The 261,816-nt window shown below is 41.5% G+C and overlaps 3 protein-coding genes across 6 annotated transcripts in view; 1 reads left to right on the top strand and 2 right to left on the bottom strand.

The window, feature by feature from the left end:
• Window positions 1–79,107, bottom strand: part of AFF1 (ALF transcription elongation factor 1) — a 158,537-nt gene extending 79,430 nt beyond the window's left edge. The window contains 4 exon segments of the mRNA XM_070758051.1: window positions 12,628–13,500; window positions 16,298–16,418; window positions 67,173–67,223; window positions 78,915–79,107. Of these exon segments, the coding sequence (XP_070614152.1) occupies window positions 12,628–13,500; window positions 16,298–16,418; window positions 67,173–67,195 (1,017 nt within the window). The 5' untranslated portion in view covers window positions 67,196–67,223; window positions 78,915–79,107.
• Window positions 79,108–94,483: 15,376 nt separating this feature from the next.
• C7H4orf36 (chromosome 7 C4orf36 homolog) lies at window positions 94,484–98,099 on the top strand. The gene is made up of 3 exons (XM_070756697.1): window positions 94,484–94,594; window positions 95,747–95,904; window positions 97,536–98,099. The coding sequence occupies exons 1-3, from the start codon at window positions 94,530–94,532 to the stop codon at window positions 97,676–97,678; spliced, it is 366 nt and encodes a 121-aa protein (XP_070612798.1). The 5' UTR covers window positions 94,484–94,529; the 3' UTR covers window positions 97,679–98,099.
• Window positions 98,100–103,941: 5,842 nt separating this feature from the next.
• PTPN13 (protein tyrosine phosphatase non-receptor type 13) lies at window positions 103,942–242,549 on the bottom strand. Of its 4 annotated transcripts, none has more exons than XM_070758054.1 (47): window positions 242,030–242,549; window positions 201,488–201,607; window positions 196,272–196,447; window positions 194,035–194,100; window positions 192,446–192,631; window positions 189,855–189,948; window positions 185,687–186,241; window positions 182,419–182,514; window positions 180,657–180,759; window positions 174,276–174,495; window positions 173,026–173,100; window positions 169,407–169,581; window positions 168,273–168,426; window positions 167,759–167,897; window positions 165,990–166,142; window positions 165,017–165,199; window positions 163,224–163,386; window positions 159,838–160,261; window positions 158,266–158,363; window positions 155,091–155,186; window positions 153,503–153,610; window positions 152,056–152,187; window positions 148,803–149,257; window positions 146,272–146,388; window positions 142,261–142,354; window positions 140,578–140,663; window positions 139,710–139,872; window positions 137,800–138,014; window positions 136,081–136,179; window positions 134,180–134,538; window positions 132,590–132,767; window positions 131,914–132,072; window positions 130,436–130,607; window positions 129,748–129,958; window positions 126,859–126,929; window positions 126,420–126,475; window positions 124,054–124,180; window positions 121,571–121,705; window positions 118,861–118,940; window positions 116,967–117,019; window positions 116,109–116,215; window positions 114,366–114,514; window positions 111,584–111,674; window positions 109,979–110,316; window positions 108,418–108,633; window positions 106,662–106,724; window positions 103,942–104,795 (listed from the first exon to the last, which is right to left on the bottom strand). In XM_070758054.1, the coding sequence occupies exons 2-47, from the start codon at window positions 201,600–201,602 to the stop codon at window positions 104,715–104,717; spliced, it is 7,386 nt and encodes a 2,461-aa protein (XP_070614155.1). In that variant the 5' UTR covers window positions 201,603–201,607; window positions 242,030–242,549; the 3' UTR covers window positions 103,942–104,714. The 4 variants fall into 4 exon arrangements, with proteins under 4 accessions (XP_070614155.1, XP_070614156.1, XP_070614154.1 ...); XM_070758055.1 differs by having other exon boundaries at window positions 153,503–153,547; window positions 158,239–158,363; XM_070758053.1 differs by having other exon boundaries at window positions 121,571–121,702; window positions 158,239–158,363.
• Window positions 242,550–261,816: the final 19,267 nt, after the last annotated feature.

Below are 261,816 nucleotides of genomic sequence, written 5' to 3' on the forward strand. Positions count from 1 at the left end.
AAAGGCCTTAGAGATAGGAAGCAATTGAATATTTGATGAAGTAGCCTTTTATTTAGCTTGTAAAAGTCAACGCTATAAATAGGAAAAATGAAAGCAAATTAAAAAGAATAATGAAACCGTAAGGCATAAGTCCGCTATATGAAGATTGAATATTCCCACTATATGCCAGAAGAGTAAAGTTGTTGGGATAAAAAAAAGAGACACTATTGATGATTGCCCTAACTTTCCATTCTGGGACATTGTGAAGAATTAAAATACAGTGGTACCTCGTCTTACGAACATAATTCGTTCCGTGACAAGGTTCGTAAGTAGAAATGTTCGTAAGACGAAACAATGTTTCCCATAGGAATCAATGTAAAAGCAAATAATGCGTGCAAATCCTTTAGGAAAATCCCAAACTTTAGAAGGGAGGCGAACGGAGGGCGGGGAGGAGCAGCGAAAGGGGGCGGGTGGAGGAAGCAAGGCTGGTGGGTTGCTAGCGAAAGGGGGCGTGGGAAGGAAGAAACACACCCTTTCATTGCCTCTCCAAGCACTCCGTTTGTCTTGCTTCCTTCATACAAACCCTGGCAATGGACGTCTGGAGGTGGGGTTTCCCAGCGAGGGGAGCCTCAAGGGAATCCCAGCAGCGCAAGAACGGGCGCTTCAGCTGGCAACGGAAGTCCAGAGGCGGGGCATCCCAGTGGCGGCGGCTTCAGTTCGTAAGGTGAAAATAGTTCGGAAGAAGAGGCAAAAAAATCTTAAACACCGGGTTCATATCTCGAAAAGTTCGTTAGAAGAGGCGTTCGTAAGACGTGGTACCACTGTACTATGTTATCTTCCAGAAGCTTTTACCTGTCCAATAGCAATAGCACTTAGACTTATATACAACTTTACAATACTTTACAGCCCTCTCTAAGCAGTTCACAGAATCCAACTATTGCCCCCAACAATCTGGGTCCTCATTTTACCGATCTCGGAAGAATGGAAGGAAGGATGAACCTGGTGAGAGTTCGAATTTATTTATCTATCGGACTTATATACCGCCCTTCTCCAAGGACTCAGGGCAGCTTACAACATATTAAAAAATATATAAAAACCAATACTTAAAACAGTCTAAATCCCCAAATTTTAAAATCATAAACCCCTACTCACTCTCACCACAAACATACTAAAGGCTGGGCTAAATGTTAACGTCCAGCGGCCCCAAGCCACTGAAGTTTTCAAAGCCTTTTGGAAGAACAGGAGAGTGGGGGCAGTACGGATCTCTGGAGGAAGTTTGTTCCAAAGGGCCAGAGCCACCACAGAAAAGTCTCTTCCCCTAGGCCCCACCAGACCATATTGCCTGGCTGATGGGACCTGGAGAACGCCGACTCTGTGGGACCTGACCGGTCACTGGGATACAGGAGGCAAGAGACGGTCCTTTAGGTAATCTGGTCGTAAACCATGTAGGTGATAGGTCATAACCAACACTTTGAATTGCATCCGGAGACCAATCGGCAACCAATGCAGCTCATGGAGTGATTGTGTAATGTGGGCAGATCTTGGTAAGCCCAAGATTGGCGGCCAAATTGCAGGCAGTTGGCAGTCAGCAGAAGCAGCCTGCAGTACCGCATTCTAACCACTGGGCCACCACAGCTCTTAGAAGCTACGTAGCAATGATGTCACCATCAAGTAAACCAATCAGAAGGACCTCCTGATCAAGGAAGGACCAGTTAAATTATCAAAGCTCTTAGACAGGGGTCCCTAAACATGGCCACTTGAAGACTTGTGGACTCCAGCTCCCAGAATTCTGGGAGTTGAAGTCCACAAGTCTTCAAGTGGCCAAGTTTGAGGACCTCTGCTCTTAGTAAAAGAGAATATTTGTAGCTCAGGATTGAAATGAGGGGTCAGACAGACAGACATGGAGAGAGAGAGAGAGAATAGATAGATAGATAGATAGATAGATAGATAGATAGATAGATAGATAGATAGATAGATAGATAGATAGATAGATAGACAGACAGACAGACAGACAGACAGACAGACAGACAGACAGACAGACAGACAGACAGACAGACAGAGACAGACAGACAGGGATGGATGGGTGGGTGGGTGGGTGGGTGGGTGGGTAGGTAGGGATGGATGATTGATAGATAGATAGATAGATAGATGATAGATAGATGATAGATAGATAGATAGATAGATAGATAGATAGATAGATAGATAGATAGATAGATAGGATAGATAGTTCCCTCCTCTACTTGAGAAGATAAATACAGTCGATCACATCCAAATTACTTATCATTATAAATTGGTCCAGTGTGCTAATCTTTTTGCCGAGGAATCTTAATAGGTTTTCCTAACATCTATTTAAAACTGTGCTTTGTTTCCAGCATGGCCAAACAGAAGCCAATGGAAGAAGCCAAGTAAGGTAGAAGGAATCATTTACTGCTGTTGTTGCAAAAAAGCTGTTATTGAAATGCACATTGCCTGCAATAAAAATATTAAAATTTCCTCTGACTCAAACTTGACTCTTAATAGCTTCATGGATATGTACAATTTTCCTGAGAACAGTATCTTTCTTCTTAGACAATGTTTTGACTTCCTTGCCTGCTGTGGTTATCTGCCAATATTTAAGATAATATGTAGATAGCTTAATAACTATTTGCCACTAGATCCTGTCCTCTATTAATCAAGGAAACCTTTATTTAAAGCTACCAAAGATAGTGGCTACTAACAAGGAAAGATAAGTGGTTACCCTCCTGAGTAGAACACTTGAAGACAATCAAACATGCTGAAAGTCATGGGTTGACCATTTTACTTAATTTCATTTGTTGCAGTGAAAATATGAGCAGGCCAATTATATTTTACAACCACCTCTGAGATGATAGGAAAGCATGAGATACAATAAACCACATGATGCTCGATGTCATGAGAATATGGGATGGGACACCACCAGGAAATTCCATTTAGGTGGCATCTTCACTTCAAAGTGAAAGGCAGATATGACATAAAGGACAATGAACGAAAACACTTTCTGCAAATCACATACAGGCAACAATGTTGTGGCCCTCATCAAGTCAGTCGAGGTTAATTTGCTCCAGCAAGGGGGGTCAGACTAGATGACCTACAAGGTCCCCTTCCAACTCTAATAATAAACAAAATAAAAATAAAAATAATGACAATATGCAATTTTTTAAATACAAAGCCACTGGCCCTTTGGGCAGAAATGGCAATATGTCAAAGTCCTAACAACATGCCGTGTGTGTGTTTGTGTGTGTGTGTGTGTGTGTGTGTGTAAGCTAGCTCCGCGAGCATGATAAAAATGGTGTGTGTTCCAAACAGGAAGGAAGTATATATACACAAGAGACTTTCACCACTGAAACTTCTCCCTATATAGTTCAACGAGTCTTTCAAAATAATAAGACATGGAGAAACTTCAAGCCAGGCAGGCCTTGGGGCCTTTAAAGGACTTCCACCACAAACAGACCATAATATTTGGTTAGGGTTTTCCTTGGAAATGTCATCAGCTGGAATCTATTCGTTTTTAACCTCCCGCCCACCAAAATAAAATAAATAAAAATCTTAGGGCCTTCTGCTCCGTAACAAACAAAATTCTTACCTAAAAGAGCTACCGTAACATACATCTTAAAACTCGAGATTTCTAACTTGCCATATAGACAGAGGGCTCTTTAAGGAAAAGAGACCACCAAGAGTATTTCAAGCATTTTCACCAATTACATGGCATGACACCTCTGCAATTCTCCCACTCCACAATATTTGCAACACACTGGGGGAAGGGGGGGCAGTGTAAAGAAAGTTTTTCCTCAATTCGGGGATGGAAAAGAGAAAACGATCCTCCTGGGAAAAGCAAAGTTTCAGGTGTCCGTGACAGGCAACCAGTCCTACAGGTAGCTTGACCGCTTAAGCTCTGATAAACGGCTACCTTCAGCTGACTAATATAGTTGCACATGTTCCTAGGAACTTCGGAAGGAACAGATGCCCTGGAATCCACAGGGCTTGTCAAATTATCCGTCAAACCCTTTGCAAAAAACGAAGCGGGAGGGAGGGAGGAGGAGGAGCGTAACTCTGCCCGAGTGCCTCACCCACCCGTCCTTGTTTACAAGCCAAATATCGCTGGGAGAGCTCCTTTCTACAGGGCATCGGCTGCCAGGCGCCCCTGGGTAGCACGTGCCAAAACATGACCTCGGTCCACCCTCCAGCCGCCTGCCTGGCTGCCCACCGCCTCCTCCAGTCTCTCCAGATACCTGAGCATTCGTGGCTGGTTTCTAATTGTGGCAGGGGGTGGGATGGGGGGAGAACTTACCTCCGTGAACATGTCTCACTGCCCTCCTACATGGCAACAGAGGTTTCCTGTTTCCATACATTCCCCTGCCAGCTGTAATCAGCATCAATAACGCGAGCGTCTTTCTTTCGCTCTGGCAGCTGACAGGGAAGAACTTTCAATTCTCTCTCCCCTCTCGCTGAGCCATGCAGAGCCAGCAATCGCTCCCAGGCGTAACTCCCTTGGCATTTCTCCTAAAAAAAAGAAAACCACACACACACACACACACACACACGCTCCCTCAAGTGCCCGGTTGCTAAGCAATCTTCGCCACCGTGTGTTGCCCCCACCCGCCTCATCGGCAACATCTGTCCCGTTCCGACGCGTGCCGAGCACCTTGAGGAAGAGGGGGAGCTGCTCAGATAGAAGTAAATAAATAAGAAATCAACCGGCTGCCGTTCCGCCAAAGCGGCTTCCTCCCTGCGTTCCTCTAATAGCTGTTTTGGTTAATATTTTATTTCCCAGATTTACTCAGGGAGGGGAAAGGCAGCAGCTGCACCCAGAGGAAAGGCAAGGAAGGAAAAAGCCAGCCCAAAGTCCGGTGGGAATGTAGCAAAAGCACATACACTGTACAAGAAAAGTTGCTTTTTTTCCCCTTTTGTTTTGTTGTTTTCTACACCTTTCGATATTGTGAGCCGGCAGGATTTGGCTGCCAACGGAGAGGGGCTGCATGCAAATCCAATAAATAAATAAATTTTATTTATTTATTTGAAGACCGTTGTTTTTACTTACTGGAATAGTCTAGACCAGTGTTTCCCAACCTTGGCAACTTGAAGATATTTGGACTTCAACTCCCAGAATTCCCCAGCCAGCAAATGCTGGCTGGGGAATTCTGGGAGTTGAAGTCCAGATATCTTCAAACTGCCAAGGTTGGGAAACACTGGTCTAGATAAATCTTGAGAATTACTGCTTTGTACATACAGGCACGCAGGTTTAAAACCTTATTTTCATGTATGCCATTTCATACCATATAACAGGGGTGGGCAATTAATTTTGCCATGGGGCCGCATGAGAAATTGGGATGGTTTTAGAGGGCCGGACTAATATAATGAACTCAGTTCTACCCAATACATAGAAACATAGAAGACTGACGGCAGAAAAAGACCTCATGGTCCATCTAGTCTGTCCTTATACTATTTCCTGTATTTTATCTTAGGATGTTAGGATCTATGTTTATCCCAGGCATGTTTAAATTCAGTGATTTACCAACCACGTCTGCTGGAAGTTTGTTCCAAGCATCTACTACTCTTTCAGTAAAATAATATTTTCTCACGTTGCTTTTGATCTTTCCCCCAACTAACTTCAGATTGTGTCCCCTTGTTCTTGGGTTCACTTTCCTATAAAGAACACTTCCCTCCTGAACCTTATTTAACCCTATAACCTATTTAAATGTTTCGATCATGTCCCCCCTTTCCCTTCTGTCCTCCAGACTAGACAGTTCATGAAGTCTTTCCTGATACGTTTTATGCTTAAGACCTTCCACCATTCTTGTAGCCCGTCTTTGGACCCGTTCAATTTTGTCAATATCTTTTTGTAGGTGAGGTCTCCTCTTTAAAATACTGTAAAGACCCAGACCCTGGCCTGACCTAAACACCCAGACCCACTCTACAGACCCCTAATGGTTTGCTTTACGGCAACACGGTGCACCACAGTCACTGCGCTGGAGTGTTTGCGTGGTTTCTGTGCACGGCCGCTCTTGGTAGGAAGTCGGGGTCTTCTCCAGTGCGAGGATGAAAGAGCTAACCACGTCTGCCGGGATTCCTCCGGTTCCTGCTTTCCTCATGATTCATCAGGAAAGCAGGAACCGGAGGAGTCCCAGCAGATGCGGTGACCTCTTTCATCCTTGCACTGGAGAAGACCCCGACCTCCAAAAATACGTTAGAAAATTTGAAAGGTTTCTTTTTGAAATGTGAAAGTTTTCATTAAGCGGTTTCTTAAAAAGGAACAGCAAATGAATATTTTTTTTTAATATGCAAGGAAAGAGACTTGAGAAACTATTTTCAGGGATCAGTTTCTCTTTCCACATTAAGGTTTTGTAATCATTCGTCCGTAAGGTCCTTTTTTTCTATTTGTATTATTTTTCTCAAAACCTAAATCCAAAGGAAAAAAGCGATTTAAGTGGCAATTAAAAAAATATTTTATCACTTTTGCACTTTGCATATTTAATCTAACTCCACGGCATTTTCAAGTTTGAAATAGAATTTATGAAGATTCTACTTTAATTTCACAGAAACTGGAAGAACAATTCCAACAAGTCTCCGAGTCTGCGGAGAGGGGTGGCATACAAATCTAAATAATAAATAAATAAATAATAAACAAAATCTTAATGTAAGGTCATCCCTCTTTTTGCTGATTCTTACAGTGAAAAAAGGAAGAAAATAAATCCAAATCTCTTTTTGAAGCAAGGAGTCACTGGCAGGCCACTTTAGCTAGGCAGAAAATCAGATGCTCTTTTAGTTCTTTTTAATTGTATTCTTGTATTATATTTTCCCCCTTTTATTTAGTATGATTTATATAGCTGTCCATCATGCCATTATGACACCGGGCGGGAATCATAGGATTAAAGCCAATGAAAATAGAATCAAACAATAATAACAATACAACAATATAAATGGCATCTGAGGACAATCTAACCCAATCCATGCAACCACAGTTTTACACACACACACACACACACACACACACACACACACACACACACCTCACCTGATGGAGTTACTCAATCGCTAAAATCCATGCCCAAGGGAGCATTTAAAGCTTTTACATCCTGTCTTTTCAGCAAGGAGAAGAAAGCAGCTCACAATATACAAATATTACAATTTTTAAAAGCACTTTCAATTTCAACACTCAAAGTGTATAAAAATAGGTTGAAACTGCATTTCTAAGTGATGGCAAGCTTGAAAATAGATGATCATTATTTTTCAAGTGGAATCTCATTCATGAGCTGGATTTTACTCACTGTAGTATGTGCTAGGACTAAAACGAGCAATTTTAGCCATTGGTTTACAGTAGTAATAAAAATTATGCTTAAGTGACAAGGCAACCAGGATAAATTAGGGTGGGCAAATTTTCTTGAAAAAAATGGACGTATATTTAAAAATAGGTTTGTAAGAATAAAAACTTGTTTATGTCTATAATTTTGCTGTACAAGAGAAAACCCATTGAAGACTTTACAAAAATGCATATTCTAAAAACTTAAATTAAATTTAAAAAGTATTTGTAAATTTATTTTCAAAAGAATTCATTTCCTGTACTTTTCACAGGAATATGTGAATTAACTGGTATCATTTCTACAGTGAACATTAAATGTCCAAAATAAAGGAGAAAAGGGAGTTTTTGAAAAGACAGCTTTCTAAAACAATGGACAATCTTTTATAATAAAGAACATAGAGTCACCGTAACCTACCGTAAATCTAATATAGAGCAACATATTTTCAAAAAGAAGTTCTCTGACCAGAATTGAAGCCAATGGATAAAATCATTTTCCTTCCTTCCTTCCTTCCTTCCTTCCTTCCTTCCTTCCTTCCTTCCTTCCTCCCTCCCTCCCTCCCTCCCTCCCTTTCCTTCTCTCTCCTTTCTTGTTCTAGAAAACAACATAAAAGGTCAATAAAATTATTTTAGTTCCTTTCTTCGTTCGTTCGTTCATTCCTCCCTCTCTCCCTTCTTTCTCTCTCTTTTCTTGTTCTAGATAACAACATAAAAGATTAATAAAATCGTTTTCGTTCCTTTGTTCGTATTCTTTCTTTCCTTCTCTTTCTCTCTCTTTCTTTCTTTTTATCTGAGTGACAGTTCCATTCACCTTTTTAGCTTGTTAATAACAGCTTAGCAGAAGGATTACCTCTGAAATCAGTACACACCCTCTACTTTATGTTTACCAAAGCGAGGTATGGTAATATAGCCCAGTGTTTCCCAACCTTGGCAACTTGAAGATATCTGGACTTCAACTCCCAGAAGTCTCCAGCCAGCATTCACTGGCTGGGGAAATCTGGGAGTTGAAGTCCAGATATCTTCAAGTTGCCAAAGTTGGGAAACACTGATATAGACAATCCAGAAACTGCATGGGATCCTTCCACTAGGCTATACTGTTTGACACAAGATCCTTTTCAGAGATTGTGGCAAATGAAAAGAGAGCTGCATTTTACTCAGGTTTTACTGAAATTTGGTTTGCACTTTTATCTGCACAATCATCGAAATACATTCCAGAAAATAGGAGGGTGGGGGATAGAAAAATATATTTCTCCCTAGGGCTCCTGTGATGAAGACCTCGTTCCCGCAAAGGGATTAGCTAAGCAGCTTGGCATCTGAACAGAGAAAATCAGGACAATTCGTACTGGACCTTCATCTGTTTAAACATTATTTTCTTGGATTTCCAAGATGAAACATTATACGCATTCAACCTGGGTTGAATGGAATCAATGCACATACAATTGGAGCTAGCAGCTGCTACATTCATATGTATTTGTTTTTATACTATCAATCTCCTAATTTTGAGAGTACAGGGCAGGATGCAAAAAAAAAAAATGCAATCACTTGAGGAGATCCCTTTTGTTGCCTGCCCCCCATACACATTCTAGTTCTTTTATTTTCTTATGGTCTTTTAATTCAGGATATTTTTTTTCAAAGAGAAATATCAATGTCTAAAGTTGTAAAGAGGTCAGATCCCCCCAAACCGGAATGATTAATTGGGTATGTACACTTAAGGGAAGGACAAACTATTTGGAATTTTATTTTGTTTTGGAAAAAAAACCACATGTTATTTGGCCACTAATTTTTTCTTTCTTTCTTGGTATAATATATGAGAAGACAACACTTCAAACGGTAGTCTCTAAAAAGTTTTTTTTAAGTGTTCTGGAAAGGGCACAGCCAAAAAAAAATAAATGATGCATAAAATAAAAATTGACATTTTCCTAAATCCCAACTAGTTTTAATTTAGATTGTTGGTAACAACTGCTTCGATTCAAAACAAACACTAGGTCAAAATTTACAGATGTGATTCATACGCAGGGTGCTGGTTTTCATGTTCACCTACCACAACAGGAAATGATACTATAACAGCAGTTTTCATGGCAACATTAACTTGAGTTGATAAACCAGAGGGTTGCACAAATCTCTGTTTGCTGCAAACTTCAAGAGCCAGGTGTGTTTATCAGACATAAGCCCTGGTTGCTTAATAAAAGCATAGCTACTCATTGTTATTCCAAATTCTTGTTCCCATAAACATTCATCACAATCCATAAGCAATCTCCTTTGCATTGTTAGACACTTCCAGTTCATCTGCAATAACACCCACAACCTCTGTTAAATAGTAATAGCGCAAAAAAGAAAGAATATAAAATCATTAAGTCAAGAAGGACAAGTTAATAATAATAATAAATAATAAATAAATATTTTCATAACGCTACCCAGGTGAATTTCCTTTGGTTGATTCAAGACATTTGTTTTTGGAGCACAGAATTACTCATTCTGGAGACTATCACCCAAATGTCTCTATCCCAATAACAGAAAACACAATTTCTCTCAATACAACGTCAAGGGGCATATTTTTACAAACAGAACCTAACTTCCTTGTACTAAATTCTCCACTCTTTGCATGTCTGAACATTCTAAACTGGATGATCTCAACAACCGCCAGGTTTTTCTGGATGACTTCCCATTACAGTGGTATCTCTACTTACTAACTTAATTCGTTACGTAACCAGGTTCTTAAGTAGAAAGGTTTGCAGAAAAAAATATGCAGAAAAACCTTTGGAGGGCGAACAGCAAATCTCTGAATGGCTCCATTTCCCAAGAATACCAAGTCATTGTTCAATTTGGTTTTGTAAGTTTGAAAGCTGCGCATCTATTCATGAGCATCTCCCTATCAGTCACTTTTTGGATTCAACCCTTTAGGAAGTACAGTAGTACCTTTACTTAAGTAGAAACATTTGTAAAAAGAAACAATTTTTCCCATAGGAATCAATGTAAAAGCAAATAATGCATGCAATTGGGGAAACCACAGGGAGGGTGGAGGCCCCGTTTCCTCCCAGGAGATTCCTAGAGAGGCCCCCCGAAGGCTTCTCCCCACCTTTCCCAGCCCTGTTTCCTCTCAGGAGATTCCTAGAGAGGACCCACGGAGGCTTCTCCCTGCCTTTTCTGGCCCTGTTTCCTTCAAGGAGATTTCTAGAGAGCCTCCATGGAGGCTTCTCCCTGCCTTTTCCGGCCCTGTTTCCTCCCAGGAGATTCCTAGAGAGGGCCCATGGAGGCTTCTCCCCGCCTTTTCCAGCCCTGTTTCTTCCCAGGAGATTCCTAGAGAGGCCCCACAGAGGCTTCTCCCCGCCTTTTCCGGCCCTGTTTCCTCCCAGGAGATTCCTAGAGAGGCACCACAGAGGCTTCTCCCTGCCTTTTCTGGTTACAGTTTTGGAAGCTCGGGTTTGTAGGTGGAAAATGATTCTTGGGAAGAGCCAAAAAAATCTTGAACACCTGGTTCTTATCTAGAAAAGTTCATAAGTAGAGGCGTCCTTACGGTAGAGGTACCACTTGTATTTAGAAATATATTCTAACATTAAAGGAATAGATAATTTTATAATGACCCCTCCATTGTGAAGAGCAAAATAAAATAGGTTTCCCAATGAAGTATCTCTTGTATCACAGCATGTTTAAGTCCAAATGTGTGGCTACTTGAATCCTGGAATTGGAGAGATGTCAACCTTTCAAGCGATCAGAAAACCGACACAGATTTAGTGTTTCTGCAGTACAAAGTGATTCATAGCACAATTCTCCACAATAGATTAATAGGAATGACAATCCCTGTGTTCAGCATGAAAAGCTTCCCTTTTCAGTGCTGCCAAGAGCTGAGAAACTATCAACAGTTAATTCACAGCTGCAAGTGACACACAAGCTTTGGAAATTCAATGAGCTAGTCATTATTTGATGAAAAAAGTGATGTCAAAGGAAGACACAGGAGAGGCAGAATAGCATTTTGTGCACTGTTTTCGAGCAAAATCTCTATAGTATAAAACTCAATTGCCGCTAGCCCCCTATCAAACCTAGGCCGATGCGCTTATCCTTGTTAACGGCAACGCTGGGAGATCGATTTGAGCTTTTCAGGCCGTTACTAATTCAAAACGCTTGATTCTGCAAACACGTTTTGAGAAATAATCCCAGTTGACTCTCTACCAGGTTTTAATTTTAACTGCTGCTATGTTTCTTCAATATTCTTTATCACTAATGCTTCAGTGGTGATTTTAATACCGAATCTTAACTTTCTTTTATGATATGGTTTGAGGAAGAAAGGTGGGAGGGAGGAAGAAACTTGTTCTAGCAAGTGAACAAGATCAAAACTATCTGGGCTTAATTGAAGAAGAAGAAATAGCCAGGAAGCTTGTACGTGCTTGAGGCTTAATTCCCTTAATACAATATAGAGCTCCAGATTTTTATTATAGACAATACAACAATAATAAAGCCTGAGCTTGACAGCCAATTGAAATGGGGGCAATACAAATCTCGGGGGTAGGGGAGCTGATTCCAGAGGACCGGAGCCCCCACAGAGACGGCCCTTCCCCTAGTCTCTGCCAAGCGACATTGTCTAGTTCAGTGGTTCTCAACTTGGGGTCAAACGACCGTTTCACAGGCATCGCCTAAGACCATGGGGAAAGGAAAATTTCCCCTGGTGTTAGGAAATAAAGCTTCTATTCTGACGCCTTGGAACATATTTTTACAATCAGGGGGTTACAGTAGGGGTCTCCCTCTGATCTTTCTGCTAATCAGCTTCAAGCTCTGTTGGGAGAATTGGTGCTAGACTTATGGTTGGGGGTCACCACAACATGAGGAACCGTATTAAGGAGCCATGGCATTAGAAAGGTTGAGAACCACTGGTCTAGTTGATGGGACCTGGAGAAGGCCAACTCTGTGGGACTTAACCGGTCGTTGGGATCCACGCGGCAGAAGGCGGTCCCGTAAGTGATCTGGCCCGATGCCATGTAGGGCTTTATAGGTCATAACCAACACTTTAAATTGCATTCGGAAGTCGATCGGCAGCCAATGCCAACCGCGGAGTGTTGAAGAGAAATGGGCATACCTGGGAAGGCTCATGACCGCTCACGCGGCTGCATCCTTTGGTAAGGTGAACCATTGAGTTCCCTAGAGCCACCATAGCACCGAGTAGCAACCGATTTTCACCTTCAAGAGCTCCATAAAGAGACCTTCTATGGAACACGTTCCGTTCCGATTACCATCCTACTTAAAAACGCAAGACCATACACAACCGATGATCGTACATTAATTATACTAATAATTTCATTTTGAGGCAAACGCAAAACCAAACCGAACAAAGCTAGTACACCAACCTCGATTGGTTCCGCGGACATTTTCAATTTGGGCAAGTTGGTCTTGACGTTGGTTTTTAAATTTGCGATTTTCCCATAGGACTGTTCCTGGTATTCCTCTGGCAACGGCTTGAGTTCCGGCGACTCGTCGGGCGCCTGGTCTTGGCCATCCATCGGTCTAACGTAGGCAGTGGGTTTCTGGTTTATGGCGATGGTTTTTGACAAGGATGAGGGAAATGTCTGGCTGGAAAGCTGAGCGCTGACAGCTACTGTAGCGGTCGACGCGTCCTCGTTTTCATGATCACGTGGGCTGGTCAGGAGCTCCTGAGATGGGGAGCTGCTTTGCCCATGCTTTTCGATCTTACTGCCGATGGGTCGGGAAGTGACACGCTGGCCGGAATGTAGAGGGGACAGAGGCGGCACAGGGGAAGACAACTTAGACAACAAGGGAGAAAGTTCCATAAGCGAGGGCCGCGTCTCCGGTGCAGTAGCCTTTTCAGTGGACTTTTTGCTTTTCAGCTGACACCTACCACTCTGGAGCCCTTCCGTCTTGTAGCTCTTAGCGGGACCTGGCTTCTGATAGCTCGTCAACCCAGCGCTTTGCGAGGCTGGCTGCCCCCTCGAGTGATTTTTCGGGTAGGAGCTGCCTCCAGACGGAACATCCGAGTTGAGAGTTCCCCCGTGTTTGCGACGGTGGCTGTGGTTCTGGAATGGCGTGCCAGTCTTTTCGGGGAAGAGAGGGCGATCGGCTTTAGGCGGTGGGAACAGAGGCATGACACTGGTAGGGATCCCGATGAAATTCTGATAGAACTGATTGACGATGAGCTCTTTCATCTCCTCGTAATTGCCAAACATTTTCTGCATTCGGCTAGACAATTCATCGCCTTTGTTGTTCTGAAAGGAGACAGAATGCCAAAGGGTAAAATAACAACAACAACAATAATAATAATAATAACAACAACAACAACAATAATAATAATTTATTAGATTTGTATGCCGCCACTCTCCACAGACTCGGGGCGGCTCACAACAATAATAAAACAGTGTGACAATGTAAACAAATCTAATATTGAAAAAGCATCTAAAAACCCGTCATTTAAAAAACCATGCAACACACGCATACCATGCATAAAACTATAAAAGCCTGGGGGAGATGTCTCAATTTCCCCATGCCTGGCGATGTAGGTGGGTCTTAAGTAATTTGCGAAAGACAAGGAGGGTGGGGGCAGTTCTGATCTCTGGGGGGAGTTGATTCCAGAGGGCTGGGGCCGCCACAGAGAAGGCTCTTCCCCTGGGGCCCACCAGACGACATTATTTAGTCAACGGGACCCGGAGAAGGCCTACTCTGTGGGACCTTATCGGCCCCTGGGATTCGTGTGGCAGAAGACAGTTCTGGAGATATTCTGGTCCGATGCCATTTAGGGCTTTAAAGGTCATTACCAACACTTTGAATTGCGACCGGAAACTGATCGGCAGCCAATGCAAGCCACGGAGTGTTGGAGAGATGTGGGCGAACCTAGGTAACCCCATGATAGCCCTCGCGGCCACATTCTGCACGATCTGAAGTTTCCGAACACTTTTCAAAGGTAGCCCCATGTAAAAAAACGGTGAAGGGAGGGGGAGAAACTCGAAGAGCAAGAAAAAGCAGAAATAAGGCAGGAAGCTGTCCATTAAACCCAAAGAGCTCATTGTCCACCAGTCTCAGAGTTCACTGATCAATTTGCAACCGTAGCTCAGGTTTTCTAAGACCCTGCAAACTCCAAGGGCTTGCAGGGTTGTCCTTTGTGCAAAGGTGCAATGTCATGCAACTAAAATTACTCCACTTTCTCCCGCAGTCCTTGGAGGGTGTGCTGAGCCTTTATAACACACGGCTGTTAAGGGAGAGTACGAGAGTCCCAGACAGATACTGTATTTCTATTTTTTGAGGCAATAACCCAAAATAGATGGAGGGGGGGGGGGGGGAATGGCATCACAAATGAAATAAAATCTAAATATAGATACCTATATTATGCATTTGAAAAAATATTACATATCTTTTGTACTCAATGGCCACATCAGTGGGGGGGAGGGGGAAGGAAAGGCTAATTCTTGACAAGTTATCTTGATAAATATAGAATATAAATATAAATAAATATAAATAACAATCAAACAAGCCATTTAATGAACTCCATCCCACTCTGGAAGGAGTTCTGGGTTCCCCAGGCCCATTGGAAAAGCATATCAAAGCGAGGCCAGTCTAATCTCCACAGGCTTGATAGTTCAAAGAGAGGGAGCCACCACGGTGAAGACCCTTCTTCTGGATTTTGCCAGATGTACCTCGTTAGGAACGGTGACCTGCCCCATTCCCCCTCTCTCTGGTCTAGTGGATGAGGTGGATGTAACCAGGAAGAGATGGTCCTTCAGATAACCTGGCCATGTAGAGCTTTAAAGGTGACAACCAGTGCCGTGAACTGTACCACAGAATCAAATCTGCAACCCACACCTGGGTCTGCAGATGCATTTTGAACCAAATCGAACGTCTGGGTGCTTTTCAAGGGCAGCCCCATGTAGAGAACATTGCAGTAGTCAAGATGGAAGGTGACTAGGATAAATGTCTTAAGTTTTGTAAACGCCATACTGTGTATCGCAAAAAAAATACCACTGGCTTAGCGTGAAAGGTAGACAAAATCTAACCTTCAAATCCTCTTGAAGCTAACAGGAAAACTGGAACATAACAAAACCATCAGCTCACTCTAGGACAGCGATGGTGAGTAAGGTTGGGCGAACCCAACGAAGTTCGGGTTCGGCGAGTTCGGCCGAACTTTGCCATGAAGTTCGGGTGAGTTCGCTGAACCTGAACCCGAACAGCAGGGGCGCCGCTACGGCGTCCCTTTCCGTAAAAATAAACAAGGAGGTGGGGAATTCCCCACCTCCTTTTGCTTCCTTTTATTTTTACGGAAAAGGATGCCGCAGCGGCGCTAGAAGCAAAAGGAGGTGGGGAATCCCATGATGGGATTCCAGGGGCGGGGCTTTGACATCACGGAGACTCCTTCCTCCCCGTTTCGGCCGGCCAGGAAGGAGTCTCTGTGACATCAAAGCCCCACTCCCGGAATCCCATCATGGGATTCCCCACCCCCTTTTGCTTGCGGTGCCGCCATGGGATTCCCCACTCTCCTCCCAGGCGGCGGTGCTTTGCGGTGTTCGAGTAAACGCCAAACACTGAACCCTGACGAACCCTGCAAAGTTCGGTTCACCCAACACTAATGGTGAATCTTTTTCCCCTCAGGTGCCAAAAGGGAATGCGCGCGCACTATTGTGCATGCGCAAATGCCCACAGCCATAATTCAATGCCTTGGGAGGATGAAAACAGCTTCCCCCACCGTCCACTGGAAGCCCTCTGGAGGCTGGAAATGGCCTGTTCCCCAACACCTGGTGGGCCGAGTAGGCTCGTGTTTTGCCCTCCCCAGGCTCCGAAGGCTTCCCTGGAGCCAGGGGAGGGTAAAAATGCCCTCCCCATCCCCTCCAGAGGCTTTCTGGAAGCCAAAAATGCCCTCCCAAAAATCAGCTGGCCGGCACACTCAAGGCACACTGGAGCTGAGCTAGGGCAACGGCTTGCATGCCAGCAGATATGGCTCCGCGTGCCACCTGTGGCACCCGTGCCATAGCTTCGCCATCACCACTCTGTGATATAATGGAGATGCGCTATGGATACCTTGTAAGGCGCTCCAAAGAGGGGGATATCAGCAGCGAATGCTTCTCTCTCTTGATGGGCTTCCTGGTTTCGCCTTTCTTTTGCTTGTATGCGGAGCAAATTTCTCTCTTCATTGTACAAGCTGTGGGGAGAACAAGCATTTCATCATGAAAGCAACACATTTTCAACCGACACTTTCAAGAACTTCAAAGGAAGTTGGGTAATTCAGCCACTCAGGAAACTTGCACATAACGGTTAGCTCCACAGCACCATATATATCCCCGTATCTATAGACATACAGGTAGATACGCAGGAAAACCTTTGGAGGGGAAAAAAGCAAATCTCTGTAATGGCTCCATTTCCCAAGGATACCAAGTCATTGTTCAATTTGGCTTTGTAAGTTTGAAAGCTGCGCATCTGTTCATTATGATGTTTCATTCAGCCACTTTTTTGGATTTAGGAAGTAATAGGTGCTCACAGGGTGAGTGGAAGAAGTTAATATTCTAAATTGAATCAAGGAGAGTTGCTCACTATAACAACAGTTCAGGTTTGAAACTTACACCACTCGTCTGACACAGTAGGCAACTGAGTGGAGGCAAGGAATGTTAGGATATACGCAACCTTACACAATTTCAACATCTACCTTAACAAATTTCACAACAGCTGTCTCTGTGTCTTAAGGCACAAGAATATCCAAGAAGGATAATGCCCTGGTATTTACATGCTCACAAAAAATAATTATTGCTCTCCTACTTTACAAAAGGTCATTTGAAAACGTTGCTGTATTTCCATTTTTTTAAAAAAAGATTAAACCAAAAGAAATTTCCCTTAATCAGGGTTTTTCATGACTGAATGAACTGGTGGTTTCCCTTCTAATGCTTTATTATTATTATTATTATTATTATTATTATTATTATTATTATTATTATTATTATTATTATTTATTGGATTTGTATGCTGCCCCTCTCCGCAGACTCGGGGCAGCTTTATTGTAAAGATGATAGAAGTATTCCAGTATTTAAGGGGTGGCAACAAAGAAGAAGGGATCAACTTATTATAGAGCCTCGGTGGCGCAGTGGTTAGAGTGCAGCACTGCAAGCTACTTCTGCTGATCACCGGCTGCCAGCAGTTTGGCAGATCGAATCTCAGTAGGCTCTAAGTTGACTCAGCCTTCAATAAAATAAGGACCCAGATTGTTGGGGAAAAGAGGCTTACCCTCTGTAAACCGCTTAGAGAGAGCCATAAAAGCACTGTGAAGCAGTATATAAATCTAACAATTAATGCCATTGCTATTATTTTGCAAGGCAAGAAACAATGGATGGAAACTAATCGAGGAGAGAATCAAGGAGAAACTTCCTAACAGTGATGACAATCAACGAAGTGGAACAGCTTGACTTCAGAAGTTGTGTGGGTTGTCCATCACTGGAGATCTTTATGAAGAGACTGGACAGTCACTTGTCTGAAATGATATGTACTAAACATCCTTCAATGTTCAGGTTTTTCTAGCCCTCCTCCAGGGCAAATGTTGACCACAAATGGCCAATGTTGGTGGGTTGGTCTCTGAAAAGAGGCTCCGTTTTCATCCACCATAATGAAATGTTCAGTGTTTCCTTAAGCTCCAACCCTAACATAAAAGCCATGGTCTGTCAGCATTTTTCTTGCAGAGATCATGAAAGCTGCAACAAATCCTGTTCCCCAAACAGTGGCCTCTTTGGGTTTTCATCCTTGGATTGAATGTGCGGTTTTACTACATGCAGGGGAAGTGGGAATTGAGCTGCAGCCTTTTCAAACATTTTTAGTGCAAGCAACTTAATTGAAAAAGCCTCCGGATGTTGATATATACAGTATATATAATGTATATGGGAACCTTATCCTTTAAATCAACCCTTTATCCACAATAAGAATAAAAGACAGGTATGCAATATCAGGGAAAACAAGGTTATGTAAGAAACCTGGCACGGTTCTATGGGAACCACAAATCTGATCTGTACTTTTCTTCTGCTTTCAATATTTTTAGCTATATTAATTTACAACACCTAGTGGTGCTAATACTGCAGCATTCAAACAACCTTGATTGATCTTGAAAGAAAAAAAGGCTAAAAGGATTCAGATGAAGAGGATGGGTGAATTAACAGAACCCGAAGTTAGACTGAAAAGTTTATTTTAAAAAATATTAAAATTTTGGAAGAATACACTAGAAAACCAATTCCATGATGTTGCTTAGAGGAAGGAACGTGTCCATATTGAGCTTGACTGAACAGGGAGGCCTCGTTTACCCATTTTACAGGTCTCAATTAATTAGTAAGGATTCTCAAATCTTATCGCATTCAGTAACATTATCATATGTATATGGTTAAGACAGCAATTAAAGGCTGGGGAGGCGGAGGGAGAAAGGAAAGGCGATCACATGTCCTAGCTTCAGTCTAATCCTATGAAGTGGATTACATAGATTTATTCAAATTGTTGGTGCCACATTAAATTTATACGGTATACTTATACTAGATAGACATCTGGAATGTTTTCACTACTACACAATGACATGATTTCTTGCCAATTCCTTAGTGCCATTTTTTTATTATTATTATTATTATTATTATTATTATTATTATTATTATTATTAATTTAGATTTGTATGCCGCCCCTCTCCGAAGACTCGGAGCGGCTCACAACAGCGAAGCACAGTACAAATCCAATGATTAAAAAACAGTTAAAAGAGGCTCTGCTTTAATCGTTAAGCTAAGAGAGGAAGGAAAGTGATTGCCTGTACTGTATTGCATTTTGAATACGGAGGAGAGGAGAAATAAAGATGGAGTTTTTGTTTATGAAATCCTGCATTCAGTAAGCGTTATTTCCAATTTAACCTAAGTTCTAACCAGAATCCAGAACAGTGAGAATGGAAGGCTGAGTCAACCTTGAACCTGGTGAGATTTGAACTGCCAAATTGCAGGCAACTGGCAGTCAGCAGAAATAGCCTGCAGTACTGCATTGTAACCACTGCACCACCATGGCTCTTCATCCTTCCCTTTGCAATCCTATGATTTTATTATGGTTTCATCTTAATTTAATCTAATATTTCCTATATTGTATCGTCCCCATAATATACATGTGTGTGTGTGTGTGTATGCTGATGCTTTATTTAAACTAAATTTCCATATCAGTGATTGCATGACTTCTGTAAATGCCACACACTAAATAAATAAAATAAACTGGTTACAGGATAAAGTCAATAATTCACCTGAATTCAGGCTAGATAAGGAACATTCCCCTTTCCACTGGTGAAGAGGAATTGCTACCTTCTGTAATAGAAATGAGAGTAATAGCAACTCTAAACTGATCGCTGGTTGTATGTAATATGCTGTTGGCTGGAATACAGTCATAGAAATTTCATTGATCACATCTGAAACTAATTTCTCAAGATATCTTACCCTGAGAAAGAAGAGGAAGGTCCAACAACTCAGTGTACACAAAATGGCACACCCACAGCAAATATGTAGAAATCACTAGCATTATAAACAGTATTCTTTAGAGCAGTGTTTCCCAACCTTGGGAACTTGAAGATATCTGGACTTCAACTCCCAGAATTCCCCAGCCAGCAAATGCGGGCTGGGGAATTCTGGAAGTTGAAGTCCAGATATCTTCAAGTTCCCAAGGTTGGGAAACACTGCTCTAGAGAATGTTTAATGCTTTTCTGCACTGTGCCAATTTTATATGATGTGGAATTAATGTAACTGCAACCATCCAAAGGCTGCAATTTGAGCGCACGGAGGCAAAGGAACTATTTTCTGCTTTTTAAATGACAGGGGTTTTCAAGAAGCAAATATAGAATTTATTTTCGTTTCAGGGCTGAAATTTGAATGAACTAACTGCTTCACGGCACAAATAGTAACATTAACCAAACTGGGATGGAAAGTGGTGTCGAAGAGGCCCGACAGATAAATTAGCCACAAGGTTAAAGCAAAAGGTTGGTTTTAAATTCACTACTTCATTTCCTTGTTTACTTCTTAATGCAGAATGTGGGTAACGATTATATGCCATAAAGTTATTGTTGACACTTGGCAACCATACAGATTTTTTCACCAGGATAAAATGAGGAATATTACTGATGTGCTATTTATGAAAACATATAGTTAATGCCTCAAATTTTAATTCAAGTAACTACTGCTGGTAGAGAGTACAAGAATGGGCCAACTCGCCAAGGGCCATAGCCAACCCAGTACAGTCATCTTGCCACAGGACAATCCACAAGAGATAACTCAACATGATAAATGATATCCACCACTATTGCTTCGACATTATTACCATTGGTAAAAATATTATGGTGGTGGATAACATTTGTTAATTTAGTTATTCTACATGGATTGTCCCATGACAAGTTGGCCGCACTAGACCGGATACAGTAAAATGGCTGTGACAATGGCCGTGACAGGTTATGTTAAAGAGGGGAAGAGCCTTCTCTGTGGCAGCCCCGGCCCTCTGGAATCAGCTCCCCCCTGGAGACTGCCCCCACCCTCCTTGCCTTCCGCAAACTCTTAAAAACCCACCTATGTTGCCAGGCATGGGGAGGGGCGGCATACAAATCTAAGTAATAAATAAATAAATAAATAAATAAATTCTCCTGGCTGTCCCGTTTTATGCATGGTTTGCTGAATTGTGTGATTGTTTTTAATAAGGGTTTCTTAATGTGCTGTTTCAATATTGGATTTGTAGACTGTGTTGTTTGTTAGAAGCCGCTCCGAATCCTCGGAGAGGGGCGGCATACAAATCTAATAAATAAATAAATGATAAAATAAAAAAATAAAATAATAATAATAATCCCTAATTTGCTACACACACACACACTCACAAGTCAAATCAATGTCACATTTTTATTCCATGTGATAGCTCTACAAGTGGAAGAAAAACTCAAAAGCTAAAAACTGTCACTGCATGAGCATATATAAAATACTGTAATAATAAAAATAATGATCTACTGTTAATTCTTATAAACAATTTTGGTTAGTGGAAAACCTTGAAGTACTATTGCATAACACATGTTTTTTTGTCTTTTATATACTGAATAAAGCCTTCCGATCCATTTTCCTTTCAGATACCCAAATGAAATAATTTTTTTCCAAAATTGTGTTTCAACCATTATATTTTAGCATACTGAAACTGACAGCTGCGGCACACGCATAAATATAGCACCGTAGGCTTGAGGCATATTAACCTAAAGGGTGAATTTGCTTTTCATAAAACTGGTCCGTCATTTACTAAACTACTAAAATTAAGATGTCAAAGGTCAGTGAGGAAAACTGAACTCTAGCTATTAAGAGCAGCATGTTAGTGCAAAACAGGATTTTCTAAAGCGTCTCTGGCACACTCGATACTGCAATTCCGTTCAACTTTTAAAACACACTATTTCACTCCCAGTCTACAGTTAATTTGAGATACTACTATATTCCCCGTCTTTTTATGGCTTTATTTATTGGCTTTAGTTTTTGTATTTTTTTTTTTTTTGTAATCTTCATTTTGTAATCTTCACTGCACTGCACACCAAGACAACTAGACACGGAAATGTTTTTTTCCCGAACGCCATCGCTCTGCTGGGCAAATAATTCCCTCAACACTGTCAGACTTTTTACTAAATCCGCACTTCTATTTCTATTAGTTTTTCTCATCATTCCTATCATCCTTTTCCTCCCACTTAGGACTGTATGACTGTGACTTGTTGCTTCTATCCTTACATTTATATTAATGTTGATTGTTTCTTCATTGCTTAGTTGACCCCTATGACAATCATTAAGTTTTTTTTACCTCCTGATTCTTGACAAATCTATATTTACTTTTATGTCCACTGAGAGCATCTGCACCAAGACAAATTCCTTGTGTGTCCAATCACACTTGGCCAATAAAATTCTATTCTATTCTATTTTGCATATTGCTGCCGCTACTGTGGACGGTTTATCAAATAATAAAAATATAATACAAAATGATTAAAATTAAATTGGAGAGGGGCGGCATACAAATCCAATAAGTAAGTAAGTAAGTAAGTAAGTAAGTAAGTAAGTAAGTAAGTAAGTAAGTAAGTAAGTAAGTAAGTAAGTAAGTAAGTAAATAAGTAAGCTTAAATAAAGTAAAAAGAAACAGAAAACAGGTGACATGGGGGTGGATGGGGGGTCTTCTCTCTATCTCAGGGGTGTCAAACTCACATCGTCATGGTGGCGTCACATGACATATCACAAGTTTATTTCCCCTTCGCTAAACCAGGTGTGGGCGTGGCCAGTGTGTGATGTATGCAGCCCATGGGCCGCGAGTTTGGCAGCCCGGCTCTATCCCGTCAGCCTCCCCTCGCATAGAGCAGTGTTTCCCAACCTTGGCAACTTGAAGATATTTGGACTTCAATTCCCAGAATTCCCCAGCCAGACATTCGCTGGCTGGGGAATTCTGGGAGTTGAAGTCCAAATATCTTCAAGTTGCCATGGTTGGGAAACACTGGCATAGAGCACCCTATTGAGGCTCCAGACCAGCTGGCAGAGTCTGGTTTTAAGATTCTTCTGGAAGGCCAATAATAATAATAATAATTTAATAATTAATAATTATTATTATTATTATTATTATTATTATTATTATTATTATTTATTAGATTTGTATGCCGTCCCTCTCCGAGGACTCGGAATATGGGGGGCAACCTCACCTCTAGTGGAAGAATAGTTCCAAGGGTGGGGGGCACAACAGAAAAGGCTCTTCTCAAACCCCCCAGCAGCTGAAATTCTTTGGTAGATAGGGAATGAAGCAGGCCACTTCCAGCGGAGTGAGTGAGACAAAACCAATCCCATTGAGGCCAGGTGGGACTCTTCAGATACCCTGCACCAGGGGTAGGCCAAGTTGGCTCTTCTGTGACATGTGGACTTCAACACCCAGAATTCCTGCGCTAGCATGACTGGCTCAGGAATTCTGGGAGTTGAAGTCCACAAGTCACAGAAGAGCCAACTTGGCCTACCCCTGCCCTGGACCCATGCCATAAAGGGCATTGTGATGTTACGATAAAAAGGCATCATGATTTTACCATGGTTGTATAATTTTTATTCTGTGTCCAGTTTTACTAATGGCCACTGGTTTCATCCTTGCCACAGTGAAGAAAAGAGAGGAAGTCATGAGGAAACTAACACATGTGCTACATATTTCTGGTCAAACATGATAGGATAGCTGGTATGGGTGTTCCTAGACACACCCATATAACGCCAACACTCCGCAGCGCTGCACTGGTTGCCAATTGGTTTCTGGTCACAATTCAAGGTATTGGTTATTACCTATAACAGTAATGATGAACCTATGGCACGGGGTGCCACAAATGGTAAAAAAGTAAAAAAATATTTATTTTTTATTTTCATTTTTTTTAACTTATACTGTGGGGGCAATATGCTGACTCTGTTAAAAAGTGCTATTGCTAACATGTTGTAAGCTGCCCTGAGTCTAAAGAGAAGGATAGATAGATGGATAGATGGATAGATAGACAGCTCCCCCCAGAGATTAGGACTGCCCCCACCCTCCTTGCCTTTTGCAAACTTTTGAAAACTCATCTATGTCGCCAGGCATGGAGGAATTGATATATCCTTAGCTGTCTTGACTTTATGTATGGTGTGTTTGGGTTGTATGATTGTTTTTAATAGGGGTTTTTAAAACTGTTTTAACATTGGATTTGTATATGATGTTTTACTTGTTGTGAGCCGCTCCAAGTCCTCGGAGAGGGGCAGCACACAAATCTAATAAATCTTAAATCTTAATCTTAAACATTACCAGTTTCCTTTTCTCTCTCACTTTTGGGCTGCATAGGATATATTAAGATGTTTGGATTTGGCTTTGTTTTTTTCCAGCTCAACAGAACAACACTGAAAGTTTCTGGCTTCTGATAAAATTTCATTTGAGTCTGCAGTCTATTTCCATTTTCTATCTATAATAACCAGATTTAAGTGACTTCAACCTCTGATTGTGCACTCTTTTCTTTCGACTTATACAGGTTTTTATTTATTTTTAAAAATATGTAATTAATGTTTATTGTTTAAAAAAACCAACATATACATTATATTTGCAAGCGTGAGTATAAATCAAAACAAACAGCATAACAAAAACCAAAAAAAGAATACAGAAAATAAAGTGATTAAAAACAAGAGAGAAATCCCCCATTCTCTCGTAACTATCTAATTCTCATATATTACAGTCAGGAAAAAATGGTGGTGGTGGGGGAAGAGATAAGTTATTCCCCCCATGCCTGGTGACATAGATAGGCCTTCAACATCTTGCGGAAGGCAGGAAGGGTAGGGGCAATTTGAATCTCCAGGGGGAGTTGATTCCAGAGGGCCGGGGCCGCCACAGAGAAGGCTCTTCCCCTGGGTCCAGCTAAACGGCATTGTTTAGTCGACGGGACCCGGAGAAGGCCAACTCTGTGGGACCTGATTGGCCGCTGGGATTCGTGCGGCAGAAGGCAGTCCCGGAGGTATTCTGGTCCAATGCCATGTAGGGCTTTATAGGTCATTACCAGCACTTTGAATTGTGACCGGAAACTGATCGGCAGCCAGTGCAGGTTAACTTATTCTTCAATGTGCAAAATCATTAAAATTGAGACAGACTGGTTTCAGGGAGGTGTGGGTTTCAGAAGAGGCATTGTGTCCAGGACTCATGGAGCAAGGCTTTTAAAGGATTTTATCTTTCCTTGGAATCGGGATTGCTGGCTTTAAGGAACAAAATATATTGTATCTCAGCAGGGCTGCTGAAAAACAAAACACCAGTGCAGGCTGCAAGGAATGGAATGTGCTTACATTCAGTCAGATGGGGAGGGTTAATTAGCACATCAAAGGTGCAAGGCAACAAAAGGAGAGAAAAAATCTGAAGCAAAGCAAGTCAGCTTGATAAGAGAGTTGGGGGGGTGATCAAATATTTACAGGGCTGTCACCCTTTGGTCTTCCACCCCCTCCTCCGTCTCCATCTTTAACGTGTTGACTGACAGGACGCTGAATAGGGGCTTCTGCCCACATCGCTGCTGCTTTGGGATACTATTTATTATTTATTTATTTATTTTGTCCAATACACAATAGTACACCATGAAGGTAGTAGAGGAGACCTTCGAGGAAATAGAATTAGGGAAAGAATAGAAGAGAGAGCATAGGATAAAATAATCAATGAGAGAATAGAAGAAAGATATAGGGATAGAAAAGACTGAAGTAGGACCAGTAATAAAAATAATTGCTTACCGCAAGGTATGTAGGTACTATAATGTTCCAAATACTATTCTAATAATAATCACAGGAACTTTTTGTGAAAAAGACTTCTGTCTTCAATAAATAATTTCCACATAGATTCATCTGCCTGGAAGCACTGCAATTTTGCTATGAAACCTTGTTGTTTTGCCAAGAAGACAATTTTCTGTTGAGAATTCCTTGGTTCTGAAATAATTTATACGCACGCACACACTTTGGAAAACTCTCCATTTTTAAAAAAGCACCCTCTCTGAAAGTCTTGCCTCTTTTTTCAATTTGTTAACCAAAAAAACCCCCTCATACATAATAAAGGAGAAACACTTCTTAGAACTGTCTTCATAAAAGCTAAAGTTAACGGTAAACCAAATTTTGGTCCTTCGACAATGAAGAGATATTCTTTTCAAATATGAGATATAAAAATTCTCAGGAAAAAAAATAACCCATTCAAGTGAAAGCAATGTACTATTTTTCGGGCATTGGTTTTAAAACATGGCCAAGATGGTGGCTACAATCATATTTAGCCCTATGTCTTTACAGAATTAAGTAGAGTTTTAAAAGAAATGCTTGAATTCAGTTACCTACAGCTGAGTCATTTACCCATAGTGACTTTCTAGTACAGTGGTATCTCTACTTAAGAATGTAATTCGTTCCGTGACCAGGTTCTTAAGTAGAAAAGTTTGTAAGAAACAATTTTTCCCAGAGTAATCAATGTAAAAGCAAATAATGTGTGCGGTTGGGGAAACCACAGGGAGGGTGGAGGCTGTTTCCTCCCAGGAGATTCCTAGAGAGGCCCCACGGAGGCTTCTGCCTGCCTTTTCCAGCCCTGTTTCCTCCCAGGAGATTCCTAGAGAGGCCCCACGGAGGCTTCTCTCTGCCTTTTCCGGCCCTGTTTCTTCCTTAGAGATTCCTAGAAAGGCCCCACGGAGGCTTCTCCCCACCTTTACTGTCCCTGTTTCCTCCCAGGAGATTCCTAGAGAGGCCCCACGGAGGCTTTTCTCTGCCTTTTCCGGCCCTGTTTCTTCCTTGGAGATTCCTAGAAAGGCCCCACGGAGGCTTCTCCCTGCCTTTTCCAGTTACAGTTTCGGCGGCTCGGGTTTATAAGTGGAAAATGTTTCTTGAGAAGAGACAAAAAAATCTTCAACACTTGGTTCTTATCTAGAAAAGTTTGTAAGTAGAGGCATTCTTAGGTAGAGTTACCAGTGTACTTAGCCTTCAGGGAATTTGCTATTGCCGTTGGATAATCCATAGCTTAGAAGAAGAATCATCCCAAAGGTGCTTTTTTCAAGAGGCAACTAGACCTTTTGATTTTTCTTTGAAGATGTTTCGCTTCTCGTTCAAGAAGCTTCTTCAAAGAAAAACCAGAAAGTCCAGCTGCCTCTTGAAAAAAGCATTTTTTGGACAACCGTGGCCTGGATAATGAAGAATCTCCCTAAACACTTCGAAGAAGAATGTGTCCAATGCTCACGAGTGGAATAGAATATAATTCTTTATTGGCCAAGTGTGATTGGACACAAACAAGGAATTTGTCTTTGGTGCATATGCTCTCAGTGTATATAAAAGAAAATACACATTTGTCAACTATCATGAGGTCAGCAGCAAATGATTCAAAGACTTGATAGGGACAATAATAAATAGCAGATCGTGCAGAATGCAGCTGCGAGAGCAATCATGGGCTTCCCAAATATGCCCATGTTACACCAACACTCCGCAGTCTGCATTGGTTGCCGATCAGTTTCCGGTCACAATTCAAAGTGTTGGTTATGACCTATAAAGCCCTTCATGGCACCGGACCAGATTATCTCAGGGACCGTCTTCTGCCGCACGAATCCCAGCGACCAGTTAGGTCCCACAGAGTGGGTCTTCTCCGGGTCCCGTCAACTAAACAATGCCGCTTGGCGGGACCCAGGGGAAGAGCCTTCTCTGTGGCGGCCCCGGCCCTCTGGAACCAACTCCCCCCAAAGATTAGAATTGCCCCCACCCTCCTTGCCTTTCGCAAGCTACTTAAAACCCACCTCTGCCGCCAGGCATGGGGGAATTAAGATTCCTTCTCCCCCTAGGCCTTTACAATTGTATGTATGGTATGTTTGTATGTATGTTTGGTTTTTTATATTAAGGGGTTTTTAATTCGCTTTTAGTATTGGATTATTACTGTATACTGTTTATGATTGCTGTTAGCCGCCCCGAGTTTTCAGAGAGGGGCGGCATATAAATCCAATAAAACTAAACTAAACTTAATCATTTTTCATAGCAGGTGGTCATACTTAAGTGACTTGGCTGAGTTTTTTTTCTTTTTTAAAAAAAGATACTACATAGAGTCAGAGCGGATGGGTTTCTTGGATGAGAAACTAGCAAGAAATATCACACCACAGACAGGGCTGGTTAGTTGAAAAAACACATAGTCCGTGCTGTTGCCAAACCAATTAAATGGAGATGTTTATGTGGCTTACTGGAATTCAACTCCAGGAAGATTTTATCCTGATCAAATCACTTCCAATTTCCTCTTGAATCTCACATAACATCTTAAGAAATGCTCTGTCCATGCAATTTTAACAATTACACTTTCAGCTCCCTCTCTTTCTCCCCGGAATTTATGTAACTGATGTTACAGCTAAATAAAATTGGATACTGGGCCTAATCGGGTCAATTAGATAATCACATACACTTAATGTTTTCATACCTGTTAAAAATCTGTGGCAACCATAAAGTTTCGAAACCATGAATTCACAACAATATTATTTTTTCTTCTCTCCAAGAACACCGAGTCCTGCCAAACCAGTATTTGGAGAGCAAGGGAGATTAAAGGCAGATGGGAATCAGGTTTCCTAATGTCACAAACCAACACTCATATATTAGATGCAGAAAAGGCAGCACCAGACTAATCATTTTGCTGCAATCTAGCAGGTTTGGGAAGCAGGACTGTGATTTGGAGGAAGAGATTCCCAGGAGCAGACGAGGGACAATATATTCTCAAGGACCATCTATGAGGTCTTATGGGACAGAATCGCCAAGGCAAACTCTGCAGGGCCAATGTGTGGAACTGGTGTGGAATAAGCCTTGCTACAAAGCTCAAAGTTTACCGAGAAGTAGTGTTAGCTACCCTGTTGTATGCTAGTGAGACTTGGACTGTATACAGGAGACATGCTAGGCAATTGAACCACTTCCACATGACCTGCCTCCATAGAATTCTAAGGTTCCGGTGGCAGGATAAGGGGCCTGACACTGAGGCCCCCTCCAGAGAAGGTCTTCCTTGTTCCCTCCATTTCTCCTTCCTTCCTTCCTTCTCCAGATAGAGAGAAGCTTCTGTCTCTCTGGTTTTCTGCAAGAAAAGACCATGGGAAAAGACAAATTTCTCATGGTGTTAGGAACTAAAGCTTCTATTCTGGTGCCTTGGAACATATTTTTTATAATCCGACCAATCAGGCATTTACAGTGGGCGTGTCCCTCTGACCTTCCGGCCAATCATTTTAAAGCTCTCTTGGGAGAATTAGCACTAGACTATGGTTGAGGGTCACCCCAACATGAGAGACTGTATTAAGGGGTTGCGGCATTAAAAGGTTGAGCACCACTGCTCCAAATGAATGCAAATGACCAGGAGGAAACAGGGCCGGAAAAGGCGGGGAGAAGCTTCCGGGGGGCCTCTCTAGGAATCGCCTGGGAGGAAACAGGGCCTCCACCCTCCCTGTGTTTTCCCCAATTGCACGCATTATTCGCTTTTACATTGATTTGCATGGGAAAAATTGCTTCTTCTTACAAAATTGGTTCTTTTACTCAACAACCTGGTCACGGAATGAATTAAGTTCGCAAGTAGAGGTACCACTGTATTCTCTCTCTGATCTAAGAATTTAAAGGAAAATGGATATCATATATCAGCCTCAAATCTTTGAGCACCAGGAACCGGTTCTGCGGAGAGTTTTTCAGCGGACTGGAGGGGGCGTGGTTTTGCGTGCTGCAGCTGGGGCTTCGGTTGTTTGCGTGGTCCAGTTAATGACATGCCCCAGACTAGTGGTTGTGGGCCCCTGTCATATACCATTCTACGAAGTTCACTAAAATGAAGCCTGCTGTTCCTTATTCAAGCATAATTGTCAGTTATACACCGCATGAGCATTCACTCTTCACTTTCCTGCTACTTCAAGCTTCCTTAAACGCTCAGGCAAGAGATTGCTCAGTATTTTAGTTTGCAGATAAGTACCATATTTTTTGGAGTACAAGACGCACCTTTTTCCTCCCTAAAAAAGGCTGATAATTTGGGTGCGTCTTATACTCTGAATGTAGCTGTTCTTTTCAGACCTAACTAGCTGCTAACGATCTTCCCAGCTCTTACCTTGCAGGCACTTTCATTGTTACTCTTTGCAAAGAATGTTTTCCAAGCCTTAAGTCTTTGCAGGATTCCCTTCATTGCTCTAACTTGTTCCAAATAAGTTTCTTTCCAGCCCTAACCAGCTGCTAACAATGTTCCCAGTTCTTACCAGCTTACAAGCTCTTTCATTGTTACTCTCTGGGAAGAATATTTTCCAAGCCCTAAGTCTTTCCAGGGTTTTTCCATTGCTCTAACGTGCCCCAATATGTTTCTTTCCAGCCCTAACCTGGTGCTAACAATGTTCCCAGTTCTTACTGGCTCACAAGCTCTTTCATTGTTGCTCTTTCCAATTAAGGGTTTTTTTTAAAGCCCTAACCATGGGATAAAATAATGTGCTGAAGCTGACCAGACTAAGGACGCTAGCCAGATTAATATCTAATAAGCAGATTCTTTTCCCTATTTTCCTCCCCAAAAACTAAAGTGCCTCTTATACTCTGGTGCCTCTTATACTCTGAAAAATACGGTAAGAAAGAGGACCCAAAACACTACCCCAGGTTTATGTTGTGAAATACAGTTCAGCAAAGTCTTCCTACAAGGATGTTATCAACTGACTTCCACTAATGACCGGTTTCAAGTACATTTTTCAGTTTATTGTAGTTATTGCCAAATCTTGCTCAGAATTTATGCTAAATCAGACAAACGTTGCGGCAGACCAAGGTGATAATCCAACTTGCTTCTTTTCCAACGACCTTAACAGATGTTATGAGGAAGTATCCAATTTTTTAAAAAAGGAATTCTAGCAATATGCATATATATTATCCATACCGATAAGATGAGTCCAGTCTTCAATTCCAACCACAGCATTAATTAGGAATTTTAAAAAAAGATGCTGATAAGATTTGGGTTATCAACAATAAACATAGAGTTATCTTCTAAATGCAGAAAAGAAATTGTGAGACAAATATATGTCTCCAAAATTCAATCCCACTGTCATGATTCTGCAAAGTCTCAAAAGAGAAGAATTTAAATTAGTTTAAAAACAAAATAATATGGAAAGAAAAAGTAACCAGCAATTGAAAAATACAGGAAGCCCTTGATGTGAGGCAATTCTTTTAACAAGGGTTCAAAATTATGATAGCAATGAAAAAAAGTAAGTTATGATCTGGCCTCAATGTTACAACCGTCACACCTCCTTTGTGATCACATGATTGCAACTTGGATGCTTGGCAACTGACCCTAAGACCAGGGATGTCAAGCTCAAGGTCTGGGGAGAGCATGGCCTGAGTGGGGCTTAGATCTGGCCTGGAGGGGCTGCCCTGGAAGCAGCAAAAGGACCAGCCCACGGTACCTCTGCCAGCAAAAATGGAGCTCGTGGAGAGCTGCAAGTGGCCCTATTAAGCTCCATTCTCGCTGGCAGAGGGTTGCAGGAAGACATCATAGCAGAAAACGGAGCTTGTGAGCCAATTTTTACTGGCAGAGTGCTTGGGCCGCCACAGGCACCCCTGACATAAGTGATGTGACACCCCCTGGCCACCACCACCCCACATCAAAAACAACCCTCAATGAAATCTTTCTTTCTTTCATTCTATTTATTTGTTTGTTTGTTTGTTTGTTTGTTTGTTTGATTGATTTGTATGCGGCCCCTCTCCGGAGACTCGGAGCGGCTCACAACAGCAAAACACAGTACAACTCTAATGATTTAAAAAAAACCAGTTAAAACCCTTAATATAAAACAGTCATACATCCCATACATAAAACGGAACGGCCTGGAGGAATCAATTTCCCCATGCCTAATGGCAGAGGTGAGTTTTAAGGAGTTTGCGAAAGGCAAGGAGGTTGGGGGCAATCCTAATCTCCAGGGGGAGTTGATTTCAGAGGGTCGGGGCTGCCACAGAGAAGGCTCTTCCCCTGGGTCCCGCCAAACAACATTGTTTTGTCGACGGGAGCCAGAAAAGGGTCTGTGGGACCTGACCGGTCGCTGGGATTCGTGCGGCAGAAGGCGGTCTCGGAGGAGTTTGACACTCCTGGTTGAGACAGTTGCAGAAAATGGGGGGGGGGGAGAATAACGTGATCACAATTTGCAACATTCCCAGTTTCCAACACGCAAAACTGAATGGGGGGAACCCAGATTCACTTAACCACTTAACGTTTCGCTTAATGATTTGCTTAAAAACTGCAACATTTAAGTCATGATTCACTTAACGGCCACATTGCTTTGGGACTAAGCTTCCTGCCCCAATTGTGGCCGTTAAGTCAAGGGCTACCTAATGCACGCTTGACATGGGAGTGAAAAAGCAGTTTCTATAGGTCTGGAATCTAAAAATGTGCTCCGTTTCTGGGCCAGGTCATATTACCTTAAATAAACATATTGTAAAAGTAAGGCGCCTCCCTCAAGCTGGGATTCAGCAGGCTGAGGATTATGGAAACTGAAATTCAAGATGTCAAGGGAAGTCCACAATTTGGATAGCAGGATCTACATGGACGGCCACTCTTTGTCTCAATGTCACTCAAGCATCTCCAATTTCATGCTGCCGATCCACTTTCTGGCAAGTTTGCTAATTATAGTATAATAGATAGCATTTCATAACTCTCTCTCTCTCTCTCCCCCCCCCCCTCTCTCTCTTTCTATCTCTCTCTCTCTCTTTCTCTCTCTTTCTCTCTCTTTCTCTCTCTCCCTCTCTTTCTCTCTCTTTCTCTCTCTTTCTCTTTCTCTCTCCCTCTCTCTCTCTTTCTCTCTCTTTCTCTCTCTCTCCCTCCCTCTCTCTCTCTCTCAAGACACTGTTTCTTTCCAAACTTCTAATGAGGATAATTAGTTCTGAAAATAGAAATTATGCAAAAAAAGGGGGGGTATAGTCATCTAAAATTTAAAAGCCTTTTTTAAATAGCTGTACAAGGCAAAAGAGGCCCAGCTCCTTACAATTATCAGAGACTTTCGTAATCAGCTTCAATTTCGTGTTCTTGATAATCGTGTTCTTGACTAAACAATGGCCTCTTCTTCTCTATTCTGGTAGCAGACTTCTCTCCCTGCCTATTTTTTACCTCTCATAGCTCCTGATTGCATAACCCAACTGCGTATCTTTAAATGCACAAGAAACCTGAGACATCCCAGGCTTTGTATATTATTGTACAAGCTTCTCTGCTTTCATGCCTTGGTGCCGTGCGTATGGATAGGAAGACGTTGATTCCCTCCATTTCAAATTAAGATTTCTTTTCTGATCCATGCCTAGCTGAAAAGCAGGACCCAGATATAACGTAAATACAATAGAAGCCAATTTGAGACCTCCAAACTTGCAGGAGTGTGCCCTCCACCCTGTTCGTGTTGGAGGCACCATTTAAGGTACTTCCAAGGTGGAAAGGATTAGCTGGTGGCATCATCATGTGCCCTGGGGGATGCCCGAGGCCATTTTCATGTCCCCATCAAACACAAAGATGATTGGGGGACTGGAGGCTAAAACATATGAAGAACGGTTGCAGGAACTGGGCATGGCTAGTTTAATGAAAAGAAGGACCAGAGGAGACATGATAGCAATGTTCCAATATCTCAGGGATTGCCACAAAGAAGAAGGAGGCAACCTATTCTCCAAAGCATCTGAGGGTAGAACAAGAAGCAACGGGTGGAAACAAAACAAGGGGAGAAGCAACTTAGAACTAAGGAGAAATTTCCTGACAGAACAATTGATCCGTGGAACAGCTGGCCTCCAGAAGTTGTGAGTGCTCCAACACTGGAAGTTTTTAAGCAGATGTTGGATAACCATCTATCTGAAGCAGTGTAGAGTCTCCTGCATAAGCAGGGGGTTGGACTAGAAGATCTCCAAGGTCCCTTCCAACTCTGTTGTTATGACAGGAGCTCACCCTACCATGCAGCAGCACACGGGTGATGGCGTTCGGGGAAAAACTGTTCTTGTGTCTAGTTGTCTTGGTGTGCAGGGCTCTGTAGGGATGTTTTGAGGGTAGGAGTTGAAACTGTTTGTGTCCAGGATGCGAGGGGTCAGTCAATATTTTCCCCGCCCTCTTTTTGACTCGTGCAGTCTACAGGTCCTCAATGGAAAGCAGGTTGGCAGCCATTGTTTTTCTGCAGTTCTGATTCTCCTCTGAAGTCTGTGTTGGTTTCAGAGTTTAGAAAGTATTTTTGACTTTTGTTTAACTGCTTTGTAATTTTTTTATTCGGCATAGAAGTCAAATAAAAATAAATGAATAAATACCCCACTTACTTTTTCAGCAGTGCCTCTCAGTTCACTTGTCATTCTTCCAAAAAACCACCAAGGGCAGGCACCAATTTCCAAAAGCTGTCCAATAGCACAATTAATGGCGAAGCTAGCAAAATCATTACCACAAAATGTGTTCGCAATTGGTATTTTCCCTCCTTGGCGCTAACGTTAATGAGGGCTTGGTTCCCAGTCAACAAGAACGTAAATCTCAGGGAACTCATAGGAAATTAGGACTAAACTGTAGGCTTATATCTATGAGCCTTTGAAAAAGGTAATTTCGGCATAATTTGTGGACAGGGTGGAAATAATCCCCTCCATAAATTATGTGGAGGATGGAAGAGTCAACCCTAGTCCATGCACTTGGTCTATTTAAGGGCACCGCATTGTGAATAAACCATCATTGACTTGATTCATGCACAAACTTAAGCCATAACATACATTTTACAATCTGTGGTGGGCAGGTTCACAAAAATATGTTAAAGCCAAAAGCAAACAATACACATTTGAGTGGATTTTGCGAACACAAACCACCCGTCTTGCTTAAGCTGGGGTTCAAGTGGGTTTGAAGAGAAGATTTGGTTTGCACAATTTTTCTGACTGAGTCACCAGAAGATTTTTTTTTTTGGGCTCAATAGTCAGAGGCTATTATTAAGAAAAAGACAGGCCATTTGTAATGGAGCAAAAAATTTTTTTTTCAAAAGCTGGCGACATGAGAGTATAATCTTAGACAACTGTCCGACCGCAAAAAACCACCATCGTTACATTACTATCTTTTCACATATCACGTATCAGGAAAGACTTCATGGACTCCATCTGTATAGTCTGGAGGACAGAAGGAAAAGGGGGGACATGATCGAAACATTTAAATATATTAAAGGGTTAAATAAGGTCCAGGAGGGAAGTGTTTTTAATAGGAAAGTGAACACAAGAACAAGGGGACACAATCTGAAGTTAGTTGGGGGAAAGATCAAAAGCAACATGAGAAAATATTATTTTACTGAAAGAGTAGTAGATCCTTGGAACAAACTTCCAGCAGATGTGGTAGATAAATCCACAGTAACTGAATTTAAACCTGCCTGGGATAAACATATATCCATCCTAAGATAAAATACAGAAAATAGTATAAGGGCAGACTAGATGGACCATGAGGTCTTTTTCTGCCGTCAGACTTCTATGTTTCTATGTTTCTATGTACCCTAAATAGTTCACACAAGTAATACTTGTAATTCCTGCTTCCAATTATTTGAAAAGCTGGGTAAAACTCTAAAACAGGGGTGTCAAACTCAAGGCCTGTAGTCGGGTCCAGCCCCACGTGGTGCTCAGATTGGGCTGCCCTGGAAACAGTGAAGGACCCGCCTGTAGTTCTTCTGCCAGTGAAAATGGAGCTCAGGAGGGCCACGCGCAGCTGTCCCAGGCTGTTTTTTGGCTGTGGCAGCCTCTTGCAAACCTCTGTCAGTGAAAATGAAGCTACGTTTTCGCTGGCTGAGGGCTGCAGGAGGCCATTGTGGCCAAAATGGGGCCCAGAAGGCCATTTTCGCTGGTAGAGCGCTCTGGCCACCAGAGGTGCCCCTGACACGAATGATATCATGTGCCCACACCCATCCCGCCACATCCATCCCGTCCCCTCCTGATAATAATAATAATAATACAAGACATCCTGATTGTGGAGAAAAAGAAAGTATGGATCATCGACATCGCAATCCCAGGGGACAGCAGAATTGAGGAGAAGCAGCTAGAGAAATTAGTGAAATACAAAGATCTAAAAATCGAGCTGCAACGACTCTGGCATAAGCCAGTGAAAGTGGTCCCAGTGGTCCTTGGCACACTGGGAGCAGTGCCAAAGGATCTCAGGGGACATTTGAAAACCATCGGAATTGACAAAATCTCCACCTGTCAATTGCAAAAGGCTGCTTTACTGGGATCGCCACGCATAATTCGCTGCTACATCACACAGTCCTAGACGCTTGGGAAGCACCCGACTGGTGATGAAATACGAAATCCAGCATAGTGATCTCGTTTGCTGTGTTCTATTGACATAATAATAATAATTTATTCAATTTGTATGCCGCCCCTCCCCAAAGACTCTGATGCAGCCCTCAATGAAATCGAGTTTGATCTCTGCTCTACAATCATTTCCCTGTAGTTAAAGGTCTGGATTTTTTTTCTCTTTATATATGCATCAACCGTGTAACATCAAGTCACTATTGATCCTTAGCAATCAGCCTCAATAGACTGTCAAATGGCGTTCACCAATATTAGTTTTTGCTTGCATGAAACAGAAAAACAAACGACTGAATGGCTTTGTGCTACCATCTGTCACGGCCGAACAGTGTTGATTGGATCTGAGGATTTGGGACAGCTCACAACATATAATAAACAATAAATAGTATCTTGGATCCAATTAATAATTTAAAATCTAACATCCCCCACACAAAAAATCCATAAAAAACAGTCAGTTTTAAAACTGAGCTATCACGTTTTGTCAATTTATTTATCCTTCTTTTGTCTGTAGCCCATCTCTAGCTTAATATAAGTACACTAAATGCAGTATCAACATTTGTTTCTTGTCCAAAAGGCTTCTATGAAGGTTTGTGTAAATGCAGAGCCCTGAATGGGCAACAATTTAGACATTGAAAAATTACTGTACCCTTTCTGCTAATAATTTCTGCATAATTCTTTCTACCGATGTCTGGCTTACATTTCAGTTTATTCACGCTGTGTAAACATTCACTCCCTCTCAGTTGATTCAAGGCAGAGAAATAAGTCAACAAGGAAGACGTGATTCTGCAAAGTTTGCATGAAAGTAACAATATCGTTTCAGTGTTAATTTTGCTACTTTGCACGGCAACATTAAGGAGACAATTCAGATACAAACGTGAATACACTTTAGAAATGGTTGATAAATCTAATCCTGTCCTTTTTCATTTTAATTTAACGATGCTTCTTCCCAAAGACAGCAGTGCACCTCAACTTATCACACAAGTTAAGCAGGCTTGTGTTTGGTTAGTATTTATTCAGATGACAAGATTACCAGAGAATTTCAGGGATGAAGTCTAGACTGGAAAGCTGACAAAGGCCAAATCAACTTCAGTATTCACCAAAAAGGCCCTACCCATTCAAGCTCAACTTAAGATTTCACCTTTTTTTTTTTTTTGCGTTTATGTCACTAAAATCATTTCCACAGATATGAACCTGTTCACAAAGTTGCCACCTAAGATTCCAAGTGCTAAAGATTTTGAGAAACTCTGAAAAGAAATTGCATTCTTTGCCAAATAACAAAGCTGGTTGCATTTAAAGAAAATTATTATAAAATGTTTTATAGGTGGCATCTAACACCATCTAGATTGGCTGAAATATATCCAAACACAAATTCAGCTTGTTGGATATGTAAAAAAAGATGTAGGTACCTTTTTTCAAATGTGGTGGTTGTGCCCCAATGCAAAAAATTACTGGGGGGGGGGGGGGGAATCATGATTGGTTAAAACAGATTGCAGAAAGACAAATAGAAGATACCCTGGAATTCTTTCTATTTGGAATAATAAAAAACAAACATAGAGATATACAATATTTAACATTATACAGTATATCATCATGGCAGCAAGAATCACCTATGTTTAAAACCCCCTTTGGAAAATGTATTAATTGATAAAATATACAGATGTGCAGAAACTGAGAAATTGACAATAGAATTAAAAGGACAAAATGATTTGGATTATTATAAGGTTTGGACTAAATGGCACAATTGGATTAAAAAAAGAAAGACAGTGAGACAATTTGGGGGGGGAAACCAAGAAATGAAACACTGAAAACATGCAAAGTATTGTAAATAGATATATAAATAACAATGTACGAGATTTGGATGTAGATCTTGCGTAAAAATGATATTATTTAAAGACAAAAAACAATAAAAAAAATAAATTTAAAAAAAGAGATTGTGTTCTCTTTTGGGATTTTCTTGCTCTTGAATGAAATCACATTTTCAAGGAAGAGCACAGGTATCTCCAGGGATCTGAAGCCACTGAAAACCTAAAATTTTTTGCACGAGATCGCACCAAATGTTGGATTTTATAATACACATAATATATTTATACATTTATTATACTAAGATATTAGTTATTTTAGAACACAATTATTCCTGTGCCATCATGAAGAATTACATGAGGTCCCCTGACGTTTGGAAAATCTGCTGAGTCATAGAATATTCACGTGTGACCTGACAACAAAGAAGATTAAAGTCCAGGAGGTGAGAATCCTCTAATCCAAGTCGATGGAGAACATAATCAGACCAGATCACCAGCTCTTGCTTGAAACATATCAATGAAAGGATAGCGCTGTGATTTAGGCTAATAATTTCCTAGGGTATATTTTGCATCTATGAGCATTTATCTTTGTAACATGGACTCCAGGAAGGACGTCTTCGTGACGTCAAAGCTCCGCCCATGGAATTCCCTATTGGGATTCCCCACCTCCTCCGTTTGAGTCTCCCGACCGGCCGACAGCTCCGCGGCTCTTTTGCAAAGCTGACAGCCGGGCGGCGGGGCTTCTCGGCGTTCTCCTGAACCCGAACGCCGAACCCGGACTTTTGCCGAACTCCAGGGTTCAGCATTCGGGAAAATGCCGAGAAGCCCCCCCAGCTGTTTCAAAAGGTGACAGCCGGGCGGCGGGGGTTCTCAGCGGCCTCCCGAATGCCGAACCCGGAAGTTCGGCAAAAGTTCGAGTTTGGCATTCGGGTTCGGGAGGATGCCGAGAAGCCCCCCCGGTTGTTTCAAAAGGCGACAGCTGGGCGGTGGTGCCCAGCGAAGCGCCATTTTTGCAGGGGGGGGGGGGTTTCCTTGCATGCATTAATTGATTTTACATTGTTTCCTATGGGAAACATTGTTTCGTCTTACGAACTTTTTGCCTTACAAACCTCCTCCGGGAACCAATTAAGTTCGTAAGATGAAATATTACTGTACTTTATTGCAAACTAAGCCTCAATGTATTTCAAGCTGGGGCCTCATTTGTCATAAAATATATACAACCCCTATTTCTGCCCCCCATCCTGCTCACCCCATTTGCTTAGTCTAGCATTAATGTCCTGTTTACACTCATGTTTAATGGTTGCTAAGAGGAAGTACCCTAGAACTGTTACACTGTCAGCCTGTCATTCTTCAAGATTCATTATCTGAGTCATCAAAACTACATGAATGTCGTTAGCAAATGGAGTTAAGATGCAACGTTTAGCATCATAGAGTTTCTCAATCATTTCCTGGACCCTTCCAATTGTTCTACAACATTCAATTTCTAAAAGCAGAAAGGAATAAGAAACCTCCTTAGCATATTAATGTTATTCTTAAGCCTACAATTATTGCTTAGTGATCTCAATTTTGCTTTCAAGCATCACAAAAGATGAAAGAAATTTTGAAAGGCAAAAGGTGTGCTCTGAAACAAATTTAGTGCCCTCCTTGTCTTGGTACAAATTTAGGAATAAATGAGCAAAAATGAACAAAAACTGATATAGCCACATTATAGCCAGCACCTACAATGAGAATATAATAAGCCTCTATTTCTTTAACAAAATGTGAACCATCAATTAAAACAGGCTGGGTTTACCCCGGAACTATTCTTGCTTGGAATTATAAAGAAAACATACTCAAAAAGTATAAAATATCTGTTGTGATGGTGGTAAGAATCACGTATACAAAAAATGGAATGACCCAAGATATCAGAAGATAAAGAAATAATTAAGAAAGTATACGACTGTGCAGAAATGGATCGGCTAACCATGGTATTAAATGATAAAAAAAAGATTCGGACTATTATGATACCTGGACAATGTGGTATAAATGGATAAGAAAAAGGAAAGCTAATTTACAATGAAAACGTTTATGATGTAAGAATGTGTGTGTGTGTAGTACAGTATATGGATAAGAATGCAAAATTTGGATGTCAACTTACTTGAAAAAATATTTGTATTTGTCTTAATGTCTGTTTATATGTTGTATTTTGTGTTTTTTAATGTATAAAATTCAATAAAAAATATTTTTTTTAAAAACAGGCTGGATTTATACATTGTATTAAACCACAAACAATGATTTACAAACCACAATGTCTATTATAACAAAACATACTAAGCCAAAGCCATGCATTATATGGTCTATGAACCCTACCCTGCAAAATCACACGTCTAAATATACTTGTCAAAGGAGTTCACTCGAGTTTGCAGATGATGTTATGTAGAAAGCATTGCCAGAAACGATGCCTTGATACACCGCCTCATGACAAGCTGAAATATGGTTTGCTTGATTTTGGCTAAATGGGTTCTATGTCCCCAACCTCTGGACCACGGCCCACAAGTGAGAGGTCAGCTGTTTGCAACTGGGCCCCGGAAACAGCAGGAGAATGCGAAAGCAAATGGGCCCACTTGTGCAAGTAGCAGGCAAACACGTGGATAATCTGCGTGAGTGGCAGATGCACAAGCACGCTGCTTGTGCAAATGATAAGTTGTGCAAATGCACACTTGTTGCCCGTGCACATGTGGAACTGCCCCCCAACAATCTGCAAAGCTGAAAAAGTTTGGGGAACTCCGCTCTATGAAACCAGCCAAGGTGACTGGTAAACCTTGATTTATGATTTAGTGGGTGCCCTTTGGGTCTTATTTACAAACTATGAGTTAAAAAGACACAGCGACAGAATTCAAACAGAGACCGAAGCAGATGTCCTTGTATTAAATATCCATGTTACTATTTTTATCAAATAAGAAAGCCAGCTTGAAAGGAAGATATACAACCCAACAAAAGAGGCAGGGCTTAAGAATAAAAGTAGACGTGACATGTTATGTCAGTGGTTCTCAATCTATCTAATGCCGCGAGCCCTTAATATAGTTCCTCATGTTGTGGTGACCCCCAACCTTAAGTCTAGAGTCAATTCTCCCAACAGAGCTGTAAGCTGATTGGCAGGAAGGTCAGAGGGACACTCCCAGTTAAACACCTGATGGGTCGGATTGTAAAAATATGTTCCAAGGTGCCAGAGTAGAAGCTTTAGATCATAACACCGTGGGAAATGTGTCTTTTCCCATGGTCTTAAGCGACCCCTGTGAAACAGTCATTTGACCCCCAAAGGGGTCCCGACCCCCAGGTTGAGAACCACTGACTTAACAACTGGGCTACTAACTTATCAGCTGCAGTGATTTACTTAATAATCGTGGCAAGAAAAGTCATAAAACCGGGCAAAAAACAAATGCCTTGCTTAACGACAGAACTGTTGGGCTCAACTGCGGTCATAAGCTAAGGACACATGTGCAGGAAGAAAAATCTTGTGAGGGGAAGTGAATGTGTGAGTTTTTTTGAGATTTTTATGCTTCTGCGCATGCACAGGAAGAAAAATCTTGTGAGGGGAAGTGAATGTGTGAGTTTTTTTGAGATTTTTATGCTTCTGCGCATGCACAGGAAGAAAAATCTTGTGAGGGGAAGTGAATGTGTGAGTTTTTTGGAGATTTTTATGCTTCTGCGCATGCGCAGGAAGAAAAATCTTGTGAGGGGAAGCGCGTGTGAGAGATTTTGGCTGTTTTTTGCTTCTGTGCAGGCACGCCGAAATCTCACATGCGCAAAAGCAAAAAAATCACTGCGTCGAAATCTCACATGCGCAAAAGCAAAAAATCACCGGGATGCATGTGCACACATGCCAGAAACCCAAAGCTGTGCGCGCAACTCCAGTTTTACTACCGGTGTGGCATCCCCAAACGTGCCGGTAAGAACCCGATACTGCCCCTGCTTTAGAAGAACAGGTTCATCCCAGCCTGTCCTGGATTATCTCAGCATTTCAAAAATAAAATATCTTAAGGAGCATCACTGAGCCGAGGCATCAACTGAATGTTGCTTCTCAGCATTCACCTCTGATGAGTTACTCCAACTGCCAATATATAGATATATATACGTATCTTGCTTCAGGTGGTTTACAACACAACCACAAGTGCCACATCCATTGTCACTGTATTAATCACTCTCTTATTAATGAGGGGAAGAAGAGAGAAACATGGCAGTTGTTTAGCAACAACTGAAACAGAGTCCTTGAGGAGTTGGGCGGCATATAAATTACATTAATAAATAAATTGTGGTCGTAAGTTGAGGACTCCCTCAACCTGTTTTTACACAATTACCAGCTGCACAGAGTTCAAGAAGTTGTCACACGTGACCACACATACACAAGCAATGCAATTTTAAAAAGACAGGAAACCCAACTTATCCGAACGCTGCAGAACTTGGGAGAAACTTAACTGGAGTAAACATTTGGAAAAAAAGTTGTCACGTCCCACCATTGACGCACAGGAATGCATTTTGAAAAAATTCATTCTTGGCTTTAAGAGCCTCATCTCATAAAATATAATTGTGTTCCGGGCTTCGGTGAGAAGCCAGGCTGTAGGAGTCGATTTGTAGAAAATGTCAGTTAGATGCAGAGGACAGAAATGGCGATGTACAAAATGTTCCTTTGAGGTTAGGTAAAATGACCCCTCCTGGACGTTCTCCAAGTTGGAAATTTTATATACAGCTCATTTACAGACCTTTTGCATCACAAGAGAGCTCCCCCCCCCCCTTTCTCTGTATATAGAAAAAAGCAGGAGCAACAATTCTGGTCAGAAATAATTTACAATTCCAAGAATGGACTGTGGTCTTGTCCGGCAAGTCAAACATTAACGTTTTGTTTGTCAAAGGGGGAAGAGGCTGGTTTTTGCAAAACCCATCGCCGCCTGAAGTCTCAAAGTGACCAGGGTGCTTTATCTAATATAGCCATCAATATTCTAACGAGCTATTCTATACTAATTATCTATACTAATTTGATTAAGAATAAATTGTATAAATAAACTGGAAATAGCTTTGATATTTTACTTTTTAACATTAATATAATGTACTAGCAATAATCAACAATAGATTAGTATAGTAGAATGGATATGAAAGTATATAAGCTAATGATATGAAGAACTGCAAAGATCTAGAAAGATATAAGTAAAAATGATTTAGTAAAGAGAGAACAAGGTTATCTCTCTTGTTTTTAATGTAATTTCTTTGTGTGTTTCTTTTTCTTTCGTTCTATCTATGTATTTTTTTTTAATGTAATATAATGTATAGTTGTAATTTAATCTATTTTCTAATAAAAAAGAGCTAATCTATTAACAGACATATATAACACACACATGTCATTACAACAATGCATTTACAAAAACAAAAAAGCCGAAAGCATACTTCGTTCTACATCTCCTCTAAACAAGCAGCCTGAATTACGTATGTCACTAAGCTACGATTAGGCTTAAATACATTTTCTCAGATAGAGTTGTGCTGTAAACTAAAGCTTACACCTAAATGTTTGAAGTTACGAGTAGTCCTTGACTTACGACAGTTCATTTACTGACTGTTCACAGTTACATCATCAGTGAAAAAAGTGATTTATGCCTGTTTTTTCACAGACTTTTCTTGCCAACATTGCAGAACTGTTTTTTATTGTATTTCTCCAAGTCATTTTCAAACTTTTTAGTGTGTTGGTCTCCATAATGTTCAGACATCTATTCCATCACCCCAAGAAAACCCATCTAATCTCAGCCTTTACCTTTTAATTGTTTTTTTAAACATTGGAAAAATGAAGCATACTAAAATATACTGCTCTTCTACACTCCCTATTTTTCCACGTAATCTCCGTCCCATTCTATGGCCTTGTGTATGCCCTGTCGGTACCACTCCTTGTTCTGGTCACGAAACCATTTCTGCACTGTGCGAATCACCTCTAATGGACTTACCCTCTGTGCCCAGCGACTAACCGTACTTCTGTCGACTGCAGATTCTCCATAAACTGTACACAAACATTTGTGAATGTTCCCAACAGTTTCTTTCTCCGAAGTGAGAAATTCAATGACGACATTGCTGCAGCTACACTATCTGTCTGAAGAAATGCAAAATTTACACACGCACTCCCAACAATTCAAATAATGTATATCTAAAGTTTTGCATTTGTACCATTACTGTAGCCTGAGAAAAAAATGTGGTGCATTACTTTCTGGGCGACCCTCATACAAAATCTTAAAATCCCAAACATTAAAAGAAGGCCATTCATGCAGGATTCATCCAATAACACTAACATACACGTACTACCGGCCAGAGCAGAGTGTTAACACTTAACGGCCTCAGGCCTGCTGGCAAAAGCCTTTCAAACGGCCCGGAGGGTGGGGACAGCATGAATCTGTGGGGAGAATTGGTTCCAGAGGACTGGAGCCGCCACAGAGAAGGCCCTTCCCCTCGGCCTCGCCAGCTGTCACTTGGGGGGGGGGGAATGGCATTTCTTTCCTGTGGAAAAATGCCTCCTGCTTTTATTTTTTTTTAAAAAGCAAAACAACAACCAGGAAATGTGATGTCTCTTTTTTAACCCTGAAGAAAGTCACATATTCCTAAGTAAGCGAGGGTGGAGGCCTTATCAAGAATATACAGAAGATGACCAACCAAAATTTCCAATTTTAACTCACAAGATCACCTCCCGCAAATGACGTTGTGATCTCCAGTTAAAGACGTTTTCCAGAAACCAGATGATTCACATCTGTCCCGATCTCCAGAATTAGAAGAGGAGGAGAAATTGGGAGGAAAATACAGCCGATGTGGTGGCTACTACTTTTTCAAACTTCGGGAAACCTCTCGATCCTGGAAGCAGGCAGAAAAAGGCCAGAAATAAACCCAAGGGAGCCATGAAGATACCGGAAAATCTGACTAATTAAAAGAGGAGGGGGGAAATGCTATCTTGTGTTTTTAAAACAGGAAAACCACAAAACAAAGCAAGCCAGCTTAAAACTGTCGGCTTGGGAACTGCTATCTTGAATGCCACAAGTGAACAAGTGGGAGACTCGCAGGGATCAAAGCAGTTGTCCAAGGTTGATCTTGTAATATTTTTTTTTTCTTAAAAGCAAGTTGATAAAAAATACAATTGCACGCCTGTTTAAAAAGAGCTAAAAACAGAATGAAGTGTTATTTGGTGGTACTTACATCCTAATAAATACTCCTTTGGGAGTTCAGCTCTTGAAGTTTATCTTCTGGAAATTGCATGGTATCTTCTATGCAAGACAAACATTGTTTGAGTTTGCCTTTGCACTATTTTTTTTAATCCCTCCTCCTTCAAAGAAAATGCAACAATCCCACACAGATGATCACCTCAAGAAAGAGCTGGTAGAAAATTATCTCTGCATTAATATATTTTGTTTTTACAACACTGCTCGAAGGCAATCGTGTCACACCTTTCTGGAGATGACAAAATCCTCAAATCTATTCTGAAGATCAGAACTTAAATCACTGATCTTTCCACCTATGAAATTTATATAATATTTAGCACCTGAATTGTTGGCACTCTGGAGTCTAGTTTGCTAACTGGGAAAGGGAATTGTGGCAGCATTCTTAACACTTGGATGGAGGAACACTTCTCCCAGTGATTTATACCTTGGAAAGACTAAAAAATATCTCAATATGTGCTCAAAAGCAGCCAGACCTTTGCTGGCTGAGGAATTCTGGGAGTTGAAATCCACAAGTCTTAAAAGTTGTCAAGGTTGGCGGCCCCTGCTCAAGAGTAACAAATCTTGCTTAATTTAGCCTGTCAAAATCTGTTCTTTCCATAAGGATGGATCGATGGATCTCCTGCAACTGAGTCAAATCCTTGGATTGTTAATTCCGGGAGGCAACCTTGGGCATTATTTAAAGATACCATTTACCAGCAGTCAATTCCATCTGTAGGTCATTGCCAGCTACACACCAAAGTTCTAATAACCATTAATCAATAATCATCTAATAATGTACTGTTGTGATTCAGCCTGAGGCTCCTCAGAGACCGGCTGGAGCTCTGCCAGATCCATGCCCAGAGGAGGAGGACAGTGACCAGGAGGGGGAGGACCAGGCAGACGGGGGAGAGGAACGTCAGGAGGAGGAGGAGGGAGAGCAGCCTGAGACCCCCGGGGGGGGCCTCTCCCCAGCTAGTAGCCTGGATTCATTGGATGAAGACGCACAGGCTATAATAGACATGAGGCAGAGACGTGCAGCTCAAAGAAGGGGCCAATTAGAAAGATATTTCCATCCCTGAATTGGCAACAGCTGGGTTTGGGTGTGGTTCTCCTCAGCAGGGTTGAAAAGGCAGGCCCGCCCTTACAGTCTCGTGGAGAGTTATCAACTGGGAATCCTATGACCTTGCTTCGATTCTTGGTGTCTCTGATCTTGGCTTGTGGCCTAGAAGCCTGGAAGACTTGGGGGAGGCGTGGGTTTTATTATCTCCAGAGTTGTTTTTGCCAGCAAGAATCCTGTTTTATTGCCTGGCCTTCGTGAAACCTCTGTGAAACTGCATCGTGTTCCTGTCTGTAAGAACAGTTTTTGTTACCTGTGTTTGCTTTCCAGTATATAAACTGCCTTTGCTCTTTACCAGTGTGTCTGGATGCTCTTTTTGGTTGGTGTTGGCGTCTGGGGGGACCCAGACAGAACAATGTACCTGGTTCTGCTTCATGTTTGCTATGGTAGCAGACAGTGGGGTGAAGTGGATGGTGGAATACCAGCTGGGTAACAGCTGTAAAGCATTGTCATTTTTGCTGTTGTTAATTGTTTCTCTCTTTTTTTCTCTCTCTCTTTTTCTTTCTTTCTCTTTCTTTCTTTTCCTTTTCCTTTCTCTTTTCCTTTCTCTTTTCCTTTCTCTTTCTTTCACTTTCTACCTCTTTCTCTTTTTCTCTTTCTTTCTTTCTTTCTCTTTTCCCTTTCTTCCTTCCTTCCTTCTTTCTTTCTTTCTTTCTTTCTTTGTTTCTCCTGGTTTAGAACATTTTTAGTTATATTTTGCATTCTTTAAGCCTGGTTTCATATTGTGATTCTGGAGAAGACTGTTGAGGAGTCCCTTGGACTGCAAGGAGATTGAAATCAGTCAAGGCTAAAACAAATAAATCCTGATTGTTCTTTGGAAGGAGAGATCCTGAAATTGAAGCTCAAACATTGTATTTTCAGACTATAAGACACACCGGCGTATAAGTCACACCATAGTGCTGGGGGAGGAAAATAGGTGGAAAAAAATCTGCCTACCAGCATCCATCAGGCTAGCATTCTTAGCAAACAGCTTGGAATGGTATATTAGCCTTGCAAAGCTCCACTTGAGAGGCTGTTTTTTCCAGCCTTGCAAAGTTCAGTTTGAGAGGCTGGCCAGGGCTACATTTGGTGTATAAGACACACTCAGGTTTTAACCCTCTTTTAACAGGGGAAAGGGTGCGTCTTATGCTTTGAAAAAATACAGGACTTTGGCCAACAAAGGAGAAGAGAGGATTCATTGGAAATGAACCTGATATTGGGAAAGTTGGAAGGAAAAAGGAGAAGGGGACGGCAGAGGGTGAGATAGTTGGGCATTGTTATCACCGCAATGAACATTAGGCTTAAAGGTCAAAGCATTGTTAGAGACCCCACCCACCCACTTCACAGTCTGTTTCTGTTGCTCCCCTCTGACGGGAAATTTCAAAGTACTTCTAGCAGGACTTCCAGATCCTGTTAATAGCTTTGTTCCCTATGCCATCCATCTGGTAAACTTGCAAGATTCGTTTTTCTCGCCATGTACATGTTTACAGCCAACTAAACTGCATTGTTTCTCCGTGTCATAGTGTATGCCAATTAGTGTACATTCAAAGCAACAGTAAAGTTAGTCTAAATCTATGGTCCACAGAGTCATGAAGAATTGGCAGGTTGAAAGAAGGAAGGAAGGAAGGGAGGGAGGGAGGGAGGGAGGGAGGGAGGGAGGGAGGAAGGGAGGAAGGAAGGGCATTCAAAAAGAATGAAGCGATTTCATGATGCAATATTTTGTTAAGGAAAAGCAATAGAAAACTCCAGCCAAGTCACAAGTACAGTACAGTGGGACCTCTACTTATGAACTTAATTCGTTCTGTGACCAGGTTCTTAAGTAGAAAAGTTTGTAAGAAGAAGCCATTTTTCCCATAGGAATCAATGTAAAAGCAAATAATGCATGCGATTGGGGAAACCACAGGGAGGGTGGAGGCCCTGTTTCCTCCCAGGAGATTCCTAGAGAGGCCCCACGGAGGTTTCTCCCTGCCTTTTCCAGCCCTGTTTCTTCCCAGGAGATTCCTAGAAAGGCCCTACGGAGGCTTCTCCACGCCTTTTCCGGCCCTGTTTCCTCCAAGGAGATTCCTAGAGAGGCCCCATGGAGGCTTCTCCCTGCCTTTTACGGTTACAGTTTCGGAGGCTCGGGTTTATAAGTGGAAAATGGTTCTTGAGAAGAGGCAAAAAAATCTTGAACAGCCAGTTCTTATCTAGAAAAGTTCGTAAGTAGAGGCATTTGTAGGTAGAGGTACCACTGTATTCTACTCACAATCAACTTTTATTTCTTGTCTTACAAGTGTTCAATGTGGCCAGCACCTGCAGCATGGGCAACATCAATACAATAAGAGAATTCCTCCCAGGCGCCTATCAGCATATCAAGATCCACTGAGTTGATTGCTGTTGTTATTCGATGTTTAAGGTCATCGAGGTTAGTCAGTAGAGGTGGAACATATCTCCACAAGAAAAAAATTGCACATGGTTAGTTGCCTTAAAAAAGCACGCTGCACCTTGGCAACCAAATTTATTTTTGCACACTCAAGAACGCAGAACGCCTTTTCCTGAAGACTCGCCATTCCAAGGGTAGAGAAACAACGGAACGTTGCCGGAAGAATGACACCACTACATCGTCCCTGTGGCAGCAATTCAAACACTTGTATAGCTCCTCTTTCAAATGGTCACTAATTCATTATGTGACAATGCTTGAGAACTGAAGGAATGTGTTATGAAATCGGTTTATTCTTTTTGAATAACCTTGTATTGAAGTGGGCAAGAGAATTCCAATGTTTGATATTTTTTTCCAAGAGAGGAAACAAACTGGATCTTAGGAAGTACGCTAATTTGATTACAGGTGGCTTACAAAGGTCACAAAATGCAGGTTGGCAAATGTTTTGCAATACCTAGCATAAACTTAAGAGATAAGGGCCCGGCACAGAAATATCTGATTATTAGGGCTGGAAATTTACTTAATCTATTTATGTTATAAAATCAATGCAACTCGCAACCTATGCTAGCTTGCAAATCCAGTTAAATTCTATGGCAGGGTTTGGTGTTTTTTTTTTCAGTGCAAGAATTACAGTAGAAATCCATTTTAAAAAAAGAGGCACATATTTAATGAAATATATAGTTCATCACTATCTACCGATTGCCTTGATATACTTTTATTTAATGCAACAAATGCTAAAATATCCTATTTTTAAGAACCTTTGGTGCGCTTTCACCCTTGTTCTGGTACCGAGATGCTATGATCTAAGAGCCACAGTTTTCTGGAAGATTTTAACTCCCTGTCATTAGAGGTCCCTTTTTTTTTTTGGATACAAAATAAGAGAAGTGGGTTTGAGTATCAGCCCCATCAAAAATACAAACTAAAACTTGCTGTGAGTTAATGTGAAAACCTGGATACTATTTTGCGATTCTACCTTTAGAAGCCTATTCAAGTCACCATAATATCAGAAAGTGATGAGAAGGAATTAGATATCAATAACCAAGTACTGCACAGTGGTACCTCTACCTAAGAACGCCTCTACCTACGAACTTTTCTAGATAAGAACTGGGTGTTCAAGATTTTTTTGCCTTTTCTCAAGAACCATTTTCCACTTACAAACCCGAGCTTCCGAAATTGTAATTGGAAAAGGCAGGAAGAAGCCTCCGTGGGGCCTCTTTAGGAATCCACCCTCCCTGTGGTTTCCCCAATCGCACACATTATTTGCTTTTACATTGATTCCTAAGGGGAAAATTGCTTCTTCTTACAAACTTTTCTACTTAAGAACCTGGTCATGGAACAGATTAATGCATGCGATTGGGGAAACCACAGGGAGGGTGGAGGCCCTGTTTCCTCCCAGGAGATTCCTAGACAGGCCCCATAGAGGCTTCTCCCCGCCTTTCCCGGCCCTATTTCCTCCCAGGAGATTCCTAGACAGGCTCCATGGAGACTTCTCCCCACCTTTTCTGATCCTGTTTCCTCCCAGGAGATTCCTAGAGGCCCCACGGAGGCTTCTCCCCGCATTTTCCAGCCCTGTTTCCTCCCAGGAGATTCCTAGACAGGCCCCATGGAGCCTCCTCCCTGCCTTTTCCGTTTACAGTTTCGGAGGCTCGGATTTGTAAGTGAAAAATGGTCTTTGAGAAGAGACAAAAAAATCTTGAACACCCGGTTCTTTTCTAGAAAATTTCGTAAATAGAGATGAGATTAGATTAGATTTATTGGATTTATATGCCGCCCCTCTCCGCAAACTCGGGGCGGCTCACAACAATAATAAAAAACAGTACATAATAAAAATCCAATGCCCACCAATCTAATTACAATTTAAAATTAGTAATTTCATAAAACAATCCCAATATATATATAAAAAACAGGCACACAGTCAATCAATCAACAAAACAACATGGGCAAGGGGGAGGTGTTTTAGTTCCCCCATGCCTGACGGCAGAGGTGGGTCTTAAGGAGTTTACGAAAGGCAGGGAGGGTGGGGGCAATCCTAATCTCAGGGGGGAGCTGGTTCCAGAGGGTCGGGGCCCCCACAGAGAAGGCTTTTCCCCTGGGTCCCGCCAGACGACATTGTTTAGTCGACGGGACCCGAAGAAGGCCGACTCTGTGGGACCTAACCGGTCGCTGGGATTCGTGCAGCAGGAGGCGGTCCCGAAGATATTCTGGTCCGGTGCCATGAAGGGCTTTATAGGTCATAACCAACACTTTGAATTGTGACCGGAAACTGATCGGCAACCAATGCAGACTGCAGAGTGTTGGAGTAATATAGGCATACTTAGAGAAGCCCATAATTGCTCTCGCAGCTGCATTCTGCACGATCTGAAGTTTCCGAACACTTTTCAAAGGTAGTCCCATGTAGAGAGCGTTACAGTAGTCGAGCCTCGAGGTGATGAGGGCATGAGTGACTGTGAGCATGAGTGACTGTGAGCAGTCCAAATAAGGCCGCAACTGGCGCACCAGAGGCGTTCTTAGGTAGAGGTACCATGTACCATAAAACAGAACTGATTTATTCCCAGCATGACTACATCCCATCTTTCTTCATTCTCAACCAGCCTGACTGTAAAGATCAACTTGGGTGATGTGTGGACTACAACTCCCAGAATTCCTCTTGCTGGCTGGGGAATCCTGGGAGTTGAAGTCCACACGTCTTCAAACAGCCACCGTTGAGGAAACGTTGGTATAAATCATAAGCAGCAGCATTTACACAGCTGCCCTGCAAGAGGAAAATCCAGGACAATGGGATGAAACTCGCATCCAAAATGGCTCCCTATCAGATAAGCCAAGCTAGGATGTTGATGGCAACTTGAGAAAGAGGAACATGCACGCAGCAGAGGTCAGTGACCTTGTCACAGATTCTTGGAGCAACCGATCATTTTATTTCTTGTGAGCTATCCTGGGAGAATCCTTGCCCTTTGAGGGGGCCTAGAAACATTTAGAAATCAATCGATACAGTAAGGCGAAAGGAATGAATAATGAATGAAGGACTATTTCATGTTATGATTTGCTCCTGTTTAAGAAATCAATCAACAGCAACTAATTCCTAGGCGTTGCCTTTATGGGTGAGATCCTCAGAGGGCTCCAAATAAAATGCTGGTTTGTTCAACAAAGCATCCTCGTCGCCCATCAGCCGAGGCTGCAACTCGATCCAGCATAATTAAACCCAGCAGCTTTATTTGAGTTACTTGAGTTACAGGGTCCCCTCTTTTTTTTGTACACTTGGCATGAGGAGTCGTGTGCCAAGAAACAAGATCGAGAATAAACTGGAGACAAACTCGAGTTCCAAAGTGCAGCACTATTAATCCAATTCTAAAAATCATGATTGGGCTCCATTATCTATAAGTACAGACTGGTCTGACACCAGTTTCCATATCATAAACTTTCCTCTCAAGGACAGGTTAAAACGCAGATTATTCACTACGCTATAGCTGCTGAAGGCAGAAGAGGAAATTTTGGAAAAACTACTTTTATGTAGGCAGAACCTACAGCCCCTGGGGAAGAATTATCTAGCTGGGCCCAATTTTCCTTGCAAAAAAAGAGGGTCTAAAATAATTTGCATGCTTTCAAGTTGGCTGCCACGGTGGCATAGTGGTTAGAAAGCAGTACTGCAGGCTACTTCTGCTGACTGCCAGCAGTTTGGCCGTTTGATTCCCACCGGCTGAAGATTGACTCGGCCTTCCATCCTTCCAAGGTGGCCAAAATAAGGACCCAGATTGTTGTGGGGGCAACAGACTGACTTTGTAAACTGCTTAGAGAGGGCTGTAAATGAAATAATAATAATTATTATTTATTTGATTTGTATGCTGTCCCTCTCCGAAGACTCGGGGCGGCTCACAACATAACAGCAATACAATATAAATACAAATCTAATGTTAAAAACATTGAAAAACTAATTTAAAAATACATTGTTATAAAAAACATATCTGCTACACAATCATACACAATCAGTCCAACTGAACATAAACATAATAAAGGTCAGAGAAAAAAGGAGGGGGGCAGATTAATCCCCCACGCCTGGTGGCAAAGGTGAGTCTTCAACATTTTACGGAAGGCGAGGAGGGTAGGGACAGTTTGAATCTCTGGGGGGGAGTTGATTCCAGAGGACCGGGACCGCCACAGAGAAGGCTCTTCCCCTGGGTCCTGCCAGACGGTATTGTTTTGTCGGCGGGACCCGGAGAAGGCCGACTCTGTGGGACCTAATAGGCCGCTGAGATTCGTGCGGCAGAAGGCGGTCCCGTAGATACTCTGGTCCGATGCCATGTAGTGCTTTATAGGTCATTAGCGCTGTGCAGCGGTATAGAAGTCAGAATGCTATTGCTATTGCTCTGGAAATTTAATGGTAGGTTAATTAAAAGGTTTGCAAAGAAAATATGACTACATTAGATGCAACTCTATACATTTTTAGTACAGCTACGCCCAACATAAGCCTTATGATAAGAGTTCCTGAAAACTGTGCATCCTATAATGGCAATTCTAGCCTCAGCCTGCAATGAGTTTTGCTCTCAAGTAATTATGCCCTGCACATAAGCTGTGGTTTATTTTCAAGATTCAAAAGTGCAGAGGTTTTTATCTGCACAACCTTTAATGGGTTCCTTTTTTTGAGAATGCCCTAAGAGACAAGGCAATTGACTGATGTTTCCAAATTTTATTTTCAGGCACGAAACTATTGCCACAATAAAAGGAGGAGGAGGAAGAAAAAGATTAGAAATGTGAAGGATGACATTTTGCGTTGGAAAATAAATCTCAGGCCATTAGAAAGAGATAGGCACCCCTTTTCACCAGGGTCACTTTAAATATCAAGATTTACATTTCATTCTGAGCTTTCCCAAGGAGGGCAAGGCAGAGTTTGCACAGTGCAGGGAACTTGGGAGGCAGTGGGTCAGCCCAAATAGGTAGAAACTGCTTTCTGTCCCAAAGGAAAACAAAACAGAGAGACAAACAATTTGATCAAACAAGCTGGTATTAGAATTTTCCTGCAGTCAGGCTCCTGACTCATTCCTGCACCTACAATTTGCTTGAAAGCAAATGAACGCTAACTTGCCTGCTTGTTACTGAAAGGGACAGTTCTGTAGAACAGAGGTCCCTAAACTTGGCAACTTTAAGACTTGTGGACTTCAGAAGAATTGGTGCCCGGTTCCTGCACAGCGTTCAAAAACGCTGCGTGGCAGGCTTTTGTTGGATGCGCCAGCACTCACCTGTGCACCTTAGGGGGAACAGTGCTGTAGATGTCATGTAGCACCCGCTATTAATCTTGGGCATTGTATTTGAGATAGAGTGTCCAGTTTCCATTCTAGAATCATAATCAGAAAGATGGTTTGGGGATTGGGGAGGTAACGAGTCACCTGTAAGCAAGATGGGCGGTATAGAAGTCTAATAATGAGCTGAGGTGGCGCAGCAGGTAGAGTGCAGTACTGCAGGCCACTAAAGCTGACTGCTAGATCGGCAGGTCAGCGGTTCAAATCTCACCACTGGCTCAAGGTTGACTCAGCCTTCCATCCTTCCAAGGTGGGTAAAATGAGGACCCGGATTGTGGGGGCAATATGATGGCTCTGTTAAAAAGTGCTATTGGGAACATGTTGTAAGCCACCAAATAAACAAACAAACAAAAGGCAGTAACTCCAATGTCCTGAGGGGGTGATTTGATCCTTCTGCTGGAACTAATATTAAGCAAAGTCTACTTACTCACATATTTATTTGTTAGTTTGTTTATTAGATTTCTATGCTGCCCTTCTCGAGACGACACGGGGCGGCGTACAACATTATAAATGGAACAACATGTAAAGAAATCTAAATGATTATAAAAAATTATACAAATTACTAAAAAAGCATTAAAACCCCCATATACAATCATGTGCATTCATCCAGTTCAATCATACATGGCATCGGCCAGAGGCAATCTCACCACTCAAGGCCCCCATGCCCACCGGCAGAGGTAGGTCTTAAGAGCTTTACGAAAGACAGGAGGGAGGGGGTGGTACATATCTCTGGAGGGAGTTCGTTCCAGAGGGCCGGGGCTCTTCCCACCAATCGACATTGTCTGGCCAACGGGACCTGAAGAAGGCCGACTCTGTGGGACCTAACTGGCCGCTGGGATACATGAGGCAGAACTTGTTTTCCCCAAACGGATCTTTCTCTCAATTTAAACCTGATGGCACAACTTTTATATTTAAGCACCAATCCTTACCTTCAATCTCTCCAGTATTAACATTACTCAATACTGCAGAAGGAAGAAGTAGAAGAAAGCTGATAAGACACGTGAGGAGCATTACCATAAACATTCTTGAATGGCACACTGCAATTAGCGTGCAAAGAACATTTTGGAGATTTAGTACTGTACCGTATGTTGTGTACAACGAAAACATGCAAGGATTTTAAGACCCGTGCTGGGAGGGAATTCTTTATAGCTGCATTTCCAATCCAGCTTGCAGAAGCCATACAGAATTATGAAAATAAGCACGGACTCTTTTCCAACAGAAGCACAAATAATTTGCTACTTAATCTATGTGGGTCATTCTTTGTCAAGTGGATCAGGTGAAATTGAAGCCTTATTTGAAAAGAAACCATCACAAAAACATCATGTATGATAGGAAAAAACTTGCTCTTTCTAACGAAGATGATTGAAGGTGATGAAATAGAGCCCTGTTTTCTCACCTTCAATCATCTTCATTTTTATTTCATTAGAAAGAGCACAGTTTTTTTCCTATCATGCATGTTGTTTTTATGATGGTTTATTTTCAAATAAGGCTGCAAAAAACAGTCAAGGGGACACCTGGTCCACTTGACAAAGAATATCCCACTTTGGCTTGGAAGGATTTACTCCCCAAGTGCAGATACACAAAAATGCAGCCTAAGAGTGAACATTTCATACATACTCTAACTACCCAAAGGTGATATCAACTGACAAAATGCAAAATCGTTATGTTTGGTTCCACTGGTTTGTGATTTAACATGTCAACCCAATATGGTAAACTATGTTTTATAGATTAATCCAGAAGTTGGCTCTTCTATGACTTGTGGACTTCAACTCTCAGAGTTCCTGATCCAATCATGCTAGCTCAGGAATTCTGGGAGTTGAAGTCCACATGTCATAGAAGAGCCAAGTTTGCCTACTCCTGGATTAACCTACTGCGGAACCTAGCTCACTATGGATTATTCAGTAAACCATGGTTAAGCAAATCAAGGCTTTCAGTATTACAGGAATGTGGCCCCACGAATTCAGCAATTCCTCAGGAAACTTCAAACAATCCAAGTAATTTAGACATTGTAACTCTATGTAAGAAACAAACAAAAACCTTGTTCACAAGAATCAATCCAACATATTGACCTAAAATGGAAACCATGCATTAAGCCCACCTTTCCATCAACTATTATGCTAGTTTATACTGTTGCTTAACTGATTCTCAACAATCAGTCCTCTTCTGTCCCCTGTCCTATTGCTCTCCTATATCTCCTATACCATTCTTTTTTTCCTATACAGTGGTACCTCAAGATACGAGTTTAATTCGTTCCGGACCTGGGCTCTTAAGTCGAGCAGCTCTTATCTCGAACGACTTTTCCCCATAGGAATTAATGTAAATAATTTTAATTGGTTCCAGCCCTCAAAAAACTCACAAAGTTAGTCTAAATTATGCAGAAAGACATGTTTTTAATGAAGAAATGTACATGTACATATAAATGAATAATGAAGTTTCTTTCACTTAACTTGTAAACTTTCTTAAACTTTTAAATTTACATATGTTCAACTTCTCTGCCACCCAATCCTGTAGGACAGAGGTCCCCAACCCTTTTTGCACCAGGGACCGGCTTTAAGCGATCAAGAGAGGAATGGGTGAATGAATGGACGGAGGGTGGGAAGGAAGGAAGGAAAGAGGGAAGGGACAGGAACAGAGGAAGGAAGCAAGGAAACTTATGAAAGGGGAGAGTAAGAGAGGAATGAGTGAAGGGAGGGAGGGAGGGAAGAAGGTGGGAAGGAGAAAGAAAAGAAGAAATAGAGGAAGGGAAGGTAAAAGAGAGAAAGAAAAAGAGCAAGCAAGCAAGCAAGCAAGCAAGCAAGCAAGAAAGAAAGAAAGAAAGAAAGAAAGAAAGAAAGAAAGAAAGAAAGAAAGAAAGAAAGAAAGAAAGGGGGAAGGGACAGGAACAGAGGAAGGAAGCAAGGAAACTTATGAAAGGGGAGAGTAAGAGAGGAATGAGTGAAGGGAGGGAGGGAAGAAGGTGGGAAGGAGAAAGAAAAGAAGAAATAGAGGAATGGAAGGTAAAAGAGAGAAAGAAAAAGAGCAAGAAAGAAAGAAAGCAAGAAAGAAAGAAAGAAAGGGGGAAGGGACAGGAACAGAGGAAGGAAGCAAGGAAACTTATGAAAGGGGAGAGTAAGAGAGGAATGAGTGAAGGGAGGGAGGGAAGAAGGTGGGAAGGAGAAAGAAAAGAAGAAATAGAGGAAGGGAAGGTAAAAGAGAGAAAGAAAAAGAGAAAGAAAGAAAGAAAGCAAGAAAGAAAGGGGGAAGGGACAGGAACAGAGGAAGGAAGCAAGGAAACTTATGAAAGGGGAGAGTAAGAGAGGAATGAGTGAAGGGAGGGAGGGAGGGAAGAAGGTGGGAAGGAGAAAGAAAAGAAGAAATAGAAGGGAAGGTAAAAGAGAGAAAGAAAAAGAGCAAGAAAGAAAGCTGCAAGCACCCCCCCCCCCCGAGCCCCCCAGGCCGGCTGCAACCTTTTAAAACACGCGCGCCGCTTCGCAGCTGTCTCCTGAAGCCGAACGAGGAAGTTAGCGTTTGGCTTCAGGAGACAGCTCCTTGGCGCTTGTATCTCGAATTTGGGCTTGTAAGTAGAACAAAAATATCTCTCCCCTCCCAGCTCTTATCTCGAGTTGCTCTTAAGTAGAGCAGCTCTTATGTCGGGGTTCCACTGTATTTCTTCTATTCTTTTATTGATATATTTTATTCCTATTTCTTCTCTTCTTTCTTAGATATATCTTTCTAGGAGTACAGTATATCCTCTATAACCTTCATTATGTATTTAACTATGTGTATACCCACTAAAACCCTCATTGTGTAATGGGCAAAATCAATCAATAAATAAATCAAGTACGGGTGAGAAAATCTAGGCAGCCCAATGTGTAATGCTACAATATATCCCTCAAAATAAATAAAAGTGTTGCCACAAAGCAAGGTGAATAACAATGATGGAGCACTTCTTATTCTTCTATTTGTTGTTGCTACTAGAATCTAGTTCAGATTACCTTAATGGCTCTCCAATAAAACAGACAACTTGGCTCCTGATCCCTGCCCCTAAACTATAACCATTATTAAGGAATCGAGTCTCTCTCTCTCTCTCTCTCTCTCTCTCTCTCTCTCTCTCTCTCAACATTTGGAAAGGTGACTCTTTCAATGTAGATCTCGGCATTAATGCCTTCAATGGCTTGTTCTAGCATCAAAACAGGGGTTTTTTAAAAAAAAAAATTAAACTTTTATTATTAAAAACAACAAAAGTCATATCATTTTCCTTACATATCTAATACGTTCCTAATAACACATCATCGTTACAACTCCTTTCGTTATGTCATAAGCAAATCAAATACAATCATTATAGAACAGCATGATAATATTTCCAAGTCTTTTGCATATTCACCTATACTTTATATTGTCAGTTTGGGTTTTTTTTATTGCGGATCCATCTATACCATTTTCCCCATATCTCTTTAGTTTCTTTATTTCTTACTCCTTTAATGTCATTTGTCATTATGTCCATTTCAGCACATCTAAAAAAATTTTCAGTGATTAAGTTTTCAGACAGGATATATTCTTTCTTCCATAATTGTGCTATTGAAATTCTGACTGCAGTAACGGCATCAAAACAGTTTTTAAATGCATCGTAAAGAGTTAAAATCCAGCGTAGGGCTCTCCTTCTCTCCTATTATACACATGATATGCCCCCACCTCCCCAGACAACATAATCTGTGACTCCTGTTTCATCTTACACAAAATGCAACTAAGCTCAGAGTTAAAAGGTACCGACATACCGACAAAGGTAGAACTTTTCTGTTCTTTTGCATCCCCAACCACCGAAGTAGGCCATTAGGTACTTTAAAGGCAAACGTTGAGGCTGGCAATTTACATAAGCTTCAGAATGCTCTGGAAGATTATGGAAGGCAGCCAACAATTTGTACTTCCAATACGAAAACCTTCAGCTGAGGACAAACCAGCCACAAATCCAAAAAATCTTCCCAACACCCAATTTAAAGTTGAACTTCCAGTTTCCAACACCTGGTTTTATTTGCTGTATGCCAGTGTTTCCCAACCTTGGCCACTTGAAGATATCGGGACTTCAACTCCCAGAATTCCCCAGCCAGCATTCGCTGGCTGGGGAATTCTGGGAGCTGAAGTCCACATATCTTCAAGTGGCCAAGGTTGGGAAACACTGCTGTATGCAGCCCAGAGTCCAAAAGGAGTTGAGCGGCTTATACATTTAATAATTAAATTAAATTAGGAACAATTATTTTTTCTCCACCTCCCAAGAACAGAAAATATCCACAGATTTACCAATTCCAAACAGGGGGAACTACTTTTTCCTTAACATACCTCCCTCCCTACCACCATCTTATTACACAATTTGAGTTGTCCAGCAGGGAAGGAACAGTGGAAACCTCTACTGCAATTAATCGGAGGTGTTTGTGTGTATGGGAGGGGGGAAGGAACTATCTTGAATAAAATACATTTCAGGTCTTTGAATCCATACTCCTTTAAAAATCAGCTGAAAACTCTTTAGCAGCTGGCCAATTTCTTTTCTTTTTTCCCCTGGAAAGGAGGAAATGATTTAATAATAATTTAAAAAGCCGCCCCCTCCCAGGAGTAAGCCAGGCTAATGAAGAGGAAAGCTTTTCCAAAAAGTTCATCTTCCATTCAGCTCCTTTGACAGTAAACAGAGGGGATTGCTCAGTTTTAACTCCTCTCTCCCCCCTTTTAAGAGTCTCAAAAAGCTTTTGCCGACTCAGCAGATTCACAGCTCACCCAGAAACCGTCCAAAACACAATACACATAAAAAGCTACCATTTTAAGAGCTGATCCAGAAAAAAAAACCCCAAACCCTGGAAACACACATACAAATGCACAATTTTTTTACTAGTACAGTATAGTATTATACTAGTATTATAATATTATATTATATTATATAGTATAATATAATATATTATTATATTATATATTATATCACATATTATATATTATGTTATATAGTATCATACTATACTAGTATTATACTAGTATTTTTTTACTAGTGTATATGAATATTATTATTATTTATTAGATTTGTATGCCGCCCCTCTCCAAAGACTCGGAGCTGCTCACCACAACAAAACAGTACAAATCCAATGATTAAAAACAATTTAAAACCCTTAATATAAAAAATAGTCATACATCTCAAACTATACATAAAATGGAAACGCCCTAATGTTTTTCTCTTATTTTTCTTTTTACTAGTATCATGCATATAAATATTATTATATCTTTACATACCTCCAATATGTACTTGACAAAACAAACAAATAAATAAAAAAATAAAAACCCAAAGGCAAAACACAGCATTCATTAAGCTAGCAGTTCATGACATCCTACCCCCCCCACCCCAATTGTAATTATTTACATTATTCACTTTAATTCGTGAGAATCTGATGTGCCCGGTTCTTTCTATGGTGTAAGCCGGCCCCAGTCCTCGGAGAGGGGGCGGCGGCTTATAAATCCGATGATCGATCGATCAATCAATCAATCAATCAATCAATCAATCAATCATCCCGGTGCAGATGAAGGGATTGGGGTGTTTGAGAGAAACAGGGCGGGAAGAGTTGCTGGAACGGATCAGCTGCGATCGAGACCCGAGTTTGCAAAACTGCTGCGGTTGTTTTGTTATTTTGTTTTAAATCGTTAACGCGTTTTTTATTGTCGGGGGGGGGGCGAGGGAGGAGAAAGAAAAATCAAAATTTCTTCTTTTTTTGGAGCACTGATCCCCCCCCCTCGTTGAATAACGCCGATCGCAAACTTTTTGCAAACTTCTCCCCCCCCCCCGAAAGGACCAACGCTGGGATCGCGGCTGCCCTCCCCCCGAATGGGCCCGATTCATTCCCACGACCGGTGTCACCCTCCACATCTAGTGCCGGCAAGATCCGCCAGGGTGTAAACCGGGGGTCCCGATTTGGGGGGTGAGGGGGGGGTTGTGTGGTGTGTTTTTTGGAATCCCTACCTTGACTGGGCAGCCATGGTGAAGCTTCAGCAAGCCGGGCGTCTCCTGGCCATCAGAGGACTCCTTGCCTTCCCTTCCCAAAACTTCCCGGCCATTTGCCGACCGCGGGATGGGGGGGAAAAAAGACCCGAGCGCGGCCGCCTCTCTCTCTCTCTCTCTCTCTCTCTCTCTCCCTCTCTCGCTCTTCGCCCTCGGCGGCTCGCTCCCCCCCACCCCGACCTCCCCTCCCCGACCGCGGCCCGGCCGCCCACCTTGCTTTAGCTCAGCCCTGCGCTAATTTTGATCGACATCCGGGCGGCCCTCCCTCCGCCGGGGCCTCCTCCAGCCCGGCTGCACGTATGGCAGGGGAGGAGGGAAAGAGGGCAGGGCGGCGGCGGGGCGCGGGGAGGCCGCTTGGGCTCCCTCACCTCCGCCTCCGTCTGCCCCTCGCGCAGGTAAAACCCGGCCCGGCCCGGCAGACATTTCTGAGGTAAAGGCGCGGGCCAGGACAGGGCCAAGGCGCGCGCCCGCCCAGCTTGGGAATAACAACAACAACAACAACAATAGTAATAATAATAATAGTAATAATAATAATAATAATAATAATAATAATAATAATAATAATAATAATAATAATAATAATAATAATAAATTAATAATAATGGTAATAATAATAGTTATAGTTGTTGTTATTGTTATTATTTATTAGATTTGTATGCCGCCCCTCTCCGCAGCCTCGGGGTGGCTCACAACAATGATAACAACTATGTGACAATGTAACAACTCTAATATTTAAAAAACATCTAAAAACGCCTCATTTAAATGGGTGGCGGGAGGGTCCCCTCAGCTCGCCAAGCTCACGGCGGCGCCACCTCCACTCGAGTCTTCCCTCCCCCCACATACACACAGAGACTCTTTTCTCTTCAGTCCCTCCCCCCCACGAGTTGTCTTGGTACAACCCGCCTCCTTAAATGGACATGTAACGCGCTGTCAAAAGGCGGCCACGGGACGGAGGATTGGCTAAAAAGGGGGGAGGACGAGCCCGGCCTATCGCTGAGGGAAAAGCGCGGGACCGCCTCGGGCAAGGAGAAAGGAGGAGAGTGGAGAGGAAGGAGACACGCCAATACACACACACACACACAAACACCGACTACCTTGCAATGATGCTCGATGGGACGCGCAATTCTTGAGGGGGGGGGTCCCCTTAGCAAAAACCTCAGGGGATTTTCTAGCTGGAGGAAGAGAAGAGCTGGAGTGGTGGGCAACGGCCAAGGGGGGAGAAGCTGTTTGCACCACACACAGGAATAGAAGAGGCCAGTGATGGCGAACCTATGGCATGGGAGCCACAGGTGGCACATAGAGCCATATCTGCTGGCACACCAGCGGTTACTATAGCTCAGCTCAGATTTGCATGTGCTTTCGGCTCAACTGGAGGCTCTGGGGGGACAGTTTTAGCTTTTTAGCTTCCAGGTGTTACGCTTGCATTGTGTATTGCTGTTGTGAGCCTCTCCCAGTCTTCGGAGAGGGGCGGCATACAAATCTAATAAATAATAATAATAATAATAATAATAATAATAATAATTATTATTATTATTATTATTATTATTATTATTATTATTATTATAGCAGTTAATTGAGGATTCAGTGCATCACAGTGATAACTGGGCAAGCCCCTCGTGTGAAGGCTGATCCCTGTATTTCATCCAAAAAGACTAAAAAAGGAGAAGGTTCTGTGTTATTTTGAGAACGTTAGAGAAAAGACAAACCGATGGAATTCATTATTTTATCCCGTAGGCAATCTCTTAAAAATGGCTAAAATACCACTGTATCAAAATAATACAATCAATTGTATGCATGCTTTATAACACTACTAATGAAATTTAAACTTATTAAATTTGATTATACAACATGAGAAAAACAGTTTTTTCCTCCATTCCTAAATTTCTCTTTGTTTACTTTATATCATTCACTGAATAATGTTGAATAAAGCTATTCAAAGTAGAGCATGTATTATTTCCAGTGGTTTAGGAGGGAAGTGTTTTTAATAGGAAAGTGAACAAAAGAACAAGGTAGTTGGGAGAAAGATCAAAAGCAACATGAGAAAATATTATGAAAGAGTAGTAGATGCTTGGAACGAACTTCCAGCAGATGGAGTTGATAAATCCACAGTCACTGAATTTAAACATGCCTGGGATAAACATAGATCCATCCTAAGATAAAATACAAAAAATAGTATAAGGGCAGACTAAATGGACCATGAGGTCTTTTTCTGCCGTCAATCTTCTATGTTTCTATGTTTCTAATATGGACAGGTGGTTTTAGACAGGTGAAGCTTATATTACAGCTCAAACCATTGTTTCAATGCACTAAAAATTCTAAGCAAGTTTTAAGAAGGTTTTTTCCCAATAAGATTTTAAAAACGGACTTAGCTGTGTAAAAATCATATGGATTCCTATATTCACCTCTGGAATTTAAATTATTTTTTCTTTACTGATTTTGTGTTGGAAAGGAAATTGAAAGATTTTTTTCGGTTTGTATAAATTTTGGTTCTCAGTTATTTTTTCCAACAAGAATTTATTTCAAACAGGATTGTTGTTGTTGTTGTTGTTGTTATTATTATTATTATTATTATTTTGCATTAAGGTAAATTTTGAATATTGATTCTGCAGAGTCCAGAATATAGGGTGCAGAACAAATGCTTAGCAGGAAAAGGGCAGGATGGGCCGCCTGTTGCAAAAATATTTTAGATTTCAGAACAAGCCTGATGGGAAGAACCTCAAATTGCATGTACATGCAGCAGCGAAATGAAGCCTTCAAGGTAGAATTGTGCGCTTACCAGCATGTTTGCTTTTATCTGGGGAAAAAAGGAACCATCAGGTTAGGAGAACAAGTAACACAAGGACAAGTAGATAATCAAAAGCCTGCAACAGAGTAAACAGTGCAAAACGAAGATTAAAAAAAAAGAAACTAAAGCAAGCCTCTCCTTCTTCCTCACACTCTCTCTCACACGCACACCCATTTAAAGCCCAAGGAAAAGAAAGAAGAAATGCTCCAGTGCACTTTTAAAAACTCAAAACTTCCAAAAGTCACAGATGGGCAAGGCAAAAATATAAAAGCTGAGCTATTTCTAAATCAGAAGCAACACACGTACATTATTAGTACCACTAGTAAGACCACACTTTGAATACTGCATCCAGTTTTGGTCACCACAACATTAAAGGTATTGTGATTCTGGAAAGACCAATAAAATAATGACAGGACTGGAAGCTAAAACACAGAAACTGTTTCAGGAATTGGGCATGTCTAGCTCATTCATGGCGAATCTATGGCATGGGTGCCACAGGTGGCACGCGGAGCCATATCTGCTGGCACACAAGCCCTTGCCCTAGCACAGTTCCAGCTGATTTTTGACTTGCACAAAGGCTCTGGGAAGGCGTTGTTGGCTTCAGAGAGCCTCCGGGAGTATGGGGGAGGGCGTTTTTACCCTCCCCAGGATCCAGGGAAGCCTTTGGAGCCTAGGGAGGGCGAAACACGAGCTTACTGGGCCCAGCAGAAGTTGAGAAACAGGCTGTTTCTGGCCTCCAGAGGGCCTCCTGGGGGTGGGGGAGGCAGTTTCTGCCCTCCCCAGACATTGACTTATGAGTGTGGGCACTCAAGCATGCGCGATAGCTCACGCACATGCTCTTTTGGCACCCGAGGAAAAAAAGGTTCCCCAAGAAGGACTAGGGGTGATGATAGCCATGTTCCAATATTTGAGGGGCTGCCACAAAGAAGAGGGCGTCAACTTATTTCCCAAAGCAGCAGAAGGCAAGATGAGAAACAATGGATAGAAATTAATCAAGGAGAGAAGCAACCTAGGACTAAGGAGAAATGTCCAAATAGTGAGAACGATTAGCCAGTGGAACCACTTGCATTTAGAAGATGTGGTTACTCCATCACTTTTAAGAAGAGGCTCAGTGGAGAGCCATTTGCCTGAAATGATATGGGGCAGAGGTAGGCAAAGTTGGCTCTTCTATGACATGTGGACTTCAACTCCCAGAATTCCTGAGCCAATCATGGTAGCACAGGAATTCTGGGAGTTGAAGTCCACAAGTCATAGAAGAGCCAACTTTGCCTACCCCTGCCCCATATCATTTCAGGCAAATGGCTCTCCACTGAGCCTCTTCTTCAAAGTGATGGAGTAACCACATCTTCTAAATGCAAGTGGTTCCACTGGCTAATTGTTCCCACTATGTATGATTGTTGTTTATATTAATGAGTTTTAAACTGTTTTTTAATCATTAGATTTGTACTGTATTTTGTTGTAGTGAGCCGCTCTGAGTCTCCGGAGAGGGGCGGCATACAAATCTAATTAATAATAATAATAATAATAATAATAATAATAATAATAATAATAATAATAATGGCTCCACGTGCCACCACAAGTATAGTGTCTTCTGCTTGTGCAGTGGACTTAGAAGACCCCCAAGGTCCCTTCCAATTCTGCTTCCCATCAACCTAAACCAGAAATCCTATTAACAACCACAGTTCTTTAGAAGGCGTTTGCAATAGGCAGCCTTAACACAGACAGAAGCACAGGCAAATTGGACAAGCATCTAATAAAAGACCCATGCAAACTTCAGCCAAGACCAATGAAGACTCGTGAATTAAGAGGACAGCCTTAACCACCATTTGCATCCCAAAGACGGTTCTCTACAGTGGAAGGTGAAAGAGTCAGGCGCCTACTGTGAATCCCAGTTCTATAAACAGGCAAACAAGGGCCCCTTTCATTTTATTTTGCAAGTGAAGGGAACTCCTCTTGAGGAAGGGCTCCCCGCTGGAGTAACATCCTGAAATAACCCAGTTCCTCAGCTAAAATTCATAGCTTCAGAAACAGCAGCACAGGACGGGGGGAAAAATTAGAGGAAAAGTACAGCACATCCTTCAACATCTACTATGGAGATTCATTTGTATCCAGGAGTCAAGAGTTCTCTTACACACTTTCATCTTGTCAGAACCCTCTGAAAATTTGCTATCCTAGTGAGCCCTATAAATCAGTGGTTCTCAACCTGGGGGGCAGGACCCCTTAGGGGTCAAATGGCCGTTCCACAGGGGTCGCCTAGGACCCTGGGAAAAGACAAATTCCCCATGGTGTTAGGACTAAAGCTTCTATTCTGGCACCTTGGAACATATTTTTAAAATCCGACCAATCATAGCTTAAAGCTCTGTTGGGAGAATTGGTGCTAGACCTATGGTTGGGGGCCACCCACAATATGAGGAACCGTATTAAGAGGTCGCAGCATTAGAAGGGTTAAGAACTACTGCTATAAATGGACAGCTTCACTAATCAAGATGATGCTATTTATCATCAATAAATATTACACGGTACACTTTGCCCAAAGTCAGGCATAAGACCACTTTGACATCAATCACTATCACACCATCTGTTGAGAGGAGTTGTGATGGGAATACTGAATAAGTAAAATGTGTGATGTTTAAAGGCAGGATATAAGCGGCTCACAACAGGAATATAAAATACAAATCCAATGATTAAAAACAAAACAGTTAAAAACCCTTGATTAAAAACAACTCATACAGCCCAAACAAACCATACATAAAACGGAGCGGCCGAGGAGAATCAATTTCTCCATGCCTGGCGACAAAGGTGGGTTTTTAGAAGTTTGCGAAAGGCAAGGAGGGTGGGGGCAATCCTGACCTCCAGGGGGAGTTGATTCCAGAGGGTCAGGGCCAAAGTGTTGGTTATGACCTAGAAAGCCCTTCATGGCATCGGACCAGAATACCTTCGGGACCGCCTTCTGCCGTACAAATCCCAGTGACCGATTAGGTCCCACAGAGTTGACCTTCTCCAGGTCCCGTCGACAAAACAGTGTCATCTGGCAGGACCCAGGGGAAGAGCCTTCTCTGTGGCGGCCCCGGCCCTCTGGAATCACTTCCTCCCAGTGCATTGTAATATTTGTATTTCTTTTTCTTTCTTTTTTTGTATTGGTATTTATATGCATATATATATGTATTTATATGTACTATTATGTTTGTATTATTTGTATTCAAAATTTTAAAAAATTATTTTTTAAAAAAAGAGCATCCACCAAATCTTCATGAGAACAGCAACCTCTCTCCAGCAGTTGCAGGAGGTAAAGCAGGCACACAAATATACACAGATCTTCAAGAAGTTGCTAACAGTTCCCTCCGACAATTCCCCACCAAGCTGTAAAGAGTTCCAAGTACCGATGTTAACATGTAATCTTTTGTTCCTGCCTTTCTCCAGAAAAAAACAAACAAACGGTTTCCAAAAGAAGACCTACACATGAATGAGTATGATGGGACTGTTAAAAAAAGGAGGAGAAAGTTTAAAAACACAGAGGGAGAAAGAAGTAAGAGGCAAGTAGATCCTTAAATTAAAATCTTACCTGTTTTTCTTGCTGGTGTTCATCTCGAAAATCCTGGTCAAATCAGATCATCTTGGAAAGAAAAAATAAATATCAGCCACCAACTGATGCTGTGTTTTTCTGCAGAAGACCATCCTATTTATATATTGCTTTTCAATTACAATGTCATCTCCATCTCTCTCTCTCACACCTGCCCAACTCTCATTATTTCTTTTTTCAAATTTCATACAAGATTTTTGAGGAAAGCTTCAAAGGAGGCGTTTAATAATCTGAAAAGCCGTGTCCTTTACAATGACAATGACATTTAATTTAGCTCAAATAGCTTGATACCCCTACGTAGTGCAAGACGAAACGCTCAACTCGCCATGGATAGTAAAGCTCATTTGGATCAATATTTACTCCACAAAAAGAATGTGTTTCCTTCCAAATAAATACCTGAGGGAGGGAGGGTTCATTATTATACTGTTTTTTATTACTGTTGTGAGCCGCCCCGAGTCTTCGGAGAGGGGCGGCATACAAATCTAATTAATAATAATAATAATAATAATAATAATAATAATAATAATAATGTTTCTATAATAATAATAATAATAATAATAATAATAATAATAATAATAATAATAATAATAATATAAGAATAGGGAACCACTTGCTGAAAAACCCAGCTGACTTTGAAAATTACGTTTGGCTCGGTAGTTGAAGAAATTAGGCTTTCCATGAGAGAAATAGATATTTTTCTCTTTAAACTCTTTAATATGTTTTCCTTTCTTTCTTTTTTGAGTGTTTGTTTAGGTTTTTTTGTTTCATTATACTTGCTTAATTTGTGTATTATGATATAATTATTGTATATACTATTGCATTATTCTGTAACTTCAATAAAATAAACTTTTATTAAAAAGGAAAAAAAAAATTCCAAACTGTCTTTCAGGTGAATGCTATAAATGCAAAAATTATTTACAGGTTGATTAAAAATATCAGAAGGAAATCGAACGCAGAGGAAGAATTTAAGTAAATATTGGCAAAAGAAACAGCGGGAATACCAGGCATGCCGTTCCATTCCCAGCATCACAAATGGATTTTTTCCGTCCATCCTCCAGCATGCGTGCCATTTACTATCTCACAGCCATCTTCAGCATTTGAAGAATGCGAAAATGCCCGAGGCTTCTTCCACTGCAAACCACGGCAAGAATAGGTCTTTTTCAATCGGTTTTCTGAAACCCAGCGTTATTTTCCCCAGCAGCCTTCAAGTCTAGAAGGTTTTACTGTTGCTCAAAATACTTACAAAGTACAGTGGCACCTCCACCTAAGAACACCTCTATTTACAAACTTTTCTAGATAAGAATTCAAGATTTTTTTTGCCTCTTCTCAAGAACCATTTTCCACTTACAAACCCGAGCCTCCAAATCTGTAACCGGAAAAGGCAGGGAGAAGCCTCCGTGGAGCCTCTCTAGGAATCTCCTGGGAGGAAACAGGGCCGGAAAAGGTGGGAGAAGCCTCTGTGGGGCCTCTCTAGGAATCTCCTGGGAGGAAACAAGGCCAGAAAATGCAGGGAGAAGCCTCCGTGGGGCCTCTCTAGGAATCTCCTGGGAGGAAACAGGGCCAGAAAAGGCGGGGAGAAGCCTCCGTGGGGCCTCTATAGGAAACTCCTGGGAGGATACAGGGCCAGAAAAGGCGGGGAGAAGCCTCCGTGGGGCCTCTATAGGAATCTCCTGGGAGGAAACAGGGCCAGAAAAGGTGGGAGAAGCCTCTGTGGGGCCTCTCTAGGAATCTCCTGGGAGGAAACAAGGCCAGAAAATGCAGGGAGAAGCCTCCGTGGGGCCTCTCTAGGAATCTCCTGGGAGGAAACAGGGCCGGAAAAGGCGGGGAGAAGCCTCCGTGGGGCCTCTCTAGGAATCTCCTGGGAGGAAACAGGGCCGGAAAAGGCGGGGAGAAGCCTCCGTGGGGCCTCTCTAGGAAACTCCTGGGAGGATACAGGGCCAGAAAAGGCGGGGAGAAGCCTCCGTGGGGCCTCTCTAGGAATCTCCTGGGAGGAAACAGGGCCGGAAAAGGCAGGGAGAAGCCTCCGTGGGGACTCTATAGGAATCTCCTGGGAGGAAACAGGGCCGGAAAAGGCAGGGAGAAGCCTCCGTGGTGCCATAGGTTCGCCATCACTGGTCTAAGGTGAAAGCTTTTGAAGTTCTTTTTAATTAAGAAATAAAGCAGCTGATCTCGGATGTGGAGCCATGTTTTCTTTAACCACAGAGGTGGGCAGGATTTCACCTTCTGTCTGGGCAAAGCTGCCGACCAGTTGTCTCTGTCTTTATCTCTTCTGGGTTGCCAATCAGCCAGGTTTCACAGGATGCTAACATGTACCAGCTAGCAAGGGATGGCTTTACCAAACCACGCGCAGGTTGTCAGGCTCAGGAAATTGTGCTGAGTAAAAATCACGCCAAGCACAATTGCTGTGTTGCGATGGAGTCTGTGCAGTTCCAGTTTTTGGAACAAGAAAAGCAGGAAAAACAAAACTAGGCGAAATGTCTCTCCAGCCATAAAGGTCCATGAAAAATCCTGTTCCACGTTTTTCTTCCCACCGCTTGTGTTGGAAAGGAAAACATTTCGACTTAGGCAGTTTTCACTTGAAATGCAGCCTGAAGCAAACTCTGAAAAGAAGCCACAATCCTGGCTATTTTAAGGTGGGCTATGTTGAAAACATGCAATTTAACTATAAGGCTGTGTTTTGGGGCCCTGTTGGTTGAGAGGGACCTTCGAAAGTTTCAAATCCACTATAACTAAATTTTTAAAAAGCAGGAAGAGGGAGATTGTGATCCCTCTGTATAGAGCGCTGGTGAGACCCCATTTGGAATAATACTGTGTTCAGTTCTGGAGACCTCACCTACAAAAAGATATTGACAAAATTGAACGGGTCCAAAGACGGGCTACAAGAATGGCGGAAGGTCTTAAGCATAAAACGTATCAGGAAAGACTTCATGAACTCAATCTGTAGAGTCTGGAGGACAGAAGGAAAAGGGGGGACATGATCAAAACATTTAAATATATTAAAGGGTTAAATAAGGTCCATGAGGGAAGTGTTTTTAATAGGAAAGTGAACACAAGAACAAGGGGACACAATCTGAAGTTAGTTGGGGGAAAGATCAAAAGCAACATGAGAAAATATTATTTGAAAGAGTAGTAGATCCTTGGAACAAACTTCCAGCAGACGTGGTTGGTAAATCCACAGGAACTGAATGTAAACCTGCCTGGGATAAACATAGATCCATTCTAAGATAAAATATAGGAAATAGTATAAGGGCAGACTAGATGGACCATGAGGTCTTCCATGTTTCTATAACAATCCTGCACAATCAATACTGACTTTATTAAAACAATTTGTGTTAATGCATTAAATATTAAATACTGTTCTGGCTTTTCTCCATCCATCCATTCATTCATTTTTTTGATTCAAGATTGGTGACTCAAATAAAATCCAATGTGATTTTTGGCCAGGAAAAAATAAAATCTCTTGAAAATCACTTTATTTTGTGAATTGATATTTTGGGCTAAACCTTTTGAGTAACGATGCCTCAATTTATGACTTTTCTTGCCACTGTTGTGAAATGAATCACTGTGGTTGATCAGTTAGTAACCCAGTTAAGGGAATCTGGCTTCCTCATTGACTTGGCTTGTCAGAAGGTCCCAAAAGGTGACATTGGGACCCAGCAACGGTCCTAGGTATAAACCAGTCGCCAAGCATCTGGATTTTGATCACATGACCATGGGGAGGTTGCAAAGGTCATAACTGTGAAAACAGTCATAAGTCGCTTTTTTTCAGTGCTGCTGTAACTTTGACTAAATCATCACTAAATGAACTGCTGTTAAATATAGGACTATCTGTATTTGATTATAGCTATTGGACAGAATCTTGCCAAAGTAAAGCTATAAACTTTCCTGCCAAATTGATATATCCTGATATTCTAATAATAATAATAACAACAACAATAACAACAACAACTATAACAGAGTTGGAAGGGACCTTGGAGGTCATCTATTCCAACCCCCTGCTTAGGCAGGAAACCCTACATTACTTCAGACAGATGGTTATCCAACATCTTCTTAAAAACTTCCAGCGTTTGTTTGTTTGTTTGTTTGTTTATTTACTTACTTACTTACTTACTTACTTACTTACTTACTTACTTACTTACTTACTTACTTACTTATTTATTTATTGTTAGAGTTGGAAGGGACCATGCAGGCCATCAAGTCCAACCCCCTGCCTAAGCAGGAACCCTATAGCATCCCAGCCAAATGGCAGTCCAATTTCCTCTTAAAAATGTCCAGAGTATTGGAGTTCACAACGTCCACTGGTAGGTTGTTCCACTGGTTGATCGTTCTGACCGTCAGGAGGTTCTTCCTTGTTTCCAGGTTGAATCTCTCCTTGGTTAGCTTCCAGCCGTTGTTCCTCGCCCGGCCCTCCGGTGCCCTGGAGAATAAAGTGATCCCCTCCTCTCTGTGGCAACCGCTCGTGTACCTGTAGACTGCTATCATGTCCGCTCTGGCCCTCCTTTTCTCTAGGCTATCCAGTTCCCTCAGTCTCTCTTCGTAAGTCTTGGTTTCTAGACCCCTGTTCATTTTGATTGCTCTTTTCTGCACCTCCTCCAGAGTTTCAATGTCTTTTTTTAAGTTGGTGACCAAAACTGAACACAGTACTCCAGGTGTGGTCTGACCAGGGCAAAGTAGAGTGGTATTAAGACTTCCCTGGTCTTGGAGTGTATTCCCCTGTTGATGCAGCTTAGGATTGTATTGGCTTTTTTGGCTGCTGCGGCACATTGTTGGCTCATGTTTAGTTGATTATTCACCAAGACTCCGAAGTCTCTTTCGCAGTCGCTACTGTTGAGGCATTCACAACTTCTAGAGGTGAGCTGTTCCACTGGTCAACCGTTCTGGCTGTCAGGAAAATTCTCCTAGTGCAAAAGCCGTGGGTTTTATTGGCTTTTCCTTGTTTAATAGGATCAAAAGGCAGCAATGCTTTTATTTGATAAAAAATGCATGCTCCATCCACATTTTTAAAAAACTTTCTTTTATATTCTACTCTTCTACTCTTTGCAAATGACAGCAAGACAAAGTAGCCAGCACGGATTATAATGTTTTTTTTAATGACACTGAGGAAAGGAGCCTTTCTTAAAAACAAGCATTATTTTTCAAAGCTTTAGCTGGAGAATGTCAAATACAGCCATCCAGCTGCATATTACTTATTTTGTGAGATCTCAATCTCTCTCGCCTTTTCTCACTCCAAATTGTCCTTGGGTATATTTGCTCCAGACCCAGTGATTAATGGATGGCTTAGGACTCCATGGAGTCAACAGAGTGACGGGACACAGCTATTGCAAAATTCATAGCTAGATGATATCCTCATTGAGATCAGCCAAAATACACAAAGGGGCGGGACACTTTCTGAATCCTCTAAAACTCTTGATTAATCCCCATTTCGGTAACTCAGAAACTCACATAGACTTCTGGGTGGTTTCCATTGGTCCTAATAAAGCAGGGGGTCCCCAAACTTGGCAACTTTAAGACTTGTGGACTTCAACTCCCAGAATTCTCCAGCCAACACAGCCTGTGGATTTCAACACCCCGAAGAGCTTCTGGACTTCAACTCCCATAATTCTCCAGCCAGCATGGCTTGTGGACTTCAACTCCCATAATTCTCCAGCCAGCATGACTTGTGAACTTTAACTCTCAGCATAGCTTGTGGACTTCAAATTGAAGTTGAAGTCCACAAGTCTTAAAGCTGCCAAGTTTGAAGACTTATATTATAAAGGAATTGCTAAGGATTCTGAGTTTGGTTTTCCATGAGCACTTTTGGCGAGAAAACTTTTAAATACAGGTAGTCCTCAACTTATGACCACAATTGAGGCCAACATTTTTGTGGTTCAGCAAAACATTTGTCCAGTGAGTTTTTTGCCCACTTTTTACGAGTTGTCTTGCCACAAGTGTTAAGTGGATCTCTGCAGATGATAAGTTACTAACCTAATAGTGAACCTGGCTTCCCCATTATCAGAAGGGTGCAAAAGGCTGTTATTGATGCTAGGATTCGCAGGGCCTCTCTAGGAGGCATGAGTGGTTACTCAGCAGGAATCATTTACTCATGAGTAGCACTGCTGACTAACGGGACATGCTCTCAGGGTATTTAAGATGGTGTAACACGTTGCTTCAACGCAGAGAACAACATTCTAGCATCTAGTTTCCAGTTCTTGTTTTTTCGGCTTGTAATTTTAACAGGGCACATTCTCAGCTTTCTGAGGAGCTCTGAATATTATTATTCCAGTTGGGTAATTATTGTTCTGCTTATCTCTTTCTGGGACTCTAGCCAGCTGATAAGGCTATATAATCTGTATGGTGCAGCCATTAAAATACTTGACTTTTATTTTGAAAAGACTTTAACTGCAAATATTTCTTTGTACATAGTAAAATCACTTCTTATTTAAACTGGGTGGTGTGCATTCTGACTTCTCGAGGTTCGACTACTGCAACACTCTCTACATGGGCCTTCCTTTGAAAAGTGTTCGGAAACTTCAGATCGTGCAGAATGCGGCTGCACGAGCTATCGCGGGGCTTCCAAGATCTGCCCACGTTTCTGCCAACACTCCGCGGCCTGCAATTGTTGCCGATCAGTTTCCAGTCACAATTCAGTGTTGGTAATGACCTATAAAGCCCTACATGACATCGCACCAGAATACCTCTGGGACCGCCTTCTGCTGCACAAATCCGGTCCCACAGAGTTGGTCTTCTCCAGGTCCCGTTGACTAAACAATGCCATTTGGTGGGACCCAGGGGAAGAGCCTTCTCTGTGGTGGCCCCGGCTCTCTGGAATCAACTCCCCCCGGAGATTCGAATTGCCCCTACTCTTCCCGCCTTCCGCAAGATGTTGAGGACCTATCTATGTCACCAGGCATGGGGGGAATAACTATCTTTTCCCCCCATTACCACTCTTTTCTGACTGTAATATATGAGAATGGTGTGATTGTGTAGTAATGATCATTTTTAATATTTATGGGTTTTTAATTCATTTTTAAAAAACTTATATTGGATTTGTACTTTGTATATTGTATTGTTGTTGTTTTGAGCCACCCCGAGTCTTCGAATAGGGGCGGCATACAAATCTAATAAATCTTAATCTTAAATCTTCTGGGCGGCTCAGTGCTGGAACAGAAGAAGATGTTGGATAACCATTTGTCTGAAAAGGTGCAGGGTTTCCTGCCTAAACAGGGGGTTGGACTAGAAGACCTCCAAGGTCCCTTCCAACTCTGTTATTCTATTCTATTCTAACTTTTAAGTCAAGGACCACCTGTATAGCTTCCAAGGAACACAGGAAGAAATATGAACCATGGGGAAGAGCTGGGTGCGAGACTGTTGAAGGATACGCATAGCTAGAGGTATAACAAGCAGGAAGAGGGAGATTGTGATCCTGCTGTATAGAGCGCTGGTGAGACCCCATTTGGAATAAGACTGTGTCCAGTTCTGGAGACCTCACCTACAAAAAGATATTGACAAAATTGAACGGGTCCAAAGACGGGCTACAAGAATGGTGGAAGGTCTTAAGCATAAAACGTATCAGGAAAGACTTCATGAACTCAATCTGTATAGTCTGCAGGACAGAAGGAAAAAGGGGGACACGATCGAAACATTGAAATATGTTAAAGGGTTAAATAAGGTCCAGGAGGGAAGTGTTTTCAATAGGAAAGTGAACACAAGAACAAGGGGGCACAATCTGAGGTTAGTTGGGGGAAAGATTAGAAGTAACGTGAGAAAATATGATTTGACTGAAAGAGTAGTAGATCCTTGGAACAAACTTCCAGCAGACATGGTTGGTAAATTCACAGTAACTGAATTTAAACATGCCTGGGATAAACACAGATCCATCTTAAGATAAAATACAAGAAATAGTATAAGGGCAGACTAGATGGACCGTGAAGTCTTTTCCTGCCGTCAATCTTCTATGTTTCTATGATACCTCCAATGCTTCATTTCCACACAGTATGATTTTTAACAGATGCCTTTTGCTCAAACAGTTGCTCCACACAAAACAATAAACGCAATAACAAACATCACAACGAACCTACCCCTCTCTCTTACCACATCACTAGTTTAATCAACATTTCATTATTTACTTCTGCATTTCAAATTCATTTCAGGACCGTCTGCCACCCCATTATTACAATCACACAATTTCACTTTCAGCCTATGCTGAAAGTTGGATATGTCAAAATCCAACCTTTTACCTACAGCCCTTTCTCCGCCTTGTCAATTTCTAAGATGGATAGATGTATTGTGGGAGTTCAAGTCCACCAGTCTTAAAGGTGCCAAGTTTGAAGACTTATAAAATAAAGAATGGAGAGTGAAAGTGAACACAAGAACAAGGGGACACAATCTGAGGTTAGTTGGGGGAAAGATCAAAAGCAACATGACAAAATATTATTTTACTGAAAGAGTAGTAGATCCTTGGAACAAACTTCCAGCAGGCGTGGTAGATAAATCCACAGTAAGTGAATTTAAACATGCCTGGGATTAACATACTGTATATCCATCCTAAGATAAAATACAGAAAATAGTATAAGGGCAGACTAGATGGACCAGGAGGTCTTTTTCTGCCGTCAGACTTCTATGTTTCTGTTATGCTCAAGGTTTGACTACTGCAATGCTCTCTGCATGGGGCTCCCTCTGAAGAGTGTTTGTAAACTTCAAATCGTGCAAAACGCAGCCGAGACAGTGGTCATGGGCCTCCCTAGGCATGCCCCTACCTCTCCAACACTACGCAGACCGCATTGGTTGCTAATTGGTTTCCGGACACAATTCAAAGTGTTGGTAATGACCTATAAAGCCCTACATGGCATCGGGCCAGAAATACTTCTGCTGTACGAGTCCCAGAGACCGGTTAGGTCCCACAGAGTCGGCCTTCTCCGGGTCCTGACAGCCAGAAAAGGAACCAAAGAAGTTTCTTGGATGAGAAGTGAAACATCTTCAAGTTGGCGGTGGTGGTGGTGGAAAATCCAGTTGATTTTGGGAAAAGCAGCTTTGGGACAACCAGGACATTTTTTTGTTTATCTACTGTGTTTCTTAATTCTGTTATAGTGTATACACTCAAAGCTCTTATACATTTGTATCGGTACCTGTACAGTCCTCTTATTTTATGTATCCCTTCCCCATTTATTTTCAATAAAGATTATATTTAAGGGGGGGAAATCCCATGACAACCAGAATTTCCGTAGACATTTACAAAAAAATTCAAATTGTAGCACATATTGTTGTGCATACAAGCTAAGGAAAGGGAAGCTAGTGGATTGCCTCTCCATGGAGAGAATGAGTCACAACTCTGAAAAGGTGCATTTTAGAAAAACTATCCAAGTATCCCTTTTAAAAAAAAAAGAAAGAAAGAAAGAAAGAGGGAGGGAGGGAAAGAGAAAAAAGAGGAAGGAATAGAGAAAAACAAAGAAAGAAAGAAAGAAAGAGGGAGAGAAAGAGAAAAGAGGAAGAAATAGGGAAAAACAAAGAAAGAAAGAAAGAAAGAAAGAAAGAAAGAAAGAAAGAAAGAAAGAGGGAGGGAGAGAAAGAGAGAAAAGAGGAAGGAATAGAGAAAAACAAAGAAAGAAAGAGGGAGAGAAAGAGAAAAGAGGAAGGAATAGAGAAAAAGAAAGAAAGAAAGAAAGAGGGAGGGAGAGAAAGAGAAAAGAATAGAGAAAAAGAAAGAAAGAAAGAAAGAGGGAGGGAGAGAAAGAGAAAAGAGGAAGGAATAGAGAAAAAGAAAGAAAGAAAGAAAGAGGGAGAGAAAGAGAAAAGAATAGAGAAAAACAAACAAAGAAAGAAAGAAAGAAAGAGGGAGAGAAAGAGAAAAGAGGAAGAAATAGGGAAAAACAAAGAAAGAAAGAAAGAGGGAGAGAAAGAGAAAAGAGGAAGAAATAGGGAAAAACAAAGAAAGAAAGAAAGAAAGAGGGAGGGAGAGAAAGAGAGAAAAGAGGAAGGAATAGAGAAAAACAAAGAAAGAAAGAGGGAGAGAAAGAGAAAAGAGGAAGGAATAGAGAAAAACAAAGAAAGAAAGAAAGAAAGAAAGAAAGAGGGAGAGAAAGAGAAAAGAGGAAGAAATAGGAAAAAACAAAGAAAGAAAGAAAGAAAGAAAGAGGGAGAGAAAGAGAAAAGAGGAAGGAATAGAGAAAAAGAAAGAAAGAAAGTTTAAGAATGAAGAAAGACTTTGAACAACAACTTTTCCACAATTCCCAGGCACCTTCCTCTTTGGCATTCACGCTGGGTGCAGCCGAGCAAACACAAACCCACGTCACGCACACCCTGCGTGCACAAACAATGCGAAACCCAGCGCGCGCACACACACACACACACACACAAACACAAAGACACACGTTCCTCGCCAAGACTTCCAAATCCCCATCTATCCATGAGAGAGAGAGAGAGAGAGAGAGAGAGAGAGAGAGAGAGAGAGAGAGAGAGAGGGAGAGAGAGAGATATTCGTGTGCAAACTGCCTGGCACCACTTGCTAGCTTCACTTTGAAAAGATTTGCATTTCCCCCAGATTTGCAAAGGGCAAAAACGCAGAAAACGCAGCTTCTTTGCTTTGGTCAGCCAACCATACATCCTTCCTGGGATTTGAATCTGCACCCTCTGCCTTGCAAACATGTCTATTTATTTGCTGAAGGGAAATCTTCATTCTCTGCAAGCCACATTCAATGCAATATATATACACTGCTCAAAAAAATGAAGGGAACCCTTAAACAACACAATATCTCCAAGTAAATCAAACTTCTGTGAAATCAAACTGTCCACTTAGGAAGCAACACTGATTAACCCTCAATTTCATGTTGTTGTCAGCACATTCAACTTTGTACAGAACAAAGTATTCAAGGAGAATATTGCATTCATTCACATCTGGGATGGGTTCTTTGGGTGTTCCCTTTATTTTTTTCAGCAGTGTATATACAATTATATACACATATACCTCCCTTCCTTTTCATTATCAGCAAAAATATTTTACACACACACACACACACAAGAATTGTCATTATATTATTATTATTATTATTATTATTATTATTATTCTATACTGTATATACAGTATATATGAGAGAAAATACAAATCCAATTAAATAAATAAAATAAATAAATAAATGAGAGAGACAGTGAGAGAAAGAAAGAGAGATAACACATATACAGTATATGTTTTCGTACATTTTCATGGGTATATGTATGTATGTAGATTGTTCCAAGTTCGGGTTTTACCTCAATAATATTTACTCAAAATATTACACGAGGTAAAACCCGAACTCAGAGCAATCTACATATATGTATGTATGTATATAAAATTTATTTACTTTGCTGAAGGCAACTCTTCATTCTCTGCAAGACAAAGAATTTATTTTATTTTATTTTATTTTATTTATTTATTTATTTTGTCCAATACACAATGAGGGTTTTAGTGGGTATATATACCTATATACACATAGTAAAATACATGATGAAGGTTATAGAGGAGATACTCATAGTAAACTATATCTAAGAAAGAATAGAAAAGAAGGTATGGGAATAGAACATATCAATGAAATTTTTAAATTTTAATTTTTAAATTTAATTTGATATCAGCGTGCATTTGCTGAAGGCGACTCTTCATCCTCTGCCAGCCAGAAATAGACACTTTGTTATGTTTTAATACATTATTCTTTAAAAAATGTGCCTCAGAATTTATGAAGGGGAGAAGGAAGAGGGGGGGGGGAAGAGGTCTCTCACCTTGGCTCAGGGGCTGCGGGTCCCCCCGGGAGGCGGCGAGAGGGCCGGACGCGGCTGCCCAGAGCGTCTCCCCCCTCCCCGCCCGCCCGCCCTTCTCAAGCCGGCCGAGGCAGGTGAAGCGGGCGGGGAGAAGAACCAAAGTTATCAGCGCGGCATCGGGCGTTCGTTGGCTCGCTGGTTCTCCCCTCTCTCCGGCCAGCGGGGCTGATCCGGGAGCAGCAGCTGGAACTTGGTGACGTGGGGCGGGGGGGAGGAGGCTGGCCCCGCCCAAGCCGACACCCAGACAGGTTCTAGCCCCGCCCCACCTGGGCATTGACAGGCGCCTGCCACACTTCGGCTGGCCGGCCCGAAGAATCTCCGGAAAAAGCCGAAGAGTTGGCGTTGGGTGTAAGCCACATTATAGGCGTCCTATTCTCAAGTCCAGGCGTGTCTTGAAACTATGAAAGCCCAAGGAAGGAAAGCTCCGGTGGTTTTATAAATGCAGGTTTTTTTTAAAAAAAATTATAATGCAATTATTTTATAATGCTACTTATTTATTTATTTATTAATTATTGATTCATTGATTGATTCATTGATTGATTCATTGATTGATTGATTGATTGGACTTGTATGCCACCCCTCTCCGTGGACTCGGGGCGGCTCACAACATATACTGAAACACAACAGTACAGTTACCCAATTAATATACTAAAAGGTTCTTAACATTCTAACTTTAAAAACATTCATTTTCATTCATTCAACAATCACACTAACAACATTTGCTGGACAGGAGAAGATCTAATGTCCCCAGGCCTGGGGGCAAAGATGTGTTTTTAAACTCTTGCAGAAGGCGAGGAGGGTGGGGGCAGTGCGAATCTCCAGGGGGAGCTGATTCCAGAGGGTCGGGGCCGCCACAGAGAAGGCTCTTCCCTTAGGTCCCACCAGCCGACATTGGTTGGTTGACGGGACCCTAAGGAGACCAACTCTGTGGGACCTCATTCGTGTGGCAGAAGGCGGTCTTGGAGGTATTCTGGTCCGATGCCATGTAGGACTTTATAGATCATCACCAACACTTTGAATTGTGTCCGGTAACCAATCAGCAGCCAATGCAGACCGCGGAGTGATGATGAAATATGGGTATATAATATTTACTAAGGAGAGCTACATGAAAGAGAGCTCGGCTTCTGTATAATGAGAGAACCAAGCGACGTGCAAGACGAAAACCCACTTTCTAGGAGAGGGGTCTCCAACCCTGGCAAGTTTAAGCCTGGAGAACATTAACACCCAGAATTCCCCATGAATCAAAACGTATATGGTGTAAATGGCATGAATGGATTCAAAAGAATCTACGTAAGTAATTTAATACAAAGTAGCAGTACAAATTGTAAAAAATAACAGTTACCTCTCAAATGTTGTGATTTCCTTTATTTAGAAAATGTATTATATTATCAATTGTAAGAATCAAAAGTGTTGAAGATAACCACAAAAGGTAAAGAAGATGGATTAAAATCTGTAAACTGATTAAACTAAGTGAGATATATGTATGAAAATAATAAAGAAAACTTTTAGAAAATCTTCCAGTGTTGGAGCATTCACAACTTCTGGAGGCAGGCTGTTCCACTGATTAATTGTTCTATAACTGTCAGGAAATTTCTCCTTAGTTCTCAGCTGCTTCTCCCCTTTTTAGTTTCCATCCATTGCTTCTCATCCTGCCTTCAAGTGCTTTGGAGAAGAGGCTGACTCCTTCTTTGTAGCAACCCCTGAGATATTGGAACACTGCTAACATGTCTCCCCGGTCCTTCTTTTCATTAAACTAGACTGGGGTAGGCAAAATTGGCTCTCCGATGACATGTGGACTACAACTCCCAGAATTCCTGAGCTAGCATGATTGGCTCAGGAATTCTGGGAGTTGAAGTCCACAAGTCATAGAAGAGCCAACTTTGCCTACCTCTAAACTAGACATACCCAGTTCCTGCAACCGTTCTTCATATGTTTTAACCTCCAGTCCCCTTAATTGCTTTTCTCTGCACCTTTTCTAGAGTCTCAACATCCTTTTTCCAATGTGGCGACCAAAACTGAATGCAGGATTCCAAGTGTGGTCTTACCAAAGCATTATAAACTACTAAACAGCATCATAAAGACTTAAAATCCATCCAATTAAGTTTTTCTGAACAAATGAATATTCTACCCCTGTAAAAAAAGTATCAGGCTTAATATTATTTTTGTCATTTCACCCCAGGGTTTTCGTAAACAGCGCTATGGAAAAATGGGAGCTGGGAAGGGAGTTTGAGAAGAGAACAGCTGTTGCCCAGGGATCGATTTTCACAAACTGATCGTGATACCAAAACAAACTAACCTTGGGAGAAAAAAAAATAACCTATCGTTTCCAAGAAAGGCAAAATAACATTTCAAAACTTTTGTATATATTTGTGTGTGTGATACATACATACATACATACATAATATGTGTGTGTGTGTTTTCGTAGATTTTCATGGGTACAGGTATGATGGTCTTGGTATATTCGGGTTTCTTCCCATGTAGGATTCGGAAATTTCTGGCGACGTTTCAACGAGGTCCCACTCGTCATCTTCAGGCTGCTGCTTCTGTCCTTGTTCTAGGGTGAACATCTAGAACAAGGACACCTCGCCCTAGAACAAGGACAGAAACACCAGCCTGAAGATGACGAGTGGGACCTCGTCGAAACGTTGCCAGAAATTTCCGAATCCTACACGGGAAGAAACCCAAATATACCAAATATACCAAGACCGTCAGACCTGTACCCGTGAAAATCTACGAAAACACACACACACACACACACACATATATAGTTGAAGAGTGAGGTTAGTGTGGAGTATATATATATATATATATATATCTATGAAATCCCTTGCAAATCCCTTGCAAAACATGTGCAGCCACATACATTGGACAAACTAACCGAAGAGTGAGCCAGCGCATGGCAGAACATATGAATGCAGTCAAGAAACAGGAGAAGACCTCCTCCCTTGTCCAGCACATTAAAAGAACAGGGCACGAAATTGACTTTGAAAAAACTAAATTACTCCACAAAACAGAGAATTTATATAAAAGAATCTCTCTAGAAGCTATCGAAATTGAAAAAAGATCTTTTTGTTTAAATAAAAGGGATGATACCTCGCGCCTGCCAGAGATTTGGAAACCAGCCTTAAACAAAATAAACACTTCATTATAATCAATATGTCAATCCTTTAATTATTATGATTTTAGAATTTTATATTTAGAAATCAGACTTAAACAAAACACTTCATATTCTTCATGCCATTCCTTCTATAACCATGATTACACCAACCAATCAGATCACGGAAGCATAGTCACCCAATCTATTTGCTACATTCAAAGCAAATCTCCACCCCCACACTACATGCTAAGAAGAAATGTCAGTTGCTAATATTCATTTGCAAAAACACAAAGATTGGAACTCCAGCCTGATGATGGTGAATGTGATTTCGCCGAAACGTCGCATAGACATGCAAAACATTACACAGGGCAAAACCCGAACTCAGAACAATCTACATATATATATATAAATCCACAGGAGAATCAGGAAGATGGGAATGCAAGTGTGCAAATTTATTATCTCAGAAAAAGGTAGTTTTAAGATCAAATGTGCAAAATTTATGTCTAGGTTCATTGTTCTGAGTTTTCCATCATTTTGGTTGTCACAATTTGTGATTTAGTGTAAACATGGTTTAAAGCAAACCATGGCTCCTGCAATTTGGGAGTCCAATTAACGTAAGGCAATTGTGGAAAGAGACGCATGAATTTGCCCTCCATCTGTGGATAGGGAGGTGACTTTGCCGTCCTAGTCCTGAAGCCCAGAGTCCAGCACAACGGGGCCACTGAAAGTCCATTCTTGTAATAACTCTAGATGTCAGTCTGTGACACTGATGCCATTCACGGTTTTGATGGTGCCTGTCTCCAAAGCTGGCAGAGGCTTCATAACAGGGAGCTGGCCAGCGGGATCTCTCAGCAATTGCAAACCTGAAGTTCCCTTGGTTGGATGTCAGTAATAGAGTTTCTTTCAGTTTCTTAGTAGCACTTGCAGAGTCAGCCGCGAAGTCTCTTCCCAGATTCCTGCACACTTAGTGGTGAGATTCCATTTTTTATTTTACTACCGGTTTTGTGGGTGTGGCTTGGTGGGCGTGGCAAGGGAAGGATACTGCAAAATCCCCATTTCCTCCCAATCAACTGGGACTTGGGAGGCAGAGAATAGATGGGGGCAGAGCCAGTCAGTGGTGGGGTGGGGCCAGTCAGAGGTGGGGTGGAGCCAGAGAGGTGGGTGGGGCCAGTCAGAGGTGGGTGGGGCCAGTCAGGGGTGGGCGGGGCCAGTCAGAGGTGCAGTGGGGCCAGTCGGGTGGGGCCAGTCGGGTGGGGCCAGTCAGAGGTGGGCGGGGCCAGTCAGAGGTGGGGTGGGGCCAGTCAGAAGTGGGCCAGGGCCAGTCAGAGGTGGGGTGGGGCCACTCAGAAGTGGGGCAGGGCCAGTCAGAGGTGGGGTGGGGTCAGTCAGATGTGGGGTGGGGCCAGTCAGAAGTGGGACAGGGCCAGTCAGAGGTGGGGCGGGGCCAGTCAGAGGTGGGGTGGAGCCAGTCACTACCAGTTCTCCAGAACTGGTCAAAACCTGCTGACTCTCACCTCTGCGTCCACTATAACACTACAGCACAACCAGTGAGGCGTGCAGAGGTCATCCACCCTGATGAGGCCCCACCTGTCTCATCTAGGCTCCAATAATCTCGACGCTGGTGGAGTCTTGTGCTCCAAGACATCCATATTGGAGGCAAAGTCTTGGAACTTTTAAAGACAGCCTTCCCAATCAGAATGTACAGAACTCTAATGTCTACAATTTCCCCAATAAAAGGACAACTTAGCAGGATTTGGAAGAAAAGCAGTTAAAACACACCTTCAGTGCTGTTTAAGATATTCACGGCTTCAGCCACATCCAGCGTTGTGAAAAGAAAGATTGCTGAGCTTATTTTTGTTGGGTTTTCACCCAACCAAAATATATGTATATAAATCTGTGTTTGTGACCAAGAATGGAAACGGTCTCGATTTCAAACAGCTGGGATTTATATTCCCCTAAACAAGGAATTTAATAAACTTGTATGTTTATTCTTCACAGCAAGCTTTGGCAGAATCCCTTGTGCAATTTAAACCCACTATTTTAAACATTTGTTATTTTGAAAATTCTTTTCATTGGCACGGGTAATGAAGAGTCGTCCTGGAAAATTAATGTCAATCAAAAATACAGAAAATCAGATGGAACCCAAAAATCTTCAGGAAGCTACTTTGGTTTAGAGATGAAGGTCTTGCTCTAGAAACAGTTGTGAGGGCTCCTTGTCCACTTCAAGTCAGGTCAGAGGAGGATGAGCCAGGCCCCTCTGGAGACCCTGGGTCAGGAGGGTTGACAGATGAAGCAGAGAGTGAGAGAGAAAGTGACCTGAGTGAGCCTGAGGAACCACTAGAGGGGGCTGGTGTGACAATGGGCGAGTGGTCCCAGTCAGAGGATGAGGAAGACATGACAGTGGAAAGTCAATGGCTTGATTATTGAGAAGGTGAGAGGAGTTACATAGTAAAAGGTTTTAGCTTACAGCCTGAGCTTCTTTGAGGTGTGATGTCACTTCCAGTCAGTATAAAGGCAAAGGATTGTGGGGAATGGGGTGTGGAGATTCAACGTCATTCAATGGAAGAGATGTGAAACGGGGAGTGAGTTTGAACGAAGCTTTAAAACCATGATTTCTGCCTCAGTAGCACTCGTTCTCTGATGGATGCTTGTTGCCAGGAATCTGGTGAGCGTAAATCATATGCTTAAATGATAAACGGACTTTACTATCTATTGGAATGCTAATTAGGAGAAAATCCTCCTCCGAGTCTTTTAAAACCTGCTTTCGGTAAGTGTGCTTATATCAATAAAGGAATTTAGCACTTTTATTAGTTGCTGCTGACCGGATTTTCTAAATGAATTGAATTATTGCACTATTACCTATATTTGTATTTTTTATATTTGTATTTTTTATTCAGTTTTATTGGTGTTTTAATATTAATACTTTTATATATCTTCTCCAGTCCCGTCAACCAAACAATGTCGCTTGGCGGGACCCAGAGGAAGAGCCTTCTCTGTGGTGGCCCCGACCCTCTGGAACCAACTCCCCCCAGAGATTAGAATTGCCCCCACCCTCCTTGCCTTTCGTAAGCTGCTTAAAACCCACCTCTGCCACCAGGCATGGGGGAACTAAGATACACTTTCCCCCTAGGCCTTTACAATTTTATGCATGATATGTTTGTATGTATGACTGGTTTTTATATAATGGGTTTTAAACTGTTTAGTATTGGAGTTTGTTGTACTGTTTTACTGCTGTTGTTAGCCGCCCCGAGTCTGCGGAGAGGGGCGGCATACAAATCCAATAAATAATAATAATAATAATAATAATAATAATAATAATAATAATAATAAGTTTGATTTATTCCTAAATTAAAGGATTTTCGAGCTGGGGGTTTCAATCCAAGGGCTGTGCACAGAACAGAAACCTGGAGACTGTGAGTTCTAGTGTTACGTTAGGTATGAGGACTGTTTTGGGTGACCTTGAGTTGGGGTTCTTTTCTTGGCCCAACTCACCACACAGGGGAGTTGTGAGGAAAGTAGGAGGAGGAAGGAATATTCGGTACATTTGCCACCTTGAGTTATTTATAAAAATAATAATGGTGGGATTATTATTACTAACAATCCTAGTATTTACAATCCTAGGTTTAGAAATCTTAGAACTACGTCGTCTTAAACACAACCTAAGCATAGCCCATAAAAATCATCTGTTACAACGTCCTTCCTGTCAACAACTACTTCAGCTTCAACCACAGCAACACATGAGCACACAACAGATACAAACTTAAAGTTAACTGCTCTAAACTTGACTGCAGGAAATACAACTTTAGTAACCGAGTAGTTAATGCATGGAACTCACTACCTGACTCTGTAGTAACCCCCAAAACGTTACTCTTAGACTCTCCACTGTTGATCTTTCCCGATTCCTAAGAGGTCAGTAAGGGGCGTGCATAAGTGCACCAGCGTCCCTTCCGTCCCCTGTACTCGAGTGTAAATAAACCTTGCTGGTGCAGGGTACTTGAGAAATCATGAACCCTTTTCTCATTCCCTCCAACACCTCCGCCTCCTATAGATACGTCATATATTTTTGTTCTCTTCCCCCAGTCTCTTTTTCTAGTCCTCAAGTCTGACGGGCAATTGCAAATTGTTGCAAGTTTTTTTTTTTAAAATGTCAAATAGCTTAACTATTAATGAATAGATTACCTATTTCAAGTTCTCCCAGGGAGAGCCTTCTTGACAATTAAGAAACCTCTTCAAAAATGAAACTCCCACTTTCTTTTTTAAAATAACCATCTTTACTAAGTGTATACATTAAAAACAATACAAAATATAACAAAAAAGAAGAAAGAAGGAAAAAGTAAGAGGAAAAGAGAAAAAGGAAGTTGCGAGAGAGAATAAACATACATATAGACCAGTGTTTCCCAACCTTGGCAACTTGAAGATATCTGGACTTCAACTCCCAGAATTCCCCAGCCAGCATTCGCTATGGAGACAGGGCATTTGCTGGCTGGGGAATTCTGGGAGTTGAAGTCCAGATATCTTCAAGTTGCCAAGGTTGGGAAACACTGCTATAGACAATGGGACAAATATGTCAGCTAACCAAATTCCCACTTTCTTAGCCTTGATAGTGACCACCAAGCTTTCGATCCTCCTGACATTTTCTACATCCACGTTGTTTCTTGGCACCTGCAAAGAAGAAAGGATGAAGGAAGCAATATTTTGAGACGTGTCGACTGTGGGATCCAAAAATTGGATGCCGGTCCGGATGCTCTCTCAGCTTCATGAAGTTATCCAAGTTTTGTCTTTCCTTTGGAATTTAACTCGGCCTTTCCAGCTGCTTTGGCCAATGCTTTTGCTGGAATCACACGGAAAACTAAATAAACCCAATTTTTGACTGGCTTAAAGACTTGGCTGGCGAGGCTGGAAGGGAGTCATCTGGTGAACATTTTGTTCCTCTATCTAACCAAGCTTTCTCCCTGGTCTGGAGGCCAGGCAGCAAACTTTGCTTTTCAAAGGACAACTCCCTTTCTTTCTTTTTTTCTGGGTAAAAATTCTGGGTAATTTTTTTCCCCCTTCTCCAATCAATCACGTGTACAGAAAAAAAGATACCATTAATTTTAAATTAATTTACAATACTGTATATCATTTTTGCAATTTTGCAAAAGACCCATCCTCGAATACAGCTCATCTGTCTGGAACCCATACCACATCTCAGACATCAACACCCTCGAAAACGTCCAAAGATATTTCACCAGAAGAGCCCTTCACTCCTCTACCTGTAACAGAATTCCCTACGAAAATAGACTAACAATCCTTGGTCTAGAAAGCTTAGAACTACGACTCCTAAAACACGATCTAAGTATTGCCCAAAAGATCATATGCTGCAATGTCTTGCCTGTCAATGACTACTTCAGCTTCAATCGCAACAACACAAGAGCACGCAACAGATTCAAGCTTAATATTAACCGCTCCAAACATGACTGTAAAAAATACGACTTTAGTAATTGAGTTGTCGAAGCATGGAACTCATTACCGAACTCAGTAGTGTCAAACCCTAACCCCAAACATTTTTCCCTTAGACTATCCACAGTTGACCTCTCCAGGTTCCTAAGAGATGAGTAAGGGCCATACATAAGTGCACCAATGTGCCTTCCGTCCCCTGTCAAATTGTCTCTCCTTTACCTCCTATATCTTTTCTTCCTTTCATATATGTTCTCCTCTATTTTTATATCTTTTCTTCTATCCTTTTCTTTATATATATTACTACATGTCTATTCTCTTCAATATGTATTGTGTATTGGACAAACAAACAAACAAACAAATAAATAAAATTTCAGTATACATAAATTAACAATGCCACCTCCTTACCATTTGACATTGTTGGCATTGTTATGTATACTGAAATTTTATTTATTTATTTGTGGGCATAACTGGTTCCCTTGCAGAGCAACCTCTGGTGCCTCCACGTAACTCCAGGGCATCGTTTTCTCTCTATTTCCAGTTTTTAGAGGCCACGGAATTATTTGTGAGGTCAAAATTAGCTCACACCATCGCCAGCAGCACATAGCAGCAGGCAATTGTACTTTTGCAAAAGAAATAAATTTAGGGGGAGAATAAGACTAGGAATTGGAGACATTCCTTGGCTTTGGGACAGTGGCTGCTGAGATGAAAAACAGAAGAGCAGAATTAACGGAGGAACAGAACGAGCTGCCACCAGGAGGAATCTTCTAAGTCCAGAGCTCAGGATGTGAACTTCAATACCGGGCAGATAGACTGGGGTGGATACACATCAGTGGAATGGTTTTCTATGGCTATGCAGAGGCCCTGTTTCCTCCCAGGAGATTCTTAGAGAGGCCCCATGGAGGCTTCTTCTCGCCTTTTTCGGCCTTGTTTCCTCCCAGGAGATTCCCAGAGAGGCCCCACAGAGGCTTCTCCCAGCCTTTTCCATCCCTGTTCCTCCCAGGAGATTCCCAGAGAGGCCCCACGGAGGCTTCTCCTAGCCTTTTCTGGCTCTGTTTCCTCCCAGGAGATTCCTAGAGAGGCCCTACAGAGGCTTCTCCTTGCCTTTTCCGTCCCTGTTTCCTCCTAGGAAATTCTTGGAGAGGCCCCACAGAGGCTTCTCCCTGCCTTTTTCAGCCCTGTTTCCTCCCAGGAGATTTTTAGAGAAGCCCCATGGAGGCTTCTTCCCGCCTTTTTCGGCCTTGTTTCCTCCCAGGAGATTCCCAGAGAGGCCCCACGGAGGCTTCTCCCAGCCTTTCCGGCTCTGTTTCCTCCCAGGAGATTTCTAGAGAGGCCCTACAGAGGCTTCTCCCTGCCTTTTCCGTCCCTATTTCCTCCCAGGAGATTCTTAGAGAGGCCCCATGGAGGCTTCTCCCTGCCTTTTCCGTCCCTGTTTCCTCCCAGGAGATTCCTAGAGAGGTCCCACGGAGGCTTCTCCCTGCCTTTTCCGTCCCTGTTTCCTCCCAGGAGATTCCTAGAGAGGCCCCACGGAGGCTTCTCCCTGCCTTTTCCGGCCCTGTTTCCTCCCAGGAGATTCCTAGAGAGGCCCCACGGAGGCTTCTCCCTGCCTTTTCTGATTACAGTTTCGGAGGCTCGGTTCTTATCTAGAAACGTTCGTAAGCAGAGGTGTTCTTAGGTAGAGGCACCACTGTACTTTCTCTGAATAGAAATCTCTCTGCTTATTGCAAATGGCATCCACTCCACCCAGGATCGAGGTCGTCTAATTGTAATGATTTGCAGGCGGCCTCCTTTAAAATGAGCAAAAGGAAGTGATTCATCCCTTAAGTGCTTGGCTAAACTGGAGAGCTTGGTGTGAAACAATTGATGTTGATAGACACAAACGAACAGGAGTGTTCAGAGGAGCCGTCAATCCCTAACCACCACATTCTTGGCTACTGAAACAGGTAGAAACAGAAAAAATTAAGATAGCAATAGTACTTAGACCATTGTTTCCCAACCTGTTTTGGGCCATGCTCCACCTAAACATCTCTAAAATCCTGGGGCCTCCCCCACCCCCCATGACACATAATTCTTATTATTCAAAAAGTGAACTAGTCATGCAGAAGAAGCCTACAAGGCCATTAACTAGGTTTAAACAAGGTTGCAATTGCTCCCATTAAAAGTGAAATTGCCCCCCCCTCCTGTGGGACGTGGGCCCCCAAGTTGGGAACTTCTACTTATGAACTTAATTCGTTCCATGACCAGGTACTTAAGTAGAAAAGTTTGTAAGAAGAAGCAATTTTCCCCATAGGAATCAATGTAAAAGCAAATAATGCGTGCGATTGGGGAAACCACAGGGACGGCGGAGGCCCTGTTTCCTCCCAGGAAATTCCTAGAGAGGCCCCATTGGCTAGCTCAGGAATTCTGGGAGTTGAAGTCCACAAATCATAGAAGAACCAACTTTGCCTACCCCTGGGAAAATGTTTTTCAAACTTGGCAATTTTGCAATGTGTGAACTTCAACTGCCAAAATTCCCCAGTCAGCACTGAAACGTTGAAGCCCATGCGTCCTAAAGTTGCCAAATTTAAAAAACACTGATTTAATGCAATTGGTCCTGACCATTAATGTCTTTTAGGGGCACAATCTGAGGTTAGTTGGGGGAAAGTTCAGAAGCAACGTGAAAGAGCAGTAGATGCTTGGAACAAACTTCCAGCAAACATGGTTGGTAAATCTACAGTAACTGAATTTAAACATGCCTGAGATAAACATAGATCCATCCTAAGATAAAATACAGGATATAGTATAAGGGAAGACTAGATGGACCAGGAGGTCTTTTTCTGCCGTCAATATTCTATGTTTCTATGTTTTAATTATCTGTCATTACTAAATGTTGCTGTTGAAACCCAATGCCACTAGATGGGAGTCTTGCCTTCAATTTTCAGGGAATTCTTGTTTACAACCTCAACTTAGCAACTGTAAGAGCTTTCACGTGCCTGATTTCTGAATACTATAATTTCTGGGAGGATTGGCCTTTTAAATTATCTAGTAAATACCCTGGAGAGAGGCTGCTGAAAGGTCAGCTTTAGTTCTGAAAACCTCTGAGCAAGAGGTTCATGGAATTGCAAGAGGTGGGTATGGAAATAAAATGTACATCATTCTTCTCTCTAGCAGAAACACTCGAGGGATCAGCATAGGGTGAAATCATAGCAGGTTCTGGAGAACCAGTAGCAGAAATTTTGAGTAGTTCGGCGAACTGGCAAATGCCACCTCTGGCTGACCCAGAGTGGGGCCGGAATGAAGATTAATTAGGCATCCTTCCTCTAGCGCTACTCCCACCAAGCCATGCCCACCGGAACCTTTAGTAAATAAATTGGATTTCACCACTAGATCAGCACAACTCTCTTTCTCTCTCTCTCTCTGTGTATTTCATTTCATGAGAATTGTGAAACTCACTCACCCAACTTGTTTTCTACTGTATTCAGCATTCTCCTAATAAAAAAACCTACCATTAGCCAATCAGGCCCCTCCAAATCCGTGTAAAATTGCCTCTTAGCCCATGTTGTATTATTACAATAAGGTTATAATCTGATTTAATGTTTGTTTGTTTTTTTAGATTCTCATTCTGTTGTCTATGGCAGTGTTTCCCAACCTTGGCAACTTGAAGATATTTGGACTTCAACTCCCAGAATTCCCCAGCCAGCAAATGCTGGCTGGGGAATTCTGGGAGTTGAAGTCCTGATATCACGTTGCCAAGGTTGGGAAACACTGGTCTATGGAGATCTATGGAGTATGCTTACGGATATAAATGTTTGTGCTTTTATTTATTAAATGTATATGCCACCCATTTCACTTCTGAAACAACTGTGGGTGGCTGATGCTTTGTTTTGGAATGGGCAGTATGGTGGCAATACTGTGTACAGTTCTGGTCACCGCATCTCAAGGAGGATAGAATGGAACTGGAAAGGGTGCAAAAAAGGGCAACAAGAATGATCAAGGGAATGGAGCCCCTCCCTTACGAAACCAGGTTGCAACGCCTGGGTCTCTTCAGCCTTGAAAGACGGCGCTGAAGGGGGGACTTGATCAAAGGGTATAAAATCCTGCATGGGATAGAAAAGGTGGATAGAGAAAAAATATTTTTTCTATCACACAACACTAGGACAAGGGGCCCCTCCCTAAACCTCATAGGTGAGAAAGCAAGGACAAATCAAGGGAAATATTTCTTCACCCAGAGGGTCCTTGGTTTATGGAATTCCCTTCCAGAAGAGGTTGTGACAGCTGTCAGCCTGGAGAGCTTCAAGGCAGAATTAGACAGGGTTCCTAAGCAGGAACCCTATAGCATCTTAGCCAAATGGCAGTCCAATTTCCTCTTAAAAATGTCCAGAGTATTGGAGTTCACAACGTCCGCTGGTAGGTTGTTCCACTGGTTGATCGTTCTGACCGTCAGGAAGTTCTTCCTTATTTCCAGGTTGAATCTCTCCTTGGTCAGCTTCCAGCCGTTGTTCCTCTCTGGCCCTCCGGTGCCTTGGAGAATAAAGTGATCCCCTCCTCTCTGTGGCAACCCCTCGTATACCTGTAGACTGCTGTCATGTCCGCTCTGGCCCTCCTTTTCTCTAGGCTATCCATGCCCAGTTCCCTCAGTCTCTCTTTGTAAGTCTTGGTTTCTAGACCCCTGATCATTTTGGTTGCTCTTTTTTGCACCTTCTCCAGAGTTTCAATGTCTCTTTTGAAGTGTGGTGACCAGAACTGAACACAGTACTCCAGGTGTGGTCTGACCAGGGTGTAATTTCTTAATATTGGGAGTGGACCAGACTTTCTCCGATGTCTGAGAAATATTTGGCTTAGAATAGGAAATCCCCAAAACGTTCAGCAACCTTCCTGCCCTCTAAAGTGAAGATTCTCTTATGTACTAAACTGATGAAATACAGTTTTATAGGGAGGAAACTATACCCCCAGCCTGCTCCATGGACTTGTGCTCAGCCAGAGATGTTAATGATGCTTTATAATACTCTTTATTACATCAGGAGCAAATGTGTGAGAAGTGTCAGAGACAGACAGATATATGTCCCTAGGGGCAATCATTATGGGTTAAGCAAAAAGCAATTTTGGGTGGGCTCATATCCATTGGGTTTCTGAAAGGGGAAACAAGAATTACTCATGTTTTTTCCTGATTTAGGAAGATTTAGGAAGCAGCAGTCGCATTATGAAAATATAAGTAAGTCCACAAAGAAAGTGATATAATGAAAAATTCACAGACTGTGCAGAAAGGGACCTGATGACAAGGAGGCTGAAAGAGCAGCAGGACTCTGAGCATTACAACATGTGGGATAAGTTATACAAGTGGTTAGAAGGGAGAAATAGTGATGGAAATTAAACTATAAAGATAGGCTAACCTAATTAGTGATACATATAGTACAAGAAATGTTAGTTGTATATAGCATATATAGTATAAGAATCATTGGTAATAAGAATAACAAAGAAATGTAAAAAAAGTATAAATTCTAGATAATAATTCCTCCAATATCTCCGATAACGTCTTGAGAAAATGGGGTTATAAGTAACCCAATAATTGTTGTACATCTGTCTTTGTCTTTTTGTGTTATAATCAATAAATTTTAATTTAATTTTGTTTTGTTTTTTAAGAAAATGTAAGTAACAATTGTTGTCTGTACCAACTGGAAAGTAGGTGGAAGAAAACAAAGTTATTTTTTAACAAAATCAAAGAATGATTTTTAAAGATTAACAGGGTTATTATAAAAAAGATCAAATATGTAGCAGGGAAGATTTGTGTGGGCGATGCAGCCTTTGTAGCCTGGGTTTATAAACTCAATATTAAGACAACAATCCTAAACGTATTATTCTTCAGCAGTAAATCCACACTGTCCAAAGGAACCTTCTTCAAAAGGCCAGAACTGGACTTCCTTGGTTTTTCCTTTAAGATATTTTTCTTCTCATCTGAGAAGCACCTTCTTTAGAAGCTTCTTGGAGGCTTCTGGATCGGGAACTGAAGAGGTTTCTTGGGTGAGAAGCAAAATGCTTTAAAGGAAAAGCCAAAAACTTACTTGGATGACTACTAGAATAGACTGGAATAGAATAGAATAGAATGGTGATTTTATAAATGCAGGGTTTTAAAAAAAAAATTATAATGCAATTATTTTATAATGCAAATTACAGACAGGTATATAATATTTAGTAAGAAGAGCTACATGAAATAGAGCTTGGCTTCTGTAGAATAGAATAGAATAGAATAAAATGGAATGGAATAGAATAGAATGGTGATTTTATAAATGCAGGGTTTTAAAAAAAATTATAATGCAATTATTTTATAATGCAAATTACAGACAGGTATATAATATTTAGTAAGAAGAGCTACATGAAATAGAGCTTGGCTTCTGTATAATAGAATAGAATAGAATAATAGAATAGAATAGAATAGAATTTTTTTATTGGCCAAGTGTGATTGGACACATAAGGAATTTGTCTTTGGTGCAGATGCTCTCAGTGTACATAAAAGAAAAAGAGACATTTGTCAAGAATCATGTAGTACAACACTTAACGATTGTCACAGGGGTCAAATAAGCAATGAGGGAACAATATTAATAAAAATCTCAAGGATACAAGCAACAAATTACAGTCATACAGTCATAAGTGGGAGGAAATGGGTGATAGGAATGATGGGAAAAAATAGTAGTAATAGCAGTGCAGACTTAGTAAATAGTTTGACAGTGTTGAGGGAATTATTTGTTTAGCAGAGTGATGGCGTTTAGGCAAAAAGACTTTCCATAGACACCCACAACCACCGCATATGTTTTATGGATAAATATATGCAGGGCTTTTCTGGGACATCTATGGAGTTACTCTCTCTTGGCTCACTGTATTAAAATTCCAATACAATCTTGTATTTTATAATCTTTCCAAATCTGCTTCTTGGATGAAAGCATTGAGAACCTGGTGCTAAACTCCAGGCCTTAAACATTTCATGTGCTTTCCACCTGCAGGTAAAGACCACTACAGGCTACCCAACCACTTCTGAGCTGTGTGTGCAAAAACACCCCCGTCTATCCACAATGGAATATGACTTACACAGGAAGAAAAAAGTCACAACTGTCTTGAAAGCCAGCCCTTACACAGTGTGTGTATTTCTTACCATGGTTTAGAAATATTTATTTATTTATTTGAGTTGGAAGGGACCTTGTAGGTCATCTAGTCCAGCCCCTTGCTCAAGCAGGAGTCCCTATATTTTAGACAAATGGCAGCCCAATCTCGAGTATTGGAGCTCTTACCACTTTCTGATCACTGGCTGCCAGCAGTTTGGCAGATCGAATCTCAGTAGGCTCAAGGTTGACTCAGCCTTCCATCTTTCCAAGGTCGGTAAAATCAGGACCCAGATTTATTTATTTTTATTTATTCATTTGTCCAATACACAATACATATGGAAGAGAATAGACATGAAGTAATATATATAAAGATAATATGTAAAAATAGAGAAGATATATGAAAGGAAGAAAAGATATATGATATATGAGATAAAGGAAAGACAATTGGACAGGGGACGAAAGGCACACTAGTGCACTTATGTACGCCCCTTACTGACCTCTTAGAAACCTGGAGAGGTCAACTGTGGATAGTCTAAGGGAGAAATGTTGGGGGTTAGGGGTTGACACTAATGAGTTCCACGTTTCGACAACTCGATTGTTAAAGTCATATTTTTTACAGTCAAGTTTGGAGAGGTTAATATTAAGTTTGAATCTGTTGCGTGCTCTTGTGTTGTTGCAGTTGAAGCTGAAGTAGTCATTGACCGGTAGGACGTTGCAGCATGTGATCTTGTGGGCAATACTTAAATCGTGTTTTAGGCGCCGTAGATTGTTGGGGGTGATATGCTGACTCTCTGCAAACCACTTAGAGAGGTCTGTAAAATACTATGGAGCGGCATATAAGTCTAAATGCAATTGCTATTGTCTTTCCCAAGTGATTTCTCACTCGTGTGCCAGAAGACATTTCTCCTTCGTTCTAAATTGCTTCTCTCCTTGATTAATTTCCATCCATTGCTTCTTCTCCTGCCTTCAGGTGCTTTGGAGAATAGGTTGGCGCCCTCTTCTTTGTGGTCGCCTCTTAATGAGGGGATGAGAGCATCGACCTCTATACATTAACTTCATTTCATGCCTAGTAACCGATACTCGTTTGATGAATACCTACTCCAGGTTTCTTTCTTTCTTTGTGCATATTTTTGGCTGCTTTGACAAAATGTTTTGCAGAGTTATTACTAACGCTGTTAATCTTGCAGGCATGATCGCGTTGAGTTTGCCGAGCTTACGAAACGTTTCTCCAAAGGTTTCAAGGAAAGCATAACCCACCCTCTCCACTTTGAGATCTGCTGGGGGTATCCGTTCAAGCTACGGCACGTGAGGACGGTTTTGAAAGTCCAAGTCCCTTCTCTACAATGTAAGCTGATGTATTTAGCGGAAGATGGTGGTGGGTTACGGACTCCAAGAAAGCCATGGTGTAATGCTCTCTTCATAGGGCTGCCTTTGAAGAGCGTTTGGAAAGTACAGATCGTGCAAAATGCAGCCGTCTCGGGCCTCCCTACGTATGCCCATGTCTCTCCAGCACTCCGCGGGCTGCATTGGCTGCCGATCGGTTTCTGGATGCAATTCAAAGTGTTGGTTAGGACCTTCAAAGCCCTACATGGCATCAGACCAGATTACTTAAGGGACTGCCTCCTGCCGCATGAGTCCCAGCAATTGGTCAGGTCCCACAGAGTTGGCCTTCCCCAGGTCCCGTCGACTAGACAATGTCACTTGGCGGGCCCTAGGCGGAGAGCCTTCTCTGTGGGGGCCCTGGCCCTTTGGAATCAGCTCCCCCCAGATTCACACTGCCACCATCCTCCTCACCTTCCGCAAGAGTCTGAAGACTCAATTGTTTCACCAGGCTTGGGGTTATTAGACCTTCCCCTGTCCAGCAAATGTTCCAATGTGATTGTTAAATGAATGAAAATGAATGTTTATAAAGTTAGAATTTTGAGAACCTGTTAGTATATTCATTGAGTAACTGTACTGTTGTGTTTCGCTATATGTTGTGAGCTGCCCTGAGTCCATGGAGAGGGGCGGCATACAAGTCCAATCAATCAATGAATCAATGAATCAATAATCAATCAATAAATAAATGGCCGATGAATGAAAAGTACATTTACTGTGTGAATGGGAGTGATTGATTTGTAATAAACCTGGGTTTTAAAGTAGTTAACTTTAAAGTTAAATTGGATTTAAGATGTTTTCATTGTTTTTTATATGTTGTATGCCCCCCCACCCAAAATCCTCGGACAGAGGCAGCATATAAATCTGATAGATAGATAGATAGATAGATAGATAGATAGATAGATAGATAGATAGATAGATAGATAGATAGAATTGCTTAGCAACCATAGTAAGGAACCAACTGGGAGAAAGCCTGAGTGATTTAAAGGCGTCTCAAAAACATCAGAATGGCAGAAAGTGAAATGCCAGACGTGCTGTGAAGGTCCTGAAAAGATAAGAACTCTCGTGTTCTTTTTTAATGATCTCAGAGTGACCCTAGGCCAGTGATGGCGAATGGTCACTTGCATTCTTTCAGAGCAGGTCTGTCAAATAATAATCCATGGGCCAGATACATCACCCTCTGGCTATGCCAATGCCCGGTTTAGCAAAGGGGGGGAAAGTCCCGAGATGTCACGTGATGTTTGACACCCCTGTTTTAGAGAATCCTTGAGGCCACGTGGAGGTTTATCTGTGTCCTGAGTGGCGCAAATATGCGCGGAGCCTTTTTGGTTGGCTTTTACACCGTGTCCTTTCATCCTGCGTCCAAGAATGCTTCACAGACATTTGCACTCAGTCCTCAGGTGAACCTTTGGGGGGAAGGCATTGCCTTATGGGTGTGGGCACCCTTTTGACACCCGAGTCCAAAAAGGTTAGCCCTCACTGCAATAGATCCTTAATTACCACTAGGGAAAAAAGACAGTTCCTAAAACTTCAGGGCATGATAATAATCTCTGAGCCGACTAATTCTGCTTTCTCTTTTGCACTCTTCTTCATTTACAGCATTAGAGACCGAGAGGGTTTTGGAAGGTCAGAGACTGGAGAAATCTGAACTCCAACGCAAGGTTTCATGGGGCGGAGAGACAGAACTGAAAAGCAAGGTCTTTTTGGAGAGAAGGCCACTGCCCCCTAGTGGCTTTGAATAGAACTTGTCTATATTTGTGCATTTCTCTTGAGTAATTCGGTGATTGAATCAACACAATAGAACGAACAGGCTGGCAAAACTATTTTCTGCATCTGTAATATGATCACATGCATCTACTAACATCATGTTATTAAATATAAAAGGAAGAAAACAGGCCGTTTATTCCTGAAGGTTCTTTATGCTGTAGGAGGAAGGGCATGAGAAGTTGGTTTCCGGTCCTATTCATTAGTGAGTTCCCAAGCTTCTTCGGCTACATCTAAGACCCAGGCGGGACCCAGGGGAAGAGCCTTCTCTGTGGCGGCCCCGGCCCTCTGGAATCAACTCCCCCCGGAGATTAGAACCGCCCCCACCCTCCTTGCCTTTCGTAAGCTACTCAAAACCCACCTATGTCGCCAGGCACGGGGTAACTGAGTTGCCCCTAGGCTATGGGAGAATTGTGTATGATCTGTTTGAGTGTATGGTTTTTTAAATAATGGGTTTTAATGTGTTTCAATATATTGCATTTGTGACATAGTATTTTTGTTGTGAGCCGCTCCATGTCCTCGGAGAGGGGCGGCATACAAATCTAAATAATAATAATAATAATAATAATAATAATAATAATAATAATAATAATAATATTTTTAGGTTTTTGTGAAATATGAAGATCTAAAAATCGAGCTGCAACGACTCTGGCATAAGCCCATGAAACTGGTCCCAGTGGTCCTTGGCAGCTGGGCACAGTGCCAAAGGATCTCAGCGGACATTTGAAAACCATCGGAATTGACAAAATCTCCGTCTGTCAATTGCAAAAGGCCGCTTTACTGGGATCGGCAAACATAATTCGCTGCTACATCACACAGTCCTAGGTGCTTGGGAAGCACCTGACTGGGGATGAAATACGAAATCCAGCATAGTGATCTCGTTTGCTGTGTTCTATTGACATAATAATAATAATAATAATAATAATAATAATAATAATAATAATAATAACAACAACAACAACAACAACAACAATTTTTTTGGAGTATAAGACTTACCTTTTCCACCCTAAAAGATGCTGAAAATAATGTGCTGAAACTGACCAGACTAAGGACACTAACCAGATGAATACCTGGGAGGCAGATTCCAACCCCTCCCATTTTCCTCCTCAAAAACTAAGGTGCGTCTTATACTCTGAAAAATACAGTTGATGAAAAGCTTTAATTGAATTTCAATTAAACTCTGTTTAGCAATATTTCCCAATTCTTAAAATGCGGTTTAACTATGATTCCTGAAAATAAGATGAGAACATAGACCATGACTTGAAATTGGCTCATTTAATCAAACCAGGATGAACAGCAATCTTTTATCCACCTCAGTCAAGTGAATATAATTGGGATATTTAGTCGTGTTTGTTGAATAAATTATGGTGGCCTCATTCAAAATGTTAAGCCATGATGGATGAGCCCATACATTTATTTATTAGGATATTTCTCAATATTGAATTTCTCAATGTTGGTGGAAAGTGGGTATAGACTTCAACTCCCAGAATTCTTCAGCCAGCAGCTCAAAATTGTTCAACTTTCAATATTCAAACATTGAAAATCCCTGAGTCCTTCGGGTTTGGGTGGCACAGAAGTCAAATTAATTAATTAAATAAACAAACAAACAAATAAATAAATTAGAATGCACAAAGGTTATGGCATGCCTTGTGGATTGTAAAGATATTTTGGTTACTTTAGTATAATTTAGATGTGCTTGGTATGTAACAGCATAAATATAACTTTTAAACATTGTTTATTTCATTGGTCCCAACATCTTCAAGTAGCCAAGCTTAAAAAACACTGATTTATTTTGTATTGATTGTCCATAAAACAGAATATTGTATTGTGTTTGCAGTATGACAAATATTTTAAAATAAACCATCCATTGTAGGAACAAAGTACAAAATTCTAAAACTATGGATGTTATACAACCACTCCCACTGGGATACCCCATTATTTACCACTCAAATATCTCAGCTTTTAAGGATTTTACAACACCAGAATACATTCTGTTTCTGCAAAATCAGATGATTTGCATTATGGCTCAATAACCTGTAAGAACAAAAAAAAGTTCTAATTTAAACTGATTAACTTAACGCAGAAGCAAACGCTGATGGACTCTGCTTCTGGCTAAAATGAAACAAATGAGATTGGAGAATGTAAAAACACAATGCTCTTATAATTGAATATATATACCGAACCTATTTTAAAATAATACTGTAGTCTCTTGTTAATTAAGAAGCATCTGTTTTGATGTATGTTCTTGTGCCTTTTGTTAGAAACACAAAAACACAAACTCACACAAAGAAAGGGGGAGAATCATGTTTATAAGAATAAACTATATTAAATCAAGTTTGACTGCTTGATTGATAAGGTGTTACTCAGCTGTGGATGTACACTTTTCTGAAAATAAAGGTACGACTGATGGAAATTTATTTATACTGCTCTGAAGATGACATATCCTAATTATAACAAAGAGTCTTTGGATACTTAAAAGACCTAACAAATTTATTGTTGCAATTGCATGCCGACTGCAGTCTCCAAGCTTTGTAGTAATAAATCTATTTACCTTGATGTCCAAATGTTTTGTGTTATTTTTCTTTCAAAAGGCTAGCGTGTCCCCTCTGGATATGGAACATTTGTTTCATTTGTAAGCAACAATTTAAACAAACAATCCCAAAACATAATATAATCCCAGACTGTTTAAGATCTGCATCGCTGCTTGTGATTTACTGGGTCTAATTTCATGTGTGAAATAATATAAGGATCAAGAACTTTCAAATTAAAGCCAGCTCAGCTGGCATGGACATGTTTTGACTGCTTAACAACTAGAAGTCAATGGTCAATGACCTTGTGGACACCTAAAACAGAGATGGCATTGTTGTGAGGGCTCATGTCAGATTCTGGGGAGGATGAGCCAGGCCCCTCTGGAGACCCTGGGCCAGGGGGGTTGCCAGCTGATGCAGAGAGCGAGAGTGAAAGTGACTTGAGTGAGCCTGAGGAACCACTAGAGGGGGCTGGTGTGACAATGGGCGAGTGGTCCCTGTCAGAGGATGAGGAAGACATTAGAGTGGAAAGTCACCTCGCTATAGGTGATTGTTGAGAAGGCGAGAGGAGTTGCATAGTAAAAGGTATTAGTGTACAGCCTTAGCCTCTTTGGGGCATGATGTCACTTCCAGGCAGTATAAGGCAAAGGATTTCAGGAAATGGGGTGTGGGGATTCAACGTCGTTCAATGGAAGAGGTGTGAGACTGGGGTGTGTGATTGGACAATCTTTAAAACCATAATTGCTGCCTGAATAAAAGACATTCTCTGCTGGATGCTTGCTGCCCTGGACTTTGATTGATTGATTGATTGATTGATTGGATTTATATGCCGCCCCTCTCCGCAAACTCGGGGCGGCTCACAACAATAATAAAAAACAGCACAGTACATAATACCAAATCCAATGCCCACCAATCTAATTACAATTTAAAACTAGTAATCTCATAAAAACGGTATACAGTGGTACCTCAAGATACGAACCCCTCGTCTTACGAACAACTCGTGATACGAACCCGGGGTTCAGAAAAATTTTGCCTCTTCTTACGAACTTTTTTCGAGTTACGAACCGGCGTTCCGAGACTGCTGGGAAGCCGCGCGGCTGTTTTAAAAGGTGACAGCCGGGCGGCGGGGCTTCCCAGAAGCCTCCCGAACGCCGGTTCGTAACTCGAACAAAGTTCGTAAGAAGAGGCAAAATTTTTCTGAACCCCGGGTTCGGTTCGGGAGGTTGCTGGGAAGCCCCCCAGCCCGGCTGCGACCTTTTAAAACAGCCGCGCGGCTTCCCAGCTGTCTCCCGAAGCCGAACGCGGAAGTTCGGCTTTGGCGTTCGGCTTCAGGAGACAGCTGGGAAGCCGCTGTCGGGGGGGTGGGGTGGGGCCGGCTGTCACCTTTTAAAACAGCCGCGCGGCTTCCCAGCAGTCGCCGAAAGCCGTTTTTTTGCGGGGGTTTTTTGGGTTGCACGGATTAATTGACTTTACATTGTTTCCTATGGGAAACAATGTTTCGTCTTACGAACCTTTCGTCTTACGAACCTCCTCCTTGCACCAATTAAGTTCGTATCATGAGGTATTACTGTATATAAAAACCAGGCACACAGTCAATCAATCAACAAAACAACAAGGGCAAGGGGGAGGTGTTTTAGTTCCCCCATGCCTGACGGCAGAGGTGGGTCTTAAGGAGTTTACAAAAGGCAGGGAGGGTGGGGGCAATCCTAATCTCAGGGGGGAGCTGGTTCCAGAGGGTCGGGGCCCCCACAGAGAAGGCTCTTCCCCTGGGTCCCGCCAGACGACATTGTTTAGTCGACGGGACCCGGAGAAGGCCAACTATGTGGGACCTAACCAGTCGCTGGGATTCGTGCGGCAGGAGGCGGTCCCGAAGATATTCTGGTCCGGTGCCATGAAGGGCTTTATAGGTCATAAGCAACACTTGATGAGCAAACTCTTATGCTTAAATGATGAATGGACGTGTTATCAAAGGAATGCTGATTAAGCTGAGTTTCCCGGACATTGTTTATATTTAGCTCCGAAGAGAGACATGACTCCTTTTTCCTTGGAGTTTAAAATCTGCTTTTCATTATGTGTGCTTTTCTCAATAAAGAGTTAGATTTCATCACAAAACAAAGGATTTTTGAGTCAGTGGGTTCACTCTGATGGCCCTGCACAAAACAGACACCATCAACAAAGATATGCAGGCCATAGGCCTGTGCCTTGGAGGTGCAGCTGACCTTGCAAAGTGGCACTCCATCTGAAATGCTGACCTTGCAACTGCGGGAATACGCTACGGAGAAGAGCGTGTCAGATTAAGACTTCTATTTCTATTAAGATCAGGCTGGAGAAGATTTGTTTATAGCCCACTGTTGTGGTTAGCTCTGGCCCAGCTCCTGCCCCAAGGACTGTGGATGTGGGGGAGACATCCACATGCTGCAGGCCTGTTTTGCCCCCGGTGGAGTCTGCTGATGAAGGCTCCTCTGACCAAGAAGACATGAGTGACAGGGAGGAGGAGAGTGGGGCAGACAGCTCAGAAGGAGATCAATTATCTCGCTCCTCCTTGGATTCAGAACAAGAGTTAATGATACAGCCACGCATGCGGAGAGCGATGCATAGGCAACAACAACTGAGAGATGATTATCAAAGAAAATGAGGCCACCTGTGGTTGGGTGGGGCTGTGGTCATTAGTGAGACTGCTATAAAGAGCAGCCTGTGGGTTTGGCCATTGTGGAGGATTATCTGATCGTTGTGTTTCGTGCCTGCCTTGCTGACTTCGACCTTTGTGAGCTGATTTTTCCCGCTTTGAAACTGAACCAGAGCAAAGTGTGTTTCACTTTGTGAAAGAAGAAGGACTGTGAATTGCCTCACAGCTGCAAGCTAAGTATCTCAGAACTGATAAGGGACTTGTACAAATTACCAGTTTGTTTGGAGACGAGGGCTCTTTGCTATACAAAAAGAGGGCTTGGTTTAAGTGAATTTTCATTATAAAGAACATTGTTTTGACTTTTCAAACGTGTGTGTGTCTGAAATTTGTACCTGTGAATTTTTGGGAGGAGTCTGCCAGAGAGTCCGACAGAACAGTCCACAAGATGGCATGGTGGCATCACTCATGTTAGGAGTATCTGTTCCAAGGAACTTGAGCTAGCTCCACATAGTTCTTTTGGGCATCAAATAAATACTTCTTTGCACCATATTTTGGCTCCGCAGCATTCTTAAGTAACAGAAATGGTGGATAACTGAATGTCCTGAGCCGATGATGGTGGAATGGTTAGAAGTATTGAAGGCTACTTCTATTGATCGAATCTCACCAGGCTCAAAGTTGACTCAGCCTTCCATCCTTCCAAAGTGGGTAAAATGAGGACCCAGATTGTTAGGGGCAACAGGCTGACTTTGACACCCCTCCCCGGAAGGAGGCAAGACTGAGTCAACTGGAAGGAAGGAAGGAAGGAAGGAAGGAAGGAAGGAAGGAAGGAAGGAAGGAAGGAAGGAAGGAAGGAAGGAAATAGTGGTATTTCAAGAACTATAAATCAAATAACAAGCAATGTTTAAAAAATGGGGGGGGGGATGATCGATTCCATGGCAATGTCCAAGTTTTACAGAATTCAGATACTTTGAAAATAACTATGGAAGTGATTTGAACTGAAACTTTCTTGAAAACAAGGGTAGAAGTCTCTTCAAGCTGAAAACAAGCAGATCTGATGGACACAAAGCAAGAATTATTACATGACATATTTTAAAAAGTGACTTTTTATTTACACCGGGGATGTGTTTCAGCAGTTGGAAGTTTAGATATTTAATAATCCATCTTTTTTTTGTAAAAGTATATAAATATATACACAAGCCTTTTATATAAACATTGTAACATGTGATACAGTAAATAATTTGCTATTTTCCCATACATGAATAAGTAAAGCTTAAATACTGATTTCAAGTATTTTCTATAGAAATCTCTACAATATTACATGGGTTGGAGAAGGATAGCTCTGTTATGCACACTTGAAAAACTGCCAAATAAAAATGTACCGTCAGAAAATCCATCAGGATAAAATACTGTTTTATTCCCCTCCCCAAAAATAGCTTCCATGTTATATAAGTAACTGGAAAATAATCTGCAAAAAGCATGAATATATGTTAAAAAATGTTTTTAACACGTCAATTACTTTCAATGATTTGAAAAAGCTGCAAAAATGCAGCAGAGTTAAATATAAAAGTATATAAAAGATGCTTAAGTGCCCATACCTATGTAAAGGAAGTGGTACCTGTTGCTTAATTCCTACCTGATGCTTAATTGAGGCTGGAACTGGAATAATATTGGCAAAAGCTGTTTATAGTCCACTCACAAAGAATCTTGGGAATTGCAGTCTGAAGAAAATGTACTTTTTTCTTTCGTTGATCTGCGTTTTCCATGGAAATGGTAGAATTCACGTTACAGCTTCAATCTGTAATGTGAATCCACCCAAAGGATCCGAGAGCGTATTTTTAAATGAATACTTGGCACAGTATTTTAGTGGCTCCTTTGCTGTTCTTCTGCTTGAAGGCGTCTTAGGACGTACAAGATAACTTGATAGCAGAAAATGTATTGGTCCTGCAAAAGGAAGGAATTGTTGCATAGTCTCACGGAATACAAATGCCAAACATAGACACGTTTTGGGCTGTGATAAGAGACAATTCTGCTTAACACAACATTCATCACCCTCGGCAAGAGATGGATTGCGTCTTTGGGATGTATTTCACGGGAGGCTGCAAAATGTATGGCTAGCCAATATATAAATATATCTACAGTGGTCCCTTGATTTACGCGTTCTCGATTAGCGCGAAACGCTGCAACGCGGTTTTTCAAAAAATATTAATTAAAAAAATAAAATATTAAAAAATAAAAAATAAGTCTGAATGGAGACCGCCGGCCGCTCAATCGGGCCGGCAGGGAACAGAATGGAGCCTTCCGCGGCGGAGCTGGTAAGGGGGGGAGCCGAGGGGGGAGCCGAGCCCAGCCCCGTGGCATTCGCTTTCCTCCCCCCCGCAGCCGACTGATCGTGGGCTCCTTCGCAACCTCGGAGAGCTTCCTGGTTTTCGTGAGCTTTCATGCCCTGGAAGCTCTCTGAGGTTGCGAAGGAGCCCACGATCAGTCTCGGCTGCGGGTGGGAGGAAGGCGAATCCCCCGTGGGCTCCGTTACATCTTCCGCTGCCAGCCAGGCCATGCTGGCGGCAGCGGAACAATCGCTGGCTGTCAACTTTTCTTTTTAAAACTGGGCAGGAGCTGACTTGCCTCCCCAGTGCTAAAAAGAAAAGTTGACAGCCAGCGCTGCGACTGACGGAATGCTGAGCCTCCCGTTCTCCCCCACCTCGCCCCTTCCGGTTTCGGCGTTCGGCAACGGAGTCCGGCGCTGGGGCCATGCGGGGCCGCTCATCCAGGGGGGCGTGGACTGGCAAGCGGCAAGCGGCAAGTGATCTGGCAGGAAGACCAAGGGAAGGTTCCTTCAGCCGCCCAACACCTGATCCGCTCCGCAGCGCGGCAGCAGCGAGGAGCCGAAGATGGGGTTTCCCCTTTGCCTTTACCCCATCTTCGGCTCCTCGCTGCTTCCGCGCTGCGGAGCAGATCAGCTGTTGGGCGGCTGAAGGAATCTTCCCTTGGTCTTCCCCGCCGCCCACACGCAAACTCCACCATCTGCGCATGTGCGGCCATGAAAAAAATGGCGCACATGCGCAGATGGTGATTTTACTTCCGCATCCAGTATAACGCGGAAATCGGTTAGCGCGGGAGGTCTTGGAACGTAACCCCCGCGCTAACCGAGGGATCACTGTATTTATATTTATATACAGTGGTACCTCTACTTACGAACTTAATTCATTCCGGGACCAGGTTCTTAAGTAGAAAAGTTTGTGAGAAGAAGCAATTTTTCCCATAGGAATCAATGTAAAAGCAAATAATGCGTGTGAATGGGGAAATTTCTCCCCGCCTTTTCCGCCCCTGTTTCCTCCCAGGAAATTCTTATTAGCTTGCAAGCTCTTTCATTGTTACTCTCTGCAAATAATGTTTTCCAAGCCCTATGTCTGTGCAGGTTGTTTTTCATTGCTCTACTTGCTTTGAATAAGTTTCTTTTCAGCCCTCACCATGTGCTAATGATGTTCCCAGCTCTTAGCAGCTTGCGAGCTCTTTCATTGTTACTCTCTGAAAATAAGGTTTTTCTTAAGCCCTAGCCAGGGGATAAAATTATGTGCTGAATCTGACCACACTAAGGACGCTAGCTAGATGAATATCTGGTAGGCAGGTTCTCCCCCCCCCCCCCCCCCCCCTTATACTTCGAAAAATACGGTGCATAAATCCAATGAAATAAAAACAGTTTCCATTTTCTCCTTTGCTTTACTTTTCCTGGGACTCTTGTTGGGGCATGTTAAGAAACTACAAAACCCGAGAAGCAGGACCATGTGTTGCACTTTAGGATAAACCTACCTCCGTTTGTATCATGCCATGCCTTTGCAAACGCATCAGCCGCACCACTTCGGAGATATCAAACTGTGGGGGGAAAAAGACACCCAATCTCAATTGAACATAGTGATTTTTTTATGGAATCCATCCCTCCCAAGTTTAGCACCAACTCTCGGCCTTCACAAAGCGGACGACACCCCAACAGATGCAAGACATCTCGGTTGCAAGAACCTTGTCTGCATTTGGTGTATGTCTGTAATTTGTTGCTTGTATTCTTAAGATTTTGATTAATATTGTTTCCTTATTGCCTATTTGACCCCTATGACATTAAGTACTGTACATCATGATTCTTGACAAATATATCTTTTCTTTTATGTACACTGAGAGCATATACACCAAAGACAAATTCCTTGTGTGTCCAATCACACTTGGCCAATAAGATCATATGCTGCAACGTCCTACCGGTCAATGACTACTTCAGCTTCAACCGCAACAACACAAGAGCACGCAACAGATTCAAACTTAATATTAACCGCTCCAAACTTGACTGTAAAAAATATGACTTTAACAATCGAATTGTCAAAACGTGGAACTCATTACCAGACTCAATAGTGTCAACCCCTAACCCCCAACATTTCTCCCTTAGACTCTCCACGATTGACCTCTCCAGGTTCCTAAGAGGTCAGTAAGGAGCGTACACGTGCACTAGTGTGTCTTTCGTCCCCTGTCCAATTGTCTTTCCTTTATCTCATATATCATATATATTTTCTTCCTTTCATATATCTTCTCCTCTATTTTTACATATTATCTTTATATATATTACTTCATGTCTATCCTCTTCCATATGTATTGTGTATTGGACAAATGAATAAATAAATGAATAAAGAATTCTATTCTATTCTATTCTATCTTCTGATGGTTATGAATATATTTTAAAATCCGCATTCTGATTTGCATATTACTCCAAAGTTGGGACAAAGCATCTGACTCAGAAGACAAAGATTTTATATTAATAAAATCAAAACCTTATCATGGCTAATATATTAAAATTGCACTGTGCAGCCAGTGGAGATTTGAAAAACAGATTAAAGTGGGATGAGCCAGATGTATGTCAATAAACTAATTCAATATCCATTGTAAGAACAATGAAGACAAAGTTCTCCAATCTGGAATTCTTCTGCGTGACCAGAATTTCCATAGAGGGCCACCTAGAACAGTAACGGCGAACCTTTTCGGCCAAAGCAGAACACCTGTGCATGTGCCTACCTGTGTTTGTGCCTCTGTTGGAGCATCAGAAATCCAAAGACCAGCTGGGCTTTCAGGCCATTTTTGGGCAGTTTTCAGGCTGTTTTCTGGGCTGTTTGGGGGTTGAAAACAGCCAGGAAACGGGCCAGAAAATGGCCTAAAAACAGTATGGAAAATGGCCATAAAACAGCTGAAAATGGCTCGAATAATGACCTTGACAGCTTGAAAAACAGCCTGAAAACAACTCAAAAACCCAGTTGCAAATTCACGGAAAGGATCCAGAAAATGACCAGGCATATGGCCTGAGAAAAGACCTGGAAATGCCCTGGTTTGGGTCATTTTCCGGTGCTCCAGCCCCTGCAAAAAACAGCTGGTTGGAACGCATGCACACCGGAAACCCAAAAAGCAGCTGGTGACGGTGTGTATGCGCCCACTTCTGGCATGTGTGCCACATGTTCGCATCACGGACCTAGACTTTCGCGAACTACCATCTCAAGCTTGAAGGACTGGAGGAAGGTTCGTGTAGGTTTCTCACCTCGAGGTCTTGGCTGATTAAGCTGAGGACCACGTCCAGGCAAATGAGCGTCCCCGATCGGCCAATGCCTGCGCTGCAGTGAGTAATGATGGGTCCCGACTTGTGGATGTGCCTCATGTAGGAGATGAAAGTTATCAAATCGTCCGGTTGAGATGGGGTGTCATGATCTGGCCAAGCGGTAAAGTTCAAATGGGAAATATGCCGGAGTTCACCGGTCTGTAGATTCGAAATTCAAACAAGAACACGGACAGAGAAGTTAAGACCATCAAAGAGAAGGAATCTCACAACGATGACGAAAAGTCCGATATATCCTAAAAAAAATAATCCAACCCATAGACGAGTTTCCTTTTCTTCTTAGCATCTTCTTTCAAGATGCTTTTAAGTTTCTTTCAACTTAGCATCTTCTAGAGCAGTGTTTCCCAACCTTGGCCACTTGAAGATATCTGGACTTCAACTCTCAGAATTCCCTAGCCAGCAAATGCTGTCTGGGGAATTCTGGGAGTTGAAGTCCAAATATCTTCAGGTTGCCATGGTTGGGAAACACTGCTCTAGAGGTCAGGGTAGTAAGTTTATGCACCATTTATTGAATACTTAATAGGTTTTTCTTATTGTCCTTCCTTCTCTGGTACCTTCGTATGGTCCTTAATTACTTTTAAAACAAGAAATAATTAAATTGCATGGTTTTATCCATAAAAGCATTAATCATTTTAATCATTATCTAGAACGGAACTTTTATAGCAATTAAAGAAAATTGAGCGACTTGCCTAACCTGTTATCGTACTGAACCTTATGGGTTCAGTACAAAACCTTAAAATGTGACTGTGCTCCGCCACAAATAATGCTGTCTATCATTTGTCCTTGTGACTATAATGTGACTTAATCAACTGAAAAAGAGTCCAAGCACCTCTTTGAAAAGTTATCTTGGTCGGTAAGCCACTCCCACCCAGTCACATGACCTTCAAGCCATCCCCCAGTCACGATTATCAAGCCACGCCCACCTGGTCACATGCTGGCAAGCCACACCCACACAATAAGCCATGCCCACAATGCCGTAGTAAAATTTTTTTGCAGCCCTTCATGACTGTAGATTCACTTGACAAAATTGTCAAGAAAGGTTGTAACTCATTGAGCAAATGTCCCACTTAGCAACAGAATTCTTTTGGCTCAATTGTGGTTGTAGGTAGAGGACTACTTTAATTAATTTCATTTATTTGACTTCTATGTCGCCCAATCTCATAGGACTCAAGCTGGCTTACAACAATATAGTATTTTTGAGTATTTCTTTAATCTATTTTTGCATTTATTTTCAACAATCCTCTGCAAATTATTCCTGCCTGAATCCTTTGTCCCCATTGGCATACAAATCTAATAAATAATAATAATAATAATAATAATAATAATAATAATAATAATAAAATCATAATTGGGAACTTCTGACATTAGATCAGCAGGGTTTGGATCCATGCAAGCAAGATAGAGGAGCAGAGGTCAGTTCCCCCCACCCGCCCGGTTTCTCAGGCTGGGTCTCCCACGAAACCCCCCTCAAGACCCAGAGCCTCACTTGAATGTCCTCGAGTTCCATGATTCTGACGATGAAGCCTTTGAGCTCCTGCAGCCGCACCAGGGAAAGACGGAGCCTGTCGCTGACCATTGTGGTTTTGCCAAGGGCACTGGGCCAGTACCGCTGACACTTGACCTTTTCTCCTTCTACTTCCTGGGTCATCATGGCTATAAGAGTGCACTTCTGTTCCCAGGCCATTTGCCAGAAGTCATCCACCGTGTTCGGGAGGGGTCCTTGGCACGCTATGTAAAGATATTCCGTTGCCCCCACCAGCATCTTGATGAAACTGGCGTTGATGTAGCCGCCTTCAGGCCCAAGAAGCACTCGGGTGGTGTCATCTGCAGTTCCCAACAGAGAAGGACAGGGTATTGATTGGTTGATTGATTGATTGGATTTATATGCCGCCCCTCTCTGAGGACTCAGGGCGGTTTACAACATATAAAAATAAAACAATGCAATATAGTAGCATAAATCCAATTAATTTAAAACTAAATAAAATGGTGTCACAGGAGGAGGAGATAATAGAGAAAATTACAACATGTGCAGAGATGGACAAATTAACGCTGGAAATAAAAAACAAAGAAGAGCCTTGACTTCTATAAATGCTGGGATATGTTTTATCATTGGCTAGAAAAAAGGTTAAAGTGATTAATGTACATTCAATTAACAATTAAAGAGAGTTATTTCTTGGTGACAAATTGTATGATGGGGAACAGAGATACAAGATTACTTATATGAATTATGATTATTGCTTTCCTTAAAAAGTCTCCGAGTCTGCGGAGAGGGGCGGCATACAAATCTAATAAATAAATTTTTAAAAAAACCTGCTTTATAATAAAAAGTGATATGTAATAGAATGTGAGTATAGTTAGAATTGTTGTGTAGGTTTGCTACACATTCGTCCAATTTTCTTTTCAAATGTTTTTGTTTTGTGTATTGTGTGTATATATGTATTCAAATAAAAAAAATTGTAATAAAAAATACAAATCTAATTAATAATAATAATAATAATAATAATAATAATAATAATAATAATGCTCAAAAAAATAAAGGGAACACTTAAAAAACACAATATTATTCCAAGTAAATCAAACTTCTGTGAAATCGAACTGTCCACTTAGAAAGCAACACTGATTGACCATCAATTTCACCGGCTCTTGTGCACATTCAACTTCGTACAGAACAAAGTATTCAATGAGAATATTTCATTTATTCAGATCTAGGATGGGTTCTTTGAGTGTTGCCTTTATTTTTTTTGAGCAGTGTATTTTGGGGAAGAGATGCTAGAATCTAACTGGATATCAGCACCTTTAATTCATTTCCCTAGGACATAATTCCTCTTGAATTGTTCCCCCATGTGTGTCTACCCTAAAAATATGACCCTATTATACAAAACCGAAGAATTAGCATGATGACTTGTGCAATAATCTTTTTTTTTTAATGAAAAATGGCTTAATTTTCTAAGGGAATTTAGCCACATGTCTATGGGAAACCTTCTGACATAAACATTCCATCTGTTGCTGTCTCCAAAGCAGTCATTAATGACTACAGGAATTAAAAATAATAAATTAAATAATAATCTGGCTTTTAGAAATGAAGACTTACAAGGCAGAATGTTCTTATATCTATTCTTCTTTCTGTTTTCCTTTGTTTGTCCAACCAAACATTGATCCAAGGGCTTTAAATCATGAAGATTCTGTAATGACAAAGATTCCCAAATAGATGAAAAATAGTTTAAGTCTTCTTTTTTTGCCTTTCAAGAAGAATATATTACATTCAATATGGTCTATATCACCCAGATCAACACAGATGGCTGAGGGAATTGAAGTGTGAGATAATGTTTAGTTTAATAGTTTGATAATGAACAATTAGATGATTCAATTAGAGCTTAGATTAATTCACTCCTGAATAGAGCTTGCAATTAAATAATTAAGCAAGGTATAAATGACAAAGAACCATGGAAACAATGGTGGCAATAAAACTTGGGATCATTTAGTGGAGTAGCAAATGTAGAACATAATTGATATTTCATAAAATGACTAAATAATTTCAACAATGTTCTTATTAATCTTATCCCTACAAGAACCCCACTGCTTATGGACATCTTGTTGGGTGCACAACAGATCCCTGGTCAAACTTATATCAGTTGCCAAACATCCAAATTTTGATCATGTGATGTTATGATGTTGCACCTAACATCAAAAACATCATCAAAAAAGCACAACAAAGGATGTTGTTTCTGCGCCAACTCAGGAAGCTCAAACTGCCCAAGGAGCTGCTGATACAGATGAATCATTGAGTCTGTCATCTGCACCTCTGTAACTGTCTGGTTCGGTTCTGCAACCCAACAAGACCGACACAGACTTCAGAGGAGAATCAGAACTGCAGAACAAAACAATGGCTGCCAACCTGCCTTCCATTGAGGACCTGTAGACTGCACGAGTCAAAAAGAGGGCGGGGAAAATATTTACAGATCCCCTCGAATCCTGGACACAAACTGTTTCAACTCCTACCTTCAAAATGACGCTATAGAGCCCTGCACACCAAGACAACTAGACACAAGAACAGTTTTTCCCCGAACGCCATCACTCTGCTAAACAAATAATTCCCTCACCAGTGTCTAGCTATTCACGAAGGCTGCATTACTCTTACTATTGGTCTTCTCATCGCTCCTATCATCCATCTCCTCTCACTTATGATTGTATAACTCTAATTTGTTGCTTGTATCCTTATGATTTATATTAAGATTGTTTTCTGATTGCTTATTTGTACCCTATGACAATCATAGGGTGAGAGCATGTGAAACCAATGACAAATTCTTTGTGTGTCCAATCATACTTGGCCGAATAAAGAATTCTATTCTATTCTATTCCATTCTATCCTACTCTACCCTACCCTACCCTACTCTATTCTACCCTACCCTACCCTACCCTACCCTACTCTAGTCTATTCTATTGGAGTTTTCTTTGTGGTCTACTTATAGAAGTTCCATTATCCAGCTAGTCAACAACACCATCACCAATTCTGAGCTACAAATATCCTGTTCTACAGATAGTCCTTTACTTAGGACTTGGCCTTCCAATATTATGACAGACTTGCAAAATGTGATTTATGGCCCAAATGTGAAGTTCCAACATCTGGGCACCTCCCATAGTGATGTGACCATAATTTGGTCATTCAGCAACCAGCCTGCATTTATGGCTCTTGGCAGTGCCCTGCAGTCACACAAGCATAATTTACTATACGTTTTGCTGGAAACTGGCATTTACTCCTGGTTTCTGGTAAAAAACACCCCATAGCAAATGATGGGTTTGCTTAACAACTGCGTCATTTGCTTTAAAACGATCACAAAAAAAGATAATAAAACTGGATGTGGTCGCATGGTGACTTGTTTTTACGACCCTCATGACTTTATTACCAAAATTGTGGCCTGAATTACGGTAGAAGACTATCATGGGGGGGGGGGGGGAAGAAGCATTAATTGCAACCTGTAGTAAGGAAAAAAAAGCATTAATTGTTAATATCCTCAGATTTCCCAGTGAAGCCAAGGGGAAGACATAGAAACATAGAAACATAGAAGTCTGACGGCAGAAAAAGACCTCCTGGTCCATCTCGTCTGCCCTTATACTATTTCCTGTATTTTATCTTAGGATGGATCTATGTTTATCCCAGGCATGTTTAAATTCAGTTCCTGTGGATTGACCAACCACGTCTGCTGGAAGTTTGTTCCAAGGATCTACTACTCTTTCAGTAAAATAATATATTCTCGTGTTGCTTTTGATCTTTCCCCCAACTAACTTCAGATTGTGTCCCCTTGTTCTTGGGTTCACTTTCCTATTAAAAACACTTCCCTCCTGGACCTTATTTAACCCTTTCACATCTTTAAATGTTTCGATCCTGTCCCCCCTTTCCCTTCTGTCCTCAAGACTATACAGATTGAGTTCTTTAAGTCTTTCCTGATAAGTTTTATGCTTAAGACCTTCCACCATTTTTGTAGCCCGTCTTTGGACCCATTCAATTTTGTCAATCTCTTTTTGTAGGTGAGGTCTCCAGAACTGAACACAGTATTATTCCAAATGTGGTCTCACCAGCGCTCTATATAGCGGGATCACAATCTCCCTCTTCCTGCTTTTTATACCTCTAGCTATGCAGCCAAGCATCCTACTTGCTTTCCCTACCGCCTGACTGCACTGTTCACCCATTTTGAGACTGTCAGAAATCACGACCCCTCAATCCTTCTCTTCTGAAGTTTTTGCTAACACAGAACTGCCAATGCAATACTCAGATTGGGGATTCCTGAAGACAAAGCTATTATTTTGCCATCATAACAGAGAACGGAGCATTTATTCCTGTTTTGGGGGGTTGGTTTTAAAGACGTCCCGCTCACCTCGATCTCCTTAGAGGGGACCCCTTGTTCCAAGACGCCCCGTAACTTCTGAATAGTTGACTTTAATTTGGATCCCGTGTAGTTGCCCGAAGGAAAAATTTGGACTACCGGAAGAGCGTCAAGTTCTTCATTGGTGATTAATGGGCAGTCTGGAATAGAAAGTAGATATATTGGTGTCGATAAAAACCCACATAAAAGCTCCTTACAATGCTGCTGACTTATGAACTATAGCAACAGTGGTCACCACCACGATATAATTTGCAAGCTGTCAGAGGCTGAGTAAAACATACTACGACGACAACCTTTATAAAGAGTCCCATAAATAACCCAAAGTTGTAAACAACTCCTAAGCATTAAACCTCCACATTCAGGGATTACAATGACACTTGGATTCTCATTCGATTTACAACACCTAAAAACCTATTTCATACTTACAAAAAAGTTGTTCCTTCTCTCTTTCACGTTCCGTGCGCATTTGACATTTAGTCGTTATTATTGTTATTATTATTTATTAGATTTGTATGCCGCCCCTCTCCGAAGACTCGGAGTGGCTCACAACAGCAAAGCACAGTACAAATCCAATGATTAAAAACAATTAAAACTCCTTAATTAAATGCACTCATACACCCCAAATTTCCCCATGCCTGGTGGCAGAGATGGGTTTTTAAGAGTTTGCAAAAGGCAAGTAGGGTGGGTGGGGGCAGTCCTAATCTCTGGGAGGAGTTGATTCCAGAGGGCCGGGGCCGCCACAGAGAAGGCTGTTCCCCTGGGTCCCACCAGACGACATTGTTTCATCGACGGGACCCGGAGAAGGCCAACTCTGTGGGACCTAATCGGCCGCTGGGATTCGTGCAGCAGAAGGCAGTCCCGGAGATATTCTGGTCCCATGCCACAAAGGGCTTTAAAGGTCATCACCAACACTTTGAATTATGACCGGAAACTGATCTGCAACCAATGCAGGCTGTGGAGTGTTGATGAGACATGGGCATATCTGGGAAAGCCCATGATTGCTCTAACATTTGTGAACCTTAGTAAGTCACAACTTGGGAGGAATTCTCAGAGACCTCCAAATTGTCAACAAATTCTTATTTTTAATTAACCCGAGAACCAAAAAAGAGATAAAATATTTGAAAAGTGATTGGCGTCAATTAACGACATTTAAATGCACATCAAATCCGATTTAATTTGTTTCATCAATTCATAGTTCCCTGTGTTGATCTTGCTGATATTTTAGAGTGGGTCTCTTTCGGAACGGAACTGTACATCTTTGAAGACAACAACAATTGGTTTAAGGTAGTTTTCTAGATCGGTGTTTCCTAACATGGGCAACTTGAAGATATTTGGACTTCAACTCCCAGAATTCCCCCATTCGCTGGCTGGGGAATTCTGGGAGTTGAAGGCCAAATATCTTCAAGTTGCCCAGGTTGGGAAAGACAGTTCTAGATAGAGTTCCAGGTAGTTCTTGAATATGAAAGGAATTAAACCTCAGGGATTCTACTGCCAGGTGGAGACTAAATTTATTCTTTGGAAAACTCTACAACTAGAAATCCAGTTTGTTATTATCAATATTACCGTTTCCATACATTAAAATTAAACATACATTAAAATATAATATTAAAACATACATTAAAATATAATATTAAAACATACATTAAAATATAATATTAAAACATACATTAAAATATAATAAATGTTGGGATTTTAGCAGTTATCTATTTGGAGAATACAATAGTGGCTGCCTACCTTTAACAGACGGGGGCTGGTTAATTGATTCAATGGGCAGCTCCTCACTTCCCCAGGTAACATCATCATCTTCTTCTTCCTGAGCTATCACAGGTGGCTGCGGTAATCTGAAAAAAAAATATGAAAAATGCATTCTTCTGGGACAAAAAAAAATAGATATATCCTAAAAGTCAATAATAGTTTTAATTGATAAAGGTCACGAAAGGTAATGGAATTATTTTCCAAATCAAAATGCTGGGTGGGGGAAGATAGGTCACCTACATTTTATTTGAGTGTTTCATGAAAGGGGATGAAAAAATAAAAAAATGACCTAGAAGTAGCAGGCGAAGGATGAGTCCTGTAGCCTGCTATCTGAAACCCAATAAAATAAATCCATCACCTCAATTACTGATATTAAAAGTAGTGCATCGTATTTTAGTGAATGGATTGCTGCGGCTGCTAAATCCTCAAATGAAAAATCATGGGGTTTTTTTTAACTGAGAAGGCAATAATGGTGGTGGTGGGGTATGAATGTTTGTCTGGTGGTGGGCACAATACACAAGACACTTGTCTTTATATTGTAAAAAATAGATAAAAATATTTTTTTTTAAAAGAGAAGGTAGGTAATAATAATAATAATAATTATTATTATTATTATTTATTAGACTTGTATGCCGATTTGGGAAAGGCTTCAGATGATGATCGTGTCAGCCAAAAAAAAAATATATTAAAAAATTAAAAATCACTGTCCCATCCTCTATTGGAACTTTTTACAATTTGTGTTCAAAATCTCTGTAGTTTCCTGGGTATTTCCGAAAGGTGTGTAGCCTGCCCTTCCCATTATAAATGTGTATGTACATCCCCAAGGAAAGGACTTACCCTCCACACCTTCTGTTGCCGTTACAATGTCCTTCACAGCCATTTATTTGCGTCTGTTGAGGGAAAAGGAGGATTAGAAAAGTTTTTCAGTCCACTAGAGACCAAACAAGGGGGAGGGAATTTCCACACTGTAAGACATTTCCCTGCCTTTCTGCAATAGGGTTATTTTAGGAAAATTCCAGCCAACCTGACATGGTGCTGAAAGACTGCTCATGTTTTAATTACGTAGCCTATTTGCATACTGGTTAAGTCTCCACTTGCAACAACTATTCAAAGTTACAAGGAACCTCCTGCCACAAAAGCTACTTACAACCTGTTTTCAAAGTTAGAATGAATGCATCTTCTCTACTGACACATGATGACATTTTGGCTCTGTTTGCAGTGTCCTGTGGTCATGTGACCATAATTTTGTGTGTGTGTGTGTGTGTGTGTGTGTGTTTGCTGAGTTTTAGCATTTGCCTCCCATTTTTGGCAAAAACCCCACCCATTGGATAAAATCAATTTACCAAAGCACCGCATCCTTTGCTTAATGACCATCACAAAAATAGATAGGTGGATAGATAGATAAATACATGAGATAGACAGATAGACAGACAGACAGACAGGTAGGTAGGTAGATAGATATGAGATAGATAGACATGAGATAGATAGATAGGTAGGTAGGTAGATATGGGATACATACACATGAGATAGATAGATAGATAGATAGATAGATAGATAGATAGATAGGTAGGTAGGTAGATAGGTAGGTAGATAGATATGAGATAGATAGACATGAGATAGATAGATAGGTAGGTGGGTAGGTAGGTAGATAGATATGAGATAGATAGACACGAGATAGACAGACAGACAGACAGACAAGCAGGCAGGTAGATATGAAATAGATAGGTAGGTAGGTAGATATGAGATAGATAGACATGAGATAGATAGGTAGATAGGTAGGTAGGTAGGTAGGTTGGTAGATATGAGATAGATACATATGAGATAGATAGACATGAGATAGATAGATAGGTAGATAGGTAGGTAGGTAGGTAGATATGAGATAGATAGACATGAGATAGATAGATAGATAGGTAGGTGGGTAGGTAGGTAGATAGATATGAGATAGATAGACATGAGATAGATAGATAGACAGACAGACAGACAGGCAGGCAGGTAGATATGAAATAGATAGATAGGTAGGTAGGTAGATATGAGATAGATAGATAGTTAGATAGTTAGATAGTTAGATAGATAGATAGATAGATAGATAGATAGATAGATAGATAGATAGATAGATAGATAGATAGATAGATAGATAGATATCAGGTCCAATGACATAGTGTTTTGCCTTATGAGTACAACTATAATTCCAGGCTCAATTATAGACAATAGACAACTCCCCCAAAGTATTTTTGGTCTTGTAGGTTCATTTTGCAGGAGGTTATTCCTTCAAGAATGTTATATTTATATTTGGGTTTCAGGGGACTTTATGACTGGTTATACTTTGACCGGAGATATGAGGAAGTTAAGGTTACAATTCGACTTTACTGAAGACAAAGTAATGGGACAAATTTTATTAGGTCTTCATTTGACATTCTGTGGTCACTAGATTATGGATGAGATTGTTTTGTGGGATTATTTACAAGGTACTTATCCACTGCAATATAAAGAAGGGAGGATTTGGCTTTTGATTAATTAAGGACTTTGGTGTCTGTCATTCTGTCTGTCTTTTTTGTATGTATGTCTGTCATTAGTTTTATCAGGCGCAGTGAGGTCGGCCTGATTTTTAATGTCAAATACACATCTATCTCACTGCTACACAGGATAAGAGCTCGGCCAACAAAGACAAGGAGAACGCTGGGTAGAAAAAAAAATCTGTGTCTGATAAAAAATAAAGTATAGAAATAAATACCTCTGAAAAATCTTCAGGCAAAGATGACCCATCATAATCTGTGTCTTCCGATTTCTCTCCCAAAAGTTTCCCATTTGTCTCTGCAGAAAGAGAAACACACTGTAAGAAAAAAAACCACCAACATAAAAAGTACAGATTGACTTTAATTCACACACCGAATATAAATACAGGCATTTCCATCTGTTGTAAAATTACAAAGGCCTGGAAATCCAGAACGTCTCTCCCAGTTATGCCTTAGGGATGGACAGGGAGAATTTGTATGGGGAGGGGACCCACAATTAGTTTAGTTTAGTTTCGTCTATTTAGATTTGTATGCTGCCCCTCTCCGAAGACTCAGGGTGGCTAACAACAATAAAAAACAAGGTAACAAATCTAATATTAAAAAGTAATCTAAAAAACCCCAATTTAAGAGACCAATCATACCAACAAACATACCATAAATTCTATAAGCCTAGGGGGAAGGGAGAATTTTTTTTAATTCCTCCATGCCTGACGACAGAGGTGGGTTTTAAGGAGCTTGCAAAAGGCAAGGAGGGTGGGGGCAACTCTGATATCTGGGGGGAGCTGGTTCCAGAGGGTCGGGGCCGCCACAGAGAAGGCTCTTCTCCTGGGTCCCGCCAAATGACATTGTTTAGTCGACGAGACCTGGAGAAGGCCAACTCTGTGGGACCTAACCGGTCGCTGGGATTCGCGCGGCAGAAGGCGGTCCCGGAGATATTCTGGTCCGGTGCCATGAAGGGCTTTATAGGTCGTAACCAACAATAGTCTTGGAGACTGAATCCTCTTGTTTCCTATGGAAAAAAACCCATGGGAATTGTGTTGTTGTTGTTAGTCAACAGTTTGCCAACAGGTTTGTAACAGGACAATCCTGGGGGATTTTAGAAGCTGCAGACTGTCAGACAAGCTGAAGGCTGACCACAAAAAACGTTTTTTTGTGCTAAAAAAAAGTCAAAACAAAGAAGTGCACAAACAAGAGGACAATGTGAAAAAAAAATGAAACATAGACCTTTGTACAATCCCATGCAAAGTATTGCACAACTGAACAACTAAAAGCTCGGTCAAAAGTCCCTTCAAGTATCTTAAAGCAGTGTTTCCCAACCTTGGCAACTTGAAGATATCTGGACTTCAACTCCCAGAATTCCCCAGCCAGTTCTGGGAGTTGAAGTCCAAATACCTTCTGTTGTGGTTCAGCCTGAGGCTGTTCAGGGACCGGCTGTGTCTCTGCTGGCTCCATGCCCGGAGGAGGATGACAGCGAAGAGGAGGGGGCTGAACAGTCGGACGGGGGAAAGGAAAATCAGGAATGGGATGAAGGAGAACAGCATGAGAGCCCGGGGGGGGGGGGGGCGCTCTCCCCAGCCAGTAGTTTGGAGTCACTAGGTGATGAAGCACAAGCTGTCATTGACATGGGACAGAGACAGTCAGATCAAAGAAAGGAGCAATTAAAGAAGTATTATCAGCACTGAATTAGGAACAGCTGGGCTTGGGTGTGGTCCTCCTTAGCAGGGTTTAAAAGGCAGGCAAGCCCTTGAAGCCATGTGGAGTGTTATCAGGTTGGAGTGGCGTTATCCTGTCTTGTTTATCTGTGTCTCTGTTCCTGGCTTGTGGCCCAGCAGCTTTGGAGGACCCGTGGGAGGTGTAGGTCTGCTATCTACAGCCTCGGCTTGGCAGCAAGAATTCTGTATTGCTGCATGGACTTTTGGCCTTCGTGGATATATCTGAAGATACAGCATTTTCCTGTTTGTAAGGACATTTTCTGTTACCTGTGTTTTTCTTGAATTTTATAAAACTGCCTTTGCCTTTTACCAGTGTGTCTGGCTTCTCTTTTTGGGTTGGTATTGGCTTCTGGAGTGACCCAGACAGAACACCTTCAAGTTGCCAAGGTTGGGAAACACTGACTTAAAGGATCAAGTACACTGTGGCAAGAAACCACAGAAAGTCAAAATGACTCTTTAAATTTATATTTCTTAAATTCCTAATGGAAAGATGCTTCAAAATTCAGACACCGTTACCAAAAAGCCCCCTTTTCTTTCAAGGATAAAGATGAGTGTGCAGAACACTTCCAAACGTACAATACATTAATTTTTGCCTTTCCAGTTTTGCTTTTAGATTGGGACTTCCAATCTGTAAGTGAAATACTAATTGACAAAGGGTTGCAGTTGTTTCAAAAAACCTTAAAACAAAGATTTATTTAAGCAACGCTGGCTGTATTCATCACGAATACCAGAAAGATGCTTCCTAGGATTTCAACATTTTTGCAAACCAAATTAGCATTGAGAAGACATCTGCTCCATATGTGTTAATGATCTGATAAATGCTCCACTCTCAGACAAAAAAATTATCTTGCAAAATCACATCAATTTGGAATTGCTCATATACTTTATGGTGTGCAGATCTTATAAACTGGTTTTTCAGAGGTTTTATTTTTTCATTCATTCATTCATTCATTCATTCATTCATTCATTCATTCATTCATTCATTCATTCATTCATTCATTCATTCATTCATTGTTAGAGTTGAAAGGGACCATGCAGGTCACCAAGTCCAACCCCCTGCCTGAGCAGGAAAACCTACAGCACCCCAGCCAAATGGCAGTCCAATCTCCTCTTGAAAGTGTCCAGAGTTGTGGAGTTCACAACCTCCGCTCAGGCAGGTTGTTCCAGGGGTTGATTGCTCCACAGCTCTGGACACTGAGTTTTAAATCAGCCATACCTGCATGGGAGGTCTCAGATGCAGAATTATTGCGGTTTAGCAGATTCTGAGCTTCTTCGTCGACAACATCTAAAAGGTACTGAATAACCTGATTGTGGTCATCTTCATCGTAAGAATCTTCGTCTTGGATTTCTACTGCAAAGAAATATTGAACATTAATTTATTTATTTATTTATTGGATTTGTATGCCGCCCCTCTCCGTAGACTCGGGGCGGCTAACAACAATGATAAAAACAGCATGTAACAATCCAATCCAATACTAAAATAACTAAAAAAAAACCTTATTATAAAAACCAAACATACATAATATTTTTGGAGGAGAGGAATCAAGACTATACAAATGTTTCACTTAAGAACTGATTGTGGTTTTCTCTTGGGAATGGATCTATTTTTTTGATCTGCTATGTAAGAGTTTTCTATTACGTCATCCTAGGGCAGTTCTTGTCAAATGGTCGGATGTGCCTCTCTGGGGGGCCATGAAGCGATGCCAGGGGGGCGCGTGACCAGTGAAGCACTGCCATTTTCAGCGCTACTAGTGCAACCTAGATATTTTTAAATGTTAGATTTGTTACTGTATATTGGTTTTATTATTGCTGTGAGCCGCCCAGAGTCTGCGGAGAGGGGGCGGCATACAAATCTAATAAATAATAAATAGTAATAATAACCATTGGTGCGAGAGTTGTCTTCTGCGCATGTTCTGCAAGCAAAATCTTGTGAGGACGTGTGCGTGAGTGTGTGATTTTGGAGATTTTTGCCAATAATTTTGCTTCCGCACATGTGGACAAGCAAAAAATTGGCGGAAATCACTGAAATCTTGCTCGCATGCGTGTCTTCACACAAGATTTCTCTGGCTGTGCATACACAGAAGACAAATCTGACACATGTGTGTGCGTGCATGCATTGGGGACGCACAGCTATGTGCACATCTTGAAAATCGCTACCGGAACGTAGCACCTTACCGTTCTGATAGCAGGCCATCAGTTCATGTGACTAGCGGTGGGCTACGAGCCGGAACGCTAAATTGTGCTCGCTGTAGCGGCTCGTAAGTTCTTGCGGGACCAGCGTGATTTTTACGGCTGCACCTGTGAAGGTAGCAAAATTGCGCACGGAGCCAAAGGTAAAACCTCGCTGAAACACAGGTGCAATTTTGCTACCTCCACAGGTGCAGCAGCAAAATCGCGCTGGTCCCGCATGAACTTACGAGCCGCAGCAGCGAGCGCAATTTAGCATTCCGGCTTGTAACCCAGCGCTGCATGTGACGCTGAGGCTCTTTGGAGGGGGTATTTTTTGCTTTCAAAGAGCCTTCAGGGGGGATGGGAGAGGGCGATTTTACCCTTCCCCAGCTCCAGGGAAGCCTCTGGAGCCTGGGGAGGGCGAAACACGAGCCTAGTAGGCCCACCAGAAGTTGGGAAACAGGCTGTTTCCCGCCTCTAGATGGCCTCCAAGATCCGGGGTAAGCTCTTTTCACCCTCCCTAGGCATTGAATTATGGGTGTGGGCACTTGCACATCTGCGATAGCATGCGCCCATGCTCTTTCTGCACCTGAAGAAAAACTGATATATAATATTCCTTCTTTTCCCCCTTAGAGGTGAGTTGTCTAAGGGAGTGTTTCCCAACCTTGGCAACTTGAAGATATTTGGACTTCAACTCCCAGAATTCCCCAGCCAGCATTGAAGTCCAAATATCTTCAAGTTGCCAAGGTTGGGAAACACTGGTCTCAGGGAGAATGATTGGCTCATCGTCTCTTGAGCTTATGTGCATAAGGCAGGACTAGAACTCGGAGTTTCACGGTTTCTAGGTCAGCATCTTAATCATAGAAACATAGAAACATAGAAACATAGAAGACTGACGGCAGAAAAGACCTCCTGATCCATCTAGTCTGCCCTTATACTATTTCCTGTATTTTATCTTACAATGGATATATGTTTATCCCAGGCATGTTTAAATTCAGTGACTGTGGATTTACCAACCAGCTCTGCTGGAAGTTTGTTCCAAGGATCTACTACTCTTTCAGTGAAATAGTATTTTCTCACGTTGCTTTTGATCTTTCCCCCAACTGACCTCAGATTGTGTCCCCTTGTTCTTGTGTTCACTTTCCTATTAAAAACACTTCCCTCCTGGACCTTATTTAACCCTTTAACACATTTAAAGGTTTCAATCATGTCCCCCCTTTTCCTTCTGTCCTCCAGACTCTACAGATTCAGTTCATGAAGTCTTTCCTGGTAGGTTTTATGCTTAAGACCTTCCACCATTCTTGTAGCCCGTCTTTGGACCCCTTCAATTTTATCCATCTCTTTTTATTTATTATTTATTTATTACTTAGATTTGTATGCTGCCCCTCTCCGAAGACTCGGGGCGGCATACAAATTTTTGTAGGTGAGGTCTCCAGAATCATTATACCAAACAGGCTGTCTAATTTGGCTGCTATTCCAGAAAACTCCCAAGACTTAGAAAAATAGACAATCTTATCCCAGTGTCATTACCTTTGTTGTTGTTGTAATTGGAAAGATCTGAGGCCTGAAAACTTCTATCCCTTGGAGGCCTTTCTGTGGAGAGGGGATCCTGGGAGAGACTTCTCAGATGAAGACTGCTATTTGTTTCACCATTAACCTAAGAACAACCGAGAAGAATTAAGCTATTTTAAACTGAAGAACTCCTTGTGCTATAGGATTAAATGCTTAGACTATGAGAAGGATTCGGAAGATCCATTAGATTATTTTTTTAAAATCTCAATTAATCTCTAAGAACTACCAGAATTGGCAAGAATCTTCTTTAAAAGCCTGCAAATGCAAAACCTCTTTAAAGCATTTGTGTCTCTTTTCCGAGTCCCATGAAAGATTGAGATAAGACATAGCTACTTTCATAAGCTGCGCATTAAATGGGGGACTTAAAGCCTGAAAATTGGGTCGGTGTATCCAAACCGCTTGAAGGGTCCTGGAAAATACCGTGAAGTAGTATATAAGTCTACATGCTGTTGTATTTTCCTATCTTTACTAACATTCTACCAAGGTGCACATATGTCTTTCACTATTTATTTGAAAACTATCAGTTTACTTTCTATATGTTTTGTTGTACATTATGTAACACCTTCTTTCATCCTCATTTTGCAACATTCTTTTATATGAGATTTTTCACATCCAATCATTCTTTTCATACCTTCCATTGGTATAATTACACATACATCAGTGGCATTTTACAACATAACTCTTTGCATTGTGTTCCAAGAGCCTTCCATACCCTTTTACATCTGTTTTCCATTTATTTATTCCAATCATTATCTTCTTTTGTATACAGGAGTCAAACTTTCTCTTTCTACAATTTCCCCCCTTCACTTTTTTCCCTATTTATTTGTAGATTTATGTCTATTTCTTTTTCAAAGATCTATTCTTATAATTTCCAAAAACTGATTTATCCACACATATCCACCACTAATTCCTTCTATCTTTCATTATAAACACCCAGAGAAGTGATGGCTTTTGATTCATCCCACCATCATTTGTATGAACTAATGCATTTATGATTAAACCACATATCCTAAAATGATATATTTTTTAAGCAGATGCTCTCTGGGACCATTCTCATTCGTAGCTCAATTATTTTTTTGTACTTTGTTGTCTTGTTCTCACACATTCATATTACATAACAATAAATATTTCTGGATCACAATAAGTCAGTGGGTGGCACATTTTTCTTCCCAAACGTACTATCAGCATACACAAGTGATTAGAGTATAGCATATAATAACTACGAATGGATAGATTTCGGCTTTCATATACATTAAAAAAAAACCTAGATGACACCAATTCATGGCCTTTTCATTCATGGATAAATCTACATTTCCCTGACTGAATTCAATTCCAACCCAAAAGATCATTGAGCTTATTATATCCACACTTCCTCCAGATGTTTGCACATGTTTCTCTTAATTTCACAGGTGGGTGGCACCCAGTTCGGACTGGTACTAAGAACAGGGTGTCCAGGGGGAAAGCATTTTGAAATTCCCTGATATTTCTCTGATATTTCCCTGTAACTTGTGATCTAATTAAGGCACAGTTGTAGACGACGTGATACCAAATGGCTAAGCCCTGGCGAAATATCGGTAGCTGAGGAAGTTGTTTGTTATTACTACTACTACTACTACTAGGATTTATATGTCATCCCACTCTGAGGACTCAGGGCGGCGTACAGCATATAAAAAGAACATTACAAAATGTCTGAAATCCAATATTAAACTAAAACTAACAATCTAAAACTCCAATTTAATTAAAAAACAGTCACTTCTAACAGACGAAACACATTCCGTTTAACATACACTCCATTCATAGGCAGGGGCTGATGACTAACATCCTCAGGCCTGTTGGCACAAGTGCGTCTTCAGACTCTTGCGGAAGGTGAGGAGGGTGGGGGCAGTTTGAATCTCTGGGGGGGGGGAGCTGATTCCAGAGGACCAGAGCCCCCACAGAGAAGGCTCTTCCCCTAGGCCCCGCCAAGCGACATTGTCTAGTTGATGGGACCTGGGGAAGGCCAACTCTGTGAGATCTGACCAGTCGCTGGGGCGCATGCGGCAGAAGGCGGTCCCACAAGTAATCTGGTCTGACGCCATGTAGGGCTTTATAGGTAATAACCAACACTTTGAATTACGCCCGGAAGCCAATCCGCAGCCAATGCAGCCTGTGGAGTGTTGGAGAGACATGGCCATACCTGGAGAGGCCCATGAGAACTCGCACATCTCCATTTTGCACAATCTGTTGTCTCCGAATGCTCTTCAAAGGTAGCCCCATGTAGAGAGCATTGCAGTAGTCCAACCTCGAGGCGATAAATTATATAAATAATGTTCTTGACTACTTACTTTGCAATTATCAGGCCCCTTTTCTGTTTTGCTACAATGTTCTCCCTGAAAATGGCCTTTAAAAAAAGAAGGCAGGGGAGAAAACAAGATCGGTTTATTATTATTTTTAAATTTATAGTAACAGATTAAAAACTATCCGGCTATGAAAATTATATTATTTCCTTCAAGCATCAAATAAACATGGTCAAATATTTGAAATATTTCTGCTCCCAACCCCAAACTCTCATTCAGACCAAACTTATGGAGTAATTTATTTATTTTATTTTATTTATTTATTTTGTCCAATACACAATGAGGGTTTTAGTGGGTATATATCTATATACATATAGTAAAATAGAGTTCAAAAGAGTCCACTCAGTATGACTTTCTTTTGAAAATCATTCCTATCCTTAGGATATTATTCTGCAGAGGGTCAACGTGTTCAAAACTATACCCTTACCATTCTGTTTGATTGACTTCAAACCAATGAATTCATGTTCTTTCGCTTTTGGAAATACCGGGTGGCCATCTCTGAAATCAGAAAAAAGAAAGTTGTATATTCAAGCTTTTGCCTGGGATACAAATGGAATATATACAGTGGTCCCTCTACTTACGAACTTAATTCGTTCTGTGACCAGGTTCTTAAGTAGAAAAGTTTGTAAGAAGAAGCAATTTTTCCCATAGGAATCAATGTAAAAGCAAATAATGGGTGTGATTGGGGAAACCACAGGGAGGGTGGAGGCCCTGTTTCCTCCCAGGAGATTCCTAGAGAGACCCCATGGAGGCTTCTCCCTGCCTTTTCCGGCCCCGTTTCCTCTCAGGAGATTCCTAGAGAGGTCCCATGGAGGCTTCTTCCTGCCTTTTCCGCTCATTTCCTCCCAGGAGATTCCTAGAGAGGCCCCACGGAGGCTTCTCCCCACCTTTTCCGGCCCTGTTTCCTCCCAGGAGATTCCTAGAGAGACCCCATGGAGGCTTCTCCCTGCCTTTTCCGGCCCTGTTTCCTCTCAGGAGATTCCTAGAGAGGTCCCATGGAGGCTTCTTCCTGCCTTTTCCGCTCATTTCCTCCCAGGAGATTCCTAGAGAGGCCCCACGGAGGCTTCTCCCCGCCTTTTCCGGCCCTGTTTCCTCCCAGGAGATTCCTAGAGAGGTCCCATGGAGGCTTCTCCCCGCCTTTTCCGGCCCTGTTTCCTCCCAGGAGATTCCTAGAGAGGCCCCACGGAGGCTTCTCCCCACCTTTTCCGGCCCTGTTTCCTCCCAGGAGATTCCTAGAGAGACCCCATGGAGGCTTCTCCCTGCCTTTTCCGGCCCTGTTTCCTCTCAGGAGATTCCTAGAGAGGTCCCATGGAGGCTTCTCCCCGCCTTTTCCGCCCATTTCCTCCCAGGAGATTCCTAGAGAGGCCCCACGGAGGCTTCTCCCCGCCTTTTCCGGCCCTGTTTCCTCCCAGGAGATTCCTAGAGAGGTCCCATGGAGGCTTCTCCCCGCCTTTTCTGGTTACAGTTTTGGAGGCTCGGGTTTGTAAGCGGAAAATGGTTCTTGAGAAGAGGCAAAATTCTTGAACGCCAGGTTCTTATCTAGAAAAGTAGAGGCGTTTGTAGGTAGAGGTACCATTGTATAATATTCCTAAATATATTTAAGACTGGTGATGTTTTATAACTTTTCATAAGAGTTGGGTCCTGTCAGAAGTAACCTAGTAACACACAAAGCCTAACAGGTCTTGGGAACACAAGAAGTTAGGAAAGGAAATAAGGTCATTAGAGAAGAGATTCGAGAACAGGGAAATATGAGAAAAAGATTCGGAGTACCTCTGCCTTAAATACACATGGTATTAACTGTTTGGGACAATGACATTGGTAGGTTTTCAATATTAGGCGTCATTATCCTACTAGCAGTAAAACTCTTTTGAGAAATCCAAGTGATTGTTATTTCTTAACCTTCGCAGCCTCATGAAATTTCATCAGATAATTTCCAAGTCTCAAGGTTAAATCATCAGAAGCTTAAATTTTTTTTCCAGGAGTAGTTTCGCATTGAATTTTATTTATTTCATATTTAAAATGTCATTAATTACTAGAAATATAATGTAAGCACCACTGATTTCAGGGACAGACATTGATCACAAGTACAAGGACCCAAATAATTTTTTTCATAGTCAGCAAATTGCATCTTGTCTTGGATGGAAGATAGGTGAATCGTTTTCTATTATTTAGTGTAATAAATAATCTCAGCAGAGTATGGATTAATTAATAAATCATAGCTAAGCAAACTTTAGCTGGTATACTTTGCCCCTCAAATGAGGACTCAATGCGAAAGTCCCTGTTGTAAAGTTTTAATCCTCTGTGCATGCACAAAGCCTTCTGCAAATGCGCAGAAGGTGATAAATTGTGCACCTCCAAACCAGCAAGGAAGGTTAGATATGATGACGAGACGGCTAAATAATCAAATGGAAACAGAGAAAGTGTATAATTGGTGGAAGGTTAAAAAAGATTATTAACAATATACAAATAAATTTTAGAAAATTTGAATTTTTTAAATTGAACTAATGATATATGGAAATTTTAAGGACAAGTTATTAACATTATCAATGGATCTCAATTATTTTAACCATAACAAAAATGTTGAAGTAGATGTTATAGTATAGTAGTATATTAAGAAATTTTAAGGATAAGGTTTTCGGTTTTATTAATTGATTTTAATTATTTTAATTATATTGTTAAAATAGAAATACAGAAGTAGATTTTAAATTATATTAGGATATTACTCCAATTATTTTAATTATAACGTTAAAATGGAAATACCGATGTAGATGTGATATTATAGTAGTATATTATGAGTTATTTTTCTGTATTGATCTAAATCACAATTAGCCTTTTTTCTGTATTAGTAAGACTTCTATGCTTAGCGGAGCAATGGTTGTTGAATGTTGTTTGTCTTGTTTGTCATAAAGGAAAATCAATAAAAATTTATGGAAAAAAAAAAGAAAGGTACTGGTAAGTACATTTCACTGCTGATCAGGTGACATTCTAGAATAAATTAAAACCCACCTCTGCCACCAGGCATGGGGGAATTGAGATTCTCTTTCCCCCTAGGCCTTTACAATTCTATGCATGGTATGTATGTATGTATGTATCAATGGTATGTATGTATGTATGTATGTATCAATTAATATAATTGATTTTTAATCATTTCTAATACCAAATTACTATTGTACACTGTTTTATTGTCGCTGTTCGCCGCCCCGAGTCTCTGGAGAGGGGCGGCATACAAATCCAATCAATCAATCAATCAATCAATCAATCAATCAAGGTAAGACTGAATCCGACCAATTGCACAGGTAGGCATTTCGGGGAATACCTGGTTGCTTTCAGGTTCACCTTCGGGAGAGCCATTTCCAAGGCCCTCTTGGCTTCACTCAAGGTCATTCCCTGGCTGCTGATCCCATTAATATAATGGATGATATCCAGGATGTGAAGCGTTCCCTCCGAGGCTGCAGCAGACCTGGGTCTGATGTCACTGACATATAATACTTGATAAAGGCTGTCGTGGCCACCAGCAAGGGAAACACCTGGGAGGGAGGGAGGAAAAACACAGCTGCAAAGGTGGAAGGTGTATGATTGTAGAGTTAGGGATTTTACTATGTTATTGATGTTTTTTAAATTGATTTAATTTTCTACTATTGGATATTATTATTATTATTATTATTATTATTATTTATTGGATTTGTATGTTATGTTGCGAGCTGCCCCGAGTCTTCGGAGAGGGGCGGCATACAAATCTAATAAACTATAACTATAAACTATAGAACATTAAAAGCAGTGAAGGGCTACCAACTTTTTCACTACCCCACTGTGGGTGGAGGCTTATGCAGGAGGCCCTGCATTTTCTTCCGACCTCTTTCAGTGCAAATTGGGGGCTCTGGGGTGGAGCTCCATTTTCGCTATCCCATTGCGTCCCCCCCCCCCATCTGGTCAGCCACCCACCCCTGGTTAAAGGAAACAGAAGCAGAGCTCCCCAAGAGAGCCTGATGCAATGTGGTGTTTACCTAATTCTTCTTCAGAGCAGTTAAGGCTAATGTCAGGCAACAGGTGAGGAAATATAGGGATCTTGGGTTGTTCCAGAACTCGCCCAAGCACCAGCATGACCGTCTTTGGAGCAGCTCTGAGGAAACTGACTGCGTCTGTGTGGCTCATGTTGGTGACGTCTATCTCATTAACCTGCAGATGAGAAGGTCAGAGAAAGAGAGGGAGAGGGAGGGAGGGGGAGAGAGGGAAGCCGGAATAGAAGGAGGCAGGGAGGTGGAAAGGGAGGGAAGGAGAGAGGGAGGGAGGGCGGAAGAGAAGGAGGGAGTGAGAGAGGGAGGAGGGGGAGAGAGAGAGGGAGGGAGGGAGGAAGAGAAGGAGGGAGAGAGAGAGGGAGGGAGGGAGAAGCAGGAGGGGGAGAGGGAGAGAGAGGGAGAGAGAAGGCCGGAATAGAAGGAGACAGGGAGGGGGAAAGGGAGGGAGGGAGAGAGGGGGCGGGAGGGAGAGAGGGAGGGAGAGAGAGAGGGAGGGCAGAAGGGAGGGAGAGGGCGGGAGGGAGGGAGAGGGCGGGAGGGAGGGAGGAAGGAGGGGGAGAGGGGAGGGAGGGGGGAGGGAGGGAGCAGGAGGGAGGGAGGAGGGAGGAAAAGAGGGAGGGAGAGGGCGGGAGAGAGGGAGGGGAAGAGGGAGAGGAGGGAGGGGCGAGAGAGGGAGAGGAGGGAGGGAAGGAGGGAGAGGGCGGGAGGGAGGGAGGAGGGAGGGGGAGAGGGATGGAGAGGGAGAGGAGGGAATTTATTTATTTATTTATTTATTTATTTATTATTTGGATTTGTATGCCGCCCCTCTCCGAAAACTTGGGGCGGCTCACAACAAGTGAAAAGACAATCCAATACATTAATCCAATTAATTAAAATATTATAAATTTAAGAAAAACCCCTATACTAACATACACACACACACAAGCATACCATATATAAATTCAACGTGCCCAGGGGAAGATGTTTAGTTTCCCCATGGCATTCCTCTTGGAATGGCAAGAGAGGGAGAGAGGAGGGAGGGAGAGCGGTTCAAATCTCGTCACCGGCTCAAGGTGGACTCAGCCTTCCCTCCTTCTGAGGTGGGTCAAATGAGGACCCGGATTGTGGGGGCCATAGGCTGGCTCTGTTCAAAAGTGCTATTGCTGCTAACATATTGTAAGCTGCCCTGAGTCTAAGGAGAAGGGTGGCATAAAAAAAATCAAATAAATAAATAAAATAAATGAATTAATGAATGAATAGACAATAATAATCACCCCCAGTTAAAGCCATTGCAAAGCGCCATTCCAATAGTTCTCAAATGAATACGCACTTAAGATAAATGTCATCAAACAACGATTTTGAGTTGGTGATGTCCAGGTTATTTGCATAATCTAAAGAGTCCTGGTAGCAGCCCAACTCTGCTCCCTTCAAATCCTTTTCTCTCTTGCACAGTTTTTATGAGTTTTAGATTTGAAAATGTTCCTCACTTTGATGAGACGATCTCCAGGTCGCAAGCGCCCATCGCTTTTGGCAGGATCTTGTACCACGTCATGGATGTAACAGCCGGTGTTATCACTGCCTTTGGTCACCGTGAAGCCCAGGCTCCCTTTCTCAGACTTCGTCAGAACCACGTGGAGTTCCACTTCCTAGAGAACAAGAGACTTTTGTTATATACTGTTCGGTGCACGGTCTCTGGAGCGAACCCACCGACTCAAAAATCCCTTATTTCATGGTAAAATCACACTCTTCATTGATAAAAGCACACACAGCGAAAAGCAGATTTGAATGGCAAGGAAAAGGGAGTTATCTCTCCCTCCGGAGTGAAGCATCAACAAAAGTCTGGGGAAGGTGCCAAATTCGGCCTCAGTAGGATAATAGATTAGGCAAGTAGCTCAATTTTCTTTCATTGCTATAAAGGTTCAGTTTTAGATAATGATTAAAATGATTAATACTATTTAATTATTTCCTATTTTAAAAGTAATTAAAGATCATACCAAGGTACTAGAGAGGAAGGACAATAAAAAAAACTATGAAGTATTCAATAAACAATGCATAAACCTACTACCCCCACTGTGTCCCCACCCCCACCCCGTGGGGGCAGCAGCCCCTTACTGCCCACCCCCATCCCCACAATCGACAATGGGAAAAAAAGTCGGGAATTACTGGTTCATATTCATCTGCCTGTTTTTCCAGCTGGTTGAAGAGAGGAGCCAATCTGCCTTGCGGAGGAGACGTGAACTCGGAGACAGAAGAGTTGAAATTTTCTTCTGTAAAATTAAGTGTGAGGGTTCTTTGGTTGGCTATTGGTGACAGTTCCATTAACAGAGATGATGGAGGATTGCTACAAGACAAGAGAGGCAGGAGGAGGAAAAAGATTATTTCCAAAGTCACTCATAGAGTTGATAGAGTTGCCAGCCCCAGAGCTATGGGGATTTATTTCATTGTATTAAATTTTCGGCTTTGAAATAAGGCTTTCAGGACCCTTCGTCCCAGTTAACCCAAACTGATTATCTCTAGATGGGAGAAAGAGGGCATAATTTTCGTCACACAAGTGTGGCCAGGGCAGTTTTCCATTCTGTCTCTCATTATTTAGCCCAAAGACTTTTCTCTCATCTCACTACATTTACATTATCGGATATGAACTGGAAGAAAAGTGTATTAGACAACGGCTAGGAACATTTTGCTAACTTCCCAGCGGCTGATAAAGGTCCACAGAATTGGCTTTCTCCCGGTCCCGTCTGCCAAACAATGTAGGTTGGTGGGACCACAGAGAAGGGCCTTCTCTGTGGCGGCTCCGACACTTTGGAATCAACTGCCTCTGGAGAGCCACACTATCCCCATTCTGCCAGCCTACCAGAAAGCTGTTAAGACCTGGCTTTTCCGGAAGGCCTGGGACTATGAATGATTGTGAGTGTTTATGGTTTTTAAGGGTTGTTATTATGCTTTATAATTTTTTTATTGTTGATATTGTATTGTTTTTTCCACTGCTTTTAATTCCTGTTACCATTGGAATTGGGCGGCTTGCTTGCTTCTTTCTTTCGTTCTTTCTTTCTTTCTTTCTTTCTTTCTTTCTCTTTCTTTCTTTCTTTCTTTCCTTCCTAACTTCCTTCCTTCCTTCCTTCCTTATTTACTTACTTACTTACTTATTTGACTTCTATGCTGCCCAATCACTCATGGAGGCTTACAACAATATATTTATTTATTTTATTTATTTATTGGATTTGTATGCCGCCCCTCTCCGTAGACTCGGGGCGGCATACAAATCCATAAAATAAATAAATAAATAAATATATAAAATACAAAAATAAATAAATAAATAAATAAATATATAAAATACAAAAACAAGTCAAATATAGAATCTGAGTTATAAAACCTTAATTAAAAGTCATAAGAAACATAATGAACTAACCCAACATGCATTCTAGACATTCATACAATTTGGCCATGATTGTTGTTGGTTCATGGCCTCCAGGCCTGCCGGCAAAGCCAGGTCTTTGGCTAACTAAATAAATCACCAAATAATAACAAACATGACTGTTGTTGCAAAAATTCAGTCAAAATTCACTATTTTGATAAATGGGCAAAGGTGGCACGTGGAACTTTTTGCCCGTCGCCTTCGGTGAGTCTAATAGGGCTCAGAATCGCACAAGTGAAGGAATAAAACACAAGGCAAAACCATAAGCTATGAGACACGAGTCTACGGAGAGGGGTGGCATACAAATTTGATTAATAAATAAATACATAAAAACATGCCTGTTCTCCCCCCCTTCCTGCTTCCTAGATGACTCGTGTGGAGAGCAAAACGCTGCCTGGATCGCTTCCTTCTGCTTGCTGGATGTCTCATAAGGACTAGGCGCTTGAGGGGCTGACTGGCTCGGGGTTTGATACAAAGCGGGATTCCACTTCGGGTTGGCTGGGTTCACGGCGATTTCCTCCCCTCCGCTCCCACTGCTGTCACTGTAGCTGTCTCTCCGCGGAGGCGACCGGATCGGCTTACTCTGGTCGAGGGCTTCGTTTTCATCCGAGCTGTCACCTTGCCCTCCTCCGTTCGTGGGCGGCTGGTTTTCTCTGCCCGCCTTGGGGAATATTTGTGGTGGGGAGTGGATGGGGGTCTGGAAATGAGGGTGAGAAAATAATGGTTGGACAAAAGGACAAAGGGATATTTGACGGCCCAGATTCAAGGTTACAATGTTCACACACTCCTCCCTCCGTCAAGTGATCACATCTTTATTCATTTATTTATTTATTTATTTTTATTTATTTATTTTTATTTATTAATTTTGTCCAATACACAATGAATTATAGAATTAAAGGTTAAAGAGGAGATACTCATAGTAAAATATATCTAAGAAAGAATAGAAGAGAAGATAGAGGAATAAAACATATCAATGAAATAATAGAAGAAGAGATATAGGAATAGAAGAAAGGTACAGGAGATATAGGAGAGCGATAGGACAGGGGATGGAAGGCCCTCTAGTGCACTTGTACTCGCCCCTTGCTGACCTCTTAGGAATCTGGAGAGGTCAACCATGGATAATCTAAGGGTAAAGTGTTAGGGGTTTGGGGATGACACTATGGAGTCCAGTAATGAGTTCCACGCTTCGACAACTTAGTTGCTGAAGTCATATTTTTTACAGTCAAGTTTGGAGCGGTTAATATTAAGTTTAAATCTGTTGTGTGCTCTTGTGTTGTTGTGGTTGAAGCTGAAGTAGTTGCCGACAGGCAGGAGGTTGCAGGAGATGATCTTGTGGGCAATACTTAGATCTTGTTTAAGGCGTCTTAGTTCTAAGCTTTCTAGACCCAGGATTGCAAGTCTAGTCTCGTAGGGAATTCTGTTTCGAGTGGAGGAGTGAAGGGCTCTTGTGGTGAAGTATCTCTGGACATTTTCAAGGGTGTTAATGTCTGAGATGCGATATGGGTTCCAAACAGATGAGCTGTATTCAAGGATGGTGGGGTGGGCACGGAGCGATGTCGCGGGGACCCCTGCCCCCCCCCCAGTGGAACATGCTTTTTTTTACCGCAGGGAGAAGGGTTTTTTTGCACCAAACAATAGCACACAGCACAGAGCAGGAGACATGAAGTGCCGATAACAAACCCTTAAGAGACACCGTGGAAAAATATTTAAGAGGGATGAAAAGAAAGGAGGAGAGAGACGGAGATAAAGAGACAAACATAAGTCATCTGAAAGCTAAGTCGAGGAAATAAGCGTATGTAGCGCTTGGCTTCACGGTGACTACTGTGGGAGACGGGGAAAGAGCATTATGTTTACTGTGTCTAAAACAGTTGGCAGCGGACAGCATGAAGGCAAATAAATAAATGCGTCACTTGAACACATTACACCCCGATCACACTGATAAGCCGCTTGAGTTTTTTCAGCAAAAACATGCCAAATATTGCAAAGAATAGTCCCGACGAAGAGTTGTGTGTGTGTGCGTGCGAAATGTTTACTACTTCCTGGAGGGGAAGTACTTTTTACTACTTCCTGCATGCGCAGGAACCCAAATCCCATGCTGACGTATGCGCCCACTGCCAGGAGCACACGGTAGCGCCAGCGACGAGCTGGATTTCCCTGGTGAGCGTGCAAAGTTTAAATCTTTGGAAACCATTATGAGCCTGTTTTTTAGAAGAAGCCAAGCATACTTCTTAATTCTTACCAATAGCGTCGGATCAATCTCCGGCAATATTCCAGGAAGCGGTCTGCAGAGGAGAAGGGTGACTTCCGGAGATGTTCCCCTGAGAGCGGAGATGACTTCCTAAAGGGGGAAACATTACTCATAAGATACATTTGGGACCAGCCTGCAATGAATAGGGCCGTGATGGCGAACCCAGGACATGTGTGCCTGAAATGGCACATGGAGCCATGTTGCCTGGTATATGTGGCATCGCCCATTCCTCTTCTGGGTTTCCGGCGTGCATGCGATGAACATCTGGCCTTTGTGCATGACGGAAACTGGAAGAGCTGGCCTTCCATTTTATGGCGTGAGTATGTGAGCTGGTCAACGGATCGTCATGAACACATGCCAGTAACCGAAAGACTTAGTTGGCTGGCGCGCATTGGAAACCGGAGGATCATTTTCTGGCATGCACAGGCTTCCTGGGCAGCTCCTCCTCCGGGTTGTGGCTCAGAATGAGTGTGCAATGCACGCTCACTTTTTGGCACTCGGTGCCAAAAAGGTTTACCAACACTGAAATAGGGTAACAGTTAAAGAAAGGAAGAAGAATTTGAGGGGGCTGAAGGCCACATTTAGAGTAGAGTAGAATAGAGTAGGGTAGGGTAGGGTAGGATAGAGTAGAGTAGGGTAGAGTAGAGTAGGGTAGGGTAGCGTAGAGTAGGGTAGAGTAGAGTAGGGTAGAGTAGAGTAGGGTAGGGTAGAGTATAGTAGGGTAGGGTAGAGTAGGGTAGGGTAGAGTAGAGTAGAGTGGAGTAGAACATTCCCCATGTATGGAAGCAAAGAAATTGGCAGGAATCACCAAAATCTCCCATCCCACCACTGCCTACACCTGCACTGGCTTCCAGGACCGACCCGGTAGGAAAAGGTAAGTGCGGCCCATCACTGCACCTGATTCATCACAAGATCCATTACAAGACCCCCCCCAGCACCACTTGACACATACCTGAATAATCAAAAAACCCTACTAAGTCCTTATAAACACAAGAACATTGACCCGGATGTCCCCTAAACCAGAGGGCTTCAAACTTGGCAACTTTGAAGACCTGTGGACTTCAACTCCCAGAATTCTGCAGCCCGCGTAACTGCCAATCTTAAAGTTGCCACGCTTGAGGACCCCTGCCCTAAACTCTGCTGAGAATGTTATCTAGGCTGATGATGAAAGAAAGAAAGAAAGAAAGAAATTGATTGATTGATTGATTGGATTTGTATGCCACCCCTCTCCGCAGACTCGGGGCGGCTAACAACAGTGATAAAAAACAGCATGTAACAATCCAATACTAAACAACTAAGAAACCCCTTATTATAAAACCAAACATGCATACAGACATTCCATGCGTAAATTGTAAAGGCCTAAGGGGAAAGAATATCCCAGTTCCCCCATGCCTGACGGCAGAGGTGGGTTTTAAGCAGCTTACGAAAGGCAGGGAGGGTGGGGGCAATTCTAATCTCTGGGGGGGAGTTGGTTCCAGAGGGCCGGGGCCGCCACAGAGAAGGCTCTTCCCCTGGGTCCCGCCAAGCGGCATTGTTTAGTTGACGGGACCCGGAGAAGGCCAACTCTCTGGGACCTAACTGGTCGCTGGGATTCGTGCAGCAGAAGGCGGTCCCGGAGATAATCTGGCCCGGTGCCATGATGTTCGGAAACCAACTCAAAAGCTCCGAGAACGAGCTTCCCCCCCCTCCCCCAGGGTAGGAGGCACTAACCTGCTGAGATAATCCTTTTAGAGAAGAACCGTTGACTTTCAGGATGACGTCTCCGACCTCGATCTGCCCACTCTCTGCCGCTGGCTGTCCCGGAAAGAGTTTCTTCACCCTGACTATACTGGAGCCGGGCTGTTCAGGGGTGACGCTGTCTTCACGGCAGAAACTGAAGCCGAGGCCAGAACTGTTTTTCACGAGTTTCACTTCAAATGTGTTGTCTGAAAAGGAAACGAACCCTGTCACTGCACATCTGACCCTTCATCTGTGCCCACTCACCCTATATCTTGAATCTGAACAGCTAAAGTCCATCTGTAATAATCAGAAAGGCTGAACAAGGCTTGGTCTGTCACGCAGGATGCTGCAGTTGCTGCAGAAGTATGAAAAAGGGACATTGAAAAAAACATTTCATAAACAACTGGGAGAATGGGAACCATCTGAAAATAGTTCTAGGGTTACAGGGCAGATAAAAAACGCAAGAGCTAAGAAATAGTTTAGAGATGTCCAGTGAAAAAACAGATTTTGATTTCATCTACTGTTGTTTGAAGCTTTATTCGGCTTTTAGGCCATTCTTTTTCCCCAGTGGAGCAGGCTTGAGAAACACCATTCCAATAAAAGCAATAATGTTTAAAACAATAAATACAAACATCTATTTATTTATTTAAATAAGTTCAATCTGAAGATGGCAGGCTGGCAATAGAATAGAGCAAAGATGGGGAACATATTTTTCTTTTATGTACGCTGAGAGCATCTGCAGCAAAGACAAATTCCTTGTGTGTCCAATCACGCCAATAAAATTCTATTCTATTCTATTCTATTCTTATTCTACTATTCTATTCTATTCCATATGGCACAGGTGCCACGCTGAGCCATATCTGTGGCACACGAGCCATTGTCCTAGCTCAGATCATTGATTGATTGATAGATTGATTTGATTTGATTTGTATGCCGCCCTTCTCTGAGGACTCGGGGAGGCTCACAGCATATAATGTAACAAAACCGTACAACGACAAATCTAATTAGTTTTAAAATTACAATCTAAAAATCAAGTATTTAAAAACAATAGAGCATGTGTGTACCGGTGAGGTGATGTTTGGCTCGCACAGAGGCTCTGGGAGGGCGTTTTTGGCTTCCAGAGAGACTCCGGGGGGGGATGGGAGAGGGCGTTTTTACCCTCCCCAGCTCCATGGAAGCCTTTGGAGCCTGGGGAGGGCGAAACACAAGCCTATTGGGCCCACCAGAAGTTGGGAAAGAGTCCGTTTCCGGCCTCCAGAGGGCCTTCAGCAGTGGAGGGAGCTATTTTTGCCCTCTCTAGGCACTGAATTATGGGTGTGGGCACCCATCGTTGTGCAATAGCACGCACGCATGCTCTTTTGGCACCCGAGGGAAAAAAAGCCATCGCTGGAAGAGAGAATCTGGTTCTGCAATAAGTGATGTAGTGATATAAATATGAGACACGAATTAAGGCCAATGTACGTGTCCCAGAATAATGTTGCAAGATCTAACCAACACAGATCAGATCCTGCAAAAGTTGAAACATGATGAGTATTGCAAAGGCAGAGCATACTTTTTGCGGTTAAGCAAGACAGAGCGAAAAGAAGAAAGGTGCACATTTAATAGAAAAATAAAAGGGGAAGAGGAATTCATGTGCAAAGCACTATTGTTGATTTTCAGGGAAACCAAATAAAGACATGTCTCTTGTAAAGCTTTTCTGCTTTTACTGCCTGATGTTCTAAAACTAAAGGTCGGACGCATGCCCAGCCTTCAGTCCTTATTTGCTTTTGTGGGTTTTATTCAACGAACTGCAAACAGAGTTTGTCCAACAGAATGAAACATTATGACTTGTATTAGACTGTTATGGCTCCAACCAAACCTCATTTCTTATCTCTCCCAGTTGTATTTGGACAGAATCTCACCATCAGTGACAAAGTTGTATTCTCTCGCACTTGACGTCTTCTTCAAAGGTTTCTCCAACACAGCACCATGACCGGGTTTATTTGTAGGTGCGCACTGTGATGTTGTGGGGACTTGAACTCTGGCAGCTGGAAGTTGGCCCTTTTCCAATACTAGATGAACCTCCTGCAGAGAGAACCACAATTAGTTAGGGCTTTAATAATCAGATAGCGCTTAACTGTGATGGCCGACCCACAGAATTAATTGAAGATGGACAAAGAGTGGAGGACATTTGAGAGTCTCTCTATTTGTGCCCTAATTTCAAAACTGCCATAAGAGATAAAAAGTGTTGAAGGGTTTCACAGGATCTCTTTATCTCTCATTACAGGTAATCATCAACTTACAGTCATATAATAATAATAATAATAATAATAATAATAATAATAATAATAATACTGTGGAGATTTTTTTTTCATTGGGTTTTTTTGGGGAAAAAAGACATCGTGATTGTGGAGAAAAAGAAAGTATGGATCATCGACATCGCAATCCCAGGAGACAGCAGAATTGAGGAGAAGCAGCGAGAGAAATTAGTGAAATACGAAGATCTAAAAATCGAGCTGCAACGACTCTGGCATAAGCCAGTGAAAGTGGTCCCAGTGGTCCTTGGCACGCTGGGCGCAGGGCCAAAGGATCTCAGCGGACAAAACCATCGGAATTGACAAAATCTCCATCGGTCAATTGCAAAAGATCGCTTGACTGGGATTGGCAGACAACGATAGTGTAAGCACTGCTGATATGACTGAGGATAAGTTTCAATGTGGTTTTTCTTGTTCCTTCCTGGGATTGTAGTAATGTAAAGCACCCAAAGTCAAGATGACTGTCACTTCCTACCTGGCCAGTGTTTCTCATAATTTCCACAGCCTGTTTGTGTGTTGCTCCTTCCAATGTGGTCCCATTAACAGAAAGCACTCGGTCACCTAACAGGCAACAAGAGATACTTATAAAAATAAGGAGAAGCAAACAGATAGCTCTTCTACAATCTTTTATTTAACCCAATAGCCAATAATTTGAGAAAGACATTTACCGTAAGTACTTCTGAACCCTGAACCAAAGCTGGAATGCAAACCTCAAAATAACCACTAGACAGCAGCAAAGATAGGCAGAAAACAGAAAACCTCCCTGCTTTGCTGCCACCTGGTGTTCAACCAGGTGTATGCAGGCTAAATTTGGTAGACATACTTACAAGCAGATATGATTATGATAATCTCAACTGGTTACAAGAATGTAAAACTTGAATACTTAGATTTTTTTAGAAAAATCTGAAGTTACTGAAGCTGTCTTGAAGCACTGATTTATCTAACCCAAATGAATGTCAATAGTTCTCCAGAGTGTCAAATGGAGCACCTGGGCTCAATCTATGTTCAAACTATGTTCAAACCAGGGATGGTTCTAACTGCTGGTTCGCTTCCTCCTGCACTATGTGGCTGTACAGAATGCCAAAAATCCCCCCCCCAAGCCAAAAACAAAATGGCAGAAATAAGTGGTCAAAGTAGGTAATGCTTTATCAATCCCTGTAGCTATTTATTGATTTATTTTATTTATTTATTAGATTTGTATGCCGCCCCTCTCCATAGACTCGGGGCAGCTCACAACAATAATAGGAAACAGTTCATAACAAATCTAATAATTTTAACGATTAAAAAAGAAAACATTGAAATCCCCGTTATTAAAACATACATACACACAGGCATACCATACTTAAATTGTATAGGCCCGGGGGAGATGATTCAATTCCCCCATGCCTGACGGCAAAAGTGGGTTTTAAGGAGTTTACGAGGGTGGAGGCAGTTCTAATCTCCAGGGGGAGCTGGTTCCAGAGGGTTGGGGCCACCACAGAGAAGGCTCTTCCCCTGGGGCCTGCCAAACGACACTGTTTAGTTGACGGGACCCGGAGAAGGCCAACTCTGTGGGACCTAATCGGTCGCTGGGATATACCAGCTATCGTGTGGCCCGTACTGATAGGAACCCAGTACTAAGCCCATCCATCTGGAACCCATGTTGCATATCGGACATTCATAAAATTGAGAATGTCCAGAGATATTTCATGTGGCGAGCACTACACTCCTCCATTCACAATGCAATACTTGATGCCGCCAGGCTTGAAATTTTGGGCCTAGAAAATTTAGAACTACACCACCTTCGATCTGACCTAAGTGTAGCACACAGCATCACATGCTACAATGTCCTATCTGTTAACGACTACTTCAGCTTCAACTGCAACAATACACGATCTCACAATAGGTAGACACTTAATATAAACCGCTCCAGACTTGATAGCAAAACATTCAGTTTCAGCAACAGAGTGGTCAATGTCTGAAGGACATTACTTGACTCTGTGGTTTCTTCCCCAGACCCCCAAAACTTTAACCTTAAACTGTCTACAATCGGCAACACCCCATTCCTAAGAGGTCTGTAAGGAGCATGCGTATGCTCACCAATGGGCCTACCATCCCTGTCCTAAAGCCGCCTTCCACATTTTGATACTTTCAGCCCCCAAATTACCCTGGTACTCACCTTTCTGAATCCTACCATCACCTTCGGCCGCTCCCTTAGGAATTATGGCCTTCACATAAAGTCCTCCATACTTCACACTAGTGTTCACGCCACCCTACGGAAATTTTAAAAAGGCATTAATACAAAATAGATGTTTTCATGAGAAGGCTAACACTGAAATCCAATGGCTTATTTATTTATTTATTTATTTATTTATTCATTCATTCATTTTAATGCCGCCCTTCTCCTTAGACTCAGGGCGGCTTACAACATGTTAGCAATAGCACTTCTTAACAGAGCCAGGCTATTGTGCCCCCACAATCCGGGTCCTCATTTGACCCACCTCGGAAGGATGGAGAGGCTGAGTCAACCTTAAGACAGTGCTGGCAAACCTTTTCTTCCTTGGGTGCCGAAAGAGCATGTGTGCATGCTATCGTATATGTGCAAGTGCCCAAATCCATAATTCAATGGCTGGGGAGGACAAAAACAACTTCCCCCAGAGGCTCTCTGGAGGCCGGAAACGGACTCTTTCCCAACTTCTGGTGGGCCCAATAGGCGTGTGTTTCACCCTCCCCAGGCTCCAAAGGCTTCCCTGGAGCTGGGGAAGGATAAAAACAACCTCTCCCATCCCCTCGGAGGCTCTCTGGAAGCCAAAAACGCCCTCCCAGAGCCTCTGTGAGAGCCAAAAATAGCTGGCCGGCACACACATGCACGTTGGAGCTGAGCTAGGGCAAAGGCTCGCGTTCCAGCAGATATGGCTCCGCGTGCCAGCAGTGGCACCCATGCCATAGGTTCGCCATCACTGGCTTAAGAAATCCCTGCAATTGCACTATTCATGCAAACATTTCAGCAGAAATAAGAAGCAGACAAGCTAAACCTTACATGAACTACAGATGGTTTTTGAGCTACGTGCAAATTAGAGGCCAATTTCAGCCAACATGGATGGCTAGGGAACTCTGGGAATGGAGAGGCTGGGATTCCCCTGCAGCATTGCAAAAACACGGAAGTCCGGAGGTGGGGTTTCCCATGGAGGGGAGCCTCAGGGGCATCCCAGCAGCACAAAAACGGGCGCTTCACTGGCAACGGAAGTCCGGAGGTGGGGTTTCCCATGGAGGGGAGCCTCAGGGGCATCCCAGCAGCACAAAAACGGGCGCTTCACTGGCAACGGAAGTCCGGAGATGGGGTTTCCCATGGAGGGGAGCCTCAGGGGAATACCAGCAGCACAAAAACGGGCGCTTCACTGGCAACGGAAGTCCGGAGATGGGGTTTCCCATGGAGGGGAGCCTCAGGGGAATACCAGCAGCACAAAAACGGGCGCTTCACTGGCAACGGAAGTCCGGAGGCAGGGCACCCGAGCGGCAGCGGCTTGGATTCGTATTGTGGAAATAGTTTGGAAGAAGAGGCAAAAAAATCTTAAACCCTGGGTTCGTCTCTCGAAAAGTTCGTATGACGAGGGGTTCCTAAGACGAAGTATCACTGTATTCCGCTTTCTGATCACCAGAGGGCGCTCATGGGATGCCTGAGAAATTCATTTAGTTCCTTTTGTTTTCTTGCCAGGGTGCCAATAACCCGCCCTTAAAAAACACTGTAAACCTGGATAAATAACTTATAGGTCTCGATGGATTTACTGCAGGGATGAGAAGTTGAGCAATCTGTCAGGAGACTGGTATCGTAAGCATAATCTCCATGTAAATTAAACTAGCTCTGTATGTTAGGACAGCTGTGGAAAATTCACACTAGCAAAGAATGAGAATATCATACATAAGCAAGTGGAGCCCTGTTTTGCAAATTATTATGTCGTTTGCAAACTACAGTAGGATGGCACTGTTTATTTATCATTGTTTAACCGAATCCTCTTAGGCTGCCTTTTGCACTCTTATTTTCTCCCTTGTTCTTATTGACATGCATATATATATATACTTGCCAACATTTGGGGAAGTTAATTACAGCCCCCGTTGCCATAAAGATTAACCTCCAAGGTGCTTTAAGACTATACTTGTTTGCTTTATCTTTGGCAAATTGGTATTTCCAGCTGTTAGGAAGCAGATGCATTCACTCTAAACATACATTTTTTTATTAAGAGTCTTCATCTTGGCTTCAAACATTTATTTGCCTTTCTTTTCTTTTAACTTACTACACAATTGTGGATGTGGCCTTGTTTCTTTCCGCGACAGTTACACAATTTTTCCCCTTTGCTATTTTCAAAATTATTGGCATACATAGGAATGCTATTTTATTTTATTGCAAACACTTTTGCAAAAAAAAGGGTGGGAGGGGAATGCTATCTTGTTTATTATGCAGGAACCCTTTTTTCAATGAAAATAATAATGTCTCCAGCCTTCCATGGGGGTCACTGGCTTTGCCTGTTATTTCCTTGTCAGCGGTTTTGCTGCACCGCACAATGGTCGCTATTGCTGTGCTCAGCTCTTCTGCGGAGCCAGAGTTGACCAACGGAAGACGGCTATACGCTAGCAGAAAGCTGACATCGCTCCCTCGCCACGTCTGCGTTCTCTAGGGTAGAAAAAGAACTGGGACCATCTTCAATGGCTCTTGCTGGGGATGGCACAACTCAGAGTAGGATGGAAGTGTAGAGGGTTGCAATTGACTACAGCAAGGGGGGGGAAAGGAGGATCTAAGACAGGGGTAGGGAACGTTGGCTCTTCTATGACTTGTGGACTTCAACTCCCAGAATTCCTCAGCCAATCATGCTAGCAAAGGAATTCTGGGAGTTGAAGTCCACATGCCATAGAACTTTGCCTACCCTTGATCTAAGAGGAAGAGGAACAATGGTGGGTTGCTACCAGTTCAGACAGGTTTGTGCAAGGCGGTGGTGGAAATTTGGCCACGTTCGCTGAACAGGTAGTGATAGACAGCTTGCCACACCCCCGAACTGATTCCCCATTTGAAAGCGTTTGGCAAAGAACCCGTTGCACATGCGTAAAGGCTTCTGCACATACACAGAGGGTCAGTAACAGGATGGGATGCATGTGCACTTCTGACACAACACACGCACTTCCAAACCAGTACAGAAAGTAAGAGAAACCCACCACGGAATAGGGAGACATAAAAGTACAGTGGTGCCTCTACCTAAGGACGCCTCTACTTACGAACTTTTCTAGATAAGAACTGGGTGTTCAAGACTTTTTTGCCTCTTCTCAAGAAACATTTTCCACTTACAAACCCGAGCCTCCGAAACTGTAACCGGAAAAGGCAGGGAGAAGCCTCTGTGGGGCCTCTCTAGGAATCTCCTGGGAGAAAACAGGGCCGGAAAAGTTGGGGAAAAGCCTCCGTGGGGCCTCTCTAGGAATCTCCTGGGAGGAAACAGGGCTGGAAAAGGCGGAGAGAAGCCTCCGTGGGGCCTCTCTAGGAATCTCCTGGGAGAAAACAGGGCCGGAAAAGGCGTGGAGAAGCCTCCGTGGGGCCTCTCTAGGAATCTCCTGGGAGGAAACAGGGCCGGAAAAGAGGGGGAGAAGCCTCTGTGGGGTCTCTTTAGGAATCTCCTGGGAGGAAACAGGGCCGGAAAAGACGGGGAGTAGCCTCCGTGGGGCCTCTCTAGGAATCTCCTGGGAGGAAACAGGGCCTCTGCATAGCCATAGAAAACCACTCCCCTGATGTGTATCCACCCCAGTCTATCTGCACAGTATTGAAGTATTTTGGTCTTTTGTTGTTGTTGTTCCCTTCTGGCTTCTTGACCGTCTCTTTGGAATGGTATGTAGATGCTGGTTTATCTTATGTGTCTGTTGATGACTGAAATCGACAGTGTTTGCGTTTATTAAGTTTTGCTTTTTTGCGGGAGAGGGAAAAAGTCCAGCCTAAGACTGATTTGTCTTTATGTATATTCCGTTGCCCTGCACAGATCTGCCACTATGTCCAGATTAGCATAACTGCAGGATCGTTAAGAAAGATAAAGATTAGCAACAAGCAAGTACTTGACCGTGTCTGTTTAAGGTCCACTTCTTCTCTATAAATCATATGTCATAAATTTGAACAGGAGACAAAGACAAATCAGCTTAAAACCTTGTCAGACAGTACCGTAACACTGATGCCCAAGCCGTTCTCGTTTTTGACCAGTTTGACTTCAAAGATATCTCCACGTTTAAGAGGCATTTTAGAATTCACAGAGTTGAAGAAATTCACCAAGGAAGGGACCTTTATATAAGAAGAAAAACAGGCAGGTTATTTACCCTGTTAGAAATAATTTGTGATAGCAATGTATTTACAAGTAGCCCCTGTTTAATGACCACAATTGGAACTAACTTGGTTAAGTGAAGCACTGACTAAATAAAACCACAACTTCTTGCAATTTTACTTTAGCTTTCCTTTGGTTTATGGACCTGCCAAGATCATAAATGTGAGAACTCGTGGCAAAGTTATTTTTTTCATCAACTGTGAATGGCCCCTAAATGAACCAGTTGCTGAACAAGGATTATCTGAACTGAGATAACCAAGGGATTGAAATAGAAAAAAATATTCCTATATAAATAGAACACAAAGATATACGGTATATCAAAAGAGCATTATAATCAAATATAAGCGTATTTATCCCAGTGTAATTTTCATCTACATGTAATAAAGATGGTTTACAAAAACTATTTTTTACAATGAAGAAGCACATGACTGCAGAAAATATGACTTCAGCAACAGAGTTTGAGACAAAAGTACGTAGAAGTTTGGAACCCATATCACATCTCAGACACTATCACCTTTGAAAATGTTGAAAGATATTTCACCAGAAGAGCCCTTCACTCCTCTACTCGAAACAGAAGACCCTGCGAGACTAGACTTACAATCATGGGTCTTGAAAGCTTAGAACTACGATGCCTAAAACATGATCTAAGTACTGCCCACAAGATCATATGCTGCAATGTCCTGCCTGTCAAAGACTACTTCAGCTTCAACCACAACAATACAAGAGCCCAGATTCAAGCTTAATATTAACCGCTCCAAACTTGACTGTAAAAAATATGACTTTAGTAATCGGGTTGTCGAAGCCTGGAACTCATTACCGGACTCCGTAGTGTCTTCCCCTAACCCCCAACATTTTACCCTTAGACTATCCACGGGTGACCTCTCCAGATTCCTAAGAGGTCAGTAAGGGGAGTTGAAGTCCAGATATCTTCAAGTTGCTAAGGTTGGGAAACACTGGATTACACAACCTCTATCAACTCAAAAGCCTTTACTGTAGCTATGCTAAGAAATTATGGTAAAACAATCCACTATAATTTTTAATATAATTTGTATCTGAAGTGTGGTGTGTCAACCCATCCAGTAAAAAAAAGCAACCCTTTTTTTGAGTTTGACAATTTGCGAGACAGTGATTGCCAGGCAATAGAGCAATTTGCCCCCTCTTTTAATGTCCTCTCTTTTTCCATCTGCTCCTCTCCAGTTCTCTTAATGACTGAGCTGGAGGACTTCTCATACCAATGTGAGTTTGCTGCTGGCAGTGAATTGGCTATTTATAGCTTTCAGTGCAAGTGAAAAACACCAATTTGTGAACTTAGAAATGATTAGAGACAACTCAGAGAGCTGAAGCAAGTCAAGGATCAAAGAACAAAAAGTTGCATAAATAAATCTTTATGAGCCAAATTCATCACAATAAATTGGACTATCGGATCTGGCAGACCAGAGCTCTCATGGTAGAGGTCTAATAACCCTAACAATAACTCATAAAAAATATTGCTAGTACCAAAATGTTTTCTATCTCAATATTAACCAGGTTGGTGAAATAAGCAAAAAAAATCCTTTTCTTTCTTTCTTTCTTTCTTTCTTTCTTTCTTTCTTTCTTCCTTCCTTTTCTCCCTCCAACCATTTCTTTCTTTCTTTCCTCCCTTCCTTCTTCCCTTCCTTCTTCCTCCTCCTCCTCTTCTCTCTCTCTCTCTGGTGATAATATGAACTACACATTTCACTGTGTAGCTTAAGGGCAGGAGTAATTAGCCAACAGAACCACTGATACACAATACCCTGCACATCCTTTCACCATAACCAACCTGCTCTAATAGACATGGGGTGTTTTTTTGCTAGAGTAACAGTGTCAAACTTTCGGCCCAAAACCCAGATGTGTCATGCGCTGGCCATACCACCCCGGTTTAGCAAAGGGGGGAGGGAAGTCGCGCTACATCACGTGATGCTATGAGTTTGATTCCCCTGGGTTAGTGGAAAAGCCATACAACTGAAACGAATTGTTAGTACAAGGTACATGGTTGTTAGGGTTTGCCATTGTAAACTACCTATTGTAGTCTCTTGTACTATCACTTTAAATATTTTAGGCTGGTTCGCCATAAGAGGGCGCCAGTACTCCTTCCCTCAATGATGCTTTATCGCTCATTCCCTTTTGATTTGCCTTGAGGGGGGAGTGTACTTGCTTAGTGCTTGTGTTTGCTTAGTGCTTGTTAGTGCTTGTTTCTGTTTTGTATATATGTAAATAGTACTTATTAAGCATAACTAAGTCTGTGTCTTTTTCTTTGGCTTTACCACATATCCACACTCTGTTAAAATTCTCTGCTCAGTGTATGTCAACGGTCTCATAGCCTAGCTATACCGAGACATACCAACACGAATGTTACCTTTTTCAATGCTGTTTGCTCCAGGCTGCTGGAGTAAGTGGCTTCGTCCATGTCGGAATCCCCTCGGTCAGAATAGTCAGGGGTCTCTGGGGCCTCGGCCATGCCAGTCAGTTTGGTTTTGGTCAAGTTGGTCTCCGAAGAAGATCCATTCCTCTCACTACATTTGGGCCCCCCCAAGGGAGGATTGCTGCAACGTTGGAATTCCTGCTGGTCACTGATATGGTGGCCAAAGCTGTGGTTGTTTTGGCTCTGGGACAGGCTAGCACTCTCTGTCCTGGAGTCCTGGGAGCTGAGACTGCCGCCCCATTTGCTCGAGCCAATAGCAGATAAACTTCCAGAGTTGGGTCTCCAGTGACTCACTGGCCAGTTCTGCTCCTCTGAAGAGGACTCGGCCTCCTGGTCGGCCATCAAGGACGACTTCTTAAAATATCCCTTTCTTTGGAGACTGGACGTTCCTAAGGGCAAATGGAAGCACCAATGATAAAGTGATCACCTTTAAAGACACAGACGTGGCAAAGGTCAGTGTTTCTTAACTTCAGCGACTTTTAAGATGGGTGGACTCTGACTCCCCAGCCAATATATTGGATTTCTTCTCTACATCTTATCACTTATTTATTTTATTTATTTATTAGATTTGTATGCCGCCCCTCTCCGAAGACTCGGAGCGGCTCACAACAACAAAACAGTACAAATCCAATGATTAAAAACAAATTTAAAACCCTTCATATAAAAACAGTCATACATCTCAGACAAACCATACATAAAACGGAAACGGCCCAGGGGAATCATTATTCTATAATAATAACAATAATAACAACAACAACAACAACAGAGTTGGAAGGGATCTTGGAGGTCTTCTAGTCCAACCCCCTGCTTAGGCAGGAAACCCTACACTATTTCAGACAGATGGTTATCCAACATCTGCCTAAAAACTTCCAGTGTTGAGGCATTCACAACTTCTGGAGGCAAGGAGTTCCACTGATTAACTATTCTGACTGTCAGGAAATTTCTCCTTAGTTCTAAGTTCCTTCCCTCCTTGTTTAGTTTCCACCCATTGCTTCTTGTTCTACCCTCAGGTGCTTTGGAGAATAGCTTGACTCCTTCTTCTTTGTGGCAACCCCTGAGATGTTGGAACAATGCTATCATGTCTCTCCTGGTCCTTCTTTTCATTAAACTAGCCATGCCCAGTCCCTGCAACCGTTCTTCATATGTTTTAGCCTCCAATCCCCTAGTCCTCTTCGTTGCTCTTCTCTGCACATTTTCTAGAGTCTCAACATTCTTTTTGCATTGTGGTGACCAAAACTGAATGCCGAATTCCAAGTGTGGCCTTACCAAGGCCTTGTAAAGTGGTATTAACCCTTCAGGTGATCTTAATTCTCTCCCTCTGTTGATGCAGCCTAGAACTGTGTTGGCTTTTTGGGCAGCTGCTGGACACGGCTGGCTCCTATTTAAATGATCGTCCACTAGGACTCCAAGATCCCCCTCAGAGTTACTACTGTTGAGCAACGTACCACATATACTGCATCTGTGCGTTTTGCTTTTCTTACCTAAATCTAGAAACTTACTTTTTTTTTTTTAGGATTTATTATTTTCTGGAGTTGTTAACCAAAGCTTTCTGTTTTAGTCTAACTAGGGACCAATGGTTATTAGTAACAGAAGATCCCAATCATGACTTGGTTTGGTTTAGGTTTTTTCCTCTGGTCCTGCTGGTCATTATTTGTTGGTACACTGTAATAACTAATCCAAGATAATTATATTTTGCATGACCGTAAGGGACTATATGAAATAAAAACATATATGTTTGCACGTATCTCTGAATCAGCCAAATAAATTCCACCCACACTTCAGTTTTTGAGTCCAAAATATTCATTCTAAAAGGAGAGGACAATAAGAGAATTTATAAGCCTGAAAACAAATATAAATTAGAATTTATATTTTCCACAAATTTGGAAACTGAAGAGAATTTGGGGATTAATTTTACACCAGGTCTACAAGGGTCAAACCTGCTTGGAAAGCTCATGAAGACTTCTCTTAATCACATTTCAGCTGACTATGAAAAAAATTAAGTTTCATCTTGCCTATTTGGTCTTGATATGAGGATTTTGGCTGCTGTAGTTCTAGGTCTTTGTTTTTCAACTTTTATTAGCTCCATTCTTCTTCTATTTTGAATTTTATTGTCTGTTTTGAATTATCACAATCTTGGCAATTCCACAACCCTCCCCCAGTTATCTGAGCCTAGAGCCAAGTTCAAGTATTTGGATATACAAAGAAAAGCAACAATCACAGAATGAGTCGACCACCTTGAAAGGAGTTGGTCATCCTGTGACTATCCTTTAACAATGCTCTTGTTCTCTCACCCCCCCCCCCCTTGTCTTTTCCCATCAGAAACGAATTTTATTAGAAACATAGAAACATAGAAGACTGACGGCAGAAAAAGACCTCATGGTCCATCTAGTCTGCCCTTATACTATTTCCTGTATTTTATCTTACAATGGATCTATGTTTATCCCAGGCATGTTTAAATTCAGTTACTGTGGATTTACCAACCACGTCTGCTGGAAGTTTGTTCCAAGGATCTACTACTCTGTCATTAAATAATATTTTCTCATGTTGCTTTTGATCTTTCCCCCAACTAACCTCAGATTGTGCCCCCTTGTTCTTGTGTTCACTTTCCTATTAAAAACACTTCCCTCCTGGACCTTATTTAACCCTTTCACATCTTTAAATGTTTCTATCCTGTCCCCCCTTTTCCTTCTGTCCTCCAGACTCTACAGATGGAGTTCATGAAGTCTTTCCTGGTAGGTTTGATGCTTACGACCTTCCACCATTTTTTACCCCATCTTACCCCAACGTTCAATTTTATCAATATCTATTGATCTATTATCAATATCTATTAACATTCTCACTGATGACAGTGGTATTCTCACTTATGAATGCTGCATTCATTTAATGATCGCTGCCAAAAAGTTATAAAAATCAGGCTCCATTATGGTTATTTATTTTATTATCAAATTGATTGGCTACCCATCTTACACTGGGAAACTCAAGGACTACCTGAACAGGTAGCTGCTATGTTCCTGCGCCTCTTTTTTTAAGCTAAAGCTCTTCACAGTGCTAATAGTGGCTTATTTAAACCCACTTGTACAGAAAAAAACAATCTTGAAAAAGAAAAATACTGAATAGAACAGAAGGAATTGCAGGTTGCTGCATATGAATTGTTAGCTTGGAAAGAAGTTTTATTTCGGGAAAATACCTTTAACTGATCCATCCTTAGGTTGAGAAACGACAAGGGTCACATTTTCTGGAGCATGCTCAATAATTTCTAACGCTGCAGGATGGCCGACCCCTTCCAAGCTCACATTGTTTACTGAAATCAGACGATCTCCTACATAGATGGATTAAATCAGAAATCAGCAATCCAGAAGACAGTAGATGTTTCTAAAATGTTCTCTCCTCTACTGATGTTTCCAAAGTTTACCATTCATTGCATTGCGCGAGGAAACATTCTTCCAAGCATAAATATTATTAAACCGGAGCAGCAAAATATGGTAAACTCATTGTGAAATGTTGAGGAAATGTATTACACGCATTAGTAACAGAAAGAATCATGTGTATGTGATTAAGTTCCCTTACATGAATTTGCCACATTCAGGTAGCGCATTGCAGCGCACACTTAGCCCTGGAAACGGAATGAGAACACTCATCTCTAACCTTCACCATAACACCAGTCGATGATCTACTGACCACTAGCACTGCTAGTTCGCTTCTGCTGGCTGCCCGCTACACCAGTGTTTCCCAACCTTGGCAACTTGAAGATATCTGGACTTCAACTCCCAGAATTCCCCAGCCAGCAAATGCAAATCAACTATAACTGTGTGTTCTGGCTCATTGTACAACCTCACAGTTCCAGCTACTAAATTTAAATATCTGACTGGGGTAAGATACATTTATTATACATCTTACTCTATTAACAATAAACTCTAGTCTCTTTAGTGTGGGAATTTATAAAGTCTAAATGAACATTCTTACAAATGAAAAAAAAAAAGAGTCCATTGGAAGATTAAATAACTTCAATATTTGAAGGTGTACAAATAAATTAAAAAAAAACCATCTTCAACCATTATAGGTCAAATAATTCCAGTAGGCACAGAATGGAGATTTTTTATGGGGTCAAAATGAAACTTCTAGTCTCAAGGAATATAATGGAAACCTTTGACAAAGACATGACTACAGATTTAAACAGTTCAATTCTCATTTCTTTTTATTTTACAAATATTCTGTCATGCTTTTTCTAACCACATCACCATGAATCAAGTAGTAAATGATAAAATGATTTAGTAAAATGATTTAGAGCTGTAATAACCCTAGTATTTATTCATATATCTCAATCATTATCTCTGTTTCTATCTCTAAATCTCTATCTATCTATCTATCTATCTATCTATCTATCTATCTATCTATCTATCTATCTATCTATCTATCTATCTATCTACAGTATCTATCTATCTATTATCTATCTATCTATCTATCTATCTATCTATCTATCTATCTATCTATCTATCATCTATCTACCTACCTACCTACCTACCCACCCGCCTGCCTGGGTGACAGTTATAAAACAAGTAGAAAAATAATTAAAATTTATTAAAATATTAAACCTACGCAGAGGTATAATCAATTCTTATTTTCTGGGAAATCACCTGGTTTTAATGATCCTTGCAAATCAGCCGGTCCTCCAGGAATGACTGAATGGATAAAAATCCCAAGATCAAATTTTCCAGTCTTCTCCCCACCAGTTATCTCAAACCCTGTTAAAATTAACTTTTTGGTTATTCATAGCAATATTTTACAACCAATTGTTTACTGATTTATTACTGATGGTTTGCCAGGTTATTTTTCCGGGTAAAACATACTCCTCAAATTTCTTAAGACTAAAATGGATCACAGTTGAATTGTCCTAGCAGAGAATCCTCGTATGAGTGGCCAGTATTGATCTCCAGCTATCCTGCCCTATTGTAGAACTTAACCAGTTACCCGGAGACTACAAAGTCCACACTGGGGCCAAGAACTTTAGAAATATGCATTCAAAACGCATTTGGAAGACACCACACTGGGGAATGTCTAGACTGAAACATCTGGATTCCAATTTTATTGGCACCGGATTGCTGGGTTTGTTACCTATTAGCTCTTTGTACAACACAGAACCGTGGAAACCACCAACACCAAATATAATAACAACCACTATCAGGTGGTATCTAAGAATAATTTAGGACTTGTTTGGATAATGATTGAAAGAAGAGAGGAAATTATCTGAGACATAACATTTCTATGCAGTACTGGACTCGACTGTTAAAAGACTGCTTGTACCATCAGGTTTATTAAAATATTTGATCATTAAAGACCTTAGACAGTGTTCCCTCGATTTTCGTGGGTTCGAACTTTGCGAATAGTCTATACCACGGTTTTTCAAAAATATTAATTAAAAAATACTTCGCTTTCCCCCCCTATACCACGTTTTTTCCCGCCCGATGACATCGTATGTCATCGCCAAACTTTCATCTGCCTTTAATAAATATTTTTTAAAATAAACTTTAATAAATAAACATGATGAATAATAATCTAAATGGTTGCTAAGGGAATGGAAAATTGCAATTTAGGGGTTTAAAGTGTTACGGGAAGGCTTGTGATACTGTCCATAGCCAAAAATAGTGTATTTACTTCCGCATCTCCACTTCGCGGAAATTCGACTTTTGCGGGCGGTCTCAGATGCATCCCCCGCGAAAATCGAGGGAGCACTGTATTACATATTGTTGTAAACTGCCCAGAGTCCTTCGGCATTGGGAGGCATACAAATTTAATAAATAAATAATTAAATTAAATTAATAATATAGAAATTTCAATTGCAAAATATATTTGAGATCTTTGTGTTGGGTACAAGCCAATCACCACCGCTTTACTGTTGAAAACCTAACATGAACCCCTAATCTGGATTATTTTTAGAGCATAACTCTCAATATCCTTTATCAGAATTCAGATGCCAGAGATTAGAGAAATTATAATTCACAACAGTAGGAAGGAACTCTGATTGGAGAAAATCGGAATAACACAATTTTCAAATTTCTCAATGAAAAGAATAAAAATCACAACGTGATGACTAGACCACTGCAAGATGCTCTTGAAGATGACTCAAATCTCAGGGACGGTTCTGACAATGGAAACCTCCTTTCAATGCACTTTCTCTTTTGATTTCTGTATTTATATATCAGTCTTAAAGTAACATCTACTTACCTAAGCCATATTTTTCATCTTTTTTCAAATTGATCAAGTTGATCTCCCTTTCTGGTAAAGACACTACTGCTATAGTCTTCTCTGCTTGGATACCATCTGTGGACCAAAGCAACAGCACATGTTTTTTTAAAAAATAAGGCTGAAATACAAGACAAATTTCATTTCTTAAGAGTGTAATGCAATAGAAATGAAGCTTCATTTAAGTATATTATTAAATCTGACTCAAAAGGCATTAATCAGTAGCCTAAACTCCACACTGACATTTTCAGAATGGATTTGTAGAAATTAAATATCTTCTTTCTACATGAGATTTTAGGAAAGTAATGAACACTTAAGAAATTGAGTCATTCTTATCCAGGGCACAGCATGCAGAATGAATGAATTGAGCTTGACTGCAATACATGGAAACTTAAAAACACTATGGGTGTGAGCACGAGCGCATACGCTAGTGCATGAACTCTTTTGGCACCCGAGCAAAAAAGGGTTCATCATCACTGATCCATCAACTGACCCTTTGAACATATATTCTGGATTTTATTTTACTCCATGTTTAGTTTGAAATATTATTTAAGTTGTATTGAGGTGCATATGCAGTGATACCTCATCTTACAAACCCCTCATCATACAAACTTTTCGAGATACAAACCCGGGGTTTAAGATTTTTTTGCCTCTTCTTACAAACTATTTTCACCTTACAAACCAAAACCGCCGTCACTGGGATGCCCCGCCTCCGGACTTCTGTTGCCAGCGAAGCGCCCGTTTTTGCGCTGCTGGGATTCCCTTGAGGCTTCCCTCCATGGGAAACCCCACCTCCGGACTTCCGTGTTTTTGCGATGCTGCAGGGGAATCCCAGCAGTGCAAAAACAGGTGCTTCACTGGCAACAGAAGTCCAGAGGTGGGGTTTCCCAGCGAGGGGAGCCTCAGTGAAATCGCAGCATCACAAAAACACGGAAGTCCGGAGGTGGGGTTTCGAGGACTTCAGTGTTTTTGCGATGCTGCAATTTCACTGAAGCTCCCCTTGCTGGGAAACCCCACCTCCGGACTTCCGTTGCCAGCAAAGCACCCCTGAAGCATCACTAAAACACGGAAGTCCGGAGGTGGGGTTTCCCCTGGAGAGGAGCCTCAGGGGAATCCCAGCAGCGCAAAAAAGGGCGCTTCAGCTGGCAAAAGGGGTGAATTTTGGGCTTGCACGCATTAATCGCTTTTCCATTGATTCCTATGGGAAACATTGTTTCGTGTTACAAACTTTTCACCTTACAAACCTTGTCCCGGAACCAATTAAGTTTGTAAGACGAGGTATCACTGTAATTAGTAATGGTATAGAAGAGTGTTTAATAAAGAGGCATCTATTTTTATATCTATATCACCTTTTTATTTTTTTTACAACAGCCCCATAAGCAAACCGGAGCCTTTGGTAACAAAGAGAAGCATGGGGAATAAACCAGGGGTGAAATGTCTCCGGTTTGCTCGGGCCTGTCGGTCGTCAGAGAGCTGGTCACGAAGGCAGCGCGAGACTCTGCCCACCTGCCTGGGTGCTACCACTTGGGTTCTTTCACCCTCTGCGCATGCACAGAACACTTTGCGCCTCGCAAACTGCCTTAGTGACCTTTTTCTTTTAATGACCAACAGGCCCGAGCGAACCGGAAGCATTTCACCCCCGGAACAAACAATGCAGCTTATCTTTGGGGCTAAAATATAAGACTACAAAAATTAACACTGTAATAAATTTGGCATTTTGATCTGGTTCTCTTTGTCTCTCTGTATTTTGCAAGAAAGAATTGCGATACTTTGGGACGCCATCAATTACTACGTAGTACAGTGGTTAGAGTGCAGTACTGTGAGCTGCTTCTGCTGACTGCTGGCTGTAGTTCACCAGTTCAAATCTCACCAGGCTCAAGGTTGACTCCACCTTCCATCCTTCCATGGTGGGTAAATTGAGGACCCAGATTGTTGGGGACTGCTAAGAGAGGGCTGTAAGGCACTGTGAAGCGGTATATATAAGTCTAAGTACTGCTACTACTATTTTTCTTGAGGTGGGCAAAATAATAAATTGACATTGCTTCCCAATGCTCTCTACATGGGGCGACCTTTGAAGAGTGCTCGGAAACTTCAGATCGTGCAGAATGCAGCTGCGAGAGCAATCATGGGCTTCCCCAAATATGCCCATGTCACACCAACACTCCTCAGTCTGCATTGGTTGCCGATCAATTTCTGGTCACAATTCAAAGTGTTGGTCATGACCTATAAAGCCCTTCATGGCATCGGACCAGACTATCTCCGGGACCGCCTTCTGCCTCATGAATCCCAGCGACCGGTTAGGTCCCACAGAGTGGGTCTTCTCCGGGTCCCATCAACTAAACAATGTCGCTTGGCGGGACCCAGGGGAAGAGCCTTCTCTGTGGTGGCCCCGGCCCTCTGGAACCAACTCCCCCCAGAGAGTAGAATAGCCCCCACCCTCCTTGCCTTTCGTAAGCTTCTTAAAACCCACCTCTGCCGCCAGGCATGGGGGAATTAAGATTCCTTTTCCCCCTAGGCCTTTACAATTTTATGCATGGTATGTCTGTATGTATGTTTGGTTTTTATAATAATGGGTTTTTAACTGTTTTTAGTATTGGATTATTATCATATGTTGTTTTATTATTGCTGTTAGCTGCCCCGAGTCTCTGGAGAGGGGCGGCATACAAATCCAATAAATAATAAATAATAATAATAATAATAATAATATTAAATCTGACTCTTCCAAAAGTTCAAAAGGCATTAATCAGAAGCCTAAACTCCACACTGACATTTTCAGAATGGATTTGTAGAAATTAAATATCTTCTTTCTACATGAGGTATTAGGAAAGTAATGAACATTAAAGAAATTGAGTCATTCTTATCCAGGACACAGCATGGAGAATGAATGAACTGAGCATGACTGCAATACATGGAAACTTAAAAACACTATGGGTGTGGGCACTTGCGCATATGCTAGCCGCCCCGAGTCTGCGGAGAGGGGCGGCATACAAATCCAATAAATAAAAAATAAAAATAAATAAAATAACGCTAGCATTCTCCCAAACAAGTTCAGATCGAATTCCCAACGTACAGTATGTCAGATATTAATAGCCACCTAGAAACTCATTTGGGATTCCCAATTGCACCGTACCGTTGGACTCAAGCAAAGAATGCTGACCTATTGCAAAGGCCTGGACTGCATCGTCTGCGGATGAAGAGTCTGATTCATTTTTCTTTCTTTCTAGGCTGGCATTGAAACCCGCATGGCAGTGGGAGCTAAAAATGATTGAGGAAACAGGGGGGGGGGGGGGGGAACCAGTGAGGAAAATAGAAAAAAACAGAAGAGGACAAAGGAAAATGTAATAAAACAAAGATACAAGCTAATATATGGTACACAAAACAGAAAATTGGCATAAAAATGCAAACCTCACATATACAAAAGAAAACACATGCTGGCAGAGGTCTGTGAAATGCAGATAAGTTTGTTTTATGTGTGTGGAAAGAAGCACATGGGGAAAAAAATATGATTGGCGGTCACAAAAAGAACTTTTTAGTACAGTGGAATGAAAATGGATTCTGCAATGTACAGGTATTCCCTGGGTTACGTCGTCCCCAACGTATGGCGTTTCGTCATTATGACGACCCGGGGACAGCTTCAAAGCCACTGCCGCCACTGCCGCTTCCGTTCAGGTGAAGGGATCTCCGCGGGGGATGGCGGCTTCGGAGACCCCGCGAAGATCCCCTCGCCCGAGCGGAGGCGGCTTCAAGCGACCAACAGCCGGTCCTTCTTGGCGCTGCATTGCTGTAGCCTCTGAGGCTGCCCACCGCAGATCCCCTTGCCCGGAGGTGGCGACGCCAGCGGCAGCCTCAGAGGCTGCAGCAACACAGTGCCGAGAAGGACCGGCTGTTGGTCCCTTAAAGAAGCTCCCACTGCTGCCGCCACCATGTAAGTCGGAATATTCATGTAAGTCGGAATATTCATGTAAATCGGAATATTCCGACTTACACCAAACTCGGCTTACGACGGGCCGTGGGAACGGATATGAATGCAGTCCTTGCTTCCCCACAGTGGCTCCTGTTCCTGCATCGGGAAAATTTCAGCCACAAATGGGTGGTTTTATAGTGCTGCAGAAGCGCTTAATGTTTTACTTACTTTCACTTTCGTATTGAAAACACTTCCCTCCTGAACCTCATTTAACCCTTTGACATATTTCAATGTTTCGATCCTGTCCCCCCTTTTCCTTCTGTCCTCCAGACTCTACAGATGGAGTTCATGAAGTCTTTCCTGATACGTTTTATGCTTAAATACTGCCGCTTCCACAAAGAGAGGCTCCCCCCAAAATTTTTACTATGGTGCCATTGCAAGTACAGTATCCCTCGACTTACAACAGTTCACTTACCATAAAATGGGGCAAAATTCACTTAGCAACTGTCTCACTTAGCAACAGAAAGTTTGGCTCAATTGTGGTCCTAAATCAAGGACTACCTCTATTTTACAAGGAAATTCTTCTCACATATCATTTTAACTCTATCCTAAATTTCATTTTTCTATTAATCAAATTCTTAAGTTATATCACCACTACTAATTTATATGAAGTAAAGGAGTCAAAAACTACGCCAAAGTAAACGTAATGCTTGCAATCAGAATTATGCATGCTACACCTAAGAGCTTCCATCTCTACATCCTCTGCAGAAGGGACTTTTTCAGCTACTACCATGTTAAAAACCCGTCCCTTGGAAACGTTCTTACTTGTTGAGTTTGGCTCCTCCAACCACTGATTCGGGATCAGGTTTTGGCGCCGCTTGGAACATCTTCTCCATCAATTCCCCCATTTTCCGTGAGGAGGCATTCCCGGGGCTGACGAAATTTTTCCGAAGGGGGCTGACCAACACCTGACTCTGGGTCAAGTCGTGGAAAGATTTGCTCATAATTTTGGGCCTCTCCTCCCACGACGTCTTCTCGTTTTTGTCTCGGGAAAAGCCCTGGGCCGGCTGAAACAGGGACAACTCCGAGTAGGAGAGCCTCTTGAGGATCTCGGCCTGTACCGTCGACGGCCGGACGGCCAGCCTGTTTAAGGTGCTGCTGGCCAGGCTGTTGGTGCTGATGGCACGGCCCATGTTGAATCCTTTCACGGAGTCCGGATGGAGGCTGAGACTCCGAAGGGACGCTCTCTCTGCGAGGAGACGGGAGGGGTTGATACACACGGTACTTACAACACATGAAGCATCTGTCATTTAGATCGGTGTTTTTCAACCAGTGTGCCACATGGTCAGGTGTGTCGTGGGGAAATTAAACATGGGTCCCCAAACTACGGCCCGCGGAGGCTATTTATCCGGCCCATCGCCAGCCGCCTCCATCCGAACATAAACATTCCCCGCACAATCCCTCCAGCTATCAGTGACAGGAAGAGTGGAGGCACAGGGAACGCTCACTGACTAATCACCTTGTAGGATTCATCCCGACCACTGGCTTAGGACCCGATTACTTAAGGGACCGACTTCTGCCTCACATGTCACAGCGACTGCTTAGATCCCACAGAGTTGGCCTTCTCCAGGTCCCGTCAGCCAAGCAGTGCCGACTGGCGGGACCACGAGGAATAGCTTTCTCTGTGGCGGCTCCAGTCCTCTGGAATCAACTCTCCCCAAAGATTCGCACCGCCCCCACATTCCTGGCCTTCTGAAAGGCCTTAAAACATGGCTTTGCCAGCAGGCCTTGGGGCCATTGAGCGATATCCTTCTGCTCCAGTCTCCACTCTGTACTCTCTCACACTGAACTCTGCTGAAATGAAACTAACTGTTCTCTGCTGTCTGCAACTGCTTGAAAAAGAACTCTAGAAATGGGATTACTGGTGAAGTGGGCAACTATTTTTAAATCACTTCAAATGGGCTTATTTAAAGTATATGTCCAAACTCTGGGACCCTTGACTCTGAATAGAATTGAAATTTGGCGATTCTTTTACGAAGCATTTTATATTCACGAAGTCTTTCCTCAAGTATTGTATCTTATGATTCGTGATGAATGTATTTATGATGACTTTGATCATGATTTATCTTTTGTATCTTTTATCTACGTGACAGCTCATTCACAGAAGACAAATTCCTTGTGTGTCCAATCACACCTGACCAATAAATCACACTTGACCAATACATTCTGTTCTGTTCCATTCCGTTCCATTCCATTCCCATGTATATGTACGGTACCAATACACGCCAACAGTTAGTGATGGGGGAATGCCAAGGGTTATCTATATCAACTTCATGGAATACAGTACTGATATTTTTCAGGTAAATATTTGTTCAGTTCTAGGTCCAGATAAAAGAGGGTTTGATCCAGCAAGTACTGAGTCAGTACTTCACCTGGTCTTCGGGGACTAGGGCTACTTTTCCAATAGGTACTATCCAGAAATGTGGGACTTCATCTCCCCTAATCTTTTAACAACTAGGCTAGACATTGCTATGTCAAGCAATTTTGCTTTCGCAAGTGTCTACCTCCCAGGAATATGCCGTGCATATTTTAAGAATAAGTCTTACCAAGAGGAATTGCAACTCAGCTGAGAGCTGAGAAAATGGCTTTGTATGTTTCAAGTCTCACGTGCACTGCCTACCATTTCCCGATAGCACAGCGGGGGGAAAGATCCTAGCCCCAGGCTCTGCAAAGCTGCTGACAGTTGATTGACAATATTGGATTAGATGTAGCAACAGTCTGACTGTAGGCAGTTTGACTGTAAGGCACGGTTTGTTTTACGGTGGCTGTTCTCAAGTTCAGCAGGTCTAGTCTGGTTAATGGTTAGACCACCCAAAGAGTCCATGGATGTCACCTTATATTATTCAGCCAGGAAGGAAAAAACCCACAATATATGTTCGGAAACAGACAGCTATTTCAGCATGTTGTTAACCTGAAGATGAAAGGGAAATAGCACTCCGTTTTATTTAACCATTTTTCATTTAATTTACATCTCACTGCTTCGCTCTTTGAACATTCGGATTTGAGATAATCTCACACTATTAACCAGAGCATATAAAACTTTTGCCAGACCAATCTTTGAATACAGCTCATCTATCTGGAACCCCCACCGCATTTCGGATGTAAATACATTAGAATGTGTGCAGAGATACTTTACGAGAAGAGCCCTCCACTCCTCTACTCGCAACAGAACATCTTACGTGGCCACACTTGAAATCCTAGAAAGCTTAGAACTACGTCGCCTTCGACACGACCTAAGCATAGCCCATAAAACCATCTGCTACAACGTCCTTCCTGTCAACAACTACTTTAGCTTCAACCATAACAACACACGAGCACACAACAGATACAAACTCAAAGTAAACCATCCCAATCTTGACTGGGGGGGAGGGGAGATGGGATAGATCACTATTGGGTTCCTACCGCAACAGTAGGGGACAGCATACCAGAGCAGTAGGGGACAGCATACCGGAACGGTAGGGGACAGCATACCGGAGTGGTAGGGGACAGCATACTGGAATGGTAGGGGACAGAGTACCGCAACGGTAGGGGACAGTATACCGGAACAGTAGGGGACAGCATACCGGAACAGTAGGGGACAGCATACTGGAACGGTAGGGGATAGCATACCAGTGGTAAAAGTGGAGCTATGCGCATAGCTATGGGTCTCTGGCGTGCATGTGCATGCTTTTCAGCAAGATTTTCCTTCTGTGCATGCGCAGGAAGCAAAATCTCACGAGGGGACGCACGTGCAAGAGAGATTTTGGCATTTCTCTGCTTCTGTGCATGCACAGAAGCCAGAAAATCACCGAAATCTCAAGCATGTGTGCATCCCCTCGTGAAATTTTGCTTCCTGCACATGCGCAGAAGCAAAATCTCATTGGGACACATGTATGCATATTCCAGAGACCTGACGTTGTGCACACAGTGCACCGCTAGCGGCAACTCCCACCTGGAACAGAGGGCAGATGGGACAGACCCCTCCTGCAGACACCTGCCCCATTTGCGCCAACAGAGGCACAGCGGGCCGGTTCTTTGCTCTTTCCAGCCCCACGGGCCAGATCTAGATACCCTGCAGGCTGGATCCAGCTTGTGGGCCTTGAGTTTGACATCACTGTAATTAAACCCAGGAAAACTGCAGCCGTAACAGGTGCACAGCTGCCGTCTCTCACCAATTTCCTGAGCATCCTGGTTGCTTTGCCTGGTTTTCATCTGGAGCTGGAATTTGTGCTGAGCTGAGCAGAGCTGTAACAAATATTGGCAGGTCTTGGTGGTATCCGTCTGAAACGTGTGCTTGATACCATCAGACGTGTTCTGCAGCGTGATCTTCCTTTTCTGCAAGATGACAAACAGAGAGTAAAATGGGGGGGCGGGGGGGAAGTACCTGGTTTCCAGCTTGGGAAAGAGACAGTGTTCAAATTGAAGGAATTTCTTTGCAGAGACAAAGCAATCAAGCTTCAGCATGTATTGAAAATACCGATTAGAGAAAAATGTAATCCTTGCATACACTCATGCCTAGGGAATTAAATGTTTTGCTCAGTGCGCAAAATATACGTAATTTGGATGTTTTGAAAATGTTTAAGTAGCTGTGCTGAGCTAAAAACAAAGCTGTTGGAGTACAAAAACACATCAATGCCCAGCTTTGAGCGAATCTAATGTGGTCACCTCCCTAAAGAATTTCTTTCTCTCCTAATGGGTTTGCACACATTGTTTGCTTTTACATTGATTCCTATGGGGAAAATTGCTTCTACTTACAAATGTTTCTACTTAAGAACCTGGTCACAGAATGCATTGAGTTCTTAAGTAGAGGGACCACTGTACAATGTTACTTAAGTGACACCTACATAAAATTTCTTATTCAACCTATAGATGTGTTAGAAGTACAATTCAGAATTCCAGGCAACCTTAAAGAACTGTTTTATATTAGTTACCTTAAGCGGTAAATCAGGGGAAACATAAGAACTATTCTATTTAAATCTTTGCCCACCAGATTTGCTAAAAAATATACTAAACTATGTTTCTCAGGGATCATGTCCTTCCTCTTTAAGGTATGTTTGATATTAGTTCAAATGTTTTTTAAATGTTCAAGTAAAAGAGAATTTCTTAAAGTGCACTACTGCAACATTTTGGTGGTGTTCTCACTGTATGCAGAAATGTAGTATACAGTGGTCCCTCAATTTTCGCGGGTTCGAACTTCACGAAAAGTCTATACCACGGTTTTTCAAAAATATTAATTAAAAAACACTTTGCGGTTTTTTCCTCTATACCACGGTTTTTCCTGCCCGATGACGTCATATATCATCACTAAACTTTCATCCACCTTTAATAAATATTTTTTTAAATAAACTTTAATAAATAAATATGGTGAGTAATAATCTAAATGGCTACTAAGGGAATGGAAAATTGCAATTTAGGGGTTTAAAGTGTTACGGGAAGGCTTGGGATACTGTTCATAGCCAAAAATAGTGTATTTCCGCATCTCTACTACGCGGAAATTCAACTTTCGCGGGCGGTCTCGGAACGCATCCCCCGCAAAAATTGAGGGAACACTGTATTAAGAAAGCCAATGCATAAATCTGGGATGAGCAATGACTTTTTGACATTACAAATCAAGATATCTACATTTCCAAATGGGGCGATCTTAGAAGGAAGGCATGGTATGGCATTTCCATTGCTGACTTGAGATTCTTAGATGGAACCATATTCTGTCTGAAGAGCTAGCAGCCCTGGCAAAATTTCTCCTTTCCTGAAAACAGGTTTCTCCATCACAGTTTGAATCATCTGGTTTTTATTACTAACATATCTACTGCCCACCATGGAGCATCTTGTATCATCCTGGCTCTTTGTTATTTTTGGAAGACCAGTGTTTCCATACTGAACGTAGCTCAGCTGGAGTGGGGAGGAAGGGAAGGGAGGCATTTAAGGACCCCGTCTGCAATTCTACACACACAAATAGCCGACATACACTGAATGAAATTTTCTTTGTTTCTCTCCACGGGAAGCGAAGGACCGGCATTCGGGCACCATTGTGAACTTCAAAAATGAGAACTCCCTTGGAGCACACTCCTAATAGAATTCCAGTCTGAGATTTTTTCTCTGGCAGCACACGATGAAAATGTACCCCGTAATCGGTCAGTCTTTGGCAAATCTACCAAATAGGAGAAAAGAAATCAGAGAGAAAGATTTGAGAACACTGTGAGATCAAAATTATTTATTATTATTATTATTATTATTATTATTATTATTATTATTAATTAGATTTGTATGCCGCTCCTCTCCGTAGACTCGGGGCGGCTCACAGCAATGATAAAAACAATATACAATGACAAATCTAATAGTTAGAATCTAAAATAACAATAATGCATTTTAAAAAGTCTAAAAAACAAGAAACCCCAATATATAAAAAACATACATACAGTCATATCATACACACACAAAAACCCTATTTGTATTGTGTACTAGTTCTGCTCCAATCACAGGCTGCTTTTGAAGTTTACATTACAATGGAGTGGGTTACTCGTTTTATTTCTTAATTCCTAGATTCGATGAACAAGAATGGGCGACCTGTTAGTGGCTGAGAGCCAGATTTAAATATTCTGGGGCAGGAGGACAACACAGGTGTGCAGGGCAGTGAGGCAAATTGTGTAGCACCTTTTCTACAGTTGGGCTCATTTAAGGATTTTCTGTGGTCACTTGAATTTATTTATTCCTTGCTGTTTTCTTTTAGATAGCCCTGAACTTTATTTTAGGTTTACAATAAAACCTTGGTAGATTTCCTGCAATGATGGGAAAATATCCTGTTTTAACTTTCAATAATTCTGATCAGACAAAGTTCTGATGAGGACCAGAAAATATTCTGGAGATAACCCACCCCCACCCCCCCAACCACTTTCATCATGATAGGAAAACCTTTTATGAAAACAGACAGAATTTCTAACCTTCAGAAATTCTATTTCAGCTTCGTTTTCAGAAGCACCTGCGTAGGTGTTATGCAGCTTTGGCAATTCCTCTTTCACGTTGGGAAGCTCCAGGTTCTCTATCACTCTTGCTGGCAAATAGTGTTCGGTTCTGAAGTAGGACAAGCCATGGACCTGCAAAGAGAAGCATTGGAGATAGCGGTTGAATTAGAAACATAGAAACATAGAAGATTGAATTAGAACATAGAATTAGAAACATAGAAGATTGAATTAGAACATAGAACATAGAATTAGAACATAGAACATTGAATTAGAAACATAGAAACATAGAAGATTGAATTAGAAACATAGAAACATAGAAGATTGAATTAGAACATAGAATTAGAAACATAGAAGATTGAATTAGAACATAGAACATAGAATTAGAACATAGAACATTGAATTAGAAACATAGAAACATAGAAGATTGAATTAGAAACATAGAAGATTGAATTAGAAACATAGAAACATAGAAGATTGAATTAGAACATAGAACATAGAATTCGAACATAGAACATTGAATTAGAAACATAAAAACATAGAAGACTGAATTAGAACATAGAACATAGAATTAGAACATAGAACATTGAATTAGAAACATAGAAGATTGAAATAGAACATAGAACATAGAATTAGAACATAGAACATTGAATTAAAAACATAGAAACATAGAAGATTGAAATAGAACATAGAACATAGAATTAGAAACATAGAAACATAGAAGACTGACGGCAGAAAAAGACCCCAATTACAGAACAACTGCACAATAATCAGTGCGCTGTGGAGGAACCACTAGGCTAAGCTGGCTCAAAATAATTGAGAAGTATTTTCTTTTACTGACTTTTGAAGAAATACATGGTGATTTAATTTTAATCTATGAAAGACCCAGATGAAGAAATTAGGGCTGGTGGCAGCATTGGGTAAGGAGTTAAAACAGAGATGAAAGGATTAAATTAGATACTGAGTTAAGATGTTCCTGTTTTATTATAAACAGAAAAAGGGAATATAAGGGACTGGATTTTATAATATTGTTATCTGTAGATGAAATATTTTTATTCCTGCTTATATTCCTGCTTAGGCAGGAAACCCTACACTACTTCAGACAGATGGTTATTGTTATTTATTATTATTATTTATTAGATTTGTATGCCGCCCCTCTCCGTAGACTCGGGGCGGCTCACAGCAATAGTAAAAACAATATACAATAACAAATCTAATAATTAAAATATAAAAAAAAACACCTTATTTAAAAGCAAGACATACACACAGACATACCATGCATAAACTATATAGGCCAGGGGGAGATGTCTCAATTCTCCCATGCCTGACGGCAGAGGTGGGTTTTAAGGAGTTTATGAAGGGCAAGGAGGGTGGGGGCAATCCTAATCTCTGGGGGGAGCTAGAACCAGAGGGTCGGGGCAGCCACAGAGAAGGCTCTTCCCCTGGGCCCCACCAGATGACATTGTTTAGTCGACATTTGTGGACCCCTGCTCCAAATACTTTTACCATTGCATTTGTTCCATAAAACTGGATTATTTTGGCTTCAAGACCCTACATGGGAGAAAATATTGATCTGAGTTGTATGGCTACAAACCAATTCAATTTGGAAAACCTCTGAATTCTTCCCTTGTGCTTCCCATCTACTGAACTTTGACATTTAATGTAGTAGTCAAACCAACCGAGATGCATTCAACTATAAAATAAGCACAGAAGTGAGAGGTTGCCAACGAGTGAAAAAGAAATCTCCTTACTTCATCTTGGTAATCTCCATATTCTGCCTGGAGGGCCAAGGATGCCAGCAATAAGGCTGTTTCATCATCACAACGTATCTTCTCTTCTAGAAGATCTTTCCTTAACTGCAGGTAGTACTGATGATGCGTCAAGGTGTGCCTGCAGCACATCAAATGAGAAACATAGAAGATTGACGGCGGAAAAAGACCTCATGGTCCATCTAGTCTGCCCTTATACTATTTTCTGTATTTTATCTTAGGATGGATAGATGTTTATCCCAGGCATGTTTAAATTCAGTTCCTGTGGATTGACCAATCACGTCTGCTGGAAGTTTGTTCCAAGGATCTACTACTCTTTCAGTAAAATAATATTTTCTCATGTTGCCTTTGATCTTTCCCCCAACTAACTTCAGATTGTGTCCCCTTGTTCTGGTGTTCACTTTCCTATTAAAAACACTTAAACCCTCCTGGACCTTAATGGGTTACTTTAACTTATTTAAAGGTTTCAATCAAAGCACACCCCAAATATACTCACTGAATCAGACTAATGTCATCCACAAAGAACTTAATCCGGAAGTACAAGATGAAATTGACTGTGTTTTTGTTCCTTTTCTTGGATTCTTCTTTCCAGCCATCTGGGGCTACTTTAGTTAGCTTCAGCTCTGGATCCACAAAGAAGTACTCGTTGTCTGTCATCCAAAGGTAAATCAATACAGAACATTAGCAAGGCACCGCAGTTCAGTTGCTCTGCTTTGGTGATATATCCACAGGCAGTTTCCCAAACATGTGATTCTATTTGTTGAAACAGAAGGAAATCAGCCTCTATTGGAGGAATGGAATAGAGGAGAGGGGAGAGGGGACGGGAGGGGAGGGGAGGAGAGGAGAGTTGGAAGGGACCTTGGAGGTCTTCCAGTCCAACCAGGAAACCCTATAGTAGGGGTAGGCAAAGTTGGCTCTTCTATGACTTGTGGACTTCAACTCCCACAATTCCTGAGCCAATCATGCTAGCTCAGGAATTCTGAGAGATTGAAGTCCATAGGTCATAGAAGAGACAACTTTGCCTACCCCTGCCCTATACTATTGCAGACAAATGGTTATCCAATCTCTTCTTTTAAAACTCCCCATGTTGGTGCATTCACAACTTCTGGAGGCAGTTTGTTGCACTGATTAATTGTTCTAACTGCCAGGAAATTTCTCCTTAGTTCCAGGTTATATAGTATTCTTTCTACATTTACCTTTATGGATCAGGATATTGTACCAGATTTCACGTGGGGGCAAAGAAGGAAAAAGTAATTCTTCCAAGCCCTTTCATTTTCCCTACTTAAAATTCTTCTGAAAATGTTATTTGAATGGTAACATGGCCCTGCATGTTTTTTTTTGCTATGAGGACAAATAGCAGGAGATTTTTAATTAAGAAAATGGCATAGGGGAAAACAATAATTGCTCTCCTTTCTCTACAAACATGTTTCAATTCAAAACAGCTGTCTTTATTACGGGAAACAAATATAGAGAGAAAGATGAATTTTCACATCTCTGTCATAAAGGCTGGTCTGTTCCCTGGAAAACATGGACTTTATTTTTGTGGTCAGTGATGACCCATTCATACCTGACAGCTACCATTTGATATTAAAAATTATATACATCCAGGGTAATGCAATCTTTTTCTCACCTTTTATAGAAGCTAATCCAAACAAGTGATGCTCCATTAAACCAATATGGGCGACCACCATATCAAACACATCTTTGCATATGGTCTTAGTATCACAGGTCAGTTCTAGTCTTTGGCCACTTAAAAGCATGATGTTGACTTTCCGGCGATTCTCTTCATTCTTCCCTTTCTTGTTCTGAGTTTCAAACAAAAAAAAAGACCAAAAGATCAATAATGACACAAAACTACATACACAGGACCATAAATTGTCAAAAGCATCATTTTAAAAAACAAATATCCACTTTTCTAATGTGACAGAGGAAATGGAAAGTGAGGGGAATGTCCATTTTTAAAAAATAAAATAAAATTACATACAGAGAAACACAACACTGCAATGTGGAATTTGTATCAATTAGGACTATATGCAGTTTTGCTTGCTAAATTCCCTTTTAAAAATATATGCAGGAGGATACGACCAAAGCACCGTCAGTTACTCCAATACTAAATGTTCAACTAAGTGGGACCACTTCTCTATTGCGGTTACCCTGCTGCCACAAAACATCATTTATAAAAAATGTACCGCATAGCTACTGTTAAAGAGAGAATGTATGATGAAAGGGGAGCAGTAGCTACATTATAGAAACACTTTTGAGAAATTCCAAATCCCATTAACTTCAAAGTACTAAAAACCATGTAAAAAGGAAGCTAGTTGGAGCGACACAGACCCAAACTTTAAAACAAAATGAATTACCGTCTGATAATCTAATAATCTCCTACAAGGTGAGAGCCCCCATTAAAAAAAGACAAAAAACCCTCCACGCATTGTTAACAATATCCAAGAAATCATTATTCTATACAAAGAGGAAAATTCTGACACTGGGGATGAAAGATCAGTTATGTCGTCAGAAGTGAAACAAAAAGTTGTAACCCAGCACAGCAAAATCATGTCACCCTCATTTATTTATTGTTAGAGTTGAAAGGGACAATGGAGGCCATCAAGTCCAACCCCCTGCCCAAGCAGGAACCCTATAGCACACCAGTCAAGTGGCAGTTCAGTCTTCTCTTTAAAATGTCCAGAGTGTTGGAGTTCACAACGTCCGCTGGGAGGTTGTTCCATTGGTTGATCACTCTGACTGTCAGGAAGTTCCTCCTTATCTCCATGTTGAATCTCTTCCAGCCGTTGTTCCTCGTCCGGCCCTCTGGTGCCCTGGAGAATAAAGTGACCCCCTCCTCTCTGTGACATCCCCTCGTATACTTGTAGACTGTTATGATGTCCGCTCTGGCCCTCCTTTTCTCTAGGCTATCCATGCCCAGTTCCCCCATTCTCTCTTCCTAAGTCTTGGTGTCCAGTCCTTTAATCATCTTGGTTGCTCTTTTTTGCACCTTCTCCAGAGTTTCAATGTCTCTTTTGAAGTGTGGTGACCAGAACTCATGAAATAAACGAAAGAGATGTGCTATATTTCTCCTTGCTTCAAACACTCTACTATCAACGCAGGGGCAAAGCCCACCATCAAGAAACTGAACGACTACAGACCAGTTGCTCTAACATCTGTAGTTACGACAATCTTTGAAAGGCTAATGCTGTACCACTTGAATACCACAACGGATCCACTGTTAGACCCCCTGCAATTTGCATATCGAGCAAATAGATCAACAGATGATGCTGTTAATAAGGCTCTGCACCACAGCCTACAACATCTTGAATCTCCAAGGGTCCCTCTTTGTAGACTTTAGTTCAGCATTCAATACCATCATACCGGACATTCTTCTAACTAAGCTAAATCAGCCAGCGGTACCTGAACACACTTGTAAGTGAGTCACAAGTTTCCGAACAGACAGGAAGCAGCAGGTGAAGCTAAGCAGAAACACATCAGACGTCTGTACAATTAGCACAGCCCCCCCACCCCCCAAGGCTGTGTGCCCTCTCTCCACTTTTCTTCTCTCTATACACTAATGGCGCCATCTCAAACGATCCATCGGTTAAACTACTGAAGTTTGCAGATGACCTAACAGTGATTGGCCTCATTCGAGACAATGATGAAGCCGCATACAGGTGAGAGGTTGAATAACTATCCATTGGTGTGACCAGAACAATCTGGAACTGAACACACTCAAAAACGTAGAAATGGTGGTAGAATTTAGGAGAAACCAGCCCATACCTCCACCTCTTACAATGCTGGACAACACAGTATCAACAGTAGGGACTTTTAAATCTCTAGGTTCTACCTTATTGCAAGATTTAAAATGGTCACCTAACATCAAAAACATCATCAAAAAAGCACAACAAAGAATGTTCTTTCTGCGCCAACTCAGAAAGCTCAAACTGCCCAGGGAGCTGCTGATCCAGTTCTACAGAGGAAACATTGAGTCTGTCATCTGCACCTCTGTAACTGTCTGGTTTGGTTCTGTAATCCAACAAGACCAACACAGACTTCAGAGGAGAATCAGAACTGCAGAAAAAACAATGGCTCCCAACCTGCCTTCCATTGAGGACCTGTAGACTGCACGAGTCAAAAAGAGGGACGTGAAAATATTTACTGACCCCTCACATCCTGGACACAACTGTTTCAACTCCTACCCTCAAAACGTTGCTAGAGAGCACTGCACACCAAGATAACTAGACACAAGGACAGTTTTTTTCCAAACGCCATCACTCTGCTAAACAAATAATTCCCTCAACACTGTCAGACTTTCTACTAAATCTGCACTTCTATTCTACTGGTTTTTCTCATCATTCCTATCACCCATTTCCTCCCATGTTGACTGTATGACTGTAACTTGTTGCGTATATCCTAAGATTTTTATTATTGTTGCTTCTTCATTGCTTATTTGACCCCTATGACAATCATTAAGTGTTGTACCACATGATTCTTGACAAATGTATTTTTTATTTTATGTACGCTGAGAGCATCTGCACCAAGACAAATTCCTTGTGTGTCCAATCACACTTGGCCAATAAAATTCTATTCTTACAATTGATATTGACTGGCTCCTATTATGATTAGGAGTTACACCTTATGATACTTGACGAATGTATCTTTTATGTACACTGAGAGCATATGCACCAAGACAAATTCCTTGTGTGTCCAATCACACTTGGCCAATAAAATTCTATTCTTACAATTGATATTGACTGGCTCCTATTATGATTAGGAGTTACACCTTATGATACTTGACGAATGTATCTTTTATGTACACTGAGAGCATCTGCACCAAGACAAATTCCTTAGGTGTCCAATCACACTTGTCCAAATTTAAAAAAATCTATTCTATTCTATTCTAAATTGCAAAGTAGTTTAACATCATAATTTGAGCAGAGAAGGCAAGGCAAGGGAGCTATCTGAATTGGACCATATGATAGACAATCTCGACAGGTGGTGCTGAAAGCTCATGGTGATTATCATACAACCTATCTGATAAATATTGTACGTGGATCTTATCATTCAGAAAGAAGTTAAACCAATGATTGTCTTCAAAAAGGGCAAACAATCCACTAAGAGAAATCAAGGAAATTAAGGGAATAGGGAGGATTTTATAGAACAAAAACCAAAAACTTTAAAGATCATCACATCACACACCAGGCCATCAGATCATTGTTAATTGTTACTTGCAGATTGTACATTTGCAACAAAAGTCTTACCAAAATTGATTTTGGCAGGTCCAAAGAGGTAAAGGGTTCAATGGTAGTTTTTACGAACTCAGGACCAAAGAAATTCTGCAAATTAGAGAAACCCATTTTAGCATTTGCCATCAAAAGCAACTGACAAGCAACTGAAGACTTGACAAGAATAAAGCTCAGAGGGGAACTGAGGACTCGAAATAGCTCTTCCAAATGAAGTTTAGTACACAGAACAAATCCATTCATTTCTAGGACTCCACTAGATAAACATTCTGTACATTAAACAAATAAATGTGGGTTTGTCTAATAAAATAATTGCTTTCTGAAACCTGTTGCTTTCCAGATCGGTTAGGAAAATTATTATTCCTCTAGAAATTCCCATCCCAAGAATTTATCTTTCAATTCTGGAAACTCTAATCCTAACATAAGGCATCAGAAAGAGAGAAGATAGAAGCAGAGAAAAACAGAAACAGAAAATCCCCACCACCCATAGGTCTTTCTAAAACATATGCAATGTTAGAGGAGCAATCTAACTGTATTGGGGAGATTTGAAAAAGGTCAACAGCAACCAGCGACCAGTTAGGTCTCACAGAGTGGGCCTTCTCTGGGTCCCGTCAACTAAACAATGTCATTTGGCGGGACCCAGGGGAAGAGCCTTCTCTGTGGCAACCCCGACCCTCTGGAACCAACTCCCCCCAGATATCAGAGTTGGCCCCACCCTCCTTGCCTTTCGCAAGCTCCTTAAAACCCACCTCTGTCGTCAGGCATGGGGGAACTGAGATATTCCCTTCCCCTTAGGGAAGGAAGGAAGGAAGCAAAGGAGGAAGGAAGGAAGCAAAAGAGGAAGGAAGGAAGGAAGGAGGGAGGAAGCAAAGGAGGAAGCAAGGAAGGAAGGAAGGAAGGAAGGAAGCATAGGAGGAAGCAAGGAAGGAAGGAAGCAAGGAGGGAGGAAGGAAGCAAAGGAGGAAGGAAGGAAGCAAAGGAGGAAGGAAGGAAGGAAGCAAAGGAGGAAGCAAGGAAGGAAGGAAGCAAGCAAGCAAGCAAAGGAGGAAGGAAGGAAGGAAGGAAGCATAGGAGGAAGCAAGGAAGGAAGGAAGCAAAGGAGGAAGGAAGGAAAGAAGCAAAGGAGGAAGGAAGGAAGGAAGGAAGGAAGGAAGGAAGGAAGGAAGGAAGGAAGGAAGGGAGAGTGGATGTGTTAACCTTTCCGATCAGCTTCGCACGCTGCTTTTTGAAAAGAGGCAACGCTTGGCCCGTCAGTGTCTTAACATTACCCTCAGCTTCCTTTGTGTCATGGCTGTTTCCAGAGCGATTTCTCTAAACGGGTCCTTTGTCATATCAAGCACCATAGGCCGCACTATGTCTCCAGGGTGGAGGCTGAGCCGAGACTGTCGGAGCGCCACTTGAGCTTGGAGTTGCATCATTTCGTCCTCCTGGCGCTTCAGCATCACTTCTTGGCTCAACAGGTGGTCTTCGGGAGTCGCTTCATACTGCCTGTAGAGGAAAAGGGAAAGTGAACGCATTGCCACAACAGTGAATGATTGGCTCTGCAGCAGAGTTGAACAGAAAACCCATTGAAGTTAGTTGGGGGAAAGATCAAAAGCAACATGAGAAAATATTATTTCACTGAAAGAGTAGTAGATCCTTGGAACAAACTTCCAGCAGACGTGGTTGGTAAATCCACAGTCACTGAATTTAAACATGCCTGGGATAAACATGGATCCATCCTAAGATAAAATACAGGAAATAGTATAAGGGCAGAGTAGATGGACCAGGGGGTCTTTTTCTGCCGTCAGACTTCTATGTTTCTATGTTTCATACAGATTCACAGAACTCTGGAGTTGACAAAGACCATACAGATTATTTACTTCAAGCCTTGACAATGTGCAGGAAAGCCAATTTGAGAAACTGCTCTCCAGACTTTCTTAAAAACGTCCAGAAATGGAGACCTCACAACCCTGCAGAAAGATCGTTGCCAGCGGTGGGCTCCTGCCGGTACAGATAATTGCGTGCAAGTCTGTGGCTCTGGCGCGTGAGTGCGGGATCGAGCGCAATTTTGCTTCCCGCACCTGTACAGGTAGCAAAATCCTGCGCAGGGAAGCAAAAATCTAGCCGAAACGTGCATGCACATGCATCTCTACCTGCACAGGTGCGGGAAGCAAAATTGCGCTCCATCCTGCACTCGCGTGCCAGAGCCACGGAGCTGCGCACAATTAGCCGTGCTGGCAGGAGCCCACCACGGGATTGTTCCATTGTTCAGATCTTACAGTCAGGAAGTGTTTCCCTCATTTTAAGGAACAAAGTAACTTTTGGAAATGAAGATAAATATGGGGAAATAACTTTTCTTTTTTTGCCCTTCCTTTATCTCCTTACTTGATGAAAGGCAGATCCTAAGTGTCTTTGTTCAGCGAGAAGAGGTGTAGCTTCCAGATCTTGGGACAAAGGCTTTTTAGAGTTGGGATGAGAGGAGGAAGAGAAGTAGAAGAAGAGGCAGGAGAAGAGGAGGAGGAGAAAGAAGAAGGAGAAGGAGAAGGAGAAGAAGAAGAGGAAGAAGAGGAAGAATAAGAAAAGAAGAAGAGGAGGAAGAAGAAGATGAAGAAGAAGAAGAGGAAGAAGCAGAAGAAGAGGAGGAGGAGGAGAAAGAAGAAGGAGAAGGAGAAGAAGAAGAAGAAGAGGAAGAGGAAGAAGAAGAAGAGGAGGAGGAGGAGAAGAAGAAGCGGAAGAAGAAGAAGAGGAAGAGGAAGAAGAAGAAAAGAAGAAGAAGAGGAAGAAGAAGAAGAAGAGGAGGAGGAAGAAGAAGAGGAAGATGAAGAAGAAGAAGAGGAAGAAGCAGAAGAAGAAGAGGAGGAGAAAGAAGAAGGAGAAGGAGAAGAAGAAGAAGGGGAAGAAGAAGAAGAAGAAGAAGGAGGAGGAGGAGGAGGAGGAGGAGGAGAAGGAGGAGGAGAAGAAGAAGAAGAAGCAGCAGCAGCAGCAGCAGCTAATTATCCACTCTGTGGTTGTAAGCTAATTAATATATGGTAGTTCCTTCTATTTAAATGTGACATTTTAACTTCTAAGGATCTCTCCAAAGCCTTCCTTTACTTGGGTTAAGGTTTTTAGGTCGTCCTACAAATGGAACTCAACCCCTGAACCTCCTGGTTTCCCTTCTTCAATCAGGATACAGGGATTACTTATTAACTTGTTTCTGGCATGATTATCACTCAGCTAGAAAATGAGTATGTGCAGAAGAAATATTGGCCTCTTGTACCTACTGAAGCGTTGTTGCATACACGATTGCTACTAGGGCTAAGGAATGAATTAGGTAAGGCAGAATAAAAAGTGGAGCCAAATTTTAGGGAGGAGAAAGACAAAACATCAGAATAGCAAGGTACGAATTTAACCTACAGATGCCAATGCTAGATATCAATTGCTTTGGGGACAGAAATATTTTAAGCAGAAGATTCTTCCGCACATTGCCATTAACTGCATCAGTCAGAAAGTGGACTCTGAAAATATTTACAGACACCTCACATCCTGGACATAAACTATTTCAACTCCTACTCTCAAAACAATGCTATAGAGAGCATCGCACACCAGAACAACTAGACACAAAAACAGTTTTTCCCCGAACGCCATCCCTCTGCTAAACAAATAATTCCCTCCACACTGTCAAACTATTTACTAAGTCTGCACTACTATTAATCTTCTCATCATTCCCGTCACTCATCTCCTCCCACTAATGACTGTGTGACTGTAACTTTGTCCACTCTTTGTGGACTTTGGTCGGCTCACAAATATAGAATACAGCACATAATAAAACAATTTTATCCAATTAATAACAGTTAAAAGACTTAAAAACATCCTAAAAACCTAAAAACATTCAATTATCATTCACTCAGTCAATAGATCATTCTAAATACATGTTAAGTTATGACGGTTAAAGGCCTTTCTTCAGATTTGAAGAAAAAGGGAGGATATTAGACTGAAAAGATAATTATGCCCCTCCAACCATAGCACATAAATGCTCAGTAATCATTTTACTCCATATTTTCTAACCTAGATTTTGTTCATCACATTTGAGGCCATTTAAAATCTTCCCTGGGTTTTAAAGTTGTGTCTTTCCTCTTTTCCCAGCAGGATTTTAGCTGTGTTTACAGGATCTATCATTGCTTTGCTTGGGATGTGGTTGACGATGAAGTCAAAGGTTTGAGATCTGACCTCAACGGTTATTTTGGCTTTTGGCTGCAGGAGTTTCCACGGAGGCTTTTGGGAGTGTAATGGCTGACCAAGTGCTTGCAAGGTCTGACGCAGTCTCCTTATGGAGGTGAACTTAACACTCTTCTGGAATAGTGTTAACTAAGCCAGCATTTAGCCTTCTTTTGGAAAAAATACTCAAGTTCTGCTTGGATTGGTTGTAGACAAAGAGCTAGTCCTGTGCTTCAAGAACGATTTAAATTGAGAAACAGAGCCAGGTTCTGCTAACTATATATTACTGGTTCGCAATAGATTAATCCTCGATTTACAACTATAATTGAGCCCAAACATTCGGTTGCTAAGTGAGGCAGTTGTTTAGTGAATTTTATGACCTTTCTTGCCACATTTGTTACATAGAAACATAGAAGACTGACGGCAGAAAAAGACCTCATGGTCCATCTAGTCTGCCCTTATACTATTTTTTGTATTTTATCTTAGGATGAATATATGTTTATCCCAGGCATGTTTAAATTCAGTTACTGTGGGTTTTTTCTACCACGTCTGCTGGAAGTTTGTTCCAAGGATCTACTACTCTTTCAAGTGAAATAATATTCTCACGTTGCTTTTGATCTTTCCCCCAACTAACCTCAGATTGTGTCCCCTTGTTAAATGAATCTGGCTTCCTGTTTGACTCTGCTTGCGTAGAAGGCTACAAAAGGTGGTCACATGACCTCACAAGACTGCAACCATCCCAAAGCATCTTACTTTTTATCACATAACCATGGAGATGCTGCAATGGGTCATAAGTGTGAATTCAGGGGCCCACTCTGGCCCCCTGAGGTCCAACACAACCCTGACGCAGCCACAACCCAAGGCTGTACACTCTCACCACTTCTCTTGTGTCCAGTTCTGGAGACCTCACCTACAAAAAGATATTGACAAAATTGAACGGGTCCAAAGACGGGCTACAAGAATGGTGGAAGATCTTAAGCATAAACGTATCAGGAAAGACTTCATGAACTCAGTCTGTATAGTCTGGAGGACAGAAGGGAAAGGGGGGACATGATCGAAACATTTAAATATGTTAAAGGGTTAAATAAGGTCCAGGAGGGAAGTGTTTTTAATAGGAAATTGAACACAAGAACAAGGGGACACAATCTGAGGTGAGTTGGCGGAAAGATCAGAAGCAATGTGAGAAAATATTATTTGACTGAAAGAGTAGTAGATCCTTGGAACAAACTTCCAGCAGATGTGGTAGATAAATCCACAGTAACTGAATTAAAACATGCCGGGGATATCTCCAGAAGGAAAATTGCGCTGGCCCCGCAAATACTCACGAGCCACAGTGGAGAGCCCAATTGACCCTTCCAACTAGCAGCCCACCCCTGCTTCAGGACAAATGGTACTGCAGCCCACTGAAGCTGACTGTAGATCTGAAGGTCAGCGGTTCAAATCTCATCACCGGCTCAAGGTTGACTCAGCCTTCCATCCTTCCGAGGTGGGTCAAGTGAGGACCCGGATTGTGGGGGCAATACGCTGGCTCTGTTAAAAAGTGCTATTGCTAACATGTTGTAAGGCGCCCTGAATCTAAGGAGAAGGGCGGCATAAAAATCAAAGAAAGAAAGAAAGAAAGAAAGAAAGAAAGAAAGAAAGAAAGAAAGAAAGAAAGAAAGAAAGAAAGAAAGAAAGAAAGGGAACGTAGAAATCACAGGAGGAAATGGGAACTTTTACCAATACAGATAGCCCTCAACTTAACAAACAGTTCACTTCGAGGATACAACAGCACTGAAAACCTGACTTATGACCATTTTTCATACTTATGACTGTTGCACTGGCCCAGTTTGTGAAGACTTGCGGGAATCCTACTGTGTCACATGATCCGGGAACACAGTACAGAATCCAGATTGGTAAAGGTCTTTTTTTTTTTTGCAGAAACCAAGCCTCATTACAGAAGGGCCTTAGCAACGGATGTAAATTGCACCGGGCACTCAACAATCTTTTAGGGACAACACTGCAGGCCACACTGAGTGTGCATTCGTAATTGGGATCTTACTTTTATTTTGACTTGGCTCGGGACCCAAAGCTGCCAACACAAGGTTCAAATGCCAAGACATTTCTGATGACAGCGGAAGCCTGACAGCTCTGGAGACGTGGAAAGGAGATGACCAGGGACGGAGTGAATAAGCTGCGACAGAGCAATTACCGTCCATCGTTCCTAGCTTCCCCTCTAACATTTGGGGCAGGTGATCTAGGGCTTCGGTGCGCACGCCCTCCACATTCCAGGAATGTATTTTATCTGAGTATCTGGCAAGGGCTGAAAGGAAGGGGAGCGGGCTGGATAAATGCTCTTTATTCTGCTGCAGACAAATCCTTCCTCTCCCACACATTTCTTAGGGAGTGAATCACAAATATTTCTGCTTTAGCCTCTGGCTCAGACTGGTGGGACAAGGGGCTGAGCAAAGCCAATGGCAGGGGAGACAGTGAGACATGTTTCTTCCCGGGGGGAAAAAAGTTGGGAAATATAACACATTGGTCTGTGCAAGGGCAGAATCTTCTGCCTGGAGTTCCCAACCAAATTCATACCTTTCCGCGGCAGGCTACAAACCAGTCTAGTACTGTAAATTATAGGCCAGTGATGGCTAACCTTTTCTGGACCGAGTGTCCAGTGCGTGTGTGTGCGAACCCCCCAAAATGCAATGCACCCGCAGCTCCCACGCATGTGGCCGCACCCGTGCATAAATGTTGTGTGTGGATGCGATCGAGTTATTGATTGCTTTTTAATGTAATGGGATTTTAGCTTCTACTTTTTAATTATTAGATTTGTACACATATCGTTTTTGTATTGTGTTCTGTGAGCCGCCCCGAGTCTTTGGAGAGAGGCGGCATATAAGTCTAATAAATAATAATAATAACAATAATAATAATAATGATGATGATGATGATCATAATAAATAACAATAACAATAACAATAATAATAGAAACATAGAAGTCTGACGGCAGAAAAAGACCTCCTGGTCCATCTAGTCTGCCCTTATACTATTTCCTGTATTTTATCTTACAATGGATCTATGTTTATCCCAGGCATGTTTAAATTCAGTTACTGTGGATTCACCAACCACGTCTGCTGGAAGTTTGTTCCAAGGATCTACTACTCTTTTAGTCAAATAATATTTTCTCATGTTGTTTTTGATCTTTCCCCCAACTAACCTCAGATTGTGTCCCCTTGTTCTTGTGTTCACTTTCCTATTAAAAACACTTCCCTCCTGGACCTTATTTAATCCTTTGACATATTTAAATGTTTCGATCCTGTCCCCCCTTTTCGTTCTGTCCTCCAGACTCTACAGATTCAGTTCATTAAGTCTTTCCTGATAAGTTTTATAGTTATAGTTTTAGTTACGTAAAGGCATTCAATTATGAACCCTACCGGTAGATGGGAGATGAGCTGCTAGCATGTTAACTCTAAGTCTTCCCTTTTCTTTACCTTGGTCTTTGTCCTGGCTTTTGACCTGATGAAGAGGCATCGTCTATTCTTAAGGAAGAGCCACTGCCTTCATCTTTCAGAGCTTCGTACCTCCTCACTGGCCCTTGGAAGAAGAAGAAACAAGAACATTCACGATTTAAGGCTGGATGAGCATATTTTATGGCCACATAAAATATTCACTGATGAAAAAAGGGACTTTCGGAGGGACCACGCACCCCGTTATGTTCACAGTGGCAAGATCCTCCAGTAGGTGCAGGTGCGACCACCTGGGGAAACCTTTTCAATGCCAGTAAACCAGGGGGAAGTTGCCTAGCAACGTCACTTTCATCTCTGCTTGGACATTTATAGGATGCCAGTCAATTTAAAGACCAGATTATATTTAAGATTTCCCACTGACATATTTTTTAAATTACACAGTTGTATTTTTTTTTGGAGCGTTGTTGATTTTGTCTTGACGATTTAAATGAGCCCTTCTTGTAAATCCTTTCTTGTAAACTGCTCTGACCTTGTCCAGAAGAAGTGGCAGTATAAAAAAATAAAATAATACCAAGGAAGCCTCAACGTTTGTGCTATTTTTTATTATTTTATTTTTTATTAGAGTTGAAAGGGACCTTACAGGTCATCAAGTCCAACCCCCTGCCTGAGCAGGAAATCCTACAGCACCCCAGCCAAATGGCAGTCCAATCTCCTCTTGAAAGTGTCCAAAGTTGGGGAGTCCACAACCTCTGGTGGCAGGCCGTTCCACTGGTTGATCGCTCTCACTGTCAGGAAATTCTTTCTTATCTCCAGGTTGAATCTTTCCTTGGTCAGTTTCCAACCGTTGTTCCTCGTCCGGCCCTCTAGTGCCCTGGAAAACAGTGTGTCCCCCTCCTCTCCGTGGCAACCCCTCAAATACCTGTATACATCTATCATGTCCCCCCTAGCCCTTCTTTTTACTAGACGATCCATGCCCAGTTCCAGCAACCTTTCCTCGTATGGCCTGGTCTCTAGTCCCTTTATCATTTTAGTTGCTCTTTTCTGCACCCTCTCTAGAGTCTCTATATCTCTTTTGAAGTGTGGTGACCAGAACTGGATGCAACACTCCAGGTGCGGTCTGACCAGGGCCTTATAGAGTGGTATTATTGCCTCTCTGGTCTTGGAGTGTGTATCCCCCTGTTCATGCAGCTTAGGATTGTGTTGGCTTTTTTAGCCGCTGCTGCACATTGCTGACCCATGTTTAGCTGGTTATCCACTAAGACTCCAAGATCCCTTTCACAGTCACTCATGGTGAGTGTGGTTTCGCCTAATTTGTATGCATGTTTTGGGTTTTTTTGCCTAGGTGCAGGATTTTACTCTTCTCTACATTGAACTTAATTTTGTTCGTTTTGGCCCACTGTACAAGTCTGTCTAGATCTTTCTGAATTCTGTGTCTATCCTCTGGGGTGTTGGCCACTCCTGCCAGCTTGGTGTCATCTGCGAATTTAATTAATTCCCCCTCTATTCCCTCGTCTAGGTCGTTATCATTCAATCTACTGCCAACCTCAGACTTCCAAAAATATTAAGTATGGTTAGAGAATGACGAAAAAACTATTTTAATTTTTGTCTCTCTCTGCCTGAGTACTATGTTTATTCATTCATTCATTCTAAAGCAGCAACCATGAAAAACCATCTTTAGAGATGGGGGGGGGGAAATACGGTGAGCATCACCAATGACAATGGCGCATCATTTCTAGCACAGACATAGAGTCCACCAACTGAAGGCCAATTACCACATAATTCTTACCTTGTCTGAAATCTGTCTCGGAAGACATGAACGATGGGCTCTCGCTGTCAGGGCTGTACACATCCCTGTGGTAAGAGTTATATTTCCGTACGTGCTCTGAAAGAATTGTAAGGAAACAGAAGTGAACAAAGCTCATCCAGGATTTAATGCAGTTACTGACTTCCTCTACAATAGGAGCACATACTTTTTTCCTAGAGGGTTGTATTATTGTACATCTCATTATTAGTGGTGCTGAAAACTCGTTCTGGACTCCAGGGGTTTATAATACACTGTCCAATATTTCCCAGAGTGACTTTTTAATAAACAATATCTGCATTTCACTCAGAGGTGGGTTTCTCTTGGTTTACACTGGTTCTATGCAATCGATAGTAAACCGATTACAAATTATATATTCGACCTTTCAAATAAACCAACTTTATATTCCTTTCTTTTACTGCTAACAATTTTTTTTAATTCTAATGATAAATGTCATATAATGAGGCCAAAATCATATAAATTTTCCTGAGATGTGGAATTATGAGAAGTTGACAATGAGAAAATGATCATATGCTGCAACGTCCTGCCTGTCGGCGACTACTTCAGCTTCAACCACAACAACACAAGAGCACACAACAGATTTAAACTTAATATTAACCGCTCCAAACTTGACTGTAAAAAATATGACTTCAGTAACCGAGTTGTCGAAGCGTGGAACTCATTACCTGACTCAGTAGTGTCATCCCCAAACCCCCAACACTTTAGCCTTAGATTATCCACGGTTGACTTCTCCAGATTCCTAAGAGGTCAGTAAGGGGCGAGTACAAGTGCACTAGAGTGCCTTCCGTCCCCTGTCCTATTGCTCTCCTATATCTCCTATACCTTTCTTCTATTCCTATATCTCTTCTTCTATTCTTTCATTGATATGTTCTATTACTATACCTTCTTTTCTATTCTTTCTTAGATATATTTTACTATGAGTATCTCCTCTATAACCTTCATCATGTATTTTACTATGTGTATATTGATATATACCCACTAAAACCCTCATTGTGTATTGGACAAAATAAATAAATAAATAAAAACAATGTCCTTTTCTTCTCAAACCAAATCCTCCCCACAGAACTGAAGCAACAGCCCCCAATCTTGCCAGCTTGTTCAGTAAACCATATTCTACATTCCAAGTCCAAAATTTTACAGCTGCCCTAACCACATTAAATCAGACCTAATAACCACTGGATTTAATGAGAAAAATGTTTGCTCATGCAAAAACAACAACAACAGCCCACAAATAATGTTGTGAAACCGAGAATTTATCTTCTAAAATAAAACAGAATGTTTAGCCTAGCTAAAATAGTAATAGTTGTTTTTTATTCCCTGCTGCAGAAAAGTCATTATTATAATATTATAAGTTTAACCATGCATTATTTTCATATAGAAAGACAGCAATTACAGATGTGATAGGGCATTGGGAAGTTCCCATGAAAGACTGGGAAGAGGCAATTAGCACAGTAATAACAACTTCAGCATCCTGTTTAGCTAAACCCTGGATCTAACGTACCATGTGTCCCAGGTTATTCTCATGATACAAAGAAGATGGTGATGTTACAAGATTGACTTAACTCTGGTAACATCAAGGTCCATCTATGACCCTGGATCAAGGATAGTATAAGGTCGAAGCCATTTTATTTGGAACCCTAGGTCTGCCACACCTTATGCTATTGCATTATGCATTTTCTAATGCATGGGAGGGGAGATTGCATAAGGTTTTTAGTATGTAGTCTGCATATCAGTTTCCGATCACAATTCAAAGTGTTGGTCATCACCTATAAAGCCCTTCATGGCACCGGACCAGGGTATCTACAAGACCGCCTTCTGCCGCACGAATCCCAGCAACCGGTTAGGTCCCACAGAGGTGGTCTCCTCCGGGTCCCGTCAACTAAACAATGTCATTTGCGGGACCCAGGGGAAGAGCCTTCTCTGTGGCGGCTCCGACCCTCTGGAGTCAGCTCCCTCCAGAGATTAGAACTGCCCCCACCCTCCTTGCCTTTCGTAAACTCCTTAAAACCCACCTCTGTCGTCAGGCGTGGGGGAACTGAAACATCTCTCCCTGCCTATGTAGTTCTTTGTGTATGATATGACTGTATGTATGTTTTTATATACAGTATTGGGGTTTCTTGCTTTTTAGACTTTTTAAATGTATTATTGTTATTTTAGATTCTAACTATTAGATTTGTCATTATATATTGTTTTTATCATTGCTGTAAGCTGCCCCGAGTCTACGGAGAGGGGCGGCATACAAATTTAATAAATAATAATAATAAATAATGTAGCCATCACTAATTCTTTCTAGAAAGCCAAGGTCATACTTTGTCTGCGCGCGCGTGGTGTAGGAGAGACCAAATTGGCAGCGAGGTAAGTTAGAACCCACCCCTGCGCCTGGGGTGGGGAGGGAATGGGGATTTTGCAATATCCTTCCCCTGCCACGCCCACCAGGCCACGCCCACAGAAGCGGTATTAACAAAATTTGGATTTCGCCAGTGGGCTGACTGGACAATCTCAGAATAACTCCAAAAGAATCTACCAAAACTTAAATAAGTCCCTGTTTCCTCCCAGGAGATTCCTAGAGAGGAAGCCCTACATAGGCTTCTCCCTGCATTTTCTGGCCCTGTTTCCTCCCAGGAGATTCCTAGAGAGGCCCCACGGAGGCTTCTCCCTGCCATTTCCAGCCCTGTTTCCTCCCATGAGATTCCTAGAGAGGCCCCACGGAGGCTTCTCCCTGCCTTTTCCAGCCCTGTTTCCTCCCATGAGATTCCTAGGGAGGCCCCATGGAGGCTTCTCCCTGCCATTTCCAGCCCTGTTTCCTCCCATGAGATTCCTAGAGAGGCCCCACGGAGGCTTCTCCCTGCCATTTCCAGCCCTGTTTCCTCCCATGCGATTCCTAGGGAGGCCCCATGGAGGCTTCTCCCTGCCATTTCCAGCCCTGTTTCCTCCCATGAGATTCCTAGAGAGGCCCCACGGAGGCTTCTCCCTGCCTTTTCCGGTTACAGTTCCGGAGGCTCGGGTTTATAAGTGAAAAGTGATTCTTGAGAAGAGGCAAAAAAAATCTTGAACACCCGGTTCTTATCTAGAAAAGTTCGTAAGTAGAGGCGTTCGTAGGTAGAGGTGCCACTTTACTAGTTCAGTACCAAATTTGCAAAATAGGAAATGTCTCTCACACCCAAACTTATATTATTTTGACAATGTGAAGGATGCCACCTGTCTAATACAATATACAGAAAAATCTACTGACCTTCTACGTTCATGGCTTCTCTCAGCAGCTGCAACTTCTTCTGTTTCTCTTTGATCCTGTCAAAGGCGCATAACAAGGCCGCCGATGTTGAGGTCTCAGATACATGAAGCACTTGGTCAAGTTTTTGAGGACCAAATATATCAAGGGCTATGCTCCCATCGGAGTATCTGCCTTCCTTGTTGGTAGGAGCTCCTGACGTCCGCCCTGGAAGGGTTCTGTCTTGGCGATGGGGCTTAGGAGAATCTGGGACGTGGCCCCCCTCTGTGACGTGGTGCACTGTGCACAACAGATCAGAGGAGGAAGCCCACACTTTGCGCTTGGGATCACCGTTGGCTTTCTTTTCCAGGTTGGAGGCTCTGAATCGGTAAGGACAGCAACCGTCTGTAGCGTCTTCATGGCCAGAATTGTAGTAAGAGGCAATGTTTTGAGAAAGTTCCTTTTCACCACGTGCGTCCCTGGTTGACAAGAACTCCAGTGACTTGCTAAGTCCTTTGTTAAGCACGATTTGCTGAGAAAAGGGGGCTGGGTAGCCAATTCCTCCATCTGTCATTCTTCCTAGAACGAGAAGGAAAAGAATGAGATATGAGACTATGTAATTACGAATATTGAACACAATGTAAATACCTATAGATAAATGCTTGAAATGAATATACAACAATTGATATATGTCATTGTGTAAAAAGATGTCTTGTTTTCTACCCCTCATTTTCTTTTTGTATTCCCACTCCCCTTCCCCATTCTTAATAAATTAATAAAGTATTTAAAAAAAAGAGAGAGAATGAAAAGAATCTCTCTTGGACATGGCTATAGTTGAACCCTTCCCAATTGTCATGTAATCTAGAATTGAATTGGAGATACAGTGGTGCCTCTACCTAAGAAGGCCTCTACTTAAGAACTTTTCTAGAGAAGAACCTGGGGTTCAAGATTTTTTCCCTCTTCTTAAGAACCATTTTCTACTTAAGAACCCTGGCCTGGAACAATTTCCCAGGAAATTTGAGAGCGGCACGAAGGCCCAGCCAGTTTCCTGCCATTCTCCCATTAATCCCGGCCATCTTGGGCTTTTCTGGGCTGCCAGAGGAGCCTTCGGTGGCGCTTAAGGAGGCTTTGGCAGTCCAGAGCGAACGGAGTGTTTTCCTTTCTCTGGGCACTTGGAGAGGGAATAAACCTCTGCCAGCGCCCAGAGAAAAGAAATTCTCCCTTCGCTCTGGGCAGTGAGTGTCCTCCTCCTCTTCTTCCTCCTCCTCCTCCCACCCAAATTCCGAGCTTTTATTTCTTTCCTAATGGGTTTGCACGCATTATTTGCTTTTACATTGATTCCTATGGGAAAAATTGCTTCTTCTTACAAACTTTTCTATTTAAAAACCTGGTCACGGAACGAATTAAGTTCATAAGTAGAGGGACCACTGTACACTCCTCTTAAAGATGGGTTTAAAAAACAACAACATAGGACAGGTTCTAACCAGCTGAACATCAAAACAATGAAAATAAATGTGTGCATTCAAACGAAATCACAGTGCTTCTGTTCATCTGTAGCATCTAAAATAAAAATCTCTTTAACATTTTTAGCACGTTTTTATCATGGAGAACACAGCTTTTTTTTAAAAAAAATGCTAAATGCATCCTCCCTCCCTCCCTTCCTCCCACCTATCTTCCTTCCTTCCTTCCTCCCTCCTATCTTCCTTCCTTCTTTCCTTCTTTCCTTCCTTCCTTCCTTCCCATCCTCCCTCCCTCTGTGGACCAATCAACTTTCTTTGCTTTGCTTCTTGATCTTTTCAGATGTCAACATTAAAGTATCCACAAATTACTTAAATGAAGCAGCTCCCCACATTGGAATTTATTCAAGCAGAGCCACCCTATACCTGGCTTTCCTAATCTCATTCTGGTGGCTTCTTCATAATAAGCAGCGTTTCAGAGAAACAGAAAATGCTCATTTTCATACTGCCTCAAACAGGAAAGAGTCAAAGGACACATTAGAAGGACAAAATTCAATTTTGCCCAGGAGATAAATATAGCTTTATTGACAAAGTGTCAACCAGGAAACCCATCAACAGCCCAGGCTGTTATCTAACACTTAATAAATTACATTACATGTTAGCAACAACCAACGGTTTTAAAAAATCTCATTAGTTACAATGAAGTTAACGGAGGTTATCAAGTTTTTCTCTGCTAATGTTTCAGCATTTTTCACTTTTAGCTCATGAAATTGTTAATATTGATTAGTATTTCTTTTCTTCAGAAAAAATATGCCAGCTAGGGAATATTAGAAGTTGAACTCTAATTTCTTGAGAAGTGCAAGTTTGAGAAATGCTGATTTAGGACATGCCATTTTAATTTATCTTAAAAGCTCATTGCACTATTATTCAAAATAGAGGATAGATAAATAGACAGATGGACAGACAGACAATCCTAATTAATGTATAAAATATGAAGGAAATAGCTGGTATGTGTAAATAAGCAATTTGTTTGATTTTCCTTTTATGTAGCTATGTACATTATTACAAAATTCAGGACAAACCATAGGGTTAGAAATATTCTCAATATTTTGGGGTTGGGAGATAAGAAGAAGATAAAAAGGAAACATGATCAAATGGCTATTGAGGATTTTGGTGGGTGTGGATCTGAAGGTGGCCGATAAAGGAAGAAGCCACTAAAAATTCAAAAGCTCCATTCTTAATAAATTGGTTTTGCATGGTTAAAAAGGAACAGGGTTTTTTTTTTGTTTTAGGCAAATAATAATAATAATAATAATAATAATAATAATGGGTCTCCATGAAGCTACACCAAAGATGAACTCATTACTGTATTACCCATCTCACCCAAATGGCTCTGAATAAGAATGGAGTAGCCACAATGCGCATTGCAATAGAGTAGAACTGGAAAAGCCCTAGAATTTTCTACCTACTTTCCATGTTTATTCTTTCTTGCTATTAATTGTTCCCCTGGAATTGGACATAGGCGGGTGGGCAGGGGAAAACTGTCTTTTTAACTGGGAAAAAAGGTTATTTCCTTTTTCATCTTATCTCTCTTTTTCTTTAAACGGTTTTAATTGTTGGTTTTAAATTGTTTAAACTGTTTTAGGGGTTTTTAATCTTACACTGTAAGTGTTATTTTCTAGTTGTGAGCCGCCCAGAGTCCTTCGGGAATTGGGCGGCATACAAATCCAAATAAATAAATAAATAAAATAAATCCGTTCCTTTTTATCTTAACAAAATATATCAGAAAAATATCTCATCTATTTTGTTCCCAAGTTATTTCCCTGAAAAACAATAAACACGTTTTATAGCCAATGCTTCACAACTCATGGCCCCTACTTTCTTTCTTTCCTTCCTTCCTTCCTTCCATCCTTCCATCCATCCTGCCTTCCATCCTTCCTTCCTTCCTTCCATCCATCCTCCCTCCCTCCCGTCTGTCTATCTATCTATCTACAGTATCTATCTATCTATCTATCTATCTATCTATCTATCTATCTATCTATCTATCTATCTTATTTTATATTTTATTTTATTTTATATTTGTATGCCGTCCCTCTCCGAAGACTCAGGGCAGCTCACAACATATAATATAAAACAATAAATACAAAGACAAATCTAATTAATTGAAAACTACATAACCCAAAATCCCCATACATTAAAAATCAATCAAACAAACTCAAATCACAGCCGTACAATACATTTATGGTAAGATTGTTACCATATCATCAGGCCATTTATTAGGATGCTGGTTATAACATAAGGATGTGTTTGCTACCTTAATGGGATTAATCTGGGAGGTGAAAGATTAAAAATCAGCCGAATTTCCACTCCATTAATTTAATTTAATTTAATGTATTGAATTTATAGGCTGCCCAACTCCTGTTGTAATCTGGGCAGCATACAACAAATAAAAACAATGTACAACAATTTAAAAACCCCAATAATAAAAAACATCCATCACTTCTAGGCTGGAACTGGATGCCAATCCTCAACAACCCCAGGCCTGCCAGCAGAGCAGACCTTTGGGGGAAGCTGGTTCCAGAGAGTCAGAGCCACCACAGATAAGGCCCTCCCACGCGGTCCCACCAGTCGACATTGTTTGGTTGACGGGACCTGGAGAAGGCCAACCCTGTGGGCTCTAATCGGCCACTGGGAAGCGCGAGGCACTTTTCCTTCTTTTGTAAATAAAACTTTACCTGTGGGAAGTCGTTTCCCTCTCAGCCTCTCTCGGATGGCCTGGCTTCTGTCCGCGCGGAGCTTTTTCTCCCCTGTGCAAGAGAGCTGGTCCACCTGTTGCAACGGAAAAGGAAAAACACCAAGGGCTGAGAAAGCCAGACTAGTATAAACTCAACAGACCAGGGAACCAACTCCCCCCCAGAGATTAGGAACCCCCCCCACCCTCCTTGCCTTCCGTAAACTACTGAAAACCCATCTATGTCGCCAGGCATGGGGAAATTGACACACACACCCCTGGCTGTCCCGCTTTGTGTATGGTATGTTGAGTTGTGTGATTGTTCTTAATAAGGGTTTCTTAATTGTTCTGCTTTTTATGGGTGAGCAGTGTGGTCGGGCAATAGGAAAAGCAAGTAGGATGCTTGGCTGCATAGCTAGAGGTATAACAAGCAGGAAGAGGGAGATTGTGATCCCCTTATATAGAATGCTGGTGAGACCCCATTTGGAATAATACTGTGCTCAGTTCTGGAGACCTCACCTACAAAAAGATATTGAGAAAATTAAACGGGTCCAAAGACGGGCTACAAGAATGGTGGAAGGTCTTAAGCATAAAACGTATCAGGAAAGACGTCATGAACTCCATCTGTATAGTCTGGAGGACAGAAGGAAAAGGGGGGACATGATCAAAACATTTAAATATGTTAAAGGGTCAAATAAGGTCCAGGAGGGAAGTGTTTTCAATAGGAAAGTGAACCCAAGAACAAGGGGACACAATCTGAAGTTAGTTGGGGGAAAGATCAAAAGCAACATGAGAAAATATTATTTGACTGAAAGAGCAGTAGATCCTTGGAACAAACTTCCAGCAGATGTGGTTGGTAAATCCACAGGAAATGAATTTAAACATGCCTGGGATAAACATCTATCCATTGTAAGATAAAATACAGGAAATAGGGCAGACTAGATGGACCATGAGGTCTTTTTCTGCCGTCAGTCTTCTATGTTTCTATGTTTTAACATGGGATTTGTAGACTGTATTGTTTGTTGGGAGCCGCTCCTAGTCCTCAGAGAGGGGCAGCATACAAATCTAATAAATAAACAAATAAACTGAAAATGAGCATCTGAACTTCCAGAGAAGAGAATGATTTGGAAAGGTGTGAGGAAGCAGTTGTCCACAACAGCAGTGACTCACAGACAAAGCTTGTAAGAACAATCCTTATCGGAAAGGTGGGGCTTGAATCGCAGCTTCTGCCAAGTTCTTTCCCACATTCACACATTTTTTTGCAGAAGGAAGGAAGAGGAAAATGATAAGAACGGCAAGATTCAGGAAGAAGCTGGGAGAAATTATAAGGTGGCGAGAGCTACTGTGGCAGATTCCTTAAACATAAATAAATGGGGAACGTGGTCAGAATGTTGACAGGAGTAGCTCATATTCATTGGAATTGTTGGCCTTGGCTTGTAAAAAGGGTGACAAATGATACGGTTATGACTAAACAATGTCGTCTGGCGGGACCCAGGGGAAGAGCCTTCTCTGTGGCGGCCCCGACCCTCTAGAACCAACTCCTCCCCGATATCACAGTTTCCCCCACCCTCCTTGCCTTTCGTAAGCTCCTCAAAACCCACCTCTGTCGTCAGGCAGGGGGAATTGAGATATTCCCTTCCCCCTAGGCTTATAGAATGTATACATGGTATGTTTGTATGTATGATTGGTCTCTTAAATTGGGGTTTTTTAGATTGTTTTTAATATTAGATTTGTTTACATTGTCTTTTTATTGTTGTTAGCCACCCCGAGTCTGCGGAGAGGGGCGGCATACAAATCTGATAAATAAATAAATGAATGAATGAATGAATCAATGAATGAATCAATGAATCAATGAATGAATAAATCAACAAACAAACAAACAAACAAACAATATCTTATAAGGTTTTGATGATTAAGTATGAGTAATTAATATTTAAGATGAAATAACTTTTCTACTTTAAGAGCATTTAATATAAGATAAGGATAAAGAAATTTTTAAGAGGTAAATTAGGATGTATGATATTTGAAAATAGCCACTTTGGCCTAAATGTGATAAAATTTAATAGATAATGTGAAAGCAAATGCAGTAGATGAGATGTAATAGCAAATAGTATTGTAAGTTTGCATAATGATATTGAAAAGTCTATATCAGTGTTTCCCAACCTTGGCTACTTGAAGATATTTGGACTTCAACTCCCAGAATTCCCCAGCCAGCATTCTGGGAGTTGAGGTCCAAATATCTTCAAGTTGCCAAGGTTGGGAAACACTGGTCTATATGAAAGTTTTCCAGGTGATAAAAGTAAAGGAGGCAGCATATTGTTGGATGATAAATACCAAATATAAATGTAAATTCACTGTATTGTATTGAAGATTGAAGGTACATATGATATTGCACTGTTTAAAAGTGGAGAAAAATAAAAAAGTTTTACACACACACACCAAAAAAGGTTACAAACTTAATTGGCCATGTCTTCATTGTCTGTACAATAATTTAATGGCTTGGTAATATAAGTTCCTTGGTCAAGCACCCTCAGAATGAAGGGCAAATTTTTCGATCACTCCATCCAGGAGATAGAAGGATATGTCAACACTCACCCCCGGCCAGCTCCCCAGGACCAGTTTGACCAGCTGTTTCACATATGAGAAGGAAGGCGCACAGTTGCTGTTGCGTATGTGAGCACTGCAGGCATCGAGGACGGTGCGTACGGACACGCGAGCATAAACAATGTCTTCACACATGCCCAGGAGAATGCTGTTCAGATGGTCTCCAAGTTTGATTGGCTGATATTAAAAGAAAAATACACGTATGATAAAAAATCCAGCTGTAATGTTCTTGGTTTAAAATAATATTTAATAAGGCACACCCTCATTTTGGTGGAGGGGCCTGTGGTAGGAGCACACATCACTGTGCATTGTGTGTTTATGGAGTGTGTATGTGTCGTGATTGAAAATTAATAAAATTTATTTTTAAAAAATGTGTGATAAAAATCCAGCAAGTCTCTCCTTGCCTGATTGTCTTTCTCTCCCTTTCGTACATTTCACTGAAACCTTCTCAACAGTGTGCTGAAATATATTGTTTTATTTTATTTATTTATTTTGTCCAATACAAATTGAAAGTTAAGGAGAATAAAAACGTGTAGTAGTTCTCAACTTCCTTCTTCTAAATCAATATATCTGGAAGTCATCAGACTGATTAAGAAAACACTCAACTAAATTAGTTTTAAAAATTTTTAAAATAGCAAGAGCAAATGCGTTTAGACTTATATACCGCTTCAGTGCTTTACAGCCCTCTCTAAGCGGCTTACAGAGAGTAAACATTCTGCCCCCAACAATCTGGGTCCCCATTTTATCAAATCCACAGGAACTGAATTTAAACATGCTTGGGATAAACATAGATCCATCCTAAGATAAAATACAAAACATAGTATAAGGGCAGACTAGATGGACCATGAGGTCTTTTTCTGCCATCAATCTTCTATGTTTCTAACTTTGGAAGGACGGAAGGCTGAGTCAACTTTGAGCTTGCCGAGATTCGATCTGCCAAATAGAAGTACGTAGCTTGCAGTGCTGCACTCTAACCAATGCGCCACCGAGGCTCTGAAACATCTCTCCTTTCTCAACAGAACTGAAAGTTGTAAAGGAGCTAATAGCTTTAAATTCAGTGAGTTTCAAAGAACACATTCAGTGTTACCTTAGATGAGGAGTCAACAATGTGTATTTTCCTTGGTGTACACTGAGAGCCTAGGCACCAAAGACAAATTCTTTGTGTGTTTAATCACACTCGGCCAATAAAGAATTCTATTCTATTCTATCCATTCTATTCTATTTCTATTCGTTCTATTCTATTCTACTCTATTCATTCTATTCTATTTCTATTCATTCTATTTTACTCTACTCTATTCATTCTATTCTATTCTACTCTATTCTATTCTACTCTATTCTATTCTACTCTATTCATTCTATTCTATTCTATTCATTCTATTCTATTCTACTCTATTCATTCTATTCTGTTCTGTTCCATTCCATTCCATTCTTTGCCCACTAAGATTCAAAGATCCCTCTCACAGTTAATGCTACTAAGCCTGAGCTGCTATTTTGCATGACAGCAGGAGAAAAGTGCCAGGCATTATTGTGTCCTCAGTTTCCGCATCACGGATGACTTATCTTATTTTTCCATGACTTACCTGGCTTTCTGGAACTTCATAGTCAGCTCCCCAATAAAGGGTCATTCCAAGGGAATAAATGTGGGCCTGCAAACACAAGCAGCCAAAATGATACCAGTGGAATTCACATTGTAGCAAATATTATAAGAAGGAATTCATTTATGATAGGACTGAAGTAGATTTTAAAAATGGAGTGTTTCTGAAAAGTCACCAACTACATGAGTATTGGATCATGTGAAACAGCTGCTACACCAAATACTTTCTTACATAAATGTTTTCACTTAAAAAAAAAAAATTCTCTTTTCTGGAGCAAGAAAAGTTACTGTTTTTTTAAACCTACTGTATTATCTTTCGGTTCTAATTTAGAGAGTGACCAAAAACGCATTCTTTTTTGTCTGTCCAGCCTTCTGCCAGAAAAATATCCAAGCACACAATTTCCTTGGTTTGGAGGTGGAATCGAACCAAGAGACTCATACAACCCTGTCGTTGTGTTTCTGGAGGTGTTTATAAATGGGAATTGGTTTTAGTGGCCAGCATTTTTGTGGGACATGCTCAGATTTCAAGAAAAAAAAGTTGAAAACAAAGCAGAATGCTACTGAGAAGATTATTTGATAAACAACTGAAACCCACCCACCCACCCATATGTATATACAAACACATGTCTATGTGCAAGGTATAACATATGTGTGTTTACTGCTGAAATCTATTTTTTCACTGAAAAAAACTAAATGCAAAATACAGTTTGCTTGGAGGTAAAGTATTAATTTTGCTAAAACAAAAATTTCTGTCTTAGAATAGTGATTTTATCTTAATTTGGAAAGTATTGGGAAAGTATTAGAAAAAAAATACTCCATAGTTTGCCTGAAACTTCTACTTCAGTGGAAAAATATGCCAATAAATGAAAGACAAGGAATGGAAATGTACATGCAATTTGCCCAGTTAAAGGTTTAGTTGACATGTAATGATCAAATTATGGTTTGGCTATCATAACTTGCCTAGGTTGCTAGCGGAACTGCCACACTAAAAACACAGAACTTAATCTGCAGTATGAATGTTGCACATCCAAGCTATGACCTCAGCTTATAAAAATTATAGGATGAGGATGGCTTTGTTACAAAGGCCAAGCTGGCCTTACAAATACTGTCACACAAATTTACACATTTCCATGATGAGTTAATTAATTAAATGTATTTGTGTGTTGAATCTCAAAATAATGAAGCACATATTGTAAATAAACAATATATAAGTAGTCCCCAATTTATGACCACAATTGGGCCCAAAATTTCTATAGATAAGTGAGACATTTGTTAAATCCCTTTTGTTCCATTTTATAACCTGTCGTTAGGTGAATCCTTGCAGTTATTAAGTTGTTAAGTGAATCTGACCCACTGATTTTGCTTGTCAGGAGATTGCGAAAAGTGATCACATGATTGGAGGACACCGCAACCGTCATAATTATGAGTCAGTTGCCATGCATCTGAATTTTGATCATGTGACCACGGGGATGCTGCAACAGTCGTAAGTGTGAACTACGGTCATAAGCAGGGGTGGGCAGCAGGCAGGACGGGGTGGAACACAGTTCCACCGGCGGAAATGAAGATGTGTGGGCAGCTCCAGCTGATCGGCGGCTGTCACTTCCTGGATTACCGGTCTCGTCTTGTCTCTCCTTTTTCCCCCTGCTGCTGTGCCTGAGTCTGGGCTCCTTGCTTTTCTCCTCTTTCCTCCTTCCTGGCCTTGGACGAGCTTCCCTCTCTCCTGCCTGGCTCCCCTCCAGCCTCACGCGGCCCCCTCCCGCCTGGGGTGCAAGCAGAAGGCCTGGGTGGAAGTGGCGCTGGCCGCATTGATGCTTCTGGCAGCCCCCGTTCGCCTGGCTACCCAGCCTGAGGCGGGGGGGACGACCCAGGAAGGAAAGCGCGGTAAACGCGAAGCAAATTGTCCCCCCAGCGAGTGACACTGGTAAGGTTGTAAGTCAAGGACTTAATGAGGATCATTCAAGCCATTCTCACCTGGTCACATGGCCGGCAAGCCACTCCTACCCAGTCACATGACCATTAAGCCACACCCACAAAATAAACCACACCCACAATGTGGCAGTAAAAGTTTTGGCTGCCCATTACTGGTCATAGGTCGCTTTTTCCCAGTGCCATTGTAACTTTGAATGGTCACTAAACGAATTATTATGTCAAGGACTTCCTATACGTACTGTCATTTTTCTAAATGCGTTCTAAAGAAATACATCAGAAGGGAGAACATTGTACCTTTTCCACATCAGAAACCGATGATGGTGACTGGTTTTGGAGAGCTCCGGGTTCCGTAAAGGCTTCCAGGTCTTGGTTAGAAACATTTTTATCCGTAAACGATACGCCGCCGGATGGAAGTAGCAGAAGAGACCAGGGAGAGATGAGAAAGCCCAAAGCAGCTGGATCCGCTGTATCTGGAAAACAGAAAGATCTAACTAGCAATTCAAATGGCAGATCTAGATTCCTTTTAACATTCAACAAAGAGTGTAAATTGAAATAAACAAGAGTTTCTTATCCAAAACATAGACCAGGGGTGTCGAACTCTATTTCATTGAGGACCACATCAGGGTTGTGCTTTTGGGGGGAGGGGGATGTGGCCAGGGTGGGTGTATCGCCGTTTTCTTATTATTTTTTCTACCCATGTGCTATAAAATTAAAAGTTATTACGAATGTATACTAAAAATGGGCAGTGATCTGTAAAAAGATGTATTTCTATATGTAATAAAAACAAAAATAAAACATTAATAAAAAAAACAAAATTACAAATGGGCCCACCACAGTAAAGTCTATACCTGCTTCACTCAGTTATTGTCAACACACAAACATACATAAATACTAACAAAGTCCCTTTGTTCTCTCAAACAAGCAAAAATGGAATTATAGAATTCTCGGCCTTTGGGACAATATTTTGGGCATCGAAGTAAATCCACAAAACAGATTTATTTATTTATTTATTTGTTTGTTTGTTTGTTTGTTTATTAGATTTGTATGCTGCCCCTCTCCATAGACTCGGAGCAGCTAACAACAATAATAAAACAACATATGACAAATCTAATATTTAAAATAACTAAAAACCCTTAGTTTTGTTTTCCACTATAAGCATTTCTTCAAATTTGTGGGTGGTTTGGACCCAAATCTACTCAGCAAGTGTGGAGATAATTGTGAAGCAACGAAGGGAGGCCACAAAATAAACGCAACTCTTTGCGTAGGATCTGTTCTGCCCCTCCATTAAGCATTATGTCAAAACTGTGTTGAAAATGGCATGAAAGCATTTTGACCACTCGTCTAAAAAGAAAAGGGTATAAATACAGAATCTCTGCAAGACATACGAGAGGAAAACATTTTAAAGGTTATTAAAAACTGCATACAGACGTGGATTTGATTTTTTTTTTAAAATACACCTGGCAATCACAACAAAGACCACAAAAGCTTTGGGGGATTCAGAGCTCCAGCAGTTGCGCTGTGAGGTTTCTTCGGTTTGCCAAACTAAAATCAGCCAAATAAACACGAAGAAGGGCCAAGTTTCTTGAGAAAGAACTACAAAGAGTCTTAATAGGAAAAATGTGAAAGACGAGGCGGGGGACGGAGCATGGAAAACCAACTCTTTCGTAATTCACTCACACGGAGCCTGAGATGGAGACTTGCATAAAATCAAGGCATAATCAGCAAAGTGAACATTGCATAATTCTCTTATATAGAAAGTTACCCTATAGGAAGTGTTTATTTATTTTATTTGTTTTGTCAAGCACATATTGGTGGCATACAAAGATATAATATTTATACAGTGGGACCTCTACTTACGAACTTAATTCGTTCCGTGACCAGGTTCTTAAGTAGAAAAGTTTGTAAGTAGAAGCAATTTTTCCCATAGGAATCAATGTGAAAGCAAATAATGTGTGCAAACCCATTAGGAAAGAAATAAAAGCTCAGAGTTTGGGTGGGAGGAGGAGGAGGAGGAAGAAGAGGAGGAGGACAGTCGCTGCCGAAGGAAGAAGGGGAGGGGAGGGGAATAAAAATAATCCAAAATTTTAAGGCTTAAAAAAAAAGAAGAGGGACTCTGAGGCGGCAAGGAGGAGCACGCGCCTCCCCTACACCTGGCGTGAGGCTGCCTCCCATACACTGCGCCAGAGAGAGAAACCCAGGCGGGCGAGAGGGGGGAACCTCCTGCTCCTTTGACCAAAAGATGGCTGCTGCTGCTCCCTGCTTCCTCTTCCTCCCCATGCTGAAGGGCTCTCCTCTCATCTCGCTCACTCACTTTGTAACCGGTGCCTTTCCTTCACTGTGGTGACTCCTCGGTTTGGCTGAAGCTGAGTTCATCTGGCCAGTGCAAAGCGCCCCCTTTTGCCTTTCCGCGCCCAGACGCTCCAGGAGGCAACCTCACCCTGGGTGGTATGGGAGGCAGTGCGAGGGAGCCACCATAGTGAAGTGGTTTATTCCCTCTCCAAGCGCCCAGAGAAAGGAAAATGCTTCGTTCACTCTGGGCTGCCAAAGCCTCCTTAAGCGCCACCAAAAGGCTCCTCTGGCAGCCCAGAAAAGCCCCAGATGGCCGGGATTAAAGGGGGAATGGCAGGAAACCGGCTGGGCCTTCGTGCCGCTCTCAAATTTCCTGGGAATTTTTTCCGGGCTTGGGTTCTTAAGTAGAAAATGGTTCTTAAGAAGAGGCAAAAGTATCTTGAACATCCAGTTCTTATCTAGAGAAGTTCTTAAGTAGAGGCCTTCTTAGGTAGAGGCACCACTGTATACATGATACTAGTAAAAGAGAAACATTAGGACAGGGGACGGAAGGCACACTCTGGTGCACTTATGCACGCCCCTTACGGACCTCTTAGCAATCGGGAGAGGTGAACCTTTCGGCAGCAAGTGTGTGGGGGCAGCACCAGAAACAGGAAGAGAATCTGTGCACCGGGAAGCTGAGCTTCTGATTTCTGGCACGCGCACTTGCACCAGCCACCTGGTCTTCCAGTTTCTCGCGCCCATGCATGTGCGAAGATTAGCTGGGCAGTGCGCATGCACGCACCGGAAACCAGAAACTGAGCTGATTTAAATTGGATTCTTTTTTTAAAAAACCAAATAAATACATTTGGAGTAAAAATTATGTAGTTTTCTATTTGAGATATGTTAAAGATTTAGTGTATTCAGCATGAAATGGAGCTTAGTGATATACCATGAGGCTGTATTGAATCCTTTGGAACAACAGAGAACTTACATAAGGCTGTTATTTGTCGATTATAGCTCTGCTTTAACACCATTTTACTCTTTTACTTTTGTGACTTGTTGTATGTATATACTGTGTATACATATACAATGATAATAAAGTTATATATATATATATTCTGCAATATTAGGACTGTGGGTGAGTCAACGGCGGGTCATAGGAGGAGCCGCTGCGCGACAGAGATGACAGTTGCCCTTAAAAAATTATTATTTAAATCGATTTAAATCAAGCCTTTTTACTACTGATTAAAATCACACTGGTGTTGGACAATATATGTATCCCACAAACCTCCTTGCCTTAGTGTATGTGTGTGTGTGTGAGAGAGAGAGAATACAAGGGACCTTTTCCAATTTTTGTTAACTAAACAAATCTTCAGTAGGTTTTGTTCCAGCTCCAATCTCCCATCAGCAAATCCATTCTGAGCTAACACACTAATAAGCCATCTCAAACAAAGGGATGATTTGCAAGTTGCCATAACCATAGTTTATTATGTTCTTGGCCCAGCACGAGCATTTCCCTGCCAGAGTCTCTCCTCCTCCTCCTCTATTTCCTGGCCTCTTGTCCAGAGCTGAGGTTTCTCCCCCCCCCCCCTCTTGCAAGTACCACCCACTCTTCCTTTTCCCCATCACGGTACAGACAAGACGGGACTTTTAAACTCAGCTATGGCTAATTAATTAAGCCTGGGATGCTTCTTTTGAAATAGGTCTGAAAAAACATCTGTCTTTGTTTTTGGTACCTTGCCTCGCCACACTGCCAGAAGTGTCTGGGGTCAAGCCGAATGCTCCGCTATTTGAATCCTCCCAATCTTTCTTTTAAAAAAACCCAACTCTTGCATCCACAAAGAATCTCCCACTTTGTGTCTCAAGAAGATCTCGTCTTGAAGTGGAATAAAAATCTCCTTTTCTCTCTCCCTCTCTCTAATACTCAAGACTTTCCCAACAAAAGAAAAGAAAGTTTTAATATTCTTTCCAGGACCACTAGATTTATATTTATATCTATATATCTATATGTGTTATTATTATTTATTAGATTTGTATGCCGTCCCTCTCCGAAGGCTTGGGGCGGCTCACAATGGATGATAGAAACATAGAAGTCTGACGGCAGAAAAAGACCTCCTGGTCCATCTAGTCTGCCCTTATACTATTTCCTGTATTTTATCTTAGGATGGATCTATGTTTATCCCAGGCGTGTTTAAATTCAGTGACTGTGGATTGACCAACCACATCTGCTGGAAGTTTGTTCCAAGGATCTACTACTCTTTCCGTCAAATAATATTTTCTCGTGTTGCTTTTGATCTTTCCCCCAACTAACTTCAGATTGTGTCCCCTTGTTCTTGTGTTCACTTTCCTATTAAAAACACTTCCCTCCTGGACCTTATTTAACCCTTTAACACATTTAAATGTTTTGATCATGTCCCCCCTTTTCCTTCTGTCCTCCAGACTCTACAGATTGAAAGTCTTTCCTGATATGTTTTATGCTTAAGACCTTCCATCATTCTTGTAGCCCGTCTTTGGACCCGTTCAATTTTGTCAATATCTTTTTGTAGGTGAGGTCTCCAGAACTGGACACAGTATTATTCCAAATGGGGTCTCACCAGCGCTCTATATAAGGGGATCACAATCTCTCTCTTCCTGCTTTTTTTTTTGGTACCTTGCCTCACCACACATGATGGCACATTTCTTCTCCGTTTAACAAGAAATGTAAATGTTGCAGATAAAAATTAAGTTGACCTCTCCAGATTCCTAAGAGGTCAGTAAGGGGCGAGTACAAGTGCACTAGAGTGCCTTCCATCCCCTGTCCTATTGCTCTCCTATATCTCCTATACCTTCCTTCTATTCCTATATCTCTTCTATTCTTCAATTGATATGTTTGTTTGTTTGTTTGTTTATTTATTTATTTATCTATCTATTTATCTATCAATCAAATTTGTATGCCGCCCCTCTCCGTAGACTCGGGGCGGCTAACTATACCTTCTTTTCTATTCTTTCTTAGATATAGTTTACTATGAGTATCTCCTCTATAACCTTCATCATGTATTTTACTATGTGTATATAGATATATACCCACTAAAACCTCCATTGTGTATTGGACAAAATAAATAAATAAAATAAAATAAATAAACTGTAGCCATTTCCAAATGTTGGGTTACATATTCAAATTTTCTATCCTTTGTATTGTTTTCCACCCCATGTGGACTGACTCCAACCCGCCCGCCTTGAAGTTAAGCTCTAGGCCTCACCTTTCCGGAGTAACTCTTGAAGGCTTTCAGCACTTTGGTTCAGCACGGCCCATATTTCTTCTTCCTGCAGTGGCCCACCCCGAACCTCCAGGGCTTCAGCTAGTGACACATGCATTTTACCTGAGAAAGCAAAACAAGACAGTCCTGGTTCAAGAAGGCTTCAGTAATTGGGATAAAAGATCGGATGCAACTAGCAAATAAAAAAATATTAACATGAGAGGGCCATGACCTGGCAAATAGGGTGGCATGCCCATTTGTGGAAAAACGACAACAAAATATCAAGCATTTTTAATAAACCCCTAATCAGTATTTCTTTTCCATTCAGCATTTGTACTATTTATAGGACAAATTTTATTCTAAGGCAACTGTCATTTTGATGGACACCGCTGTAACTCCAACTTGCCTTGCTTCCACATTATATTTATAACCAATCTTTACCTATATATTTTGGTCCTTCTCCCATCAAAACTCTCACATAAGTTCAGAACCTGTGTGAATAATGTTATGATCACTAATCTGCAACCTAATTTAAGAGGCAGCCCTGATGATGATGATACTACTACTACTACTACTGCTACTGCTACTACTACTACTACTACTAATAATAATTTATTAGATTTGTATGCTGCCTCTCTCTGAGGACTCGGAGCGGCTCACAACAACAATACAACAAGTACAAATCTAATATTAAAAGCAATTTAAAACCCTTATTATAAAAAGAAAAACAATTACATAACCTAACAAACAATACATAAAACATAGTAGCTAGGGGTATATTAATTTCCCCATGCCTGGTGACATAAGTGGGTCTTCAGGAGCTTTCGAAAGGCAAGGAGGGTGGGGGCAGTCCTTATCTCCGGGGGGAGTTGATTCCAGAGGGCCGGGGTCGCCACAGAGAAGGCTCTTTCCCTGGGTCCTGCTAGACGACATTGTTTAGCCGACGGGACCCGGAGAAGGCTGGGTTTCATGTGGCAGAAGGCGGTCCCGAAGATATTCTGGTCCGATGCCATGTAGGGCTTTATAGGTCATAACCAACACTTTGAATTGTGACCGGAAACTAATCGGCAGCCAGTGCAGGCCACGGAGTGTTGATCAGATGTGGGCATATCTGGGGAAGCCCATGATTGCTCTCGCGGCCGCATTCTGCACGATCTGAAGTTTCCGAACACTTTTCAAAGGTAGCTCCATGTAGAGAGCGTTACAGTAGTCGAACCTCGAGGTGATGAGGGCATGAGTGACCGTGAGCAGTGACTCCCTGTCCAAATAGGGCCGCAACTGGTGCACCAGGCAAACCTGGGCAAATGCCCTCCATGATCCACGATTCTTCCTTGGAATCAACCATCTGATCTCTAGGTCTTATCTGACATTTGTGAGGCGGTTGCTTGTGAAATTTCGATCTCCGGACTGGCCAACTACCCTGACATGGATTGTGACTATTCTTCGGCATATTCCAGTTAAAATCAAAGCCATTCAGGAAAGCTTCTTTTTTCAGAGACTCTGTTTTAGTTTACATTCCTTGTCAGCCGTTACCTCCTTGACCTTGAGTAAACTGCTAATTTCCATATTCACCATGTGGGTTATGTATATTTGAAACCAGAAGCAGGATATGGTTTACACTCATGTTACTGTGGGCACATTGCAACAACAACACCGAGGACCAGTTGTAACTCCCATTTTTTCATTACTATCGTAAATTTGAAAAGTCACTGAATGAATGGTCATAACCTGAGGATCACCTGTACGTCATTTTCTATCATCAAGCATTATATATACCCAATCCATATAACTAGAAGGAAAAACTATGTATAAGATAGGATATATCCCATCAAATTTAATACAAATCAAAAGTTGAAAAGGAAAACATATTTTAATGGTCTTCGACTTTATATGCTCACAGTAAAAATAGCTGAGTTTCTTACATAATGACAGGAGTCAGAAGGAAAGAGCAAGAGAGTTAAGAGAAGAATAAGTAAAGCATGAACTGTTTAAAAAATCAAAATATATTGTAAAAGGGAAAGGAAACCAAAACAGTCCAACGAGAATTGTCCTGTAACCATGAAATACTGAAAGGATTCGAATACAGTGTTCCCTCGATTTTCGCAGGTTCGAACTTTGCAAAAACTCTATACCACGGTTTTTCAAAAATATTAATGAAAAAATACTTCGTGGGTTTTTTCACTATACCACGGTTTTTCCCGCCCGATGATGTCATATGTCATTGCCAAACTTTCGTCTGCCTTTAATAAATATTTTTAAAAATAAACTTTAATAAATAATCACAGTTAGTAATAATCTAAATGGTTTCTAAGGGAATGGGAAATTGTAATTTAGGGGTTTAAAGTGTTAAGGGAAGGCTTGGGTTATATTGTTCATAGCCAAAAATAGTGTATTTACTTCCGCATCTCTACTTCGCGGAAATTCGACTTCCGCGGGTGGTCTCGGAACGCATCCCCCGCGAAAATCGAGGGAACACTGTATTCCAAAAAATGGTACACAACTGTGAAAATGTTATTATCGAGGGTTTTTAAAAAAAAAAAACCTGATACAACTGCACTTGAATATACTTTTCTGTTTTTTTTTTCACACAAGTGTGGGAGTGAGAGGTTTCTATCTAATCTGTGTGAATCTGGGGCTGGTCCTGCTATTCTGGTATTTCTCAACATAAAAGGTTCAGCTCATGTAACAAAATACAAGTGAAAGCTTCTGTTTTAAAATCCAATCTCGCTAAAAACGCCTGCAGCACTTTCATACTGGGTTGCCATCCCGTCAATATGAGCTGCCAAGAGTTGTGTGTCACAGACGGAGACCTGCAGAAAGAACCGTGTAGTGGTACAGATTGTCTGGGAGATAAAACATCAGGTTGACAGTGGTTTCTTAAGAACCTTTCATTTTAATCCATACATTTACTTTGACAGTGTTTTATTTGCTCTGATAGAGAATTCAAGAGAAACAACACATACAAGATAATAGAATATAATCTCAGCTATTACGGAAGCTGTTGGAGACAAATCAAGAGAAACACGGGAAAACTGAAGGGCAAAAGTGACTTGAAAAAGGAGGAGGAAGAGGAAGAGGAAGAGACCAATAGTATGATCCCATTCTTACACTTCTAAGTCAATCAGCACATTGAGAAGAGAGTCATATCTTTATAATGTTCCGCAGAATATTGCAGTCATGTTATTTCTGATCTCCAAAGCACAAGTTCATCATTTTTGCTTATTTGTAACCTATGACAATCATTATGTGTTGTACCTCATGTTTCTTGACAAATGTATATTTTATTTTATGTACGCTGAGAGCATCTGCACCAAAGACAAATTCCTTGTGTGTCCAATCACACTTGGCCAATAAAGAATTCTATTCTATTCTATTCTATTCCATCATTGTCAAATCCAGACATATGTCCTGAAATTGTATTCTTTTCCCCACACCCACCCTGCCCCATAGATACATGAATCCCCTGCTCCTTCCAGAATATTTAAACAAAGACAGGTGACGGTGATGCTGTCATTTCATAAACATGGTTTCAGTATTCTCGAAATCAGCTGACATGTATATAGTCCGTGTAACTATAAGGGACATGAAAGGCAAGTGAACCAGGAGAAGTCAAACCAAAAGGGAAAATCTATTGGGGGGGGGGGGGGAGGCTAAATGCCCTGCTAATGTAAGAAAGGTAATGAAAAGATTCATAGAAAAATCTCCAGGTCCAAATGGTACACAGCATTAATGGCACGTGAACTCCCAACACTGGAAATTTTAAAGCAGATGTTGGATAACCATGACGTCATATAGGGTTTCCTGCCTAAGCAGGGGGTTGGACTAGAAGACCTCCAAGGTCCCTTCCAACTCTGTTGTTGTTGTTGTTATTATTGTTGTTGATATTATTATTATTTTTTAAAGGATGTGGTGGAAAGGATATAGTTTATGCCTGGTATGTTTGTGTGTATGTCTTGCTTTTTAAATAAGGGGTTTTTAGATATTTTTAAATATTAGATTTGTTGTACATTGTTTTTTATTATTGCTGTGAGCCGCCCCGAGTCTACGAAGCGGGGCGGCATACAAATCTAATAAATAATAATAATAATAATAAACAAGACTATTAGATTTGTTTTACATTGTTTTTTATTATTGCTGTGAGCCGCCCCGAGTCTACGGAGAGGGGCGGCATACAAATCTAATAAATAATAATAATAATAATAATAATAATAATAATAATAATAATAATAATAAACAAACAAGACTGGACCAAGGCATGTTGGGTTAGTCTACTTCTTTCCCTCTCCACTGTAATCCTTTGAGAAATGTGTATGCGACCCAAACTGTTATTAGCCAGAGGAAGAAAGATTTTGCTGGTGTCAGCAGGAATTCCTTCCCAAAGCTAATTATTGCTGGATAAGTAGTTTACAGTAGGACTGTGGCACATGGGGAAATGATTAAAGCAGAATTGATGATTGTGTGGACCTCCAAATCTTGTGCAATGCCAGAAGAACCAATGATGCCAATAACAGGATTTATGGCTCAAAAAATACGTTATGATCTCGCGGGTTTTGCCCTGGGTAGAAAGCATCCACGATTACTTATTTCAAAACAGAACGTTTGTTGTTTTTACACATTTCGTAGCAAATGTAGTTCAGTTCCGTTCCCAAACAATACAAAATACAGTGATACCTCGTCATACAAACTTTTCGAGATACAAACCTGGGGTTTAAGATTTTTTTGCCTCTTCTTACAAACTATTTTCACCTTACAAACCCACCGCCACCGCTGGGATGCCCCGCCTATGGACTTCCGTTGCCAGCGAAACACCCGTTTTTGCGCTGCTGGGATTCCTCTGAGGCTCCCCTCCATGGGAATCCCCACCTCCGGACTTCCGTGTTTTTGTGATGCTGCAGGGAAATACCAGCAGGGGAATCCCAGCAGCGCAAAAATGGGCACTTCACTGGCAACGGAAGTCCGGAGGTGGGGTGTCCCAGCGAGGGGAGCCTCAGTGAAATCGCAGCATCGCAAAAACCCAGAAGTCCGGATGTGGGGTTTCCCATGGAGGGGAGCCTCAGGGAAATCCCAGCAGTGCAAAAACAGGCGCTTCGGCTGGCAAAAGGGGTGAATTTTGGGCTTGCACGCATTAATCACTTTTCCATTGATTCCTATGGGAAACATTGTTTCGTCTTACAAACTTTTCACCTTAAGAACCTCGTCCTGGAACCAATTAAGTTTGTAAGACAAGGTATCACTGTATACAGCTTTAGAAAGAAGTATGAAGACCGTAAGGATAAAGTGATGGGCTGCTGCTTACACAGTCTGCTGCTCCGTCCCACTAGGAAATTCAGGTATGCGCGTGCAGCTGTGTATCCCCAATGCACGCACGTGCGCCCTTGCGCAGGATTTGGCTTCTGCGCATGCGCATCAAGCAAAAACAAGATTTCGGCGGTTTTCGCAGATTTTTTTGCTTCTGCGCATGGGCGGAAGCTAAAATGTCGGCGGAAATTGCCGAAATCTCACCCACTTGCACGTCCTCATGAGATTTTGCTTGCCGCGCATGCGCAAAAGCCAAATCTTGTGCCGACGGGCACACGTGCACCCGCCCTATGCGCCCGCACCTCCGATATCCTCGGAAAGCGCACTGGTAACGCCGAAGATGAGCATCTCTTCACTGATAAGGAAGACAAAGCAGGCAGACCGTCACCCATATTTACGCTGCCAACTGAGGTCTACTCTTGAAAGCAGCCCAAAGAGAAAGAAAAATCTCATTATGCAATTATTCTTTGAACTTTGAAAGATGTTCTTCAATCTAAAACTGGCTATTACCATCTTGTTAAGTTTTCCCTAGTTATACCAAGAACCACTGGATCGCCGGTCCCTAATTTAGACATGAATTGACATGATGGTAACAAAAAAAATCCCTTCATCATTTGTCAAACATCAGGCTTAGTCGATGGGACCCGGAGAAGGCCAACTCTGTGGGACCTAACTGGTCATTGGGATTCATGCGGCAGAAGGCGGTCCTGGAGATATTCTGCTCCGATGTCATGAAGGGCTTTATAGGTCATAACCAACACTTTGAATTGTGACCGGAAACCGATCGGCAACCAATGCAGACTGCGGAGTGTTGGTGTAACATGGGCATATTTAGGGAAGCCCATGACTGCTCTCACAGCTGCATTCTGCACGATCTGAAGTTTCTGAACACTCTTCAAAGGTAGCCCCATGTAGAGAGCATTGCAGTAGTCGAACCTCGAGGTGATATAGTAAATTAGCTAGCTTCCTTAATATTAAACTGAGTATTATGTAAACAGATTAAACAGATTTTGAATGCCCTATTCTCTCTCTGAAAGCCTTAAATGTTACAGTGAGTCCACACCAATTGATAGCTCAACTTTTGCCTGTCAAAATTCATCAGGTTTTCTGCTTTCACACCAAACGTATTCACACCATTCAATCTTTCACACCAAACTCATTTCACAATGGATATTTTTTTTCTCCTCCACAAAACACACCTCTTTTTCTTCCCTTCCCAAGATTCAACCAGCTGAACTTGTTTCTCTGATGTATGGTGTGAAACCAAACCAATTTCCCATTGCACAAATGGCAATCAAACTTTTTTAAGAGGATAAAATAAAAGAAGACGAGAGAATTTGGAACACACCCTTCTTTAGAGGTTGAATTCAGCAATTTTCTTTGCAAAGGCCTGGTAGATAAAGATGAGAAGGAAGCTTAATCCCTATAATACAAATCTTTATTACTATCATAAACCAACATAAGAGATCGATTAAGACAATTACCGTAATAATTTTAAAACCTAGTACACAAAGTTCAAAAACATGTTAAAAAACCATAAAAGTTCTTAAGTAGAGGCGTTCTTAGGTAGAGGTACCACTGTACTCTCCAATAGGTCTGCTGGAGTTTCAAATGGTTGCTAAGCCTAGAATAACTTACTTACTTACGTACGTACTTACTTAAATAATAAATTTAAACCCCCGAGTCTTCGGAGAGGAGCGGCATACAAATCTAATAAATGTAAACAAATCTAATAAATTATTATTATTACTATTGGATTTATATGGCGCCCCTCTCCGAGGACTCGAGCGGCTTGTAATATATTTCTAAGCATCCCAAACACAATATTTTTTAAAAGATAGCTAGCTGTAAAACCATACGTTGTTTTTTTTTTAAACCTACTTGTTGGGGGGGGGGAGGATGTTAGATAGCATTTGGATAAGTAATAGAGGATGCTGGCAAATTGGTCCATCCGTTCCCCTTCTAGTAAACAGTTGCTTGGTGGATAACTATTTTGTAACGTCCCAACTTCCCCACGGCTGCCATTTTTGGAGATTTGGCCTGATCTCAGGATTTGGAATGTGCCTCCCAGTCAAAAACCGATGGCCATCCCTGATAAAGGTATTTCCCTGAATGGTCTCTGTGTGTCCCACAGGTGACCTATGATGAATCAGCTTCCTAGAAAAAAAAAAGCTCCTCCAACGAAGATTAAGGGCCTGGCCTTGACTCACTTCTACCTGGCAAGAGAAAATGACGGATTCTTACAAATGGTTCTTAACAGAACAATTAAGAATGGACTTTCTTACCCATTTAACCGGTCGAAACACTTACAATGACCACAGACTTAAGATCACCCACACTACCTATTCAAAAGCTTTTTTTCTCTTTTTTTTCTGGTTAAATTAATTAATTTAATTAATTTAATTTATTTATTTATTTTGTCAAGTATGTATCAATAGTATACAAAAAAATAACACTGCTTAGATATATGATATTTATTTATTTATTTATTGGATTTATATGCCCCCCCCTTCTCTGAGGATTCGGGGTACAACATATAAAAGGAAACAATGAAATATAATGGCTAAATCCAATTAATTAAAACTAAATAAATTAATCTAAAATCCCCAATTATGTTAAAAAATCAATTGTACCCATTCAGACATCGACCATACATAACATTCCTCGCCCAGGTGGTCACGATCTAATCACCCCAAGCCTGGTGACATAAATGAGTGTTAAGACTCTTGCGGAAGGTGGGGAGGGTGGGGGCAGTGTGAATCTCTGGGGGGAGTTGATTTCAGAAGGCTGGGGCCCCCACAGAGAAGGCTCTTCCCCTAGCCTGGCCAAGAGACATTGTCTAGTTGACGGGACCTGGAGAAGGCCGACTCGGTGGGACCTAACCGGTCGCTGGGACTCATACGGCAGAAGGCGGTCCCGCAAGTAATCTCGGTAGTAATAAGAGAGAAACATTACACAGGGGCGGTAGGCACACTGGTGCGCTTATGCAAACCCCCTACTGACTGAGATTTTTCTGAAGGACCTATAGAATTGTTTCAAGGTCCTGGAAAATTTTGCCGTTATCAATACCAGGCATCCCTAGAAATCTGATTGAGGTTTTGAGGGAGAGAAAGCTTTGCGTCAAGAATCCACATGTCTTTTAAAACAACTCGGGTTATAATGTTGCCAGACGGAATGAGCTTGTGGAATCAGTGCTCCCTTTACGCAAGGGAACAACCGACCCGTCCTTTCAACACGGCACGTATGAAATTATCTTAAGACCGAACAGCTCATGTTTGCAAGTCGCAACTAGCTCGAGAGAGAGAACAATCCTGCAGACATATCTGAAATTTTCATCCTCATTAGTGACAATTTCGTAAGAAGAATTTAAAGGCACCGTGGTATCTGCAAATAGCCCAAGGGTCCACCAAAGAAATGTCTCACGAAGAACTCTTAATCACCCTTCTCTCTGATGCCTATCTATCATCCTGGCACCAAGAGAAAAACATTCCAGAGTTGTGATACTACTAGTGTTCTATAGTTAGCGTAGAGACACGGAAGGCCTGTAGTAGCTGTTTGCTGACTTGGGAAGGAGGAAGGAAATAGTATTTTCACCCATAATATAAATTATGAGATGTGAGATGTATCAGATGATGATCATGATGATGATGATGATGATAATGATGATGATGATTATTATTATTATTTATTGGATTTGTATGCTGCCCCTCTCTGTAGACTCGGGGCAGCTGGTGGTGGTTGAGAAAACTGTTTTTAAGTTTTTTATTAGATTGGATTTTTTTAGATCAATTATGATTTCTGTGTTAAATATGTAACTGATGCACCAGTTGCGGCCCTATTTGGACAGGGGGTCATTGCTCACAGTCGTTCATGCCCTTATCACCTCGAGGTTCGATTACTGTAACGCTCTCTACATGGGGCTACCTTTGAAAACTGTTCGGAAACTTCAGATCGTGCAGAATGCGGCCGCGAGAGCTTTCATGGGGCTTCCTAGATTCACCCTCGTTTCTACAACATTCTGTGGCCTGCACTGGCTGCCGATCAGTTTCCGGTAACAATTCAAAGTGTTGGTAATGACCTTTAAAGCCCTACATGGCATTGGACCAGAATACCTCCGGAACCGCCTTCTACTGCACGAATCCCAGCGGCCGATAAGGTCCCACAGAGTTGGCCTTCTCCGGGTCCCGTCGACCAAACAATGTCGTTCGGCGGGCCCCAGGGGAAGAGCCTTCTCTGTGGCGGCCCCGGCCCTCTGGAATCAACTTCCCCCAGAGATCAGAACTTAAGACCCACCTATATCGCCAGGCATGGGGGAACTGAGACATCCTCCCCCAGGCTTTTATATTTTATGTTTGGTATGTATGTGTTGCATGGTTTTAATTGCTGGGGTTTTATATATGTTTTATTTTTAATATTAGATTTATTTCACTGTTATATTGTTTCTATTGTTGTTGTGAGCCGCCCTGAGTCTTCGGAGAGGGGCAGAAAATAATAATAATAATATTAATAATAATAATAATAATAATAATAATAATAATAATAATAATAATCTTTGATAAGCATTTAGCCTTATACACCGCTTCACAATGATTTTTCAGCCGTCTCTAAGCGGTTTACAGAATCAGCATATTGCTCCCCAACAATCTGGGTCCTCATTTGACCCACCTGGGAAGGATGGAAGGCTGAGTCAACCTTGAGCCAGTGGTGAGATTTGAACTGCTGAACTTACAGCTAGCAATTAGCTGAAGTAGTCTACAGTGCTGCACACTAATCACTGTGCCACCCCAGCTCAAGGTAATAGATTAACCTATCATTTTATGCAGGTTTCTCATTTGTCACCAAAGCAATAAGAATCTTATGTCAAGTCTTATCACCCTCCAGCCCATCATTAATGGCTATCATAAAGTAGGAGTGGGCAAAAATTATAGTGAACCAGCGTAGATGATTTTCTGTAGTGTGGCAAGGGTCCCAGCAAGGCTACTAATAAATGTAACTTAGTTGGGGGAATAAATGAAGTTAGTTGGAGGAAAGATCAGAAGCAACGTGAGGAAATATTATTTGACTGAAAGAGTAGTAGATCTTTGGAACAAACTTCCAGCAGATGTGGTGGGTCAATCCACAGTAACTGAATGTAAACATGCCTGGGATAAACACAGATCCATCCTAAGATAAAACACAGGAAATAGTATAAGGGCAGACGAGATGGACCTTGAGGTCTTTTTCTGCTATCAATCTTCTATGTTTCTAACACGAAAACATTCAAATCCCACATCAATCTACTGAAGTTTAGAAAGCAGCGAGTAACCAAAAAGAGATTTTTGTGTGAAAAAACTACTCAACTCCATTCAAGTCTAGTTTTAAAGAATTAGCTTTATAATTATAGGCTCTAGTTGCTTAATCTCAATGATAAAGAAAAAGGAAGCGGATGCTGAAAGCCTCACATTTGGTTCACTCCTCTTATAAGGATTGGAACTAACTCGTGATTTGATTAAAATGTTTCTTTAAATTTTCTAGTGAGGATTCATGGGGAACCAACTCCCCCCAGAGATTAGAATTGCCCCCACCCTCCTTGCCTTTCGTAAGCTCCTTAAAACCCACCTCTGCCGCCAGGCATGGGGGAACTGAGATGCTCTTTCCCCCTAGGCCCTTACAATTTTATGCATGGTATGTCTGTATGTATGATTGGTTTTTATAATAATGGGTTTTTAACTGTTTTTAGTATTGGGTTATTATTATATGCTGTTTTATTATTGCTGTTAGCCGCCCCGAGTCTGCGGAGAGGGGCGGCATATAAATCCAATAGATAGATAGATAGATAGATAGATAGATAGATAGATAGATAGATAGATAGATAGATAGATAGATAGATAGTGTAGATAGATAGATAGTGTAGATAGATAGATAGATAGATAGTATAGATAGATAGATAGATAGATAGATAGATAGTGTAGATAGATAGATAGATAGATAGATAGATAGATAGTGTAGATAGATAGATAGATAGATAGATAGATAGTATAGATAGATAGATAGATAGATAGATAGATAGTGTAGATAGATAGATAGATAGATAGATAGATAGATAGATAGATAAACTAATAATAGAGCCTATATGAATGTATGCTTTCCTAGAGTCTCATTTTTAAATCACTTTTGGAAATTGCTTAATTGCTTTTTGATTATTAAGAACCTTTGGATCAACAAGTTTTATAACATTTAGTGGGTGATTTATTCTTTAGATTTTTATTTTATCCTGCTTTTATTAACTTTATACATATCTGAAGGAAGTGAACATGAGTAATACTCCCTCCTATTTTCCCCACAATAAGGTGGGTTTAGCTAAGAGTGAGTGAATGACTGATCCAAAGTCATCCAGTCAGTTTTCATGTGGGACGAGAACTTATAGTTCCCTGGTTTCTAAGACAGTACCTTAACTAGTGCATGAAAGTTCAATTCTTAGTGAAATAAGTTTTAAATACAAGTTTAAGGACTTACAAATTCTTTTTTTTTTTTAAAAATAAACAGCAAAAGGGTGATTAGAATGTTGATTTTTGAAACATACAAATGGACTAAGGGTCCAGATAGATTTGACTTAAGATTTTGAAATTAATTCTTCAGGGGAATTAATTAATTTATTTATTGGATTTGTATGCCGCCCCTCTACGTAGACTCGGGGCGGCTAACAACAGTAAAAAACAGCATGTAAATCCAATGCTAAAACAGTAATAAAAAACAGCATGTAAATCCAATAGTAAAACAACTAAAAAACCCTTATTGTAAAACCAAACATACATACAAACAAACATACCATGCATAATTGTAAAGGCCTAGGGTGAAAGAATATCTCAGTTCCCCCATGTCTGACGGCAGAGGTGGGCTTTAAGGAGCTTATGAAAGGCAAGGAGGGTGGGGGCAATTCTAATCTCTGGGGGGAGTTGGTTCCAGAGGGCCGGGGCCGCCACAGAGAAGGCTCTTCCCCTGGGCCCCGCCAAACGACATTGTTTAGTTAATGCTGGTGTTCTGAATTCTTTAAAAAATTATACAATGGGACTTTGAAGGTTGGACACTAGAGGCAATTAAAGATTACAATTAAAGAAGAAGAGCAACACTTAAATTTTATTTATTAATACAGAATGGCATTTAATATTGCTTGTAATGAAGGATATTTGTGGACAATGGACTTATAAATTAATTTTAAGGATGTCTGTCATTAGAAACAGACTATGTTTAAAATATGTTAAGAAAGAAGAACAAGATTGAGACTGGTTTCAACGTGGAATTAAAAATGACAGGCTACGAGAGTGAAGAAGATGCTATACCAGACATACAAATGAAAGCGGCTGATCTCTTAATAATTAAAATGGAAATAACAAACAAAACAATAGCCTGGATAACTTTCCTATATTGACTATACAAAAGATACTTATTACAGGTTCAAAGAATTTTGTGAGAAGGGACAAAGAGAAATGAAAACGAGAACATTATTTGAAGGGATTAACGAGAAAGTAAAGGGAAGGAATATACAATCAGTTTATTTAATCCAGCTTGAAATAGATATGTGGTTATCCTGGCAGCCTTTAACAGACTTGCTGACCAGGACTGAATGCTCAGGCTTTAAGCATTTCTCTATACAAGGATGAGTTTGTAAGTAGAGGGACCACTGTAATTGGAACAGTTCTGGGTTTTTGGTGAAGGGAATTACCAGGGAATATTGATAAACCCACAGAACAACCACCATGACCTGAATGATTGAGAATCTGCATAGACATCTAATCATCTAATATTTTTAATTTATTAAGAAAGAAGTATGGGCAGTATAGTTCATAAAGAATATGCAAGAGGCTGGTATGTGAATTTCCCATTATTTTAATTTAAAAAATTATAGTCATGAAGATAGAAATCCTCATGGGCATAATAAAAAAACAAGTTTGTAGGACCATCCTAGTGCCCATGGCTGGTGTCTAGATTATATATTACTGAGAAAGAATATTTTAAAAAATCTGGTATTTATAATATAGATGGTTGTGTAGTGTATATAGCAATGTAAATCATATCCCTGAATGCAAGTGAGTCACTCACTGCAAGAAGGAAGAGTAGTAACACACTATATGTAAAATAAATAGGTTTTCTCAAAGGAAAGAGGACATCAGGAAGAGAAGTTAGAAACATAGAAGACTGATGGCAGAAAAAGACTTCTTTAATATCTAGAAATATTGAATTTCTCAGAAAAGAGCATCCTAATTTTACAAATAAGTAAATAAATCAATCTCCATCCTGCTTGGAAATGCCTATATAGCCTTAGACACTACCTTAATAATTCTTTGGTCTTTGGTTAGGAGTTGAATTATTAAGTTTCCACAGATCCTAGACTGTGAATCTAAAAATAGATTGCTTGCGCATAATAACAATAATCTTTTGCAAATGAAGCTTTGTGATGATGCTATTTATTCTATGGTCTATGGCTTTGTTTCTGGATCATTATTATATATAATTATATAGCTATGTTTCCCCAGCTGTTCTGATGCTGTCAAAAAATTCCTTAGCTTCATTTTCGAGATGTGGCGCAGCAGGTGGAGTGCGGTACTGCAGGCCACTAAAGATGATTGTAGATCTGCAGGTCAGCGGTTCAAATCTCATCACTGGCTCAAGGTTGACTCAGCCTTCCATCCTTCCGAGGTGGGTCAAATAAGGATTGTGGGTGCAATAGGCTGGCTCTGTTAAAAAGCGCTATTGCTAACAGGTTGCAAGCCGCCTTGAGTCTAAGGAGAAGGGCGGCATAAAAAAATTGAATAAATAAATAAATAAAATAAATGGGACAACAATTGTTAGCCAAGTCCAATTTTTGAAGCATTCATTTCTGCAAGCAGCATTTGAAAGACCAACACTGCACAAATTGTCCAATACTGAAGGAAATCAATAATGGGACCCTATCGTTCCTCCGAAATGCCAAACGGGTGGGTAGTTTCTCTCTCTGAGGAATCCTCGGTTCAGCAACCTTTCTCCTGTGGAATTAGTTGGGTGCCGTCACTTTGTTCCTGGCTCTTCCCAGTCCATCATCTTCACATTTTTCAGCCCTGGAATCCACAGCATTCACGTCAACATAGTCATTACGATAAGCAGCCTGCCTTTTTTCTGGGGAAGTTCAATTCAGGGGACCCAGAGGCGATCAAAAATTCAATTACGGCGCATAGCTTAAAGCACACTGCTGAGCACTCACGGAAGGTTTCCATTCCATGAACATGAACAGTGGCACCTGTTCTGACAGCAATTTCCCACCAACTGAAATGATAGAACAGATGCTAGAGAACTTCCCACAGCTTCCACAGCGGGATTGTGATCCCGCTATATAGAGCGCTGGTGAGACCCCGTTTGGAATAATACCATGTCCAGTTCTGGAGACCTCACCTACAGAAAGAGATGGATAAAACTGAACGGGTCCAAAGACGGGCTACAAGAATGGTGGAAGGTCTTAAGCATAAAACGTATCAGGAAAGTCTACGGAGAGGGGTGGCATACAAATTTAATAAATAAACAAACAAACAAACAAACAAAGACTTCGTGAACTCCATCTGTCTAGTCTGGAGGAGAGAAGGAAAAGGGGGGACATGATCGAAACATTTAAATAGGTTCAAGGGTTAAATAAGGTCCAGGAGGGAAATGTTTGTAATAGGAAAATGAACGCAAGAACAAGGGGACACAATCTGAGGTTAGTTGGGGGAAAGATTAGAAGCAACATGAGAAAATATTATTTGACTGAAAGAGTAGTAGATGCTTGGAACAAACTTCCAGCAGACGTGGTAGGTAAATCCACAGTAACTGAATTTAAACCTGCCTGGGATAAACATATACCCATCCTAAGATAAAATACAGGAAATAGTATAAGGGCAGACTAGATGGACCCTGAGGTCTTTTTCTGCTGTCAGTCTTCTATGTTTCTATGTTTCCAGCACATCAATATAGCCATCTTGGTGATTTGTAGCACTATATATATATGTATATATATGTATGACGGTCTTGGAATATACTGTATATCATTCAACTTGCAAGCATTGTTTATAGATGCCCAGCAAGCCAGAGGGCATAAAAATAATTAAAATAAATAGACATTTATTTTCTTATCCCTCTGGGTCTAACACTAGCAATTATGAGTCCTTCGGGATTGGGCGGCATAGAAGTCGAATAAAATAAATAAATAAAATAAATAAATTATACCCAAGGGGAAGAAACAAGGCAGGCGGAGGTTGATTCTCCTTCTTGCTCCTTCCTGGTTTTAATCATTAAATAAATGGGTGTGGGCACTCACGCATGCGCGATAAGGTGCAAAAGGTGCAAAAAAGAGCAACAAGAAGGATCAAGGGAATGGAGCCCCTCCCTTATGAAACCAGGTTCCACCGCCTCGGTCTCTTCAGCCTTGAAAGACGGCGTTTAAGGGGGAACTTGATCGAAGTGTATAAAATCCTGCATGGGATAGAAAAGGTGGATAGAGAAACATTCTTTTCTCTATCCCACAATACTAGGATGAGGGGACCCTCCCTAAAGCTCACAGGTAAGAAAGTGAGGACAAATAAAGGGAAATATTTCTTCCCCCAGAGGGTCCTTGGTCCTTCCAGAAGAGGTCGTGACAGCTGTCAGCCTGCATAGCTTCAAGGCAGGATGAGACAGATTCATGGACGCCAAGTGTATCATAGGTGGTTATTGAAACGGATGTCCATGTGCCGCCTCTATGTTGGTTGAAGCAGGCAGGATTCCCTTGGGTACCATTTGTTGGGAGTCAAGGGAAAGGGAGGGTCTTGCCTTCTCTTTCTGCTCAAGATCCCCCTGGACAATTGGGGGCCACTGTGGGACACAGAATGCTGGACTCAGGGGGCTTTGTCCCGACTCAGCATGGCTCTTCTTATGTTCTTATGTTCTTATGATAGCACGCCCACATGCTCTTTCGGCACTCAAGGAAAAACAGGTTCTCCATCACTGGTATAGGTAGTCCTCGACTTATGATTACAATTGAGCCCAAAATTTCTGTTGTTTCTTAAGTGAGTTTTGCCCAATTTTATGACTTTCTTTGCCACATTAAGTGGCGAGTTAAGTGATTCACTGTAGTTGATAAGTTAGTAACCTGTTTGCTAAGTGAATCTTGCTTTCCCCACTGAATCACATGACCCTGGGACACAGCAACGGCCATAAGTATGAACCAATCACCAAGTACCTGAATTTTGATCACATGATCATGGGGATGCTGCAAAGGTTGTAACTATGAAAAACGACAGCAAGTCCCTTTAGTCATTGCCGTTGTAACTTTGAACAGTCACTAAATGAACTGTTGTAAGTCAAGGACTACCCTGCATTTCCTGAAATATTTATAACTTTTCAAAGCTATGATGTTTATTCTCAGAAACCAATGATTATTTGTGGCTTTTGTTTATTAATTTTACAGTTTGACAACCTGCAGAGTAGAAGACTCTGGGCAGGTAAGAACACATTAAAAATCTTAATAATATATTATTATAATAGATACATCTTCCCCTCTTGCCAGATAGATGCCAATGACCCTTAATTAGACCTGGAGTCTTGATGGAATAAAAGCGTTTTCAATTATCTTTGTGGGAAGGAGATCCAGAGACTTTATAAAAAGCTATTCTGCTTCCTTTCTGATGTTATTTGCCAGCAATCTGGTTGGGTTTCAGTACAAGAGAAACCCATCTTGTACTGGTTCAGCTTGTTCCCCAAAATGTTCAACGGTGCCTATCAAATCTAGATTCTTCTACCTGGCACCCTCATATCCTCCACGCTTGCCAGCATAGATAGACCTGAACATGGAACAGATAGTGTTTCTGGGAATTCTTGCCAATCCTTCACACACTGAGGACTGGAACTGGATTTAAGGTTTACACAAAGAATCACACCTACCATAATGAGCCATCAGCCAATTTGTTTAAGGGTATAATGGAATCAGATAATATTTGACAGCTACAAAGTTGGATGAACCAAGGAGAGAAAATATGAAACTGATAACCTTGGCAGGAGAAATCAATCAGTATTATAATTTATATAACCTGGATTGTCTCTATGACACTGCTCCCAGAGGTAAACCTTAGGTAGATATAGATGCATACCCTGTTTCCCTGAAAATAAGACCTACCCCGAAAGTAAAGCATGTCAGAGGTTTTGCAGAATTTGCTAATATAAGGCACCCCCCGAAAATAAGGCGTAGTCACGTTTACATACGGTACGGTGGAAAAACATACGGTACCATTCAAAGCTGTTCAGAGCGGTACCGTAATAATGTGGCGTCCCCTGCTGGCCCCTTCCATCACTTTGTACCGTCCAGTAGAGCAGACACAGTCTGCTGCTGTCTCACCGCCATTACAGTCTCCACTACAATGCGTAGACTGTAGCTCCTCTGGTGGCCGGAAGCTGCAATAGCGGGAGTATACTGTTGTACCATATAAGTGCCGTCATTTGTGTGTGTGGGTGCCATACTGACAGGTACCGTACCGTAATCAGTGTACCGTACGGTACACTTTCTTTGGGGGTGTCAGCTTTTCTGCCTGTGAATTTGTCTAATTTGAAAAATATAAGGCACTCCCCGAAAATAAGACGTAGCACAACTTTTGGAGCAAAAATTAATATAAGACAGTATCTTATTTTCAGGGAAACACGGTAGAGCAGTGTTTCCCAACCTTGGCAACTTGAAGATACTGTACTGTATTTGGACTTCAACTCCCAGAATTCCCCAGCCAGCGAATTCTGGGAGTTGAAGTCCAAATATCTTCAAGTTGCCAAGGTTGGGAAACACTGGCATAGCGGACATAATTAACTAGGGCCAAAGATACAGAGTAAGAGGTGATTCTTCGTAGTTGATGAATTTAACATTCAACATTGCCCATCGATCACTCTTTTATAAACAAAATACCTTCACATTCATTATTAAGGACAAAAATGGTAAAGGTCAGGTACATCAATAGAGCTACATGGCATTCAATGATTTAGATTAGAACATTAATTTTGGACAAATGTGTTCCTTCATATCCTTAAATACAGAAAATATTGGGTTGCTTGGGTCATAAAGAAATTTATCAGTTTCCCCAGGCTGCCTTTGAAAGACAATTTGGGAAGCTGAGTTTGGCTCTGCTATCTTTTTCATGCACATTCTTAAGTGGATTATCCCAAGAGGCTTTCTAATTAAAATAGCCGCATTTTACATTTTTTTAAAGGTCTGGGCCTCAAATTGATTGCTGAGGAAACATCCAACAATGCCAAATGAAGGGTGAACTTTCTTTCAATTTTTTAAAATTCTCCAATGCTATTTGTAGGCTATGAGCATAATGTGGTAACTCAAGCTCTTGATGCAATTATGTGAGTAAATTAGATGACGTATCATAGTACAAGATCACAGAGGAAGTACCTTGTAACCTAGAACTGATCAAATTCTGCCTTTGGACCAATCATCATCTATAGCATAAAATCTGTATAGTCTGGAGGTCAGAAGGAAAAGGGGGGACATGATCGAAACATTTAAATATGTGAAAGGGTTAAATAAGGTCCAGGAGGGAAGTGTTTTTAATAGGAAAGTGAACACAAGAACAAGGGGACACAATCTGAAATTAGTTGGGGGAAAGATCAGAAGCAACGGGAGAAAATATTATTTTACTGAAAGAGTAGTAGATGCTTGGAACAAACTTCCAGCAGACGTGGTTGGTCAATCCACAGGAACTGAACATTAAACATGCCTGGGATAAACATAGATCCATCCTATGATAAAATACAGAAAATAGTATAAGGGCAGATTACATGGACCATGAGGTCTTTTTCTGCCGTCAGACTTCTATGTTTCTATGTTTCTATAGTGGTCTTAGATACTTCTCATCCAATGGCAATTGATGTCACTATGATTGATGGGTCAGGTCTGACATAAGTGAAATTGAGATGTAGGTGTGGAAAACTAGATCTAAGGATGAGTGATAAGCAGGGGATAGACAGTTCCCAAGAACTGGTGTTTCAGCAATTTCTCCTTTCCATGCCTCCAGAAAATTGAGGGGAATGAAGTTAAAGGCCAAATGACAAAGGTGTACTGGAAAAGTAACGAAGATATATATATGAGCGTGTTAATGGTTTTTCTTAATAATATGCATTGGCTTTCTTAATTAAAAGTCCCTCATATATCCAGGCTGTGCTTATTTTGATGATAATTACTTTATGTTTGGCTCCACCTTCAACTGGTCCACCTTGCAGAAGCTTAAGACACCATCATTTTTAGTTCCAAATGGTAGAAGATACAGAATCCCCATAATGCCATATTATACCGATTGTCAACCTATTCTTCACCACAGACCCCCCTCCCCTTTTGTTGCCATGGTCATGGACCCCCAAGACTTAACTCAAAACTCAAATCATAACATTTCTTCAAACCGTGGATCCTTGGGCGCCCCATAGGTCCACGGACCACAGTTTGAGAATCACAGACATATTAGATAAGCCACAACAAAAGATAACAGGAATACAGCCCATCTGTCTGGAACCCACACCGCATATCGGATATAACGTCCCAGAAATACTTTACGAGCTCTCCACACGCAACAGAATCCCCTACGCAACCAGACTTGAAATCCTAGGTTTAGAAAGCTTAGAACTATGTCACCTTAAACACGACCTAAGCATAGCCCATAAAACCATCTGCTACAACGTCCTTCCTGTCAACGACTACTTCAGCTTCAACCACAACAGCACACGAGCACACAACAGATACAAACTTAATGTAAACCGCTCTAAACTCGACTGTAGGAAATATGACTTTAGCAACCGAGTAGTTAATGCATGCAACTCACTACCTGACTCTGTAGTATCGTCACCTAAGCCCCAAAACTTTACCCTTAGATTGTGCATTGTTGACCTCACCCAATTCCTAAGAGGTCAGTAAGGTTACCGTCCCCTGTCCTAATGTTTCTCTATTATTCGTATCAATATCATGTATATAAACATTGTTATATCTTTGTGTACTACCAATACGTACTTCAGAAAAATAAATAAACAAGTAAATAATAAAAAATAAAATAAAATAAATAGAATTGGGAGATTTTTAGAAAGTTACTTGTGAAAGAATAGATGTGTTATTTTCATTCCACTAATACAAAGTCTTTCTGGGGCTCTGGAAATGACATTGGGCATAGCCACCACAGCATAAGATGCAGTTCCACGCTTTCCATACAAACACTGCCATGGTTTGGAAAGGGGCATAATTCACAGGCAAGGCCCAATTCTGCGTGCAATCCTGACACCACCAAATATAACCATGCAAAACTAGCAAGACAAGATGACTTGACAATAACTGGATTACATTATTAATCTTTTTTTTTTTAAAAAAACCCTCACCAATCACTTGCTTTGAAGTCTGCACTTCTATTTCTATTAGTTTTCACTCATCATTCCTATCATCCTTTTTCTCCCACTATTTATTTATTTTATTTATTTATTAGATTTGTATGCCGCCCCTCTCCGAAGACTCGGGGCGGTTCACAACAGAACAGTGATACAATGCATTACAAATCCAATAGTAAAAGATTTAAACCAATTTAAAAACATTAATAACATAGTAAAGTCCCTAACGACACAATCGTACACGTTCAACCCAGTCCATCATACAATAAGGTCGAAAACATAACAAATGGGGAGGTGGTAATTATCCCCACGCCTGGCAACAAAGGTGGGTCTTCAGCATTTTATGGAAGGCGAGGAGGGTGGGGGCTGTTTGAATCTCTGGAGGGAGTTGATTCCAGATGGCCGGAGCCACCACAGAGAAGGCTCTTCCCCTGGGCCCCGCCAGCTGACATTGTTTAGTCGACGGGACCTGGAGAAGGCCTACTCTGTGGGACCTAATCAGCCACTGTGATTGTTGCTTGTATCCTAAGATTTTTATTAATATTGTTTCTTCATTGCTTATTTCACCCCTGTGACAATCATTAAGTGTTGTACCTCATGATTCTTGACAAATCTATATTTTCTTTTATGTACACTGAGAGCATCTGCACCAAAGACAAATTCCTTGTGTCTCCAATCACACTTGGCCAATAAAATCCTATTCTGTTCTGTTCTATTCTATTCTAATGCTAAAATGCAAAACTGATAATACAAAGACAGCTTTGGTTTTGCAGTTCCTCAAATACTCTGAACACAAAACGACACACAATCAGCACCGTGCTTCTGAGACAGATTCAGACGCGACCATAGGTTCAAGCAACAACATGCTTGAGTAAAAATAATGTCTGGACCTACAAACCGTCAATAGACTCATTTCAAGGAAAGAATAAATATTTCATTTTTCAGGAAAAACCCTGAAAATTATTTCCTGGCACAGCTCTGTCAGGCTCCAGTCTGATTCACTCTCCTTGATTGACAGCAGCCTATATCACTATTTGTAGAGGTTTCTTACCCATGAGCGCATCAAACACAAGACTTCCCAATCGCGGGAGCCAACCTCTGCGCCTTTGAGAGACGGACGGAGGCAACACTGGGTGGGGAAACAGCCTTGTTTGCATGACACAATCAACTTCGCCATTCCTTCTCCAGGTGAACCAACTTACTTTTGTGTGCCAGAACCATAAGAACTTGGGTGACTCCTTTGGTTAATCAGGACCCATGTTTTCAATCCCTAGCAAAAATTCTGCATTTTCAGGCCCATTTAGTCTCTCACATGGATCCTTGTAATCAGACTGATATATTTTTCTGGAACTATTCAGCTCCTTCAGGAATGCCATGGAAAAAAGAAGCAATGGACTTCACTCTACTCCAGAAGTCTTGGAACTTGGTAACTTTAAGACTTGTGGACTTCAACTCTTAGAATTCTGGGAGTTGAAGTCCATAAGTCTTGTTTAGAAACGTAGAAGATTGACGGCAGAAAAAGACCTCATGGTCCATCTAGTCTGCCCTTATACTGTTTCCTGTATATTATTATTATTCCTATTTATTAGATTTGTATGCCGCCCCTCTCCGCAGACTCAGGGCGGCTCACAGCAATAATAAAAACAATGTATAACAAATCTAATAATTAAAAGTCACTAAAAACCCCTTATTAAAAAGCAAAACATACACACAAACATACCATGCATAACTTGTATAGGCCTGGGGAGAAAGGAATATCTCACTTCCCCCACGCCTGACGACAGAGGTGGGTTTTAAGGAGCTTACGAAAGGCAAGGAGGGTGGGGGCAATTCTGATCTCTGGGGGAAACTGGTTCCAGAGGGTCGGGGCCGCCACAGAGAAGGATAGATTATCTTAGGATAGATATATGTTTATCCCAGGCAGGTTTAAATTCAGTTACTGTGGATTGACCCACCACGTCTGCTGGAAGTTTGTTCCAAGCATCTACTACTCTTTCAGTAAAACAATATTTTCTCATATTGCCTTTGATCATTCCCCCAACTAACTTCAGATTGTGTCCCCTTGTTCTTGTGTTCACTTTCCTATTAAAAACACTTAAACCCTCCTGGACCTTATTTGACCCTTTAACGTATTTAAATGTTTCGATCATGTCCCCCTTTTTCCTTCTGTCCTCCAGACTCTACAGATTGAGTCCATTAAGTCTTTCCTGATTTATTCAGAGCCTTTCTTTTTCTATTACCTCGGATAAACAATACGCACCTGCCCACTGTAACATGTGTGCAAAGAAAATGCACCAGCTAACTATTATTTATTTATTTATTTATTTATTTGTTTGTTTATTTATTTGTTTGTTTGTTTGTTTATTTATTGGATTTATATGCCGCCCTTCTCCGAAGACTCGGGGCGGCTAACAGCAATCATAAAACAGCGTACAATAATAATCCAATACTAAAAATGATTAAAAACCCATTAATATAAAAAACCAAACATACATACAGACATACCATGCATAAAACTATGTACATGGCATTGTCATTTTTAAATAATTTCACCCTCCTGTGTATCAATGCTCTGGATTATTTTATCTTCCTATTTCTGCCGTACCTGTGTCGATGGAGGACACCTACATTCATCCTCTCGCCTGCCGAAGAGACCTTGCAGCGAGGAAGAGAAGTGTGGAATTAATAAATGGGAACAAGTTCCACTAGAGAAATAAGGAGTTGCAAAGCGCGGTGCCTATAATCTTGGTGATAATAGGCTAAGTCAACGAATGCTGGCTCCAAGGATCATAGCCATTCAAGTGCTAGGTCACCTCCTGCGGTCAGAAATGTTCATACTTGCACTTTGTGCCAGGCGCAAGAATAGACAAGCACAGAACTGTTTAACCTATTTCCCCAGTGGGAACAACTACTGAGGCTCCAGTAGATATTTTTCATGATGATTAAGATGGTTACTCTTGCACACTCAAGATGAGCCAGCTTGAGCCACGGGAATTGTTTACCAAGTTGTGATGGGATGGGGACAACCCTCCCAAAACAAAGACTTTGAAGGCAAAATGTTTGGCCAAAGGTGATGAGAGATCTCCCTTTAACGTAACATTTCCTGGATGGCGTAATATATTAGGGATACAATTTCCTAAAAAAAAAAAAAATTCAAATAAAACATGACATTAAGACAACAAAGATCACGTGGTCTTGATGGGAATGTGTTCAATGGCCAAACTACTTTTACATTAATATTATATGAAAATTCTTCTCCCTTGTTTTATTAGGTATTATTGTTATACGTCATTTTATTACACTGCCAGCCATTATATATAACGTTTTCTTGAATCTGTTATATTTCACTAATACATATATCTCTGCCAAGTTAGAAACATAGAAGATTGACGGCAGAAAAAGACCTCATGATCCATCTAGTCTGCCCTTATACTATTTCCTGTATTTTATCTTAGGATGGATCTATGTTTATCCCAGGCATGTTTACATTCAGTGACCAACCACGTCTGCTGGAAAGTTTGTTCCAAGCATCTACTACTCTTTCAGTAAAATAATATTTTCTCATGTTGCTTTTGATCTTTCCCCCAACTAACCTCAGATTGTGTCCCCTTGTTCTTGTGTTCACTTTCCTATTAAAAACACTTCCCTCCTGAACCTTATTTAACCCTTTAACATATTTACATGTTTCGATCATGTCCCCCCTTTTCCTTCTGTCCTCCAGACTCTACAGATGGAGTCCATGAAGTCTTTCCTGATACGTTTTATGCTTAAGACCTTCCACCATTTTTGTAGCCCGTCTTTGGACCCGTTCAATTTTATCAATATCTTTTTGTAGGTGAGGTCTCCAAGTTGATGCAGTACAGTATACTAAACATAAATGAAGTTGTTGTTATTATTATTGTTGTTGTTATTATTATTATTATTATTATTATTATTATTATTTTGTCAAACAATTATAGGGTGGTAATTTGTACAAATAAAACATTACATAAGTAATGATAAAAAGTATCAAAAGTAGGACAGGGACGGTAGGCACAATGGTGCGCTTATGCACGCCCCTTACAGACCTCTTAGAAAGGGGGAGAGGTCAACTGTAGATAGTCTAAGGTTAAAGGTTTTGGGGTTAGGAGTAGAAACCACAGAATCCAGTAGTGCATTCCAGGCGTTGATTACTCTGTTGCTGAAGTCATATTTTTTTGCAGTCAAGTTTGGAGCGGTTGACATTTAATTTAAGTCGATTATGTGCTCGTGTGTTTAAACTTTATTTAAAATGTTGGTAAGTATTAAAAACAATCTGAAAAGCAATTTGCTTGGGACAAAAAGAACTTGGGAATGATGTTGCACTACTCTGTCTTCTGTAAACAGTCTCTAACCTATTCAAGACAATCAGGCTCATCAGCGACTGTCCATTACAAAGGGGGCTGGGAAATCCCCCCAGCCTTAGTATTCCTTAGCATGTTACCATTAGAAGGCTTAATGCAGGGGTGAAATGCTACCACTTGGGGTGCACCGGTAGTGGCGCCATCTGGTGGTTCAGACAACAAGTAGCAGCGGCAGCGTGAGGCTCCACCCACCTGGATGTTACCATTTTCATTTTTTCAACCTTCTGCGCATGCGCAGAGTGTGAAAAAGTGTGCACTTCCAAACCGGGAAGGGAAGTAGATTTCACCGCTAATTAAATTCATAAAATGCAGATTCCAAAAGCTTGGCAATAATTACTAAAGCTAGATTGCCCTTTCACCTCTTGATCTTAAGGAAAAAGTAATATTTTAAATGAATCTTTTGAATAGGAATCCTGTCTGTCCGTCCGTCCATCCATCCATCCATCCATCTAATTTATATGCCACCCCTCTTGTCTAGAGGAAAATTTAAGCCATCTTAAATTTTGCCGCATGAATCCCAGCGACCGGTTAGGTCCCACAGAGTTGGCCTTCTCCGGGTCCTGTCGACTAAACAATGTCGTTTGGCGGGACCCAGGGGAAGAGCCTTCTCTGTGGTGGCCCTGACCCTCTGGAACCAGCTCCCCCCAGAGATCAGAATTGCCCCCACCCTCCTTGCCTTTCGCAAAGTTCTTAAAACCCATCTCTGCCGTCAGGCATGGGGGAACTGAGACATCTCCCCCGGAGCTATACAGTTTATGCATGGTATATTTGTGTGTATGTTTGCTTTTAATAATGGGTTTTTTATTGTTTTTTAAATTATTAGATTTGTTCTTACATTGTCTTTGTTATTGTTGTGAGCCGCCCCGAGTCTACGGAGAGGGGCGGCATACAAATCTAATAAATAATAATAATAATAATAATAATAATAATAATAATAATAATAAATAATCTTCTTCAGAAAGGCTAATATTTTCATATTTCCTTAGCCTTCTCTTTTTTTTAGCTCTATATATCTCATTCGCTATTTGTAAAATGAGCCCTGTTGCCACATCTCATGAGAAAATTCCTACCAGAAGGTTTTTCTATGAAGAAAGGGGGGGGCGTGGGTGGGTATTAAAATAGAGGCAGAAAATATGCCAAAAATTAACACTCTTGGCATCCGTTGAACTGTCTACGGCACCAAGCTTTAATCACCTAAAGAAATTCAGGGATAAAACTATTCATAATTCAACTGAACATATAATGCAACAATTGTCATTTTACATTAAAAAAAAATCTCAGGAAATGTTTCTTTTTAGAATGGGGTTCAACACCCCACACACTGCCTATATAGTCAAGGTGCTGACCAAAAGGAGCTTTGTTCAATTTCTGGCACAAAATCAGAATTGTTCATCGGTTCTTAAAATAGCAACCTATCAAAGAGGCAAAATGTGACCAAAGCAGAACAGAAAAGCCAAGAGGGCAACAGAATTGAATGCACTTTTTCAGTCTATGGGTTTTTATTTCAAAACAAACTCTTACTGACTAATGTTTAGTAAGGGGAGTCCTCAATTTACAAGAGTTCATTTAGTGACCATTCAAAGTGACAACTGAACTTTAAAAAATGAACTTATAACCATGTTTCGCACTGATGACCATTGCAGTAGCATCTCTGCGTGTTACATGATCAAAATTTGGACTACCACAAGAAGGGGTACCAACCAAGAACATAATAATTAAAAAGATCCTGGAATGTGGACAAAATGACCACTGAATAGAAAGAAAAAGAAGATTCGGGAATCTACAAAACTTGGAATTTTCTATATGAGTGGCTTGACAAAAGAAAACAAAATAATGCATGAAAATTGAAGAAATGTTTATAAATGAAAATAAAGAATAAGATAATGTACGATATTAATACCAAAATTAAGAAATATGTGTATGAATAATGGGTGTTATAATTAAATCTTCAATTGATTTAAAATGAATAAGAAGGTTAACAAAAGGGAATTTTAAAGCATAAAATAGGAGTTGATGTGTACTGTAATAGAAATAATAAATATTTATGTCTATTTGTTGTGTAGATGGTTTTGACAATGTTATTTTTTCTTTTCTTTTTTCTCTATGCCTTTTTTTATGTTTTTGGTTTTTTTTCTTCGTGGTGTTTCCCCCCCTATTATTTTGTATTTTGTTTTTAAAGTTCATATACATCAGTAACAATGACTCAAAATAAAAAAGATAAATGTGTTCTACTTTCAAATGGGGAAAAAATGTCTACAGCTACCTATAACCTTCTTGTTTCCCATGCATTTCCCAAGTGATGGGAAATGTGATTGACAGCAATGAAAGGGTGTTGGCCCTTCTAAGCAAACATTTCCCTAATCCCCCACACAAAATTGTTTCAGTGTGGTATTGGGTGAAAAGCTTCCCTAGGCTACACAAGAAATCCATACCAGGCGCTTTGTCCTAGTTTCCACGTTAGCTTCCACACCAATGAACTGGCTTGAAAAAAAAAATTAACCATCATACTCATTTTTTTTCAGAGCAAACTCATTTGTCTTATTAATACAGTGGTGCCTCTACCTAAGAAGGCCTCTACTTAAGAACTTTTCTAGATAAGAACCGGGTGCTCAAGGTTTTTTTGCCTCTTCTCAAGAACCATTTTCTACTTAAGAACCCGAGCCTGGAAAAAATTCCCAGGAAATTTGAGAGCGGCACGAAGGCCCGGACAGTTTCCTGCCCTTCCCCCTTTAATCCCGGCCATCTTGGGCTTTTCTGGGCTGCCAGAGGAGCCTTTCGGTGGCGCTTAAGGAGGCTTTGGCAGTCCAGAGCAAACGAAGCATTTTCCTTTCTCTGGGCGCTTGGACATAGAATAAACTTCTGCCAGCGCCCAGAGAAAAGAAACGCTCCCTTCGCTCTGGGCAGCTGAGGAGTCACCACAGCGAAGGAAAAGCGTCGGCTACAAAGGGAGCGAGTGAGAGGAGAGGGCAGCCCTTCAGCATGGGGAGGAAGAGGAAGCAGGGAGCAGCAGCAGCAGCCAGTGTATGGGAGGCGCGTGCTCCTCCTCGCTGTCTCAGAGTCCCTCTTTTTTTTTTTTAAGCCTTAAAGTTTTGAATTTTTTTTATTCCCTTCCCCTCACCTTCTTCCTTCCGCAGCGACTGTCCTCCTCCTCCTCTTCCTCCTCCCACCCAAATTCCGAGCTTTTATTTCTTTCCTAATGGGGTTTGCACACCTTATTTGCTTCTACATTGATTCCTATGGGAAAATTGCTTCTTCTTAAGAACATTTCTACTTAAGAATCTGGTCACGGAACAAATTAAGTTCTTAAGTAGAGGGGCCACTCTACATGGGATATTCCAATGGCACAGAACTTTGGCCAGATCCTGCTTCAAGAGCAGTTTCTTCAATCACAGAGTCATGATTTTCTGCGACCGAAGAGGAAAAAAGTTGAAGCTAGAACAGTGATGCCGAACCTCTTTGGATGCGCATGCCAAAAGGGTGTGTATGGGTGTGCCAGTATCCCTCCCCCCACCGCACGCATCTGTACCCCCACCCCATGCTGCCCCCCGTCCATGTACACAGGTCTCACTGAAGCCTGGTATGTGAAAAAAAAATGCCCAAATGGGCAAACTGGGAGTTCGGGAAAACGCACTTTCGGTTTGCCCGTTGTGCTGTTTTTTGCACTCCGGGGGTTTCCGTGAAGCTTCCTTGAACCCTCCTGAGTGCAAAACACAGCACAATGGGCAAACTGGACGTGTGTTTTCCCAAACTCCCAGTTTGTCCGTTGGGCAATTTTTTTGTCTCCAGGGCTTCAGGGACGTTTTCCTGAAGCATCCAGAGGGTGAAACGGCCTTTCCTAAGGCTGAAAATGAGCTGGACAGCATGCGCATATGCGCCGTCCGTGCCATAGGTTTGCCATCACAGTCCTAGAACTTTGGGCTATGTGAAATTGTCCAATCTTCTGCCGCACAAATCCCAGTGACCGGTTAGGTCCCACAGAGTTGGCCTTCTCCGGGTCCCGTCGACTAAACAATGCCATTTGGTGGGACCCAGGAGAAGAGCCTTCTCTGTGGCGGCCCCGACCCTCTGGAACCAGCTCCCCCCAGATATCAAAGTTGCCCCCACCCTCCTTGCCTTTCGCAAGCTGCTTAAAACCCACCTCTGTCGTCAGGCAGGGGGGAATTGAAATTTCCCTTCCCCCTAGGCTTGTAGAATTTATACATGGTATGCTTGTATGTATGAGTGGTTCTTTAAATTGGGGTTTTTAAGATTATTTTTAATATTAGATTTGTTCACATTGTCTTTTTTATTGTTATTAGCTGCCCCGAGTCTTCGGAGAGGGGCAGCATACAAATCTAATAAATACAAATACAAATACAATACAAACCTCCCCACCCCACCTTAAGAGACCTAGAAAAAACAAGGGGGGGGGGGAACACAGGCACATCCTTTCTAGTTAAACTTTGCATCTATTTCAGTGTACAGCTCATAAAAAGTTCACCTGTGCTGTATAAATGGGCCGACCAAGCCATCCAGAGTGTCTTTCAAACAGGACAGCTTCGTACCGATGCTAAACAAGTTCAGACATGCTCTTATAGTTCTCCCATTTTTTAAGTCTCCCAGAAGCAGGTTTAAAACAGCAACGGCGTGAATCACTTTTGAAAGACCATATGGAATTAACCCCAGTTCATTTTAAGACTTTCCTCCTTTCTTCCAAATTAACCCCCCTGGATAAGACCCTCTTCCATTTATTCTAAAATGGCATGTTTCCTAATTGTTAGGAATATAAAGCAGTTTGGTGGCGAGCTTTGTTTCTAATGGGATGCATCTAATTTTTAGAAAACAAGTGTTGCAGTCATATTTTATTACTCTCCAGGGGGACTGAGTTAAGAGATAAAAATGTGTATTTTTGCAGTACCAGTCTATTGGGCTGTCTTGTATAGCCAGAAATGGATGGACATTAGTACAAGTAGTCCTCAACCTACCACTACAACTGAGCCCCAAATTTCTTGTTGTTAAGGGAGGTTGCCCCATTTTACAACCACAGCTGTTAAAGTTAACCGCCATAGTTGACAATCTAGTAACAAGGCAGTTAGGTCAGGGGTAGGCCAAGTTGGCTCTTCCATGACTTGTGGACTTCAACTCCCAGAATTCCTGAGCTAGCAGGATTGGCTGAGGAATTCTGGGAGTTGAAGTCCACAAGTCATAGAAGAGCCAACTTTGCCTACCCCTGGGTTAGGGGATCACCTGACCCCGAGACAAAGCAATGGTCATAGGTAGGAGTCAATTGCCAAGCATCAGAATTTTGATCATATGATCGTGGGGAATGCTACAAGTGTGAAAAACGGTCGTAAGTCACTGTGGCAACTTTGAATGGTCACTAAATGAACTGTTGTAAGTCAAGAACTACCTGTATTGCTGCTTCCTCACCGGAAGGGACCAATGTAAGGAGACAACGAGGTAAGTTCCATTATGAACTGAACTTCTTATCTCAGGAGGACAAGGACTCCTCTCCACTTGTTGTCCATCTCCTTAGTTGCCTGTTTACTGCCTTGTTCAACCTGAGGTTGAACATCTGCTTACCTTCAGGGGTCAACAACAAACTTTTGGCCAACGGACAGTGACAAAATTACATTGTCAAGCTTATGCCTTTATTGTTTAAGGCAACAATCCCGGTAGCGTGGCTTTAATGAGCTACCAGATGTGGCTGTAAGGTGTCATTTGCTACTTGACCTGTTCATATACCCATCTCAACACACATCTTAATTCTTTGATAATACTACAAAGATTTTTTTTTTTTTAAGGAATAATAAAGCAATTCGCTCTACGTGGGGCTATCCCTGAAGAGGGTTCAGACACTACAGTTGGTCCAGAATGCAGCTGCGTGAGCTGTTGTGGGTGCCCCTAGTTACACCCACACGACACCAATTCTTCGTGAGCTGCACTGGCTTCCTATTGGTCTCCGGTCACAATTCAAGGTGTTGGTTATTACCTTTAAAGCCCTAAATGGCTCACGGCCAGAGTATCTCTGAAATCGCCTTCTACCACCTACCTCCCAGTGACCGGTAAGAGCCCACAGTTGGCCTTCTTCTGTCCTGTCAACTAAACAATGTTGGCTGGTATATCCATGGGGGAGAGCCTTCTCTGTGGTGGCTCCAACTCTGTAATCAGCTATCTCCTTAGATCTGCACAGTCCCGCCCCCAACATATTGGCCTTCCGGAAAGCTGTAAAGACCTAGCTTTTCCGATAGGCCTGGGACCATTGACCTCAGTGGGATGATTAGCGAGGTCGGCCCATGAATGTATGGATGACTGCAACTATTTTAAATTGAAACATCTTCTATATTGATTTATACCTGTTTTTATTGTGAGCCGCCCTGAGTCCCTAGGGAGTCGGGCAGCATAGAAATTTAAATAAAACAAAATAAAATAATAAAAATCTTACCAAGAAATCAAATGTTGTTTCTGAAACTTTATTTATCAAATTTAGAAACGGCCAATCACCCTGGACAGAGGGACTGTGGTAATGGCAAGATAGGATATTATAAAAGTATTTTCCCCCAAACCTATAGAGAGAAGAGAGAGGCAAAGAACTTTCCAATTATGCGCAAGTCCTTACTCCTTTCCATATCATTAGGCAACATGTGTTGTGATATGCAATAAATTAACATAATATGAATGGGAACAGAAACAAGAAATTTGGTTGATGGGTGAGGTGAACACTACAGCTGCCATACCTGTAGAACCAGAAAACTGGCCAACTGTTTATAGATGGTGGCAAAGATGAAACTCTTGCTAGGAGTGGTTTTGATGCCTTGCAAATATAAGTCTAGGTGTATCTCTCAAGGGATAAGAAGAGGTAGGAATAAGGAAGAACGTGTTAAAGATCTGAGTCCAAACCTCTGAGAACCTCTGCTCATTTGGAGCTATGGAAAAGAGAAAGAAGCCTGGAAAATACGACTGTGACTAAATAATACACTCAGATAATTTAACAGATAGAAGAGGGAGGGTGTTAAGTAGGTAGGTACGTAGGCAGGTAGAGAGAGATATAAACAGACAGACAGATTGAGATACTGCAGATATTTTTGATTTCACAATTACACAAAACTAACTCCATTGAAAAACGGTATTTCGCCAAAATTGCTTCAAGACTTCAATTAGAAACTCACGCAGGGAGGGGAAAAAATTATCAAAAGAAAACTGTAAAATATGAGATTAACTAGGAAAGACCGAAAACAGAGGTTTCCAGTAGGTCATAATATCAAGACCACGTTGACTGCACTTGTGAATTACTTTTATGGAATTTGGGACCAGGAAGTTTGTCCTCACTTAGCCTCATGGATATATCAATATTTTTATTATTACTGAGTGGTATTTTTCTGGACAGGAATTGGGTAGCAATTTTTGCAATGGTCATCCCGGCTAGTACCAGTTGGAGGAAAAGTTCAATCCTAGATCCCTGATATGTGGAGAGCCTCGGAGTTCAACTTTCTCTCTATTGCAGAGGTTGCTGATCAGTTTTTTAAATTGACTTTTAAAGTTTTATTAGATTTGTAATGTATTGTATTATTGCTATCTTGTGAGCCACCCAAGTCTCCAGAGAGGGGCGGCATACAAATCTAATTAATAATAATAATAATTTATATTAAACATCTGCATGAAATCACTGGCTAAGGTCATTTGCAATCAGGGAGCGAGATATCACAAGCAGGCAAATGATATTTAATTCTAAATCTCTGCCACAGAAGATATAAGTAACGCCATTAGTTTTATTACCCAATAACGAGAAGTGGTAAAGGTCCAGATGGAGAAAACGAGGTTACAACTCAACCCTGGCAAGACTGAGGGGCTGTGGGCTTAAAATTCTCTCAACAAAAACCGAAAATCAGCTGGCCAACATTGGAGCTGACACAGGGCAATGCCTCGCATGCCATAGGTTCACCATCAAGGGGACAGAACTTCCCCATGCAGAATTGGTGGGTCACTTGCCCCCTTTTTGGACTAATGACCCTTGCTCAAGTAATTTGGTGGCAATCACAAATACTTTATTTATTCATTCATTCATTCATTCATTTATTTATTTATTTATTGGATTTGTATGCCACCCCTCTCCGCAGACTCAGGCGGCTAACAACAATGATAAAAAACAGCATGTATCATAAATACTCTGACCACAGTCACTCATGCCTTAGTCGTTTCTCATTACTACAATGTGCTCTACATTAAGGATGCCCTTCAAAAACATCTGGAACTTTCATTTGGTCCAGAATGCAACAATGTGAACAATAGGGAATACACCAGAGTTCATCCATGTGGGACTATCATTTCGTAAGATGTACTGACTATTAAACAGTGGTTCTCAACCTCTCTAATGCCGCAACCCCTTAATACAGTTCCTTAATACAGTTCCTGTATTATTAATACAGTTCCTCAGGTTGTGGTGACCCCCAACCATAAGTCTAGCGTCAATTCTCCCAACAGAGCTTTAAGCTGATTGGCAGGAAGGTCAGAGGGACGCCCCCACTGTAAACTCCTGATTGGTCGGATTGTAAAAATATGTTCCAAGGTGTCAGAATAGAAGCTTTAGTTCCTAACACCAGGGGAATTTTGTCTTTTCCCAGGGTCTTAGGCAACCCCTGTGAAATGCTCGTTTGGCCCCCACAAAGGGGTCTCGACCCCGAAGTTGAGAACCACTGCTTTAAAGCTTTACAGAACACAGGACTAGATTACTTGTGGGAATGCTTGCTTCCAGAAATCTGTGCCTGTCACACCAAGTCTCTAAAGGTGACCTAGTCCTTCTAGAGAAACAATGTCACCTAGTGGTACCCAAGAGACATTCATTCATTCATTCATTCATTCATTCATTCATTCACTCATTCATTCATTCATTGGATTTGTATGCCGCCCTCTCCGTAGACTCTCCCTGTCCTCATAAGTGCTTGCTCCATGGAACAAGCCAAAAAAGAATATTAAAACGGATAGATTCATAGACGTGACCATTCAAATTGACAGGTCGCCCATCTCCATTCTGAATCAAAAATATCGAGGCATGGGATTTGGCCTCTATTCATAAGTAAAGCTACAATCTAAGACAGTGTTTCCCAACCTTGGCAACTTGAAGATATTTGGACTTCAACTCCCAGAATTCCCCAGTTGAAGTCCAGATATCTTCAAATTGCCAAGGTTGGGAAACACTGATCTAAGATGCAACATTCTCATTATTAGAAGAGATAAAAGTTATTTCTTAACCATCCATGAACTCTTTCCACAAAATGTTCCTTTTGAAAAAAAAGAATATTTGAAGATACTTTTTCTTTTCTGGTGGGTTGCTACCGGTTTGCACCAGTTTGGGCGAACTGTTAGTGGTGACGGTGGGAGGCTCCATCCACCTGCCCGGACGTCATCAAAAATGCTCTGCACATGCGCAGAAACTTTGCGTTCACCCAAAATTCCCTCGCGCACACACTTACACTCCCATTCCTGAAACGGTAGCAAAGATAAATGAAGCGCACTATTGGTTACCACTAATGAATTATGCTACAAATATTCCCTGTACGTTTCCGATACACCTACTCGTGATTTACTCACAATCTTTGCAGGCTGGAGCCCTCTCATTTTCATGGTCAATTAGTTCAGATGATTATATTTCTTAACACAAGCTCAGCTCCATTTGTGTTCACCTGCTGAAAATACTATTCTGCGAATTTGACTGACGAAAGAGACTCCGGTTCATGTCACATTAAACCTGTAAATCTTTCTGGTATCCTGAGGCTCCTTAGTAGGGATTTTAATTTAACTTCCTAAGTCTTTTATGCATTCCATGACGATCCTAGGATTATACAGAAGCTTCACAAGGCCTGAAAGGCAGGCAGAGGCCAGTTCCTAAACACATGGAAAGTACTTCTATTCAACTGTATTTTTTTCCCCTAGAAGGGAAACAATAGTCTATCACAAGCCTATCTGTGTCCAAAAAATATGATGCTTCAAGTCTTAGAAAAGGAGTAATAGGAGAATTAATGTTAGATGGCATTTCTAGCATATTGATTTTATGAGCTCTGAGCTCACTTTGAAGTAATCCAGTTGAGATTAACTGACTTATTTACATATAAATGAGTGTCATAAAGCCTCTTGGTCAAAGGTCCAAGTAATCCAGTATTTAGGTTAGGCATTTGGAAATCCACAAGCAGGATTTAAGATATAATTTGCCATTTGTTGCAAGAGGCCAACTGTTATATTACTCATGAAAGATGACCAAGACGTTTTTATCAATAAGCTTTCAACCTATTCTTCCTTTGAGGCCCAAAATGCTTTTTCAGGCATTACTTTCGTCGGAAGGAGAGCCTCCCTAATACCATCATTTGAAATATGGCCAGGTTCTTAAGTAGAAAAGTTTGTAAGAAGAAGCAATTTTTCTCATAGGAATCAATGTAAAAGCAAATAATGTGTGCGATTGGGGGAACCACAGAGTGGGTGGAGGCTCTGTTTCCTCCCAGGAGATTCTTAGAGAGGGTCCTCGGAGGCTTCTCCCCACCTTTTCCAGCCCTGTTTCTCCCAGGGGATTCCTAGAGAGGCCGCATGGAGGCTTCTCTCCACCTTTTCTGGCCCTGTCCTAGAGAGGCCCCACTGAAGCTTCTCCCCACCTTTTCCAGCCCTGTTTCTCCCAGGGGATTCTTAGAGAGGCCCCACGGAGGCTTCTCTCCATCTTTTCCGGCCCTGTTTCTCCCAGGGGATTCCTAGAGAGGCCCCACGGAGGCTTCTCTCCACCTTTTCCGGCCCTGTTTCTCCTAGGGGATTCCTAGAGAGGCCCCACGGAGGCTTCTCCCTGCCTTTTCCGGTTACATTTTCGGAGGTTCGGGTTTGTAAGTGGAAAATGGTTCCTGAAAAGAGGTAAAAAAAATCCTGAACACCCAGTTCGTATCTAGAAAAGTTCGTAAGTAGAGGTGTTTGTAGGTAGAGGTACCACTGTATTCTTATAGTTGTTCTCATGCTTACCTCTGCAAGACAAAAATGGTGCTTTAAACTCAAACATGACTAGGGAGATTGTGCTGCATGACCCTTGCAACTTTTATCTCCTTGGAGAATTTCCATTTTTAGCATTTGGTACAGTAGTGGTATTCACTTACCTTCGCTACCAGTTCGGACATGGGAGCACTCATGCGCGGCACTTCTACGCATGCACAGAGCGTTCATGACAACGTCCAGGTGGGCAGGCGCAGCCTTTCATCACCACCACTGCCAGTTCGCTCGAACCAGTAGAATACCACCACTGATTACCTATTAAAATTATTAAATTTCAAGCGATCCCATTAAGGAGGGTGTTTCCTTCAGAGGAGGAAATTAAAGCCAGTCCCCCTTATTTAATCAAAAAGTGTGAAGAAGTCACTACAGTTGTTTGTTTTGTGGTATTGAGCAAGCAAAATTGTTATTCAAGCAGGCAGATGAAGTTCTTAAAGGCCATTCTGACTAAGGGAATACAATGGGGATGAGCCACTATTTTGGATCTAGTTCTGCTGGGTAAACCTGATGTAAAAATAAATAAAAGGTACATCATCCCACAGAGTGTAAAGAGGATTAGTTGGAATGCATAAATAAAAGTTGCAGTTATAGGTAGTCCTCGACTTAGAAACATACTAGTTCAAGATAGTCCTCAATTTACAGTAGTTTATTTAGTGACCTTTCAAAGTTACAAGGGCACTGAAAAAAGTGACTTATGACCATTTTTCATGCCTCTCCCCATTGCATCAACCCTATGGTCACATGATTTACATTTGAATGCTTGACAAATGACTCATATTTACATGGGTTGCCCCTGAGTCATATGATCCTCTTTAGCAACCTTCTGACAAACAAAGCCAAATTCATTTAACGACCGTGTAACTAATTTAAGAACTCCAGTGATTCCCTTAACAAATACTGTATGTCCAAAAAAAAGGCATAAAATGGGGCAAAATTCACTTAACAAATTAAGTTGAGTAAATTTTGGGCTCAATTGTGGTTGTGAGTTGATGACTTATTTGCAGAGCTTCAGAGATAGAAGACAAAACACACATACTATTTGAATATCAATAATAAATAAATAAAAATAAATCAATACCTGAGACCACATATTAGACAAAGCAACCTATCAGGGTCCTTATATTAAAACAACATATTTCGTGTGTGGCCAGAGTTTTAAAAATCATGTGTAATATGGCTCTTTATTTGAATAAACCAATCAGCTGAATTCTCCATATGTGAGTCTGATTGGGATAAATTTCAGGGATGACACAGTGATATGATTTATATTCTTTGATTTATACTGTTTCTTTTATCCCATTTTTAAATATGCTTTTTATTAACGTTCTGTGTTTTATATTCTGAATTTTGATATGATCTAGAGGCTAATCAATAATAAAGTTACACTACAGATACAGTGAAAGATAATGGATGGGATGAAAATGTAGACTTGTATGTATACAATCTATACAAATCAAGAAAGAAAGAAAGAAGGAAGGAAGGAAGGAAGGAAAGAAAGAAGGAAAGAAGAAAGGAAAGAAAGAAAGAAGGAAGGAAGGAAGGAAGGAAGAAGGAAGGAAGGGAAGGAAGAAAGAAAAAAAGAAAGAAAGAAAGAAAGAAAGAAAGGATAGATGGCGGTTGTCTGGGACTCTAAAAGTGTGATCCTACGGAGAAATAAATAAATCATATTGATGATTATCAAAATCAGTAAACCCAGTGAAAAAAAGATGTCGAGTATAATTTCACCAGTAACATGAAAACACTGCATTTAATTGAATTCTACATTCCAACTTTGTGGCCATTCCAAAGTACTCTCTCCTTATTGCAACAAGCACATCTTGAATTTTTTTCCAGACATAAATGGTCACAATCCCACTTGGGAATTATCTCCTTCTCTCTCCAATAAACCTCATTATGCTGCAAGCAATGTTCATATCCTATTTCAACAAAAGCATCATATTTACTCCCCAAAGAGCGATAGTTTGGATGCTTGAGATCCACCCAGCATAAAAAACCGGTTATCCCTTTTTTTTATGCCCAACAAACCAAACCAGTAGAGAAGCTCTTGGCAATTTTCTTGTGAAGTCACTGCCTTTGTTGTTTTAAACACTTAATTTAAGAAGAATGACACCTTCACCAACCAGGAAAAGATTCTGGTGCGGTTTTGCGGAGGTGTTCAGCAGAATTAGAGATATATCAAACACAGAGTGGTATCTCCAATAAGTTTTTTTCCTCCCACTGCTCTTACTCCTTATCCCTGCACTTTCTCCATTTCTTAACCAGCTTCAACAAGGTTACTCAGTGAACTGGAGCATCCTACGTCACCAACTTGAGAATCCATTCTCCCAAGAAAAGTTGGGACATCTTTGGGGGAAAGATCAGAAGCAACGTGAGAAAATATTATTTTACCGAAAGAGTAGTAGATGCCTGGAACAAACTTCCAGCAGACGTGGTTGGTAAATCCACAGTAACTGAATTTAAACATGCCTGAGATAAACATAGATCCCTCCTAAGATAAAATACAGGAAATGGTATAAGGGCAGACTAGATGGACCAGGAGGTCTTTTTCTGCTGGCAATCTATGTTTCTATGTTTCTAAATATAAATATAAATTGGTACTGGTAAATATAAATATAAATTGGTTGGTAAATCCACAGTCACTGAATGTAAACATGCCTGGGCTAAACATAGATCCATCCTAAGATAAAATACAGGAAATAGTATAAGGGAAGACTAGATGGACCAGGAGGTCTTTTTCTGCCATCAATCTTCTATGTTTTTAATGTTTCTATCTTGATCTCTCCCAAGAACTGAACTGTGCCATGTCCACGTTGCTTTCCAAATGTTTTCTATTGCTTTGCAAACCTGTTCTCCTCAAAGTACTGAGGTTTTTGTATAAGGAAAGACTCACAAAAGCCACAACAGCAAAACAGTTAGGATTTTTCTTTCCCTCTCTCGCATTCTTCTGTTGGAGACACCACACTTGCCACAAGCATTTCAACTACTTGGTCACAAAAATGGACCAGGAAAGTAGAAGGATAGTGGCTTAAAATTCCCTCCTCACCTGTGTTTTATTTTCTCATCTTAACCAGAGCTTCTTTACAAGCAGAGCACAACCATTTTATTTGCAATTTAGAGGCACGTGGGCAGCTTTTATTCCAAACAGAGGCAGGCAAGTTGGCTTTCCTCCCTACCTTGACCTCTGAAACCCTTAAGACAGCCGGGAGAGAGAGAACCGTGCAGCCAAACTTTCGCCCTGGGCAGGTCAGCACAGCAGCGCACTTCACGTTGTCAAAACAACAAAACGCCCTTATGCGATGTTCTTACGGTGGTTTTCCCATGGCGGAGAAGAGCCCATCCCATTTACTACAGTGTGGCTTGGAGGTGCACCCTATATTTACAACAACCTTCCCCCCACTCGTCTTGATGTTCTCCAGGTGAGGGCTTTGGGGAGGAGGCACACAGTCCACCCGGTCTGAAGACGCCCCCAGTTATGTGCTTTCCAACCCACCCCACCCTTTCCAAGAACTTTTTTCAAAAAAAATATGTGTCTGTATCTGTCCTGAGAATTGGGGCACAGAAATCCTGTCTGTCCTGAGAATTCATGCACAGCAGTCCTGACTGTCCGTCTATCTGTCACGAGAATTCCTGCACAGCAGTCCTGTCTGTCCATCCATCCATCTGTCTGTCCTGAGAATTCATGCACAGCAGTCCCATTCTGGGAGAGGAGGGATAGGGGGTGAAAATCGACTCAGGAAACTTTCCCAGTCAACTTTCTTTTTTATTGAATTAGGAGGTATTATAAAATACAAAGTAAATAGGAAAACACAGGTGGGGGGAGAACTAGAGAGGAAAGAGAAGAAGGAGGAGGGAGGGAGGGAGGGAGGGAAAAGAATGAGAAATAAATAAATAAATGAAAGAAGGAAAGGAGGGATGAGGGAAGGAGGGAAGGAGGAAGGAGAGAGAGAAGAGAAGAGGAGAAGAAAGAGGAAAGGAGGGAGAAAGAAAGAAAAAAGAAAGAAAGAAAGTGAATTAGAAGAGAATTTAAGGACTGCAGAAGTGTGGTGAGTAGCTTTTAAGAGGAAGGAAGGAAGGAAGGAAGGAAGGAAGGAAGGAAGGAAGGAAGGAAGGAAGGAAGGAAGGAAGGAAGGAAGGAAGGAAGGAAGGAAGGAAGGAAGGAAGGAAGGAAGGAAGGAAGGAAGAAAGAAGAGCATTGACTTCCGAGCATCCAGACGCCACGGGTCTTTGGAGACTGCAGGATGCCAATGCAAAGCAATGCAAACTCCTTCTATACTACACAAGTTCGGCAAATGGAATGAATAAGCGGCGCGGGAGGCTTCTGCGCCCGTCGAAAGACCGGAGTTCCTAACCCCCTCTGGCAACCTGCACACACACACGCGAGACCCGCAATTGTCGCCCCCAAAAGGGAAGCGGTGACCCCTGCCCGGCCCTCAAACTCCGCGACGCTCCCCCCCCCCACCCGGCCCAGGGGCGCCACGGGGCCGCCGACGGCACTTACCAGCCCGGGAGAGGCGAGGCGGGTGCTGGGTCCCGCGACGAGGCTAGCTGGAAGCGGCGCGCGGATGCCGGGAGCGGAGGGGCGGCAGGAGCGACGACGAGGACGGGGGAGGCGGCGGCAACATCTCCCCCTTGGGCTTGCTCCGACGGCCGCCTTGGAAAGAAGCAACGGGCGCTTTCCACTGCCCGCGCCCAGCCTCTTCGCTTTCTCTCCCCTCAAGCCGGGGCTCCCCTTCGGCCTCCCCTCCGCAAGCCGCGACCTGGACGCCTGTTGGGGCTCTCCGCCTACGGGCGGGCGGGCGGGCTGCGAAGCGCGCTTTCCCCTCAGAAGGCTCCGACCGGCTGGCAGCGGGGAAGCTGCTGACACAGACTCGCCGGCAGCCCTGGGCTTTCTCTCCCGACGGCCCGCCCCGCGCGGAGGCCCTGGCGTAGCCGCGCCGCTCTTGGGTTACTAAGCCAACCGCAAGGCCGGCCCCGCTCGGCTCCTGCCGCGCCCACGGCAGCCTCCTCGGCCTTGAGGGGAGAGGCGCACGAGGGGGAGGGAGGGAAGGGAAAAAAGGCCCCTCGGCCGCCTCAGCTTTAAGGCGCGAAGTTGGCCTAGGCCGGCGTCCACTCCCAACATCGGGGTTTGTTATTTAGTTTTCCCTCAGGAGGGGTATCCAGCCCCCCCCCCCCTCACACACGCACACGCCCCGCAACCAGAAAAGGCCCAGCGCCTCAAAAAGACAAAGGGCGCCCGGGATTCTGGGGCAGAGAGGGACACCCCCCCAAAAAATAAAAAAAAATTAAGAGCAGAGAGAAGGAGGTGAGGAAATATATACAGTACAGTATATCAGGCGGGAAGGACAGAGGAAAACAACCAGCTGCATTCCGTCCCGGGACAAAGTTTCTTTAAAAGTTTTTTTTTAAATGTATGAGATTTGGTTCTGAGGAAACCTCAGCATAAGGACTTTTTTTCTATATGAGGTTGGGGGGGGGAAGAAAATTTCTCTTTCTTTCTCTTTCCCTCCCTCTTTGTTTCCTTCCTTCCTCCTTCCTTCTTTCTTTCCTTTTCTTCCTTCTCCCTTTCTCCTTCCCTCCATTTTCCTTCCTCCTTTTCTTTTCTTCCTTCTCTTTTTCTCACCCTCTTCCTTCCTTCCCTCTCTCCCTTCTTCCTTCCCTTCTTTCCTTCTCCCTTTCTGTCTCTCTCTCCCACCGTCCCTCTTTCCTTCCTTCCTTCCTTCCTTCCCTCTCTCCCTTACCATAGCTCAGAGATCTTCAAACTTAGCAACTATAAGACTTGTGGACTTCAACTCCCAGAATTCTCCAGCCAGCTATGCTATGCTAGCTGGAGGATTGAAGGAGTTGAAGTTCACAATTGTTAAAGTTGCCAAATTTGGGAACCCCTGCCATAGTTTTAGCATGTCTTTCTCAAGATGGTTTAACTTTGCACAGAGCCAAACACTATGGTTTAGGGGTTTTTTTAAAAAAAAAAGTGTTCACAGACCATGCTAAATTATGATTTATTTAAAGATGGTTTGTTGACTAATCCACAATCAGATGGGTTCACAAACATTTTGAATTTAATTGGGTTTCCTGTTTTTTAATACCTACAGACCCTTAAAATATGTGGTAACGGAGCAAATGATCATTCAAGGAGCAGCTGTCATTAACTGATCAGATTACAATATTTGCTAAAGTCTCCTGCTGGATTTTTTCCTAGATGTTGGTAAGAGCACTATTGCCAGTTTAAATTGTTTTTCGGTGGAGAACTTCAATATGCAAAATAATTCTTCCATTGACTAAGATTCCCTAACAAACATTTGCTTACATATTCATCTGCATTCCTAAAAACTAGAGTCTGTATCCATATGAAGCATCAAAAATGGGTACATTGTCTAGTTTCTTCTGTGTTTGCAGCCACAAAGTTCAGTCTTGCCAGTTTATGGTCAGTCTGTGTTTATATCCAGATCATTCTAAAATTGTGGTCTGGATCAAGGAACGGAGTTGCCACTAGTAGGAAAATCACCTAGGATTGAGATTCTTAAGTATTTTCGTTTGGTGGCCTGACAGATGTCATTATTTGGAATTTATTGAAATTTCAAAGAAAAGTGAATGCAGTTTTAGAATTCAGGAATGCAGAAAGTGTAGTGTAAAATACACAATCACATCTAGAAATAAAACTTGAAGGCAAAAAGGAAGAAATGGGGCGTACATAAGTGCACCAGAGTGCCTTCTGTCCCCTGTCCTGTAGTCTCTCCTATATCTCCTATATCTTCTCTTCTATCTATCATCTATCTATTATATCTCTTTTATCTCTTATATTTTCTGTTATTGTCTCTAGTTATATTTTACTCCTATATTTCTCTTCTATATTCTCTTTGATACATTCTACTTGTATATATCCTCTATATCAGTGTTTCCCAACTATTGCAACTTGAAGATATTTGGACTTCAACTCCCAGAATTTCACAGCCAGCGAGTGCTGGCTGTGGAATTCTGGGAGTTGAAGTCCAGGTATCTTCAAGTTGCCAAGGTTGGGAAACACTGCTCTATAACCTTCATTGTGTATTATTGTGTATTGGACAAAGCAAACAAACAAACAAATAAATAAACGGAGATGCTAAGTCGTCTTGCTAAGCCATTGTTTAATCAAACTGGATTGTACTTGAATTGGTTTATACACTATGATATTGTTAATAAACTACAGTTTCTGGATTTGTACAACCTAGTAGATGACCCCTGAGCAAACTACACTAGTATGATTCAAATGATGTGTGCGAAACATCAGAGGCAACTTAACGTTTGGCAGGGCAACTGTACTTTCCCTTGTACGAAAATTGAAATTGTTTATGCTGGTGCAGGACATATATGGAGAAGGAATGGCCTTGGGATCTAAATCTCAAGACCAGCCCCCTTTTTTTGCAAATACAGATATTTTCAATAAAATATCCTGTAATATTGTATGAGTGCGTATATGTTGAATATTTAAGACGTTCTGCTAATAATTCTCAAATTTATTATCATGCATTAAACTGAAGTCTGCTAAAATATTGGTCAGGGAGAAGCACCCTTAGTGACAGGTTGTCTCAAACCTACACCAGAGGGGAAAATACATTGTCTTGCTGGCATTGCCCCACGTAAGGAGAGCAGAGGAGAAGCAGATGCCCAGAGAATCATCTTTGACGCCCCCTGAATGAACGGTAGAGAGTCTGAGGTTAAAGTTAGGGAGGTTTGGGGAAGTAACCACAGGGCATTCCAGGCATTGGCTGAAGTCTTATTTTCTGCAATTGTGTTTGGAGTGGTTTACAATTAGTTTGTATCTATTGTGTGCTGGTCAGTAGTATGTTCTAAATTAGTTTGCTACCAGTTTGCACGGGACGCTTCTGTGCCCTGGGCGGGTGGGCAGAGTGTCCCAGGCCGGTGGGTGGAGCCTCCCGCCACCACTGCTACCAGTTCCAGTGATGGCAAACCTTTTTTTCCTGTGCACGCGCATAATTCAATGCCCGGAGAGGGTGAAAACAGCTCCCCCTGACCCCTGGAGGCCCTCTGGAGGCTGGAAACAGACTGTATCCCAGCTTCTGGTGGGCCCAGTAGGCTCGTGCTTTGCCTTCCCCAGGGCCAAAGGCTTCCCTGGAGCTGGAGGAGGATAAAAACACCCTCCTCCCCCATCCCTCCGGAGGCTCTTTGGAAGCCAAAAACGCCCTCCCGGAGCCTCTGTGTGAACCAAAAGTCAGCTGGCCTGCACACACCCATGCACGTTGGAGCTCAGCGAGGGCAACGGCTCATGTGCCAAGAGACATGGCTGTGCGTGCCACCTGTGGCATCTGTGCCCTAGGTTCGCCATCACTGCACTGGGCATATTTATTTATTTATTTATTTATTTATTATTTATTTATTTTGTCTAATACAAAATGCACATTGAAGAGAATAGAGATGTAGTAATATAAATAAAGAAAATAGAAGAAAAGATATAAAAGTATAGGTGAATATATTTGAAAGGAAGAAAAGATATATGGGATAAGGAGAGACAATTGGACAGGGGACGGAAGGCACACTGGTGCACTTATGCACGCCCCTTACTGACCTCTAAGGAACCTGGAGAGGTCAATCGTGGATAGTCTAAGGGAGAAATGTTAGGGGTTTGGGGATGACACTACGGAGTCCGGTAATGACTTCCACGCTTCGACAACTCGGTTGCTGAAGTCATATTTTTTACAGTCAAGTTTGGAGCGGTTAATATTAAGTTTGAATATTAAGTTTGAATATCTCGTTCCCTCAATTGCTTATTATACGGTTTGGCCTCTTTGTTCTTCTTTACACTCTTTCTAACGTCTCAATATCTTTTTTGTATGATGATGACCAGAACCGGATGCAGTATTTTAAGAGTGGTCCAACCAGTGAATTATAAAATGCAGGCATAGAAATCGAATAAATAAATAAATAAATAAATAAAGTGGTACCATCACTTCGCATGATCTTGAAACTATCTCTAAGTTGAGATAACTTAATACTGCATTGCATTCTGTTTAAAATACATCTTTAAATAAATTGCAATCTATGGAAAGAGAGCATGGATTTTTCCCCCATTAGCTTTCTAAAATTAAAAGGGCCACAAGGCAGAGAAGAGACAAGAACTGCTCTGTGCGACTCTTTTCAAGAATAGCCCCTCAGGCCCACAGTGTACCATTGTGCACGAAAGCTGACCGCAAGGGCAAATGAGGGGGATGATATTTGGAAAATACTGGAATACCATTACAATGCCCTCAGTGAGAGATCCGAAAATTGGTGGAACTTGAATGAGAGATAACAACCTTGGAGCTTTTGGCGCACGGAAATATGGTTGGTTGCAACTTCCTTTTTTTAGGAAGTTTTAAATTATTCCTTTTGGTAGACTTTGGTCCAATCATGGGAAGTGGGGAGGGGGGGGTGCCTATATTAAATATGTTAATTTCTGATGAATTATTAAAGTGAGGGGGGGGAATGATGATTGTTTTTTTGAAGTTTAGAACAAGTGGCGAACCTATGGCACACGTGGCACAGGTGACGCTCAGAGCCCTATCGGTGAGCACGTAAGGCGTTGCCCTATGTCAGCTTCCGCGTGCTTGGGGAAGGCCATTTCGCCCTCCAGAGGCTTCAGCAAAGCTTCCTGAAGACCCGGAGTGTGAAAAACAGCCCAACGGACAAACCAGAAGTTTGGGGAAACAGTCATTTCTTCACCGTTATAGTTTATAGTTTATAGTTTATTAGATTTGTATCCTGCCCCTCTCGGAAGACTTGGGGCGGCTCACAGCATAACAGTAATACAATACATTACAAATCGAATAATAAAAAATTAAATCCATTTAAGAAGGCATTAATAACATAATAAAACCCCTAACTATGCAGCCATACACATTCAACCTAACCTATCATACAATAAGGCCAAAAACATAATAAAAAAGGGGGAAAGATGGTAATTATCCCCACGCCTGGTGACAAAAGTGGGTCTTCAGCATTTTACGGAGGACGAGGAGGGTAGGGGCTATTCGAATCTCTGGAGGGAGTTGATTCCAGAGGGCTGGGGCCGCCACAGAGAAGGTTCTTCCCCTGGGTCCCGCCATTGTTTGGTCGATGGGACCCGGAGAAGGCCAACTCTGGGGGAACTCAGGCTTTAGTGAGGCCTAAGCGCATGAGGTCGGTTGTAAGAAGTTTACAAAAGGAGGGTGGGGGCAATCCTAATCTCCGGGGGGAGCTGCTTCCAGAGGGTCGGGGTCACCACAGAGAAGGCTCTTCCCCTGGGTCCCGCCAGACGGCATTGTTTTGTCGACGGGACCCGGAGAAGGCCAACTCTGTGGGACCTAACCGACCGCTGGGATTCGTGCGGCCGAAGGCAGTCCCGGAGATATTCTGGTCCAATGGCCATGAAGGGCTTTATAGGTCATGACCAACACTTTGAATTGTGACTGGAAACTGTTCGGCAACCAATGCAGACTGCGGAGTGTTGGTGTGACATGGGCATATCTGGGAAAGCCCATGATGGCTCTCGCAGCTGCATTTTGCACGATCTGAAGTTTCCGAACACTTTTCAAAGGTAGCCAGCGAAAGCCGAGTGATTTGATGAAATTTAATCACAGTTTAATTTAATCATGGTTTTGCAGCTTTGAATTTTTGCTCCGTCTCTACGCTGAATAATTTAGATTCTTGCGCTGATTATTATTGATGGCCTTACAAGGCCCCTTCCAACTCGACAGTCCTATACAAGCTGCAATGACATTAGGGGAGGGGGGAATCTCTAAAAACCATGCTGCTCTATTGTAAATAAATATATTGCTTTTTTATTGAATCAGCTGGATCCAGTAACGCTTCTAAGGCCCATTGTTTAGGTTTACATCCATTTCAGTGTTCTGTAGAGTTGGTTGTGTGTTTTAATGTGCTTTTAATAGCTATTATGTTTAATTGTAAAACTGTATTGATGTCCTGCTATTTTCTATCTACAGTTCAGTGAAGGGGCCTGTAATAACGTTTCTGAGAAAACATCAATCAGCTCATTTTCAGTACATTAAAAATTATCTGAGTGAATTTCATGATCAATGGATCATGCCAAGAAAGAATTAAGAAAAACTTTGAAATGTTTTGATCTTTTAATGCCTTAAGGCTTAGGCGATCATTTAATAGGTTTAAAATTATGGAGTAAATTATGCTTTCAGAGCCTTTTTTTTTCTCCACAGCAAAATCTTATGTGTCTTAAACTAAGGTTGATGGCATTTTAAAAGCCATTGGTTTCTACGGAAGCAATACAGACTCAACAACTTCCTTTTCAGTAGTTGAAAAGAACTATTATCCAGTTCTTATGTTAGAAGCATAAAGACAGAACAGGAGAGGGAAAAATGCAATAACACAATTTTTACAGCAATTCTCTTTTATGAAATCTTTCTATTTTAGAAAGTGATAAGAAATGGCACTTTTCCAAACATCTGTCAAATGGTGTTTTGGTACAATTCTTCTTGAAGCATTATTTTGGACCACAAAAACTTCTCCTATCATCGTCATATTAAAATATATTTTTGATTTTCCACTGATTGCTGTTGTAAATGGACATCTGTTTAAGAAAGACTCTTGCTGCCTAGCTTGTTCCATTCACAATATACTGTAATAGCTAAAAGTTAGATCTTACTTTAGTATTAAATATTTATTTTAACAATTTGAATTCATACATGATGCTGAAATGGGATGCAATTTATTTTGTTTTTGCTTATTCATTTATCTAAGATCCTAGGTAGAGGCAGCTATCTCCCTCCCTCCCTCCCTCCCTCCCTACCTATCTATTTATCAAACATGTATACGATAGTAGTAGTTTGTATAAACATAAGTAAAAAAAGACAGTAGGACAGGGACAGTAGACACAGTGGTGCACTTATGCACGCCCTTACAGACCAATAAGAATATACATTATAGAAACATAGAAGACTGACGGCAGAAAAAGACCTCATGATCCATCTAGTCTGCCCTTATACTATTTTCTGTATTTTATCTTACAATGGATATATGTTTATCCCAGGCATGTTTAAATTCAGTGACTGTGGATTTATCTACCACGTCTGCTGGAAGTTTGTTCCAAGGATCTACTACTCTTTCATTAAATAATATTTTCTCATGTTGCTTTGGATCTTTCCCCCAACCAACTTCAGATTGTGTCCCCTTGTTCTTGGGTTCACTTTCCTATTAAAAACACTTCCCTCCTGGACCTTATTTAACCCTTTAACATATTTAAATGTTTCGATCATGTCCCCCCTTTCCCTTCTGTCCTCCAGACTATACAGATTGAGTTCGTTAAGTCTTTCCTGATACGTTTTATGCTTAAGACCTTCCACCATTTTTGTAGCCCGTCTTTGGACCCGTTCAATTTTGTCAATATCTTTTTGTAGGTGAGGTCTCCAGAGCTGGACACGGTATTATTCCAAATGTGGTCTCACCAGCATTCTATATAGCGGGATCATAATCTCCCTCTTCCTGCTTGTTATACCTCTAGCTATGCAGCCAAGCATCCTACTTGCTTTCCCTACCGCCTGACTGCACTGTTCACCCATTTTGAGACTGTCAGAAATGACAAATTATCTCCTGAATGAAACTCTGCATTGGTGATAGGAAGGGCATCCAGTCATTAAAATGGTCTGCTAGCCCCATTCAGTTGCCTGGACTCCATGGGATTGTGAGATTGTCAATTGATGATGACTGATGTAAGACCAGCCATATTGGCCTGTGAATGATGAGTTTGGGCTTAATGTAATGACTAAATTCAGCTTATTTATTCAATGAACAGTGAATAAGCAAACCATGGCATTGTGATTTCCAAATCCTGTTAATGGCTGTAAGCCTGTATAACTCTTTCACTAGGAGCTGGATCGCGGGCATTTCTTCTCTAGTTTAATGGAGAAAGGTTAGAAACAAAATTAGTAGAAAATGTGTTGAAATGTCAGTCTAGAAAAGATGGACTTGATGAAATTACCATTTCTCTGCCTGGCAATTGTCAACATGCCAATAATGGACTGATTAACTTCATTAAGAAACATTTGCATAAATTAGGTTCCACACTTTCACTTGAACTTCATTCACCAGATGCAATTTTGGGAGTTAATCTTAGAAATTAAACGTGGTTTTTGTAATTTAACAGCTACATTCTGTGCACTGCAGTCACTTTAAACTAACATTTGACAGCAATCAGCTTGATGGAATTCCTCGCTCCCATCTTTTATAGCAAGTTTTTTTATTTTACAAAGTAAATCTATATGGTTAGCAAAAATAATCCAAAGATTCTTCATCCATGAGCAGCTTGTCAAATCAATGAATGAATTTCATGTTTCGCCATTTAATCTTTATTGAATACAATATAATTTTTATATAGCACTTTATGGTATTCGAAGAAGGCACTTTCAGGAGGATTAAAGGAGCAAGGGACTGAGAGGTGATTCTTTCTCACTGGGAAAGACGCCTGGATATTGTCATGGTGCCACCTACTATATGCCAAGTATTTTGCATATGACCTTAGTCCTTCTGTCATTCATAACTGCATCTTCTATACATTCATACTTTCACCAGCTCAGCCCTATTACCTCATAAAGTCAGCTGCCTATCATAGGTATATAATTAACTGAATGCTCCTCTCCACCTCAGAGACCCTCTTTTTTTTTTTAAGCCTTAAAGTTGTTGTGGTTAGCTCTGGCCCAGCTCCTGCCCCAAGGAATATGCAGGTGGATGTGGGGGAAACATCCACATGCCGCAGGCCTGTTTTGCTCCCGATGGAATCTGCCGACGAAGCCTCCTCTGACCAAGTAAGCGTGAGTGACAGGGAAGAGGGGAGTTTGGCAGACAGCCCAGGAGGAGATCAATCATCTGTATCATCCCTGGATTCTGAACAAGAATTAATGACACATCCACGCATGCGTAGAGTGATGCATAGGAGACAACAACTGAAGGATTATTACAAGAGAAAATGAGGCCACCTGTGGTTGGGTGGGACTGCTGTAATTAGTGTTACAGATAAAAGTGCAACCTGGTGTTTTAGCCTCATGGCAGTTTATCTGATTCATTGTTTCGTCAAGATCGTGGTTTTTGTGCTGTTCAAGATTGTGTGTGGACTCTCTGGACTTTAGAATTGGACTCAACTTCCCAGTTATTGGGTGAGCAATTGGACTGCATTTAACCTGTGCCTTGTGTGTACCAGAAAATCCCTTTGACATTTAAAAAGGGAGCTGTTTCTGTTTTTCTGTTGATAAAAACTTTTGGGTTTTCCTTTTATCCTGTGGTGTGTGTCTTCCTGGACTAATTGCCCTGTAATTACGGGCGGTTGAAACACACCGGCAGAACAAAAGTTTTGGATTTTTTTGATTCCCCTCCCCTCCTTCAGCAGTGACTGTCCTCCTCCTCTTTTTCCTCCTCCTCCTCTTTTTCCTCCTCCTCCTCTTTTTCCTCCTCCTCCTCTTCTTCCTCCTCCTCCTCTTCCTCCTCCTCCTCCCACCCAAATTCCGAGCTTTTATTTCTTTCCTAATGGGTTTGCACGCATTATTTGCTTCTACATTGATTCCTATGGGAAAAATTGCTTTTACTTACAAACTTTTCTATTTAAGAACCTGGTCACGGAACGAATTAAGTTCTTAAATAGAAGTACCACTGTATAGTTATTCTTAAATTTTCTTGGCAGCGGATGATCAAGTGGCATGTATAAATGAATTTCATTGTTTGGGTTATTACCACGATGTCCTCCGGTCTTCCTAGCTTCTTCCTTCGATTCACTCTTTGACCTCGGAGGCTGGAAAGTTAGAAAACAGAAAAAAAACACCCCTTCATCAGCAGGAACACGGCTTGCTTCTCCCTCCAACAATCACGTAAATGATGTGGAATTTAAATGACCAAGCCGCCTGACTTTTCTACAGATGAGGACAATGTTTATGGCAGGGCAGCTTTCGACACAAGGGCTTCTCCCTGAAGTTGTTGGACTCACTCTTTGGATTGGAGCACGTATTTTAATCCAAGCCCGTCTGGTTTTGCAGGGAAGGCAGATCTTAAAACTTTTGCTAGTGTTGTAATTTTTGCCTCTTGCTGCAACAGCCAATCTGTGTCCGTGACCCATGGGGGACTGTGGTTGCATATGCACATCTGTTCCGCACTAGAAAAACAAAAAAAAAGCTGACCCTTTCCACCCTGAGCTCTTTCCTTTCAAATACTGCATGAAGAAGAAGAAGGAATCTCATCTTATAGTACAAAATGTTTTTAAAAAACATCCCTCAGAAGTAAAGGCCTTTTTGCAGCCCTTGGTTCCTGTTGAGCCTTTTGCCAGCTGTGTAGTTAAACAGCTGGTGCCAAAATTTTGGAGAAGAGGTCAGATGCTTTACCGCCCCCCATGCCCCTCCCCCAAATTACTCTGTAGTCATGGAATGGGGGGAGTTGCTTCCTCTTTGAGTATGTGAATATGCAAGTCAAAAGCCAAATTCCTCCGTATTCCCATAATTTACACAGCATTCTGTGGACTTAGAATGCATTATATACATCCTGTTTCTCAGCGAGAGAACATTTTTAAGAAGGGGGCGTGCATAAACGCACCAGCGTGCCTACCGTCCCTGTCGAATTGTTCCCTCCTTATCAGTACCCATCTTATGTATATAAACAAGGTTATTGTCAGTGGTCCAAATAGCATCCAAGAAATAAATCAGAGTCCAAGGCTTTGCCTTCTTCATGTTAGCACAACCAGAGGAACCCGAATCTAAAGTCACAAGGGTATCTCCCCTCCCCCCCGGGTTCTGGGATGCTCCTTTTACATATACATTAGGAAAAAACATATAGTACAGTACGTTTTATGTGTTAAAGTATTGTGCAAACCTTGTATTATTATTTTTTAAAATAATAGATTTTGATTAAAGCAGTTGAATGCGTTTTATTAGTTGGCCAACATGTAGCTCTTTTCATGTCACTAGCAACTTGTAAAAAGCAGCTGATCATATAAGAAACATGTGTCAGCTGCTTTCAATTAGTCCAAATTTCTTTATTCTGAGTGATACACCAAACCATAAACTACACATAATATAATGCAAGATGGCTATACACGAAGCCCCAGTAAATAGGTGGATTATTACTGCAACTATTCATGGCCATCCTTCTTCTTTCATCTTCTCTGCTTTTATTACTTTTGCCAAATTATATTTGGCTTATTAGTTTTGGTCGTATATGATCAAATGTTTGGTAAAATGTGACAGTTAAATATGAAAGGAAGAATGGACCAGAAACTCTAGCTATTCTATGAGAGGGAGGGAAGGAAGGAAGGAAAGGAAAGGAAGGGAGAGAAGGGAAGGAAAGGAAAGGAAGGGAGGAAAGAAGAAGGGGAGGGAGGGATGAAAAGAAGGAAGGAAGTTTAAACTGAAACCCCTGCATGACAGAATAAAAATAAAAACAATAACACCAATGAACACCATAGTATACAAAACCCACAGTCGGTGAATATTGAACACAAATAGTTTTCAAAAGCCCCCTGGATTAGTCCCATTTTTTATAGTTGTATGGAAATATAAACCAGGTCAAGGGCCAATCTAACATCTGGGGAGAGACTATTCTATAATAGTTGTGAAGATAGTCACAAGGATGACTGGCCATTCCTGTGTTGTTAAGGAGCGCAGCACAATTGCGCTTTTTAAAATTCTTCAGCGAAAATCTTTTCCAACATTTGAAAAAAAGGATGGCCACCTTAGTCCTGCACTTGACTCCACAGTATCTCCTGGAGAGGCTGCTGAAAACCTTTTCAATACGTTGCCCAAATGGTACCTGTTGATATTGTCCACATCATCGTGTGACCACATTGATTATACTACCGAACTATCCTGGGTAAGAGAGAAAAATAGACAAACACTTTGAATGATATTTCAACAGCCTTGCTAAAAGCTGATGCAGCATCTCTGACCACCAAAATTATGGATTATGAAGTTCACAGGAGAAAGGGAAGCATAAGATTTTAACTCTCCCATCCGTGTCTTCTCTACCTTGCTTTTTTTTTTAAATTTCAAGACAGGAAAGAGATTCCCACAACTCCCAGCTTTTTAAGAAACCCGTTTAACATAAGAACTCTCATCAACTAATTTATTTATTTATTTATTTATTAGATTTGTATGCCGCCCCTCTCCAAAGACTCGGAGCGGCTCACAACAATAAAACAGTACAAATCCAATGGATTAAAACAATTTTAAAACCCTTAATATAAAAAGCAATCATACATCTCATATAAACCATACATAAAACAGAAACGGCCCAGGGGAATCAATTTCCCCATGCCTGATGACAGAGGTGGGTTTTAAGGAGTTTACGGAAGGCAGGGAGAGTAGGGGCAATCCTAATCTCCGGGGGGGAGTTGATTCCAGAGGGTCGGGGCCGCCACAGAGAAGGCTCTTCCCCTGGGTCCCGCCAAACGACATTGTTTAGTCGACGGGACCCGGAGAAGGCCCACTCTGTGGGACCTAACTGGTCGCTGGGATTCATCCCTAATCCTACGTAGCTTCTGCTCCGGTAATCTCACACTACTCACCAGAGCTTACAAAACTTTTGCCAGACCAATCTTTGAATACAGCTCATCTGTCTGGAACCCACACCGCATTTCGGACATCAACACTCTAGAAAATATCCAGAGATACTTTACCAGAAGAGCCATATCTGCTGGTAGGTGAGCTGTTACCCTAGCTCCAGTGTGCATGTGTGTGCCAGCCAGCTGTTTTTTGCCTCACCCGGAGGCTCTGGGAGGGCATTTTTAGCTTCCAGAATGTCTCTGGGGCAATGGGGGAGGGCGTTTTTGCCCTCCCTGGGCTCCAGGAAAGCCTCTATAGCCCGGGGAGGGCAAAAATGGGCCTACTGGGCCCACCAGAGGTTGGGAAATGGGCTGTTTCAGGATACCAGAGGGCCTCCGGGATAGAGGGGAGGCAATTTTGACCATTCCCAGACATTGAATTATGGGTGTGGGCATTCACACAAGCACGATAGCACACACACATCTGCTTTTGTCACCTGAGGAAGAAAAAAGGTTTGCCATCATTGCCATAGACTATTAAAGCATAATTATTGTGCTCAAAAAATTGCAAAGATTATAACGTGTTCATTGGAAACTGATTGCAACCGAACCTTTCTACCAGAAGGTTTTCAGATATATCTTTACTTCCCTCTAGTGGAGCTTATAGGAGTGACAGGTCTTTTGAAATCTCTTCTTTTGGATATTTGGATGTTCAATAAATTTTAAAAACCAGGTTTGGAGGTTCAGTGAATTTTAAAATGCAATTTGTGAAAGGTGTGGATAAGCGTCTACAGAGAAGTGGTCCATAAGAAGAGTGAAGAAAAAGAAAGGATTCAGAGGCAATAAATCAGCATTCTGTAGTTCGATTATAATGGGATGTATGTAACATAGCCTTCTTCAGCCTTGGGACCCCTTGATTATTTGGAATTACATGAGCTGTAGTTATTGGGTGTATTTATAGCTAGTCCTCTACTTGCAAGCATTCATTTACTGACCGCTTGAAGTTATAGCGGCACTGGAATCCTCATGACTACAAGTGTCGCAACATCTCCATGGTGTCGGGGTCACAGGTGATTGGTAACCGGCATGTATTTAAGATTGTTGCAGCTGGGATCTTGGGTAAGGTGACCAGATTTTAATATTGGTAAAGCGGGACACCATTGATGGGGGGGCAGTGTTTCTTGATTTAAAATTTGGTCTATAAGTACTAGCAGTCAGTACAATGTGTATCGTCTGAGAGATAGTTACGTCACTTTCATCGTTGCCAATACCAAAAAATGCCATTGTTTATTAAGTCCAAACAATGGTGGTCGAATTCTAACAACTGATCAACAATGCGAACTTTGATAAGCAGTTCTCGATAATCAGTTCTCAACAATTATTTGTTATTATTAAAGCTTAACATTTTAAAATTAACAAAAATAATATAAAACTCATATCCTGGCGAAATAGCCACATGGCCATCGAAAACTGTATACTTAGGTACCTTTACCTAAAAATGACTCTACTTTAAGAATTTTTCTAGATAAGAACTCGGTGTTCAAGATTTTTTTGCCTCTTCTTAAGAACCATTTTCTACTTCAGAAACCAAGCCAGGAAAAATTCCCCAGGAAATTTGAGAGCAGGACGAAGGCCTGGCCAGTTTCCTGCCATTCCTCCTTTAATCCCGGCCATCTTGGGCTTTTCTGGGCTGCCAGAGGAGCCTTTCGTTGGCGCTTAAGGAGGCTTTGACAGTCCAGAGTGAACAAAGCATTTTCCTTTCTCTGGGCTCTTGGAGAGGGAATAAACCTCTGCCAGTGCCCAGAGAAAAGAAATGCTCCCTTCGCTCTGGGCAGTGACTGTCCTCCTCCTCTTCCTCCTCTTCCTCCTCTTCTTCCTCCTCCTCCTCCCACCCAAATTCCGAGCTTTTATTTCTTTCCTAGTGGGTTTGCACGCATTATTTGCTTTTACATTGATTCCTGTGGGAAAAAATTGCTTATAGTTACAAACGTTTCTACTTAAGAACCTGGTCACGGAACGAATGAAGTTCTTAAGTAGAGATACCACTGTATATCCCAAAAAGAAAAATACATCTAGAACTCATTTTTAAATACTAACATTCATGCTGATTTTGTAAAAAAATAAGTTCCACGCTAATGCCTAAATGGGGCAGGATTGACTTCCAAATGACTGGAATTGGGTGCAGGCTAGAAATAGATTGGTCGATCCATCTCTGTTAGAGGACTCTTCCAAAGAAAATCCCTTGTTCTTTGCTTTCCTTTTCTCACTAGAGGGGGGAAATATGTTGAAGTGCTCAATAATAACTAGTGGAGGAAAATGAATACATTTTCCGAATGACTGCCATTGAATTCAATTACTGGCAGGGTTGCACATCCTTTAAAGGTTCTGGATATAAAACTGAATGAGCCTAACAATAGACGTTGGATTACAATCTGGTTCTTGGATGGCAAGGCTCTTTTTGAATAATCTCACAAAGCCTGCTTGGCAAAAAAAATAACAACCCCACAACAACAACAACAAAACCCCTAACCCACGAAACAGTTATTTTAAAGAAGGCCTGCAAATCATTTTTTTTAAAAAAAACCTGCAATCTAGTTTAGAATGAAAAGAAGGACCAGGGGAGACATGATAGCAGTGTTCCAATATCTGCTACAAAGAGGAAGGAGTCAAGCTATTCTCCAAAGCTTCAAGCGCAAGAGATTTTGCCCATTTTTTTCTTTCTGCGCGTATCGAAATCTCGCGAGATCTTACTTCCTGTGCATGCGCAGAATCACCAAGTGTTATTTATTTACTTATTCAATTTTTTTTTAATGCCGCCCTTCTCCTTAGACTCAGGACGGCTTACGACATGTTAGCAATAGCACTTTTTAAAAAACACTTTTCTTTATAGGCGCAATTTGTGTGACTTTTGAGGGTGTCCTGTAGCTTAAAAGGTTGATGTGATAGACAAAAAGGGTCACCATCAGTGAACTGTTGGACAATATTACTTGGTTTGTCATGTAGATGGTTGAGTGGTTTAGGGTGGGGAATTTGTAGTGGGTGGGACAGTTTATTCTATTTTTTTATTCTATTTTTTATTCTATTTTTAAATTTACCTATTCTAATTTTATGTATGCTGGGACTGGTCTCTGGGTGTCACACGACTTTCGTTGCCAATGACAATTCGTTGTTTTGACAATGACAATAAATAATTTATTATTATTATTATTATTATTATTATTATTATTATTATTATTATTATTATTATTATTAAAACTGTGGTTATTTTTGGATCCCGAGGCCAAAAGTGAGTTGAAAACAAGTCACAGATTTAAGACAACGAATTGTCTGTTCCCCAGTGTAGCAATACACCTTATCTTTTTCTGATGTGTTGATGATGATTCTCAGTCCTCCAGGTAGAATCGTCAGGAAGTTGAATCATGGGGCCTGGAGTTACTTTTTCCTTGTTGGTTTGAGACATTTCACTGCTGACCCAAACAGCTTCTGTGGTCTGGACAAATTGGTTAGGAGAACCTGAGCAGGCAGATGAGTTGTTGGAATGAGATCAGCAAGGGGGAAAAAATAATAAGTCCGTCTGCGATGACTCACCTTCCTGACAATCCCACCTGGGTGACTGAGAATCTTCATCGATACCTTGCCACACATTTGGGGGAAGAAACCCTGAGGTTGATGCGGGAAAACACCCAAGAAATGTAGCAGTTGACACATTCCAAAGTCCTTCTGCCCACTCAAATTCCCCTGGCCAACTTGTTCAGACAGAAGAAGTTGCTTGGATGGGCAAAGCAATGTCTCAAACCGTCACCACCAACAAAACCTCCCGTTGTCCGTGACTCAACTTCCTGTCTTCTAATAGAGATTAAAATGGAGGAGAGTCATTAAAATTGATGCTAAATTAATGGATGTGGCGCAGTGGGTAGAGCGCAGTACTGCAGGCCACTAAAGCTGACTGCTAGATCTGCAGGTCAGCAGTTCAGATCTTATCACCGGCTCAAGGTTGACTCAGGTGGGTAAAATTAGGACCTGGATTGTGGGGGCAATAGGCGGGCTCTGTGAAAAAGTGCTATTGCTAACATGTTGTAAGCTACCCTGAGTCTAAGGAGAAGGGTGGCATAAAAAAATTGAATTAAATAAACAAACAAACAAACAAACATGCATGTAATGAGTCTCTCTCATATGCTACGATTCACCTTTTAAGCTGCATGACTGAACGAAAGGAACTTTTGCATGATATTCTAATTTTTGGAGTGTCACTTGTATTGTCCCTCTCATTGAAATGCGGTGCCAAGGTGCTTCCAAACTGAAGGAGACCATTCCAGAAAAGAGCATTTCATTGTGACAAGTCCCACAAAGCTGTCAATATTATGACAAGAATGGTGATGTCAAAAGCAGTGGAGCATAGCGGTCTTAAAAGGTTGCTTTCCTTCTCGTCTCTTTAGTGTTCCAACTAGGCCAAACTCTGTGACATTTTGTTTGAGTGAAGAAAAAAAAAATCTTGCACCTAAAGTTTCCAAGTTCTGAAGACTTTGCGATATTCTACACAGGCTGCAAAATATCGCAAAATGGAACTAATAAAAAAAAATATGGGTGGAAAAAAAATCTGCCACCAATTTGTGATCTCTTACTACAACAACAGCAACAACAACAACAACAACAACAATAATAAAAAATAAATAAGCTACGCCCACAGTGTGGTAGTAAAAAATTGTGCAGCCCTTCACTGCTCTGGAGGCAAGTTATTCCACAGATTAATTGTTCTAACTGTCAGGAAATTTATCCTTACTTCTAAGTTGCTTCTCTCCTTGTTTAGTTTCCACCCATTGCTTCTTGTTCTACCCTCAGGGGCTTTGGAGAATAGCTTGACTCCTTCTTTGTGGCAACCCGTGAGATATTGGAACATTGCTATCATGTCTCCCCTGGTCCTTCTTTTCATCAGATTAGACATACCCAGTTCCAGCAACTGTTCTTTATATATTTCAGCCTCCAGGCTCCTAATAACTTTCGCCAGACCCATCCTCAAATACAGCTCAATCTGTTTGGAACCCATACCACATCTCAGATATTAACACCCTTGAAAATGTCTAAAGATACTTCACAAGAAGAGCCCTTCATTCCTCCACTCGAAACAGAAGACCCTGCGAGACTAGATTTACAATCCTGGGTCTTGAAAGCTTAGAACTACGACACCTTAAACATGATCTAAGTATTGCCCACAAGATCATATGTTGCAATGTCCTGCCTGTCAAAGACTAACCAGCTTCAACCAAAACAACACAAGAGCACACAACAGATTCAAGCTTAATATTAACCGCTCCAAACTTGACTGTAAAAAACAAGACTTTAGTAATCGGGTTGTCGAAGCGTGGAACTCATTGCCGGACTCCGTAGTGTCCTCCCCTAACCCCCAACATTTTACCCTTAGACTATCCACAGTTGACCTCTCCCAATTCCTAAGCGCACTAGAGTGCCTTCCGTCCCCTGTCCCATTGTCTCTCCTATATTTCGTATTTCTTCTCTACTATATCCTCTATAACCTTCATTGTGTATTATTGTGTATTGGACAAAATAAATAAAAAATAAATAAATAAATTCTCTTTATTGCTGTTCTCTGCACTCTTTCTTTCTAGTCCAGTGTTTCCCAACCTTGGCAACTTGAAGATATTAGGACTTCAACTCCCAGAATTCCCCAGCCAGCGAATTCTGGGAGTTGAAGTCCTAATATCTTCAAGTTGCCAAGTTCTAGAGTATCAACATCTTTGTTACTCATCAAAGTATCAAAGTACGCAACATCGTGGCGACCAAAAACTGGATTCAGTATCCCAAGTGTGGCCTTACCCAGGGCCTTATAAAGTGGTCTTATCACTTCACATGATTTTGATTCCATCCCTCTGTTTATGCCACCTAGAACTCTTAAATTGAGAAGATTTCTGTGAAATCAGTTTCGTTGGACCACGTGTGGATTTGGTATTTTGCATTTGACGTGCAGTGAGGCTATGATATGCACAAAAATGTAAAAATAGAGAAATACTGTACCCACAATGCAAGTGTGGATTGTGAAGACAGGACTTGTGAATGGCCAAAGTAAATGGCCAAATTGCATTTGTCTCATTACGGAAAGAACGATAATTGAATTGAAATTTTCCCTTCCCCCTAGACTTATAGAATGTATACATGGTATGCTTGTATGTATGATTGGTTCTTTAAATTGGGGTTTTTTAGATTATTTTTAATATTAGATTTGTTTACATTGTCTTTTTATTGTTGTTAGCCGCCCCGAGTCTTTGGAGAGGGGCGGCATACAAATCTAATACATACATACATACATACATACATACATACATACATACATACATACATACATACATACATAAATAAATAAATAACCTTTCTAAAAGTACTGGAAACCCTTTATGGACTTTTTACTGGTAAGGGACAAAATGAATAGTCTCTCAGGATTTACTGATTAAAAGGGATTCTTTATACTTATAGGAAGAAGGGGATCATGATATATAATTTGGGAGGGTAGAAACAGTAATAAGTATGTAATTGTTGTCACTTTTCTTTCTCTTTCTTTTTAATTATTGCCTTTTGACTTACTGCTTTTCACCTTTTCTTTTATGTTTTCGTATTTGTTTTTCTAATACTTCACTTATGTTTCTGTAGTTTTTAATCCTTCTCAATAAGAAGAACTTTATCCGCATGTCTGCTCGGATCCCAATACTTACATTCATCTCAATGAATACGATTTGCACTTTAAAAAAAAAAAGCCTCGTATTAAATGCAAACTTACC

Source organism: Erythrolamprus reginae, chromosome 7 (assembly GCF_031021105.1).
Source record: "Erythrolamprus reginae isolate rEryReg1 chromosome 7, rEryReg1.hap1, whole genome shotgun sequence".
Lineage (NCBI taxonomy): Eukaryota > Metazoa > Chordata > Lepidosauria > Squamata > Dipsadidae > Erythrolamprus > Erythrolamprus reginae.

What these genes read in the sequence shown, in the direction of transcription:
- PTPN13 (XM_070758052.1), bottom strand. Translation starts at nt 201,602, where the DNA reads ATGCATGTGTCACTAGCTGAAGCCCTGGAGGTTCGGGGTGGGCCACTG. An exon ending in AGGGAAACGACTTCCCACAG is followed by an intron (nt 186,242 to 189,854) that starts GTAAAGTTTTAT and finishes TTCTCGTTCTAG; the next exon opens with GAAGAATGACAGATGGAGGA. An exon ending in GCAAGGATCATTAAAACCAG is followed by an intron (nt 152,188 to 153,502) that starts GTGATTTCCCAG and finishes CCATCTATGTAG; the next exon opens with GAGATCGTCTGATTTCAGTA.
- C7H4orf36 (XM_070756697.1), top strand. Translation starts at nt 94,530, where the DNA reads ATGGAATATGACTTACACAGGAAGAAAAAAGTCACAACTGTCTTGAAA. An exon ending in AAAGCCAGCCCTTACACAGT is followed by an intron (nt 94,595 to 95,746) that starts GTGTGTATTTCT and finishes TTAATCTTGCAG; the next exon opens with GCATGATCGCGTTGAGTTTG. An exon ending in CCAAGTCCCTTCTCTACAAT is followed by an intron (nt 95,905 to 97,535) that starts GTAAGCTGATGT and finishes CTTCATTTACAG; the next exon opens with CATTAGAGACCGAGAGGGTT.